This window comes from Haliotis rubra, unplaced genomic scaffold (assembly GCF_003918875.1).
Source record: "Haliotis rubra isolate DU_JTF1 unplaced genomic scaffold, ASM391887v1 Scf329, whole genome shotgun sequence".
NCBI classification, from domain to species: Eukaryota; Metazoa; Mollusca; class Gastropoda; order Lepetellida; family Haliotidae; genus Haliotis; species Haliotis rubra.
The window spans coordinates 590,151-878,508 of record NW_025767001.1 but is presented as its reverse complement, the minus strand read 5'-3'; the positions used below and the strand labels follow the sequence as shown (position 1 = coordinate 878,508).

At 39.0% G+C, this 288,358-nt stretch overlaps 5 protein-coding genes and 1 long non-coding RNA gene across 11 annotated transcripts in view; 2 read left to right on the top strand and 4 right to left on the bottom strand.

Annotated features, from left to right (window-relative positions):
* LOC124284094 overlaps positions 1 to 4,831 on the bottom strand; it is a 19,108-nt gene extending 14,277 nt beyond the window's left edge. Inside the window, 2 exon segments of the mRNA XM_046720154.1 lie at positions 344 to 1,144; positions 4,246 to 4,831. Coding sequence (XP_046576110.1) covers positions 344 to 1,144; positions 4,246 to 4,493 — 1,049 coding nt within the window. The 5' untranslated portion in view covers positions 4,494 to 4,831.
* An 8,977-nt stretch (positions 4,832 to 13,808) lies between these two features.
* LOC124284093 (RING finger protein 37-like) lies at positions 13,809 to 16,327 on the bottom strand. Of its 3 annotated transcripts, none has more exons than XM_046720151.1 (2): positions 16,255 to 16,327; positions 13,809 to 15,805 (listed from the first exon to the last, which is right to left on the bottom strand). In XM_046720151.1, the coding sequence occupies exon 2, from the start codon at positions 15,712 to 15,714 to the stop codon at positions 14,149 to 14,151; it is 1,566 nt and encodes a 521-aa protein (XP_046576107.1). In that variant the 5' UTR covers positions 15,715 to 15,805; positions 16,255 to 16,327; the 3' UTR covers positions 13,809 to 14,148. The 3 variants fall into 3 exon arrangements, with proteins under 3 accessions (XP_046576107.1, XP_046576109.1, XP_046576108.1); XM_046720153.1 differs by having other exon boundaries at positions 16,237 to 16,321; XM_046720152.1 differs by having other exon boundaries at positions 16,251 to 16,311.
* A 374-nt stretch (positions 16,328 to 16,701) lies between these two features.
* Positions 16,702 to 33,120, bottom strand: LOC124284092. Its single transcript, XR_006900466.1, has 3 exons — positions 33,039 to 33,120; positions 30,364 to 30,368; positions 16,702 to 16,712 (listed from the first exon to the last, which is right to left on the bottom strand). It is a non-coding gene; the product is annotated as an uncharacterized LOC124284092 (long non-coding RNA).
* Positions 33,121 to 58,490: 25,370 nt separating this feature from the next.
* LOC124284091 (leucine zipper putative tumor suppressor 2 homolog) lies at positions 58,491 to 177,473 on the top strand. 4 transcript variants are annotated; one of them, XM_046720149.1, is made up of 3 exons: positions 58,491 to 58,514; positions 143,102 to 143,724; positions 173,929 to 177,473. In XM_046720149.1, the coding sequence occupies exons 2-3, from the start codon at positions 143,122 to 143,124 to the stop codon at positions 175,234 to 175,236; spliced, it is 1,911 nt and encodes a 636-aa protein (XP_046576105.1). In that variant the 5' UTR covers positions 58,491 to 58,514; positions 143,102 to 143,121; the 3' UTR covers positions 175,237 to 177,473. The 4 variants fall into 4 exon arrangements, with proteins under 4 accessions (XP_046576105.1, XP_046576102.1, XP_046576103.1 ...); XM_046720146.1 differs by lacking the exon at positions 58,491 to 58,514 and adding an exon at positions 93,431 to 93,554; XM_046720147.1 differs by lacking the exon at positions 58,491 to 58,514 and adding an exon at positions 108,546 to 108,731.
* Positions 177,474 to 183,073: 5,600 nt separating this feature from the next.
* Positions 183,074 to 226,185, bottom strand: LOC124284089 (protein farnesyltransferase/geranylgeranyltransferase type-1 subunit alpha-like). Its single transcript, XM_046720144.1, has 9 exons — positions 226,007 to 226,185; positions 215,882 to 215,996; positions 195,072 to 195,176; positions 192,788 to 192,898; positions 191,072 to 191,233; positions 189,338 to 189,400; positions 188,388 to 188,562; positions 187,215 to 187,836; positions 183,074 to 187,165 (listed from the first exon to the last, which is right to left on the bottom strand). The coding sequence occupies exons 1-8, from the start codon at positions 226,149 to 226,151 to the stop codon at positions 187,726 to 187,728; spliced, it is 987 nt and encodes a 328-aa protein (XP_046576100.1). The 5' UTR covers positions 226,152 to 226,185; the 3' UTR covers positions 183,074 to 187,165; positions 187,215 to 187,725.
* An 8,615-nt stretch (positions 226,186 to 234,800) lies between these two features.
* Positions 234,801 to 237,080, top strand: LOC124284090. The gene is made up of 3 exons (XM_046720145.1): positions 234,801 to 234,943; positions 236,148 to 236,203; positions 236,486 to 237,080. The coding sequence occupies exons 1-3, from the start codon at positions 234,807 to 234,809 to the stop codon at positions 236,938 to 236,940; spliced, it is 648 nt and encodes a 215-aa protein (XP_046576101.1). The 5' UTR covers positions 234,801 to 234,806; the 3' UTR covers positions 236,941 to 237,080.
* The last annotated feature ends 51,278 nt before the right edge of the window (positions 237,081 to 288,358 follow it).

The window sequence follows — 288,358 nt, the reverse complement described above, 5'->3', positions numbered from 1 at the left end:
TTTCCATGGAAACAGCAAAAATTCTGTGTCTAATCCCCAAAAGGCACATCTAGGGATCATGGTTGACATGTGTACCAAGTTTGGTTAAACTATCACGAATAGTTTAGGAGATATGCTTCGGACAAAGTGTGACGGACGGACAGAACTCGTTTCTATATTTGACAGACCCGAACGTTGCCAACAGCCCATGACATGAGCTCACTGCACTTTCAGCCAGACGAGCTAATAAATGGAATCAGTATATTTGTCAACACATAATTAATGAGAACCAAACATCCAGTTTGGTGGTATCACGTTGAAATGTTCATGACAAGTCAATGGCTTGACCAGTCCACTCACTCACCTCTCTGCCTTGTCATCTGTGTCGTGAATAGTTTCCGCTGCAGACTCTTCTTCCTCTAGTCTGTCCTCTTCCTCTGCCTTGACTTCCGCCACGGTGAAAGGACTGACACTCACACTGTTGCTGCTCCTTTCACTGTCATTGTCATTCACAAATCTTGATATGTCCATTTTAGCACTTGCAGACAGCATGCTAGGACTTAGCGTCCAAGCTCGTTCTTGCATAGAAGTCAGTGACAGGAAGTTGAGACTAGAGTTACCTCCCCTTGATTCGGGGATCCCATCCTTTGATGGCACATCACGACTAGAGCTTTTATCACAGATAGAATCGGAGTCATTTGTCACATCATTTTCGCTCGGTCTTGAAAAAGCAGCATCGTCTCCTTTTGAATAATCACCCACACCTGACCGGTAATGATCCAACGGTTTGTGTTCGCTTCCGTCATCACTTCCCATATTGGATGCATCTGACATCTCATCATCATCATCTTCATCACAAATTTCATCATCATCATCATCGTCTTCATCTTCATCATTGGCAAGTTCAATGCTATAGTCATTTTCTGATGATTTTTGTTGAGAAGCCAATGCTTCTACTCGGAGACCTATCGGGCGATTGACAACCTCTTTGATGCTGAAGTTCTCTTTCGTGCCCTTGTCTATCTCCAAACAAACAAGTCCAACGACTTCTACAGTGTGTTGAAAGCTGAGGTACTGCATACAAATTCGTCGAATAGACTTGATAATTTGAGGAAAGAAATTGTGAGGAGTGCCATCATCATCATCGCCAAGACTGGTGCCTCTTCTGAAAAATCATCATGAAAAAGGTTCAATATAAAGGCCACCACATTCAACAAAATCAGATTTAGTAGGACCTCACTGAGTCAAACCTGTGGGGAACTGGGTGTCAGTGTGCAAAGCAATCTTAGCTCTAAGGTGAACGTAACTCCCATACCTTAACACAGACTTACGACTGGCGTAGAGCTAAGGTTGTTTTGGACAACAGCACCCTTGACTGCTATCCAGGGTTAAAAAAAGCCAACAGTCACTTCCCAAAAATGTTATAAGAGATATCACATAATCTTTCAAGCAACTCTAATAGATAATGACAAGACTCCAATAGTGAGTGAGTGAGTTTAGTTTTACGCCGCACTCAGCAATATTCCAGATATATGGCGGTGGTCTGTAAATATTCGAGTCTGGACCAGACAATCCAGTGATCAACAGCATGCAGGGATTGGGATAGAGAACTTTGACAATGGGTCATTTTCAGGATTACTAGCCATTTTCTGATTTTAGAATGGGCCACTGCCCTTGTATCAATAGTAAACTTCAAAATTTTAATGGGCCATTTTTTATTCTAATCTGCAAAATGGACCAGACAATCCAGTGATCAACAGCATGAGCATCGATCTGCACAATTGGGAACAGGTGACATGTGTCAACCAAGTCAGCGAGCCTGACCACCCGATCCTGTTAGTCGCCTCCTACGACAAGCATGGGTTACTGAAGACACAACCCATGACATTGATGTACATTGAGGTGAGGTGAAATTGGGTTTAACATCGTGCTTGAGAATATTTCGCTCATATGACGACGAGCATGCGTGTGTATGGGCGGCTGCTTGTACTAGCCCAGACTTAAGCTGGTTTTATAGTGCTAGCCCACTGAGATACCATGCCGCAGTGAAGCATGAATACCCCACTCAGACACATTATACTGACTCCGAGCCGACCAGTCCTTGTTGTACCCATTAATGCCAAGCACCAGGCAGGGACCAACAAGTACCATATTTTAACGTCTTTTGGTATGAGGCTGTCGGGGATCGAACCCGTGACCTTCCGCTCTCCGGGCGGACGCTCTAACCACTAAACCACGCAGGCGTGTCTCGATGTACATTGACACATAAACAGACATGATATAGTTAAAAACACAGACCCCTAATGGAAGCCATTGCTGGGATTCAGACCCACACCGGTAGTGAATGACAGTAAAAATTCTCAAATAAATAAATAAATAAATTCCCAGTGCCTCTGAATTGAAGACAAAAGAATATTAACAAAATCAAATTCCCTGCTTGTAACATATTCCAGCACTGTCACAGCAGTGAACATGAGATATTGACATGACACTTAAAAACCTTGAGAAATCCCTACATCAAGCTATACTAGAAAGCAGGAAGACTTCCTTTACATGTGACATAATAATCTGTTCATGCTTGAAATCATTTCATCTGGATGGCTCTCATTATCCTGTCTGAATTCATCTCAGACAACCACTGGCCTGACCAGTAAGAGACTCTGGAAATGTCAATAACTCATTAAAGCTGACATGGCAAGAAAACCAAGTCTTGTTGACAATATTTCTAAAAAGACAAAAATGACTCCATTCTGATTTAACAAAACCATTATTAGTATTTAATTCTTATGCATGTGAACCTCTCTTTTAAAAAAACTGTAGTATGCTTAAATTTCATTTTATTGTAATAATATGCAGATTTATTTCAGAATCTTGTCAACTTGTTTTAAATTTTATATTGTGTTAAAAGACCCCGAAAATACATTGTGCTCATCATGATTATTGTGTTGACATTGTGTTGCTACTTACGACTGCATAGTTACAGTGTGACTATCAGTAGACCATCCTTTCCTCGTGTGCCCATATTTAGCCTACTGGTCTAGACATAATTAGAATTGTGTGTGATACTGGGACATGTTCCTGAATAAATCAGGCTAATAATTAACTGTCAGATTTAACTACATTGTAACATGTAACAGAGAAATGAGAGTCTGAATGTCATTAACTTGCTTGCGTCAATTGCTAATTAACCCTGCCAAGTAACTTTTGAAGTAGGGTTGAGCAGGGGGTTTCTCTGAGACATTTTCAAAAAATATATTGACAGTTACTTGAAAATATAGCCTGAATATTCATTCTGAAACATGTTGCCACTAAACAGTGTTGAATGACAGGTTACCTTCTCAGGATATCGATGCCTTTCCCTTTCATCGTGGGGGTTCATGCTTGATAATTGTGATGTAAAATTGATTCTCATGACTTCACATCTTGGTATTGTGAATATTGAGATTGTTGTGTTTCATTCTTGACACTAATGGACATTTCAAAAGTCACAGTAACAATAAAATCAACTCGTCAGTTTATCAACACTGTCTCCTTTTATGGAATTTTTAAAGCCTTAATATTTTCAAATCACAACCTAAATAAACCCACTCTGTGCAAAACAAAAGACAATACAGCCTCACTATTAAACATTGATTAAAATTTAAATGAACAAAAACATGCATATTAAATTTTTTTTAAATTCAAATTAAATATTCACTTAATTACTGAAGGTAAATACTGTCATTCCATGTCAGTTCTCATCACAATGTTATCGACAAAGAAGTATGTATAAGATTGTTTTCTCCAACGCCACATGAGTGAGACAGTGCGATAACGTTATGACATTTATAACCCAAATAGACTCCAGACATCTCATAATCCCCGACACCCCACGTGACTAAGTCTTATCGTACAATGCAGTGTGGCAGGTGGCATGCTTTTGTTCAACCCGGCCACTTCAAACTCGCTATCAACAAACGCTGAGTGTGAAAATAAGCGGTGAACTAATATCGAAATATAACTTAGATCCTGGGATGGTATATCATACACAATGAACACATATGTCGCTCGCAAAACTACATTTTCAAAACCGTTCAGGCTCCGTGACCCGAGCTGCCATCTTGACCCTAGAGATTGCGTGCCAAACGTGACTGTATAATGTGCTATTTTCAAAACAAATCCACGACAAGTAAATTTACTAGTGATGCACGACGGAATTCGTCTACATTTACGTGGGCAAAATATCTACTGTTTATAGGCTCGTGTCGGAGTCATTTCATCACTTACCCACATTCGACACAATGCGAATCGTGAGCCTCCATTAAATGCCACGCGAGGCTGCAATCTTTCAATCCGATTCGGCTCTTCAATTTCTTCCAACGGTCGTAAGAATTGCCGAGGTAAACCCTCCGAGCATCCCGCCATTTTGTTGCTTCTTGTTGTTTTCTTCTTTTTTCGTGGAGAGGTTTTCTTGGCCTGCCAACTCGCGGAAACTGGGTTTGTTCAGACGGTTTGCCATCCTCCATGGCAGCCATTTTTGTTGGCAATGTTTGGGCTGACTGACCCAGTTCGGGATAACGGGCGCTGTGGGCATGCGCCTGTACCCCTCTTGTGTCGGGAGCGTCACGAATGAGTAACTTCACTAATCCTTGTCATTTTGACTGACATGTGTCAATTAGATGACACTCGCGCACTCGGCGGTGTGTGTAAGGAAGTGACACTTGCATCCCTTCGTGACATCAAAACTTGTGACTGTCATCGAATACCTGTGCTGTGATTTTGACGAAATTGGCCCGTTGACATAAGTGGTGTCTTGTTGACATTGCGCTGTGGTGTCATGTGATGTGAATGTAAAAGGCAACAAATAAATAATAAACATTTTTTACGATTAACATGGGTGGTTGTCACTTCCGATATTGAGCTATTTAAAGTTATTGACTGTCACCAAATCGTCATAATTATTGTGATACGTTGTCTGATAACTTTGCTGATACGAGATGTCACTACTTGAACCATCCTTGTACATGTTGTGTAACCTATTGGCAAAGGGGTTTAAATATGTGTGATAAGGTCTTTATCAGCCCTACTGGTATCACAGTATACATGTCTATATCAAGTGCTGTCAATCAACCACGTGCACCTGAGATGACTCTGTTGACATTCGTGGAGTGTTGTGGTGAGACGGGTCGGATTTAACCAATCCAAAGCAAGCTCACTGGCTGACGACACAGAAAGTGGCCACTTGTTTTAAATGGCACATACATTCAAAATAATAATGAATTACATGGGAATTTTTAAATGCCATTAGAAGCAGAAATGTTCATTGTCATCAGTACAAAGAATCTCTGTTATAAGTAATATCGAAGAGTCAGATGGGGTAGCCTTGTGGTTAAAACCAGACCATATACCAAAAAACTCACTCAGACCCCCTCCCAACAAACGCACTGCAAACCACTCCTCTCCCTTCGTATGAAAAAAGGGGCGATGGGGTAGCCCAGTGGTTAAAGCGTTCGCTCGTCACGCTGAAGGCCCGGATTCGATTCCCCACATGGATACAAAGTGTGAAGCCTATTTCTTGTGTACCCCGCCGTGATATTGCTGGAACATTGCTAAAGGCGGTGTGAAACCCAACTCGCTCACTCGTATGAAAAGAGGATGTCAAAATTCCTACTCATATAATTCAACAAACCCTAAATTGCGTGGATCGATGCTTATGATATTGATCACTGGATTGTCTGGTCCGGATCCGGAACCACGGGCGTTAAAGCAATGTGATGGAGAAAGTGTACTCACTTCATGCACATTATTGGGTTTAACCGCTGTGCACCTATACGACACTAATGTATTAGATTACACAAAGAATAGATTCATTAATTTCAAAAACAACAATTTACGTAGGTTTGCACTGGCGGACAAAAAGCAGCCCCAATCAGCATGTTGCCGTAATTGCCGACGTCGGAATTGTAATCTTCGGAAAAAGTACAGAGCGGAAAGAATTAAAATTGTATTACCTAAAACTTCCTCGATTAATTTTTTCTTTGACAACCGCAATTTCCGCTGCTCGGTATTTTTGTGTCTTGTCATTATATTCAATAAAAAGTTGATTTCAAATGTCGAACCCTTTAAAGGAGAATACGAGTGAATTGCAATAATTTGATGGGTGAAAGATAAAGTCATCAGAAACATATTCCCAAATTTTCAATTAAAAATTATGTATAATTATGTTTTAATCGCGAAAACAGTTTCTGTAAATCTCAGCTTCGGCCATTATGCATATTTCGCTGGAACCCACGTGACCTTTCCGCTCGTGACGTCAAATGTGCCAGGAGTCCGCCATATTGCCAAAGACCAAGCGCTACAGTAGTACAAATCGTGTTGTTTCTGTCGTTTTTGTAAATGGTACTGTCGGTAAGCTTTGTATAGGGGAGCAAGAGTTGAGACGATGATTGACAGCTCAGTTGTGTTGAAACCGATACCTTTGTCTACGTCAGAAGCTACAGGGGAAACAGGTTCGGATCGGCGAAGTGAGATAAAAATTTACATCCACGTGGATTGCTGACTTATAAAGATTATGTGCATCGTGGTATATTGAAACAGAAACGGAACCCCTGTTTCCGTTTTGTAAATATGAAACAGGAGATTAGGTGGTCAAAATAGACTTTTATTTATGGATACTGCTGTGACGATGGTCACACTAACTGTCACTGTGTCATGATAGATGCACGGGCGGATACAGCTTTCTGAGAAAGCGGGTGTGCAGTCTTGAGAAAGTTGGAGTGCACGCTTCACTTTTACGAGAGTTTCAATGGTCATGAAATAAACTTTCAGGACAAAAGGGGGTATGCACACCCCTGCACACACACACATGTGCACACATCTTCCCCAGCTTGATCCCACTATATGAGATGCACCATACGATATATTTTGATGTTTGCGTTTTGTTTAAGCCACACTTAGCATTATTCCAGTTACACGAAGGCGGTCTATAGAAAATCGAGTCCGGACAAAACAATCCAGTGATCAGCAGCATGAGCATCGATCTACGCAATTGGGATACGATGGCATGCGCAAACTAAATTAGCGGGTTACGCTAACGATCCCGTTACGAAAAGCATGGGTTGCTGAAGAGCAGTTCTTGCCCAGATCTTCAAGGTGAGGTGAGGTGAAGTGAAATTGGGTTTAACGTCGTGCTTGAGAATATTTCGCTCATATGACGACGTGCATGCATGTGTATGTGTATGTGCGGCTGCTTGTACTAGCCCAGACTGAAGCTGGTTTTATAGTGCTAGCCCACTGAGATACCATGCCGCAGTGAAGCATGAATACCCCACTCAGACACATTATACTGACTCCGAGCCGACCAGTCCTTGCTGTACCCATTCATGCCGAGCGCCAGCCAGGGACCAACAAGTACCATATTTTAACGTCTTTTTTGGTATGACGCGGTCGGGGGATCGAACCCGCGACCTTCCGCTCTCCGGGTGGACGCTGTAACCACTACACCACTACACCACGGAGGCGGTCCGGATCTTCAAGGGTCCAATATGATATGTATGAATGGATGGGTGTTTTGGTGTTTGTTTGTTTTCTAAATACGGTTTTTTAGGATAGTTTCACCACATCGCTATGGTTTACTTCCATTCCGGTTTCCAACACACAATTTAACAATAGGGGGTTAACAATTAACAAATGCGGAAACTTCTCTTTGTTCCTTTAAAGCAAAGTGTTCAAAGCCTCGATGTCCGTGAACTTTTAACCAATGGATGTGCTATACATGTCGTAAGAGTCTTTACAAGGGCTGCGCCTATATGGTGCACTTAGTCAGGTGTGAAAGTACAGTTAGCCCTTTAATTAGGACTAATTAATCTCTTATTCCGCTGTCAACTGACAGCCGACAAATGGGAAAGAAATTTTCAGCTCATTAGCCGGGAAAATCTGTGATTCTAACCATTCGTCCAGTTTTACCAGACGAAATGGCGGCGGAGAAAAGAGAGTGAGTGAGTGAGTTTAGTTTTACGCCGCACTCAGCAATATTCCAGCTATATGGCGGTGGTCTGGAAATAATTGAGTCTGGCCAGACAATCCAGTGATCAACAGCATGAGCATCGATCTGCGCAACTGGGAACCGATAACATGTGTCAACCAAGCCAGCGAGCCTGACCACCCGATCCCGTTAGTCGCCTCTTACGACAAGCATGGGTTACTGAAGGCTCATTCTAACCCGGACCTTCACGGGTACGGAGAAAAGAGAAGTACTGGAACTGCCTAGTTGCTGGTTGCAATGCATATGTGGTAACACAGAACCAGGTGTAGCATGCTGTTCTGCAGGTGAACCCCACCCACCCTCCTGCATGTACCCTTTGAGATGGAGGTTGAAGTGTGGTGGGATATTCCGTGCTGCAGTTTAACATGGATGCCCCGCTCAGATGCAGCATACCGCCTCTTGACTTTAGTCGACCATCCCCTTAATGCTGGGCACCAGGCAAGGTAACAATAAGTATCATCTATTTAACGTCTTTGAGTATGACGGTACCGAGGATCAACCACCGACCTGCCGCACTCCGACAAAACGCTCTATCCACTGGATCACGGGTTAGTCAGACAGTATACAGCCACCACAATATCTAGCCAAAATTAACATTAAACCGGAGAGTTTGCCCACTTTCTTTCTTCTGTACGGCAGTTTAGTGTCTCCGAGTAAAGACTACAATATGTGATACTAGTACCAGAGCACGCACCAGTATATAATGTCTTACCGTACCTGTCCTTCCTATAGGTAACACTGTAAGAAGCTCGGCGACATTGCCAGTCGCGTAATCTGAAAAGTATGCATTTTACTTACAGTCGAACTTGTAGGCGGGCCAGAGTTTAAGAAGTAAACCTAAACACAAATAAAGGGCCTATGCTTTTTGTTCCTATCTGCATGCATGCCGATGTGCCTAAAATGAAAACTGGAAATGTTTTGGATCAGTACGCCTTCAACGCACGGGTACGTAAATTGTTAAAGGACGGCATATATCTGTATTTATTACCTACGAGGGCGAAAATATCGGGGTTCATATTTTTCATACGATGCCCTAGGGCAAAATATCACTTTGTCATGTGACGTGACGTCATGAACATTGCTATGACATCACGTTTCTTCTATGACGTTGCGTTCTACATAGGCGACGGCAGGTAGCTAGCCTATGTTTGAAAGTAGATTTGGTTTATTTTTCTCAATTTGACGACTTCGGTAATAAACAGAATATTATATGAGTGCCCATATCATACTATGTTTACGACACTCATGCCTATATATCGGTATATCCCTCGCTCTCGCCCGGGAAATACCAACATTTAGACACTTGTGTCGTAAACATAGTATGACATGGGCACTCATATAACATCCTCTATTTATACATGTGCACATATTACTTTTGCTTAGCAACCATTGTTTCTGTGTTTCGTCGTCTGTGATTCATTAAACAATTGAACGTGACGTCAATGAACAGGACAGTCACACTTGCTTAGCGTGTTTTACTGCACAAATGCACATGAAGGATAATAAAGAAATTATTAGACTCGCAAGTGTGCCACACGACTTATACGAAACTCGTGCAAAATTGTGCTCGTTTCGTATAATTTGTATGACACACTTGCTCGTATAATAATCTCTACTTCTCTACCACCATGGTGATTCCGGATTAACCATTTGATATTAGATGTGGTGGGTGGGAGGGGTCGGGCCAGGATTGTTTCGAAAAAACCGAGTTATCTCAGAAAATACTTGAAATAAAATACTGAAGACTGTCTTGTGCACGCAATGTATTTTTTTCACAAATGAAACGTTGCAACATTATAGACACAGAGAGGCATTAATGCTTCATTCATACTTCACATATATTTAATAAGCAATTCAAACTAAACTGCCAGAAATACACATTTATATAATGGTCAGCTGCAACATGTGTTATATTTGGGATCACACTTTCTCAGTAAAGTACAGATTCTAGTTGCCTCGTTGGGTTGAGTCTCAACCGGATTCGAAATCATACTCAGGCACCTAATCACCAGCTTGTCAGATGGGTACACAAAGTCCCCATCTTGACTGTCAGTTGCCCGACTTCCATTTTTGTGGAAGAAGCGTGGCTGAACGGTTGGATGGCTAACTTTGTGCGTGCTGTGTGCTGTATGTGTGTGCATGTGTGTAATGTTGTATAACCTCTACAGTGTTATATCGCTTTCTCTGCTATTTCAGTGCAGCGAACAATGTGCGTATATTTCCCATCGATATGTTGTAAGGAAAAGGTTACACTTACTCGAGTCACTTACATTGCACTGGCTGGAACTCTTCCTACTTAATTATATGAGCCCGCCTCCGTGGTCTAGTGGACAGAGCGGCATGCAGGAGGTGGGGCGATCCCCGGCGGTTGTGCCAAACCACAATGTGTAAAACGAAGGTACAATGTAATTGTTGTTATCTTGCCGGGCGCTCAGCTTTAAGAGTGAGTGAGTTACATTTTACGCCGCTTTTAGCAATATTCTAGCAATATCACGGCGGAGGACACCAGAAATAGGCTAAACACATTGTGCCCATGTGGGGATTCGAACCGGTTCTTCGGCGTGACGAGCGAACGATTTAACCACTAGGCTACCCCACCGCCCCCTCTGCTTTAAGAGGATATAACGGGGGTTGACGGCTCGGATTCTGTAGGCGTTCGAGTGGAGTATATTGTTCAAGCGGCATAGTATTTCAATGTGTCCTGACTCAGTCCGTTTGAGTCAGAAACGGACCGATGAATTTCAAATTTTATCATTGTACAAAATTGCCACATAAATATAAATAGTACACATGTTTATCATTTACTAATACCTAACAGTTAGGTAACAGTTAGGTATTAGTAAATGATAAACATGTGTACTATTTATATTTATGTGGCAATTTTGTACAATGATAAAATTTGCAATTCATCGGTCCGTTTCTGACTCAAACGGACTGTAGTACCACACACACAAGCCTGTGAATGAGTGGAATAGTCTGCAACACCAACATAAACATAAACCTACATACAAGATACCACCCGTGAAGAACTGGGTTAGAATTGATCTTCAGTAACCCGTTCTTGTGGTAAGAGGCGACTAACAGGATCGGGTGGTCAGGCTCGCTGACTTGGTTGACACGTCATCGTAGCTCATGCTGTTGATCACTGGATTGTCTGGTCCAGACTCGATTATTTACAGACCGCCGCTATATAGCTGGAACATTGCTGAGTGCGGCGTAAAACTAAACTCACTCACACTCAAGATACGTGCACAATACTGCGTGAAAACTGATTTGAATTAATACCCAAAAGATGTGGCCTTATAAGGTTGAAATGTGAGCCAGTTTGGTTTTACGCCGCTTTCAGCAATATTCCAGCAATATCACGGCGGGGACACCAGAAGGGCATCACGCATTGTACCCACGTGGGGAATCAAAACCGGGATTGAAAAGTGAAACTGCAAAAGTTTGGCACATGTGTGTTGCATAATACATGGTAGTCTCTTTGTCAAGTGGAGAGATGGCGCAAGATAACACCTTGTAATGCACTGTCTTGATAACAGCTTACAATATTCTCTTGTCATGAACCCGTGAAGGTCCGGGATAGAATGAGCTTTCAGTAACCAATGCTTCTCGTAAGAGGCGACTAACGGGAACGGGTGGTCAGGCTCGCTGACTTGGTTGACACGTGTCATCGGTTCCCAATTGCGCAGATCGATGCTCATGATGTTGATCACTGGATTGTCTGGTCCAGACTCGATTATTTACAGACCGCCGCCATATAGCTGGAATATTGCTGAGTGCGGCGTAAAACTAAACTCACTCACTCTGTTGTCAATGAAGCGCACAATGCATGGCAATCATGTCATGTGCTTTCCTACGCTGTTCTGACCAGAGCGCGTCATCAACCTAGCCGACACGTAGTGAAGCGCTCGTAAAATATATATTTCGACATGTTGCCGGGAAACAATTATATCCAGAAAGCCCACGCAAATCTGGAATATGTGGTAAGTCTAGATTCGGAAATGAAGAAAGTATTTCGGCTCCTTTTCAGGAACCGTTTCTTTCTGTAAAACATGTTCATTTCAGAGTTATGTTAAGATGTTAGTCTACCGAGAATGCAGTCGACAGAATAAGTGTTGGCATTGCAACTAAATATATTTGTCTCAGAAGAACACGTGATACATACACTGAACTACAAATGTGGTGTAAATAAATTCATTGGCAATAGTAAATATTAAAAGGAACAGGTTGTAGAAAGTTCACAGAGAGCTACGAGATCAACTGAATGTTGTTCAGTCCTTGCAATATCACAAATCAAATTTGAAATAGTTGAATTATGAGTCTATAAAAGAGAATTTTTTCAAAATTTCTTGACTTGTACTCCTACCAGGTAAAGTTTTGACTGGAATGTGTTGTGTTGTGTTGTCTGCAATATTCCAGCCATATGACCAACACCTGTAAATATTATAATCTGAATAAAAAAATCCACTGCTTGATATCATGACCAGCAATCCAGGCCATGTGGTAAGTTGACAACCCATGAACCGAGTCATCTTATCACACTACCTGTCAACCCTTCTACCTGTGTGACCGCCTCCGTGGTGTAGTGGTTAGAGCGTCCGCCCGGAGAGCGGAAGGTTGCTGGTTCGATCCCCGACCGCATCATACCAAAAGACATTAAAATATGGTACTTGTTGGTCTCCGCCTGGCGCTCGGCATTAATGGGTACAACAAGGACTGGTCGGCTCGGAGTCAGTATAATGTGTCTGAGTGGGGTATTCATGCTTCACTGCAGCATGGTATCTCAGTGGGCTAGCACTATAAAACCAGCTTAAGTCTGGGCTAGTACAAGCAGCCGCACTTACACATACACACGCATGCACGTCGTCATATGAGCGAAATATTCTCAAGCACGACGTAAAACCCAATTTCACCTCACCTCACCTCTAACCAGCTGTCCCCTCATGCCCCTGATTGGGACAAACATTGAGTGAATGAGTTGGGTTTTATGCCGCCTTTAAGCATATTCCAGCAATATCACAGCATGGGGCATCAGTAATGACCTTCACACATTGTTCCCATGTACCGACTCTATCCCAGTGTTCAGCCTGACAAGCAAACACTTTGACACTAGGCTACCCAACTGCCCCATAACAGTGGCATTGTAAACAGACTTCAGAAATAAACTGTCATGCCATCAGCCATTGGTTTATCTAATCCAGACTACTGACACCATCATACATCACTAAATATTGCAATCTGTAGAGTAAAACAACATTCATTCACTTATGAAGATGTGCTGGACTAAACGAAACCTCACATACACTAGTACTAATATTTTATAATTGGATCTCAGAGTTGAAACACAGGGCACAGTCTTCATGTCAACATTCCTTTAAAAAATGGCACAACACAATCAAGATCAGCATTGTTTTAATTATGCCAAGCAACGTATTTCCCAATGAAGAAAATAATTCAGAATAGTCTATCCATTGTGTTCTGGTGTCCAGGAACTCAATATATATGTGTGTTATGCTTTTCATTTTATTCAAACCTTTTATTCCTTTAAGAGTGAGTGAGTGAGTTTAGTTTTACGCCGCACTCAGCAATATTCCAGCAATATGGCGGCGGTCTGTAAATAATCGAGTCTGGACCAGACAATCCAGTGATCAACAGCATGAGCATCGATCTGCGCAATTAGGAACCGATGACACGTGTCAACCAAGTCAGCGAGCCTGACTATCCGATCCTGTTAGTCACCTCTTACGACAAGCATGGGTTACTGAAGGCCAATATTTTAACCCGGACCTTCACAGGTTTATTCCTTTAAGAAGCATTTTCTAAGTAGTGTTAGACAATGGCTTTTTGCTGCTTTTAGCAATATTCCAGCAAAGTTGTGGCAGATGACAGTACCAATGGGCTCCACACACTGTACCAAAGTCGTAACCAAACCCTTATTTTGGGCATGATGAACTCATGAACCCACAGGCAACTGGACCACCTTGTACGCTCAGTAAAGGCAACCTTCATATAACCTGTCTATCACAATAAATACATCGACATTCCATATTACTCACTGGTCACACTGTGATATGCCAGAGCAACATTCTTCCCTTAAATCCAAAATATTAATTTGAATAGTTTAGAAAAGCAAATCAAATTTGTTATACATGAACCCTTGTGACCTGTGACAATGGGCTGACATTATCACATTTTCCACAGTGTATAATTTGTTTGGACGAACCTGGTCTCACTAAGCATGACCGACAGATCATGTGGGAACACACTAGTTTATAAACAGATTTAGATTTATCTAAATCACTGTGGCAACTGACACATGTTTCTCTCAACTCTTCACACTTGGTTGCAATGCTTTGTCTTTTTGTGAATGATGGCAAACCATTAAGAAGAGACATAGCTTGGCTCAAACTGGTGTTTAGTTGTGATTCATGAGAGGTTGGATGATGAGAATGGGAGTTACCTCCCCTTGATTGTGACAGCTTAGGTTGTGAACTGTTTTGATTGTTTTCTGACATTCCATTTGATGATACCACTGTTGATCTCAGAACTGAAGAGTCAGGTTTTAGTTTTTTGGAATGCAATTCACTTTCATGTTCATGAAAATCCATATTTCGTTTCAAATTTGAATTAGTACTGCAATGTGCTGTACTTGACACTGATGGAAATAGCGATGTCTGACTTGGTTTATTTACAATCTCTCCATGTTTTCTCCCAAGTGTTCTTGGCACAGATTTCAATTTCTCATTGTTGGAATTCTGCAACACAAAGGCATCAATTCTTGATTTCAGAGAATTGTTTGGAATTGGTTTGGAATCTGCAGAAAATGGAACTCCTGTGAAAGGATCATTAGGTTGTCGCCCCCATGAAGCTTCAGTGTCAATATATTTCTCTAGAGTTGATTGGTCAAGACTCTTTCCACATGGCAACAACATTGGCAACGCCATTATCTCACACATTATTGGGTCCAAGAACTCATCCGGTATTTCCAGACCTGAATGGGTTTCTAAGCTCGTATTAGGTTTTGTCTCTGTTGTATTTACTTTGTCAGCAATTTTTGGCATTGGAGTTATGCTTTCCAAGTATATTTTGTAGACTTTTTCAAGTATTTCTCTCTGATTTGAGACAGCAGGTTGGCCGAAGATTTGAACAGATTTTACAGCAGGGATGCATGAGCCACTGGTGCGAGTGATTCTGATTGTCAGTTGACTGACAGCTGTCAGGCACTGAGTTCGCTGATTTCTCAATTCGGACATCTGACATCCATTGGTACACATTCTGTCCACAGAGTAGGGCGGGGTTGCTACAAATCTTGGATATGTAAAACACAATCGTCCTGGTATGTCTGAACTGATTTTGCCAATATTGATGAAAAAAGGGCTGTCAAAAAGTCCTCCCCTTCTGCCATTTCTACCTGAATCAATGTCACCGAGCCATGAATTTATGATTCTGTTTGATGAGGTGTAGATTTCAATTGCTGTAGATTTCTGAGCTCCAACAACTGGGTTGATAAATATCTGATGGATAGAAATTTTACATGGAAATTTGTATGTAATGTTGACAGGGGGTTTTATGAAGTTCTCAGCCAGGAAACCTCTACGTTGGAGGGAAGAGTCTCGTGATGTCAGATTTTCAACCTCATATCCATCAGACGAGGGCTTGTCACATGACACTGATGGTTGAAGGCTCCAATGACCAAAATCTACCAGCATGCTTTTTTCGTTGAGGCCTGCAATCAAAACTTGTCAATTTCATCTTGTATTCGTCCACTTGTTCTTGCATGTGATGTTGATAGCATGGCTTCTGAAAAAGACATATCAACAAAGATATATTTAGCAAATTATCAAGCACAGCTTTCAGTAGTTCTAATTATCTGAGAGGTTCTAGGCTCTGGAAGCCTGGGTGCCTCCTGATTCTTAGCGTTAGTTTTGTTAGGGTCAGGGTAGCAACTATATCGTTAGACTCATAGCCCTTGGATCTTTAGGGTTAAGTACCCGGTGCCGATCAAAAACTTCATTAGTGCGACCAGTAAAGTCCACCACTCCCAAACAATCACATACACATCAAACATTTTGATTTTCATCAGGTATCTCAAAAGTGATCGAAAACTGAACGACACAATTAACTACTGCAATAAAGGCCAGTTTCTCAATACAGTTCAAATGTCTCAGTAGAATGAAGACTTTGACTTTAGCCTTAAATACATGTTTCGCCAATATACTAAGTATATGAACAAATATAAGTTTACATACATAAGAACAAAGTACTGTTGATTATAAGTGACTTGGGACGGGCGTCATCAAAGGGACAGAACTCTTTGTATACTATTCCCCACCAAATACATTGCAAGTATAGAAAATTTTAGCCTTCTGTCGATATTTCTCCACATACTTTTCGAATAAGGTCGCCTCTAACCCACGGCAACGATCTCACTATATTTAATGTAAATTTTACCATTTCAATTTTTCCAATGTATCAAGTTTTAGCAAATTAATGAACAATGAAAATGTAACCTGAGATACGATCAAGTATTAGTCTTAAAAAGTCTTCGAGTGAGTTTACAGGTTATATGACGGACAAGATTCATTCAGAGTTAATTGGTTTAAAGACAATTATTAAACACACTATGTCTTCAGTTAGCTTTTAAATATGTGCTACTGATAACTAGATGAAACTCCAGTAAACATATTTTACATTTAGGAATTAGTTTCTATTTTTTTAAATGTTGAAGATCAAAGAAATCACATTTCATAATGTCAACAGCTTGTCATTGCAAAACTGTCAGCCATTAGTGCAGTAAAATATAATCCTATCCAAATTACAGATACTACAGATTCATTTTGTACTGGCCATAAAATATTCCATTCTCATGACTGTATTTAATCAACGGATCTTAGAAGAACTGATCTTGTCCACGCAACCAAAAATCAGCAAGCTAAAAAGGTATGGATGTCATCTGGTTTAGATCATAAACTATCATCACTTTTTGAATAATAGCATAATTATCATGACCTTTTAACAAAATGATACCTGAATTTATTTATGAATCATTGCCCGTTATATTTTGGCCAGATGTTTTATGTCATCTTTAGCGTCTTTTTACTCTCCAATAGCATGTTTACAGCCTGCCTTGGTCACCCTGGTGATTCTTGATGCTATCCCTATATCTGTACACACTTAATATTAGACATCTGCAATGCAATCTGTACCGTTGCGTATGACAGATTTCAATTGTGAGATAATGTCTTCGTTTTGCTACGCAAATATGTTAGAATGTGCATAAAAACAGAACATATAATCTGTAAAGACATGGTGTTATTAGTAATTGAGGCTTCGAAAGTCATTTCGGTGTTTTCATAGTCAGAAACTTCGGTCGACGTAACTACTCAACAGACGTCTTGTATTTTGAATACTAGTTATTACAAAGTAGTATCTTAAAGCGCCCGGCTTAAGCTCCTAACAGCGTCTTGTTTCCCTGTACATAATGAGCTAAATGAACCGTAATGTGTAGCTTGCACTGTTGCAGAGTATAGAAGTGAATACTCTGCGAAGTTGGGTGTGTGCGACTTTCAACATTGAAAAATATTGTGGCAGTATATCTACAAAGTAAGTGATATTATTATTGAGATGTTCAACGTTCTATTCAATAACAAATTTGGCCACAAGTTTAGTATTGTGTGAGTTGACATTCTAACACGTTTCTTATGAGACAAAGTCAACATGATTTTAACTTCAAGAAACCCTGGTTCGATTCCCCACGTGGTTACAATTAATGTGTGAAGTAGTTTTCTGGTGTCTTTGATATTGCTGGAATATTGGTGAAAGCAGCATAAAACACTCACTCTGACTATGTACACAGGGCGGTGGGGTAGCCTAGTCGTTAATGTGTTATCTTGTCACGCTAGAGACCCGGGTTTGATTCCTCACATGGGCACAATACAATGTGTGAACCCATTTCTGGTGTCCCCCACCGTGATATTGCTGGAATATTGCTAAAGCGGCATAAAACCATACTCACTCACTCACTCACTCATGATGATAGAACTTTGATATAAAGGGACACAACTCTGCAGTGTAAACATGTAGATGTTGCTGTTTAAACAGAAAACACAGACAGGTTGAAAATGAAGTTAGAACACCATAACTGGTCTGGAGGACCATGCACAGAACTGGAGGAGCATGATCAGGACTGGAGGACAGTGCTCAGAACTAGAGGACAGTACTCAGAACTAGAGGTCCATGCTCTGAACTGGAGGACCTTGCTCTGAACTGGAGGACCATGCTCTGAACTGGAGGATCATACACGGAACTGGAGAACAGTGCTCAGAACTAGAGGACCATGCTCAGAACTAGAGGATCATACACAGAACTAGAGGACAAGGCTCAGAACTAGAGGACCATGCTCAGAACTAGAGGACAGTACTCAGAACTAGAGGACCATGCTCTGAACTGGAGGACCATGCTCTGAACTGGAGGATCAAGCGCGGAACTGGAGAACAGTGCTCAGAACTAGATGACAATGCTCAGAACTAGAGGACCATGCTCTGAACTGGAGGACCATGCAAAAAAATGGAGGACCTTGTGCTCAGAACTGGAGGACCAGTGCTCAGAACTGGAGGACCAGTGCTCAGAACTGAGGACAATGCTCAGAACTAGAGGACCATGCTCTGAACTGGAAGACCATGCAAAAAAAATGAGGACCATGTACACAGAGGATTGAGGACCATGCTGAGAACTGGAGGACCATGGACAAAACTGGAGGACAGTGCTCAGAACTAGAGGACAGTGCTCAGAACTAGAGGACAGTGCTCAGAACTAGAGGACAGTGCTCAGAACTGGAGGACCATGCTCTGAACTGGAGGATCAAGCACGGAACTGAAGGACCATGCACAGAACTGGAGGACCATGCTCAGAACTGTGGGACCATCATCCAAACTGGAGGTCCATGCTTGGAGCTTTAGGACCATTTCATCTGTTCAGGGGAATTTTCAACAAAGTCATTCTAATGAAATAAAAATTTGGAAAATCTTCTAGATACTTTCTTTAACTGTTAAACTGGCACCAAAATGCGAAAACATTAGCTTTAAGTGTTTACCCAATATATTCATTTGAGGAAAATATTGACAGAAACATCTGGTCTCCCTCACCTAATTTCAAGGCATATGTAATTTGGCACTCCATTTTTTATGTCAAAGCTGTGTCTTGTAATCAGACCATGAAGGCCAAATGAACTGGTTCCTGATACCAATTCCTGTTTTTGTGTTCAGTCCACTTTTTTTAAGACATTTGAAACAAGATTGAAATCTCAGCTGCTGCAGTATCTTGAAACCAAAGACATTTAAAAAAAGATTCCATTTTTTTAAAAAGAAGATGTATTGAAAACCAGTTAACTCTGGAGTGTTGCCTGTTTCCATTTCGCTACATATGTAGAAAATTTCTGTTCCAGAGAAACTGTTTGATTTATTTTACTGATGAGCACGCCGTAGTCAATAATAAGATGAGGATGGTCAAGTGACTGGTCAGTTGCTGTTCTTAATAAAGTGTTGACTGTCAGGATCTGCTGGTTGTGGTGTTCTAACTTCATTTTCAACCTGTCTGTGTTTTCTGTTTAAACAGCAACATCTACATTTTTCAACTGCAGAGCTGTGTCCCTTTATATCAAAGTTCTATCATCATGAATTTAAACCCAGATTTGTGATGATTTAGATTTTCAAGTGTTTTTGTTTACGCATTATGGCTCTAACACTATTGAGTAAAATATTGCTAAACATAGTATATCAGGGCTCAATTCAAGGAACACAAAAATATTCATTGTCTTAGATACGTCAGCAATTAGGAAACATGCAAATTTCAAGTTAGGAAAAAATGCACATTTTGATAAAACAACTGTAATGATTTTTCCATTTCTGTTAAATTCATCTTATCTCTTATCATCATTTTGGATTTGTTGCATAAACTAAGAAGCTAACCCAACCAAATCAATGTGGTGCCACTGTTTATCTGACTTGTGTACATTTCTGACCACAAACCTCCCAGTTGATAACCGATAGGTCATCTTTTGGACAGGATGTGATCGACACCTCATTCATTGGGAAATATTCCTCACAAATGTAGGGCTTCTGTTTTCTTCCGAGTTGAGCCTGTTGACAAATACATTGTATGGATTATGTCGGACACTCACTGTTGAGGTGCTGCACGGGTCAACAGGCGGCTGACCGGAAATTAATATTGGAAAAGAAATTAAATCCACAGTTCTTCCATCATTTCTGTACTGAATGTTAGAATAAATGTAGAGTGGGTCTCTTGGTTTTTGTTAAATTATTTAAAAATTTTGAACCATTGATCTGCATGGTTAAATCATGAATGCATGAAATGCAGAAATATTCAGATATTGGTGGACATGAGTGGAGAACGACATGACAAGTCTTTGAAAGAATGTGTTAAAATGTAATGTTCTATCTGAAGATCAAGTTTAAGGTTATTAAAAATAAAAAGATACCCAATGATTAAATTACTTTCTTACCCTCAAAGATTCAGGTTAGAACTGGTTTTCATCACCCAATTTTAGTTGAAAGAGGGAATTAACAAGATTTTGTAGTCAAGGTCACTTCTGTTGTTTATATATGTCATTGTCTTCCAATTGCATAGGTGTCATGATGTCAGTCGCAGAATTTTATGTTCTACTATCATGCTATGACTGCTATCATATTCATGAATGAGTCAGTAAACAATGAACAACAAACAAACGTTCTTGCTTGATTATATGAAGTGTTTTAGATATAACAAAATAGTGATGTGACATTGTGCACAGTTGAAAATCACAAGGATTGTAACCATTATTCAGCGTTCGAAATACCCCATAATTTGTTATTCACGATCACAGGAATTTAATATTAATAACAACTTTAAAAGGTGTGTTTTTACTTGAATTTGGGTATTATTTATCAAAATGACATATGCAAAATGGAATAGTTCCAAGCCAGACAGGATATTGCCTAACACTTTTATAAATTTAATTGAACAGTATTGTGGTCACTGGTCATTGTCAACATGGTCAAAACACTTCAAATAATTAATTTGTTATTGTTTCACTGAATTTATTGAATATCCCCCCTTCTCATGACTTCCTATTGTATTTATGGTCCAGTATTCCTGTTCGTCACCCAGTAATCGATATATATGAATCATATTCATCTCATTTGTTACAGCCTGAGTAGACACTGAAAGACTCTGGACTCCTTTTGATTATAGTCTATAAAGAATATTTAGGAGCTGATTTTTCTGTGTTTTTTATTTAATTTCAGAGACGAAATGTTAGTCTAGGAGAAAACAACTATTCTCCATATATATTCATTAGTCTTGGACTAACAGACTGATGGACATGTCAATCCTGCTTACAAATAGCGGTCGACAGAGTAGTCCAAGTGGTGGAAGTGTTTACATGCCACCCAGAAAACCAAGGTTTGATTCCCATGAATAAAATGTGTTTTAGGGGTTGTCTCATTCAGTCTCGAGTCTTTATGAAAGAGTTATCTGTGGATTAGCCTTCTTAGGTGTCACTATTCACTTTGCAGAGTTACATCCCTTTTGCATACCAGAATCCTGTGACAAGCACCATAGTAATAAACTTTGTTTATAATGAACATTTATAATGAACTGACCGATATCCTGGAAACTTGCTTTATCTTTTAGTCAAAATGTGTACAACAATCCATGGTTATAACAAACTAAAATTAGTGGTCCCCTTGAGGTCATTATAACCATGGGGTAGCCTAGTGGTTAAAGTGTTCGCTTGTCATGCCAAAGACCCGGTTCGATTCCCACATGGGTACAATGTGTGAAGCCCATTTCTGGTGTCCCCACCGGGATATTGCTGGAATATTGCTAAAAGCAGCGTAGAACCATCCTCACAGACTCACTATAACCATAGTTTGCTGTACTTTCCAAAGTGATGTTAAACCCATTTATTGAGAAAGAGAGTTTTATTCAGTAAAGGGGCCACAGGCCCATTATACATCAGGTGTACAGAATATACAATCATTAGAGCACCGTACAACATCATGAGAGCTACACAATTATACATTTGTGGGTACAAAGACTGAAAGAAATTTATTTCGTTTTTTCATGGCAAGAAATAGATATTTTGCAAGACAATTTATAATATAAGTATTCTTTGATGATTATTGGTATGTCATGGAGACCTGTTTTAAGTTAGTTTATAAAGATGACTCTGATATAACATTGCTGGAATATTGATGAAAGAAAATCTTCTGACTGTGACACCCTTTCTTTAAAATACTTTATCATATTGATGAAACAAAACAAAATTGTTCAGTAATTCAAACCTTATAAGCTGTGAAGCAAAAGTTTTTATTTTAAGGCTATCAATGAATGATTGTACTATACTTTAAACATTAAAATTATATCGCTGACATATATAATCTGACCATTGCAACAAACAAGTCATAATAAAAATATCAAAAGATACATAAAATCTTTCAGTGTTAATGTTTTCCATAAAGTGTAAAACTGTTAATCTGTGCTGGACTGTAGTTACAACATGCTTGTTACATTCAACAACTCTGCTTTATTAACTAAGTGTGACATTTGACATGATGATGACTCACAGCTTCAAAACCCTCAGTCTTTATTGGGGACAGATCCCTTGTGACAAAGGAACAGCCATTTATGATAATTCTTCTCAACAGCCAGATGTCCGCTGATGATAACAGACCTTGAAAACTGTTTTGTTCGTGTCACTTATTTTCGAAAAACTGTCCTTGGATGTTTCGTGAATTTAGACAGGGCACAGAGTCTTGTAATACATAGGGAATTGATTTGAATAGGATGAATCATTTAATATCACATGATTGGTCTAATCTATGTGTTTATCATTATATGGGGTACGATTAGGTGCCTGGTCACTGAGAATGGTTTAGTAGGTCACCATGTTGTGTGACACAGGTGGATGGGATGACAGATGATTGACAGTGACCGAGTTGAAATATACATCTGTCACGGGAGTATATCCGTTTTAGGGGATAATAACACGTAATGTGTCATTGTGTGAATTGTTAGACAAATATTTAAATGGTATTTGTGAGATGGGTAATGGTTGTTTTTATTTTCATTCTGTGTGAACAAATGTTCAGAACCTTTGTTCATGTATGGCCATGTGGTAGTGATGTGTAACAATGGACTCGTGGATTATCTTTACAGGTAGGATTCATGGTGTTAGTTGTGAGGCCTGGCAAGGTGGCAGTACCCATTAATTCACTAGGGGAGTTTTCATGTCACACTATGAAGTAAAAGATCTGCAAAGTATGTCCATTAAACAAACAAAAATCATACTGGTAAAAATTATGACAATTGTTCTTAGCATTTGGGCAGGTTTAGGTTCTTAGGTTTCCATAGATTTATTAAAAAACTAAATAAATATATGCAAGCGTACGATGAAATGATTGTGATAGATCATATCAGACATGTCTATAGTTGGTTAAGATATAAGATGAAAGCAAGATTCCAATAGCTTTATAATGAAATAAAGCTGAAACATAATGCACACAATGCGACAGCTTCAGATAACCGGAGATACGAAATAATAAATACTGGTACTGGATTTCTTTCCTGTTGAACCACCAGGCTCGCTAAAGGACTGTCCCTAATTTATGTGTGTTTCCCTTCATCATGGCCAGCACTATAGGGTGGCATAGTAGGTAATGGAGGTGGAAGGCTTCCTCTGGGTTCAGTTCTCTGTGTGAAGCTTATTACCGGTGTTCCTCATTATGGTATGGCTTGAAATTTACTGTGGCTTGAAAATCCACTACATGTAGACTGATTGGCAGGAAACACAAATGCATGCACACACACGCGAAGTGATACGATGTTGTTTTCTTACCCCTGGAAAACAGTTTGACGAAAGCGTAACCCATGGATAAGACGACCCCCTTCTACAGACTGTTTTTTTTGGTCCTCAAAATTCGGCTTATAGACGGTCATATACGGTACACATGTACAAACATCTCTCTCTCTCTCTCTCTCTCTCTCTCTCTCTCTCTCTCTTTCTCTCTCTCTCTCTCTCTCTCTCTCTCTCTCTCCCCTCTTTTTCTCTCTCTCCCTCTCTTTCTCTCTCTCCCCTCCTCTCTCTTTTTCTCTCTCTTTTTCTCTTTCTCTCTCCCTCTTTCTCTCTCTCTCATGCACACACACACACACACACACACACACACACACACACACACATGCACACACAAATGACTCATCTGATTGGTTGCTCAAAAGGGCTACCCAGTGATCAGTCTCAGGTTGGGTGAGGAATGTGTCAAATATACATTGCCAGTCATTCATGAAACATACACCCCCAGGCTTGTACATTGCCTGTGCTATGTATAGCTATTATGTATTATCGGGTCAACAGTCAAGTACAAGATGACATAGCACTGACATTAGTGATCATGCTCCATAGGTTTGTTGAGATTTGCTTGTAAGGAATTATATATGTTACATACACTCAGTGTGCACAAAGACTCAAAGACAGTTAAGGAACACCTTCATATTTCAGTTAATATTTAGTTAAACACCTTCAGGTTTCAGTTCATAATTAGTTAAACACCTTAAATATTTTCAGATCGTGTATCTGTTAATTTCTAACACTGTTTCATACCACAGAAGTCAAAACTAATAAATATTAAAAATCTTTAAAGGTCACATGCAACCCAAAAATCAAACATAATTAAAACACAATTATCACTTATTCATGACATATAATATACATTGCCGGTTATGAAAAGACATATAAACAAAATTATAAGCGTACAATTACAAATCAAAAGTGCAATATTGTGTACTTGGGTTTACTTCCCAAGAAACGAAGCAGCCGGGATACCGAACCCAGTCAGAGCGGGTGGGTGTGCACTCAAGTGTAACAGCTGGTTCATTTGCAGATTCCCTCACGGCTCATTGTGTGTGTATATTAGAGATGTTGGGTTTTGTAAATACATGCTCATTATTTTTCCTTATCCTGACTCATGCTCTTTTGCTTGTCTCCTTCCTCTTGCGAACATAGTGGAACACTTGTATCTCCCTAATTGAAGTTCCCTTCAATGTAAAATCACTAATTAGTACACCACGAGTTACCTCCCTTCCACAAGCGCGGGAACGAGGGCGCCACCTCTACCCATGTGCCTCACTCTCTCCTTCTTAAGCCCAGTGAGCTGGGCGTGAGAAGCCTGTGTGTCTCCGACACACTATATCCTTTGATTATATTTAGTTAGTTACCTCGTATAGAGATCTATAGAGGTTTAGCTAGTATCTTTCAACAATTATATATTGATATTTAGTCGTGTTTCTACTGTTTATGCATGCGGGCCCGTGCTGTTTGCAGTGGATTACGTTGATAAAAATTCTGTACTGTTGCACATTACGTTTTTATTCTGCTGCTGATCCGCATTTAATATGCCCTAGCTGTACTGCGCCATGTTTCATGTGATTCACGTTGCAGTTCGCGATACTAATTTATCCAATTCTACCTTTAATAAATAATTACTTTTCTGCGTTTGAGGCGCGCCAGCAGATAGGTCCATGATGCAGAGTCTAGCATGACTGATACACCTGAACCCTCGCCAGTCTACTGCTGTTGGTCGACCCCCTCCCGCGTCTGGGTTTCGCTAGAATGGTGGAGAGGCGGGGCGTAGTCCGCCCGCCTCAAGAAGCGCCCTGCTTCCCCAGACATCCTTCGTCGCGCACTGAGGGGTATTCAACGAAGTCTACTAGAACTTTCTCAGCGAGATTGTTCTCATCGCGAGATTTGGGCCTGTATGATGATCAGCCGATCATCATTCCTGATGTACATCAAAGAATGACTGATGTCGGCAACAGTGATGTCAGCGCAGATCAACATTCGATGATCTTCCTGAGGGTCCCGTAAGCTACCAACACTCAACGCAGACTTCGCACCCCCAGGGCAGCGTCGACCTCTGAGGGGAATTCAACGAAGTCTACTAGGACCTTCTCAGCGAGATTGTTCCAGCCGCTGAACTTGGCCTCTACGATGATCAGCCGATCATCATCCTCGGCGTATTATGAGACAAGTAGCGACCGGTGACAGCTACAATGACATCAGCAGAGATCGTCATGCAGCCTGATGTCTCTACACTGATGTCAGGCGACTTACCTGAGGGCCCCACCACTAACAGCGCCAGAGATGGCACCCGACTACTTCGTCGCAGACCATCCCAGACGAAGCTACTACGGCAAATCATGGTCGTGATGGAGGGTCACTACAGACTGGAGAAGCAGCCAGCCCAGAGTACGAGCCTTCGCGAAGGCTCCAACTTAGACAACACTCTAGAGGCACCTCCAGTCAGCGTGGCAGCCAAGGCGATGCAGCCTTCGGCGAAGGAAGTCGCCAGACCACCTTGACGAAGGACCCAGATGTACAGCCGAAGGCGAAGCCTATCGCTAAGCGATAGATCATCACATTCACTCGGCTTCATCCTTAGATGCAGACTCAGCCACCAGACCTCACGGAAGCCTTAGCGAAGCTCAAATCGCCGTTCCCCAGCAATCGAGCGCGGGAAGCTTCAGCGAAGGCTCGCAGCGTTCGTGAAAGAAGCGTTACGTGAAGGCATTAGCGAAGGCACTTCCGGGAAGGACACCCGAATATAGATCGTCATTTAACAGAGTCAAGGGACTACTCAAGAGCCCCAGCGAAGCTGTCAATAGTCTCCGATCTCCTCGTCACATCACCACATCGATAAGCCTCACAGGTTACCACACAAGTCTGCACACAAGTCTACATCACCTTCCTAGAGTGGCAGTCACGACGCAGACATACCTGATGAAGGAAGACGGCGCCAGATGCTATCACCCTACCTCCGATCGACCCGATTGCTGCGGTAGCACAGAATCTAGACATAGCATCCCATAAAGCCACAAAAGTTCAGACACCATAATTGCCGAACTTTCACGCTTCAGAAGTTTTCCACGCACAACATGGACCCTTTCTTCAAGGCTTAAGACATCGATGAAAACTACAAGTTGATCATCGATATCAACAATAAGAACTACAATCGTAAAATTGGTTCAGTTGAATCCATGACGAGGCGGTATGTTCGTTGGCCTAAATAGATCTAGAACGATCATTGAGACACTTATCACCAGATTTACGTACACGACTTCTGAAAATGATAAGATGATCCACTCGGCCCTACTTATGCAGAACCAGCAAGTCCCAGGCGCCTCGAAGGAGCTAGAGCCTCACCAGCTACAAGGATGCAGCGGAGGAGTATGCGCCACGAATTCCCCACATCCTGTTAAACACAGAGGCCATTCATGGCAAATGCGCTCTTATATATATATATATATATATATATATATATATATTCTAATCGGACTTTGATTTCGATGCAGCCGAAGGTCGCGAAGGCTAAGTGGCTCAAGTCTACTTCACCAGTAGATCTAGAAGGGATACTTCGAGAGCTTCGTGAAGTCTCCGGCGTTCACCGAGGAAGTCTCCTCCAAGGTCTCCATATACTAGCCACTCGTCATATATAGCTACTCCTCAGTCCGTTCAAGACATCGCATAAGTTGTCTATCAACTGTATGCCAGATGCGAATCTATAAGCCCACGCGAAGACAATTGCACAGGCTATTTACAACACAGAACGTCGCTGTATTAATTTGTCAACGGCGTTTCATAGATCTTCACAGAAATCAACTATTCATTCGTATAAATTGCTGGTATATGCAATCCCGGACGACGATCGATTATCTACATGCGTGACCATTACATATCTGCGCAGACAATTCAATATCGAAATTGAACAGCAGCCTTGTTACAGCCAGTATAACTCATAATCGCCAACATTTCTGAGAAGAAATATGTACAACAAATTCAGCTTTAATTCTACAATTATGACCCGATACATTCATGTATACAGTCTACAAGCTGACAACTTACAAGTTATTGTACCTTTATATATAAAGAAGTCGGAATTATATTCAAAACTGAAGTACTTTCACGACAGCCAGGAAAATAACCTACCCAGCATTAATATTACAGAGCAAGGTATTTTTCTTGAAGCTTTTCGTGGCGTTTACCATTAATCCTCGAAACCGTGGTCACTGGTAACTTCGGAAGTTACGATGAAGACCGATGATTGTTCTAATATCAACGACGCACTATATTATACAAGGTTCCTTTTCCTGCTACACCGTGACATCACAGCGGGTACTCTACAGAATCAAAATGCCTTATTCTGATTGGACCCGATGAACAACGCCTCCACACAGAGGTTAGAGCATAGTTCACAGTTCAAGACATAGGTTGCAAGTGACAACTTTATATCAATGAGCGAGCAAGCCTCATACAGCCCAGTTAACCTGAACCTTCATGATTAGGCTGCTTTCTTCAGGCTAGAAACCTCCCATGTCAAGTTTAGACAAGGGCACAGCAGTCAAGCGATTTTACATAAAGTTCATCGAGGACACAAACTCCCGGTTGTGCACATACATCGTCAAGGACATCATAGCGATTTACCTAGACGGCGTGATACAAGTGGATCGAAATCCACAGCGTTTCAGACTACACCTGAATTTCATCATCAAGCTACTAACACAACTAGATGGTTAGTAAACCTACTAAGTTTCTGTTTGGAGAATAAACGGAAGTTTCCGCGTACCAACTTGGGGATATGAATATAGTGCTACAACACCTCACACAAGTGAGGTTTATGAACATGCCTGGATGACATACTTGGACTCCATGATACGATGATGCTATCAGCTGGCCAGCAAGAGCACTGTAAATTTATCTCCACCAAACCAAACAGGAAGAAAAAAATACAACAGATTTTTCCTCTATCATCAACTTACGAGAGTGTAGTCTCACGCATACTATATCTCCGTTTGGATCAGAACTGTCATACTCACGTGCATACAAGACAGATGGACCTAATCCGACCCTCCATGAGCTTTAATACTCTTGATATTAGAGCCCTACTTCTACAATTTCATCTACACAAATGTTATTTTGAAATAATGGAGGGTTTATTACTGTAGATCCGATATGGTGGTTGCCAACCATTATCTGAGAGATATCACCACCGAGGACATCTCAGGTATCCACCAATTCGATCCCATGGTCCTTGCACAACAGTTGACAGTTCCTCCGAGAAGATAAGTCAATCTTACAGATTTTTACTTATCTTATAACGGTACTAAATAGCTTCATGCTATATATAATTTGCTTAAGCTCGTTTTTTTATCATCACAGTGGTTACATGATAAATGCATTAGCTAACAAACTCTACAGAGTTTTTGGCTATTATATACGTTAGCTTAAGTCAAGTATATTTTAAGCATAGTACTATACTCATATTGTAAAAATACATTAGCTAACAAACTCTCACGGAGTTTTGCTATTATATAGGTAGCTTAAGCTCATTCATATCTTAAGCTCAGTACTATGTTTATATCATATAACTATATTAGCTAACAAACTCTAAAGAGCTTTTGCTATTTGGCTTAAGTTTCATCATATCTTAAGCAATATGGTTACATTATAACATGTATTAGCTAACAAACTCTATGGAGTTTTTGCTATTATATATGTAACCAAGCTTATTCATATCTTAAAGCAGTACTATGTTTATAGCATATAGGTATATTAGCTATCAAAACTCTAAAAGAGTTTTTTGCTATTATATATTGGGCTTAAGTTTTCATCATATTTTAAGCTTTATGGTTACATTATATCATGTATTAGCTAACAAACTCTCGAGGAGTTTTGCTATACATATGTAGCTTAAGGTTTCTTCATATCTTAAGCTCAATACTATGTTGATACCATATAAGTATATTAGCTATTAAAACTCTAAAAGGTTTTTGCTATTATATATTTAGCTTAAGGTTTACTTCATATCTTAAGCTCAATACTAGGTCTAAATCAACATAATAAAATGTATTAGCTATCAAACTCTACGGAGTTTTACTATTATATATATATAGCTTAAGTTTAATCATATCTTAAGCTCAGTACTATGTTTATAACATAAAAGTATATTAGTTAATAAACTCTAAGGAGTTTTTGCTATATACATTTAGCTTAAGTCTAATCATATCTTAAGCTTAGTACTATGGTTACATTATAAATCTATTAGCTAATAAGCTCTACAGAGAGTTTTGGCTATTGTATATGTAGCTTAAGTTAATTATATCTTAAGCACAGTACTATACTCATATTGTAAAAAATATATTAGCTAACAAACTTTACTAAGTTTGGCTATTATATATGTAGCTTAAGTTAATTATATCTTAAGCACAGTACTATACTCATATTGTAAAAAATATATTAGCTAACAAACTTTTACTAAGTTTGGCTATTATATATGTAGCTTAAGTTAATTATATCTTAAGCACAGTACTATACTCATATTGTAAAATATATTAGCTAACAAACTATACTAAGTTTGGCTATTATATATGTAGCTTAAGTTAATTATATCTTAAGCACAGTATTATACTCATATTGTAAAATATATTAGCTAACAAACTCTACTAAGTTTGGCTATTATATATGTAGCTTAAGATAATTATATCTTAAGCACAATACTATACTCATATTGTAAAAATGTATTAGCTAACAAACTCTACAAAGTTTGCTGTATATATATATATAGCTAAGCTTATTCATATCTTAAGCTCAGCACTGTCTATATCATATAAATATTTTAACTAACAAACCCTAAAGAGGTTTGTTATTATATAATTAAGCTTAAAATTAATCATATTTTAAGCTTGAATGCTATGTTTATATCTTAAAGTATTTTAGCTAACAAACTCTAAGGAGTTTATACTAGCATATTAACAAGCTTAAGTCTATTAGTCTTAAGCATTGTATTAATATTATATATACTTATCATAATAAGTACATTGTAATAACCTCTATATGGCAGCTGATAAGCTGGCAGCAGGAAATTCATCAGTTCAATGCCTTTATGAAGTTCTCATGGGTTTATTACAATCATCACAGTTCAAATCACTAATTATTAAAATCCAAAGTATTATATATTCCCACCTCTCCGCTCTGTTGGATTCTACAAAGCAAAAGAGCATGAGTCAGGATAAGGAAAATATGTAATTTTTTTGAGTAAAATTGATATTTTATACTTATCCTGACTCATGAGGTCAGCCTCCCATCCTCCCCAAATAACACTTTGGATTTCCCTGTAAATTCAAATGTTGGGCTCAGTATATGAGGAGAGAGTGAGGCACATGGGTAGAGGTGGCGCCCTCGTTCCCGCGATTGTGGAAGGGAGGTAACTCGTGGTGTACTAATTAGTGATTTTACATTGAAGGGAACTTCAATTAGGGAGATACAAGTGTTCCACTATGTTCGCAAGAGGAAGGAGACAAGCAAAAGAGCATGAGTCAGGATAAGTATAAAATATCAATTTTACTCAAAAAATTACATTTTTGTGTATAACATTTTGCAATCAACAGACATCATAACATGTCATGTGTTCAAGTATCACACCTGCCTGTCTGTGTAATTACATAATGTGACAGAGACCGAACTCGGGCCATAAATCAATGCGTTTTGTTTATGGTGTATAGCCTGATTGGTGTTAAGTTCAAATTGCATGTGGTCAGTGATCCCAGTTGTGTATTGAATATTGTCATTAGCAGACAGGCAGGCAGACACACAGGTGTCAATAAAACAACACCATTGAGTTTTGTGTGTGACAACGACATATCTATATCACAGTTAGAAATTGTGTCAACGCTAAATAATGACATTGCTTTTAAGTATTGAACTGAGAAAGTGACTCGGTAAGAAGAACGTGTGGTGAAATAGACAAATGAAATTATATAAACAGTTTATTTACTGTCATAACATATAAAAAGCTCGCGCCTGTGAGATATCAACAAAACAATAGGAAAATAGCTCACACCAAAGCCTTCACCGAGTATTTACCGGACAGCCCGCTTCCAAGTTGCGCGAACCTATTTCACTGCGCACGTACTATGAGCGCAGCCCAGCTGTTGAAACCAGTTTTCCCCCGAAAAGTCTGGGGAAAATTAGTGAATCGTTTGAACTCCGATTTCATGCGTTTTTTTCATCGCATTATTTTTCAACTTTATAAGTTGAATTTGCATTTTTGATGATTTGTTTCGGTAAGTCCATACCGAAAGCTATCAGAATCTGCAAAGTTGTGTTTTACGTTGCATGTGACCTTTAAGAATTATAAGTAAAATCTGAATTTTCTTTTTTACAAAATCAGAGAATGAATTGTTCCTCCCGGAGAACAATATCAAAGTTTACAAGACGAAGGGTATTCATAGTCTGTTTACAAATGAATATTGTTTGCTTAAACTGTTACCACGACAGGAAAGGAAATATTTGTTTTGTTTGTTTTTGTATATTAGCAATATTCAGTCTCTATGACAGCAGTGTAAACAATCACAACAGTAAATCCAGTGACTAATTTGTTTGTTTGTCGTTAAACACCGCACACAGCAATATACCAGCTATATGGCAGCTGTCTGTAAATAATCGAATCTGGACTAGACAATCCAGCGATCAACAGCATGAGCATCAATCTACACAATTGGGAACAAATGACATGTGTCAACAAAGTCAGCAAGCCTGACCACCCGATCCCGTTAGCCCCTTCTTACAACAAACATGGGTTGCTGAAGACCAGTTCCAGCCCTGATCTTCACCGGTCATGTAGTTTTATATATATATCAAGATTTTGTAAATAGTTGAAGGCAACCATAGAGAATACTACCTGAGGTCTCATTACATACGAATTATACGAAATGATTGTCCTTCCTATGGTTTCTGACCGAGCGAAAGCGAGGTCAGATACCTGGAGGAAGGTCCCGAGTTTCGTTTAATTCGTATGTAATGAGACCGAGTATGGTATTTTATTTATTACCCACGTCTTACATTGACAAAATAGCGTATTTTTGTTATTGCTATGGTTTCAAACCGAAACCGGTTTCATATAGAGGTTGCGGAAGAAGTTTTTACTGTAGAACACTTTTTGCATGACGTCACACTGTAATGACATCACTACGCCATTTCTCGTCTATCCCCTTGGTAACCGACGTCACGATGCATGTCAGTTGTCATCGCCTCGTACAGCCTCATACAGTAAACTACTCCGTAGCACCCACCCCGTTTCTTGGTTTGCAGGCGCTTCACTCGGCTAACATCACTGGTGGAAACATTGCGTTTATGTTTCTATGGATATAATGTCTCAGTTCGACTCACAATTAAACAGCAACACAGCAACGGTCACAATGTTTACATTCCCACAATGCATATAAGTTGTAGAATGAATGAATTCAGGTGTTTGTTATGAATGAAAACGTAGTTCCGTCACAACGTGACCTAATTGAGAGGTCATCGGTTGTCCAATCAAATCGTTAGAATCTCAGGTCAAGTCGTTACGGCACAGGTCAACATAATACGACACTCGTGTGACGCATTTTAGATTAATATGCAACTACCCATACGTTGACCACGTGGTAATAAATGCTTTTATTACCCACGTGGTCAACGTGATGGGAGTTGCATACTCAATCTTCGCGTCACGCGGTGTCGTATCGCTGCTGACCTGTGTCGCAACGACTTGACCTGAGATTCTAACGATTTGATTGGATAACCGATGACCTCTCAGTTAGGTCATGTTGTGACGGAACTACTTTTTCATTCATAACAGACATCACGTGGATCCATTCATTCTACAACTAAATGCATTGTGGAATGTAAACATCGCTAACGCTGCCGTGTCGCTGTTTTATTGTGAGTCGAACTGAGACATTATACCCGCCGAAAAACGTGAACGCCAATGTTTCCACCAGTGATGTTAGCCAATGAAAGCAACTGCAAACCAAGAAACGGGTGCTACGGAGTAGTTTACTGTAGGAGGCTGTACGAGGCGTAAGACAACTGACATGCATCGTGGACGCCGGGTTACTAAGGCAGTGACGCCATTACAGTGACGCCATGCAAATATTGTACTACAGTACAAAACTCTTCCGCGAACCTCTTTATGAAACCGGGTTTCGGCTTGAAACCAAAATATTAACAAAACCACGCTATTTTGTCAATTTAATGCATGTAAGACGGGTAATAAATAAAATATTGACTTCGGTTCATTATATACAATTATAACGAATCTGTGTGATCTTCCTATAAAGATTGACTCGCCGCCGGTCAGATACCATAGGAAGGACACTCGCTTCGTTCATAATTCGTATGTAATGAGACCTCGTGTAGTATTCTCTATGTATCTAATAAATAGATACATTCATGAATATTATTAACATAATATAGGCTGTTCTTTTTGAATGAATTAAACTTTTGCCAGATGACATAATGTGTCTGAGTGGGGTATTCATGCTTCACTGCGGGATGGTATCTCAGTGGGCTAGCACTATATAACGAGCTTCAGTCTGGGCTAGTACAAGCAGCGGCACATACACATACACACGCATGCACGTCGTCATATGAGCAAAATATTCTGAAGCACGACGTTAAACCCAATTTCACCTCACCTCACCTATATATTGCATCCTGTGTCTTGAAATGACAACACTAAACACAGGAAACAGAACAAAATTCTTAAAAGTAAAAAGAAACTATTGTAGTTCTTATGTAGAAGGCCTTACTAAATATAACAACGAAATGGAACATAAAGTTCATCTACTAATGAACTTAGGCCTACTTTATACTTTATTGAATGCAGTATGATTCCATGAATTTACATGTATATAGTTGTCGAGGTGAAAGTTACAAGTGTATATTTAGGATTACACATTCTCGATAAAGTACAGATTCTAGTACTTTTGTTGGGTTGTGTCCCATCCAGGACCTAATCGCTAGCATACAGGTGAATGTTGATTTTCGAAAAATAATTTCCGAAGAAAATAGTTTTGACTGAAAGCTGCTGTCTACTTGTCCAAGGATCTGACAAATATTTGAACAATTTGTCATGGGCTGATTTGGTATTAAATCTCAGACTGTCCTGTTCCTTCACCCAGGATCCGAACACTTGTCAATTTCACATGTCTATTTCCTGTCAAACTCTGGTGTATCCCAGATAACATTATAGGTCTTCAGCTATATGAAATGGATGCTTGTCATATGAGATGACTGTGTTGATCATGAAGTCAGGCTCAGTAACGTCTTTGACTGTGTGTCATCACATCGAGCAGTGTTGTGCCGAACTCTGATAACTCGATACGGATGTCTCGATATTTCGGATATCTCGATATAATTTCATGGACCCAACAAGCAATGTTACCCTTTTAACTCGATATTTGCAAAGAAACTCGATATTCACTACTTTTCATGGGCAAGGATCCCACTGAACTGAGGTTGTTTCCACACGTTTACACAACCGAATCAATGGGATGCGGTAGTGTAAACTAATTAGGGCTAATTGAGTTGAAGGTGTCACTTTTTATTTAATTAGAATTAATTAGGAAGGATTTAATCAGGAAGTACACACTGTTACGACTAAACACTACTGATAACGGATTATAGTTTCGAATCATAACATACTGAGAAGCATTTTGTTTTCTTTCATAGTGATATGTGATGATATGCCCAGGTCGGATGTCTAGAAGTTTGGATAACTTGATATTTTTTTCTTGGTCCCATGAATATCGAGACAGCGGTGCTCGATTATATATTGTCTATTACTGGAGGTCTTACGGTCATGCTCACAGTAACTTGGCTGGCACATTATATCGCTGTTGTGTAGATCAATACTCAATGATGTCAATCACTGGATTGTCTGGTCCAGAGTGCTGAGTGCTGCAATAAACACCAAACCAACAAAATTACACACAGATCTACGTTAAAAAAAGCAGTTGTTTTTAATCAACATCGATCAAGTTTTGTTAATTTAGAATGAAATCTTACTTAACAACCTCTCAGATACTTTTTGTGGCCTTATTATGACAATGTTATGTGTTAATGTACTATTGACCCATGTGTGACTAAGACCAAAGGTTCCCGTTGAAGAACTGTCACCCTTGCCACGTACCCCAGGGTCTTAGTGTGGGGTAACTATCCTGGAGGGGTCAGGTGATCTGTTTACAGGCGATATAATGGGGAATGTCATGTATCATATATGAGGGAACTGTCACATACCACAGAAGGGTGGTAAGAGGTATTTGAAGCACAAATGTACTGACAATAATGACCTTCCCTTAATGCTTATGATCATTTTTGATGGGTGTTGGGGTAGCCTAGTGATTAAAGCGTTCACTTGTCACACCGAAGACCCTGGTTCAATTCCCCACATAGGTAAAATGCGTGGAGCCCATTTCTGGTTACTGGAATATTGCTGAAAACGGCTTAAAACTTCAATCACTCACTCGGGTAATCATCACTCACTCACCCACTTGGGCAATCCTCACTCACTCAGGCAATCCTTACTCACTCATTCGGGCAATTCTCACTTAATCACCCACTCGGCCAATCCTACTCACTCGGCCATTCCTCACTCACTCGCTCGGTCACTCACCCAGGTTTCACTCAGCTGACCGACATCTGTATGAAAAACACCTTTTCTACTGCCACTGTCAAACTTGGCATCATATTGTGAAAAGTATATTGACTGATATTCCTAGTGTGTTCCCAGCAGTGTTTTCAATACAGACAAGGTGTTGTCTGGGAACATAACACCTTTGTGAACAAATTTGGATCCGTTTTCTCAGACACATTTTGGTCAAACAGGTACATGAGATGCTGTAATAAAAGCTTGGCGTAGTTGCGTGACATACACTCTCACCTGGGATGTCAATAACCTGACACTCCCACCTGTCGTTTGTCACACCTGGTCAGTGACACCTGGCAGGTGGATCAAGTGTTGTACAATACACTTTAATATCAACGTCTTGATTTCATATCCAGGAAGCTATAATTTGTTTCATATGGCTGAGCCAGGAATTCCTGGGCCATTATGAACAAAATGTAAACTTTGTATAGGTCATGATGCTGCTGAATTATAGAGAAACTTTGTGCCATGACATGGTTTAGGAGCTAAGATGGATTCTGTTAATGATAATATTTGTCACCTAAACTTGGTAACTGCATTTCTAAAAACTGTAGTTCAATTCATTCAAACCCCACAAATGCACAGTTTATATAATATATATGCTAAAGAACCAGTGCTAAGGACAAAGCCTTTGATTACAGATGACTATTTTGTTCTTTAGCAAATATTGAGGAGTATATATCAATTTCACTGTTTATTTCTCACAAATAGTTTCTCACAAGACACTAGTTGACAGCACTTGCTTGATAACGGTGTTAGCATCTACACCAAAACATCGCATCTATTGCAATATAGAAGTTGTCAATCCATAAAATTTGTTCCTCTTCAACACTCATCAAGTGCACAGTAAGAACCAGATTCAGGCTGTTGAAATACACAGCTGAACGTTTTTAGACATTGTAAATATCTGCCTGTCAAGTCCTCTGTCTTGTATTTATACCACTTCCAGTATGTGGAGGTGAGGTGAGGTCAAATTGGGTTTAACATCGTGCTTGAGAATATTTTGCTCATATGACGACGTGCATGCGTGTGTATGTATATGTGCGGCTGCTTGTACTAGCCCAGACTGAAGCTGGTTTTATAGTGCTAGCTCACTGAGATACCATCCGCAGTGAAGCATGAATACCCCACTCAGACACATTATACTGACTCCAACCGACCAGTAGGCACCCATTAATGCCGGTGCCAGGCACCAATTTTAGTACCATATTTTAAAGTCTTTTTATGACGTGGCGGGGATCGAACCCGCTGCGACCTTCCGCTCTCCGGGCGGACGATCTAACCACTACACGACGGAGGCGGCCTCCAGTATGTGGAAGTGTCCATCGCCTCATAGACCAGTGTCTGTCTCTGAAGTATATGTATTCATGGAATACAACAACACCAACAACAACAACAACAACAACAACAGCAACAGCAACAACAGCAACAGCAACAACATATGTATATTCCACTAGTTTCTGATGTAGTTCTCATGATCAGACACAATATACAAACTTTATTGATAAACAACTCCTTTATTCGGATGATCCGATGTTTCAATACAGATTCTTGTATCGTTGTCAAGCAAGTCAGAGACATTTAGTGATATCGAGGGGAAAACTGATTGTGTAAATATTGTACTTATCAGGAGGTACATGTATAAGATGAATACCATTTCTTGCTTGTTTGTCCTTTGTATGCAAATATCAGTAAAGAATACATAAAAAAATATTCCTATTTGAACCCCCGAATAGACAAAATCTATACCCTCATGTCATCCCAAAATCAAACAGTCACAAAATACCTTGCAATGTATATATACCATGCAATGAATATCACATCCTCTGCATCACAGATGTGATATTATTTATGATATATTTATGTCCATTACAACCTTTGATACTTTATGTAAATAGAGGATATTATATGAGTGCCCATGTCATACTATGTTTACGACACAAGTGCCTAAATGTTGGTATTTCCCGAGTGAGATAGAAGGGTTATACCGATATTTAGGCACGAGTGTCGTAAACATAGTATGATATCGATGGGCTCGAATATGATATTCTGTTTATTACCAAAGTCGTCAAATTGAGGAAAATAAACCCAAATCTACTTTCAAAGCCTGGATACCCGCCGTTGTCGCATGTAGAAAGTAACGTCACAGAAGAAACGTGAAGTCATAGCCTTGTTCATGACGTCACGTCACCATGACAAAGTGATATTTTGCCCTAGGGCATCATATGAAAAATATGAACCCCGATATGTTCGCCCTCGTAGGTAATAACAATGTACTATAAGCCTTATTATTATTATGGCCTTTTCAGTACTGTAAATAAAGACTGATAACTATGTTCCACTATGTTTCCACACCACACAGGGGCATGTTCAAGGTGCTACATTATTACTACTCCAGCCAATGGATATTTTGTTTAATCACTTTTTATTCTCATCTCCCTGGGGAGGGTGTATATAACCCAAGCTGTCAGACATCAAAAGGTTAACAGTCACCATCACCTCCTACCAGGTACCCATTAACTGCTTGGGTGAACACAGGCTTATTTCAAACAAAGCCTATGGGGCCACTACATGGACTGCATGTGCTTCAGTGTGGGTAAGGATTAAGCCAAATTTGAGAAACACTCGGGAATCAAGCTGCCAAACAGGCGGGGTTGGGTAGCCTAGTGGTTAAATCGTTTGCTCATCACACCAAAGACCTGGGTTCAATTCAACATGGGTACAATATGTAAAGCCCATTTCTGGTGTCCCCTGCTGTGATATTGCCGGAATATTGCTAAAAGCAGCGTATAACTAAACTCACTCACTCAAGCTACCAAACAAGGTCACCCATCCTACTCTCTGTTGCTGTAATGTATTACTTCACCTGAGTTGTGACCACCTCCTTTCCAACATATGTCTGTGTTATACGCCAGGAAAACAAACCAGTAGAGTATAAGCCATATAATTCTGCACTGAACTATGATCAAGCCGCATGTCTTATGTCAAAACAATAGACAGATTGGCTCATTGAGACAAAGAGTATGGGGCAGTATGACCATTGTGTACATCTGATCATAAACCAATTATTACTGCTAGGGGTGTTATCAGAGGGGAAGCCAGTTTGAGAGTGAAATGTATACTGCCATTGACGTGTGTTATGTCTGAGTGGAGGGTTATGTACTTGTATATCGACACATATCGGTTTCAGACAGACTCAGGTATTTGGAGGATTCACATGTGTGGATGTCTATGATATAATCTGAAATATTTGGCAGAGATTCCTTACAGAATCTTTCAACCAGTGTAGATAAAACATGAAAATGTTTCATGAATGTTTGCCAGGTCATGTTGTGAGCTGTGCAGTGATTGATGCACACTGACATTCATCCCATCATGATAACTGATATGTCTAAATGGGTGGCCCATTGTCAGAGTTGTCTCCCTTACCTGTACCAGGATCTAATGATAATGGGTTTGAATCCTCTATGTTCAGCCAAAACTTGGTATGCACATGGGTTTTATGAGATGACATGTGTATTTATCTTTATTCCCTTTGATAAACAATGATCTAATATAGATCTAAAGCAACGGTGGGGTAGTCTAGTGGATAAAGCATTTGCTTGTCATGCTGAAAACCTGGGTTCAATTCCCCTCATGGGTACAGTGTTTGAAGCCCACTTTTGGTGTCCTCCCAACATGATATTCTTGGGGTATTGCTAAAAGCAGCTTGAAACTTAAAACTTTCAAACTCACTATAGATCTGAGTGAGTATAGATCTGTAATATAAGCTTCAGTGAATGACATCTGATGTTCTCACAGGGAATATTTCATTCTTTATCTGAGCTCTGTCTACGTTTCATATTCCAGAGGAACACCTTGCAAGATCATCAAAGTCTGAAGGATCATTTGATCAGCTGACCTCTAAATGCAATCTACGAGTAATAAAAGGTGTTTCATTTGTTATTTATAGAGTAAGAGACAGGTTATCTGATAGGATGACCCTGCTGCTTCTTGAATTCTCCAGCAAATTGGATTCTGTCAGTCCCAGGAGAGGCACTGGCGCTGATGGTATTGGCCGAATCTGAAACTTCGATCAGAATTCCTCTCACCTGTTTATTGTCAGAGAATGTGGGAGAGGTTAAGGTACCTTGTCTTGATTACTTCCAGGAACTGATACCTGGGCTGTGTTTAGCTTACCTGGATGGGTTCCTGGTTGGTAGATGAATTTTAGCTCACCAGGCCAGGTTCCAGTTGTTCAATATGTGGTTTGTTTAGCTCACCTTGCCACATTCCTGTTAAATACAGAAACTTGTAGCCTTCCTGGCCATATCTTCAGTACAGGTGTTTCATCTTACCTGGCTATCTTCCATTTGTTCATACAGGTATAAGCGCACCTGGCCAGGTTTCTTGTGTGCAATACATGCTTCTAGCTCACCTGGTCAGGCTCCTGATATTATCTAAGCATATCCTTCTCCACAGTGAGGAAATAAATATGACTTGTAAGGCTTGGTCAGGCTTGCTGACTTGGTTGATACTTGGAATCATATGCTTATTGCGAAGATCATGCTTTTACGATGCTCATGCTGTTGATCACTGGATTTTCTGGTTCAGACTTCATTAGTTACAGACAGCCGCCATGTAGCTGGAAATTAGTCAATATGAGTCAATATGGTCCAGTGCCACTGTAACCAATATTCCATATATGTCACAATACATGAAGTAGTTTGTATTGCTCACTCACTCACTCACTCACTCACTCACTCACTCACTCACTCACTCACCCACTCCACTCCCGCTCTCTCTCACCCACTCCACTCACTCACTCACTCACTCACTCACCCACCCACCCACCCACCCACCCACTCATTCACTCACTCTTTCATGTTCATCAAGTGTTAGTTTCAGACCTCGGCTCTGTTACACAAAGCTATCTTAGCACTGAAGTGATCCATACTTTAACATAGGCTTATGATAGTCTTAGCACTAAGATTGCTTTGAGCAACATTGCCCTGTGCTAACCTGGCATTCCCATGTAGTACTAATAATCTTAATTTCCGCTGGTCATTCATCTGCTAAATCTAGGTCACAATGTAACTTGACAAGATCAAACACAGACATGGTCTAAGACACTTGAACACAAGTGGCTCATGTGACCCCCCTTCTTCCATAATGCTGTTTGACCAAGGCTCTGCTTGCCCTTCCATGGTGGAGTGGAATGAGCGTGAGACCTGGACCTTTAATTACCTGCCTTGGTGACACCAGGGGGCTCTTTCCACCCTCCATTACTCCCAGGTGTTGAGATGCTTATTCAGTGCACAGATGTGTTCAGTTCATCATACAGGCTTGAAAAACAAAATTTCATGGTGTACTGTGAAATGTTGTCAGGCAAACTCCATTGATCAGAGATATAAATTCAGGTGACAGGTAGGGCTGCGCAATATAACCGGTTTACTGGTATTTACCGGGTTCAGACATGAAAACGATACGTATTGTGATACGCTGATAGAAAACCGGTATTTGGATATGCATTCGGAAAACTTCGTAACACTCGGAAATCTTCAGATATTTCCGTTTTTTTTAATTGTTCTTTTCCCTGTTTCATTAGTGCCAAATGTTAGTTACCTTTTTTTTTTGTCATGATTAAAAGTTTTTATTAAAGGTTAATCAATCATAGTGATTTTGTTGTGTTTTTGCTTTATAATCAAGCATTAACTCGATTATAAATAGTTTTTGTTAAAAAAATAATTCTTGCAATATATTGCAATACATATCGCAATATATGCTTCTGCATCGCAATATATCGCAATATGAAAATTCTCTGCAATACCCACCCCTAGTGACAGGATATTATCCATATACACACAATGTCATATCAAGTGTAATTTATCTGTATCAATCTGAATTCATAGCTTGACAACCTACGTTAAATTTTAGGCCAAAACATTTGTAAACCAGTAATACAATGTAAGGGCCTGATTGTTGAGTGAGGAAATTTCCCTTCATTTGTGGGAATATATTTGTTGGGGGAATTGTCCAAACCCAACTGCACAGCTGGGTGCCAATTATCTGCCAGGTAGTTTAAGACATGAGAGTGGAATGGGGAAGAAAATGTTTATTGGATCTGAAGCTGTGGTCTGTGTATTAGTAACTTGTCTTAGAACTATGGACAGCTTGATACGTTTCCAGAGGTCTGTTTCCAGTGGTCCCAGTAGCATCAGCCCCACAGCATGGACTATAGAGTAACACTTAGTCTCTGAATATGTATAATTTTGATAGAAAAGGAGCAAGCCCATTGAACTTGAGTGAAAAAGCCCTAAATAAAAGGCAAGTCTAGATTTCCCCAGGTTCAGAATCTCTGGTCTCCCAGAGGCTCCTTTCAAATCTTTAATGGGCTTGTTTGTTATTCTATACAAAATTATATGATATTCAGAGACTAAACATTAGTCTACATCAGCCCACAGCATGGACTATTTTCTAGAGTAACACTTAGTCTCTGAATATGTATAATTTTGATAGAAAAAGAGCTTGCCTCAGGGAGACCAGAGATTCAGGCTGAACTTGAGGAAATCTAGACTTGCTTCATTAAAGGCTTTAACATTGCAGGAGGGGTAGGCAGTAGGAATTTAAAAATAATGTGGTTCAGTCTCTGAGATAGATGAACAATGAACATATTTTACTAAAAAAAGTTCAAGATTGTAAAGTAAAAAAATATAATATATAATGAAAAGGAGCCCTGAGACTTTCTTCACTGAGGAAATCTAGACTTGCCACATTTTCTAGACTTGCGTGGGCTTTCTTGGATATATTTGCTTCAGGGTCTGTACGACAGACTAGGACTGTGAGACAGACTTCTTGGACTGTATCAAATGTTTGAAGTCACTGATCTTTTTTATAAATTACTGACACGAGTGTGCGGAAATTTTTATACAAATTCTTGAAACATCTGTAAACTGCTGCACACCATGTGAAATAACTTTCATTGGGATATCTACTAATGATACATTAAAAGATGCTAACTTGTCATCACTGTAGCATTCAGTTTTAGTTGACCATTTAATATATCTTAATTCATGCAACTTGGATTGGCAAATCTGACTTTGACAGGTGTAAATATTGTGTACTTTCTTTTCTAATTGTTGCCATTTCCTTGCAATGACACCTGTGAAGATCTGGATTAGAACTGGTCTTCAGTAACCTGTGCTTGTTGTAAGAGGCGACTAACAGGATGGGGTGGTCAGGCTCACTGACTTGGTTGACACATGTCATCATATCCCCATTTTGAAGATTGATGCTCATGCTGTTGATCGCTGGATTGTCTGGTCCAGACTCAATTATTTACAGCCTGCCGCCATATAGCTGGAATATTGCTGAGTGTAACATTAAACAACAAATGAAACAAATCCTTGCTGTGATGTCTGAGTTCTGTTGATTCTGACTGCAACTTTCTCACTGATGTCTTTGACAGTTTCTAGACTGTGCAGTGGTCCAGTTGATAAAGTTTCTTCACAGAGAATAGAAGATCTGTGGTTCAATCGCCTGGCAACTTTGTATCAAAAGAGCTGACAAAATGGTACTTGATGTTTCCCTGCCTAGCACTCTGTTTTAAGCAGATAGGTTGGCTGGCTAAGAGTTAGTATACTGTGAGTGGGTGTGTTTCCATGTTATGCTGCAGCTTCTCAAGGGGTTCAAATTGCAAAATTTGCATCTCAGTGGGAATTCACTATTACACAAGCATACATCCATACTAGCACTACCAACGGCATCTTTCAACGGCATTAAAAAGTCATACTCATTACAGAGCGAGAGAAATTTATGGATGCAAACATCTAATTTGAACAAGATGTTTCGGAATAAATTCTTACTCTTTTCATCATGTGTCCCCAAAATACAGAATTTGACGTCCATAAATTTCCCCCTCTCTAACACAAGCAACTACACATGCATGCGCATGCACGTTACTATAAAACTATGTGAAATAATCTTGAACAGGACGGTAAACCCCATTTCACTTTGTCTCATGCCACATTCTTCAGATGCCACATCTTGTTTCTTTGCAAGATGTTCTCTTAATGAGAGCTGTTTGTATTGTGTCTCAGTCCAACAATGGTTGAAACACCCCTTTCTCAAGTTAATCCCTTAATCAGTACTTTCATCTCTTGCTCTGATTGAATGCCTTGGGGCCATGTTCTTTAACTGTAGTGTTCATTTAGATTTTTATACTCGGAGACTAATTGACAGTTTGCCTTTTATCAAATCAATGACAGTTTGAATGGAGATTAAATCTGAAGTCTGGCTTATGACATGGGCTTTTTACATGTGTTAACATGTTTTCATTCATTTTAAACTTGTTCTTAACATGCTGGGTCAAAAGGTCACAATCACCTGGCATCAGGTCAGCCATTGTTGCAGTGATTTGTGTAAATTTATCAGATCAAAGACATTGAATTAATTCACTATTTTCTAGTCAGTGTTCTTGCCACTTGGCAAAATATTTATCATAGATTCTGTTCAGCTTTTACATCAAGCTTCCTCTTCCTTTCTTACTCTGAATCTTTGTGATGCTCTTGAATAAATAATTTACTAAATTATGGCAATTATCTAGTCTACCGACTAAGTGCACTTTAAACTTCAGATTATTATGGGGCAGTGGGGTAGCCTGGTGGTAAAAGCGTTCACTCGTCACGCCGAAGGCCCAGGTTCGACTCCCCACATGAATACAATGTGTGAAGCCCATTTCTGGTGTCTCCCGCTGTGATATTGATGGAATATTGCTAAAAGCAGCATAAAACTTAACTCACTCACTCACTCAGATTAACAGAGAGGTGAGTATTGTTTGGTGTGCTTCATCAAAACTCTGCAATATGATATTTAAGAACATGATATGTTACTTTTGGCTTTGAGTATATACACAGTTTTAAAATCCATTTTTTCACTCTCTGCTAAAGGTGGCATTGTCCAAGCCCACTGACCTCTCAATGGTTATAGATGAGTGCATAGTTTTGGAATATATCTGGCTCACCTGATATGTATTCATCTTAAATTAATCATGACGAACTGCATCACCCATGTATATTAAATATAGCTAGCCAAATTAGTGCCCATGGATGTAGAATTTAATTATGTTGTCCACGTATGGAATGTGGTAGTTCTGACGTCACAAGGTGACCTCTCCCTTCTTAACTTTGCCTTGTGGCAAGGCGTGTAATATTCATTGGCCTCAAATTATAGGGAAAATACAGCAACGTTGGCAGGGAATTTGGATATAACAAGATCAACGCTGTTGTTGTTGTTGTTGTTGTTGTTGTTGTTGTTGGTCGTGCCTTTTCTGAAACTGAATGCTTCACTTTGAAAGGAAGAAAGCTATTCTATATTTTAACAACAGTATATAAATTATGTAAGTTAAACTTGAGAATTTGTTTATTTCTGAGTGGATCATTAAATTATATTTCATTTTTTTTTAAATATCTTGCCATCTCTCGGACACAATTCTTCAGTCATTTTTTAACATTTGGCACAGATTTGAAATCATTAAGTTTCCATATATATAATTATCCAGATAAATATCAAACAATAGAATAAATAGAGAATCTCACCCGAGTGTCTCTTGATATCAAATATATCACCACGAGTTGATAAAGTTACAAATATCCGAGGCTTGCTGAGGACATTTTTACTTTTATCAACGAGTGTTGATATGTTTAATAACAGAAGACTTGAGGGTGAGATTCTATTTATCATCAAAAATCACTCTTCATTAGTTTTCAATGAAAAATGTACATCTCTGAACAGGGTACTGCCATTAGACTTGCAGTGCGGCTATATCATAGCATTGTGACATCATCAAGTTTATGACATCATAGCATTATGATGTCATCATGTTTTTGATGTCATAGCCTTGTGAGTCATGTAATGATGTCAGGACATTGTACAAAATCTACTGTCAAAACAGAATCTCCAGGGAGATATCGTTTGATATCACACAAGCAATATCTCCTGTGGAACACAGTTTTGGATGATAAAGCAATATATGATTTACACCGTTAGCAATTTCTTGAAATATAAAAAGAATGTTGAATAAAATTGTGGGGTTTTTTTTATCAGATATTTAAAGCATTACATGTATATATAAAACCCTAATCCCAGGAAAATAACAAGTCTCCATTATTTGACAGAAAAGCATTCCAGTGGATGCAAAAGGCAAATAATGTTAAAAGATTATGTGAATGGCTCACTGAAAATCAGTGGTGACACCACTTTCACACTACAACAGATTCTTGTCTTCTGGATGGTGGAACGACCAGACAGATAGGACAGACAGACTCGGTTCTCTAGATGTTTTTCATTCCGCAAGAAACAGATGTGCCCTAGGTCAAAGAAAGCATCCAGACCCTCCGGAGACAGAACTGTTCTGTGTTGAAGACTACAATGAGCGAGACAGGCAACGTGTTGCTTTGATCACAGACAACAAAACAGACAGAAGGGGAAAACAGTTCTTTCAAATTATTCATGCTTTCCACAGATTGTTAGTGTTAAAGGAACAAGGTAAAGATTGTGACTTGGCACTAGTTGATCAAGGTTTGGGGATCTTGGATTGTGAATTTGTTTTTGCATGATGTAATCCATTATCTTCCCACAGAGGTTACTCCTGTCATATCTTCCTACGTAACCTCTGTTCTAATACGGCCCTTTCATGTTGTGAGCGTTCAAGACTCGTGATTTGAGGCAATCAGATTTAGTTCTGCAATCAGCGATGTTGTTTCAAAAGTGATCATTCGCAAGGCCTCGGTAATTTCCGTATACTTCGAGAAAACTAAACCTCTACCCCTGCGCGATGCACAAACGTTTCTTCTAGACACAACTCAGTCATGTTATGGCAGATCAGTAGCGTCTCCATCGCCCTCGTACCAACGGACAAGCTAGCCATTAAACGTCTTGTGTGTAACATCAACACAAGTCCCCGGCAGACGGGGGATATTTGTGGCCTAACATTTGCTTGTGTTAGTCAAGTTGAATCTAAGTCGATGTAACACGTGTTCTGATTGGATAGAAAGAAGGGAGATAATTCGTGTTGCGATCTTTTGCCGCTAGGGGATTTTACGAGAACCGGGAAATATGACCGTATTAGAACAGAGGTTCGTAGGAAGATATGACAAGTAACCTCTGTGGGAAGAGAATGGATGTAATCAGGATGTGGTAATAGAAGTTGAAGGGAGATGTCATATTGTAAGATACGGAATTTTAAATATTTGCTTGCAAAATGTCAATCCAATCTGTTCCAGAAAATTCAGTGATTGATATCATGAGCATCAGACAACATGCTTTTAAACAAGTCCAGAAGTCATATTGCAAGTGCAGAGTACATTCCATTATTACCTGTGAAGATCCGGATTAGAATTGATCTTCAGTAACCAATGCTTGTCATAAGAGGCGACTAACGGGATCGGATAGTCAGGCTCGCTGTCTTGACTACATGTCATCGTATCCCAATTGTGTAGATTGCTGCTCATGCTGTTGATCACTGGATTGTCTGGTCCAGACTCGATTATTTACAGACCGCCGCCATACAGCTGGAATATTGCTGAGTGCGGCGTAAAACAATACTCACTCACTCACTCACTCACTCACTCACTCACTCACTCACTCACTCACTCACTCACTCACTCCATTATTACAGAAGCTTTGGCAATGAAGAAAGTGTCAGCTCGTTATGTTCCAGCACTTATGAAATCTGATAAAAAATGCAATTGGAACAACTCTCATTATAATCTAATTCTGTTTGAAGTTAATCCAGAAAGATTCTTGCAACAAGTTGTGACTATTTATTAAACCTAGATTCACTTTCAGTCAAAAAACAGCGGAAACATTTGAAGCATATGACTGCACCACCAGTAAAATAGGCAGACTATCTTATAAGCTCGAAACATTATGGCCTTCGTGTTCTGGGATAGTGAGGAAGGTATCATGGTGGAATATCTTCAGAGAGGCCAGACAGTACACAGACCATTTATTGCTGCATTTTAAGGCAATAAGGGGCAGTGGGGTGCCTAGTGGTTAAAGTGTTCGCTCATCACGCCGAAGACCCGGGTTCGATTCTCCACGTGCACACAATGTGTGAAGTCCATTTCTGATGTCCCCTGCCGTGATATTGCTGGTATATTGCTAAAAACAATACTCACTCACTCACTCACTCACTCACTCACTTTAAAGCAATAACAGAATGAAATTCGAACTCAGTAAAGTGGAAAGCCAAAAAGTTGTGCTCTTCCATGAGAACAACGTAACACCAGTGCACAGACCATGGCCAGGTCTACGATTCACAAGTGTGTCTTCAATGACATTTGTCTCCATCAGACTTACATCTGTTCCCAAACATGAAGAAACCTATAGATGGAACCCACTTTGACTCAAACAATAATGTTGTAGAAGTGGAGATGTTTATCACAGACAACATGAGAATGTCTACAAAACTATGATAAAATTACTCCATTGTTTGTAAAAGTGGACTCAATGTGGTAGGGATTATGTTGAAAACAAATCACTTAAATGTCTTTCAATCCTGTCTCCACCCTGACACTCAGAACTTATCAGTCACTGGTCGTATTTAGAGGAGTCCATATGGACAAAGATATTAATGTAATTGATTATTCAAATGTTTACCATTAGGCCAGACCAATTTTATTTCTTGTTTTACGGATTTTTGTCCTCAAAAAACCTAAATGCAGGAGGAAAAATATTTTTTTTTAGATCACCAGTCAAAGTAATATTCCTTCGAAATATTAAGAGTATTTTTCTTCTGGCAATTGATGAAGTGTATATGGGGCAAAAAACAATCCAAAAACAATTTTTCTTGTAAGTTTACTTTTTAGCCAATAAAAACATAAGGATTTTATTGTTTGAGCAGAGAAAATTAACTTCTTTTTTTTTTCTTATTCTTGAAAAAATACGACCGGCGGATCCGTAAATCAAGAAATAAAATTGGTCTGGCCTTATTGACAAATCTTTATCAAATCAAAATTCAGTTCGGTTTCTCAGCCAGTTTATGAAAAGTTCTCCAAAGTGCCATCTTGAATATTAGATGATTTCAAAGATCTCATTTCCTGTCAAGCAGCAGTTTCTCCTTGAGACTGACTTGTATGTTTGCCAACATGTCCAGTTTTATGATGGCAAAACACACTGTTTACATTAGACTACTATCGTAGTGATTTATCATGTCATTGAACAGTTGTGTGCTTGTGTAGAGCAGGCAGCCAATAACGCACATCAAGGAAATGAGGAGTGATATACCGGTACATTCGCAATATTGGAAGGGGAACATGTTGGGCACAATGCCATAATTTTAGAGGGGATAGACAATTTGGACAAGAAACGCTAAAGATTTGTTATTGTCAGGTATACGTATTTTGAGGGACAGGGAGATTGCCTTGAGTTCTCTTCTGAGCTAAGAAATTTATTAGTTCATCTGACTGAAAGTTAAATGAGAATATGGCCTGCTTGTTGGGCATCTTGTGGCGTTGTAGTCTGTCTCACAGTCCCTGAACCACATTATTTTCCCTAGTGCCTAGCCCTCCCTGCAATGCTTAAGCCCTAAATGAAGCAAGTCTAGGTTTCCTCAGGTTCAAATCTCCCATCTGACTTTGGCTCCTTTTCAATTTAAATGGGGTGCAATCAAAATTATATATGTTTTCGGGGACTAAGCATTAGTCTAGTGGTGTTGGTGTCTGTTAACATTTTCTCCTGAGAAACCACTGGTCCGAGGAAGGTGAATTTTGTTTGTTTGTTGTTGAACGTAGCCTGCTGCAGCATTCAACCTTCATGTTGGCAATCTGACATTATTACTATCTGGACCAGACAGTCCAGTGATTGATGTCATGAGTACTGATCCCTGCAATAAGGGTACTATGACCTATGAACACATCAAGCACACCCATCTGATCCATTTAGTTACCTCTTACGAGCCGCCTCCGTGGCGTAGTGGTTAGAGCGTCCACCCGGAGAGCGGAAGGTCGCAGGTTCGATCCCCGACCGCGTCATACCAAAAGACGTTAAAATATGGTACTTGTTGGTCCCTGCCTGGCGCTCGGCATTAATGGGTACAACAAGGACTGGTCGGCTCGGAGTCAGTATACTGTGTCTGAGTGGGGTATTCATGCTTCACTGCGGCATGGTATCTCAGTGAGCTAGCACTATTAAACCAGCTTAAGTCTGGGCTAGTACAAACAGCCGCACATACACATACACACGCATGCCCGTCGTCATATGAGCGAAATATTCTCAAGCACGACGTTAAACCCAATTTCACCTCACTTCACCTCCATACAGAAACAGTGACTATTCTATAAACTACATAAACAAGATATATAATGAATCATATATATATGATGAGTAACAAAACATACAATAATACAAATGTGTATAATAATAATAATGGCCTAGGACAATCAGATCTTCTGTATTTGTTTAAAGTTGTACATGTGGTAGCAAATAATTTCTAAAAAGGAGGTTAAATTTTTCAGTGGTAGTAAGGCTGAGAAAGTTATTTATTTTAGAGGAAAGGGAGTTAAATAAGGACTTTCTTGCATCTGAATATTTAGTGCAACACATGAAATGGTGTTCTTCATCCTCAAGGACAGAGCATTTATCACACAGACGGTCCTCAAAAGGTGTAGGTGGTCTTGTTCTTCTACCCAGTTCAATTTTTAGCCTGTGATCACTCAGTCTTAGTTTTGTGAAGTGGATATGGTGTTTTTTTATCTTGCAGTGTTGCAGGTATGGTTCAAAGTTGATTTCAGATTTAAATTTTCTATATGTTCTAAGTTTGTTCCTTGAATTTAATGTGTTTGGATTATCTTGAACAGATGAGTGGAACATGTCTGTAACAAAGTGTTACATATAATCTAATTTTATTATGGTCAATCCAAACTCAAATGAGTGAGTGAGCAAGTCACACCGCTTTTAGGAACATTCCAGCAATAACACGGTGGGGGACACCAGAAATGGGATTCACCTCAGTTGAGCGAGTTTGGTTTTATGCCTCTTTTAGCAATATTCCAGCAACATCATGGCGGGGGACACCAGAAATGGGCTTCACACATTGTACCCATGTGGGGAATCGAACCCGGGTCTTCGGTGTGACGAGCCAACGCTTTACCCACTTGGCTACCCAACCGCCCCACCTCAGTTGAGGAACAGTGGGGTAGCCTAGTGGTTAAAGTGTTTGTTCATCATGCCGAAGTCCTGGGTTCAATTCCCCACATGGGTAGAATGTGAGAAGCCCATTTCTGGTGTCTGTTACTGCTGGAATATTGCTAAAAGAAATGTAAAATTCTACATAGTCACTCACTCAAGTCAATTATAACATCTCCCATCAATAACATCCAGTTTGTAACACAAGCCAGTTCCCATCTTAACACCAGTGAGGTGAGACTCCATCAGTGTAATCACCTCCCCTGGTTAATGAAATAAAGACACAGCTACAAAAAATGACCAGGTAGTCGAGCTTGAAAGATAAAAATCAGCAAACAGGGCCAAGACTGAGCTCACACAGGCCTTGTGTTTACAAACATGTCATCACTTATTTCATCCTTGGCTTGGGTTCAGACCGAGCTGGTCTTCAGTGTACTTAGCCCTTGTCACCATCAGCCTGTCACCTTCATCATCCTTCCCTGGGAACCTGCCCACTGTGCCAAGCCTGGTTTGTCAATAGCTCCCTCACAGAGGGGTAAGGGAGGCCATTACAATTATCTCCAGAACATCAGTCTTTCTCACAGTCCGGAACCATATTATTTACCCTCCGCCCAGCCCTTTCTGCAACACCCCTAAATGACACAATTATAGATTTTCCTCAGGTTCAATCTCCCTGCTCATTGGGATCCTTTAAAATATACATGGAGTTATTTGGTTCTAATATGATGTATTTTCAGAGACTGGTCAAAGAGCAAAGTAATGATGTTTCGAGGAAATAATTAAATAAATCGAATAAACTAAAGAATAAAATCAAGAACAGTACTCATAAAAGTTGTCAAACATACATCATTAGTTACTATTTTCCATCTTTTTGGAAGCCAAATAACATTTCGGCTTTCGTCGCCTCGAACTTCACGCTTGCACACGATGTTTAATGCTAAAATATATGCTTGAAGCATTTTCGTCACAGGTCATAACCAAGCGCGATATGACAACTAAGTTCCACAAGGTGGTGATTTTGTGCATAACCCGTTCAGAATAAGATGATTTTACCCAAAACTTTCGTACGAAAGGTACGGGTATGATTCTTCTTATCCAGTTGTCGGGAAATAGCCGGCCATACATATTATTTCAGATATCTTTTTATAATAATTTTCATAAAAATTAAAATTTAGAAGAAAACGGTAATGGGATATGATGACATACAAATGGAAAAAAAATTGCTGCATTTTTTGCTTCCTTCGTGGTTTATCTGGACATTATAACGTGTAAACTTACATTTACATTAAAACTTAACTTATTTAAATTGTTGTTGTATTATTTGAATATTATGATAAAAAATAACTTTCATATTTATGAATATGTTGGGATTAAACCTTTCAAATGGTGCATGACATGTGCAGTAATAAACAGGGACCATGCATTATTCTACCTTTCACCCAGCCCTTGCTGAAGTGTAGATGAACGCTTAGTCTCTGTATATGTATAATTTTGATTGTAGCAAATAAACCAATTTAAATTGAAAAGGATCCCCAGGGAGACCACAGGTTCAGAACCTGAGGAAATCTAGACTTGCTTCAATTAGGGCTTTAGCATTGCAGGGAGGGCTAGGCTGTAGGGAAAGTAATGTGGTTCAGGGACTGTGAGACAGACTACAGTCCGTTTGATTCAGAAACGGACCGATGAATTTTGAAAGTTGTCCAAATGTTTTAATTTGTGTGATTTTGACACGACCCCTACCTGCTTCGCATCACCCTCACAATGTTTGTGTTCCAGAACATTTGTCAGTACCCTTGCTGATACTCCTAAAGCTTTTGCTGCCCGCTTACGGAATTTATAAATGGCATAAAAATGGTTTGCCCCTTTCGGCTTCAGCACAGAAAAATCGTACACTTTAATCATCAACTGTTTCACGTCAGCATTCAACTTCATTTTTCATCAGGCATGTGTATCCCGTGCACGACGAGATAGTGGCTGTTCCATTTCTGCGGTTTCACTCCGCAGCGACAGATAACAACTTTTGCGTTTTCAATGATGATAGTTTCTTAAAGAACTTTTTTGGTGGAGTCCAGAAAATTTTCAAATATAAGAAAGCTGTTGGGTATTAGTACATGATAAACATGTGTACTATTTATATTTCTGTGGCAATTTTGTACAATGATACAATTTGCAATTCATCGGTCCGTTTCTGACTCAAACGGACTGTAGTTGAAGTGCTATAGCTCTAAATAAAACAAGTACACATTTTCACAAAGTTCTTAATCTACCATCTTGAGGCCATTTTTTTAATAAGTATGAAGCTGCTTGTTTCTACCGAAATAGTATATTCTCAGAGACTAACTGTAAGTCTGCCAGAATATATGAAGTGGTTCATCTTCACACAGCTATTGCAAATAAGCGTTGAAGTGCCCCTTAGTTGAAAGGGAATGTTGTGTTAGATCTAATTATGTCGGATCCCTTGCAAGAAATCTACACACTTCTCTTTCATTCCTGTCACGTTTCATTCATATTAGCTTCAGAAACATGAAAGCATATGAAATGTCAAAAAGTATAGGTCTCGGTTTTAAGGATTTATGAGAACCTGAGGTACGATATTTAAACAAATTTGATGTTTTAGAAACAGAAAAATTTTCAAAGAGAAGGGCAATGTTGGAATTCTGGAGTATGTCTGCACATTTACAAAGCAAGCCAAGATTTGCCCAGTGTCTCTGAGGAGACTTAACTTCACATAGATTCCAGGAAGCTTTCCTTCCGTTTCTTTTGTATGCCTCAGATGGAATTTGCACAAAATAAACATGTGCATATTGATGCCTGTTGGAGTGTGAATGTCCACTGATAGTCTGTCTCACAGTCCCTGTCCATGTTATTTTCCCCTTCTACTCCTCTTGTAGTGTAATGCTGTATCCCTAAGAGGGGCAGCAGAGTGGGGTAGCCTAGTGGTTAAAGAGTCACGCCGAAGACCTGGGTTTGATTCCCCATGTGGATACAATGTGTGAAACCCATTTCTGGTATCCCCCGCCATGATATTGCTGGAATATTGCTAAAAGAGGCATAAAAATATACTCATACACTCACTCATCCTTGCTTCCCTTCCCACCAAACAGGTCAGGCTCGGTGACTTGGTTCATGCTGTTGATCACTGGATTGTGCTGGTGCTGTTGAGACTGGATTGTTTGGTCCAGACTCGATTATTTACAGACCGCCGCCATATAGCTGGAATATTGCTGAGTGCGGCGTAAATCTAATATCACTCACTAACTCCCACCAAACATGTCACCTCCTGCAGTCTTCTTGGCGCCAAGTAAATATAACTCACTCACTATAGTCCTAAGGGAAGCAAGTCTAGATTATCCCTATGTTCAGAATCTCCATTTCATTTAGGCTCCTTTTCACTGACGTTTGATCTTCTGGCCACAATGTTTCTTCGTTTTTAATACTGCACTCTGCAATTTTCCAGCTGTATGTACCAAAAGAAATACAGAAATGTACCAAATATAAAGTGAAAATACAGAAAGGTACCGGTACCCTAGACTAACAACTAGTCTCTGAAATGAACATATTTTACAGAAAAAAGGCTCATAGTGAAAAAAAATATATATATAATAAAAGGAGCCCAGAAGGCTTTCTTCATTTTCAGAGACCCTGAAGCTGTGGATATCTAGACTTGCCACATTTTCTAGACTTGCGTGGGATTTCTTGGATATATTTGCTTCAGGGTCTGTATGACAGACTACCGGTACCCTTAACGGTGGACAATTCCATATTCCTCAATCTAAAACTGAAACCATATGTTGTTGTTTACATTTACCTGATCGCAAGTGGGTTTGTGCATTGCGAAATATTTGTTACTGTGTATGTTCGTTTCTTATATAATGCGATCAAATGCATCTCATGCAACAGTACTACAAGAAGACGGCACAAATGGACTCATCCCAAGTTACGTTTCTGTATTTTGATTTGACCAAGGTACATTTCTGTATACAGACAGCGACCCCTTCAACCTTGGTAAGATTGAAGGTGATCATGTGAGGTGAGGTGAGGTGAAATTGGGTTTAACGTCGTGCTTGAGAATATTTCGCTCATATGACGACGGGCATGCGTGTGTATGTGTATGTGCGGCTGCTTGTACTAGCCCAGACTTAAGCTGGTTTAATAGTGCTAGCTCACTGAGATACCATGCCGCAGTGAAGCATGAATACCCCACTCAGACACATTATACTGACTCCGAGCCGACCAGTCCTTGTTGTACCCATTAATGCCGAGCGCCAGGCAGGGACCAACAAGTACCATATTTTAACGTCTTTTGGTATGACGCCTTCGGAGATCGAACCCACGACCTTCCGCTCTCCGGGCGGACGCTCTAACCACTACACCACGGAGGCAGTCGAAGGTGATCATGTGACTTCATACAATTGCGTTGTTGTGTTCAGATTGACAACAACACATGCACATACATTCACATAAAATTGTTATATGTCTATCTGAATTATATTATATGCATGTTTCACTATTCCTGCGGTGTTGACAAGAGAATGAAATAGTTTTCAACCTGTGACTTGGTAAACAGGAAATTGATGATATTAGTCATGCTCTATCAGGGCTTCTGAGAAGAAACATGAGGCCCTCATTGAGATTATATATCATCATATGCATCACATGTGTGACCCAGATTACACAGACAAAATCTGTCATGTAGCATATTAAGTTTTAAAGTTTTTATTTCGCTTTATTTGAGTTTAAACTGAAATATTAACAAAACAACTTCTACAGACCAAATTTAGAACATTCTGTATATAATCCAAATGTTTTTGTATTCATTTATTACAGATTTATTTACTTAAGATTGGATCCATTAGGCATGTGCAGTCTATCAATAAAAGTCAAGGTTTTCTTACACAGTTGGCTCTATTTGCAATAGATCTTAGTCTTGAGGTAGTAGTAGATAAGTTAATAGATTTTCATCCTTGCTTCAGGGGATGGTGGGGTAGCCTAGTGGTTAAAGCGTTTCTTTGTCATGCTGAAGACCCGGGTTCGATTCCTACATGGGTACACTGTGTGAAGCCCATTTCTGGTGTCCCCCGCCATGATATTGCTGGAATATTGCTAAAAGTGGCTTAAAACTATACTCACTCTTTCACCCACTCATCCTTGCTTCCCTTCCCACCAAACATGTCACCTCCTGCAGTCTTTTTGGCGCCAAGTAAATTCAGTGGAGAGGAAATCTCTTTCTTTTCTTGATGAACTACGACACATACATAGTCCGACCCAATATTCACACTTCACTTAAATCCCATCCATCAACAAAGTTGCCTAGAAAAGTTGTGTCAACCAAAATACATAGATTATGGCTCCAACTTCACATGAAACTCTCATGATTAATACATTGTAAAACTACTGATCCTGAGGGCTAGATTACAAAATTTAAGTTTACCCTCTACTATTTCCATGGGTACCTCTGAGATCTTATGTGATGCTAGGTGCTCATGTTGTTAACCACTGGTTATGAAAGCCACTGTGATTTAGCTGGATTATTGGATTAAAATCAACACTCACTCACTCATCTAAGGTGACATTTCTATGTGCAGAGTTGCATCAAATGACAGGAACTAATGATCGTGGGTTTTAATCCTGCCTTGAGACGCTGAGGTTTATAAGTATGTCAGTTCACCAAAGAGAGCTGCTTCTCTTCCTGATTTCCTGAACATTTTGCTCTCACCCACTCACACTTGGACAATCCCACTCACTCACACTTGGCCAATCCTACTTACTCACTCACTCAGCTCACTCACTCACACTCACTCCAATCCACTCACTCACAATCCCCACTCCTACTCACTCACTCACTCACACTCTCCAATCCCAGTCACTCACTCCACCTCACACTTGGCCAATTCTACTTACTCACTCATCACTCACAATCCTGCTTACTTACTCACTCACTCACTCAATCCTACTCAGTCACTCAGCCAATCTCACTCATTTTACTCACTCACTCACACTTGGCCAATCCTACTTACTTACTCACTCACTCACACACTTGGCCAATCCCACTCAGTCACTCAGCCAATCTCACTCACTCACACTTGGCCAATCCTATTCAGTCACTCACTCCAATCTCACACACTCACTCACTCACTCATCACTCAGACTTGGCCAATCCTACTCACTCACTAACTCACACTTGGCCAATCCTACTCACTCACTCGGCCAATCTCACTCACTCACTCACTCACACTTGGCCAATCCTACTCACTCACTCACTCACTTAGCCAATCTCACTCACTCACTCACTCTCTCTCACAAATGAACAATGCACCTTTAATCTGCCATTCAAGGATAAGCACATACTTACATATTTCCCACAATCTGAAATGAATAAATGTGGAATGTTTTTACACATATAACATTACATTAAAATGCCACACAAACAAGTTGTGTATGTTTACAGTAGTAGGATTTCAGCTGAGTCTCGTGTTATACCTCCCCGTGATCCCTGTTAACCCCAGGACGTCCCGTGCAGGGCATCTGCAGAAGTTATTATTCCACCTTAAATAAACATAGATAAAATAGTCGGCTTGTTTGCTCTGTTATACTGGTATCTGGCCAAAAACAATACAAAGAAAACAAAGATATGCTCGGAAGCAATCGTGACAGGCCTCAGATAGGTGTGAAGCTGGAAACTTTTCAAAATATTATTCTTTGAATTTTGGGGAGGTCTCGGGTTTCAGATGCGTGTGTTGGAGCATGGCTGGGATATTGTGTTCGGAGTAAGTATGAAATTTGGATATTTCAATGATGAAATTTGTTTGATGTTTCAGGTTTTGTTTTCTTGAAATATTCAAACTATTCAGTAAACCTAAACAGTCAGCTCTCCTGATCTGAAAGTGTGGGTGGTATTTGTATTGAGCTGTGTTCATGGCTTATTTGTTTGTATTATTGGATTATTCTCGACCTGCTCAGACACCGATATTTGTCCAATAAGTCAGCAAATGTCAGTTCAACCTCCCAAATTGGGATACATATATATCAATCTATTTTACTATGGCTATCATTAATGCTATTGCTTAGCAGACGCGACTTATCTGTCATTCCGATAAACGGCCTCTAAATAGAAAGAAGTCAGAGTGTCATACATACCCTGAAACAAATATATCCAAGAAGCCCGTGCAAGTCTAGAATATGTGGCAGGTCTAGATTACCACAGTTTCAGGCTTAAAATGAAGAAAGTCTCTGGTTCCTTTTCATTATGTTTCATGACAATAATTTAGGAACCGATTTTTCATTCAGAGAGTAGATTTTAGTCTAATCAAGAGGCTTTTCTGGTTACATATTCATTATTACGTGCAAACATTTCATGATAAAGTATATCTAAATTAAAGTGAGTGAGTGAATGAGTGAGTATGGTTTTATGCCACTTTAAGCAATATTCCAACAATGTCCAGCAGGGGACACCAGAAATGGGCTTCACACATTGTACCCATGTGGGGAATCAAACCCGGGACTTTGGTGTGACGAGCAGGCGCTTTAACCGTTAGGCTACCCTGCTGCCTCTTCAATTAAACATAATAGTGAGTATTTGAACATTTTCAAAAAGGTTAAAAAAATTGACATTTGGCTGCCAAGTACACTTAGTTTGGAAGATAAATCCCTTAATTAAACATAATAGTGAGTATTTGAACATTTTCAAAAAGGTTAAAAAAATTGACATTTGGCTTCCAAGTACACTTAGTTTGAAAGATAAATCCCTGGTGCTAATTAAGATACTTTTCGGTTTAAGTAGAGAAGCATAATCATGGGTGGTGATCAGTTTCCGATATTCCAGATAAACTTCCTAATATGATATACTTGACACGATATGCTTCTATTAATGTAGCTGTCAGGGAGTGCCAGCTTTATACTGGCATGCTTGGTTCATTGAACATTCATCACAGTCATGCCTGATCACATCCCGACTTGTAACGATACAGTGAGGTTGTGATACGACATGTATCATATGGGTGCAATATGATACATATTCTGATACATGTACAATAGTTATTTTCAGAAGCCGATATTCTCTCCTTTTTGCAGGTGAATCACAAGCCTGAATTATCTGTTTTCTAATTTCAGTTCTCAATGATGGGATATTGTAAGAGAGAAACATTTAAGCTTGGGGGCTCAGTGCAGGTTATGCTATTTGTAGTCAAGCAAGAAATACAAAAGAATCTGCTGGAACTGGTTCTTGAACAGTTTCGGTTATTATCCATTTTTTTCATCAGTTTAACTTGTACTGAATCGCATGTATTGTATTGAGAGCCTTGTATTGCAATACAATATTATATTGCTGTATCGTTACACCACTGATGTCCATTGTCCACAGGGCTGTCTGGTAGTCTTGGGTTCGAATCCCAGAATTGTCCTGATTATAATCCATGATCAGGGGCATCAAGAAACTAGCCTGCCTGACCTGAAACACTTTCAGTTTCCCTCTCATTATATGTTGAAATGCTCTGATATCATTGAAATGCCATTGAAAGGAGTGTTAAACCTCACCCACTCATGTACACTGCACTAATTCAGTGATCCATTGTCTAGTTCCTGCAAACAAAGACCTCTTGTCTCAGATCTTCCCTGGCTCACAGTCATCCCAAGAGCTGAGTTGTTGTTCCATTTATGTTTGAACCAACCCTTCACTTCCACCCCAAGAATAAGCCCTCTGCAGATTCACCCTCCCTAATCCCTGGACTTGATCTGTTATCCGAATCATTTTCACATTCCCACCCCAACCCACCCTCCATTGATTAGCCTATAGCCCAACTCCAGGACCTGATCTGTTGTCTACCTTGACACCCAACCCTGAAATTACCTTCCTAGTCCTGATCTGTTGTCCAGTACAACCTTGACACAAAGAACCCACCCTCCACTCAGTCATCAGTCATCCATTCCCTCCCATCCCCAAGGTTCTAATCAACACCTCTATTCTTTGATATCCCCACAGCCCAGAATCCATGATGTCATCTAGTTCCGAGCTCTGGGTCCTGCATGATCAAAGATTCAACACTACCATAATTACCATCAACCCCCACCCAAACCCCAACTGCCAAACCCACCAGAGCCAGAGCACAACCCCCACCACAACCCTAGACTCTCAGTATCTATAATTTTGATTGTAGGAAAATTGAAAAGGGGCCCAGTAAGATGGGAGATTCAGAACCTGAGGAAATCTAGACTTGCTTCAGGTAGGGCTTTAGTCTTGCCACAAGGGCTAGACAGTAGGAACAATAATGTGGTTCAGGGACTGTTAAACACTCAGCCTGATTAACACCACCCCTACATACACTAACCCGAATCACATCACAACCCCTATTCTGTCTCACAGTCCCTGAAACACATTAATTTCCCTACTGCCAAGTCCTCTCTGCAGTGAGTGCTAAAGCCCTAAATAAAGCAAGTCTAGATTTCCTCAGGTTCTGAATCACTGATCTCCCTAGGGCTCCTTTTCAATATAAATGGGCTTGTTTGTTACTATCAAAATTATATATATTCAGAGACTAAGCCTTAGTCTACCCCTACTCTAACCCCCACCCCAGCTCCCACCTATCCCTCCATTGATTCACCCCCAACCAATGAGTTAAGATCCAGTGACTTACAGCACCATATGTCTGTAGAAGAACTAGGTTCTCTCAGCAGGTTACAGTTACTGCTGAACTAACATTGTCTGTGTCAGATTCCATTGGCACAGCTTGACCAAATATTGTTGTTGTCCATCCTTGCCTAGGTGGAGTTTATAGAAGCCTTTCTGGGCACAAGTAGCTGCAATGTGATACATGCATTGCAGGGATGCTTATATCACGTATATATACACCGATATACTGATTGTAAAACACTTGCAGTTCTTTGCAGTTTTTACAATTAGATGTCACTCTGATTAGAATTGCCTGGTGCATTCTTCAGATTCCAGGTATTTTCCCAAAACTTTGGCAGTGAAAATTGTTATCTTAATTATTAGAAAAATTGAGTTGCAGGTGAGACATCCTTGAAATGTATTGGTTTGACATAACCTCGGCCATATGGTTTATTTCAGATCGCCTGTGTGGGTTTCAGTTGTAATAGGCCCTCCAAGACATGTGCCTGTAGTACCAGGCAGTTGAATGGATTCTGTGGTCAGACACTGTGATTTGATACCTGTGAAGATCCGGGTTAGAATTGATCTTCAGCAACCCGTGCTTGTTGTAACAGATGACTAATGGGTTCAGGTGGTCAGGCTCGATGACTTGGTTGCCACATGTCATCGTATCCCCAATCACGTAGAACAATGCTCATGATGTTGATCACTGGATTGTCTGGTCCAGACTCGATTATTTACAGACCGCCGCCATATAGCTGGAATATTGCTGAGTGTGGAAAATAAAACTCACTTGCTAGTTGTATTGAACTGGATTTAAACATCTATGATTTGATGTCATATCATAAGAATTGAAATAGTCATTGTTACAGTGTGGACCTAAAATTGAACTGAATTAAACACTATGATTTGATGTCAACATATCTAGTATTTTGATGTTGTTTTGTTTTCGTTTATTACCCAGTGCATGATTGTCTAAAAAGCTGTCTCCCTTGAAGATACGGCTTTTACAGATGGTCTTCAGCAACCCATGCTTGTAGATGGGATCGGGTGATGAAAAGAAGCCCCGGTGAGATGGGAGATTCAGAACCTGGTGAAATCTTGCTTCATTTATTACTTCATTTATTTCAGAAGAGGCTGGGCAGACGGGAAAATAATGCGGTTCAGGGACTGTGAGACAGACTAGGGTACAGTGTGTAAAGCCAATTTCTAGGGTCCTCCTAGTCTGTCTCACAGTCCCTGAACCACATTAATTTCCCTACTGCCAAAGCCTTCTCTGCAGTGCTAAAGCCCTAAATAAAGCAAGTCTAGATTTCCTTAGGTTCTGAATCTCTGGTCTCCCTAGGGCTCCTTTTCAACATAAATGGGCTTGTTTGTTACTATCAAAATTATATATATTCAGAGACTAAGCCTTAGTCCTCCCAGTGTGATATTGCTGGAACTTTGCTAAAAATGGCATAAAACTATGTCCTCACTCACTCCATCACAAGTCAAAAGAATACCATGTGATCATTCATATTTTTAATATTCAGAAGCTGATATCTATTTTGGTGAGGCTTAATATTGAAGAAATTGGATAATTTTTAATCCAAAGTTCAAATGTGCATTTGTCATGAAATTCATTCATCCCAGATGACTGAATATTGCTCCCGACTGTGTTGGTAATTGACAAGTCACAGTGAGCTATTGTTCCTTGGAGCTGAGAGAGCACAATTATCTGGTTCTATGCCATACAGACTGATCAATTTTCCTCAATGATCATCCTTGTGGAAGAATAGATTCAAGTTTGTGCTTATTTTTGGAGATTAATCTTTTTTTTTCCAAGAATGGTGCAATATTGGGACAGATAAGAGAAAGCAAAAAATAAACTTGATTTGAATTCTCTCCATGACTAAATAAAACTATTCATTGTCTTCAACAAACAATGATTGTTGTAAGAGACGACAACCAGTGGTGGTACTTGTTGACTTTGTTGATGCACATCATCATATCTGACAATGTTGATCACTGAATCGACTTGACCAAATTTGATTATTTACTGACAGCAGTCATATATATTGCTTGAAAGCTATTGTCATCTCAGTGAGGAGAGCTGTCTTGAAATGAATCTCAAAACTTTTCAGAGCCCCCTGTACTTTTAAATGCTATTAAATGTGATTCAAAAAGCATATGAACACCACCTCCTATGGATATGCCTTGAACATAGCACCTATTTTGTTAATCCTAAGTATACAATGTCATTTTCACTTCCGTGAAATGTACACTCGTCCATATCCAATCCGTTTGATGTATTGCCATTGTGTGGACGTCACATGAAGGAAATGTGTGGTAATCCATGTCAGATCATTTCCTAGTACACTTTCATTGTGAAAGTGTTATTAGCTTCTGTTATGAATAATGTGAGATTAAGTCTATTGTTCATGGCAACCTATGTTTGACAAGTGATTGACGGATCACCAGTGATATGTACGAGGCTGGTGAATATGCTTAGGACTGTGGGTGGCAAGGTGGCTGTAGTAGATTTTCTAACAACGATACAGCACAGATTATGCTTGGATTTATTTGTAGGCTTCGTGTATCTACATTCTCTTATGTACACACCCTTTATGGCATACATCCAAACATGCATATACTCTTTTGTCCATAGATACATTAGACTAATGCTTAGTCTCTGAATATATATATTTTCACATATATCCATGTATTCATATAATTCCTTTATGCTTAACACACTCTTAATAGTCAATGCTCCATTGGGTGTATCATCCATACATTACATTTATACATACACCATATATACCCTTATAAAATATATTCCTTATGCTCAATGCATAAAATCCACATTCATTTATACATACATTCATATAATTCCCCAAAATATATACCCTTATGTCAATGCATCCATGCATGGGGTGTATCCATACATTCATTTTATGCATATCTTATATACCCCTATGTAAATATACAGACAATGTATCCATGAATGGTGTATCCATACATTCATTTATATACATACATTCAATGCATCCATGCACAGTTATGTACATTCTTTTATATACGTGCCTTATAAAATACACCCTTATGTCACTGCATCCATGCATATGTATCCCATACATTCATTTATACATACATTCATACCCTTTAAGTGTGTCAATGTATCCATGCATGGTGTATCCATACATTCATTTATGGTCCTTATAGACACAATCTTATAGCCAAGTGCCTCCATACCAGGTGTATCCCATTATGTAAACCCCTATGTAATATGCCCATTCATCCATACATGTCCAGAATACTATAAGCATTCATATACCCCTATGTAGAATATACCCTCTATAATGTATCCATGCATTGGTGTATCCATACATTCATTTATGCATACATTCATATGTATGGAATATATCTCATGTCACTGCATCCATGCATGAGTGTATCCATACATTCATTGTGTCGATTCATGCCCCTATCCCTATGTCAATGCAGATCCATGCATAGTGTATCCATTCCATTTATGCATGCATTCATATACCCTTATGTAATATGCCCCTGTGTCAATTTTAATCCATTCATTACATTCATTTATGCCTATATAATCTTATGTAACATAGTGTTGGTAAATCCATACATTCATTTATGTATGCATTCATATACCCTTATGTAAATATACCCTGTCAATGCATTCATATGTATCCATGACTATATGCATGCATTCATATACCCTTGTCGATGCATCCATACATGGTGTATCCATCATTCATGTGCATGCATTCACATACCCTTATGTGGTCATAATTCTTATGTCAATGTATCCATGCATGGGTATTACTTCTCCATTTATAAAGTATCCATACATTCATTTATGCGCATACATTCATATACCCTTATAAATATACCCTTATGTCAAATGCATCCATGCATGGGTGTATCCATACATTCATTTATACATACATTCATATACCCATATGTAAATATACCCTTATGTCAATGCATCCATGCGCAGATGGAATCGCGTTATGCAGAGTCTAGCATGACTGATACACCTGAACCCTAAGCCAGTCTACTGCTGTTGGTCGACCCCCTCCGCCTGGTACATTTCCGCTATCGAATGGTGTGGGCGTGGGGATCGTAGTCCGCCGCCTCAAGAAGCGCCCTGCTTCCCCAGACATCCCTTCGTCGCTGCACTGAGGGGTATTCAACGAAGTCTACTAGAACTTTCTCGCCGAGATTGTTCTCATCGCAGATTTGGGCCTGTATGATGATCAGCCATCATCATTTCCTGATGTACATCAAAGAATGACTGATGTCGGCAACAGTGATGTCAGCGCAGGATCAACATTCGATGATCTTCCTGAGGGTCCCTGGTCATACCAACACTCAACGCGAGACTGCACGCCCAGGGCAGCGTCGACCTCTGAGGGGAATTCAAGCGAAGTCTACCAGGACTTTCTCAACGGCGAGATTGTTCCAGCCGCTGAACTTGGCCTCTACGATGATCAGCCGATCATCATCCCCTCGGCGTATGAGACAAGTGGTAGCGATCGGGTGATAGCTACAATGACATCGAGCAGAGATCGCCATGCAGCCTGATGTCTCTACACTGATGTCAGACGACTTACCTGAGGGCCCCACCACTAACAGCGCCAGAGATGGCACCCGACTACTTCGTCGCAGACCATCCCAGACGAAAGCTACTACGGCAAATCATGGTCGTGATGGAGGTCACTACAAACTGGAGAAGCAGCCAGCCCAGATGCGAAGCCTTCGCTAAGGCTCCAACTTAGAACAACACTCTAGAGGCACCTCCAGTCAACGTGAGCAGCCAAGACGATGCAGCCTTCGCTAAGGAAGTCGCAGACCACCTTGACGAAGGACCTAGATGTACAGCTCTTTCGCTAAGGCCTTCGCTAAGGCGGGATAGATCATCACATTCCTCGCTGGACATCCTTAGATGCAGACTCAGCCACCAGACTCACGGAAGCCTTGCTAAGCTCAAATCGCCGCCCCCAGCACCGAACGCCAGAGGAAGCTTCGCTGACTATGCTTCATACATGCTCTCGCTAAGCGTGACATTCATAAGCTGCACCTCGAAGGACACCACCGAATATAGATCGGCTCATTTAACAGAGTCAAGGGACTACTCAAGAGCTTCGCGAAGCTGTCAATAGTCTCCGATCTCCTCGCATATCACCACATCGGTCGCCTCACAGGTTACCACACAAGTTCTGCACACAAGTCTACATCACCTTCCTAGAGTGGCAGTACGACGCAGACATACCTGATGAAGGAAGACGACGCCAGATGCTATCACCCTACCTCCGATCGATCTCGATTGCCGCGGTAGCACAGAATCTAGACATAGCATCCCATAAAGCCACAAAAGTTCGTAGACACCATAATTGCCGAACTTTCACGCCTAGAAGTTTTCCACGCACAACATGGACCCCTTCTTCAATGCTTAAGACATCGATGAGAAACTACAAGTTGATCATCGATATCAACAATAAGAACTACAATCGTAAATTGGTTCAGTTGAAATCCATGACGCAGACGTATGTTCAAGTGGGCCTAAATAGATCTAGACGATCATTGAGACACTTATCGCCAGATTTCAACACGCACTTCTGAAAATGATAAGATGATCCACTCGCCCTACTTTATGCAGAACCAGCAAGTCCCAGGTCAGCCCGGGCTAAGGAGCTTAGAGCCTCACCAGCTACAAGGGACGTCGCGAGGAGTAAGCCACAGCCAATTCGACCACATCCTGTTAAACACAGAGGCCATTCAATAAGCAAGCTCTTATATATATATATATATATTCTAATCGGACTTTGATTTCGATACTCGGGGTGCTCAGGTGGCTAAGTGGGTTCCAAGTCTACTTCACCACAGTAGATCTAGAAGGGATACTTCCGAGAGCTCGTGAAGTCTCCTCGGCGCTCACCCGAGTGAAGTCTCCTCCAAGGTCTCCATATACTAGCCACTCGTCCATATATAGCTACTCCTCAGTCCGTTTCAAGACATCGCATAAGTTGTCTATCAACTGTATGCCAGATGCCGCCTTATAAGCCTACGCCAAGACAATTGCACAGGCTATTTACAACACAGAACGCGCTGTATTGAATTTGTCAACGACGCTTCATAGATCTTCACAGAAATCAACTATTCCTCGTGATAAATTGCTAGTATATGCAATCCCGACGACGATACGATTATCTACATGCTGGACTATTACGCGATATCTGCAGACAATTCAATATCGAAAATTGAACAGCAGCCTTGTTACAGCTGCGGTATAACTCATAATCCGCTAACATTTCTGAGAAGAGAATATGTACAACAAATTCAGCTTTAATTCTACAATTATGACGATACATTCATGTATACAGTCTACAAGCTGACAACTTACAAGTTATTGTACCTTTATATATAAAGAAGTCGGTATTATATTCAAAACTGAAGCACTTTCACGACAGCCAGGAAAAATAACCTACCCAGCATTAATTATTACAGAGCGAGGTATTTTACCGGTTGCTGCTTACCATTAATCCTCTAAACACGCGGTCACTCGGGTAACTTCGAAGTTACGATGAAGACCGACGATTGTTCTAATATCAACGACGGCACTATATTATACAAGGTTCCTTTTCCTGCTACACGGTGACATCACAGCTGGGTACTCTTACAGAATCAAAATGCCTTATTCTGATTGGACCTCGATGAACAGCGCTTCTACACAGAGGTCGAGCATAGTTCACAGTTCAAGACATAGGTTGCAAGTGACAACTTTATATCAATGAACGAGCAAGCCTCCTTACAGCCCAGTTAACCTGAACCTTCAGGATTAGGCTGCTTTCTTCAGGTTAGAGACCTCCCTGTCAAGTTTAGACAAGGGCACAGCAGTCAGGCGATTTTACATAAAGTTCATCGAGGACACAAACTCCGGTTGTGCACATACATCGCCAAGGACACGCAGAAACATTTACCTAGACGACGCGGATACAAGTGGATCAAATCCACAGCCGCTTGTGACTACACCTGAATTTCATCATCAAGCTACTAACACAACTAGATGGTTAGTAAACCTACTAAGTTTCTGTTTGGAGAAACGGAAGTTTCAATGCACTCAACTTGGGGATATGAATATAGTGCTACAACACCTCACAAGTGAGGTTTATGAACATGCCTGGATGACATACTTGGACTCCATGATACGATGATGCTATCGTATCCACGGGCCAGCAAGAGCACTGTAAATTTATCTCCACTAAACCAAACAGGAAGAAAAATACAACAGATTTTTTCCTCTATCATCAACTCTCTACGCAGAGTGTAGTCTCAATGTACTATATCTCCTCATGGATCAGAACTGTCATACCACGCATACAAGACAGATGGACCTAATCCGACCCCTCCATGAGGCTTTAATACTCTTTGATATTAGAGCCGCTTAACTTCTTGGCAATTTCATCTACACAAATGTTATTTTGAAATAATGGAGGGTTTATTACTGTAGATCCGATATGGTGGTTGCCAACCATTATCACTGAGAGATATCACCACCGAGGACATCCTCAGGTATCCACCAATTTGATCCCATGGTCCTTGCACAACAGTTGACAGTTCCTCGGAGAAGATAAAGTCAATCTTACAGATTTTACTTATCTTATAACAGTACTAAATAGCTTCATGCTATATATAATTTGCTTAAGCTCGTTTTTATCATCACAGTGGTTACATTAATAAATTTGCATTAGCTAACAAACTCTACAGAGTTTTTTGGCTATTATATAATGAGTTTAAGTCAAGTATATTTTAAGCATAGTACTATACTCATATTGTAAAATACATTAGCTAACAAACTCTAATGGAGTTTTGCTATTATATAGGGTAGCTTAAGCTCATTCATATCTTAAGCTCAGTACTCATGTTTATATCATATAACTATATTAGCTAACAAATTCTAAAGAGCTTTTGCTATTTGGCTTAAGTTTCATCAAAGATCTTAAGCAATATGGTTACATTATAACATGTATTAGCTTAACAAACTCTATGGAGTTTTTTTGTTATTATATATGTAACTTAAGCTTATTCATATCTTAAGCCAAAGCAGTACCATGTTTATAGCATATAGGTATATATTAGCCATCAAAACCTAAAAAAGAGTTTTTGCTATTATATATTGGGCTTAAGTTTTCTCATCATATTTTAAGCTTTATGGTTACATTATATCATGTATTAGCCTAACAAACTCTAATGGGAAGCTCTTTGTATATACATATGTAGCTTAAGGTTTCTTCATATCTTAAGCTCAATACTATGTTGACCTACCATATAAGTATATTAGCTATTAAAACTCTAAAAGGTTTTTGTTGTTATATATTTAGCTTAAGGTTTACTTCATATCTTAAAGCTCAATACTAGGTCTAAATCAACATAATAAAATGTATTAGCTATCCAAACTCTACGGAGTTTTACTATTATATATATATAGCTTTAAGTTTAATCATATCTTAAGCTCAGTACTATGTTTATAACATAAAAGTATATTAGTTAATAAACTCTAAGGAGTTTTTGCTATATACATTTAGCTTAAGTCTAATCATATCTTAAGCTAGTACTATGGTTACATTTATAAATCTATTAGCCAATAAGCTCTACAGAGTTTTTTGGCTATTGTATATGTAACTTAAGTTAATTATATCTTAAGCACAGTACTATACTCATATTGTAAAAATATATTAGCTAACAAACTTTACTAAGTTTGGCTATTATATATGTAGCTTAAGTTAATTATATCTTAAGCACAGTACTATACTCATATTGTAAAAATATATTAGCTAACAAACTATACTAAGTTTGCTTATTATATATGTAGCTTAAGTTAATTATATCTTAAGCACAGTATTATACTCATATTGTAAAAATATATTAGCTAACAAACTCTACTAAGTTTGGCTATTATATATGTAGCTTAAGATAATTATATCTTAAGCACAATACTATACACTCATATTGTAAAATGTATTAGCTAACAAACTCTACAAAGTTTGTTGTTATATATATAGCTAAGCTTATTCATATCTTAAGCTCAGCACTGTCTATATCATATAAATATTTTAACTAACAAACCCTAAAGAGGTTTGTTATTATATAATTAGCTTAAAATTAATCATATTTTAAGCTTAGTGCTATGTTTATATCTTAAAGTATTTTAGCTAACAAACTCTAAGGAGTTTATACTAGCATATTAACAAGCTTAAGTCTATTAGTCTTAAGCATTGTATTAATATTATATATACTTATCATAATAAGTACATTGTAATAACTCTCTATGGCAGCTGATAAGCTGGCAGCAGGAATTCATCAGTTCAATGCCTTTATGAAGTTCCCATAGGGTTATTACAATCATCACAGTTCAAATCACTAATTATTAAAATCCAAAGTATTATATATTCCCACCTCCATCATCTGTTGGATTCTACAAGCAAGAAAAGCATGAGTCAGGGATAAGGAAAAAATATGTAATTTTTTGAGTAAAATTGATATTTTATACTTATCCTGACTCATGAGGTCAGCCCTCCCATCCTCCCCAAATAACACTTTGGATTTCCCTGTAAATTCAAATGTTGGGCTCAGTATATGAGGAGAGAGTGAGGCACATGGGTAGAGGGTGGCCTGGCTTCCCAGCTTGTGGAAGGGAGGTAACTCGTGGTGTACTAATTAGTGATTTTACATTGAAGGGAACTTCAATTAGGGAGAGATACAAGTGTTCCACTATGTTAAGCAAGAGGAAGGAGACAAGCAAAAGAGCATGAGTCAGGATAAGTATAAAATATCAATTTTACTCAAAAATTACATAATCCAAAGTTCAAATGTGCATTTGTCATGAAATTCATTCATCCCAGATGACTGAATATTGCTCCCGACTGTGTTGGTAATTGACAAGTCACAGTGAGCTATTGTTCCTTGGAGCTGAGAGAACACAATTATCTGGTTCTATGCCATACAGACTGATCAATTTTCCTCAATGATCATCCTTGTGGAAGAATAGATTCAAGTTTGTGCTTATTTTTGGAGATTAATCTTTTTTTTTCCAAGAATGGTGCAATATTGGGACAGATAAGAGAAAGCAAAAAATAAACTTGATTTGAATTCTCTCCATGACTAAATAAAACTATTCATTGTCTTCAACAAACCATAATTGTTGTAAGAGACGACAACCAGTTGTGGTACTTGCTGACTTTGTTGATGCACATCATCATATCTGACAATGTTGATCACTGAATCATCTTGACCAAATTTGATTATTTACTGACAGCAGTCATATTTATTGCTTGAAAGCTATTGTCATCTCAGTGAGGAGAGCTGTCTTGAAATGAATCTCAAAACTTTTCAGAGCCCCCTTGTAATTTTTAAATGCTATTGAATGCTGATTCAAAAAAATGCATATGAATACCACCTCCTATGGATATGCCTTGAACATAGCACCTATTTTGTTAATCCTAAGTATACAATGTCAATTTCACTTCCGTGGAAATGTACACTCGTCCATATCAAATTCGCTTTGATGTATTGCCATTGTGTGGACGTCACATGAAGGGAATGTGTGGTAATCCATGTCAGATCATTTCCTAGTACACTTCCATTGTGAAAGTGTTATTAGCTTCTGTTATGAATAATGAGAGATTAAGTCTATTGTTCATGGCAGCCTATGTTTGACAAGTGATTGACGGATCACCAGCGATATGTACGTGGCTGGTGAATATGCTTAGGACTGTGGGTGGCAAGGTGGCTGTAGTAGATTTTCTAACAACGATACAGCACAGATTATGCTTGGATTTATTTGTAGGCTTCGTGTATCTACATTCTCTTATGTACACACCCTTTATGGCATACATCCAAACATGCGTATACTCTTTTGTCCATAGATACATTAGACTAATGCTTAGTCTCTGAAATGTACACACCTTTATGGCATACATCCAAACATGCATATACTCTTTTGTCCATAGATACATTAGACTAATGCTTAGTCTCTGAATATATATAATTTGATAGTAACAAATAAACCCAGTTAAACTGAAAAGGAGCTCCAGTCAGATGGGAAAATAACGTGTTTTGGGACTGTCAGACAGACTACAGATGCATATACACTAATGTCTGTGCAGGGACATATCATTATCTTCATACATATTCACATATGCATGCATTCATATACCTTTACATGAATACACATTCATATGCCTTATGTTAATGCATCCATACATGGGTGTATCCACACATTCACATATACATGCATTCATATACCTTTATGTAAATATACCTTATGTCAATGCATCCATACATGGGTGTATCCATACATTCATTTATACATACATTCATATACCCTTATGTAAATATACCCTTATGTCAATGCATCCATGCATGGGTGTATCCATACATTCATTTATGCATACATTCATATACCCTTATGTAAATATACCCTTATGTCAATGCATCCATACATGGGTGTATCCATACATTCATTTATACATACATTCATATACCCTTATGTAAATATACCCTTATGTCAATGCATCCATGCATGGGTGTATCCATACATTCATTTATGCATACATTCATATACCCTTATGTAAATATACCCTTATGTCAATGCATCCATGCATGGGTGTATCCATACATTCATTTATACATACATTCATATACCCTTATGTAAATATACCCTTATGTCAATGCATCCATGCATGGGTGTATCCATACATTCATTTATACATACATTCATATACCCTTATGTAAATATACCCTTATGTCAATGCATCCATGCATGGGTGTATCCATACATTCATTTATACATACATTCATATACCCTATGTGTAAATATACCCTTATGTCAATGCATCCATGCATGGGTGTATCCATACATTCATTTATACATACATTCATATACCCTTATGTAAATATACCCTTATGTCAATGCATCCATGCATGGGTGTATCCATACATTCATTTATACAGATACATTCATGCATACCCTTATGTAAATATACTCTTATGTCAATGCATCCATGCATGGGTGTATCCATACATTCATTTATATATACATTCATACACCCCCATAAATTCATGTAAATATGCACCTTATGTCAATGCATCCATGCATGGGTGTATCCATACATGCATTTATACATGTACACATTCATATATATCAATGCATCCTACATGTAAATATATTCCCTATATATCAATGCATCAATACATGTATCCATACATGGGTGTATATCCACATGTCACATATACATGCATTCATATACCTTTATATCAATGCATCCATACATGTACAGATTCACCTTATGTCAGTGCATCCATGTACAGATGCATCCATTCATTTATACAGGGTCAATGTATATACAATCCATACATGCATGTATTTCATACCTTATATATCAATGCATATACATGTAATTCATATACCTTATGTCAATGCATCCATACATGTATCCATACATTCATTTATACATATATATCATATACCCATACATGTACAGATCACCTATTATATCAATGCATCCATGCATGCATCCGGCATGGTGTACCATACATTCACCTATATATACATTCATATATACATACAGAATATACCTTATGTCAATGCATCCATACATGGGTGTATCAGATTCATTTATATATCAATACCCCATACATGTAAATATACCTCTATATGTCAATGCATCCATGCATGTATATCCATACATTCATTTATCCATACATTCATATACCCTTATGTAAATATGCCTCCATGTCAATGTACAGGTGTATCCATACATTCATTTATACATACATACATATACCCTTATGTAAATATACCCTTATGTCAATGCATCCATGCATGGGTGTATCCATACATTCATTTATGCATACATTCATATACCCTTATGTAAATATGCCCAGGTGTCACCATCCATGCATGGGTGTATCCATACATTCATTTATACACCTATATTCATATATCCATACATGTAAATATACACCCTTTATATCAATGCATCCATACATGTACAGGTCCATACATATCAATTATGCATACATTCATATACCCATTATGTAAATATGCACCTTATGTCAATGCATCCATACATGGGTGTATCCATACATTCATTTATACATACATTCATATACCCTTATGTAAATATACCCTTATGTCACATGTTCATCCATGCATGGGTGTATCCATACATTCATTTATGCATACATTCATATACCCATATGTAAATATACCCTATATATCAATGCATCCATACATGTACAGTATCCATACATTCATTTATGCATACATTCATATACCCTTATGTAAATATACCTATATGTCAATGCATCCATGCATGGACAGGTATCCATACATTCATTTATGCATTCATTACAATATATGCCCATATGTAAATATACCCTTATGTCAATGCATCCATATGGGTACATGTTCATATACCTATATATCAAAGCATCCATACATGTACAGATTCATCCATGCATATATATCCATACATGTTTACATGATTCACCTATATATCAATGCATCCATGCATGGGTGTATCCATACATTCATATATTCATATATGCCCTCCATACATGTACAGGTTCACCTATATATGCATGGGTGTATCCATACATTCATGTACATACATTCATATACCATTATGTGAATATATCTCATGTCATCCATACATGTACAGGTTCATCCATACATTCATTCATGCATACATTCATATATGTAAGGTATACCCTTATGTCAATGCATCCATACATGTGGGTGTATCCATACATTCATTTATATATTCATATACCTCCATACATGTATGTCAGGCATCACCTATGGGTATATCAATACATCCATACATGTACAGGTTCACCTATATATCAATACATCCATACATGTACATGTTCACCATATATATCAAAGCATCCATACATCACAACATCAGTATATCAACCAGCTCAACACTTTCTCCTCCCTCCAGCCATAAAATACTTATCATGATCTTCATCACCAACTAAACCACAATGCATCTCCCTATACTGACATCCAGCAGGCTCCTGGAGCACTACATCATCGCCACGGGTCGTCCTGCTCTTAAACAATCCCCCATCACGCCCTCCTGACACTCCGCAAACTGGGATTACACCCTAACATTGCTGCACCATATTTACATCTCCACGGAACATTGTTTCTAAGTAGGTGTGTGTGTGTGTGTCCATCTGGTGCTCGGACAGTTTAGTTAGCCAACGTGACGTAACCTCTGGCAGTGACCAGTGTCCACCTGTGGCTTTATGGCCATGTTTGATGTTACCTGGCCCAGCTATGTGCTCAGGCTTTGTTGATCTGTGAACAAATTGGTCAAGGATGGACTCTGGGTCATGGTTGTGGTCTTTTGAAATCGGGTTTTATGGGGGATTTTATCAGTTGTGGAATAGCTTTGACTTGCAAGTTGTTTTATTGTCTTTGAATCCACACCTCAGAAGTCCGGGGGATTGTGTTTGCTTTCCTCATTATAGGAGAACTGGAATTTCTTAACCTTTACGATTCTTGCCTGAACATATGAATAGTGTCCAAATTAAAGAAGTTATTCTGATTTGTGAGTAGAAGCCAAGTTACAAGTATTGTAACTGTTATGTTACATTTTGATAATGTATTTTGCTTGTGTTTGCAATTAGATAAATGTGTTAACTAAAAATAGATTTTCAGATGTTTAAAAGGACCTCTAAACATTCATATCTCCTCTGTTAAGGAAAGAGTAAGTCATAACCCTTTGAAGAAAAGTATTCGTATCATTCCTCAGTGCTGCAGTGTAGTTGCCTGGCTGTGTACAAACAGCCCTGTATCAATCCTTGTAATATATTTTAGCCTTTTGGTTTTATCTGGCTGCAATTACTTATTATATCACACGTTTCAATTTTGTGTAGTGTAAATAATTAAATTGGCTTTGGATGTGATTGTGATGGATGTAAGTGATAGGGCAGGATATTTACATTTATATGAAGAACTGATGATATCACTCATTAATAAGGGGCGGTGGGGAAGCCTAGTGGTTAAAGCGTTTGCTCGTCACATGGTAGTCTGTCTCACAGTCCCTGAACCACATTATTTTCCCTACTGCCAAGCCCTCTCTGCAGTGCTAAAGCCCTAAATAAAGCAAGTCTAGATTTCCTCAGGTTCTGAATCTCTGGTCTCCCTGGGGCTCCTTGTCAGTTTAAATGGGCTTGTTTGTTACTATCAAAATTATATATATTCAGAGACTAAGCATTAGTCTAGTCACATGGGTACAATGTGTGAAACCCATTTCTGGTGTCCCCCCCCCTGCCGTGATATTACTGGAATATTTCTAAAAGCGGCGTAAAACTAAACTCAATTACTCATTAATAGTAAATTAAAATTCATGCTCACGATGTAGCTTGAATTATACACCCAACTCAGCTTAAGCAAAGATTTCTGATGAATAGTGATGATGCAGTTTTTAACTTTTTACTAACAACTTTGAAACAGTCATAATGAATGAAGTACAAACAAGGTTTCAAGGTTACAATGTTCTACAGTCTGATACCAATTCTATCATTTCTAGACAAAGTTATTAATCCCATGTGTTAAAATTAGACTTAATCAAAGTTTATGGGACTGCCACTTGCCTGAACATTAATTAGTCCCCTGTGTAGGACATGTTAAGAGTGTTGGGTCTTCATAGCAGTGTATGAAATAAGGCCCCTCCGACCGCCCGAGATGGGCTACATTTCTGCCGGACGGTCTAATTTTACAGCTAGCCAGCCCGATGGACGTGTGAAAATAAAATTCAGAGAACATGTCCATTGGCACGGTCTATTTAATGTTTAAGAAGGACTGGTTAATTTTCTTCTGGGCTGGTAAGTTTTTGAAGTTACCAGCCCAGATGTCTGAATGGGTTTTTGGCTTATTTCATACACTGCTTCATAGTATTACGTTAGTTTCAGCATATGTTGTCATGTGGGTACAAACACACAAATATTTGTAGCTTAAGTCAGGAACATCAGCCAGTGTGTTGATCTGGCTTCAGACTGTTGTCCACCTTACAGTCCCTCAACCACATGATTAGTTTACTTTCTGCAATGCGAAGCCCTAAATGAGCATTGCTAGAGTTACTCACATTCTCAATGTCCCTTTTCTCTGGGTCTCCTGTTCAGTTTTAAAAGGAATTACTTGTTTCTGTCAAAATAATATATGTTCCGAGACTACTTACTCTAACTGAGGACTCTACACAGGGAACTGTCGTCTGTCTACCATTAGTTGTATTTAATTGTCGTCTGTCTACCATTAGTTTTTGTTAATTGTTGTCTGTCTACCATTAGTTTTGTTTAATTGTCGTCTGTCTACCATTAGTTTTGTTTAATTGTCATCTGTCTACCATTAGTTTTGTTTAATTGTCATCTGTCTACCATTAATTTTGTAATTGTTGTCTGTCTACCATTATTTTGTTAAATTGTCTGTCTACCATTAGTTTTTTTAATTGTCGTCTGTCTACCATTAGTTTTTTAAATTGTCGTCTGTCTACCATTATTTTTGTAATTGTTGCCTGTCTACCATTATTTTTTAAATTGTCTGTCTACCATTATTTCTTTTAATTGTCATCTGTCTACCATTAGTTTTTGTTAATTGTCATCTGTCTACCATTAGTTTTTTTAGTTGTCGTCTGTCTACCATTAGTTTTTTTAATTGTCGTCTGTCTAGCATTATTTTTGTAATTGTTGCCTGTCTACCAATATTTTTTAAATTGTCTGTCTACCATTAGTTTTTTTTAATTGTCGTCTGTCTACCATTACTTTTTTAGATTGTAATCTGTCTACCATTACTTTTTTTATTGTAGCCTGTCTACCAATATTTTATTTAATTGAGTCTGTCTACCATTATTTTCCCTTCTGCCTAACCTTTTCTGCAATGCTAAAGCCCTAAATGAAGCACGATTATAAGTTCTGAATCTCCCTTCTCACTGGGACTCCTTTTCAATTTTAAAAGGAATTGTTTGTTTCTATCAGAATTATATGTATTCAGAGACTAAGGGTTAGTTTTAGGAAAATGCAGTGTCTTAGTAATCTGAGCCATGTCTCTTTCCTTGGGGTACAAGAACACACACGCTCTTTGGCCCTTTTCACAGAGTAATCTTAACACTGCAACTTACATAAATTTTTGTGATGGTATGGAATTAAAACAGTTAAAGCCCTAAGAACTTTCTGGATGTGGACCTAGGAACTGAGAGTCATTCTTAAAACCTTTGTCAAAGTCTACCCCAAATCTCCAAGGTTGCCAATGCTTGAACACAGGTCACTTCCTCAGCATGGCAGACACAAGCGAAATCTGGATGTTGAGACCCTCAAAGCTCTGTATTTGAAGTCAGAGCTTGCTGGTGAATTTTCAATAAGCTGTTTGTGTGAATTAGCCCAGACCTCAATGGCTGCCATTACACTTGTTCCTTGTTGTGGAGATCTGAAGTCTACATGGGGTTAAACCCATTACACCAAGCTGGCTGAGCAAATGAAGAGGTTAACAGCAAATATGCTGCTTTATTGCCGGAAATCTGAAGACTCCATTTCCTCATTTGGATGCTAGAATGTTAACAGTTGTTCTAATGAAAACCTGGTGGGTTCAGTGGGGTAAGGTATGCAGGTTGGAGTGTGTAGAGCAGGTGATAATGAAATTCTTCCTTAATTCATCTGGTGTTGGGCCATGTGGTGTGTGTGTGTGTGGTGGGTGGTGTGGTGGTGGTGTTTGAAGGTAGTGGTCACAACAAGGTACTACTTGCGTCAATGGAGGAGGAGGGTTCTTCTGGAATGACTGACTGACTGAGTTTGGTTTTACGCCTACATTTTAGCAATATTCCAGCAACATCATAAAGGCAGGGGAGGTGGACCAGAAATGGGCTTCACACATTGTACCCATGTGGGGATTCAACCGTACGGTCTTCGCATGGCGAGGCTAGCGCTTTAATACCATTAGGCTACCCCACACCCCCACATTCTGGAAGGACACTATGTAGCTGAGAGTAGCCGCCATGGGGTCTAATAGTCCCGATATGATCCTACATCAGTTGTCTCAGGGGTGGTGGAGTAGCCTAGTGGGTAAAGTGTTCACTTGTCTCATCGATGACCTGAGTTGGATTCCCAACATAGGTATAATGTGTGAAGCCCATATCTGGTGTACAGATAACTATTGCTGCAAAAACTAAACTCACTCACTCACTCATTGATGGCAACTAAGTTGGACAAGAAAGGGTGTGTGGATAGGGTGAGAGAGAAATGAAAAGCTTTTGAACTAAATGGAGATAATAAGGGTTCAGGTAGGGCTTGAAAGTTAATGTTAGGGGAAGGAATAGGAACTAGAACCACCTTCTCAAGGTGGCTGCAGGGACAGGAACATGAAGAAGCTAGGTGGTTGGACTGACTGACTGAGTTTGGTTTTACGCCGCTTTTAGCAATATTCCAGCAACATCACGGCGGGGGACACCAGAAATGGGCTTCACACATTGTGCCCATGTGGGGATTCAACCCGGGTCTTCCATGGGCCAACGCTTTTAACCATTAGTCTACAGGGTGGGGAGGATGGTGTAAAGTTCAGGTGGAGGGGTAATGGGGACAGTGTGGGTATGGATTCTTGGAGGGGTAGGAATTCTTGTCACTTTCTGTCAGCTTAAACAAAAATCTATCTTTGAAAACTGCCCAATCTGGATGGCCCCACCCCTATTCAGAAGCATATTTGCTCAAACCACAAAATATAACTTCTGCTGAAGAACTTATTTTTATGAAACAATTTTAGCCTTAATAAATTTATAGCTGCTCCTGTCTACAAATACTCCTCACCTTAGTTCACTTCTTCTCAACCCACCACACCAAACCTTCTGTAAACGAACATTTAAGGACTTCTCGTCGGTGGCCATGGACACAGGTAATGGTAGTTCCAGGAATGTCCACGAACACTGGAGCCCAGCCTCGTTCCTCCCAATTTCTCAAGGGGATTCCTGTGTTTGTCAACCCTATTGACAGTGTCCTCTATCCACACCTTGTCATTGTTTATTTCATTGATTTTGTGTCGTAGATAATTTGCTATGCCGGACTGAACAAGCAGGGTAAACTATGTCCCAACACTTGACAGTCAGCTGGTGTTCAGCTGTCAAGTGATTAGGTTATCACAAAATTTGTTCATAAATAGCTCAATGAGGACGAGGCAATGCTCTGATCATCAGCTCATACAGTGATTCTGATTGCAGTCATTTTAGAATTAAAGTTTGTACTGTCTATGATTATGCTTATATCTCTGACACTGAGAGTTACTATGTGCAAAGCAGTGTCACTGTGTTTATAACACATGGTTATAATGTGTTAGAGTGTTTGTAACAGAGTTACCACATGTTAATGTCCTTATAACAGTGTTACCATGTGTTATAATGTCCATAGTGGTATTATCATGTCTTAAAGTGTTTATAAGATTGTTACCACATGCTAGTGTGCTTATAACAGTGTTACCACATGTAGTGTGCTTATAACAGTGTTACCATGTGCTTAATATGTTTATAGCTGTGTTACCATGTCTCTGAGTGTTTATATAGTGTTACCATGTGTTACAATATACATAGTTGGGTATTACCTTGTGTAAATGTTTTTATAACACTGTTTTCTCTGTGGGTCACTGTATCTTACTCAGTTTATGACAGTGTTTATACTTCAGTCAAACACATTCTTTCAAACTTCGGTGTGTAAAAAAATTTTTGGCTTTGTTGAAGTAAAACTGAAGAATGGACGGGTCGCGGGTTTGATCTCCGGCTGCGTCATACCAAAAGATGTTAAAGTATGGTACTTGTTGGTTTCTGCCTGGCACTTGGCATAATGGGTACAAGGACTGGTCGGCTCGGAGTCTGAGTGTAATATGTCTGAGTGGGGTATTTCTGGCATGGTATCTCAGTGGGCTGGCACTATAAAACCAGCTTAAGTCTGGGCTAGTACATTCAGCCACACATACACATACACACGCATGCACGTCATCATATGAGCGAAATATTCTTAAGTACGACGTTAAACCCCATTTCAACTCACCTCACCTAATTAGAAGAGGACTAAATCATCACTGCATTTCTTGGCATGACCAACTAACTACTGTAATATGAAAGAAGAATCTGGTGGTTCTCAACATCTTAAAAGGAGTCTGTATGGTAGTACACTCAGTGTCTTGCTGGTTGTATGTATGTGACCATATGCTCATTCTATCAATCACTGGTATCTGGTCTAAACTTGATTCTTTACTGTCGGCCGGGATACGACTGGAATATTGATGCCTGTGTGATGAGAAAACAAACAAACCCTGGTAATGTTATTCAGTGTTACCAAGTTTGTCAACATAATATCCATGCTCAGCATTAGTGAAGATTGTGGTACAAGCAGCCACACGCACGCACGCACACGCACACAGCACACGCACACACACTTGCACAAATGCACATACCCATCGCCTAAAAAGGGCAATAATTTTTAATGTGAGTTCTCTTATACCCTATTTCACATCACATCAGGGGCAGTGGGGTAGCCAAGTGGTTAAAGCGTTCACTCGTCACGCCGAAGACCCGGGTTCAAATCCCCACATGGGTACATTGTGTGAAGCTCATTTCTGATGTCCCCCGCCGTGATATTGCTGGAATATTGCTAAAAGTGGCGTTAAACCAAACTCACTCACTCACTCACATCACATCACCCTTTTTGTATGAACATATGAGTGCATGTGTGGAAATACCACATGCCGGTACACCCATGTTACTGAAACCTATGCCATAATTACGTTGTCCTTCATTCATACTGACAGGCATATCACTGATAACACATCAATTAGCATGTGTCCTTCACCTTCCATTGTTTACGTTAATTGCAGCAGCTGTCTCTCACTTTCCATAATGGCAAAACCATCAACAGAGGACCATGCGACATTCCTTCATGAAATGAACAAGCAGTGGTTGTCAGTGGCGTAATCAAATCACTGAAATATACAACCACCCATGTGTCACGTTTATCAGCTGATCCACAGTGTGATTTGTACAGATCTGCAAATAATGGGGTATTCATGTCAAACAATCTTATAATGTATTGATAGTTGTTAGGAAGCAGTATCCCAGCAAAAATATACATGTAAACATGTTAGGTTGGGAATGAATGCTATCTTTGATAAACGATAAGGGTGAAATTGTCAAGGAGTCATGATTTCAAATGATCGATCTTTGCAATCCCAGAACAACTTTAAGTCAAGCTAAAAATTATGTTATTTAATGTAACCTTGAAGAATGTTTCAAATTCCCTGACACCGAAAATCTGTCCTTCATCAAATTTCACCAAAACCTTTTATACTTAATAATGAACTTTCTACTGACATTTAAAATCTGGAACTGGTACAGTTGAATGTGAAATGTAATCTTTGCTTCCTTTATATAAAACCCCTAATAGGAAATCCATTTCCAGCCATCACAAAAGGATGTCTATTTCAAATGTCACAGTTAAATGTTACAACATAAGGGTCGCAATTGACGAGCCAGCAGGTCACGGTTGCCACTGTCAAAGTGAATCCACATAATCCATAGGCTCCTGTCTCACTCAAAATAACAGTAAGTGTAGAAAAAACCTTGTTGATGTCACAAAAGGACATATTTGATTTGTAACAAGATGTTTGCCCAGTTGGTTGGCAAGCTCTCTTCACAGAAGCCTCGGACAAACAAAAGATGTCGGGCGATTCATAGTTGCACCTAGACTCCTGGTGTATCCATAGAGGGAAAAAAACACTGGAACAGAGGGCATAGGGGGAGAATATGTCTTCTTTTGTAGCTTCTTGTCCAGATGGATTTGTTTGGGGGGTAAGAGGACCCTTTGTACCTGCAGCTAAGAGTTAACAACTTGACAGATGTTTTATGGGTTGGCCCTGTGTGTTTAGAGCGACCATGGATTTGTCGCCGTTTTGTTTATATTGTAATGGGTTCATTTTCTTTAGTGTTAGTGTGTTTTGTTGTTGGGGAATATGATATACCCTTTGTGTGTAAAAATTGTCCAAGTTGGTTTTAATAATGTTTTCAGTTCAGAAATATAAATGTATGGTTGGTGTGTTGATCAATATTATTAAATAAATGTAGAATAATCATTATGCATACAGAAATATGTATTCATACATAACACCGTATGATATAATGACAGGTATGCAGGAGAAGCCTGCTAAGTGTTGCTAGGTTACCATACAATGAGTGAGTGAGTGAGTATGGTTTAACGCCATTTTTAGCAATATTCCAGCAATATCACGGCGGAAACACCAGAAATGGGTTTCACACATTGTACCCATGTGGGGAATCGAACCCGGGTCTTCGGCGTGACGAGCCAACGCTTTAACCACTAGGCTACCCCACCGCCCAGTACCATACAATGAAAATTATATGGTCTCTGGTGGATCACGTCCTATAACCAAGTGACTTTTCTCAATAACTTTTGTTTAAAAAAGGACTTCTGAGAACTGTGTAAAGTCAGTGAATTGAGTAAGTATCATCCAAGTAAAGTAAAGATTACCTGATATAAAGGTTTGTCATGATAAAAAAGTATTATCAATTTAGTATAGAGATTTGATAAAGTTTGTGATGAATGTCAATAAGAATGAAATTCTTGTCAGCAAGAATTTAATTAAGTATCTGTAATGTCAAACAAATAGAAGCAACAGAACACATTCTAAAGTCAACCGCCTCCGTGGTGTAGTGGTTAGAGCGTCCGCCCGGAGAGCCGAAGGTCGCGGGTTCGATCCCCGACCGCGTCATACCAAAAGACATTAAAATATGGTACTTGTTGGCGCTCGGCATTAATGGGTACAACAAGGACTGTTCGGCTCGGAGTCAGTATAATGTGTCTGAGTGGGGTATTCATGCTTCACTGCGGCATGGTATCTCAGTGGGCTAGCACTATAAAAAACAGCTTCAGTCTGGGCTAGTACCAGCAGCCGCACATACACATACACACGCATGCACGTCGTCATATGAGCAAACATATTCTCAAGCACGACGATAAACCCAATTTCACCTCACCTCACTTTCTAAAGTCAAAATGAATCTCCATTGAAATAACAGTCAATAGTACAGTACCAGCTATATCATAAGCCTGTGTTTATAAATCACTCTCAAACTAGTGATAATACTAGGTGTTTATGAACATGTCAGCATATCCTGCTCAATGGTGGTCACAAACACATGCAAGGCATCCCAGTTGTTAACCCAGAACAAGAAAAGGAACATATGCTTAAGTCAAAATAAAGAGTTGCATTGAACATCAGTTTTGACACTCATGAGTCAAGTTTTGCAATGTTCAACACATAACTGCCATAAAAAAAATTGAAAGCCTTCAATGTTAACTGCCTTGTCACTAAAAAATGTTTTACAGCTTGTTCAATCAAAGTTCAAAGCTAAACGTTAAAAATTCACCACAGCTTTCATATATATACAAGCCTAAACTTTATAAAAACACTGCAAGCACATGCTTTCAGACAGCTTTCTGTTCATCATTTCATGTAAATTGCAGGTGATTAGCATCGTTATCTGTTTGGCAGCCATTACATAATAGACGCACATGATGCCAATTTCTCACAGCTAGGCGTAATCTTTGCTTTGCGCACATTGGTGCAATTGACGTTTGTATATTTCGCTCTAGGCCTGATAAGACCATTATGTCATGCTGGTATAGTGTATATTAAGTGCAGCTATGAGATAATTAATCTCAAGTAGTTACAGAATGTGTTGAAGGAAATTTAAAGGTGATTGGTGATAATTTTTAGTTTTAACTGTAAATGTGAGGTTAATCAATTTTAATTGATTTTTTACACAGTTTTATTATAGTTTTAAGGAGCAAATTTGTAGATTTTATGAAATCATTATACATCTAAAACAAGATATTTTAGTTTTTAAAATAATATAATTAATTTGATCCATGTCACGATGAACAGAGCATTGAATCTGGTTTATAATGTCCTGCTTTCAATTACCCATTTTTATAAGTTCTGTGACATAATTGTTTAAATAGAGTAATTTAAGGCTTATAATTGCATAAAACTATGCCAAAAATTCATGTATATATAGCAAAACATTTCAATATACTGAACACAAAGCTGATATACAGGAGAAAACATCTCTTTTAAAACTGTTTAAATAAAAATATGATCTGTTGCAAAGAAAACTTTATTAGTTTAAATGTAAATGAAATAAAAAAGATAAAGAGGATTTCATCTTAAAGATTTGTCCTGAAACAATTCATGTTTTTAAGATTATTGTTTTTATATTCTATTTAAAGCCTACCCACATAATGCTTCCAGGTATAAATAAACAAACCACTTACAACAGGTACCTTTGTTTAATGACACATACATATATGATTTGCAAGTGTTTAGGTTAGACATAAACTGTATATAGCTTTTGGCAGTGAAAATACAGACATGATAATTATGAGTTATAAAAAACTCAGCAACGAAGTAACTTAAACACAGATCTTTTTGTCAGAATTTGATTTACCTGAACCAGTTGAGGTCTGGAGGTATATACAACATTTGTTTGAATGTAAATAGTATATTTCTAGGTAAACATCAGTAATGGAGGGGGACAGGTGAATTATCAGAGAGGGGGGTGCTTTAACTACTCAGACCAAGTGCCAGCGGTGATAAGAGATTAAAGCACCCACATTTTTTGCAGCCTGTGCTGGTGCGTGAAGAGAAGCCACGTGAAGAGAAGCCACTGGCTTATTCGGTGTGAGGTTCTCTTTGGATAAACATCATACAGAATATTGGGACAAGACACTGAATTCATGAACAATATTTGAAGATTCTTCTGGTTTGGAACAATTTGAAGACATTTTCTTGTGTTCTTCATTGTGTGCTTTATGTTTATCAGACTTTTGAAGAGGTGTACAACAGGATTTTGGAAAATTTCAGTTGCAGATTTTTGAAGAATTTTCTATGGGATTTTATGTCTGAATTTTGATTGATGTGAGAACTGGATTTACAAACTTTCTCTTTCATTCTTGTAATGTTTGAATCATCTTTTGAGACATTGGTGACTGATAATAGTTAGAATTGTTGGATTAAGGTGGTCATTTGCAGCAAGATCTGAATGTGATGCTGACTTGGCTTCATTTGATTTCATGAAAATTTTCCAGTGTTGAAGAATGAAGAATAATATTCAGTTTGTGCTTTAAAAATATATTCTTCATGAGAAGCCATCTTCATCTGGCAGTACTTCATGTAAGTATTCAATTTTGAAATTTCAAAACTTTGGTTTTGACTCTTAAAGAATTTTCAAAGACTTGGAAGTAAAACATTGATTTCTTTGGTAAGGATTTCATGTGTCCGGGAAACACTTTGTAACAGAAATATTGCTGCAACTCTCTGGAACTTGTGAAAACAGTACACATTGTTAGTGTAGCACAGACTGAAAGCTTTGAAAGCTGATACAGGTTTGAGGACTATCTTGTTGGGAAGATAGACAGTTTGAGAGTCTAAGGAAAAGGGGTGAGTGAGAAATTAATGATTCTAGACTCGACCTGTAGCTCACTGAATCATCAGAAATGAATCATGTTGTTCAGAATCACCATTGCTCTCTTTTCTTGTCAGTTTGATTGAAAAGCAACCACATTTTATATTTGTCACTCACGGTTTATCATGATGTATTTTTGTTTTCAGGTTAGTTTGTAATTGTTTTGTTTCAATTTGATGTGAGGGACTGACCTTTCATATCTGTATGACAAATAGAAATAGGTGTATTTTGTTTCTTGACCATACCAGTAGTGTTGGGAGTTGGTTAAAATCTCATAATTGATGATTGGTTCATTACAACCGATCAATCATCGAAAATAATTGGTTAGCGTCATTTATGAAATGTGTTAATGCACACAAAAATAAGGAAAAAAACATGTAGTTCTTTGGGTTTTTTTGGGCAAAATTTCACATCTTTAAAGGATGACTAGTATGGAGGAACATAAATTTCTTAGAGTCTTTAAGATAAATTCAATCATGACTTGGAACGAGCTTGTAGTGCTTATGAAATGTAACAGACAAAACCAACCTAGTGAAAAATACTGTTAATGAAAACAAGTGTTCTAGAATTGTTTGTGTTCGATTATGAGAAAACATGATCGATTGCTTGGTCGTTTAGTCACTGCGACCAATCTTCGATTATTTCAATTAATCGGACCACCACTACATACCAGTATCATCATAGCACTTTATGGGTCAGTTTGGAAGTCAGGTTGTGGTCAAGAGGACACATTGACCATGTATTGTTTGAATACAGCCATGTATTTCACATTTAACTCAAAAGTACACAACAATTACGTAGTTAATTGGTACTGCATGTTATCATTAAAGTTAAATAAAAGTGACAAAATCCTTTCCACATCCATGAGACACCTCTCCCAATAGCAGAGTCTTGCAAAAAGTAAAAACAATTTTAAAATTCATTGTAAGACGTTTATTTTCATTATTGTAATACTTTATCTTAATTAGCACATGTACTGAATTGAATTCAAGGTCCTGAGTCTTGCCTACCAGTGTTACCATCTTACGGCTCCAGACTACCTTGTTGAGCTAGTCACCAAGCACAATCCTTCCAGAATGTTAAGATCGGCAGATAGACACCTTCTCACTATTCCCAGACAGAAACTCCGGGCATTCGGGTTTCGCTCCTTCAGCTATGGTGCTCCACAGTTGTGGAATCAACTCCCGACTGAACTCAAAATGTCTCCCTCCATTGACTCATTTAAAAGTTCCCTGAAAACCCATCTTTTCAGAAAATATTACTTACAATCTATAACTTAACTTTCCAAACATTTCACCCTCGTTCTAGCATAACCTTTGCTTTGTAAATATTTGTAAATATGTAGCTTTGAGCATGCCTTATATGTGGAATTCAGTGCATTATAAATACACATATTATTATTATTATTATTATTACTGTCCCACAGCTTTTCTTTTATTACTCATCATGATGGCACAATGCTGAATACAATGTCTGAGATTCTGGAAACAGCTTTGGAATTTGATTAACAGTGAAAGATATATCTCTGATTAGTGTCTCATGTAAAATTGAAAAAAGTTCTCTGAAGATGAATTCAAAGTAAGTGTATTGTGGATAAAAGCACAGAATTGATAGGGTTCTTTTTCATTTTATTTTTCAGTTATATGTTTTACAGTTAGTATTTTGTGCATTAATACTGCCAATTGTTCAATGTGGAAACAATGCAACCATTGATGTTTTAACATGAAATTGATACATTGCAGTAGAACCATGGACAGTTGTTGGGCATCATAGTGCAAACAAATTTTAAACCCCTATGGCTCAAGGTCAAGAGAGAAGATAGATATGCATTCTTGAAATGGTTTGATATCTGTTTTAATTTACCTAATCTCTTCTATTTAATAATGTTAATATTTCTGCAGGATTTAGTATCAGCAGATCTTTATGCCAATTCGTTAAGAAAAAATGTCTCAGAGTGTTAGTACTTGTGTGTGTGATTAACTGTTTTCAATTCTTACTCGTTCCTGGATTCCTGAAAGTAATCACAGTCATTTTATTATGACGGCTACCTAGGAGAAGATCTGTTGAGTTCCCTGAGCAGTTCTAGCTTGTGCCTGGATTCCTGAAAGTAATCACAGACATTTTATTTTGCTGGCTTACTTACATGAAGATCTGTTGATTTCTTTAAGCAATTCTTACTTGTGCCTGGATATCTGAAAGTGAGTGAATGAGTTTAATTTTACGTCACACTCAGCAGTATTCAGCTCTATGTCAGCGGTCTGGGTCTGGACAAGACAATCCAGTGATCAACAGCATGAGCATCGATCTACGCAATTGGGATACGACATGTGTCAACCAAGTCAGTGAGCTTGACCACCTGATCCTGTTAGTCGCCTCTTATGATAAGCATGGGTTACTGAAGATCAATTCTAACCCAGATCCTCACGGGTTCCTGAAAGTAATCACAGACTTTTATAATGATGGCTACGTACATGAAGTTCTGTTGAGTTCCTTAAGCTGATCACAACAAGATGCTTCAACATCATAGGCGTCATGAATACCTGTATCAGCAACTTATTAATAACTGTTCTTGAAGTTAGATCTGCAAATATATATTAAATACAAATTGAATAATGGCGAAAATGTGTTATTATTGTATCAGTTTTCATAGCTTAAATGTGTTTATGATTAGTGCTTGTTAGAGTGTCTGAATATTTCTAGTAGTATTTCCTTGGCAAGAATTCAAACATCCTGCTCAGACAGGGTTACACTCGGGATTTGAAGGTATGTAACAACCGTGAGGTATCTTTGAGCTATCAGATTAAGTACATCTTTGATATATTCCACGGAGAGTAAACCATCTCTGTGGTGTAATGGATAGAGTGTCTAGCCAGACTGTAGTCACTGAGGTTGGTGGTCTCTGACCGTGTCATACCAAGATACATCAATTTAATTCAGTGAATGAGTTTAGTTTTACGCCACTTTTAGCAATATTCCAGCAATGTCGTGTCAGGTAACACCAGAAATGGGCTTCACACATTTTACCCATGTGGGGAATCGAACCCAGGTCTTCGGCATGACGAGTGAACCACTAGGCTACCCCACCGCCCCACATTAATTTAAAGATCGCACTGCTTATTTCCATGCTTGAACCACTCTCCTACCCAGAGTTCCATGAGGCAAGCCAGCATAGTATCTCTGCCACAGGCCAGAAAAATGTGACGATTCGTCACATCTTGCACCGTCCATTCAATATAACTTACATGTTTCTCAACTCTTTTATTTTTGACGAGTCTACACAACTAATTAAACATCTTTGATAGAATGCTTTAGTTTCATTGAGAAAATATCCTAAAACATGTAACACTATTTCGATTTGCGTAGCGATCCTTTGTTTACATAGGTTGTACGGCTCCACGTGCTGTCATCGAAGCTGATGGAGAGCAAACGATGCAGCCAGTTTGATATCTAAATATGTACTGTCATAGACCTAACTGTCGCAGTTGTGGAAGAATATATATGTATCAATGTAAAACATTATGAAGAGAGCGCCGAAAAGCTTTCGTGAGTCCAGTCTCTTCTTATTATGAATATGCGCGTTTGATTACAAACAAGAGAAAAGTCCGGTCAAGTGATATGCAAACTAGCCTGTGGCAGTGATGTTATGTTATGTCATCGCTGTGCCGGAGTGTGTGCTTGAACATCATACTATCAGTTTTAAGTGTGAAAAGACTGAATTCAAAAGTGTATGCATATCGGTTTGTAGTTTGTGGTTTGCAGTATGCATGCTCTCACAGATAATTCTCAGATTTTTATCAGATTATCAGTATATTGAAGAAATCACAGGTACATACGAAGAAACTGTCTTCCCTTTTGATATTATACTGGTTCCAGGGTCTCTTGTTCATTTTCAGTATAGGTCTGGCCATTGTGATCCCAGTTCAATCATACTGGTGTAACACTCATTACACAACTAGTCTCTGAAATGGCTTTTTACAGAAAAGGAAACGGTTTCTAAATTATGGTAATAAAATAATAGAAAGGAGCACAGAGACTTTCATCAATTAGAGAAACTTTGGTAATCTAGACTTGGCACATACTCTTTACTCACATGGGCTGCATTGGGCATATTTGTTTCAGGGTCTGTATGACAGACAGAGAGACCACATCACATGCTGTGGGATAACAGGAATTCTGGTCAAAGCACTGTTACATGTAACACACTTACTCACCCTAAAATGTGGAGACTGTTAGCTAGCCTGTTTACACAAGAACTAATTACCAAGATACCCCATGCAGCAAATGTACATGAGAAACTACTATCTTGAAAACTGATCTCAACTTGGAGTATCAGATGAAGACATTATGGCAAGAAAACTTTATCTATTAAGGAACACATTGTATGGTGTTCATGATCAGATGTGTTCAGAACACATCCAGTATTGTTATGCTGCAATCTCTTCATTTATTATCTGTTACAAAAGGAACATTGTAACTGATACTGGCTTTCTTGAAGACAGTTGTAACAATGGCAATTGTGGGAAAAGGGAACCAAAGATTTTCAAAGTGTGAAAGTTCACAGTCCGATTTCACCGAAAGTGAGAGAGATAAGTTTTTATGGTGTCAGCAGTTAAGGATGACAAAGATGCCTTTGTAAATAATTTTACAGTTTTCATAAATTTTCTCAAGAGCAGTTAATAACTTTCCCACATGGTCTGAAAAAAACACTTTTTATCATATTTTCAAGAAAGGAATCTTTACACAGCCACAAGATAACAATTCACAACAAACAAATTCTATGTTCAGACTGTTGAACTTCTGCTCCTAAAATCTTTCCCAACAAATTACTTGTTTTGTTTCCCCCTCTTCTATTGAAACCAATATTGTTTTGTAGGCTTGAAAGTACAGCCTTGAAAAACACATCGCTGATTCATACCATGTGCGCAAGCAGCAAAACCATCTAAGAATATGTGCTGAGTCTACAGTTCTACCAAAACAAGAAGGGATATATGGCACCAGAATCAGTTGGGTATTTCAGTGTGGTACTAGTCTGTCTCATAGTCCTTGAACCGTATTATTATCCCTACTGCCAGCCCTTTCTGCAATGCTAAACCCCGAAATAAACCAAGTCTAGATGTCTTCCCTGATGCTCTCACTGGGGCTCCTTTTCAGTTTAAAAGAAATTCTTTGTTTCTATCAAAATTATATTATCTCAGAAACAACAGTCAACATCCCCCTATCTTTGTCCTTTTCATTCTATCGGGGCGGCGCGTGGTCCTGTGCTCAAAGCTCAGGTCTCAAATCGGTGAAGTTAAGCAGCGTCGAGCTCGGAGAGTCCTTGGGTGACCGTGTTTGGCAGCTTGACTCCTGAGAGTTTCTAGGACTTGAGTCCTGCCCCACAACGAAGCACATGTGATGCATGTGGTCTCACCTTAGGCAAGTGAGTTTGTTCAAAATTGTCTCTGTTCACCCACAGGAAAATGGGTACCCGGTGGAAAAAGTCATATGACTATAACCTTCTAGTGCCTAACTTGCTTGGTAATAATGTGCTGTGCCTTGATTGTTAGCGCTATGAGCATACCTAGTGTGGAGTTTGGCGCTATATAAATGGACACATTATTATTATTACTTGAGGTGATAACTTAGCAGTTGCTAGTCATGCAGAAATCACTCCCATCTCGCTGGTTACCTGTGAAGGTCCGGGTTAGAATATTGATCTTCAGTAACCCATGCTTGTCGTAAGAGGCAATTAACGGGATTGGGTGGTCAGGCTCACTGACTTGGTTGACACATGTCATGGGTTCCCAATTACGCAGATCGATGCTCATGCTGTTGATCACTGGATTGTCTGGTCCAGACTCGATTATTTACAGACCGCCGCCATATAGCTGGAATATTGCTGAGTCCGGCGTAAAACTAAACTCACACTCACACACACACCCATCTCGCTGGGGCTCTTATTAAGTTCAAAAGGGATTATTTGTTATTATCAGAATTATACATATTCAGAGACTAAGTGTTAGTCTATGTGGTATGGTAATGCCCTGTTATGATTTGAGAAACATGTGGACAAGTGCACCATTCAACATGGCAAGATGGCTGAAAATAGCATATTGTTTAGTGTTGTTTTGGTTTTGGATGATTAGTGTACAGTTGGACCGATTTAGGAATCTCGGAGAATACTCCAAACAAACCCTGGCTGTAGATACTGCTGGATTCCCCCATATAACACCATTGTTGGGTGTAGGTGTATATTCAGAATAACATGTCTGAAGTTGACAATGTATTTTCCTGCTGCTGGTGTAAGACAAATTTCAAAATATGAATTTCATTTAAGGTGTTGTTTTTTGTGATTTGTTGTGTGGAAAATAGTTGTTTTAAAACGGAATCTGTTTACAGATGACAGAAACAGGGATAGGGGAAAGTGTAATTTTCACCTTGTTTTTTTCCTCACCCCATTGAAAACACAGCTCAACCAAATTAACAAGGACAATCTCCCAATAGACCCACATGTAATGTAGCAGTTTGGTTGAACCATATCAAGCAAAACTCTTTGAGAACTTTTCTCAGGGCTAGACCCAACTTTCGCCAAAATGCCAGCCTCGGGCCAGGGAAACCTCTGTGCTATTTCGAAGGTAAGGGAGCTTTAATGTCACATCCTAGAGTTGCAATCTATCGTTGAGTGATGATAGATATCTGTGGCAAGGTTCGAAACAACAGGAATTGCTACTTCTGACAGAATTACCTTGCTCTGGGAACAGGAGCAGACATGTTGATATTGGAATGGTAGCCATCTTGGCAGTTTGTCATAAATCCTGGCAGATATTTTTCAGCCCAATTTTTCTTCACTTCTTGCAGTTTTTAGCGGATTAAGGGTGTTGGATTTGTTAAGAAATTGTTTAGTTCATGGCAAATTGCAGTATACCTATAGTCTGCAGCTATGGTTTGATGAAATCGTCTTCTATTTTCAATGTTTTCCCCTTGTCAACATGGTGAAGAAGTCTGATGGCGCTGATACAACTACTTTTATTCTATTACCCCTGAAAGATGCCCTCTTGATACACCTGAGAGAAGAGTATATTTGTCAAGTTAGCATCCGTCATCACACTTATCTTGTAGATGGCAAATGATTATTGGAGCTTGTTCTGGTGCGAGGAAATGTTTACCTTTTTGAAGTAAAAGAAACTTCAAAAGCATGAATGCTAAATCTTATAAAATGTATTTAAATATTCCCACTGTGACTGACATTACAAAAGTGCATTTAAATCCTGAATAGATGTGTATCATATGTTCAACCATATCATGTAAATCTTCTCAAGGTCACTCAATCTCCTTTATGATTAGCTGATTGGACATTAATTGTCTTTGTTCTCTATCATATCAATTAAGTGCAGTTGTCCAATTTCGATGATAGCCACTAATTCAGATCAACCATACATAAATTAAAAAGTTTAAAAATCAAATAGCCCAAGATTAGTTGAATCACGGTATGACTAAGACGCTTTTTATGAGTCACTGCAATTATTCACACATCGCTGTTATACCTTCACACAAATGTAAGAGAAACCATGTGAATCAGTTTTCACATGAATATTTATTTGTTTTGTATTAACTCCAATTTATCACAGTGTCCATTCGGAATACCCAAAGTTCAAGACCGATCGTATTTATTTCCTTCAAATTAAGAAAATACATTAATATGGCACATCCCTTTGATGAAGCGACTGAAAAGTCATCATGTTTGAAATTTGACCAGGAGAAGCAGACATGGTATTTTGGAGCTGAGGCAGACACTAATTAGTCTTTAAGTGCCATTATTTCCCTAATTGTGTTAGCTGTGAGATACAGAACATGGAGGATGAGTCAGCAGCTCTGCAGGCAGGGAGGTGATCGGTGGGACGGGCGATGAGGGGTAGGATGAGTGGAGCATCTCTGGGAGACGTGTGTTTTACGTGATAAAAACAGTTGATGTATGCCTTTCATTCATTCTTGAAAGACTTCTCATTTTTGTCTTGATCAGTTTGAACTTGAAGTGGTATCTTAATTTAGTAGTTGTGATAGTAGTAGTAGTAGTGGTGGTAGTAAGTGGTAGTGAGTGAGTGAGTAAGTTTTTGTTTTACGCCACTTTTAACAATATTCCAGCAATATATTACGGTGGGCGATAACAAGCTTCACACCTTGTACCCATGTTGCGAATCAAACCTGGATCTTCGGCGAGACAAGCGAATGCCTTAACCACTAGGCTACCCCTCCACCCCAGTGGTAGTAGTAGTAGTAGTAGTAGCACATGTAGTAGTAGTAGAGTAGCAGCAGCAGCAGTAGTAGCGGTTATTTTGTTTTTGTTTGGCACTGCACTCAGCAATACTTCAGCATATGACAAGATCAGACAATCCAGTGATTGACATCATGAGCATTGATTTACCCAACAAAGGTATGCTTCAACTAATTAGTGAGTCTGACCTTCCAATCCCGCCTTATCATTATCATTGTCATTGTAAAACCCATGGGCATAGGTATTGTACTGACAAACCTGGAAACATTTATAGATGGAACCAGATTTCATTATCATACTTTTTCAGTATAGCCAAGTGTTTGCTCATCAACCTGAAGACCCGGGTTCGATTCCCGACATGGGTACAATGTGTGAAGCCCATTTCAGGTGTCCCCCGCCGTGGTTGCTTGAATATTGCTAAAAGCCCATTTCAAACCAAACTCACTCACTCAGTATATTGCTTGAATATTGCTAAAAAATATGGTGTACCTGGCTCCATACAACTCACTCGCTCACTATAATGTGTCACTCACTCACATGGTATCTCAGCCAGGGCATGCCAGCTCTCTGGGCTAGTACAAGCAAATTACACATACACACGCATGCAGATGACTGAAGCACAATGTAAAACCAATTTCATCATCTGACTCAGTAGAGCCATATAACTCTGCTCAGCAAATTATTTGATGACTGAGCTGCTCATATCTGTCATGATATGACAGAAAAATATCATATTAACTCATACATTTTCTCTCTCTCCGGTCCATCTTCATCAGCTTTGAGGGGCCGCTTTTGGAGGCCCATTGGTCAGAAGGTGCAGGACTGGTGTCCAAGACTGGTTCTTGAACGAACCCTAGATCTGTCAGCACCATATACATTCTTATATCTATCACCAACTGGAAACAGCTACAACATCAATACTATATGCTATCCATCAAAATTAAAAGGTGATGAGCAGTAATATACCTATGGTAACATATTGTCTATGAAGTAATATTATACCACGCCATCATTCCTGTAAATAAACATTTCTCTTGTTCGCTAGACTTGCTTTGATTTAATGTAGATTGCTTCTCTTTCATAAAATATATACGTTCTACATGGTAACGTACTGTGATATGCTGAAGTGCTGTTAGATAACATTAAATCCAAAAACCTGGACGCTTCTTTAGTATTGTCATCATAAAAAATATTTGCACATGAATGCTACTATACATTTCAAACAATAGTTCAGTAATGAACAATTTCGAGATCTTTAATGAAAGCAATATCTCTAACAATGTGAACAGTCAGTGTTGCTGAAGGGGTCGTTGTCGGCACAGCTACTACAGATACGTACCCCATGTACGCTTCTGTATACAGATATGTACCCTAAACAAAGTCAAAATACAGAAACGTACCCGGTACCCTAAAAGGCGGACAAGTCCATATTCCTCAATCCAAAACCGAAACCGTATGTAGTTGTTCTCGTTCAACTGATTGCGAGTGGTATTCATATGCACCGCGAAATATCCGTTACTGTGTATTCTCATTACTTACATAAAGCAATCAAATGTATCTAATACAACAGCATGACAGTTCCCATCAAGAATACGACACAATGGGAGTGGAATCGTCCTAGGGAACGTTTCTGTATTCTCATTATGACCAGGGTACGTTTCTGTATACAGAAACGTACCTGGGGTACATATCTGTAGTACCCGTGCCAACAACGACCCCTTCAGTGTCAGTGTTCATTCAGTTCTTATTTCACTACAAACAGTTTTACATTTCCTGGAACTTCTCATCCATTTGCTTACATTACAAACAGTTCCACCAGATTTAATGATGGGTCCAAATACAATATTATTCCTGTTACTGATGCCACTTTGGCCTCAATTAGAAGCTCAGAAGAAAACCAGGCACATTTTAATCAAAGGTCCTAGGACTGAAATGAGAGCTCTGGTAGTGCCACCTGGTGAGATACAAGTAAACAAGTCTGTGACCTTTCCACCCTCCACCGGGTCAGTGATAAACACTGACCAGGTCATTTGGCATGGGGAGGCCTGTGGAATGGTAAAGTGATAGTTCCAGGAACTGACACATGATTAGTTGTTGGTAGATAGTATCTTGGCAGTGTAATGGCTATAATGGCTGCAATGACATGCTCACATGCCTTGCCTCCAAATTACAGTTGTTAGGTAAGTGCTACTTGTAGTGTGTTTCACGATAACAGTGTTTGGTTTTAGTTCCAGTAAGCTTGGTATTAGCCTAGTAAGTAGCCACTGAATGGTAAATTCTATCTGAAAATGTGGCAGTACAGTTTCAGCTTCTTGCTCAGCCCTTTTCAAATATATGAACTTTTTCAGTAAAATATGTTCATTTCAGAGACTAGTTGTTAGTCTAAAGCCACTGAATGGTTTCTACTTTGTACAATTCAGTTCAAAATATTAGAACTGGATAAAAATAGTAATAGTGGATACTTTTCCTGGGAGAAACTTGTCTGTTGCTTAGCAACAAAACAGTGAACGTCAACTTCTTACATATTTATTTTGCTTGTGCTTAGAAGTTGCAATTTATGAAATTTAAAGCTTGTTTGTATACAGAAATTGAAAATACATAATGTTTGTTGTTGTATTTTTATTTATTTATTTATTTTTATTTATTTTTATTTATTTTTTTTTGGGGGGGGGGGGTATTGTGAAATATAAATTGTAAACAGACAAGAGAACATATTGAAACATATGTAGTGATGGTTTGGGGTTTGATGCTTGATATCAACATTAGATCCCCTAATCATAGAGACTGGTTTATGGTTGTCTTTGCACTGCATAACTTTGAGAATAATTAGTGAATCCTTTGCAAAGTTATTTTGTATCATGGGTGTCATTTATGTTTTAGGATATTTAGTAGAGTTTAGATTCATTTAGAATGCATTCAAAACTTCAGTACCAGAAAATACTCCATCCCAAACAGTTGGGTTCATGTTGTGCAGTCAGTCAAATTGCTGAGCTGACCACAAATCTCTATAGTTTTCCTTATATAAGCATAGGTCACTAGGAACATACTCTAACCTGGATTCCACACCCAGTAATATAGCACCTGGAGTAGAAGTTATCTTTCTGTATACTTGTTAAAATATAAAAGTCTGCATAAAATGATGCATTGCTCCATTCTTGCAGTCCAGTTGTGAATCCTGACGTTACACATTCAGTTAATTATTACTACATAATGTGTGCGAAAATTCAGGTATTGTAACTCTTTATTCAATTTCTTAAATACAGATACATGAATCCACATTTTTGAAAATATAAACAGGAAAAAATAATGTAACAAATGCTGGTATATAACTTTCATATTTTACATTTATGACCATTTAAGATTTATTGAATAATAAATATGCCACAAACTTCATGACTGAATTACAGCTTCTACTTTTAAATAATCTCAAGACTTCTGAAGCATTTGTTTCCTATATAACAAGATCACTTTTACACATGTCAGTCTCAGTCAAAACGAGGCATATTCTAGTCTTCACCAGGGCTGGTACCATTTATTGAAGGGCCCTGTTCAAGCATTTTAATCCACATGGATGTACAGTACATGTGCATAACATATAAAGCTCACCAGATCAACCCAACACAAATTAGTGACTGTGACTATGATTATGGGAAGGTCAACTGTCAGGTCGGTTTAGCTCCCAGCCATATAAACTATTGCTAACCACATCCCCCTAAAAGCCTTGTCTGGAATGTATGAATGATGCAAGGCTTGGGAGGAGGGAGAGTCAGTCTGGTATTTTACCTCCAGGAGATAGCACAACTACTTTGATATACTGAGCCGCTGTGTCGAGGTAAGATAGGCGCTGGTCTGTGGAATTCTAGACTGGGGGCATTCTCTTACTGAATAAAATATATATGGTAAATGCAAGAGTATTACTCAGTTATCCAGATTTCATTGGGTGTTGGGGGCGGTGGGGTAGCCTAGTGGTTAAAGTGTTCACGTCACACCAAAGACCCGGGTTCGATTCCCCATATGGGTACAATGTGTGAAGCCCATTGCTGGTGTCCCCCACCGTGATATTGCTGGAATATTGCTAAAAGCGGCGTGTAAAAGCATACTCACTCACTCATTGGGTGTTAATGGTAAATAGTGTTGATAACATGAATGGATCACTGAAAGTCAGTGACAACTCAAGGTATCCCCAACGAGTAAGCATGTCTAGCTCTACTGGTAGACTAACGCTTAGTTCCTGAATATATATAATTTTGATGATAAAAAATAAACTCATTTAAATTAAAAAGGAGTTGGGAACCTAGGAAAATCTTGACTTGATTCATTTAGGGTAGTCTGTCTCACAGTCCCTGAACTGCATTATTTTCTCTACTGCCCAGCCCTCTCTGCAGTGCTAAAGCCCTAAATAAAGCAAGTCTAGATGGGGCTCCTTTTCAATTTAAATGGGCTTGTTTGTTACTTTAAAATTATATATATTCAGAGACTAAGCATTAGTCTACATATAGGGCTTCATCATTGCAGGGAAAGCTAGGCAGTGAGGAAATAATGTAGTTCAGGGACTGTGCGACAGACCTCTCTACTGGTAGCACCTGCCATGCACACAATATGCAGAGAAAATAGCGAAGAGGTACTTTTTAACAAAATTTAAAGGAACCTTTGAAATAAAATGAAAATTGGAAAAATTATAAAACTGTAGAACTTATGAGCTGTGCTTCCTGAACAAACAATGCAAATATGCTTCAAGTTTGTTTTGAGAACAAAATAAAAAAATGTAATTTTTATCCTAATGACCAGGATATTTCACAAGATTACTGGCTTAGTGAAAGTGTTAATGATAATAGTGATTACAGTGATAATTTAACATGTGGACACACTCAAGGTGTTATGTGATTACACTGTTCAAATTGTATTCTCTGCTCCCTGGGAGATACACACAAATCATTGGGCCATTTACACATTGAAGTGCAGGTTCTGGATTCACGTTACAGCTTCATTCATCACTGCTGGGTGAAATTGACATTTTTAAATGAATTTGCTTGCTGGAGACAAGAATGAATAATATTGTGAACATGACCCTGTTTTTAGTTAGGCTTCGAGGGTTACAACACCCCACTTTCAAGGTCCTATTCAACAAAGCAATCTTAGCACTAGGATATTAATAGCAAACATTTACATACAATAGTCTTAGGAGTAAGATAATCAAAGAACAAGGCGTTAACAGTTTTAATGAGTGTTAAGTGATATACCAACATATGTATCTTTTAACTAGATTTTCAACAGAAGTCCTCTTCAACTTAACACAAGTTTTCAAGATAACAGTACTGCCAATCAAAGATGAATAGACATTATTCGTGGTGTTCCGATTAATTGAAATAATCGAAAATTGGTCGCAGTGACCAAACGACCAAGCAATCAATCACATTTTCTCATAATCGAACATAAACGATTTTGGAACTACTGTTTTAGTCTTTGAAATACTTGACAATGGAACATATCTTCGAAGTTGTCAGGGCCTGAAAACGTGTTTAATTCTTAGAAAACTCACTTCACTAACTGAAAAACCATGACTGAATATTTCTTGAAGACTCCGGGAAGTTTATGTTCATGATATATTAGTCATCACTTTAAAGTAGCAAGTTGCATCATGTTATAAATATCTGCACTAAGTACCTGGATAGGAAAATCTGAAAAATGATGCTAACCAATTTTTTTCGATGATTGTTCGTTAGTAATGAAACAATCATCAATTGTGAGATTTCAACCAATTCCCAACACTAGACATTATACAATTGAATTTAGTGACATACAAAGAGTTTTGAATCTCTGCAAACTAGGACAAGGTTGTAGCCTTTTGAGAATGCAGTACTTGAAGAGTTACAGTATATTTTTAGGATGTAGCACTGACAATAATGTAAGACAGTCAATGTTTTACAAGCCGCAGTACTTACAAATGTCCTCATAATGTACCGGTATTTTGGCATGTTCGTTATCTTACAGACAAATGTCATGGTGTGCATGTAATGCAAGTGCAGCACAAAGTGCTATCGAGTGCAGTATCTGCAGTGTGCAATACATCACCAGGCTCTTTGGTTGTGATAAGTGAACGAGTGAGTGAGGTGAGGTGAGGTGAAATTGGGTTTTACGTCGTGCTTGAGAATATTTCGCTCATATGACGACGTGCGTGCGTGTGTATGTTTATGTGAAGCTGCTTGTACTAGCCCAGACTTAAGCTGGTTTTATAGTGCTAGCCCACTGAGATACCATGCCGCAGTGAAGCATGAATACCCCACTCAGACACATTATACTGACTCCGAGTTGACCAGTCCTTGTTGTACCCATTAATGCCGAAGCGCAGGCAGGGACCAACAAGTACCATATTTTAACGTCTTTTTGGTATGACGCGGTCGGGGATCGAACCACTACACCACGGAGGCGGTTCAACGAGTGAGTGAGTGAATTGGGTTTTACAGAACTCTTAGCATTACTCCAGCAATATCACAGCAGGGGACACCAGACATTTGCTTCACACACTAACCAAGCGGAGACTCAAACCTGGGTCTTCTGCATGATGAGTGAATCCTTTAACCACTGGCTAATTCATCTCTAAAATGTCATGAGTGTTCATGATAGTTTGTGTTCTAATTCCAGAGAGTGAATATGGTTTTATGCTGCTTTTTACACAGAGGCACACCAGAAATTTGCTTCACAGATGGTACCCAATTGTGGAGAATTGAACCTAGGTTTTCAGCATGATAAGCAAACACTTAAACCACTAGGCTTCCCCGGCATCTGTACTCTAAATTGAACTTTTATGTTGTTTATTGCACATGGCCAATAGATATGATAACTGGTTTATTTTATATGATATTGTATCTCCTGGTATTCTGAAATATGTTATAGGCAGTGTGCGAAATAACTTCCAAATTGTGCTAGCCAGTTGGGCTAGCTATGCCTGAAAGTTACTAGCCCACAAAATAATTCACTAGCCCAAAATGTGAATGCAGAAACTAAGCCACAGATTACAAAAAATAGATGAAAATAAGATAGTGTCGGATGACACCGGTTTCATCATTAAGCTACTAATATGATGCACATTTTATCAGGCCATAATCTTGAATGATATAAAGTGTATTATAACTTAACAAGCCGGAGAGAGTGATATATTTACAAAATGACCCCATGAAAATTCAAACGCCAGTCGGGCCAGTGACTGTGGAGATTTACTCGCCCGACTGGATTTTTACTAGCCACGGGCTAGCGGGCCAGTGCCTATTTCACACACTGGTTATAGGTCCTCATGTATGTTTTGTTTTTCTGCAACCAACTCGTGAAAAATGCTTGTCGTAAGAGGCAACTGATGTGAATAGGTGGTCAGGCTCCCTTGACTTGGTTGACACATATCATTGTATCCCGATTATGGTATCGATGCTCATGATGTTGATCACTGGATTTTGTGGTCCAGACTTATTTGCTGACTGTAAATAAATCTGGTGCTATGCTGCTGGGATATTGTCGCTAAACAACAACAAACAAACTTTCATGCAACCACAGAAGATTCCAGGTCACCACAAATTATGTTTAGAATTTAATTGTATCCCACTACATGGATCAGCAGCCATGCTCAATGACATGCTTGATTTGGTCTCATCACATCCAAACGATGTACCACATTGCTCATAACATCAATCACTATTTTGTTTCATTTCTCATTCCAACAGACTGACTGACTGGGTAGGGTTTGGTTTCGCCCGTTTTAGCAATCTAGCAACATCCGAAAAGGCCCAGGTTTGATTCACACATGGGCATAATGTGTGGGGAATCGAACCCATTTCTAGTGTCCCCAACGATTTGCTGGAATATTGCTAAAAGCTACCCCATACTCACTCACTCATGTTTCAAAGGCGTGTGGGTAGGGTAGTGGTTAAAGCGTTCTCTAGTCTGAAAGGCCCAGGTTAGATTCCCCACATGGGTACAATGTGTGAAGCCCATTTCTGGTGTCCCCCGCCGTGATATTGCTGGAATATTGCTAAAAGCGGCGTAAAACCAAACTCAGTCAGTCAGTCAGTCCTGTTTCAAACTTGATTATTTGCATGTTACTCTCCCATGGCCGGAGTAGATTCAAGTGCAGAGGTCTACAACAAACAAACAATTTTATTGATGTTTTCAGGATGTGAAGTTGAGCGATGATAAATATAACATGAGACATGACTAAGTTGCAAGGAAGTGACTTATCAAAATGACATTTCTGTACTAGATGCAACAGATGCAGGTCAAGGAACCTTGGATTTTATTTTAAAGTGTTCATGTAATGTCTGAGTAGCTCATATCAAAAGAAAATATCATTTACATTCATAAATGCCAGGTGAAACTGATATGTTCCCTGGTGAGAAAAGCCCTTACAATCAGAGGTTAACAAAGAAACAGTTCTAACTTCCTGTATTTTGTAATAAGAAGTCAGCAAGGTTATCTTTTCTATGATCAGGTGTGAAAACTTCAATGTCCTTTTAACCCATACAAACATAAAAAAATCTAACATATCATACAGGCTGTGAAATGTCAGATTCAGAATGAAAGGCAATTGTTGTATGCTTGGAGCAAATGTAAAAATACAATGGATGTAATTATTTACCTTGCCGGACACCTCTGTTTAATTTTACGGAATGTTAGACCTGTCTCAACAGATATTGCAAAGCACCGCTGTCGCTGAGAAGCTGATGGCAAGTTAACTCTATCAACACTGTGGAAGTAATTTTTTCCAAATTATAATTTATTTATTTTTAAATGAAACAAAGGTAGGAAAGTGGGTACTTGTTTGGTAGAGGAGAAAAAAAGCTATCTTACAATACCCCATTTGCCTAGGCATGGTATAAAATTTATTCTTATACAATTCTCATGCGATCCTGAATGTTTGTATTAGACAAGGGTTAAAACAAATATTGTTGGCCTTGTGTGGCTAGAGATGTGCTCACAGTATAGGTGTGTGCATGTTGCCATCATTACCTAAAGTAGAGGTTAGTGTTTGCAGAGACAGGAAAGATGTGAAGAATTGTTTTAGCTTCTTTTAAAAAAACAGTTCCGTGGGATGTTAAGGTTCATGTACAGCTGTTATATACCTTCTAAACATATTCTTTGAATGTGATACCATAAATTTGATTAGAAGGAATTTGAAGACAGTTAAGGATTACAGATATTACGATTACTGTCAGTGTTAGTACTTTTATAAGTACCATTGATATTGCTTTCTGCATATTTTGTGTACATTTACCATGATGTATAAATTAAAGATCACGGTTTTGTGATCAAAATGAGATTTTAGCAAAGTTTTTGTCCATGTATCATGTAAAAATTTATGAATAGTCTCTTAAGTTCCTATTGTAAGAAATTTTAAGTTGGTATTTTTTTGTTTAAAAAACTTGTTTACTAATTTACATGATTAACACAAAAAATGCTTAATTTAGAGTCTGAGCTGCAGTATTACTGTAATTAGAGCTCAGTTTCTTCAAACTGCATGAAAAGATTAAATTTATTTTAGCAGAGGTGTTAAACAGTTTTACAAGCAAAACACATAAAAATCTCATTTCAACATTTCTTATTGAGAGATCTGGCCATACTTTAGTGATATGTTCCTAACATTCTTAAAGAAATCTGAAACCAAACTCTATCAAAACTTTCATATGATAAAATCAAAGGAAATATTGTCGCAATGACTATTAAAACAAATAATTAATCCGCTAATATCCAGCAACTGTACGATTAATAGACATTGGATTCTTCCTCATCCTATAATTAGAGCCACTGAGCGGTTGATTTCACATTAATGTGCTAATTTCACCCACTATTGTACACACAGGTCAGATTAAATCTACCCCTTTGATATCTGATACATGTAAATTTCAACTGAAATCCACGCATGTCTATTTCCTGCTGACAGGTAATGTCAGCTCACCTGAAACTAGGCTGTATATATAGCTACATTGTGTACCAGGGCCAGCCAGCATTGTTAGGTCCAAATTTGAACAGAACAGCTGTTAAAGCTCTATGTAAGTACTCAGTTCCTCTCCATGTAATATCCTTATCAGGACTTCATTTAAGGAAATGAAACTTACTTGCACCCAGTGCAACCATAGGTAATAACCTTGTTGAACCAGACAAACTGGTTGCACCTGATGCTCAATATGAAATTATATAGTTATACTTAGGAGAAATGCAACATTCGTGAAGCTGGGCCCCATTCCTCAAAGCGATCGTAGCGCTAAGATGATTGTAACTCCCATACTATAAGTGGGCTTACGACTGTCGTAGCGCTACGATCGCTTTGAGGAACGGGGCCCTGGACTCCTCGCTTCTTGAGTCTTAATGTAATTGCTATAAAATACTTACTGTAAGTTACCAGTCTATGGAATGTGAAAGTGGTGGATTTTTTTTCTCCAATTTTCCGATTTTGTTTAATTTTAATTTTAATTTTAATTCAATTTTAATTTCATAGGATTTGTAAACAAATTAGAACAAATATCTCCATGTTATCTCTTTGGTGTTTGCCACTAGTAGGTTAGGAAATGTTTATCCGTTTATGCAAACATCAGGTGTCATCACTAATAGTGGGGGCGGTGGGTAGCCTAATGGTTAAAGCGTTGGCTCGTCGCGCCGAGGACCCGGGTTCGAGTCCCCACATGGGCACAATGTGTGAAGCCCATTTCTGGTGTCCCCCGCCGTGATGTTGCTGGAATATTGCTAAAAGCGGCGTAAAACCAAACTCAGTCAGTCAGTCATCACTAATAGTGTCCTTATAATGGCCGTATATTTAGGAGTACTGCATCATTCATGAAGCTCAGCCCTTCTCTTCTGCATTGATGTAAGAATGCAGCTGATGGAATTAAAAAGTACGGATTATATAATTTTTCTAATTTTTTCCATCTTTAAATCCTATTTCACCCAATAGATTTAACATCAAACATTTTCCTTAAGAAGATGATAACATGATCGTAACAAACAACCCAGGAATGGGAATCATGTCGGACATTCATTTTATCGAAACGCCCAGCCCATATTGGCTCCCAAATCCATTATACAAATCAGGAATTATGGGCCATATGTATTCAGGTGCACGTTTTTCTTCAAAAGTCAGTTAGTATATCAAGTGACTAGTCATGGGACATAATTAACTACATGAAATTGAATATATGTCAGAGTGTCAAGTCATATATTACACACACATAAGCTGAATAACGGCCTGCACGCAATCTTTTTTCCGAGGATTAACTCTTGAGTCAGTGCTTATACAACACAGAGTGAACCTTTCATCTTGTGAGAGATTGGGTACGACAAGTGCTAGATAATTGGTCACCACTACACCCCAGTCCACAAACCCCAATATCCAGTTTATTTAGCAGTGTACCTACCTGTTAGGGCACTACACATTTTTTTACTTTCAAAGGGTAGGTCATGTTTCTTTATTTTCCCTGCCAGGGAATTCCTATTTGATCTTGATATATTGTATGTTTATGTTTATGCTTATGTTGAAGACAAAGACTTTTAATGCTGTTTCACAGGCTTTATTTTGAATCACCGAAGTGTAATTACTGTTTACATTAAACACTTAAGCTAATATTTTCCTTTATGTTAAATATAAATCATACTGTAAGAATTTGTTTATTTCTTTGTCAGTATAATTAAACAGCTGTATTTGATAATTAATTGATGTAGTTAATTAACAGTGTCCTAATTAATATCTTAAAGTAAATATTTGGGTTTTCAGATACCCTACAGCTAAGCAGCAATGGGTTTGGGCAAGGCTGTATGCTAGGCCCTATTTTATTAAGCTGGAGGCTGTGAAATATTTATGTCTCCTCTGAACCTGTCTATATAGTTTAGGACTCAACACTGTCTTCCACTGGTCATTTGAATGTCATAATGCTTGATTACCTTCCTGTAAATAATGATCATCCAAGAACAAACAACATAACAAAAGCTAATGACCCAATTGTTTGTTTGGGAGTTTGTTTATGTAAATAATTGGGTCACTGCATCAGGCTCCATGGTGTGTTTAGGATACCAGTGAATATGTAAGGTATCATGTTTCTGTGTTGTAATGAATGAAAACAATGGCCCAACTACAGTTAACTGCCCCATTGGGGAGCTATTTCATTGTATTCTTACTTGACATCATGATTGAGAGGTGACTAACTGCCAGAAATACGAATTTACGACTGAATGTACAACTGAGTACAGGCAACAAGTACAGGAAACTTTAAGGAAGTGCATTCATAACATGCTGTTAAGAATCTTGATCAAGAAATACTGAGAAAAGTACATTGCATTAAACCGATCTATATTTCAGTTTCTCAGTTATAAGTGACATTTTGTCACTTTTCTTGTTAATACAATTTTAAAATTTCCATGGCATTTTTATTAATCAGTCAATTGAATTGTGCATCAATCGTTTGAAATTTACACAATTACTCTAAACATAAATTTATCATGTTCACTTCAACCTTTCTGTTTCAGACCTTTGTGTAGTGGTCTCAGAACCATGATTGCATTGCTGACAAGGGCTTGTTCAGAATGCAAATAATCCTTTTTAAAAATTGGAGATGGAATATTTAAAAACTTGATTTCTGAGATGTGAACATTCTTATGCCAGATATGTTTGAAGTTGTTGCGGGAAGTGATCTTGTTCTGCTTCTTCGTGTTTCTGATGGAATTCACTGACGTAAAACTGTCAACACACAGCCAGATATTGTACAGAGTCCTGATGTCTCTTAATCCAGATTGGCATTGCTTCAAGCTTGTCATCACGGTGATACATGTCAGTCTTTTGAAAAATTCTGTTTCCAACTTTTCTGAAATAGGATCTGTTTTCATATTTTCTGTTGCCATAAACATTAAATTTAATAGTATATTTATGTAATGTTTCTGATATATTAACTTCAAAGGAATGTTGTATAATTTGTTTAAATGTTTTCAGCCATAACTCTATCATGTTACAATTATTCTGCTGACTCAGCACACTTTACTGTATATTATGTATTAAGTCTAGGATAAGTAACAAAAACAACTGTAGATGTAAAAAATTATAATTTTATGAACAGATATTTAATACATTATCCCTTGAGCCATGTGTCCTGTAAGATTCAACCAGGGAGAAAATCATTTCATCTCTCAAATCCCTCTGTCTGGCTTAGCCTATAAAGAACAGAACACCACCTCAAGAAAACAGTGCATAGTGTTGTGTTTAGCCCGAGGTTCAATCACCTCCTATCACCCCTCCACACCAACATGGACCAGTCCAAAGCTCACAACCCTATCTATTGATTGGTTCAGCTTGGTGCAAGTTAATGACATTGAACCTTCAGGGGTTGAAGTAGGTCAGGCAGGCATTGTGAAGTCAGGCTCTGTCTTGAGAGGCTGTGAGCATGGATACTTAGAGGAACATCGAAATTTGGGGTGTAAAGTGGACCAAAAGTTGTGTATCGTGGCTGAAGACTGTTTTATTGTGTGACAAACCTGTCTGGAGTTTTGTACCACAGATTCAGCTTTCGTTTCAGTGGTAAGTACCTGGTACAAAGTTGATAGTCCCTTGAAAATCTGTCAGGCCAGTGCTCTCCATAGGCAGACCAGGCCTCCCATCTGTGTGCTCAGATTCACTGGTTTGTGACTGTGTGAGAGTTATGAGTTATGATGTTACAACGATGACATGTACATGGCTGTCAGTTTCACCTGCCCTTGTTATATCGATTACTCGTGTGTTTCCTGTGTCAACTCCACTCAGATTCTTGTCATCCTGAAGGCTTAGCATGTGAAATTTTTTATATGCTTGAAATTTATTGTCCAAGATTTTCCCACACTAGTTTTCAATGTATTCAACACATGTGTCGTTGACTTCACATTTCACTAAATGTCACAGTGACTTTTCTTGATAGAGAATCAACATAAAATTTGACAATTTTAAAACTTTTAAAATCAAAAGTTTAAATTGTAAAGCATTCAAATAATAAAGCAAACTGTAAAGTTTGATTGATTTCGGGATAAATTGCCTCATTAATCTACAGAGATATCGCTGATTGCAAGTGAATATTTAATTTCTTCGCAGATTAAGCGCATAATGTTCCTTAAGGCATGTTTGCCCTATTGTTCTTACAAGACGATGCTGGGAAATAAAGTGGATTGTCTGACTTAAAGACCCTGAACTGTACCCACAGGGTCTTGTCAACAGACATTGATCTTTTGTATCTGACTGAGGTAGCCTCAGGGGTATGAAGTACGAGAGACTCGGATCTTTAGGAGACATCTCAGGAGTTGATTCTTGACAGATTTTATTCTTTAGACAGATGGGGTAAGGCATTAGCGATTCAATACCCTGCATTTTGTAGGCGTGAAAAGAAAGTCACATGTTGGGTTGGAGGACCAGTTCTTGAGGGAAAAATTGTCAGAAAGGAGAAGTGACTAATTTTGCAGACAGTTCTTAAAACTGAATTGTCTGCAGATTTTAATTTCTAAACAGCTGGCTCTGGGAATTGGTGATTCATTTTCAGCTCTGAGTATGAGAGTTGAGAAGTAAAAAGTTTTATTTGAAGTTTCAGGATGTGTGCTGAGTCAATTTGAAGTTGTCATTGATCGAGAGAATTGTGGAAAGAATATTCTCCTGATACATCTGTTGTTATTTTTCAGATAAATAGATTAAAGTTTAAATTTAGCTCAAATGTCTTTGAAGTATGGCGTGAACAGTTTGCAGTACATCAATAATAATTGAAAATGTTTTTTGATTGTTGTGAGTGAGTTTAGATTAGTTTTACACGCATGTAGCAGTATTCCAGCTTTATCTCTGTGGGGACACCAGAAATGGGCGTAATCAAACCTGGGTCTTCAGCGTGACAAGCAAACGCTTTAACCACTAGGCTACCCCACCACCTCAATTGTTAAAATACAGACATTAGTCCACTAAAATAGAAAAACAAATCTATTACAACAGATTTAAAGAATTGCATTTAACATTTTACAAATAAAGACTATATGAATTAATTCCAATTGATTTCAATAACAAAGGCTGTTTTACTAGAGACTGATTCATGAAGCTTTAAGTGGATATAAATCTCGCACTTTGTAGCTTGTAACCACATCAATTTCACCTTGTCCTCATGTTTATTTACTGTTATATACTGCTCAAAACAAGTTAAGGACCATCCATTCATATTGCTATAATTAATCTGTCAAGGCTTGACTGAGGATTTCTAGTAGTTAAAAGTATTTGTCCTTAGGGTTTTAGTGTAGTATATGTGAAAAGAGAAATATTGAAACAAGGACCCACATTAAATTGTGCATAAGTTAATCAGAGGGGACGAAAAGTGACATAATCCGTGAAGGAAAATATTTGATGAAGGGATTAATTTGATGGCCCCTGTGAAGTAAAGACAGATTGATCGTGTCTGAGTCTCCTCATTAATGATGGGATGTCTGGGGCTGCATCTAATTATCCTGCCAACCACTTAATCCTTGATCGACACTGTCACAAATATGATTCATATGCCTTTGTTGGTCATATTTGGAGAGTATTCAGCTGGGTGTTGTGAAGTTCCATTTTAGAGAAAGTTAGAAAATTATAATTATTGGGTGAAATTTACTTGTACTTTTTTTAGAAGAATATCATATTCACTTTAATTGCATCCCAATTCATTACATCAACATAGTAGCCAGAGTGCGTCTTTTTTTGGCGTTATCAACTGAACTGAAAGAAAATACAGACTCATTTGGGAGAGTGGCTCTTGTCGCAAGCTGTAATAAGTATGAAAACCTTTTTATCAAAACTGTTTATATTTTTTAAGAAGTGATTTGATTTATGAAGCACTGTTTAAGTTTCATGGTAAATTTCGCAGCGATTTTCACTGTTGGTTTTGTTTTCGTTCTCTGAATGGCCAGATCATTTAGTTTATTAAATTATTATTCCAGTGTTATGATATAATGTTTTCTCAATAACTATTGTTCAGTAAGCATATGGAAACTGTTAGAATTACCCGATCCTTCTCAATGAGTTAGTGAGTGAGTTTGGCTTTTTGCCGCTTTTAGCAATATTCCAGCAATATCACGGCAGGGGGACACCAGAAATGGGCTTCACACATTGTACCCATGTGGGAATCGAACCCGAGTCTTCGGCGTGACTAGCCAACGCTTTTGTTTAAGTGAATGAATCCCGGGGGTGGGGTGTGTGTGTGTGTGTGTTTAGAATAGGTCCTCTGCAACCCATGCTTGCCACAATAGGCGACTATAGTTGTCGTAAGAGGCGACTAACGGTATCGGGTGGTCAGGCTCGGTATCGGGTGGTCAGGCTCGCTGACTTGGTTGACACATGCCATTGGTTCCCAATTGTGCAGATGGATGCTCATGCTGTTGATCACTGGATTGTCTGGTCCAGACTTTATTATTTACAGACCGCCGTCATATAGCTGGAATATTGCTGAGTGTGGCGTAAAACTAAACTCAATCACTTAAGTGAATGCATATTGTTAAGTGACATCAAACTCAACTCTTTCTAAGTCGACACTATATCATTGAGACTCACTTGCTGAAATTTGGAGGTAAAAGAGGCAGATACATGAACGGACCTGCTGACCAGAGAATATGCAAGATATGAAACAAAAAATAGGTAGAAGGTGAAATACACTTTCTTATGTAAAGTCTAAATAGTCGTACTGAAAGACACAATGATAACAAACTTTTCACAAATGTCTGGAATCCTTGCTCCTAAAAGCGAAGTCTGTCACAAAAATCCTCACAAACAGTTCAAAGAAAATACTGTAGACTTGAATTTAATCTTTACTACATTATTAACACATGCTCTGTCATCGTATCACATGCTGACAATCATGGGATTGTCTGGTCCAGACTCTATTTGTTTGCAATCAACATTGTACACCTGTAATACTGCTGAAACAAATACATGCTCATGATATAGTCAGAATTGTACAATTGACTGAGCTTTTATAAGAGATTTCTTATGGACATGGAAAAGTTTTGTCACTTCTATCTTATTACATTATTTGCATATTTACCTTTCATGTTTGTAATTATTTTTACTCCCATATGTACCTAGCTTGCTCCCTGCCCTGCGTGTGTGTTCTGTACAGTAGCTTGTTTCTTGATTCAAACACTTCATCTGACATTTCCATTATATGTTGAATTATGTAGTTAAGGGTCTATATAATAAACTCCCAACTGATACAGATTTCAGCCATACTCAGCGTTTTGTAAGCGACATCTCCAGACGGTGTGTCTAAGTTATAAATTTCTCTTGTTTGTAGGAGGTATTTGTTTATGTTAATGACATGTAAATGTCACTGTGGCAGTGACACATGCTTTAATTGTGTCAATCTGTTTATACAAGGGATGTAATGAATTCCGCGGGAGTGTTAAATTCCTTAAAGCAGTTGACAAGTGACTGCAGCAACTCGAACATCTTGTTTGACCTCTGCAGTTTCTTGAACACCTGGATAGTATTGACGTTAAAGTTCTAGATTCTCCTGAATATTATTGACATGAAAGGTCTTTAGTCTTCTGTTGGGTATTGACATTAAAGGTCTATAGTCTTCTGTTGGGTATTGACATGAAAGGTCTATAGTCTTCTGTTGGGTATTGACATTAAAGGTCTATAGTCTTCTGTTGGGTATTGACATGAAAGGTCTATAGTCTTCTGTTGGGTATTGACATGAAAGGTCTATAGTCTTCTGTTGGGTATTGACATTAAAGGTCTATCTTCTTCTGTTGGGTATTGACATTAAAGGTCTATAGTCTTCTTCTGGTGGGTATTGACATTAAAGGTCTATAGTCTTCTGTTGGGTATTGACATGAAAGGTCTATAGTCTTCTGTTGGGTATTGACATTAAAGGTCTATAGTCTTCTTCTGGTGGGTATTGACATTAAAGGTCTATAGTCTTCTGTTGGGTATTGACATGAAAGGTCTATAGTCTTCTGGTGGGTATTGACATGAAAGGTCTATAGTCTTCTACTGTTGGGTATTGACATTAAAAGTCTATCGAAACATGGAGCTCTATTTTGAGAAATCTGGTTTGCTTCAACTTTTGTTTTTGTATTTGTGTACAATGCAGAGTTTAATGGGGTATAACGCCGTGCTGAAGACTGCTGCACTTATTGTTTCTGAACATGTCTACTTGTCTAGACTAATGCCGGTTTTATATACAATCTTACTCCTGAAACCAGGTATTTTTGAATTTAACAATAAATAAAGTAAATTCTTTTTAAAGTGTTTTCTTATTTCCCACTTAACTGAAATACAAGACCGCCTCCGTGGTGTAGTGGTTAGAGCGTCCGCCCGGAGAATGGACGGTCGCGGGTTCGATCCCCAGCCGCGTCATACCGAAAGACGTTAAACTATGGTACTTGTTGGTCCCTGCCTGGTGCTCGGCATTAATGGGTACAACAAGGACTGGTCGGCTCGGAGTCAGTATAATGTGGCTGAGTGGGGTATTCATGCTTCACTGCGGCATGGTGTCTCAGTGGGCTAGCACTATAAAACCAGCTTAAGTCTGGACTAGTACAAGCAGCCGCACATACACATACACACGAATGCACGTCGTCATATGAGCGAAATATTCTCAAGCACGAGGTTAAACCCAATTTCACCTCACCTCACCTCACTGAAATGCAAATAAGCATTTTTGAAAAGCTGGGAAAGATAAATTGTCCAAATAATATTATCCCTATTATCAGCCATCAAATTGTACCACTTTGCCACAATCAACGTCTCAGTCAATCATTTCCTCTAAAGATTAATCCGACACTCCCTAATTACCTAATCAATGAAATAGACGATGTATATAGCAACAGCTGCAATGCTGATATTGATCAAGAAACATGATATTGACAATGTGCAGATTTTGTAGGTGTCCTGTAAACATGTGGAGCTACCAATAGGAATTCAATATGCTGATTGTGATGATAGTTGTAATGGAATATTCATGAACAGGAAAGGAAATAGATTTTCTACAAAGAGGCGGGACAGGGAGCATTATTGTGAAGATTAAGTTCAGGACGTGTCTATTTCCACGTTTAAAGCTGTCGTGAGTCCAGGAAATTGGCTTGATGAATATGTACTTAATACTTGCGGTGAAGCTGTTTCACCTACTTGTTTTGAAGACAGACATTAATCTTTTGTCTTCTTGTAACTGTTTTGTTATTTTGAGTGAAAATTAACAAGAAATATTATAAAATCAATCAGAATCAGATTGAATGTATTAATAACTACATGGACATTTTGCCAGTGTAAGTTCTTCTCCTTCCTATTACTGTTGGTTTTACTGTAGTCTGTCTCACAGTCCCTCAACCACATTATTCCCCTTCAGCCAAGCCCTTTCTGCAATGCTAAAGCCCCAAATGAAGCAAGTCTAGATTTCTTCCCATCTCATCATGGCTCCTTTTTCAATTTAAAATATCTGAATTCCTTGTTTCTATCAAAATATGTATATATCTTTGCTCTCAGAGACTAAGCTTGGCCTAGTGTTACTGCAATGCTGTGGTATGTCTGCAGCACAGCTAGCGTCCCCTATCTTTGCTCTTGTGTTACTGCAATGCTGTGGTATATCTACAACACAACTGCGTTCCCTATCTTTGCTCTTGTGTTACTGCAATGCTGTGGTATATCTACAACACAACTAACGTTCCCCTATCTTTGCTCTTGTGTTACTGCAATGCTGTGGTATATCTACAACACAGCTAACTGCTCTTGTGTTACTGCAATGCTGTTGTATATCTGCAGCACAGCTAGCGTCCCCCTCTCTTTGCCCATTTCATTCTATCTGACTTGAGGCGGTAACGTAGCAGTAGCTAGTCATGCAGAAGACACTGGGTCTTCCCCCATTCACTAACAAGCCCATTTCAGCTGTCCCTCAGTGTGATATCACTCAATATTACTGTGATATCACTCAATATTACTGTGATATTATTACTGTGATATCACTCATTACTTTGATATCACTCATTATTACTGTGATATCACTCAATATTACTGTGATATTACGAAGGTGGCAAGAAGCCCAACTCCATCACTCACTCCTGGAATGAGTGAGTGAGTTTAGTTTTACGCCGCACTCATCAATATTCCAGCTATATGGCGGCGGTCTGTAAATAATCGAGTCTGGACCAGACAATCCAATGATCAACAGCATGAGCTCGATCTACGCAATTGACCCACTCCTGGAGATTTTTCTCCATTGCTGTCATTGTTCTTGTTTCTCTTCTGGTGAAGTTCCTTAATTAATTCTACTTTGCTTTATTGTTCCTATAACTTGACCTTTACTCTTAATTTTCACTGGGTGTTTTTTCGTTTTTTGTTTTACTTTCTATTTCATTCTATCAAATATTGTATAACTGTATAATTTAATGTGGTTGTCACAATGTGGTTGAAATACTGCATACAGGACTTTACATCACTCACACATTCTATCAAGGTTTCTTTAATTGTTCCCCATTGTTCATGCTCCTTCACTTCATCAGTATGTGACACCACTGAGCAGCAGGTACTGATTGGCATGTGCCATGACACCCCTCAACATTATATATCACTTACACACCATCCTTGTGTCCTGCCCCTGCAACCCTTCCCCTCCCAACATCCCCCTCCCCTTATCCCCAATGCACCCTCCATTGTCCTCTCTGAACATCCCCATCCCAACATCCCTCTCCCCCCCATTTTACATCCCCCCACCACAATGTACCCATCCATTGTCCCTCCCCATATCCCCAACATCCCCTCCCAACACCCCACTTCCAGCATCCCCTCCGACTTCCAGCATCCCCTCCAACCTCCCTCCCACCACAATGTCCCCATCACCCCCACCCCCAACATCCTTTCGTAACCTCCCCCTCAACATCACCTTCTCTAGGTTTCCCTGGACCCTGTTTACATGCACAGGTCATTCCAGCTCCTGACAGGTGCTTCTTTCGAAATCAACAGGTAACCCAGTTTGATAGAGCTAACCTCTGTATTCCCTAGGGTCAGGTTTAGGAGGTATTTCCGGTCCTTTTATCTGAGAGCTATACGACACCATGCTTGTGTTGAATTGCCTAGAGTCCATCAAGGTTGATTGTTGTTTGTGTGAAATCTGTAAGCCTTTTTCAGAAATTGATGGCTATTAGCAAGTGTCGATTTCAATTTGACTGAAATGTACACAAACTGAAATGGCCTTTTGTGGGGTGTATAGAATCTTGATCTTGAATCATGAAAGGGAATTTAGGACTTTATCCTTGTTTGCAAATCTGTGACACCGTTACATCATAAAACATAATGGCTTTGAAATCATTCAAAGACGAGGCAAAACGAAAGCAGATTATAACAATGAAATGGGTACAGTTATGATTGTTTAACAGGCATATGACCTATTTGTAAAGATTTGATATGCCTGCATGCTCCTCTACTATATATGTTAAATAAAGTACAAAAAAGTTAATACAAGAATGGATTCAAGTATATTAATTGTACAACAAAATGAATGCAAGCAATGAATTAAACAAGTATGGATTGAAACACTGTATTTGAAATATATGGACAGTAATAAGTAATTAGGGACGGCGGGGTAGCCTAATGGTTAAAGCCTCATCACACTGAAAATCTGGGTTCGATTCCACACATGGGTACAATGTGTAAAGCCTGTTTCTGGATGATATTGCTGGAACATTGTTTAAAGCAGCGTAACACCACACTCACTATAAGTTATTACTTATACAACAAAAAAATGGTACACATATTTATTCATCAATTATGAATGAAAGTAATGCATTATGCATGCATCTAATATTGATACAAGTAGTTACTTTTACATTGATTGTTGAGAGACATTTTAAGTGTCCTCTGTGTGCGGACTAACAGCCAGCCAAGCTTGACACAGAACAAAGGCTCATTGGCGGAGCAAAATTGATTGAAGACCAAGTAAGACTGTTTCTAAAGAAAAGAAAGAGGCAAGTGAAAACCTAGACTTGCTTTATTCACATTGCAGAAAGTGTTGGAAAAGGACAATAGTATTGTTTAGGAGACAGACTGATGCTGAGAAAGGGTGAGATTTGAAAGGATGAAAGTTGTGGTCGGTACGAGTTACCAACTTGTAGGAGCGAGAATGAAGGTAGGTCGGTGTAGAGATTGTTGAGTGAGGTCATATTGCTGATGACCTTGGGAGAGTAGATTTCAGATAGCATCCAGAGTCTCATGCTACATCTTAGTGCTTCAGCTGTTGTAGTTCTGTGGTCTGTCACAGATAAATGTTCTGGTGTTGGTTGAGGTTCTGTAGTATGTCAGTGTTCTCGTTTTAAGACGATAGGGTAGCCTAGTGGTTAAAGCATCTGCTCGTCATGCCGAAGACCTGGGTTCGATTCCCCACATGAGTACAATGTGTGAAGCCCATTTCTGGTGTACCCCATCCTGATATTGCTGGAATATTGCTAAAACTAGTAAAAGCTAATACTCACTCAAAAGCAGTGTAAAACCATACTCCGACTGTTTTTTCTGTCGGGCAAGCAAATTTGTATATCACACTGTACCAGCGTCCAGTTGACTTTCCAATGTTATTTATGGTTTATTTTAAAAAATCAACAAGTTGTAGGGCAAGTTTTTACATGTGCCACTAGTAGGTTTCTGTGATAAGACATTTCCATTGTAGGTCTGGGTTCTGTTGAAGGGGAATACTGTGTAAAAGAGTGATGTACCAACATTTACAATATTTACAGTGAGCACATAAATCAATCATATGTATGTCAATATTTAAACATAGACTAACAATCATCTTAGTTTTATATTGTCATTGGATGTGGGTCCTAATGGTTAAACATAGAAGACCCGGGTTGGAATCCCCACATGGGTACAATGTGTGAAGCCCATTTCTGGTGTCCCCGCACTAATGTTTGCTGGAATATTGCTCTATTCAGTCAGTCAGTCAGTCTATTGGATCAGTGACGTATTGGTTTGTTTGCACCTGGCCTGCATTCACAGTCTCACACACAATGCCTTAAGAACTTCACTCACTCACTCACTCAAACATCACTCACTGACTCTATCACTAACAGCAATCACCATGTTTTTTATGTACAAGGAAGTCCTGTAAAGCAATTGTTTCCTTGTGTTTAAGCCACAAGTATCGGCTGGTCTAATCAGACCAAACAGTTTGCGGTCACTTCCAGGTGGCCAGAATGGGTGTTTGGCCATAATGGTCAGATGAGCATGTGGAGACAATCAGTTTGATTTATGGAGCAGGGAGGCTGGGGATGTGGAAGATTAATGTCCCTGTGACTGGACACCGGTCACCCCTACTGTGAGACTCAACTGACCACGTGGCACAAATGGGATTCTAATGTCCATTTGTATGATCTGTCCAGCGGGGCTGGACATTGTATGTAATTGGCTGTTGGAGCAGCTGACAATACTTCTGTATGTTTCATAATGGTGTCATTGTTTGTGAAATAGTTTTGGGAGTGTTTAAACTGAAAGACTATTGATTTGTTCTGGAATGAGATCAATGTTGAGGACAGGCAGCTGAAAAATGCACAGAGGCTCTGGTTAATTAATATTTCATGTTCAATCTTTATATCATCCTTTATTTTTTCATAGGCATTTTAATGATTTGATCAAGATATGTGAATCGTGAAGCTGTGAGGCCCTGAGGCTTGCTACAATCTTGTATCTCTGTACTGAATGTTGAGGAGAAAGAGGTGGACACTTCCTTGATAAGGGTGCTCATCAACAGTGTATTGACCGAGATCGTACTGAGGGTACGTGCTTCTTGATTTCTGAATGGATTTTGTTTCATTGATTTCTTTTTAAATATGAGGAGGTTTATTCAAGAAAATGTCCACACTGGTAAATTTAAAGAAATTATTGCTTGCATTCGAAAGATATTCCAACTTGGAATGCCTGTGAAAATCCGGCTTAGAATTGGTCTTCGGCAACCCACGCTTGTCGTAAGAGGCAACTAACGGGATCAGGTGGCTAGGCTCACTGACTTGGTTGACACATGTCATTGTATCCCATCTACGTAAATGGATGCTTATGATGTTTATCACTGGATTGTCTGGTCCAGACTGGATTATTTACAGACCGCCGCCATATATGTGGAATATTGCTGAGTGCTGCATTAAACAACAAACTATCAATCCAACTTGGGCATCTGTGTTTGAAAAACCGTCATGAGCCATTAGTCCAGAATTTGCTATTAAAGTGCTTTGTGTTATAGATGATGGTTGTTGTTTACAAAGTTATGTCTCCCTGATTCTTCAAAAATATTTCTGCCAATCATCATTAAATCTTAGCAATTAGGTTGAAAGATCGGTTGAATTGCTTTTCACTATTTGTGCATGTGGAGCTTTGGGGCATTTCACAAAACAGATGTCATTGGTCATTTGAAACTTTACTGTTCTTTCAACAACAGGAAGCAAAATCAAAGTTGAATAACAAGATTGTGAAAAACATTTCAAAAACACATGATCCATTGTTAACAAGACGATTCACTGCTAACGTTAGTCATGGGACAAAGCTTGATTCTTTCAAGTTTCTTTATGCCAGCATGTCTCTCCTAACATAACAATAGATAACATGTGATTGTACATTGAAAACAATCTATTTTCTTTACCGGCTGTCCTCTGAATGTCCTCAGCAACCTGTTAGTGTAAACATGACTCATTTTATTTTTGCTCATCTCTAGGAGAAGTAACACTTCCAAATTCAGTATTTTTTCTCACATAACATGGATATTTACTGCTCCGTACTTCTCGCACAAACGTTACCATAGTAACATGAAATAATCAAGTGTTCTTTAACATATTTTGAGTATATAATATATTGGTAAGCCCTAGTACATAGTGTAAAATATAATAATTTGTAGAATTTTATGAATTCTATGTAAAACAAATGACAGTAAATATTATAAATTATGTTTAATATTTCCCAAATCTCAGAAACTTATAAAAAAAAAATAATAATTATGAAATGCAATTTTGGAATATGTCATGGTATTTTTCAAAATTTGTATGGCAAAGGCACTTAATTTGAGATGTTAGAATCATAAAGAAATTGTTCTTAGAAAAACTCTACTGGAAAGTATTCAAAATGGTATTTCCAAGGTCTTATAATACTTATATCGAGTGACCTACTTTAACATAATTGACACCATTTATCCACTGGGGACAGGAAAATCATGATCCTTTTTCTCATTAGTTCTATCAAACGGGGTTAAAGACCTCAAGATTCACTCATCCTCTTAATCCATCTCACCCAGTTTCCTGTCTGGGGTGTATGGTGCTACGTATTCCAGGGGTTCAGTGGATAAACTCCTCTAGAATGTGTACCCAAACCAGAGGTAACACTGAATGGCTGTACTCCTTTGTGTTGTGTGTGATGATTGTTCCTGTCCCCAGGAGATACAGACTGTGGTAGGTTTCGGGTCAAGAGTGACAGGCTGTCAATGTTTGATGGGTGGATGTAGGTTTGATTGTGAGGCCATCTGCTCAGTTGGGTGAATCTTGGGTCAGTGTTTTGTGCTGGGTTTGTCATTGATGTGAGATGTTGATTTCTACAATTGTAAACACTCTTCTTTATTTACTTTAGCAGTCTTGATCAAATTTGTCTGTTTGCTATCAGATGTTGAAATTAACATGTGACACACTAGAAGTAGTTAAGATGACACCTTCATTTCTAAAGTTGGGTAGTCTAGTGGTTAAAGCATTCACTTGTCATGCTGAAGACCTGGGTTTGATTCCCCAAATGGGTACAATGTGTGAATCCCATTTCTGGTGTCTCCCTGCCGTGATATTGCTGGAATATTGCTAAAAGCAGCGTAAACCACACTCATTCTAAAGAGTACTCATGGACAGATTTTTAGATGAGTCTTGGGGTGAAAAAGGAGAACAGAACAAGTTTTTGTTATTTTTGTCTTAAATATATTATAATAAATTATATAGAAAACATACAGACGTTTTCATACTATACAATGTGTCAAATAGTTGATACATTATCTATCAGATGACCATTGTACAATTAAAACAGGGATAATGTGGTTGTCATTAGTCTGGAGAGTTCCAGTATAGTTCTAATAGCCCACTGGTAACTGTGCTTGCTTGTCAAGGTGGCCAAGGTTGGATTTCCCCACATGGGTCAAATGTGTGAAGCCCATTTCTGGTGTCCCCCTGCCATGATATTGTTGGAACATTGCCAAAATGGCACAAACTAACTCAGTCCCGTATTAGGTGTATAGGAAGCTTTAGACTCAGTTTAGAAAGAAGAGGGGAACCTGTTAGCTGAAAATATAATTTGAATTTTAGGTGGAATCACAGGTTACTTTAATAATTGAAACAAAATGTGAAAAAAAGTTATTGTTTGAAATTCACAAATATATGACTGTGGCTCACAATATACATCACTGGATTGTCTGGCCCAGACTCAGTATTTACAGACTGCCTTGTAAAGTGTTACTAGGGAGTGAGTGAGTGAGTTTAGTTTTACACCGCTTTTAGCAATACTTCAGCAATATCACGGGCTTCACACATTGAACCCATGTGGGGAATCGAACCCAGGTCTTCGGCGTGACGAGCGCACACTTTAACCACTAGGCTACCCTTCTACCCCTACAGCGTAAATTAACAGACATAGCATAGTGTCTGCCGATGAAATACCTTATGACTACGCCCATCGGTAGTTGGTAACCAAATATAGACTCACACTCGTAAGTCAAACTAGTTTTATGATGAATGATAAAAATGACTCATGTTCTCCGATTCATCTATTAAAGTACATGGTTGTATGAAGATGGAGCTTGTCTTGTCATGTGTGACACTGTCGTCAATGATCATGACTCTACCCGTCCATCACTCAACAGGTGTGACATCACCTGTGATAATCAACAGGTAGGGAGGGAGGGGATGCTGATCACCTGTGATGGATGAAGCATGTTGTAGCAATGTACGCTCATACATTACCAACAGTTCAGGAAGAAGGAGGATAATTAATCATGATACCTTGAAATGTACATCTGTACATTTCATCAAGGTTAGGTACGTGATGCTCTGAATTTTTAAACAATGTTGATGAATTTCCTTGTTACTGTGAAGCCAAGAGATGTGTTTTATTTTGGGGATATTTACCTGGGTGTGTTATGACATTGATGCATTGTTTGCAGGTGAACACAAAGTTGTTGCAATTTCCTTAACCCATTGCTACTGTCTGAGATTCTGATGTTTCTAGTCTCGCACCATCACTTTGGAATTTATATAAAAATTATGTTTACTGAAAGCCAGGTCAGTCTCTGCTAATCTAACCCAAGTCTAGCGTGCTAAACTACAGAAGAGGAAAGATTCTTTCTTAAAAAGTGAATTACAAATATTCAATCAATTTGTTTCCATTGACTAAATCTGATTTTTCCATATATGTATTTTGTAACATCTCTGAAAGAAGAAGTGCAAATCAAGATTGAAAGAGAATTGATGAATGAAACAAAGTTGCATCCTGTTATATATTTCACTTGATTAATCAAGGACGTGGGGTAGCCTAGTGGTTACAGCGTTTGCTCATCATGGCAAAGGCCAGGGTTTGATTCCCCATTTCTGGTGTCCCCCACCCTGATATTTCTGAAATATTTCCAAAAGCAACGTAAAACAAAAAAACCAACCTCACTTGATTAATCTGTTGTAAACATGCACCTTTGTCTGTTTCGCTGACATGTGCATTGAACATGGCGGAGAAACTGTTACACCCAGCTATGTGAGGCGTTCATTATACATGACAGCTACCCATGCAATGTACATCACTGCAAGGTACACAAGCAGATCAGCCAGCAAGTAATACATAGCACATGTGGGCTGCTTGTCTATTTCATGTCGGTTGTCAGTTTCTTACATAGGGAGCCCAACCTAATCCTTGTTTGTTCTTATTGACAAGATTAAGAGCTGTTTGTCATTTTCTTTATCGTGTACATTTCTTGCCATCTCTCGGTTGTCTAGACTGACACTTAGTCTCAGAAAATATATACCATCTACATGTATATTAGTGAAGAGACTTAGTGAGCATGGTAAGATGGAGATTGAAAACTATAGACTTGCTTCATTTAGGGCTACAGCATTAACAGCCTTGCTCCAAGGCTTTACTGAGTGCTGAGCTCATGCATTAGACTAAGGCTTAGTCTCTGAATATATATAATTTTGATAGTAACAAACAAGCCCATTTAAAATGAAAAGGAGCCCTAGGGAGACCAGAGATTCACAACCTGGGGAAATCTAGACTTGCTTCGTTTAGGGCTTTAGCACTACAGGGAAGGCTAGGCTGTAGGGAAAATAATGTGGTTCAGGGACTGTGAGACAGACTACCCATGCATGTACAGTAATTCTATCCTTTAACATGTTTAAAGAGGCAAGTCTAGATAAGCAGACAGTAGGATCCCAGTCTGTTATTTATGTTTTTTTAGAAATTATCATTTAAACTATTAATTAACAAATTTAGGACATGCTTCCCATCAGGGCTTTCCTCCAAACCAAGCTGATATGCTGTGATATAATTCTGTTGTTCAGTGTGAAGCCCATTTCTGGTGTCCCCTGCCATGATATTGCTGGAATATTGCTAAAAGCGGCGTGATACTATACTCACTCACTCACTCACTCACTCACTCACTCACTCACTCACTCACTCACTCACTCACTCACTCACTCACTCACTCACTCACTCACTCACTCACTGTTGTTCAAGGCTACATTAAAGCAAACACACAACTCTCAATTCATTTGGATGCCAGTTTTGTTACACTTACAAAGATCTGCTTACACGCAGATCATCTTTAGGTTAACAACACGGACCTCACCCTTGTCTGTTTTCTGTGAGTCAATTCCTGTATTAGTGCAACAAATCAGGCATGTCCTCAGACTGCCAGAAATATGCTGATGTTTGGCTATGCATGCCATGTTCCTCATTCCGTACCAGCTGCACTTGCATGATCCTGAAGATGAGTGCAGTAATGAAGCTTGAAGATCGCTACTGCAATATGTGTGCATGTGGATTTCATCAGTTGTACAGAGAATAGTTTTGTTGCTGATTTCGTCTTTGATGAATCATCACTTCTTAATTTCGCTTGTCAAGACAAATTACCCAACCTATAATTGATGACATTTGTTTTCTTGGAAACCATGGAATCATTATTGAAAAGTTTAATAAAAAATGATTTGAATATCGTGTTTGACAAAACAATGTACAAACAGAAAGAAACTATTTTCTGAATATTGTCAATCAACTTCGTGTTGTTCGTTTGTGCAGCTGTCGTCATCAGTCATCAATCATATTCCTATTCAGTCTCATTAAGAGAAAATATTTAAATACATCAAACAATACTGATGTCATTATCATTAAAAGATATTATGATATACTGAATGATTATTTCTATATTGCAGAAATATCCTTTATCATTATGGCATCAATATCATGTAGAGACAATTCCGAAATTAATAAAAATATTATTCCCAAACACAGCTTGATCATTTGGAATCAATATTATTAAAAGAAAATATTGAATTAAATTCAAACCATATTTCAAAACCCCTAGATCGTAATGGAGTCAGTAAAAGAAAGTATTCCAGCTGTTCATTTGATCACAATGGTGCAATTGTTCGAAAACCTGAACGGAAATCAACATGGCCCCACCTGTCATCCATCATAGCCCACTGCATGTACATTTCATCATTACTGAGTGGTTATAGGGACAGTAACAGGATTCCACTGCCCTTAAAGTGTACCCCCCACGGTGGGCTCCATGTTCATATGAAATGTACCTCTGTCGAGAGTCCTGTCACCTGAAATTGATAGCATGTAAAATTACAAAGTAGGTATTTTTACTAAAAATGCCATTAGTGGCATATATTTTGGGCGGTGAGATCTGGGGTTGCATTCCTTACGGATGAATGACACCATTTCGGGACCAGTACAAGGTATTGTGTTGGCTACGTTACACAGGTGTGGCAAAGAATATTTCAGGTTTTGACAAAATCTATTTGGTTTTAAAAAAAATGCAATTATTATTGGGTTTATTTATTGAATGTGAATTGTTAATATTTCATGCATTGTTATTGTTGGCGTTTCTTTCATGTATTAAGGCAGCTTATTCTGGAGGTCTGAAACTTGAGCTGGAAGTTGATGCGAATCTGTACACGGTCTCATGAAAGAAAAACCTTTCTCTATTGGTATTTTACTCAATGACGGCTGGACCTAGCCAAGCGGTTAACATGGTTAACGAAATCAGCTTGATCAGAAATGTACCTTAAACCCATAAATACCTGGCTTCCATGGTGAGGCGATGGTATTACTTTATTGATTGTTGCTGACAGGTTTTGACAACCATATTAGCTCAGGTCGGTCAAAATGAATACATATTTGTGTATTCTCATTAAAAAATAGTGACTGACAATGGCTTTAGTCTCCCATTGGAAGAATCCATAGACTGAAAAATAGCCAAGAGACACAATGTAAATAGTTGAACATGTATTGAGATGATCTTAATCATTGTTAATACTGAATATCAGAGGGAGTTTTAGGGTGAGTGAGTGGTGTTGACACTTTTAGCAATATTCCAGCAATATCATGGAAGGGATGCCAATAGACTTCACACATTGTACCCACGGGGGAATCAAACCCAGAACTTAACTGTGATGAGCGGACACTTTAACCACTAGGCTACCCATCACCCCAAGCTGTTTTATGATAATAATGATGAGCAATGAGTATGTTGGTTCAAACTGCAAAATGATCACGTCAAAAAGTTATACACAATATTGAATATTGTGTAAATTCTACAAGAAATTGACAACCATATATAGATATTGCCATGTGACCCACGTCAAGCCAGTTACATGCTGTCATCTCTCGTAAATAGCTCGTCAATATCAAGGTTTCCTGCTGTGCTTTGTGTGTATGTACCCTAACCTATCCAATCAATTATTTCCACTAGCTCCCAAGTATTGTTCGTAAATGACACATTTCAGTTCATATCAACACTTACACAACAAAAATCAATTCAGTAGACTTTTCCTGTTTGTACCGTCCTACTTCATAAAAAGGTAGCTTTTGTATGTTGTGGCTATAGATTTATGTAGATTTTGGGGTATTAAGGCAGTGTCTTCATGAGAAACAAGAAAGGTACAAACTGAATCAAAAGAATATAAGTCAGTGACTAAGTATGGTTTTACACCACTTTAGTAATATTCCAGCATTATCACAGGGTGCCGTTGTACAAAACAACCTTAGCGCTACGACAGTCGTAAGTCCATGTTAAGGTATGGGAGTTACGAACACCTTAGCCCTAAGATCGCTTTGTACAACGGCACCCTGGACACCAGAAATGGGCTTCACACATTGTACCAATTTGGGGAATCAAACCTAAGTCTTGGGTGTAATGGTAAACACTTTAACCACTATGCTGTGATGGAACCTTAAACGATAAAGCTCAAATTGATGATCATTTGTTGAATACCATAGCAATACTTCCCAGGTTCAAAGCCTTTCTTATGAAGACACTGTCACTATCTGGGTCTTTGGCATAATGAGCGAACACTTTAACCACTAGGCTACCCTACCGCCCCCATTCCACAAGGAACCGTGAAGTATCGGGTTAGAATCGGTCTTCAGTAACCCATGCTTGTCATAAGAGGCGACTAATGGGATCGAGTGGTCAGGCTCACTGATTTGGTTGACACATCTGTCCTAATTGTGTAGATCGATGCTCATGATGTTGATCACTGGATTGTCTGGTCCAGACTCGATTATTTACAGACCTCTGCCATATAGCTGGAATAGTGCTGAGGCTGAGTGCGGCGTAAAACTAAATTCACTCACTCAGTCCCATACCACAAGACATTAAGAGTTGGTATATATTGTTACCAAGGGGGTTATTGTTATGCTCAGCATAAGGAGACAAAATATAGACTCTTCGCATCGGAGTCGGTATGTTGTGTCGGAGTTGTGTCTCCTTGTAAAGTGGGGCGGTGGAGTTAAAGTGTTCGCTTGCCATGCCAAAGACCCGGGTTCGATTCCCCACATGGGTACAATGAGTGAAGCCCATTTCTGGTGTCCCCCGCCATGATATTGCTGGAATATTGCTAAAAGCGTCGCGAAAAACCAAACTCACTAACTCACTCCTTGTTAAGTGGAGCCTTGGTATCTCAATTGGTTAACACTATAAAACCAGCATTCGTCCAAACTGGTACACCCACTCTTACTTTCTGAGCACTCTACTCTCAAAGACCTGCATTTGTCTATGAGTTTGTCCAGCACTACAGTCCATGTGGTTTGTTAATAAGCAAACCACATGGACTCGAACCAAACAGCCCTCTTCGCTTGGCGACAGATGCTTTCGAAAGTCAGTCCCAGTGCTACTGAACTTACAACTAAATTTGAAGTTTTCCGAACTTATAAACCTTTAAGTCTCTTCTGAAAATTCACCTATTCAAAGCCTGGCATGCAAACAAAGATATTCAAATTCCTGCAACTTTGAAGACTCACCTCAGTATTGCCTCTGTATGTTGTGTTTTATATTTTAAAATGTAGCTTGAGGTTTTGTTTTTAGGCATGCTCAGGATAATTAATTGCTCCAAAGCAGATCCGGCCAATTAGGATTATGTAAACATTTCATATAATACATTTGTACATTTATTCATTTTATGTGTTGACTCAATTCTTAATGTTGATGAAGTCAAGGTAAAGAGGCTTAATTAACAACTATATTGTTCTAATTCTCTCTGTGTTTGCCGCATACAACTTGCAACAGGTCAGTGATTTGACAGCGTGAGTGAGCCTAGGGATAAATTGCTTGTTAAATATTTCATTATCAAAACGAACATCTATAATTTTGAATGAAGTAATTTGCAGATATGGGTGACTGCGTTTCTGTGTGAATAACCTGCGTCATGTCTACTCTGGCTTCTGAGGAATGTCATAATTTGAAAAGAAAATAGCTAGTCTACTGGAGAAAATGACAGCTTGGAATGTATAAGACCCACATTGTGTCGAGGATGCTGAATGAGATTACTTATTTGGATGAACAACTTCTCTCTCACGAGGCTTGTTTTCGTCTACACCTGTGAAATGTGCAATTTATTTCAAATGGGTAGCTAACTGCAGGTTTAATTCTGTGGATAAGTATATGCTTAAAAAAATGATCAATGAGATTTACTTGATTCTGCTGATGAGAAAGTTAGTGGAGCGAATGCTCCTGTGGGAAAATGCTATTGAAAGATGGTGTCACACAGGGTTGTTGTTTGTGCCTATTCCTATTAAGCCATATCTTCAACATTCAAATTTTCAGTTAAAACTCAAAATAAACAAAACACATTGAAATTTAATATCCATTATGTAGTGAACTATGGTATTTAGTATGGAAACAGAAAATGTCATATGCTTTGAAATGTTTGGGGTTTTTTCTGTTCAAGACATCAAACGTTGTGTGTTCTTTAGCAGGCAGTGGTTGTTTGTGCCTATTTCTATTAAACCATATCTTCAACATTCAAATTTTCAGTTAAAAATCAAAATAAACAAAACACTTTGAAATTTAATATCCATTATGTAGTGAACTATTGTATTTAGTATGGAAATAGAAAATGGTGTATGTTTGAAATGTTTGAAACACATCAAACGAAAGGAAGTGGTCATTTTCTATTAAACCATATTTTCAAATTTTGTTAAGAATCAAAATATACAAAACACATTGTAATTTAATATCCATTATGTGGTGAACTATGGTAATTTGTGTGTGAAACAGAAAATGTCATATGCTTTGAAATGTTTTTTGTCTGTTCAAAACATCAAATGTTGGGTGTTCTTTAGCAGACAAAAATTCAAATAGAATGCAACCATCTGACATGTTTATTGACTTTAAACTGTCAGACTTGTAAAACTGGGAATGGGAAGCAACATCTCACAATGCCATCAGCCGTTTCCAAAGGTGAGTGCTATGAGCATGCACCCAGCAAAATGTTAGATATTTGCAAATGTCAGCAGGTCATCATGTTGATTTCATTGTCAATTTCACCTGCTGTCAATCTGCCTTTAGAGCAAGGGTCATGCCTAGGGTTCGCAAAGGTCACCATGGAGTGGAGGGAAATACACAAGTGTTAAAAGTTAGTAATTGTTCTTTCCCTTTATGCATCACATCCCAAATACAATAAGGTGCTGGCCAAGCATTCATGCTTTAGAATTTGGTGCTTTTATTTCATTAATATGACAACCGTCTTATGGGACTGGGAAGTTGAATTTGGCCTCCTTTATAAGAACATAGTCACTTGGTTATGATGAGTTGTCTGGCTAGTACTATTGTCAACATACTAATTAGGGGTGGGTATTGCAGGGAATTATCATATTGCGATATATTGGGATCCGAAAGCTTGTATTGCGATATGTATTGCAATATATTGCAAGAAATTGTTTTTGACAAAAAATTACTTACAATCGAGTTAATGCTTGATTTATAAAGCAAAACACAACAAAATCACAATGCTTGATTAGGCTTTAATAATAACTTTTAATCATGACAAAATAAAAATGTAAATAATGTTTGGCACAAATGAAACAAGGAAAGGAACAATCTTAAAAAAACAGAAATATCCGAAGATGTCCGAGTGTTACGAAGTTTTCCGAATGAATGTCAAAATACCGGTTTTCGATCAAGCATACATCATAATGCATTATCTTTTCATGTTTGAACCGGTAAATACGGTAAACCGCTTATATTGCGCAGACCTAATACTAATACTTTCTCTGAACAACTATGTACATTACAAAAGACAAATTTGTTTGATCTATGAATGCTTATTATTTCTTTGAAGGGAAGATCCAATATACAAAAGTGTGAGTTCAAGATGGTGTCCAAAATGGTTGTGATCTAAGTTTACTTTCCTCATACTTAATGACTAAATTCAGAACCATTTCTACATTGGACAGGATGTAGACATTTTAGAATTTCAAAAGGAGATATTTTGATAACGTTCAGTTACACATGTGACAAATAAAACCATGAGAGATTTATCCTTAAATAAATAACAAAGTTGGAATTGTATATCATTCTAACAGACAAGATTACTTAGATGCCCATAAAGTCACACATGTGGAAAAATATATCTTGAAATGTTTATGCTCCTTGAGCCTAAAATGGAGTCATATATCGTTCTAATGGCCTAATTTTTTCGGTTCTGACCTGAGGTTCCAGCATGGGGTAGACAGAAATATGTGAAACACATTTAAGGTTTTGAACTGGCAGGGAAGTGATTACCACAGCAGCCAACATAACCAGTTGGTTTCATCACTCAGGAAGTATCGTGTTTCTGTTGCAACTGAACTATTTCCTAAACTACCTTTTTCAAGACATCTCCTGGATGAATTATTTCCTTTGTAATTGATTACAGAAAAATGTACAGGCTGGAGTACTGAAGGTATTTAGTTGAATATTTTCTGTTTCTAGACATAATTTGGATGTTTACAGCATTATGTTTAATTGTGTGGTGGTTAGTCTGTAATTATGTAGAATGTTTTGGAATATGTAAAATAGTCTAGTGAAAAGTGGATTTCGTTTAAGTCATAAACTTAATCCTGACACTTCAATATGGTGTTATTTTTTATGCATTTAATTGTATGGTGATTAGTCTGTAATTTCATACATTATTTTGGAAAATGTTAGAATCTTCTAGTGAAATGTGTGTTCCTTTAAGTTATATGCTTAATCCTGACACTTCAATGTGGTGTTTTGTTTGATACATTTTGCATAACATGTGGCATACAGTCTGTGGTTTATGCATATCTTATGGCATTATTAAGCAGGATGTGTGCATGCATTAGGAGTGACAATAGTGTAGTCGGAACACATAACAAAGACGCACATTGTAATTAGACAAGTTGGACACCTAATGATCTGAATACTAAATATTTAATTTACAGATTCCCAATGTGTAATTAACAGAGGTAAATTCCCCATTGGCCATGCTCTTCAGTCACCCTTCAATGGCATGCAGGTTTTATTCCACTTGAGCAAATATGCAGAAAAGACTAGGGATTAGAGAGCCACCTTGCAGTACCCCTGTGTCAGAATTGACGAATACATAATAGGGAAGAGGCCATTAGTAGATGTATACCTACCAACAAAGTCTATTTGTTGTCCAATCTAGTGAGTCACATGTGAAGGAGGGCGGTAGATTATTTTGCTTGGGAGGGGCCGTAGAGTGGACAACAGACAGCTTAGCGGGGTAGTGTGATGAACCTCTTGGCTGAACTGACCACTGTTGGAAGCTGGTATTATATATAATAAGGTTCACCACTGTAAGTATGTGGTGAATAGACTTTAATTTATCACATGATTGATTCTGTGAGAAGAAAATAAATGACATGTGTATTGAAATACACCTTCAGAAATAATACTTGAAATACAATGATCATTCACTGCAAAGAAACGCTTTTGAAATTGGGTCAGGTTTTGTTCTGCACATTTTGATCTTTAGGAGTTTGTCAGGACACACGATCAAACACCAAGTTTCCTTAGCAACTCCATCATTATCCATCAATTAAGATGGCATAAGAATGTTTAATTATTAATCATTCATTAGATATAAAAACACATTATCATCAGTCCAAAGGATTGTTTGTTTTTAATTTAAAATAATTTCATCTAAACTAAATATAATAGCATTTTGGAACTTGGATGAAATGTGTACATTTAATTATTCTTGTGGAATCTGCAGACTGGGGGCAATGTAATTAATTACCTGTCAGTCGGGTATCAACACCCCCAGTCCAGACCTGACCAACACATGTAAATGATTCATTTGAAGGATTATCTATTTAAGACCAAGGTAGGGGTTCACAGCATGACCAATAATCCTTGTCTTTCATGACTATGCTTATGTTACCTCATCTACATTATTACAACACACAGCGTGACTTCAGGGCTTAGTGCATCAATTTAAGGATACTGCATACATCACTTTAAAGGATGCGGACCCAAACGCAATCCCCCTTTGTGTGTTCGTTGGGGTTTTATAGGTGATAGTACAAACACCCATGTGGGCCTTCTGTTAATCCAGGGTTGAGCTTTGATTGAATTATTGGTCAGCTGGGTCTAGAGTGGTCATTGGACTAGCCAGCTAATCTCTGCGGTCATTACACAAGCCAGGTCAGTCTTTGTGGTCATTTGATGAGTAAGGCTCGGCCTTTGTTTGTTTGGGAAACTTTAAGCTTGTTTACAAGGAGGTAAGTAACTTGGGATAGAAATAGCAGTGAGATTCAGGGGTTGTGTGGGTGAAATCTACACCAGTGCATGCATGTAGATAGCTGGCAGGCATTTCACAGCTGGGAGAGGTGGAGTTGTACTGGTTAGGACCCACGTGAGATAAGCGAAGGTACATACACAGACTGAGGTTACATATTACCTAAAGGAGATCAGTCAGGGTAATTCACTTTTTCCATTGCTTTCATGCTTTCCACAGGTGACAGTCTTGATATAATATTTACTGCCATTTATATTCTCAGGGATTTATGTTTTATGGAAAGTGGTACTATTACTGTGAACTATGGATCATGGGATTGTATTTCGTGTAAAATTGTCAAACTTGGAACACCAAAGTATCCACTTGATAAGCTCGACTTAGAATAAGATTTTGGAATAAGATTGCCACCCGTATTGCCTGCTTCAGGTTTTGTCTGAGTTAGGACAACCTATCCCTGACAGTGATTCTAACTATAACCCTATACAATGTACCTACATTGATATATAATATCTGTGGCCAGGGTTTACAATTTTATACATTTTGAAGCCGAGGCTACTCGCTGAGGTTGCAGAGGCTACTCGTGGAAGTTTTACCAGGTTGTTTACCATCAATGTTGTCCATGTGAATATGTGGGGGGGAAAATGTTTTTTTCCAGTTTTACCTGTTGAAAACAATTTTATGTTTGATCGAATCACAATTTTTTATTATTTTTGGAGGGCAAGTGTACCAGGGATCTCCAGTTTCCTTGTACCTGAACTCAGGGGTGGAAATAACCCATTGCCCGACGTCCGAGTCCAGTGTTTTTTTCTGTCGGGCAAGCAAATTTGTATTCCGGTGTCCAGTTGACTTTCCAATGCTAATTATGTTGTTTATTTAAAAAATCAACAAGAAAACGGCCGGTATGGTGGAAAAATTATCAGGGCAAGTGATTTTACATGTGCCACTGTACCAGAGTACACTAGCAATTTTAAAGTTAATTCCACCCCTGGAACTATAGAAAGACATTATTATTGTATTCAAGTACATGCATGCATGCACACGCGCTCGCACACGCACACACATATGTATGTGCATATATTATTACATAGTTTGTTGAATGAAACATTCATGATAAAAAAGACATAACCCTAATATTTCATATGTTTGCAAAAAATTACAATTTGCTTTGAAGTAAAAAATGGAAACTAGTTTGAATATTGTAGAAATTTAAATTTTATAATACAAAGCTTTACAATTTCATGTTGCACATGTTTACGGTATGATGGTGAAGACATGTCTTGAACTTGATGTTATTTACTTCCCACTTACGGCTATCAGTTCCATCTCGTAGTTCAAAATCTTATCTCACTCTGCTAGCTGTGAAAGAAAGAGGACAGTTTTTCCTGCTTGAGACATGGCAAACTGCCTAGGGTATTCATTCTTCCAGGAAGAATCTGAAAAGACCGATGTGTTTGCCTTGAAACTGACCTGGTTATTTGATAATCGGTTCAGGGAGAGGTTTTGGAAAAGGTCGTACATTTCACTAAGGCGTGATATGTACAAGGTGGATTTGTTTTGTACCAGCCAGTAGCAAATACTGGTCACTAAAGCTGTAACGATGCATTAAACTATCGATGGATTGCAATTGTTGAGTCTCCAATATCGATTAATCAATGGTAGAAACGAAAAAGTATTGATGCATCAATAGTATGTGTGACTATTGATAGTTTAGTAATTGACTTCCCTTGATAAATGCACAGCACAAAATACAGGATGTTTGGGTGCAGACTTGCAGCTTCATTGAGTTTATGTGTTAACTGATTACTTGATCTGGGTTTCAAGTTTCTTGTCAGTTATTAAAAGAAACCACTTCAACTTGTTTTTATTTCATATATAAACTCGCAGATCGATGCTCATGCTGTTGATCACGATATTGTCTGGTCCAGACTCGATTATTTACAGACCGCCGCCATATAGCTGGAATATTGCTGAGTGCAGTGTAAAACTAAACTCACTCACTCACTCATATATAAACTATACATTCATTTGGGAAATGACTTCAGATGATACAATTCAAGGAGAAAACAACTATCGCAATAGTATGTTGCAATAGACTATCGCCTCTCAATAGTCGCAACCTACCGCTCACCATCAATCTTCTTGTATAACAAACAGAGGAGAGTCTTGTACATCAGTCCTTGTTAATTGCTGCTACTAGTACCCAGCTAGTTACTACTGGCCAGATACCATCCGTTTACACAAGCAACCATTAATGTCAGTGTCCATCACAAGAGACCATTGATGCTAAATTGTGTTACAGGTACAAACACCAAAATGATACACAGTCAGACCTGTTGTCATTGTTTAATTGAAACATAACAGTCCCCTCGATCATCTTCAAAGCTTCACATGAACGTCAGCTTTGGGTAAATATATTATCACAAGGTCTATCATATATTTTGCCACATCCTGTCAAAATGCCCGAGGTTTAGTTTACGTCAACTGCTAAAATAGCCGACACGTCAGAGCAGATTGATGAGGCAGGTGCAGATCGCACACATGAAACACTAGCCCCTGAATGATTCTAAGCGGAATAATCGTAAGTACTTGATACAGTGTTGTCCTAGCTTCATGAAACTTTCCTTGGAACCTTTTGATTCTAAAAACTTATTTTTATGTCTAAGGTGATTTCATCCTAAGCAGAATAATTGTAAGTTCTTGATACAGTGTTGTCATAGTTCTACAATAGCTTCATGAAATTTGCATTGGAACCTTTTGGTTAGTTGATTATTTTTATAACCAACGGTTATTTCCCAAAGGGATCCATGTGGTAATGTTTTCGTATGTGTATGTAGACGTTCAAATGCTACAATGTCCTCGGGCTACAAGCATGTTATGAAGTTTCGCTGATGATTTTTCAAGTTTTCTGTCTTTCTGTGTTGAGGGACACAGTTGTAAGTGTATGTTATAAAAGAGATAAAGAGATAAAATATTTATTGTGCAAACGTTCCATACAGAAACAGTGACAATATTCTATAAACTACAGTGTTATAGTGTCGAGTTTACATAGTTTTTGGGGGCCGTGGGGTAGCTTCGTGGTTAAAGTATCCACTCGTCATGCCGAGGGCCTGGGTTTGATTTCCTACATGGGTACAATGTGTGAAGCCCATTTCTGGTGTCCCCCGCCGTGATATTGCTGGAATATTGCTGAAACCAGCTTAAAACCAACCTCACTACACAGTCTTTGTGCTACATTCACTTGAAACTTTTTAGTTTTAAATGTATAGGTTTACATCTGTCTTAGCCGTTAATAGTCATAAGCTATAAGACTTTCAACATGTTCAACAGTTGAAGCTCTATAATCACCTTGAAAAACCTGCCCTGGAACATTTCACCCGTTTTTGTAGAGGTTATTTGTTATGAAAGGCCTGTCTCTCAATGCCCTTCCTGCTGTGTAGGTAAAGCAGTTATGTAGCCCTCCAATCTTTGTTGAACTGGGTCTGAATCTTTCACACAAAACTGTTGAGTTTTCAAAAGTTTTGAAATTACAAATCTGAAGTTAAGCCACTCTCGCATAACAGCATAAGGATATGTTCCCTATTTTATTTCCATCAGTATATTGTAGGCCGTTTGCTTTCAAACCTGTGGAGACCTGTGAAGGTCCGGGTTAGACTATTGATCTTCAGTAACCCATGCTTGTCATAAGAGGCAACTAACAGGATCGGGTGGTCAGACTCGCTGACTTGTTTGACACATGTCTTCGGTTCCCAATTGCATAGATCAATGCTCATGCTGTTGATCACTGGATTGTCTGGTCCAGACTCAATTGTGAATCATATTCTGATATGTTGCATGTTTCAAGTAGTTCTCCTAATCCTACATACAAGATACAAGATATTTAATGTGCAAATGTTCCATGTAGAAACAGTGACAATATTCTGTAAACAACATACAGGAGATACATAAAATGTCAGTCATAAGCGCCAGTTATAGCGTGTCATTTAACAGCAGTGATGTCATTTTCATCCTTGCTGTCAACGCCTTCACTCACACACAGAAGATGTGGTAAACAAACTATATTTATACAGACAGGCAATCCAATCTTTCTGTGGACATGTCAGCTATTGCTGTCGGCAATGTATTTCACATGGCTGTTTGCCAAAATTTAATTGAGTCATGGGATTTTTTAAATATTATTTTTTCACATGCAATTCTAGTTTCACAAGTGGGGCCAAATTCACTGGAGAATATTTGACACCATATATATCAGATGGAATCTTTATAAATGTTCAGTGAAAACACAAAGTAGCATTGTTTTTACTGTACCTTTTGTAATAACAACATATTAAATAGAAAAAGGTAAGTAATTAGTTATGCAAGGTAATAAAATATTTCAATGTCAAGGAGATATTGAATTCAAAGATTGGTAACCTTTCAAATGTTGTGTCAGTGTTTTATAACACGGTCTTGAGCAGCGTAATTTGAATAAACATTTCTTCATATGAGGATATACTTGAAATCAAGCACCTGTCAATCACCTGACTTGTTTATAGCATTATACCAGTATGTTCAATCAAGATAGGTATATTCAATGTCAAGTCTTACACCCAGTTCTTAGATTCACTATTAATATATATCTTTGTGCCTATTTGTTTATTCTGACTTCAGTGCCTGATAATAAGAAATATACGTCTGATAATTGAATGTAGAAGTTTGTCATGTCAATTTCCCATGTCAATATCGCCAATAAGTCCATCCGGTGCTTTGGATGACACACAATACAGATATATTGATCATATTTATGATTATAATTACAAGAGATAAGCCCCAGAGTGGCCATTGTCCTAAATGTTCCCTTTCACCTACAGTGACCCTAACTTGACCACTCGTCAGACACACCGCTCACAAATCAATTTCACTGCAACTTAAGACCTCTGGTAAATACGAAATTTACATGAAGGCCAAGGGGTAAATACAAGCCACACATGTACGTCAGTTTAGCCTTGTGGGTTATGTGTCCAATGTTCGGAATTATATAAACTCGGCATCTCTATCCTGACAATGTTGCAAGATCGTACAAGACTGGATCTAACTATGCGGAGATGGCTCACACCTCAGTAACAATGTTAGTGTATGGTCAGTGTGGCTATTGTATTGCTGGACGTGGTCACTTCTAAAGAGAGGCTGTGAGTTCGGCTGATGGCAGTGTTATCTTTGAGGAACAAGACTGGCTGTCTTCATGCTGTTGTTGTCTTCGGGGATTGTAAACAGAGCTGATAGAGGCCGAGGACGTGTTGTATCAGCTGAAAAAGATAAAGTGCTGGTTGTACATAAGTGTTGTATTTACGGGCGACCCAGACTGACAGGAGATAGCTGTCAGACTGGACAGGGTTGACAAAGGGATGGACGGTATTTAGTGACCTTCAGAACGTGTAATTACAAGGTCCTCCACTGGTGATTTCGTGTCTTACGATTTCACATATCAGTACTCAATGTGTGACATTCAAATGGACAATATGAACACTGTAAATAATTGGTCTTTTTCAAATTATTTTTATCTTTTTTTAATGCTCTGATAAATCTAACGAGATGTATATTTTATCCTGTGAAAAGGGAAAAAGATATTTTTCATGTTACAGGCTCCTGGGAGTATTCAGGGACAGGCTTATAGGTTAGCCTTATTATTATTATTAGGGTTAGCCTCCATGATGATTGGTGGCTAGAGTGGTTAGATTGCTGACTTGGTGTGCTGGTGCCTCAGTCTGAGAGGGCGGTGGGGTACCCTAGTGGTTAAAGCATTCGCTCGTCACCGAAGACCCGGGTTCGATTCCCCACATGGGCACAATGTGTGAAGTCCATTTCTGGTGTCCCCCGCGGTGATATTGCTGGAATATTGCTAAAAGCGGCGTAAAACTAAACTCACTCACTCACTCAGTCTGAGAGTGTGGGTTCGATATCCTGGGTGGTACTCAACCCCAAAAAGTACAAGAATCTGTAGTGATTTTTTTTTACCTCGCATCGGCAATATTACAGCCGAAATTCCAAATATAGCATAGGTTGTATGTGCAATCGGACTGATGTAACCCAGAAATCAGTATAATGTGAGTGAGTGAATTTAGTCTTACACTGCTTTTAGCCATATTCCAGCAATATCATGGCGGGCGACACCAGAATTTGGCTTCACACATTGTACCTATGTGGAGAATCGAACCCAGGTCTACAGTCTGTAACCACTCTGCCCCAGAAATCAGTATAAACACACACATAAAATCAATGAATAATCAGCTAGCTCTGTTCAAACACACAGCTTCAGCTTTCCATAAAAACAAGCCAGGATCATGGGTCAAATGTGACATTAGCAATAAGTAACACGCCCTAGAGCTGAGGTAAAACACTCAAGAATCTTGTCACTGATGTATGTCACTAGCCTGTGTCCATTCTTGAATCCAAAACGTGGTCAGAACTAGTACAAACAGCAGTCCAGACTGCACTTGCCAATAAGATAAGACATAAGTCAGGTAGAAAAATGGTTTTAAATTGCCCATTTGTCATTGCTATTTCAATACATTGAGCCTTCTAGAAAGAGTCCCATCTGAAACTTCTCAAATGATGAAACCTGCCATACTCATGTAAACAAGGGCAGTAACTCTAAATTCCTCTTGCTGCCACTTGACATTTTGTACCACTTTAGTCATAAGGTTACATCAAAAACTACTTCAAGTAGAATAACAACACTTTCTACTGTAACATAGCGCTGGTATGTCCATGCTGTCAATCATGTGTTCGTGCTATCAATCATTTTTTTGTTTCTAGACATTGTTTTACTTTTATTGAACTTCAGTATTGTTGAAAAAACTGGCAACAATATATAGTCACTGCTTTGTCAAATAGAACTAGAACTGGAGTTCAATAACAGCTAGTTCAATAAAGGTTCCTACAATATCCTTTATGGAACATAATGACAAATTATAATTGAGAAATTTGTTTTTTTATTGTGTCATTTTCCTGCCATGGATTTATCAAGAGTATAATATCAAACAAATAGAAGCAACAGAACACGTTCTAAAGTCAACCGCCTCCATGGTGTAGTGGTTAGAGCGTCTGCCCAGGAGAGCCGAAGGTCGCGGGGTCAATCCCCGCCCGCGTCTTACCAAAAGACGTTAAAATATGGTACTTGTTGGTCCCTGCCTGGCGCTCGGCATTAATGGGTACAAGGACTGGTCGGCTCGGAGTCAGTATAATGTGTCTGAGTGGGGTATTCATGCTTCACTGCGGCATGGTATCTCAGTGGGCTAGCACTATAAAACCAGCTTCAGTGTGGGCTAGTACAAGCAGCCGCACGCACATACACATATGCATGCACGTCATCATATGAGCGATATATTCTCAAGCACGACGTTAAACCCAATTTCACCTCACCTCATCTCACCTCATCAAGAGTATGGGTTACATAATTTCTACTGAATACTGATGAAAAAAACCTGAACCATTGTTTACACAAAATAACTAATTTCCCTACAATTATTTTTGGGTTGGACATTTCAGACAGGAAGTGCACAGCGTTGAATGTCAGCTGTCAAAATCATTTTTACTCAACCTGGTAATTTTGACGTTATGTTTCAATTTATTTTGTACTTTCATAGCTCAAACACAAAGCAAGTTTACAACGACGTTATTGTACAATAATGAGACCGAAGTGGTTACATGGCTGTCCTTTGAAGCCCAGTAATTCTCAGCTATGCTTCATCGAATTGACAGATCGTTGTCGCTGTTGCAATGGATGGGTTTATGACTATCATGAATTATGAATCAAATTATCATTGAACTGACATGATGCCCAACCAAGTGGAATAACCTCACTATAAGGTCATTGTTGTGAGAGGACCTCACAAATTCCATGGATTTCTGAGGCACCATTATGGTATGGAGATGATGTGACTTACAGTTTGGTAGCAAAGAATGTAGTCATGAAAATTTGAAAAAACATGTTACCTTGATCTGTGACTGACAGCAGCGAAATGTACATGCATTGCTGTATGTGTTTGCTTGTTTGTAAGACGTTTCTTCACAGGTAGGTCAGTTTTAATGTGGCTTGTTTTACATCGAAAAAATAAGTAAAAAGTGAAAACCAGGGATTTACCTTGAGTCCTGTATTTGTGGGTCCCTGGGACTCATACTGTTAATTTTCAGGGTCCTGGACAACAAAATGGGGGTCCCGGACACTTAAATATTATTATTAATACTGTTATTGTATTGTGTATCATGATCATCACATTTTTACAGAATTTAAATTGCAAATAATACCATAACCCAGCTAGTAACAAACTCAGTGATAACTTATTGTCACTTGATTGGAATTTTTACAAAATTACAAAATTTGTTGCATCCATTGTCAATTTTTATGTGTATAGGACGCAGGAATTATTGTAAATCCATGAAAAACTCTTTTGACTTTCATGTATGCTTAATGCTCTCATGACCGTATGTAAATTCGTATGCAGTATTTGAAATCTTTCTATTGGTGGGAGATATTTCACACCGATTTCAGCCATGTTTCACAGCACCTGCTACACTGTGTGTACACTGCACTTAGCGACATGTGGATTTCAACCTACGCTATTTGATGATGTCGATAATAAGGGGTTGCTTGATATCAGCTACAATGATGATGCCCTTGAACTTGAGTTAGTTGAAGTCGTAAGTAAACAGAGCTTATTCAAAGGTGTGTGTTTTATATTCAGCTAGATATTACGTTACCAGGAGCCATTGCACTTGCGCATAGTCCGGAACATGCTCTGTTGTTGCTATTTTGATACATGTAAGATTAGTTCCCATGTACACACTAATGTACATGATGTCGGTAGTTTATTGATTGTAATGCACTGATTGGTTACATTATGTTACATTGTGTCTCGAGGTATGATAAAACAAGGCTGTGATTGGTGGTGTGTCTGTGTGTTCCGTGTTGCTGTGGTAGATAACATGGTTTTGTTTAACGTGAACATGAAATCATAATGGAATGTCGACTGACATGAACATGAAATCAACATATGTCGATTGACGTGAACATGAAATGTCAATTGACGTGATCATGAAATCAACATGAAATGTATAATGTTGACGGGATATTAATGACTATGCATCAATGTTTATGTCACATCATCTGCCTTAAATCCCATAACAGACCTCTCATGGGGTAAAACTAGGGCTGTAACGATGCATCGAACTATCGATGGATTGCAATTGTTGAGTCTCCGATAGCAATTAATCTATGGTAGAAACGAAAAAATATCGAGGCAACAGATAGTATATGTGACTATGAAGCATTTCTGGTGTCCCCTGCCGTGATATTGCTGGAATATTGCTAAAAGCGGCATAAAACTAAACTCAGTCAGTCAGTCAGACTATCGATAGTTTAGTAATTGACCTCCGTTGATAATTGCACAGAGCAAAACACGGGAAGTACCTGATTCCTTCACTTTGATTTAGAGTTATCTGCCCCTTTACCTCTAAAACAATCTTTATCTGGATTTCAAGTTTCTTGTCAGTTATTAGATGAGACTGAAACTACTTCAGCTTGGGGTTTTTTCATATAAACTATACATTTGTCGCCGGATGTATTTCCCCATACATTTGCGTATCTCATACTTTATTCCTCTCTGCTCATTTACAAGCGGTTCTTCTATCACTCTTACTCTGGTTGTAATACCAGTAGTATCTCGTGCATTACCTGTTTGGCAAACGACTTCAAATTAGACAATTCAAGGAGAAACAAAACTATTGCAATAGTTGGTCACAATAGTCTATTGCTGTCACAATAGTTTGTTGCAATAGACTATCGATATTGCAATAGTTGTTTCCCCCTCGATAGTCACCCCTAGTAAAAACATCCAATATTGGTTAAGATTTGTCACCAGGAACCTGTATGATCACCGAGGTCATTCAATATTGCCAGCTATCTATAACACTGGGTTATTCTTCAAGCCTATAATCCTCTGTTGATTGTTTAGCTGGGTTATACATTGTACACAGCTTTGAACTCTGAAATTGATCTCTATGTGTTAAGCAAATGAAAACTATTTCATATTAGTTGGCTGCAGCAGAGGTGGCTCAGCCTTCTTACGCATCGCCGTTGTACTTGCATAGTTGTCTCCCTTGAGCACGCAGAAACCACTAAGCATTGGTTTGAATCTCATCAGTTCAATAAGATTATATTCCTGGTAAATGGGGGCGGTGGGGTAGCCTAGTGGTTAAAGCATTATCGTCACCGAAGACTCTCCACATGGGCACAATGTGTGAAGCCCATTTCTGGAGCCCCCCGCCGTGATGTTGCTGGAATATTGCTAAAAGCGGCGTAAAACTAAACTCAGTCAGTCAGTCCTGGTAAATGTCTCAGACCTGCATCACTTAGGATTTTCCTCAAACATCGAGCTGAAATGAAATAGCTGGAATACTGTTTATAGCATTGTTTAACCCAACTAAGTTGAGTTGGGAGCTGTGTGACGTCCTATGTTTGACAAAACCTGATTTTAGACATAAATGTGCTTTCTTCTTGACCCATAGTTCAATGCAAAGATGTCAGATATTGATGTCATGATTCCGTCTCTGAATGTAATTCCATTCTTAGAATCATTATTATCACATCTTGCACAATATTCATGTTTTATTCTTATCTTTCAGCCATGCAGTAAAACATAAAGATGGCTGCCCAGAGTCATTCAGGGTCAGAACCTTGTCTCCATGACGATGACCTCTCAAGCCACCCAAGTCAGGATGACATATACAGTCCCCTGTCCAACTATTCCACATATTCGCACGAGGTCAAGTACATATTTGAACCAATACCAGACGACAGTGGAGAGTCTGACTACACCATCATCCCACCCAGAAACAAGTCGGCATCGCAGCAACAACTCATGACGCAGTCCATGTCGCACCTGTCACAGCACTCGACACCGCGGACATTATCATCGCAGCAGCGCACGTCATCGTCATCTCAGTTGTATCGGAGGACGTACAGCACGTCTTCCTGCCATTCTGATCATTCCAATAAAGAAAACAGTGCCCCGTTGGACGTCAGCCATTCCATGTACCCATACCCTTACAACCTTGAAGATGTTCGGAGAAAAACTTGGTCCCCCCTAGCGCTCAAGTACACCATCGCTAGCGGGATGCAATCCATGCGTAGTTGCCATAGCAACACAAATTTGGAAGTTGATATGCAGTTGGACAATATTTACGAAGACTGCGACCGAGGACCACCGAAACTTGCACCACTAAGTGGAGTGTTTCATTCACCACTGGTGAGTTATGTCCCTTTTGTCTTTTAACATTTAGAGTAGTCTCCCCTGATTATGGGCATGTGTTTTGTTACCAAGTCTGGAAAAGGAGAATATTTAAATATGTCAAACCACATAACAGTAATAACCACATGACACTGACAGGTGGATTAATTGATAACAGCTTGAATCTTTTTCATACAGCATTATAAATTCACTTCTAAAAATCACTCGGAATGCTAACAGACTGATAACATCAAGTTATCTTTGCGAACTTTAGTGAACTTTTGTGACACTATCCTTTTCATAAAAGATCCTCATAAAAATTCAATCTCCTCAGGCATAAGATAAGGATTTATGGAACGATACATCAATTCTTTTTTGTCTATTTCTGGGTTAAATAATGTTGTGTTGAAAGAAAGCTTGTATCAGAACATGAATGTTATTCAAACACTGATAATAGGCTTAGAAAGGAATCACAGGTGGCCTATTGGTGCAGGAACTGGCTGTCTATGCTCGACACACATGGCTTCTTGTATACAGAATCGTTTATTTGCTTGACTTGTCGCCATCTCTTTGTAAATTGGCATTTATATCTGCGAGCCGGCTCCATTAGTGCCAGGATTAAGTGTTTGTTGTTGAGGTAGTGCTAGGGCTGGGTGTGATTTGTCCATGAGACCCTTTATTGACTCCATATTTGTATAGAAGGATATACCTGTGTTATATTGTGGAAGTTTTCTTGTTTAATGTAGGTGTTAGATGTTTGAAATATTTTGTGCGATGGAATTCTTTTGATAGGGTATTAGTTTAATGTGGATAGTGGATCTTTCATATTGGAATTATCTTGATTGATGTTTGTTGTAAGATAGGTAAGATGTTAGGGTTGGAATTTGATAACAATTTGGGATGATTAAGAGAATCTTTGATCTATGTGTAAATGTACATGGTTGACATGGCTACAAGATTTAACAAGATCGGTCTATTTTTTAATCAAAGGGACTCTAATAAATTTTATGGGACCAATGTAGAGGGATAATGTAATATTACAACCGGTTAGTTCTCCGATATGATTACTGATTCTGACACTTTTATTTCAGAAGTTCATGATTATCCCTTTCTGCAGTTAGGATTCTGACACTTTTTTTTTCATCAATATCACTTGTAATGTATTCAGGTACAGGAGTTATAAATTGAAATATTGTATCGTAAGCCTTGTATCACTGGGGTCATCATGTTTCATATCATTGAAGTACTCTGTAGCAGTAAGCCAAATGTTGGGAATTACAATGCAAGATTGGGGAAAATTAGTCTGTCATACAGACCCTGAAGCAAATATATTCAAGAAAGCCCACACAAGTCTAGAAGATGTGGCAAGTCTAGATTTCCACAGCTTCAGGAAGAAAGTCTCAGGGTTCCTTTCAGAGACTATTTGTTAGTCAAGGGGAAAATCAACTATTTATGTCTTAAAGTGTGTATTTCTCACTAGAAGTATTGTGTTTAATATTTTTTAGGAGTTTTTTGTTTTTTTAAGATAAGTATGAATATGTTTTTATATTTCACAGCCTGTGACTTATTCCACAAGTCTGGATAATTGTGTTTGGTCTAGTAAGTTCAGGTAACAATAATCGCCTTGATAAAAGTAAATCTGTTTAAAATAGTGCTGATAGTTATATCTTGGCTGGAACACTAAAATATATTTGGCACATACTTACGATGGATTTCTCTCTTCAGCTTGAGAGTGTGTGAATGTTTAAGATTGAGGTTTGCAATACTCAGCTGTGCAATGTTGGCTTTAGAAATGTAAGTTGCTGGCCAGACAAACCATTGGATGCCTACTAGACAAACAAAGCATGACTTGGACATGCAAAATTGACAAAATCAACCAGTGCTATGACAATTGAAAGTCAATGCTAAGGTATGGGGATCACCATAACAATAAACTCTGTTTGTTGAGAGGGACCATGATCAGACGTTATTGTCTGCACAGAAGCTGAATCATACTGCAGGCTTGGGTTCCACAGACCTGGCCTAGCTCCATATTCCTGTCAGTTAGCTGTGATCTGAAAACAAATGGAGTTGTTGATGTTAAAAAGCTTAAGGAACATTCTGTCATTTCCATATGATGTCTTTAGTGCAGTGTTGTATGTATTACTGGAGTTTTTGTGTTGTGAGAATGAGTCACAGTACAGGAAATGGGATGTCACATGTACTAGTCAATGGAGAGTTGTCTCCCTTCAACTATTTCTTCACATGGTAAGATTGAGATTATAAGACTGCTTCTTTCATTTCAAACATTTTCTTGTCAGTGTACTGTAATCCTGACTATTTGCTAGAACATTATTGAATTTTATTATTGTTACAAATACATAATACGGAATGTTGCATCACACTTCTTGGGTAATCTTTTAGCATTTGTGCTTGAAATTTAGTTTTTGAATATTTTGATCTAGGTATGCAAGATTATGACGATATATCACAGCAGTCTACACGACTATACATTAATCAGTTTGGTGCCTGACAAAGTGGTTGGCAGGATGACAAACAATATACACTATCAGAGTGCAATAACCCACATTCAGCCTGTCACTCACTGGAACCAACCGATGCCCATTTCAATAGCCTCTTACATCAAGCATGGCTTACCGGGGACCTGTTCTGCTCTGGAATTACCATGGTGATACCTAACAAAGATATTTCAATAAAAATTTAATTGTTTTGTACTGATACCTATCATCCTATGTAAGCACATGTCACCTCAGTGAAATGTATCAATGTCACGAGACACCTGTATCAGATTTATTCACCTTTCAGGTAAACGTTCATTGCACTGGTTCTCTCTGAAATCGATAGCTAATTGATGTCAAAGCTGATGTAACATCATACCTGTGTTCTATTATACTCTTAAACCTGGCCTTCTCATCCCTACCAGAGACTGATGGATGTGTGTAGTGTGTACATTGCAGCAGTAATGCTATTGATTACTCTTGTTAATTTCATGAGGGTCACATGATGCTTCTATGTTATCTTGTGTTTGACATCTCGTTTTGATATTGGTGTTGGCTGCTGGTATCAGTGGGTGCTTGGTACAAGGGCTTGAGGGCATGGGTGGTGAAATCCACATCTTCACTGTCCTTGGATCACAATAAAAACGTTGCTGTTTGATTGGCGGATGTTGATCTCAGTAGGTCACTGTGTCTCATATTAAGCGTCGATGGTATAAGAATCTATACTGAAATATCGCACCATAATAGACTAAAGAAGTCATCATCCATAAAAGTATTTTGCCTTAACGTATTAAATCTGTTGCCCTTCTAACCATAATGGCATTGCACCTCAAATTTAACTTTTATATGATTAAGGATAAATTCATAGAAATTAAAAGATTATGAGCAATGTGGAAGTATGAATTTTTGTGATCAGAGACTTTTTTATGACCAGGTTGATCACTATAACCCTACAAGAGAAGGGGAAAACTTTTATAAATAGACAACTTTTTTATTGCAAGAAGAAGATAAGAAATTCTTGAATCATAAGAAAAGCAATGAAAATATGATTGAATGAAAATTCAAGAGAATTTATTTTGTATCTTTACATCGCCCATATGCGTGATGTAAGTTATGCCACTTGATGTGTAAGTTATTCCTTTGAACTTAAGATAAGAAAAAGACGATCTTTCTCCACTTTCCACAAAACAGGTGCTTTTTCAAGTTGGTGTCAAGACCCCACGGTCGAATTATTTCAGATATGTATCCCTCCTCATTCATGCTGCTCGGTGTTGCTTGTACATATCTCAATCGACTCTGAAATCTATATCGCTGTCGAGGCAATATAAACTAACAGCAGGAAATACCAAGGGGTTATTGAGGGTGGGGTGGAGGGGAAAGCTGCTTGTTTTGTTCACCTATGTCTGGCACTTATAGCACGTCTATGTCAATTTGCAATTTACGACATTTGTGTCTGGCGGACTGAAGGGACGACATAGGGATGGTTTGAAATGTGTACTGGTTAATAGCACAGCCTGAGACCTGGTGTCATCGTAATTGCACATTATGACAGCTCACTAGAGGTATAACAACAGGGTTTGCAAGCGATTCCGCCGCTGATCGTCTCGTATATATCACATTAGACTCGTACATCTCCTGTAGGTTTTGAAATGTGTAATTTTCAGGCTGATAATGCCAGATTTATCGCCGGATGTCAGTAAGTGTGAGAACGCGGACATCTAATATGTGCGCTTGTTGAAATGTGAACTGCATGCTGTTAGATACATTAGTTGCTGAATGAAAAATTAACAAATATGTTTGTTCTTCACTCAATTGAAGATTTCAGATTAAAAATAAAAGTCATTATCAATATTTTGTTTATGCATGCCTTGTGTAAGTGGCCAGGCTGTAAACGAAATATTTATACTTCAGGGGTAACGAATGGCAGTTGGTTATTGATACCAAGCAGCAGCTCTTTATCATGAATGGTTTGGGAGAAACTCAGTCACATAATGATAATTGGTCCACAGATTCTGTTTCACATGCTGGTATATTTCTGTGTTAATACTTCAAGCTGTTACTCTCCTGGGTTTGTCGAGGTAAAAACAGCTGGTTTTGTATTAACACTCAAATTTCAGCCATGAAATTAATGTTTATAGTAGAGCGAGTGAGGTGTTTTATATGAAGCTAAGTCGGCAAAATACAGCCACAGTTGGTGGGAAACTTTTGATGTTTCAACAAACAAGAGTGAGTGAGTTTGGTTTACACTGCTTTTAGCAATATTCCCGCAATACCCTGGCACCGGGACACAGGAAATGGGCTTCACACATTGTACCCATGTGGGGAATCAAACCGGGGTCTTTGGCGAGACAAGCAAACGCTTTAACCACTAGGCTACCCCACCTCCCCCAACTAACAAGAGATTGACAGTGTGAGTACATGTGTAATGCTCTCAATGCAATAAGGAAAAATGAGGTGCATGTTCAGCCTTTAGATTCAAAATTCAAAATTGTATGTTAAAAAAATAATCCCCAAACTATTTAAGAATGCATAACCTGATATTGATGAAAATCGCAGCATTATGAATTCATTGATAGATCAGAAAACTATATTTCGAAAAGTGTTGTAGATTTGCATGAGATTTGACATTTACTTTGGTTGGGTCTGCATGAAAATTTCTTGTTATGGCTGTTTGGAAAGTTTGACAACCCTGTATATCACTGGTTACGTATCATAGTAGTAGTTATTTAGGTTCTTTTTCAAAGTGAATTCTCTTCGGCAAATGTGAAACTCCTGATTTCCATGATTCTTGAAAAACAGATCCAGCTGTTTTATTCAGAAAAATGACTAACACACTCTATTCCCATGAGTAGAGTCTACTGTAGCCATGGCAACAGGGGTCAGTCACATGACCTTCATGGGATCGCATCCAGGTTCTACAACATGCTCAGGATTCTCAATCTGTTTTTGTACCTAGGTCACATGACCTACATCAAAGGCTGCATGTAGACCCGCAACGATCTTTGAAGTGCGCACTCCACCTACAGCCTTGACATGTGCAGTGGTAGTGATTAGGTTTAGTGGGATGTCAGGTACGGTGGCGGAGTAGTGATGTCAGGATCAAGGCTACACGTGTGTATCTGTCCGTCTTGGAGGAAGAAACAGAAGAGATATTTTCCGAAATGAAATTATTTTGAAAAATTTCTTTGAATATTATTGTAAAATATGTTATGGAAAAAGGTAGAATCTCTTCATATTCCTGCAATTAAAGACATCTAGACTTACCAAAATTTTGAAGTCTTGTACAGGGGTTTTCAGTTTTGTATGTTTAACACTGCACTCAGCAGTATTATATTTTGAGTGAAAGAGTAAATGCTTTTCATCTTTCAAAATCCCGAAACATTTAGAGTAAATTTAGGCTTGCCACGTTTTTAATCGTAGAATATGTGTGCTTTTGATTTATTGCTAGATTTCTCTTCTGTCGCCAATGGCTGAAGGGATGGTGTAAATCCAACTAGGGTCCATGCAGGTAGCAAAAGTAATGTAAGTCCCCATGGTCCCTGGTATGGTGATCTACCTTCAGTTATTGGCGATTTATAGCCCATTTTTATACTGTATTGTTTTTCCCCTATAGTTAAAACGTTTTAGATTAAATTACTAGTTTCACATACATATCTGTGATATTCTAGTTGTTTTACTGTCCTTCGTCGGCAGTTTTTTTATGATATACATATATTTCATTTCAATATCAAATGTTCTCGTCACGATATGGCTGAAATATTGCTGATGTGACATTAAATATTAACTCACTCACTCATCTTTCAAAATAGTGGTTGCCGTGATATTGCTAGGATATTACTAAAAGCGTAAAACATACTCTCTCACTCAAAACAGTGAGCATTTACTACAAAGAAGATCCTTTTACTTACAATACTTAAACCTTAACCTTGCGCTAAATTTCTGAAAGCCTAAGGCATATTACCCACTTGAAAATGTAAGCTATTTTAGTAGTTAAATACTACTATGTCATACAAATATATAGCATGCTCTCTTTGTTCTGCATTAAAGCTTGCAGTCATTAATGTTACTGGATAAGATCGTAATTTAAAAATACCACGCTTGTTCTAGTAACAGTATGCATATGTTTCTCCTTATCCCCAGATCCCAAACAAATAAGACAATTCAAGACTGAAATTAATAACAAATATGTGTGAATGTTATCTGACCCAGTATATACATCTACCTAAGAGATATCGCCATCATCATGCCCCTCAGGTATCTAACGTCTCAATCTTCATAGCAGACAATCACAGACCATGACTAAATATGTTTCTTCCAAGTGTCTTTAACACTGATTTTGTGGAAAAGAGAACTTCCTTTATAGTTTGGCCAGTGAGAGGATGAATGTTTGGTTATCTACGCGATGTATGCGTTAGATTCCTCTGATAAATCGACTTGAACAGAGATAATGTATCAGGAACAAAATCCTTTCCATTTATCAAAATTCAGATCTATATCTGAACAGATTAATTTCCATTAAATTCTAATCTCGTTCTTCCTCATTTCATGACTGAGACCTTTTATTGGAAATAAATATCAGTTTTTGCATGGGCGAAGTCAGACAAAATCTCCTTATCGTGCTTTGATGGGGTCATTGTAACTTAGTTCTAGGTGAGTGAGCCCTCAAACAATGACGCAGGCATGTTGATTGCCTGGGGGCATATCTATCAGGACCCATGTCGTATATTGCACCGAAATCTACGACACAATTGCTCAAGCTAATTGCCCTTCAAATGTGCCACTTATTTGTCGTTGTGTGACCTTTAGCAAGTGGTTGCTAGCTTCTGGTTGGCGATGGAGGATTTTATACTCTAAGTGATTGTTACTCAGTTATCAGTGAGTGAGTGAGTGAGTTAATATTTAACGTCACATCGGCAATATCGCAGCCGTATCGTGGCGAGATTTGTCAGTAAATAACAAAGCATATAACTGTATGTATAGGTTGTTAGTATTTGGTTAAGTCTTTGTGTGGGATTATGAAATGTAAATATAATGAAATATGTTCAAGACACACTTGAATATTGTATAAATTAATATAAAAAAAGTGTCTTTAAGACTTGAAATGGTCTGAGATAGTGTTATTAATTTCACCTAATTCTCTGATAATTTATATATTTTCTTAACTTTATTGGATTTGTTTATAAGTAACCTTTATTACATTGAACCCATGTTTAGTTTAGAAAGTGCAATCCCAGCCTGTGGCTCTCACATTCAGTAACTGTAAACATAAGATCCATCTACACACCCAATTGCCTAGGTCGACGCACATACTTTCAAACACTGGATTGCCTTATCAAGTGAGTGAGTGAGTGAGTTTAGTTTTACACCGCACACAGCAATATTCCAGCTATATGGCAGCCTGTAGATAATCAAGTCTGGACCAGACAATCCAGTGGTCAACAGCATGAGCATCAATCTGCGCAATTGGGAACCGATGATATGTGTCAACCAAGTCAGCGAGCCTGACCACCCGATCCGGTTAGTTGCCTCTTACGACAAGCATGGGTTACTGAAGATTCATTCTAACCCAGACCTTCACAGATTGCCTTATCAAGACTTATTTACAGACCACTGCCATATATGTGGAATATTGCTGAGTGCTGCTTTAAACAACACTTAAACAAAACATCTCCACCAGGGTGGCTCAGCAGATGAGGTTGTTACATCAACTCCAGTTCCAGCCTCAATCAATCCATGTATCATGATAAACTGGCAATATGGTAGCCAAATTGATTTATGGAAAACAGTTGGTGTTCATCATTTGTAAGATATTCCAAAGTTTATTTTGGGTGTTGATAAATAAAATATTGGTGCAATATTGATCAAATCTAGGTAAAACCTATTGAAAAACAAAACGACTTTTTACACTCTTTTCAAAAGCATTATGAGGTCATCCAGGAAGATACATGTCATAGACAATGTCTTTACATCTAACAGACAATGTACAACAGGGTATTAATAAAATGTGGAAATAACAACAACAAAGTAAAATATTCCAAGGATTAGTCTGATATATATATTACTAAAAGACAGGTAAAACTTCCTGAAACTCAAAACAGTTTTCACACTCTTTCCAGAAGCAATAAGAGGTCATCCAGGAGATGCATGTCATAGACGACATCTAACAGTAAAACAGTATTAAAATAATATACACATAATAAAAAACAAACTGCGGGATAATATTTTCTTTATTCAACCCTTTTGTTATGTATGAGGTACAGCATACATCTGAATCTCCTTCAGTTCCTTATGCTATAGAAATATAAGTTTACTTTTCACATAACTTGTCTATGTAAACACCTGTATTGAAAATAGTCATCCAGGTCACGATTTATAAAAACATGCTTGTCTCTGGAGCCTGATGGTGATACATACTTGCAGCAGTTGGGTGAAGTATTGTAGCATTCATGTATGCTCTGTGTAAATATTATGAGATTATATTTCTGAATGTATTTGGAGTAGTAGAGTTTGTTTTTGACCCTGTCAATATTTGTTTAACCCATATGGTGTTAGATAATGGTCTGTTTAATTTGCTTAAGGGTTTTATGAAGGAAGGGGGAAATGTTCTTGTGAAATAGGTTAGCATGTGTGAAGTTATTTGCCCTTATAAATTTCTTTTGTCAGTGAGGTATGTAAGTTATAACCTTATGATATGTAATTTTACGATTAAAGTCACGAACATGCATTTTAGATTTGTGTTTTAACACACTCTAAACAGTTCCAGTTATGAATTTTGTGAATTTTAAGTTTAATTTTATCAATGTGTATTTCAAATTTAGATTTTTTTGTGTCAATTTGATTTAATTTCAATCTCTTATCATCTTGTAAATGGTTTAGCTATGTAATCAACATTATTGATTTCCTAATTAGAAATTGATTAATAAGAGCATTATAATTAATTCTATCTCATTAAATGCATGTCATGTATATTTCTGTTGTAGATTTCACTTCTAATCCTTTATTTATATATAACAAGTAAGATATTGATACTCATTGTCAGCAAGCACATGCTGGACTCCCCGGGGGCATGTCACATGTCACCTGTGGGGGGTGGGGCCAGGTGATCATCCCTTATTAAGGGGATCATTGTCTTTGTTAATTGCCAGTTAAAACAGTCTAGCTCATTGAGATCCATCCACTTCAACATGAGGAGTCTTTGTTTCAAGTCAAAGTTGTGGGTAGGTGCAACAGAATACTGAATTTCTTATGGAACCATACAAAAATAACATCAATTTGTAATATTTTTAAAATTTAATTTTTGGAGAAAAGATACTGTTAATGTTTATACAAGTTCTGTGATTATTTTAGGTGTTTTTTCTCCCTTAATAAGTTTTGTTTATAAGTAACTTGGCTAGCTATTCTCGAAACTTCTTAAACCCTACGAACTTCTTAAGCCCATTCTTAACACATTGGCTACGATCAAAGTTAAGAATTCTTAGGGCTACGAACGTTTCGAGAATAAGGGCCCTGATGAATTATTTCAAACAGCTTTTTTTATGGAAACCCAATTTTATGGATACCAACTTTATTACTTTTCAGTGTAGTTCCTGTGTAGGTCAAATCTTGAATGTGATGGTATAAGGATCTACTACATGAAACATGTAGGAAGAAGATAGCGCCCAACGTCCGAGACGGGTGAATTTTGTGGAGGACGGGTTAAAAATATATCTAGATCAATTTTAGCAAACCAATGACATATATATAATGAAACTGTTATCCATAATATTTGTGTCTAGATTTTGGCACTGGTAAAATTTGACCTGCCAGTCCTGTGGACAGGCTAGATTTTCTACATCCATCAACGATGATGGTGTAATATTGAAACTAGTAAAATGTCGATCAAACATGTTTTATCTGCACAATACTAATCTTGGAACACAGATAATGCAACGAGTTGGCTGAAAATATTTTCAAGCATACAGTAGAAACAGTGATGAATTGACTCAAATGTATTTCATTATTTGAAAAATTTCATTTTGAATTTAATTTCTGAAAATTTGCATGTAAATTTAAATTTATAAAGATCACAAAAGAAATTTAATTAAGTTTTCATTCTGTCAGTAAGAAGTGTTCATTGTTTGTATTTAATAATCAATAAATCAGATCAAGTACTTGGCAGATATTGCAATTGCAAGCGTGCCTTATCAGCGTCAACTGAGACAATGTTAATATGCTCTTTCACACCAAGCATAATGTGATACAAAGGTGTCAATTTTGAGTAAACACTTATCAGCTCGAAATTAATTTTCATTCATTTACGATGATGCTTCGGATTAATATCTCATTTATCAAAACAGCATCTCTCATATTGAAAACTACAGTTGTGTACTGATGAGTTTTTGACATCACCTGGCATGCATAATCTAGCAGCCACGCTTGAGTAAACAAAGGTATCCATTGATTTTTTTCCCATTCGATCAGGTAACAGCAGAGTCCAATTCAGGTAATGACTTTCTGTAGATACAGTCGCACCCACCTGTGATGGACGCAGGTACTCGAGTTACTGTTACATATGCTGGCTATATATTTTGAATTTATTTAATTTGCAAAATATGTTTTGTTTTGATTATGTTTCATGATGTGGTTTGAAATGTATTTGCTTTGTGTTTTTGAATTGGGATAAAATTGTGATAGGGGCTGTTGTAGTTTGGTTGGACTGTAGTGAATCTGGCTGTCATTGTCCTGTGGGAGTTTAACTCGGGTATAGACAAAGTGGAGTTACATTTGGAGCTGGATCTATGTGTTGTTGGTTTGCTATGTACACATGATGGACGCGAGATGTAATGGATGGTATTGGTGATAAGGAGGTCAAGGTGATATTGACGAGGTATTGGAAGCAAGATGAAAGTGTAAAAGCTGACACCTGGCATTGTTCCTGGACTGAAATGTACATGAAGTTGACAGGGTTCGTTGATGATTGGGATCATGTGAAACAATTTCCATTAAGTGGATGTGCTACTGATTTGTTTGAAAAAAATCTACTGATGACCATATATCCAAGAGAATCTGGATTTTAAGGATGAAAAATGGCCTGATCATTTGATGATGTCACTCTAAAGATGTCATAATCCACAGCTGATATACATCAGATTTCGTTCGGGAATCATATTCTATAATAAGTGATGACTCAGACAAATACACAACAGTGAAATTGACGTCCTGTGTATTTGAACGATTGATTGACAGGGTTTGGGATCCCCACCTCCATTGATACAGGTGTCAGGTTGATCAGATACCAGGAATGCAATTGACAACACACCTTCAGGCTTGTTACCTGTCCCAATGCCGACGACTATACCTGTGACAACTCTTGGACATACCTGTAATTAAAAGGTGTATTTCCTGAAATGGTTTATGACGACTGAATATTCTGTCCTGGATATTTCACATGACATGTAGGCACAAGACTTCGTTGAAAAGATTGATGCAAAGATGGCGCTCAATGTATGTATATCTTTTATATATCCTGTTTCTGTATATCCTCATTCTGTATATCCTTTGCAGGAATATATCCAATTACACTATATCAACAGGCCAAAACCCTGGAATGTTTTAATGTTGCCTGAAAATTTGTCAAATCATGTATTAAAATATACAGGCTATATATCAGAAAATGATATATTTCTTAATCAATTTTCAGGCAGTAACTTTGTCAAAATAATTGTAAATAAATTCAGCAACTTTAGTACATCTTACAAGCTGCAATATTTACCACACCTTGTAAAATTGTTCTTCTTGTAAAGCATTTTTAAGGAAACAAATTATTCATCCGAAACAAGTCATAAAAATTTATCACTATTCCTACTCATAAAAGTACCATTGTTTATTTCAATTCATAAATCACTTGACATATTCCCCTGTTATTTATTGCTTGTCTCTGTCATTGTTTATTTCTCCCCAGTGTGAGGTGATAACAATCAGTGTAGGAGAGGATGACAGTGACTGGCAGGTGTTCATATCAGTTGTATATAACCTGCTGATACTATTGACCATACAACTATTGTAAATCTAATACTGCACTCGCTGAGTTCGACATCACAGTCTGACCTTAGTGTTAAGGGCATTTCAATAAAAAAGTATTTTCACATTTAAGAATAATATCATAATATAAGTGTAATTACAGGTGATATAATGTATATGATATTTGTAAGAAATAACGTTAATCAAAACATATGACCTGATCTTCATGACTTACTGGTTGACATTGTGTCCCAGCGACACTGTTTGTTGCTCATACCTTTGACCACTGGTTTTCATATCCCAAATTTACTTGTTTGACTTTGAATGTCGACTAACCGATGAAAATTTGATAAAATCATAATTGATTATTTTCAGAAAATAATATACTTTCATAAATTGAAATTTTTGTTTCTTTACACCAAAATCTTAAATTCTTTTAATTTTCATCTTTTGTCCTTCTTTTACAAGATGTTGTTAGTATTTATAGTTGCAAGCCATGCTCAAGTCAATTTCAGAAAAGCTGTTAGTGAAATAATTGCTTCAGGGACGTGGCTGTACCTGTAGGAAGTGTTGGTGAGGTGTGATACGTGGCTATTGTCGCTAACAATGTCACACAGTGGGCAAGTCTCATGCAGGAAATTTGCCCTGAATGATATGGGCGTCACAGATGGACAGCTTTGTCTGGAAATAAAGGTGAAATAAACGCTGATTCGCACATACCCCCTGACCCGCCTGTGTGGATGTGTGGCGTTTCATCTTGAAATAAACAACACAAAGCCTGAAATGTGTTAGAAACGTGAATAGCAGGAGCGTGACGCTCAAAGGCCTCGTTCATGATTGGGAATAAATTTACTGCTAGCAGCGTGACACTTTGTCCTGCAGAGATGAGAGGGTTTCAGAGTTTGCCTCAGTTGGAGGATTTTACAGCTGCGTTGGTTTTATTACTGATTTGAAGACAGGTATATTTGTGTGTATTTGGAAATTAGATATCAGTGTGAGAAAAACGTATTGGAAAAATTATCTGATAATTATCAAAAACAGCCATGTTCATATTTACACAACTGATAACAATACACCTCACCTTAAAATATATTTTTTTAATGCATAATGTGCGGTGGCTGAGCGGGTTAGATGGCTGACTTTGTGTGCTGGCGATTAGGTGGCTGACTCTGAGGATGTGGGTTCGAATCCCGAATGGGACTCAACCCCACAACAGTACTAGAATCTGTACTTTACTGAGAAAGTGTAATCCCAAATATAACATGTTACAGTCTTAAAAAGGTATTCCATATGTATTTCATATGTTACATTTGACAACTTTCTAAATGGCATTGTGTATTCATGCATAAAATATACTCATGGAAACAAATAAGGGAACACATGAAAGTACAAGGGTTCGTTTATTCTTTTCCAGAATTTCACCCACAATGCAATACATACCTTGTGAAGAAACCTGGAAAAGAATGAGCATGAAGTAGAACCCTATACTGATAATCAACTGAAAAAATAATTAAGTTACTGTAATCACGTTTGTTGGTCGAGATGCTAATTACGTATTCATAACAAGAGTGTCATACAGAGGTCACGTGCATCTAATCTGAGAGTAAATAGAGTTACATAACCCTATCAGCCAATCAGTCAGCCACTTTGACAGCTCCCGATCATAGGAACAAGTCCCATAGCATGTCTTTGTACTTATCAGCTGGATATAGACGTGTTGGATGTCAATATCACTCAGTGCTTCTATAAGGGCGTCAATTTCACCAGGTGGACTATCTACTATGGATGCTATCCCCGCCCTATTGATAATGTGTTTGAGATTGTTCGTTCCTTTGTCTCAGCAGGGGGTTAATGTGGACAATTATTTTTATTGACTTCTTTGATGGACGATGATTGTTTTTGTTGACCTTTTCGTTGACCTATGTAGGTGTTTCTGGAATTAGTGTGGAGGATGTACATTACGTTGTGAGTGAGAGGAACACCCACTTGTGACAGACTGGTGGGATCTATTTAACTTTGCTTAGTCCCCTGCGTTTCTTTACCCGATTTAGTTAATACATCTACCCACACGGTGGAATTCCTACCCGTCTACTGTGAGGAGTAAGCCATTATTCATGCCTGCCCTGGGTGACCTGTCATTGTCCGTGGTGCTGCCGGCTACACTATTCAACTCAACCTGATGATCCCCCATATGAAATTGAAGCCCTGATCCCTCAGTCATGAACCCCATCACCCTGTCTTAGCATCATCTTTGATTCCCCATGTGGGAACAATGTGTCGAGACCTTTTTGGTTTCCCAACCATGATAGTGCAGGGTGATGGAAAGTGGCATTAACACTCTCACTCACTCACTCACTCACTCACTCACTCACTCACTCACTCACTCACTCACTCACTCACTCACTCACTCACTCACTCACCTCTCTCCATATTCTTCATTGCACCCTTAACCCCTTACTCTTTTAGCTCCTACCCCGCCCTATACAACTATACCACTAGCCTGACCCCCAACCCCAACCTGCATCCTTATGCCACATGACCAGTCTGGCTCTCTCATATAGCTCCTACCCTGCCCTAACCACACTCCTAACCCCACCCCAATCCGCTAACAACACTAACCCCTAATCCCTATGCAACCTCTCTCGTATAGCTCTTATTCCTAACACATCACCGATCTCCCTCACTCATATATCTCAGACCCCACCCAGGTTTTAATAGCATAGCCTCTTCATAAACTCCCTCCCCCTCCCCCAAGACCAGCCCCACAGCCCCCAGGACTATTGTGTGCTACATTCCTCACCACTTGTCAATAAGCATTTCTCAGTCACAGTAAGCCTTTAAGGGGTGACATATCTGGCCTCTCCATGCAAACCTAAGATATTTTCACACGTACATAAACGGTGATTCATTTGTCAAACTCTTCATCAGCAAATATGCCTCATTGAAACTCTTGTAAAAAATCTGTCATTTCTTGATGGTTGCAGTTTCACACAATCTCAGTCCTGATTCACATGGAAAATGTTTGAAAGCAAATACTCTTCCCAACTTCAATTATATGGGCTTGAAATAAATCAGAAAATGAAAAGGGTAACTTCATGATTCATGACAAAAATATATGTACATCCATACATAACAGTACAGAGCCGAAACTACTTTCCCTTCAACTTGTTATGAGGTCTAATTAATGTCTGATGACTTCATATCATCAGAGCACTCAGTAAATGTTCCTATGTATTACCAGACACTTTTACAAACACACAAGTTGCTTAAAGTTAAATTGGAAACTTTGAGTAAGTAACTATTCCCATATATATGACTCTAAAGTCCGACAGCACACAATTTTCATACAACTATAGGTATTTTAAATGGTAAGAATTCTAAATGCTGTTCAAAGACACTATAGTTTACTTGTTATGGCTGATGAGTATTGCAAGTGTCCCAGTTGTGTGTGTCCTTTAATTAGTTTTGAGTGGTATATTTAATTACGGTAATAACGGTTAAAGACGAGAAGACTGGTTCATGCTAAGTTTACAGTAGTCAGACTTCAACCTTTTTGAACTGATAATTAATGTATTTTAGTAACGAGAACCCCAAAAACTGTTATTTGAATATTTTAGTTTTATGATAGTTTTATGACAAAATATTCATGAGTCTTTGAAATCTGATCCCCAGTCAAGTTGGCAACACATTCCATAGTCTGGCAACAGGCCATACTGACCCTCCCTCCTTCATTGCTCATATAGCGGTCATCTAGGGGCTTAGTCCTTGTAGTGGTCATAATGTACTCGTTACCTAACCCACTAAAGGCTGTGGGGGTAATCCATCAGCTGACCAGTACCTAGTTAGCTGTGTCCATGCTCGGACTGGCCGTTACAGGGCGGTTATGCATTACCCAGGGTCAGGGAGTGGTGTTGTACATGCTTGTACCTACATGGCTTGACCAGCGGTGGGGATGGAGGGTGACTGTGTGGTGGGGATAACTGCCTGAGTGACCACCCTCTGGAGTATGGTCTCTGTTATGACTTGGGATAAATTTGACCTCTCATTGCCATGATCAGGACGTCAAGTGAGAAGATTCAGGTGACTCACTGGAATTTGTTTATATCTATTTGTCTATTTCACAGCTGATTGAAATGTACGTTCAATTCATTATGATTCTGTTCAGCACCAAAATAGGGTATGTGTTGATTGTGATATATTCTACTCCAAAAAAAGTTAAGAACATCATTACTTTCATGTCCATGGCGCTGCAGGTGATATTAACTGTATCAGGGTGGGTGTTCTTTAAATCTAAGTAGCATACATATAACCGTCCATTGTAAGTCATTGTATTTCATTAAAACCAAAGTGGTTTGGTTCAAGAGCTTGCATGACCTACATATAGTGCCACACTGGCGTTCTGATTATCGTATTTCAGATTGTTAAAATGTACATTTCATAATTTACATATCAATGTTACCACTGGTCTTTTGCAAAAAAACATGTTACTTGTACACAGCTGAATTAGTTTAAGAACTAAACACTCACTCAGGCTGATGGGAAACACTTCATTGTTCATTTCGCTTGTGACAGGTGATGTGAAATGATGTAGTGTTGTATTTAATATTATTACCCTGATAAAACGATGTGTATTTCACCTCAGCATAATGCAGATGATATCTTCATACCCTTTTTCCTTCACATAGAACCAGTAGTGAAAGTCGTTAGGGAAACATTATGTGTCTCACACATGATATTAAAACCAGATTGTTTATGTATAACTATTTAAATTACAATCCAAATCACCCACCTTGATAGAGAATATGACAAAGGCATGACCATGACATATACAACAACAGCTTTCAGTAGACCCCTGGTAATTGTCCCCACAGCTCCTAAATTCCCCATTACCCCAACCTACATCCCCCACCCCTACAGGATGTACCACAACAGGGTGTAACCATGTAATGTGCACCGTGTACATTAAAGCAACGACTCTCAATTTCACCCACCTCCATCCCCCATGCTGCAGCTATTGTTTTCATCTACCTACATAATAACTTCATTCCCAGACCAACTTGTTTCCTGAGGCAAAAAGAAATAAGACAATGTCAATTTCTTAAATACGCATGCTCATTTCACCACCTGTGTATATGCATGCATGTTTATTTCAAACATTCCATTATTTATAGTCATTTTCCGGCTGCTTTCTTTTGCAATGAACACGGCTTGATCCTGCCATAACCCATGTGTCACGTTGGGGTCACAGTCATAGTATACCTATCTCTTACCTACATACCTGGCTGAATTCTCGTTAGCTCAGGTAGATGTGTGTACAGGTAGGCACACTCAGCTCAGACTAGTAACCCCTGACATGCTTGTAGCGTACATTAGTGAAGTCCATTTCCAAATAATTATCTCCCGAGTGGGTTGCCTCATTTCCTAAGGAAATTTGACTGACATTTGCATAACTTGGGAGTGTTTGTTTTTGGATTTCTGTGCCGTCTTGACGAAGTGTTGCTCAGCCATTGTGCCTCGATGGATACATTCCTATTTTCGTTGTTTTTGACGGAGAGCTGAGGGTCATGAGAGAGTTACAGGTGTTTGTTGGTGCTCGTGGGATGTAAGATAACAATGTCCCTGGACTTTCATGTGAGTAATTAAGATTTTGCTGTCATGTATTCGCTGAAATAGACATGTGTCAATTTCATGTAATGTCAGTTATTATATTTTAGCAGATCCTTTGTTATCATAGATATTTTGTTTTAAGAACTTGCACAGCATTTCACATGATTCTTTTATAAATTTTCTCAATCGACTCAGAAAACCTAACACTTGTTAGACAGATTTGCAAAAATGCAGAATTAATGTACAAGAAATATACCTATATATTGTTAGAACATGCTTGAAATTAAGATGTATTAAAAGAAAATGTTTAAAGATGTCTTGGAAATGTGTACCTCAATGTTGCATCAGCGATCAAATTATATCATACTGGAACTAACTTTTTCAAGATCAGTGTGGATGTGATATATATAAACTGGACAGAAATACATACTGTGATGTAGTATGGTGTGGGACTTACAGTTAGCAGTAAGAGTATTTCAAGTGTTTTAAGTTGACATCGGTTCATACACCTAACACCCGACATCCTCCATTCACTGGGAATAGATCCTTTGTTACAGCAACGTACATCTTGAGATGCGAGCCTGACCTAATTTACTTAATGACGACTCAGTTCATTCATCTTGTAAATTGTTCAGTCAGCAGTTTGTGATCAATCAATAACTTTGGTAAAGGTAATTAGTGCATTGTTTGTTCAGATGTCAATCAATTTGTCAATTGAAAGTTGGGATAAAAAAAAAATTTATGTCAAAGGAGAAGTATTGTTAGAGGTGAGGCAGTTTATTGTGATGGATTATGACAATAAAAATGGCAACTTTGTTTAACAATGTTTAACAGAAAAGTAAAGTATATTTTTAAAAAGTGAAAGTGAGGATTTAAAAAGCAAATTTACAATACAATCTACTGAATTAAAATACAGGCGAGACCTTCATAGTGTACACAACAAATAGGTCTGAAATATACGCTGATCGAAAACCGGTATTTTGACTTGCATTCGGAAAACTTCGTAACTTTCGGAAATCTTCGGATATTCCTTTTTTCATTTGTGCCAAATATTATTCACACTTTTATTTTTAATCATGAATGAAAGTTGTTATTAAAACTTAATCAAGCATAGTGATTTTGCTGTGTATTCGCATATAAATCAAGCATTACCTCGATTATAAGTATTTTTTTGTGTAAAAATACTTCACGCAATATATTGCAATACATATCGCACTACATGCTTTCGCATCGCAATATATCGCAATATGAAAATTCTCTGCAATACACACCCATAATTATTAATAGGGCTTCGATTGTCAATCTTCGTTGCGTGGCGTGTATGTAATTGTAATGCACGGTAAGACTGATACAGACAAAGGAAGTCCTTGATGAACTTTAGGTTGAACGTACAGGTGAAATTGACGTGAAAGGAGTAATAGACATTGTTCCAGTTAAGACCTATCCTATTTAAGAGGTCATATATATTGAGAGATATAAGATGTAAGTGACATGGTTGTTTTATGTGGTGTGTTTTAAGAGCAGGCTTCTGTCTTCTTCTGTAAAGACGTCATGGTATATAGCTTCACAAAAAGGAGTTAGCGTTTAATCTTGTTTCACTACCTGCTTTGTAGACACACATGTACTACCATATGTTGCCATATGTTGAGGCCATTATGTTTTAATATAGCTGCTATGAAAGATTAACTCAAGTAATATGACAGAATCTAGTACTGAAGTTTCTCTGCGTTGTATACTTAGGTTTTGAAAGAAAATATGTGATTTTTATGAGTTCTATTAGAAATAACTTTCTGGAAATAAAACTTTGAACTTTTGTGATAATATTGTAATGAATGTTATTACTATATAAATAGTTGTCAGTAAACATTGTCTTATGCTGTGATCACTCTATTGATACTTACAACTAGTTTGTGATGTGAAACAAGGAAAAATGGCCTCGAAATGCTGAGGCAGCTTTTAAATAGTTTAAATATTTTATATCTTAAATCTTTTGTTTGGTTCCTTTTAATTTTGCGTTTGAATAAGATTTTGGAATTAATGAGGCTGAACTAATTTAAAAGATAAGGCTTTAAACATTTATCTCTGACTACATGTTCCGATATGTCCTATATTAAATAATGAACTGCTAATTTCCTAATCAAGATCTGGTGGTTAGAAATATCTGTGTCCACGAAAAAAATATGAACAATTGATTTGGAACAGTGAATCATGAATTCAGAGACATTAATTGTGTAATAATCTTTTTGATCCATTGTTATCTGTGTGAAATTATTCTCTTGATAAGGTCACTTGAGTGCAGTTGGTTAGTTTCAGCAATGGAATTTTGAGTTAGATGTACTCTTCTATAGAGGAGATTAAACAGCGACTTTTAAACAAAAGGCTGCTTTGAGCAAACACAGGTGTCCGAACTTACAATTTGGGGACTTTCATAACAGTTGCCTGGGCAGTAGTATTTACAGGAATGGTATTAACCTTTAACACCTAAGTGGTCAAATATTGGACAAGGTTAACAAGTGATGAAAGGCTTTGTTATCTGATAAAAGGAAGGTCGGTCAGTTAGGTAGGCTTAGCCAACTAAAAAGTGACCATTTTCTTTGATGAAAAGCCTGTATACCTAATTGTGGAGACATTCTTTCAAATGTTGGGCATGATTTGTTAAAGGTTAAATATGACAACTTGTTAAATGGCAGCATAGCTCAATGTACTGATGGATAAAAGACAAAGATGCACAGCAGAAAGAAGTATAGAACTGGATTCATTAGAGATGTTTCATTTGAGTGAAATAAGAGAGAAATCCATGGGTCTTTGGTAGCCATGTGCTTCAATTAAACACTGGCTTGTCATGTTCTGCCATTACTTGGTAGCTTCACACACATGTCACCAGTAAATTTATGTGAGATCATGTTTTCTGTATTTTTGTTCATGCATGCAAGCAAGCAAGCAAGTCCACGCACACAAACGCACACACCATATATATGTGAGGTCTTTGAATGGCATATAGATGTGATCCACATAAGGAAGAGAGTTTAATGGATGTCAACGTCTTAATTATGAGGAACATAACATTTTGGGGAATATCCTAACACCTTCATCAGGTGATTATGAAGGACGAAGGATATACCCCGAAACATTGTGTTCCTCATAATAAAGAATTTGACATATATAATTATGTGTAATGATCTCAAACTTCTATTTTACCTCACTTTACCTTTATTTCTGTTCCCTTATTTTTTTCATCAGTATACAGTCAACTCTCGTTAATCCGACACTCGTGGTTGCAGAGAAATATGTCGGATTAACGAAAATGTCGGATTAATGTATTTGTGTGAAAATATTAATGTTTACTAAATGTCATGATCGTCCATACTGTTGCATGCATATCAGAAATGGTAGATCTAGGTATCTTCATCGTATGTAAAAATGGTGTATGTCTTAGTGGTGTGTCAGAAATGTTTGCAAAGTGTTCAACGATGTTTTGGCCTCAGATAGCTTGAAGCATTGGAATCAGTCGTAGAGACGCTCACCACTAAGCAGACTGCTTCAGGATGTCAGATACGGTTGATCATCCAATCTTCACATAAAACTTCTGCTCAGCAAAAGTGATGACTTGTTGTGTTGTCTGGGTTTTGTCTTTCTTCAAAAGGAGATTTCTTTCTTGATCAATGGCGTAACTCGGGCTTGCTTAGCAGGTGGTGTGATGAAAATGTGGAAATGTAGTGTAGAAATTTGTTTGTCATTAAGTTTGAATTGATAATGAACATTTAATTATAAATTGCATAAGCGATACATTGGATCATATGAAATGGTCTTTAATGAAATCTCTATTACACTAACAGTTGAATGGTTTGGAATGTAGTGGAAAATTTATAGTTCACACTCCAATTACCTTTGCAATATTTCAAAACCTACTGAAAAAGTATTAATCAGTGCAAATTATTAACTATGATTAACCTGGAAAGATACTTTGACAAAGTACACAAAATTGGTTAGCAAATTACAGCTGAAATAACTCTGACATTGTAAAGGCAACGTGTCTCTTCAACAAATTAATATGAGTATACAAATGCTCTACACTACCAGGATTGTGGATGACAAAAGAATTCGATATGACCGTGGGATGTATATGGGATATTGATTAGCAGCCTACTGCTATTGATTCCTGTCACTCCACAGAGACATCTGTTCCTACAGCCTGTTTCCCATGTATACAGTCTCTGTAAGCTCGTCACTTTACATCCAGGTACATCGACGTTGCATCAGGGACAAGTTACACCAACAAATGCAAATAGTCTTTACAGATGGATATATGTCGTGAGGTCAGGTGTTGTTTGCTGTGGATTACCTGATGCTAATTAGCAGTGCACCTGGTAGGAACGTGTCGCGCCATGAAATGAACATCACGTCGGTTTCATTTGATAAATGTCAATTTCATGATACCTACATAAACGTGATTGACATTTACACAAAGGTGTGTTATTCCGTCCGGGAGATACTGTTATCAACTATCCAGATTTTGATTGACAAGGAAAACTGTGAAAGAGGATATAATTTGATTTGGGTTTGAAACATCTGTAAACACATGTACAACTGATATCTATGCATTTAGGACAATATTAGATCAAGGGCTAGTGTACAGAAACGTGTGTCGACAATGAAATGTGATCCAGGTTGTTGATGGATAAACAGGTGAAATTAACATCACACGAAGTGAACAGTGGCGCGTGGTTGTAACATTAGCAATGAGTAATGACTCAATTGCTTTGATGCTGGTAGATTGTGTTATCCAAGATGAAATGCATCCAATCTATGACCAGAAGACTTTCTATAGTTGTGTAATTGATTGCACTGTTATATCGCACATGTGCTATTGACGTGTATTATGCACCAGGGGTTGCACATTTCATGTGGAGCCAAACTGTTGTACATTTCGCATTCGTGTCACTGAAGGAAACGTGACTGAACTTTCCAAACTTGGCCGAGATGGGTGGATGATTAGTTTTGATCTGTCTTGGAGAGAAAATGGCTAAACAAACATATACATCTTCTTTGTACATGACGGTGGGTATTTTCATTATTCTTTCCATTTTTGCAGTTTATGAACATTTAAAAATGTTAATAGACTAGATTTGGTTTTGGAGTTGTTGGATATGTCAAGTTGTGCTTTTCTTTTTATGTGTGACAGAACTCAGTAATAATTGGTTTTGGTGGCGATTCCAAATTTTAGTAAGTCCTAGCAAACCTATACTGGTTGTAAGAAGTGACCAGTTGGATTGGGCGCCAGACTCTGTCACTGTGTCATAAGGCATGGACTGTTGTTCATGACATCGATCATTAGATAATCTTATCCAGACTTGATTATATACAGACTGCCATCATAGCTGGAATATTGCTGAATGTGACATGGAACAACAAACCTAAGGTGGATTAAATGTGGATTGATTACCTGGTTTGGGTGGTCAAGTTTAGTGATCCAGTTGTGCATGAATGTACCCAGCAACATAGGTCATTGGTCATAATGGTACGGTCATCACTGAATTGTCTTGCCCACACTCACACAGGATTGGGATTCCTTGACATTTAATCTCAATGACTGTGACTTGGTTAATTGTTTGTAAGGTTCTCATGATCCTTAGGGTGATGCTCGGGTGGCGGGGTAGCCTAGTGGTTAAAGCGTTGGCTCGTCACACTGAAGGCCAGGGTTCAATTCCCCACATGGGTACAATGTGTGAAGCCCATTTCTGGTGTCCCCCTTAGGGGGTGATATTACTGGAATATTGCTAAAAGTGGCTTTAAACCATACTTACTTACTCACTCACTCACTGGTGATGCTCATGATATCAGGCATCAGTTGGCCTTGTCCCAGTTCCAGAACTTACAAGTTTAAATGGGTAGAGCATTGTTGACTGTAGACTAACGCTTAGTCTCTGAAAATGTATAATTTTCATAGTAACAAAAAACCAAAAACATTTCAATTGAAAAGGAGCCCCAGGGAGACCAGAGATTCAGAACCTTAGGAGATCTAGATTTGCTTCATTTAGTGCTTTAGCACTGCAGGGAGGGCTAGGCTGTAGGGAAAATAATGTGGTTCAGGGATGTGAGACAGACTATGTTGACTGCAGTATTAGAAAAGAAATACAGCAAAGAGTCTCTTCCTAGACTGATGCTTAGTAGTTGAAATTATATACTTTTGACAAAATGTTGCAACTATGTTTACACTGGAAAGGAACCCCAGTAATGAGGGGAGATGCAGAAGCTGTGAAAAGCTAGACTGGCTTCATTTAGGGCTGTAGCTGGTGATTGTGTGTTTGTTTGTTTGTTGTTTAACGCCAGACTCAGCAATATTCCAGCTATATGGCGGCGGTCTGTAAATAATCAAGTCTTTACCAGACAATCCTGTGATTAACAGCATCAGCATCTCTCTACGCAATTTGGAACCGATAACTGTTTGTCAACCAAGTCAGCAAGCCTGACCACCCGATCCCGTCAGTCACCTTTTAGAACAAGCATGGGTTGCTGAAGATCAATTCTAACACAGTTCGTGGGGGTTGGTCAGAAGGGGAAATAATATAGTTCACATACTGTGAGACAGATTAAGTCTCCTTCCTTGATCAGGTATTTCAAATAAGTGAACTTTGTATGGTATACCCATGGCATGTCCATTTGTGTGTGTCGAAGGGAGCAATATGTATCGGTGTACATTTCGTCGTCAATAGACTCCCACTGACCTGTCTCTAGGTGGACCACCATACTTCATTTCAACTGACACAGATATTTCTTTATGAATGCCTGATACTTGGAAAAGTCCATAAAACCGAAAATACCAACATAAGTTAGTCTGTCTGAGACTAGATTATACAGACTGGTGAATCTATTGGGACAGCAGTATTTGATTGTCACAAAAGTCAGATACATTTCGCCTGATTACACGTTATGTACAACTAGATGGTTCGCCCACTGATTGAAGAGAATATAACGTACCTTTATGCGTGGTGTTTGAGAAAGCGTGCCTATCTCCTAGAGGAACTATTTGTTGCTGTGTTAATACCGGTCTATTAATGTGAGGCTGCTCTTTGTGCATTTAGGTTCCAATATGCGAGATATTGACATAATTTGTTGGCCACATGGTAAGTGATACATCAAGTGTGTCAATTTCATTTGTAATATTATTTGAAACCAATATATTTTTAATATATTGATTATGATGTTCATCTGAAATAAATGTTATTTATTTACCAAAAAAATAAAATATATTAAGATTTCAAATCGAAAAGGTTTGAACAAAAGAAATAAATTTTCTGTTTAATTTTACTTAATGGTATATCTAGTATCTCTTTTCAAAATGCTTTGATTAATATATGATACATTTTCTTCTGAATCAGCTTCTACAATATGTCAAATGTAAGAAGTCACTTACATTAAATATTAAATAATGTTTTTATTGATAAATACTTGGTGGAAGAAAATCCCCATGACATACATATGTTCAATTGGTTTAATGTGATTGAATTTTTAATTGAATTTATGAGAATTTGTCAAATTTTAACAAAAAATGTTTTTGGTTTCATGCAGCAATCTGAACACTTCTCCACCCACATAAATATTCCTTGATTAATCACCTGACTCATGAAGTATTTATCTCACATGTCAGATATTTAAATTGTTTTTGGTGTAAAGTATATGTCAGTCACATGTGTATGACTCTACACAACACCCACATAAATATTCCGGTCATTTTGACTCTGTTGGTAAATACTGCTGTAACCGATACTATTAGTCATACAACTAATCTCATAAGACAATGACTCCACCATGGCCTTGATATGTAGGCGTTGTGTACATTTTACCCTCAGGATAAGATTACAGATAGGTGTCACCAAGTGAAAATCTTATCAAGCCATCTAAGAGATAGGGGTGTATTTGAAATATGCGTGTCAGTGAAGGTTTGATTGATCATTAGGGTCAAGCAGTGTCAATTGCATTTACATCTGTTTCCTGACGGTAGTTGTTTGTGGCTTATTGTTGATTGCTGGTTGGATTTACAAATTGTGATTAATTCATGCTGAGTTATTGATGAAAAAATTTTAAAAACAATTGACATTTTCCTGATTTTATAGAAGACACTGCTCTGGATTTCTTGAGCACACACTTATACAAATAAATTATACAGAATAATAAGTGCTGTGTTGTTCAAAAATATTTTCAATTTTGTGTTTGAAGATTTTTTTTATGATCGTTTTCAAGGATAATAACCTCAAAACTATCCTGATGGTTGATTATAAATTTTGTCCTTTTCTGGAAAATGTTACCTTTTGCCAAAACTAAACTCGTCCACCTAAATGTAATAGCTTGGTCTCAATTTGTAGTCTGAATAATTAACTTAGGTTATGAAAAATATACTAAGCTCACCACAAAGAGCTATAAGAATGCTAAGCGATAATCACTGACTCACAAATTTGAATTGATCTTTTTTGTTCATGAAATCACAGTAAATATAGCGTGAATTACCCCCCGGATGTGACTCTACTTACAGTGACTAGTAATTGTTCCCACTCTCACAAGGCATTAACTCTCCTTACCCCGATCATCATCCCCAATTATTAAGTAACACCCACGTAATCCCCTTCCAGTAAATCACCGAGCGAACATTTCTAACCACAAAGCCTGCACCGAAAACCACATAACTAAATAAAAGGATAAAGATATTAGCGTAGAAACAAGTAAAGCCCATTTCATCATTGCCGTAATAAAGCTTAGTGCGTCCTTAACTTGTATTTAGCCTAATGTCCAAGAACTATAAACTATATGGTCAGCGACTTAACAGGATATCTAGTATCAGATTTCCGTCAGTCAGCTTTATCTGTAGTTTTCATCTGAAATACCTCCTGTACTATTGTGTGTTACCTATGTGTTCAGAATGTCTTAGCAGGGAGCCTGGCTGTGATCGTAGCATTGTCTTTTTACAAGTCAGCACTTGTCTGTTCAAACAGTGGTAAAGCTGTTCCAATCATTAAGCTCTGTTATCGCCTATTGTGAACCTGGAAATAGACACGACTTATAGGATTAGATTGATTATTCCGAGTCATTTGGCGTTTCCAGTCACCTTTTGATGACAGGTCTAGATCATGTGTTCCATTGACTAGGAGGTCATGTTTCTAATTTTGAATATAGATGGAGGATGGTTAAGTTCATGCCTACTATGGTTTGTGGTTAGATGAGATTATCAGGTGAGGTAGGTGTGTACATTGTGTTTGTCGTGTAGATATTTGTTTGCATGAATTTTGAAAATTTTGGTTTAATTTCATTTTTGAAATGTATATAAATACACATCATGATATGTGGTAAAGTCTTAATGATGCATGATAACTTCAGCAGTATGTTCGTGGGTGTAGGTAGCCTAGTGGTTAAATGCTTGGTTCATCTTCCAGAGGACATGAGTTTTATTCTCTAATTGGTACCGTGTCTGAAGACCATGCAGAATGTAACAGTATCATATGAGGGAGGCAGACATTACAGAAAGATTTGATCTGCGTCATTATTCAAGACTGCATCATTTTTATCGCTGACATGCTTAAAAATGCTGTATAAGCATTTAATATCCACTTCACTCACTCACTCACTCACTCCAGCACTTTCTCACTCACTCACCCACCCTTTCACCCACCCACTCACTCCCACTCGCCCACCCACTCCAGCTTTTTTCCCTGTTTGCACGCAAAACACTTCCCAGCTTTTATCATGATCCTATCACACCATTGTTATCAGCAAACTGTCACAATCTCGAAACAGTATCTAAAAACCTGAGCCTCTGCTCACAAAAATATTCAAGTGTATACAGTTTCAGACCAAATCCCCTTTGATTTTCTACCTGTGCTTTGTCAATGTCTTCAGTGTTATAATTATTTGTAACACAGTCTTACCGGCAAGGTTTAAGATAGTTGGCCAGGTTAAGGATCAAACACTACAAGCTCCAGTAGAACCCAACCCACATCACTCCAGGAAGATATACACAGCAGTTAGACTGAAATCAGATCCTCGAGTGTCAGCCCAGTTTACCTCAGTGAAGAAGAGCACACTATGTCTTTGTTGTGGAGAATCTACAGTTTATATGTAGTGTTGGGCGGGGAGAATTAAAGTGTGGTTTTTTACTACTGTTAGATTAGTGGGTCGTCTTTTTTCAAACATAGACTTAGCTTGTGACACAACAGATCTTGAAGGTCTTACCATCAACATACTTTTGTTGTGGAAGTTTTTGTTTGTGCCCGATAAATTTATGTTTTCAATTTGGCCAGATATATTTGTATGAGTTGCTCTCACAGTGACATCATAAATGGTGTGGTCAGGAATTCAGGGTGATTCTGGAGTATGGAGATGTTTTTCTTTTGGTCTTTTGTAGCCTAGTGGTTAAAGCATTCGCTCATCATGCCGAAGACTCGGGTTCGATTCCCCACATGGGTACAATGTGTGAAGCCCATTTCTGGTATCCCCTGCCGTGATATTGCTGGAATATTGCTAAAAGCCGTGTAAAACCATACTCACTCACTCACTCACTCTTTTGGTCCTATTGGTAGTTTTCTTTTGCCCTTTTATCTTTTTAAAGTTATGGTTGCAACAAGGATGTTAGCCAAACCGTCATGTTTTTGGTCATTTCTTTTTTAAATTGATTTGTTCTTCATACGGGCACACAGTAATTTTTGTACCTCCTACTGTGATTTGGTACAACACAACCTCTTGTGTACACAGTGTGTTTGCAATTAACAATTATCCTAATCATGTGTAATGGTAGTCATTGTTGCTTTTAATTAGCATAATTTGTTAAATAAGGGTGAAAATATATATGGTTTGACTAACAGCTAGTCTCTGAAATAAACATGTTTTACAGAAAAAGTAGTTCACAGTAAAAAAAACATAATGAAAAGGAGCCCCGAGGCTTTCTTCTAGACTTGCCACATTTTCTAGACTTGCATTTCTTGGATATATTTGATTCAGGGTCTGTATGACAGACTAATGTCTGGCCTGATAGTAAAAGTGGACATTGCATTTAAGTCACAGGATTGTCTGGTCAAGTCTTTTGTATTTACATCCAGGATAAGGATGGGAAAGCCACATTAACTCGGTGCGCCTAGTAGGCAGCAAGAGTTATATGATCCCCAGGGAGTTGAGATTGAAAATACGTTGTGCCGTTGTGATGGACATCCAATGATCGAGGGAAAACAAAGCGCCTTTGAGCAGTTGTACTGGATATCGGCGCTATACAAATGTATGGATGGATGGATGCATGCATGAATGATATAGAATTATGCATACAAGAAACATTGTATCTTGTGATTTGGAACTGACAAGCCACCATACATTAAGTACTCTTTCACAACTAAATATACCACTCAACCTGTATAGGAAATGTTGATACCCATGAAGCAACACTAATTGTGTGCAGTGTAAATGGTAGGAAGTATCCCTAGCTACAGTTGAGTAGCATACACTCATTGGTGCTGGTATCCGCTAAACAAGCAGATATGTACAAGTTATATATGGAATACATATGTGCATGTTCAATTGACAGGCACTTGGTCATTTCCAACAAGCACTTAGCTCTGGTTATTATAGACGGTTTGCTATTAGGCACGCAAGTGTCATATTTTTCCGGAAGGTGAACTTGGAAGCATGAAATAATAAACCCAACTAACGTCAGTGTGGTGAGTCTGACGGGAAGCCATATTGTGGAGTATCTGAATTATTAAGACCACTGCAACTTAATGAGGCAACTTGTCACACACCAGGGCATTTTCCACAATGTGTGCCTACATGACTTTGTGTGTGTGGTGTATTCAGAGTAGGTATTTAGGTACATACGCATACTGATAATGAGAGCATGTGTGGTCATATTTTACTGTGTGTAGTAGCTTTGAATGATTTTGTGACCATTTTGCCTTCAGAGTCATGTATTCAAAGTTACTGTAGGAGTTCAACAGGGTTGATGTTTCAGACCTTTGTTTTTCAGTTAAAATTTATTTTGATCATTTCTTCACTGCAGATTACTGTTTAAACAGATAATTGTATTTTTGATCTAAGATTGTTATGTTTGAAGAATTGTGCTGATTTTTATTTTTTTTATTTTCAGAATGTGGGCCGAAGCATTGTGCGACCAATCGCTTTTAAGCCTGTGAACAGTGCGAAGCAGATTAGTCCGCCCCAAGGAGCAAAGAGACGACTATCCAATCAGGATGAAGGGTATGGGTCACATGACTATAATCACATGACTGGCAGTATGACAAGTAGCAAGACCATGAACTCCTCGCATAGTTCTCATCATGATGGCAGTGAGAGGTCCACGAGTTTCTCAAGCGACTTCTCGCGACCTCTCGACAGACCCGAGTCGCTGCCATCGCTTAATGTCAGCCGTGTGTCTTCAAATAACATGGAGGTATTTCCTGTCCAGACACCTTCTCCAAGTGACAGTGGAGTTGGTGAACTGGAAGCTATGTTGAAAGAAAAGGATGCGGAGTTGAATACATTGCGCGATGTCATGGACAGAAACGAAAGAGCAATATTTCAAGTCTATGAGGAAAAGAAATCTGGGTGGCTGAAAGATATGCGTGAATTGCGAGAGGAGTATGAACGTAAATTCAAAATTCAGCAGCGTAAGAATTACAAAACGGAACAGGTGTTATCGCTGCAGGTTTATAAACTTCAACAAGAGAAGAAAGCTTTGAAGGATGAATATGATAAACAGTACCTGGAGAAAGATATTCTTCGAAAAGAATGCAGCTCTTATCAAGACGAAGTCCGAGATATGAAACTGAGGCTGGGATGTCTACAACACAATGGACATCCTACAACAGAAATTAACGAAACTTCCGAACTGCGTCAACAAGTTCGGGATTTGAACCAGGAAGTGACTCAAAAGAGCCGTGAGGTGATTACCCTAAGAACTCAACTCCACTCTCACGAGTCGGAAATGGATAAGAAGAATAAAGAATTATCGGAAAAGTTCCGAGAAATACTCTCAAAGACAGAAGAGTTAAAATCTCTGAAAAACGAACTCGGAAAGTTATCGACCGAAGAGCCAGAATTTTGTGATGCAGGTGTGCAATCTGATTTGGACGACACAATGTGTGACACAGAGCCGGAATTGCTCAAACCTTCCATCGTTTCCGCCAGAGACAGGCAAATAGCGGAACTGAAAGACGAGGTGGATAGGTTACGAGACGAAATCCTCGTACACCGTGCAAATTTCGAAAAGGACAGAGAAACATGGTTGGATGAGAAGAACAAGGTGATTCGCTACCAGAAACAATTACAGCTCAACTATGTACAGATGTACCGGAAAAACCGAACATTGGAAGCTGAAGTTGAACAGCTAACTCTAGAACTCGAAAGTCGAGATTTAAAACTAATGGCAATGAACGGTGAAGAATCTGTGTGTTGAAGCGTTGGTGCGCTTTTTGTATGTTGAAGTCTATGGGTGCTATGTGAATTCGCCCTCGTCGAATGTGCCAAAGTGAATTTATAGATGATTGCTGATGCATTTATGTGAATGACGTTAAGTGAACTGTGTGCGGAATATTCACAATCTGGATTTAAGCAGTTTGGGCAAAATTTGAAAATAGGTCATATTGTACAGACAACTACTTTCATTTCAGAGAGAAAATTGGATGAAAAAATAACATTGTTTGCAAAGAGTGTAGAAATGTGCCTTTTCTCATTGTCCTCATCCAACCATTGTCTATTTCAAAGGAACTGCCACAAACATGTGACATTTTAGATTTGTGCAAGATTGGCTACCGGTATATATATACATATGTATGTGGTGCTCACATCTCATACTGCTGGCATACAACTTGTATTAACATTTCCACATGTATGATAATTACCCCACATGATTCCTAGTGTATTGATGAAACATATTAGTTGATTTTAATGTATTTTAATCAAGATTTGAAATGTAATTGATGGTGATGTCAGTGGACAACAATCTATGAATTCATACTTTTTGTTATGTGACGTTTGGGAGATTGCCTCAGTAGAATCTACTTGGTAGTAAATATATACTCAGGTAATTTACAAAAATTAAACGCTGATATATTTCTTTTTGCTAAATTTCTATGTACCTTTCCAATTTGAATTTCTTTTTAAGATTCTGTATCACTTTCAAAGTATTTCCATTGATAAGCTATTTTCCCAGTTGTCAAGGTGGTTAAAATGTTTTCCAGTACGCTAAATTTGAATCTCTCAATGAAAATGTACATTTGGTTTCTGAAAGAAGCAAGTATATTATTTCAAAATGAAAATTGCTTGCACATTTCGACTTGATCTTAAATAATTGTTATATTTTCATATCTTATCCATGGCTTTTTAGTGCTCTTTTTAAATGTGTTAATGAATCTTGAAAAAGTGCCCAGGTTCATAGAACTTAATATGTAAAGTAACAGATTTCAAAAACTTAAAAAATATATATAGGTGTTACTTGATATATTTGGTGATTTTCACCATATTTGTATTTTGTCAGTTTTCTTTGATAATTATTTCGATAGGGTTTATAATTGTCTTTTTCCTTAAGAAGGATTTTAGTCTTTGTTTGTTATAATTACCTACATTGCTTTTTATTATATAAATGGCATTTGTTTTACAATTAAAAATCAAAAAGAAAGATTTTAGTAGTTATGCTGTTGTGTCCATTGTGTCCTTCACAACAATGGCAACAGGTCTTGTCCTTTGGAGATTTGTTACTTTGGCCAAATTATTGTTTATATATTACAAAAAATATTATCAGTTATTTAAACTAACAGTAAGTGTGTTAAAATATTAATAAAATCATAGATTTGTATTGAGGCATTTTGAAATACATCTTGTCACGAAATGTTGATTTCGTAATTGACGATGTTGATTTCATGAAATGAATCAGCTTTGAAATGACCAGTAATGTGTACTGTGAAGTCATTCTGTCACATTACCTTGTGATTAACTATGGCCTGGACTGAAAACATTAGGCATGTCTGGTTTGGATTTTCAAATTTATATACTCAACAAAAGGAGTTAAGGACCACCCCAATATTCAGCATTTAAGTATTGTATGGATAATAATATGAACTATTAAATGCTTAAATATTGAAAATTGGGGTGGTCCTTTACCTTTTTTTGTTGACTATACATGTATATGTATTTGTGGAAACTTGATTGTTTTGATCAGATTTATTAATGAAAAATTCTAAATTTGTTTGGATGTCTCACAATTTTGCTAGAAATGGGGAATTTTCAAACCACTGAATGTTCCTTCATTTAGATATGCTATAGTTATAAAAATATAAAAATCACAATTAAATGTCAATAGATTTAACCTTTATCCATATCTATTCAACTAACAGTAGATTCCCTGCTTGCTTGTTGCTGAACTAACAGGGACATTAAGGGGAGTTTCCACCGAAATTGAGTGCAATTGACGCTAATCTATTTCTAGAACACGTGGACCAGACATGCGTAATGTTGGATTTGTGCCTTAGCATCTGTGTGGTGAATGCAGATGTCGCCTGTAATGGCTGTGTATAGTGTATTGATATTCAACAACAGCGGTTAGTATCACAATGTAATGTACGTTGCATTTCCCAAAGAAATACTAGTCAGATATGTACAGTTTCATACACAAAATAAAATAGATTTATGATCTAACCAGTCTTCATGATTTATTAACTGTAATATTGGACAAAGTGTGCTTAACCTTTGGTATTTGTACATGAATGATATGATTTATCACAAATGCTGCTGTCAGTGATTGCCAAGACTATGAATATTTATTTGCCAATTCAAAGTTTTTGCCTGATAAGAGTTAAATTATGAAAATGTAATATAATGATACACAATTTTGATAACATTTCCAAGGTGTGTGAGAGGATTTGAACAACAGATTCAATGTGGAACACCTTGTCCATATGACTAGAGAGGTCTACCCAGTCAGTAAAATGACAAGGATGACTCCATGCTCTGCAACGTACCTCACTTCAAACGAGGAAATGTGTCCTGGATAGTTTTGTTGGGTATTGAGACTATTTTGTTCAAATTTGATTGTAGTGTGCAACCACACAAAGGTCTGAAGGTGTGGGTGTACAATACAACCGATCTGAAGGTGTGGGTGTACAATACAACCGATCTGAAGGTGTTGGTGTACAATACAACCAAGCTGAAGGTGTTGATGTACAATACAACCAAGCTGAAGGTGTGGGTGTGCAATACAACCGATCTGAAGGTGTTGATGTACAATACAACCAAGCTGAAGGTGTGGGTGTGCAATACAACCGATCTGAAGGTGTTGATGTACAATACAACCAGGCTGAAGGTGTGGGTGTGCAATACAACCGATCTGAAGGTGTTGATGTGCAATACAACCAGGCTGAAGGTGTGGGTGTGCAATACAACCGATCTGAAGGTGTTGATGTGCAATACAACCGATCTGAAGGTGTTGATGTGCAAGTACAACCAGGCTGAAGGTGTGGGTGTACAATACAACCGATCTGAAGGTGTTGATGTGCAATACAACCGATCTGAAGGTGTTGATGTGCAATACAACCGATCTGAAGGTGTTGATGTGCAATACAACCAGGCTGAAGGTGTGGGTGTACAATACAACCGATCTGAAGGTGTTGATGTGCAATACAACCAGGCTGAAGGTGTGGGTGTGCAATACAACCAGATCTGAAGGTGTTGATGTGCAATACAACCAGGCTGAAGGTGTGGATGTACAATACAACCAATCTGAAGGTGTTGGTGTTGTGCAATACAACCAGGCTGAAGGTGTGGGTGTGCAATACAACCAGGCTGAAGGTGTTGGTGTGCAATACAACCAGATCTGAAGGTGTTGATGTGCAATACAACCAGGCTGAAGGTGTTGGTGTGCAATACAACCAGGCTGAAGGTGTGGGTGTACAATACAACCAGGCTGAAGGTGTTGATGTGCAATACAACCGATCTGAAGGTGTTGATGTGCAATACAACCGATCTGAAGGTGTTGGTGTGCAATACAACCAGGCTGAAGGTGTGGGTGTGCAATACAACCAGGCTGAAGGTGTTGATGTGCAATACAACCAGGCTGAAGGTGTGGATGTGCAATACAACCAGGCTGAAGGTGTTGATGTGCAATACAACCAGGCTGAAGGTGTTGATGTGCAATACAACCAGACTGAAGGTGATCTGTGCTGACAACTGATCTGAAGGTGTTTCATCGGTGTGCAATACAACCAGGCTGAAGGTGTGGATGTGCAATACAACATCTGAAGGTGTGAATACAACGAGGCTGAAGGTGTTGGTGTGCAATACAACCATCTGAAGGTGTGGGTGTACAATACAACCAGGCTGAAGGTGTTGGTGTGCAATACAACCAGGCTGAAGGTGTGGGTGTGCAATACAAACCGATCTGAAGGTGTTGGTGTGCAATACAACCAGGCTGAAGGTGTTGGTGTACAATACAACCAGGCTGAAGGTGTGGGTATGCAATACAACCAGCTGAAGGTGTGGGTGTGCAATACAACCAGGCTGAAGGTGTGGGTGTGCAATACAACCAGGCTGAAGTGCAATACAAACCGATCTGAAAGGTGTGGGTGTGCAATACACAACCAGGCTGAAGGTGTTGGTGTGCAAATACAATACAAGGTGTGGGTGTGCAATACAACCAGGCTGAAGGTGTTGGTGTGCAATACAACCAGGCTGAAGGTGTTGGTGTATGCAATACAACCAGGCTGAAGGTGTGGGTGTGCAATACAACCAGGCTGAAGGTGTGGGTGAAGGTGTTGGGTGTGCAATACAACCGAGATCTGAAGGTGTTGGGTGTGCAATACAACCAGGCTGAAGGTGTGGGTGTGCAATACAACCGATCTGAAGGTGTGCAATACAACCAGGCTGATGTTGAAGGTGTGTGGGTGTACAATACAACCAGGCTGAAGGTGTTGGTGTGCAATACAACCAGGCTGAAGGTGTTGGTGTGCAATACAACCAGATCTGAAGGTGTGGGTGTGCAATACAACCAGGCTGAAGGTGTGGGTGTGCAATACAACCAGGCTGAAGGTGTTGGTGTACAACAATGAAGGTGTGGGTGTGCCAACCAGCTGAAGGTGTTGGTGTGCAATACAACCAGGCTGAAGGTGTGGGTGTGCAATACAACCAGGCTGAAGGTGTGGGTGATGCAATACAACCAGGCTGAAGGTGTGGGTGTGCAATACAACCAGGCTGAAGGTGTGGGTGTGCAATACAACCAGGCTGAAGGTGTGGGTGTGTACAACCAATCTGAAGGTGTTGCAATACAACCGAGGCTGAAGGTGTGGGTGTGCAATACAACCAGGCTGAAGGTGTGGGTGTGCAATACAACCGATCTGAAGGTGTTGATGTGCAATACAACCAGGCTGAAGGTGTTGGTGTGCAATACAACCAGGCTGAAGGTGTGGGTGTGCAATACAACCGATCTGAAGGTGTTGGTGTACAATACAATACAACCAGGCTGAAGGTGTTGGTATGCAATACAACCAGGCTGAAGGTGTGGGTGTGCAATACAACCAGGCTGAAGGTGAAGGTGTGGGTGTACAATACAACCGATCTGAAGGTGTGGGTGCTGATGAAAGGTGTTGATGTGCAATACAACCGATCTGAAGGTGTTGATGTACAATACAACTGATCTGAAGGTGTGGGTGTGCAATACAACCAGGCTGAAGGTGTGGATGTGCAATACAACCAGGCTGAAGGTGTTGGTGTACAAGACAACCAGGCTGAAGGTGTTGGTGTGCAATACAACCAGGCTGAAGGTGTGGGTGTGCAATACAACCAGCAATACAACCCGATCTGAAGGTGTGGGTATGCAATACAACCAGATCTGAAGGTGTGGGTGTGCAATACAACCGATCTGAAGGTGTGGGATCTGATGTTGAACAATACAACCAGGCTGAAGGTGTGGTGGTGTGCAATACAACCAGGCTGAAGGTGTTGGTGTGCAATACAACCAGGCTGAAGGTGTTGGTGTGCAATACAACCAGGCTGAAGGTGTGGGTGTGCAATACAACCAGGCTGAAGGTGTGGTGTGCAATACAACCAGGCTGAAGGTGTGGGTGTGCAATACAACCGATCTGAAGGTGTGGGTGTGCAATACAACCAAGGCTGAAGGTGTGGGTGTGCAATACAACCAGGCTGAAGGTGTGGGTGTGCAATACAACCGATCTGAAGGTGTGGGTGTGCAATACAACCAGGCTGAAGGTGTGGGTGTGCAATACAACCGATCTGAAGGTGTGGGTGTGCAATACAACCAGGCTGAAGGTGTTGGTGTGCAATACAACCAGGCTGAAGGTGTGGGTGTGCAATACAACCGATCTGAAGGTGTGGATATGCAATGTGGGTGTGCACAACCAGGCTGAAGGTGTTGGTGTGCAATACAACCAGGCTGAAGGTGTGGGTGTGCAATACAACCAGGCTGAAGGTGTGGGTGTGCAATACAACCAGGCTGAAGGTGTGGGTGTGCAATACAACCAGGCTGAAGGTGTGTAGGTGTGCACTACAACCAGGCTGAAGGTGTAGGTGTGCAATACAACCAGGCTGAAGGTGTAGGTGTGCAATACAACCAGGCTGAAGGTGTGGGTGTGCAATACAACCAGGCTGAAGGTGTGGGTATGCAATACAACCGGGCTGAAGGTGTGGGTGTGCAATACAACCAGGCTGAAGGTGTGGGTGTGCAATACAACCAGGCTGAAGGTGTGGGTATAAAATACAACCAGGCTGAAGGCGTCTGCATGCAAAAATGCTTAAGCAAAATCACAACCTGACAGTTGGATGTGGGAGTGAACCTGCATTCAGTATGTTTTCTCTCCACCTGCATGCATGTATGCATGTGTATGCGACTGCATGCACCTTAGTATGACTTAAACAGCAGTTAAACAAGGATACATTTTGCTTGCTATGTAAAGCCTCACTCAATATCCCAGCTATATGTTGACAGTCTGTAAATAATCAAGTCTGGACTAGACAATCCAGTGATAGACATCATGAGCATCGATCTACGCAACAATATCACATATCAACGAAGTCCTGTTCGTTGCCTCTCATAGGCAGATCTAGATGGGGGTGCATACTTTTGTCCTCCTGAAAGTTTATTGAATGACCCTGGAGTTGCTGTAGGCCAATTCTTAGCCCGACCTTCATTAGTCCAAGGATACAGTCTTAAGCATAAATGTTTACAAATGCCTGTTACAATCCCTCAGTTCAGAGTTTCATTTTAACATAAATTAAAAAAGATGAATTCTGTATTCTGTTATGGTTGTAATAGACTAACACTTACTGTCTAAAAATATATAATTTGGAAAACAAGTAACTCCTCTTTTACTTAAAAAGGGTATTTCAGAACCTGGTGGGAATTCTAGACTTCAGTTATGGCTTTTGAATTACACTAGGGCTGGGCAGAAAGGGACAACAGTCAAAGACTGGGAGAAAAGGGCTCTAATTGTATACAAGGTGTCAGGAGTTACCTCCCCTGCAGTGCTCTGTTGACTGTTATCAATATTTGATCTATCTCCATAATAATCACTCGTTGCACTATGCTCATTGATTTGTCAAGGGAATAGTAATCTGATTCTCTGTGCATGGCCACTTCAGGCTCATTCTCAGGTGTCTCACTGGAATTAATATTTAACTGTTTTTACACTCGGAATCTTGGGATCACATTTCTACCATTTAAGATGAGTATTGCGAAGAACCATGGCTCTGCTTCAACAATCCTTTAAGGGTCTCAGATATGAAAAATAATAAAACATCAGTAAATTTATCTGACAATATATACATGACCAAAACGTTTAACATTTAGGCATTATTTCTGCAATTGTTCATGTAATCTAGTTTGATGGTATTGGTTGTTGGGATGATATAAACTTGAATTTGATATGAAAAAAAGAACTTGTTAGGAAGTCATTGCATGCTTTGAGTGAGTATAGTTTTACGCCGCTTTTAGCAATATTCCAGCAATATCACGGCAAGGGACACCAGAAATGGTGCATGCTTCAAAGGAGATTTTGAAAAAGTAATCTGTTTCAAACATCAGCCGTTACAATTACATCACTGTAATATCATTTACTTAGTGTGAGTGAGTATAGTTTTACGCCGCTTTTAGCAATATTCCAGCAATATCACGGCGGAAAACACCAGAAAATGGGCTTCACACATTTTACCATTTACTTAAAACAAATTTAACATTTGTGTGTGCTAACTACTCATCAGGAAGCCTCTTTTGTAGCAATAACAAAACAAAGTTTTCAGATAATACTGAGGTTTATTTCATCTGATGTGCGGTGACATGTGGAGCACACCAACCACTCAGGCAGGAAAAGAACCTGCTACACAGAGATGGCTGAAACAGCCACTCGACCCATAGGGCCATCTAAAACAGGAAGCATCTGTATCAAAGTGTCAAAACCAGAAGCAAGATTACAAATTACTAATGACAAAACTCACACGTTTCAGTTCAAAGGATATTCAATTTTTTTTTAAAATTGTAAATCTGAATATTTACATTTATTATGCAAACCCTGAACGTAAGAGCCCCGCACTGAATTCCCCATTTGCTTGGAGACTATCTACAGAACAGGGCATGGAAAGTACTTGAGCATTTGTAAAATAATAGCATCCAGACATGCTGACCGATTCACTGTAGCTGCCATACACAACAAAGAGATCCATTCATTTCAATTTTAAACACACCATCAAATGAAAAGATTTGCAACAAGAATATCATAATTGCTAAACTCAATTATACATTTTATATAGCAATTCTCTGACAAATGGCACGCATCAACATGCTTGCTCACTTCATTTGTCCAAATCCTGAATCTTGGGCAGTTAATTTTAAAACATTAAAATCGTTTTTTATGCTTATTTTGACAATCATGCACAAAACAAAAAATACATGCAAATTGGTTTCCAAATCTCTATATACAAAGCAAAAATAGAACTGTATTTATAAAGATAGTTTTGTTGAAAGTGCAACTCTTAAACTGAAAGTCTCATTACAAAAATGATTTATATAAAACTGATAGATGCTTCCCCTGCCTCTATACCCACTCTAAAGAGATAAGTTAACACCTGCATCAGTTCACATGCTGCATAAGTACCTTCTTTGAGGTCCATATACTCATCTTTCCAAAACCCGAAGATTTTGGACAGAACATCAAGGTGCTTTCTCCCTTCATTTAAATCAGACAATAACACAAATGAGGAGCTAATTAACTTAAATTTAGACCAATCACACAAATGAGGAGCTGATTAACTTATTTTTCTGCAAATATATCGGTATCCTTGTACTGGTTCTTCTACTGTTGAGCTTCAAGCAAGCATTAATTTTACGAGCAATTTACAAGAAGCTTAGCCATGTAAGCAGTTCTAAAGAAATTTGAAAAAGTGTAATAAAGACATAAATAATTTATTATTTTTACACAAGAAAATATCTCTTTGTTATATATAAATTTTTATAACTTACTTTATAACTCCTTTTAAGACAGCAATATATTTGACCACATAAATTTCTTTCTCCACAAGCATAATCACACACATTCTCAACATTAATTTATATCAGAAATATATGTAAAAAGGAACCTTTCTTTATAACAAAGTAGCATATGTACTGTCTTAATCATGGTTGTCAAATCATTGATACAATGAAACATATAGACATAATGTCAGTGCAAGCTGAATGATAGCTTCTAATGTTATCAATCTCCACTAGCAATCTCCTTGTTTTAGTTCCCTTAACGAAACCAGCCTTACCTGCCAGTGTAAAGCCAAGCTTACACATGGAACTGAAGATGCAGTGAGTGAGTGAGTGAGTTTAGTTTTACGCCACACTCAGCAATAGTCCAGCTATATTGTGGCAGTCTGTAAATATTCGAGTCTGGACCAGACAATCCAGTGATCAACAGCATGAGCATCGATCCGCGCAATTGGGAACTTATGACATGTGTCAACCAAGTCAGCGAGCCTGACCGCCCGATCCCTCAAAGATGCACAGAACACCTGTGTTCGAGTCTGTCAGCTGTTTCCGTATCTGCTGCTTATTGCACTCAGCAATATTTCAGCCTGCCATTCCAGTGGCATTTTTATAATATAATCTGGACCGAACAATCCGGTGATTGATGAATAATGATCCATGTCATTTCAGTATGACAATCACTATCACTAAAGTCAGCAACCCTGACAGCACTGCCTTCCACGACAAGCATAGTCGTCGGGCATATTATCTTCTACTGAACAAGGATGAAAGCACAGAATTACAAACTTGAGATTGACTTATCTCAAGAGTCTTAACATCAGACTTCACCAGCTGATCTCCAGATTCTGTATGAATATCTTGTGTTTCTTGATTTGCCACCGAAGTTTCTTTACGAAACACTGAAATGGAGTGTTTTATACAATATGCACTGTTGTAACTGGGCTGACATAAACCATAATAAATTTGGAAGCATCGTGGAATTCTGGAATCATTCACCAGGAAACTCTTATATAACTGAATAATGTTAAGACTTCACCAATTAAACAAAGTTCAGTAAAACACTGTCCACCTGTCCAGGTAAACATTATTGTGTTCATGGTAACCCTTTTCTGTCACCATGGTCAAAACTATCATTCATCCTTTCATACGGTCAATAACTTATGTCTTAATGCCCCCAATCGAAGGATCCACCAGTTATCAATCATACCCCCAGGGACATTCACACACCAATCATGTCAATCCTTCTGCAACACAATCAAAATCAAAAACTAGAAAATAAATCTGTTTGCTCCATTTGATCATTTCGTTTTATGCACTTCACTTTCAGTGAACAATCCTGATTTAAACTGCAATGTCAAATTCAATCCAAAGATACTCCCAAGCAAGCTGAGAAAAAGACCTTTGAAGATTATCACACCAAAAAGTCCTATTTGTTCAATACGAAACAGCTGGTCAAGTTACAAAACAAACATAGAGGATCAAATGTAATCATTGTGAACATAAGATCTGGAGATTGTTTTCTGTAAATATTTACAAACTCTTGTAAAATTGGTCTGAATGATAATGGAGTATGTTTTGCATCTTACCAAAATTCTTAAGGTAATATTCACTTCACTAACACAAAAAGTTTCCTTCATATTTCCTGCATGATCAAATACAGTAAAATCCTTCATACTGCAGATAATGAAGAGTAGATAGAGTTATGTCCCTTTGACTAAATGTTGGCACACCTGTGAAGCTTATTGGTATAACAGTTTCACTGATTACATGTGCTTCAGGTAAAATGTGCATATATTTTCCCCTTTAATTATAAACAACAAAGCAGGTATTCATGGATTACTGAAAAATAAAAAAGAATTCCATAGAAAATCCAAATACATCCAAATGCAGCACACACCACTAAAGCACTGTTCCGGGCCCATATCCACAAAGTGTTCATAGCCTCACAACAGCAGTGAGTCAGTGCTGTCATTGTCTTTGGACTACAGTTGCTGAGTGGATTGGGACCCTGTAGCAGCGGTAATGCGTGTCTCCAGATACAGCTAGTCTTATAATAGTGCCACATGTACGCAGGTTAAATAACTTGGAGAAGAAGAAAATATCGAAATTATGGGAACAGGGACCTGTATTCAGAATTTCTCCAAAATATCTTCCTCCCAGGCCAATCAAATCTGCCTGAATTTGTAATCTTCCACCCAGGCCAATCAAATCTGCCTGAATTTGTTCAAAATTGTAATACAAACTAAAATAATTCCTACATAAACGTCTTTTTCATGACAAAAATAGAATTTCCATATCTTCATGCTTGAATGTTTGTAAAAAATCATTTTCAGTTCATGGTCGACAAGGGCAATGATATAATACACAGTAACCAACATTTACTTTGGATCAACAGACATCCTCAGTCAAGACAGTGGTCCTTAGTAAATCATGAGAAGTGTATTTATTTTTATATGATACCCGGTTAATACCATGAGAATCTGTAAAACAGCAAAACCCTTGTTCTGACCTCAATTTGAGATGCAACCTTCGAGACACGTTTAATGTCTTGTGAGATAGAGATGAGATAGAGATATGAACAGTTTATAATTCTCCATCTGATTACGTCAAACAAACCACCATAACATCTCAAGAGACAGGCCTGCTTCTAGGAAGCAATGGGTGTCACTTGTAACAGCAGCGTCAACCCTGCTTCAACATCACAAGCAACAAACCTGCTTCGATGAAGCATTGGGTGCCACTTGTAACAACAGCCTCAACACTGCTTCTACATCACAAGTAACAAACCTGCTTCGATGAAGCATTGGGTGCCACTTGTAACAACAGCCTCAACACTGTTTCTACATCACAAGCAACAAACCTGCTTCGATGAAGCAGCCACTTGTTCAACACTGCTTCTGCCAACAAACCTGCTTCGATGAAGCATTGGGTGCCACTAGTAACAACAGCCTCAACACTGCTTCTACATCACAAGCAACAAACCTGCTTCGATGAAGCATTGGGTGCCACTTGTAACAACAGCCTCAACACTGCTTCTACATCACAAGCAACAAACCTGCTTCGATGAAGCATTGGGTGTCACTTGTAACAGCCACCTCATAAACAGCTATAACATCACAAGTAACAACCCTGTTTCGATGAAACAATGGATTCCACCTGCAACATACCAGCTTCAAATTACTTCAACATCACAAGTATCAACCCTGCTTCTGAGAAGCAGCTACTGCCACTTGAAACACACCCTACTGGAAAAACTAAATGTAGAAATCCTGTATTGTATTGGAATCAAACGCACAGGTGCAGCAGGAGGCAAGTGACATCTGCTGTATGGCCGAGAGACATCACTTATAGGAGTGCAGGAGATGTGGATGATCTACTAGGGATATGTACACTGTCACTACCGACCAATCACAATCTGTACTAGGAGTTGCCCCCTACTTCAGTCCCAAACTTTGATGCTAACGAGCGAGACACGTAGCTCCAGTATTCACGTCGGATTGTATCATACTCCTCGGCCAAGGAATTACACAACTGAAACAGAATGAAAGTCAAGATAAAGCACATAAATGCTAGAATTTATGGATGTCAACTACTTTGTTTACCTCCTTCATCAGGTAAATGTCACAATAGGAAGCAGACAGCTATATAAGAGTGTGCAGGGGTGGAAATAACTTTAAAATTGATAGTGTACTCCGGTACAGTGGCACATGTAATGTCACTTGCCCTGATAATTTTTCCACTATACCGAAAAACACTGAACTCGGACGTCGGACGTGGGTTATTTTCACCCCTGGTGTGTGAAATAACTACAGTGATCAGATAACAAGGGAAGCCAGTTGGTAATTGGCGCTGACTGGTAATGGCAATGGACGGGATTAATCCAGGCATCAATGAAGAGGTAACGTTACTGCCAAGACAAGAAAAGAACCATTTAACTAAATTAAGACATTAAAACTAGATATAGGTCTTTGTCATAATAACATCTAAAATAAAAATTAATAATACCCAGAAACATGTTAACTGTTAGCACATTACTATCAATGTCAATAAACTGATCGTGTTCTCTGCCTCCCCATCCTCACCTCCAGGGCCTTCTGCAGGACAGACTCCTTCTCCTCACAGCCCAACTCCAGCATCTCCTCGTACGTGTCCACCATGCAGGCGATGAGGTAGGGTGAGCGGTACCGGTTGTCGTACAGCTCCGTACAGAACTCCATCAGACCTGGGTACTTGCTCAACTCCCGGTCCAACAGAACCCTGCAAGCAGAGGCCAAGACATTACAATGTGACAGCATGGCTGTTGGTGTATAACATACCCATGAAGAGAGATGGCTGCCACTGCGGTCATCAACAGTATTGTTTATTGTTTAATTTTACAGTTGGTCAGGTATCAGCTGTATATATATAGGCAATCGTAAGTTATCAAGACTGGACAGACAAACCAAAGATTGAAAGGTTTTGTTTGTTTGTTTCTTAGCTACAAGGAGGTGGTCTGTACATATTCAAGTCTGGACCAGACAATGCAGTGATCAACATCATGATCATCGATCTATGATGACATGTGTCAACCAAGTCAGCGAATCTGACCATCCAATCCCGTTAGTCATCTCTTACAACAAGCATGGGTTGCTGAAGACCAATTCCAAGTGGATCTTCACAGGTTGTGACTTATAAGTGTAACAAGATCCACAGAATCAGTGAATCAGCGAATCTGACCATCCGATCCCGTTAGTCATCTCTTACAACAAGCATGGGTTGCTGAAGACCAATTCCAAGTGGATCTTCACAGGTTGTGACTTATAAGTGTAGCTAGCGAGTGAGAGAGTTTGGTTGTACGCCACACTCAGCAATATTCCAGCTATATGGCGGCGGTCTGTATATAATTGAGTCTGGACCAGACAATCCAGTGAGCAACAGCATGAGCATCGATCTGCGCAATTGGGAACTGATGAAATGTGTCAACCAAGTCAGCGAGCCTGACCACCCGATCCCGTCAGTCGCCTTTTATGACTACTACAACTAGTTCACTTACCCTTTCATATAGTTCCATGCACTTTCGTTGTTTGGAGCTTTCTTGATGAAATCTTGAGTATATCTGAAACACAAGTTCTCTCAATATACCAACCAAAATGTACTTCTTAACTTTAAAACAATATTCCCATTAATTCTACCAGCAAGAAAATACATCCAATATACAAGTAGTATGAAGTAACTCATAAACCCTATCACATGTTGAACAGTATCGGCCCAATGGGTGCTCAATGAAATATACTTCTCACTTTATCTTCAACCTATTTCTATACAATTACGTCCACATGTTTTTTTACCATTTCTCTATAAAACATGTGCTCATGCATTAACTGCAAACCTGACTTATCTCCCTTAGACAACTGCAAACACTCTCATATGACACCACAGCAATATTCCACCTATATGGCGACGGTCTGTAAATATTAAAGTCTGGACGAGACAATCCAGTGATTAATATAATGAGCATCAATCTACTCAAATGGAATACAATGACATGTCAACGAAGTCAGCGTGCCTGACCACCCGATCCCGTTAGTCGCCCCCTACAACAAGCACGGGTTGCTGAAGACCAATTCTAACCCTGATCTTCGTGGGTCTGGCATGTAACTGATTGTGAAAACCAGCGATCCTAGGGGTGAGAATGACAAAAGGTCTATCACATCAGACAAGTCACAGAGTCTGTCTATTCAATCAAATCTAATCTCTCGACCATCAATCGACATAGTGTCCATGTCCATCCCTGCTGAGACAGGCCTCTGATTACTGTTACTGGGTAGAATCTACCCAGTAACAGTAATTGGAGGCCTGTCTCAGCAGCAGCCCCTACCTGACTTCCTTCTCTGTTCTACCCAGTAACAGTAATCGAGGCCTGTCTCAGCAGGCAGCACTACCTGACTTCCTTCTCTGTTCTACCCAGTAACAGTAATGGAGAGGCCTGTCTGTTTTACCAGAAGGCAGCACTACCTGACTTCCTTCTCTGTTCTACCCAGTAACAGTAATCGGAGGCCTGTCTCAGCAGCAGCCCTACCTGACTTCCTTCTCTGTTCTACCCAGTAACAGTAATCGGAGGCCTGTCTCAGCAGCAGCCCTACCTGACTTCCTTCTCTGTTCTACCCAGTAACAGTAATCGGAGGCCTGTCTCAGCAGCAGCCCTACCTGACTTCCTTCTCTGTTTTACCCAGTAACAGTAATCGGAGGCCTGTCTCAGCAGCAGCCCTACCTGACTTCCTTCTCTGTTCTACCCAGTAACAGTAATCGGAGCCCTGTCTCAGCAGCAGCCCTACCTGACTTCCTTCTCTGTTCTACCCAGTAACAGTAATCGGAGGCCTGTCTCAGCAGCAGCCCTACCTGACTTCCTTCTCTGTTCTACCCAGTAACAGTAATCGGAGCCCTGTCTCAGCAGCAGCCCCTGTCTACCTGACTTCCTTCTCTGTTCTACCCAGTAACAGTAATCGAGCCCTGTCTCAGCAGCAGCCCTACCTGACTTCCTTCTCTGTTCTACCCAGTAACAGTAATCGGAGCCCTGTCTCAGCAGCAGCCCTACCTGACTTCCTTCTCTGTTCTACCCAGTAACAGTAATCAGAGGCCTGTCTCAGCAGCAGCCCTACCTGACTTCCTTCTCTGTTCTACCCAGTAACAGTAATCGGAGGCCTGTCTCAGCAGCACCCCTACCTGACTTCCTTCTCTGTTCTACCCAGTAACAGTAATCGGAGGCCTGTCTCAGCAGCAGCCCTACCTGACTTCCTTCTCTGTGACAGTGTCAGAGAAGCCAGTGGTGTTCTTGATGACGAAATAGCGCTGGTTCCAGGCGGAGTTGTTGCGGAGGTCGTCCTTCAACAGCTTGTCCACATAGTCCAGTTCCTTGTCCCAGAGGCCAAACTCCTGGATCACCCATTGCCTGACAAACAAGTCAACAAGATCACCAACAAGTCTTCATCATGATCACCCAATGTCTAAACACACAAGTCAATATGATCACCCACTGCCTGAAGACACATGCATCCAAACATTGGTGATCAAAATCTGTTGTATAACCAAGCTATAAAAGGAATATAGGCTGTATAACGTCCATAACATACAGGCAGAAATCTGATCAGTTTTACACATAATATTGTGTAAAGCTAACAAATCAGACACAGTCTAGTTGGCTTTACTACTGAATCCAGGTCAGTCTTAATGACTGGAGGAGTGAATGAGTGAGTTTAGTTTTACGCCGCACTCAGCAATATTCCAGCTATATGGCGGTGGTCTGTAAATAATCGATTCTGGACCAGACAATCCAGTGATCAACAGCATGAACATTGATCTGCGCAATTGGGAACCAATGAATGACTGGAATATACAAAACCATACCAACAATATCACAGGGGTGGAAATAACCCCTTGCCCGACGTCCCAGTCCAGTGCTTTTTTCTGTCGGGCAAGCAAATTTGTATATCACGCTGTACCGGTGTCCAGTTGACTTTCCAATGTTAATTATGTTGTTTACTTAAAAAATGAACAGGAAAATCAGCCGGAAAAATTATCAGGGCAAATGATTTTACATGTGCCACTGTACTGGAGTACACTAGCAATTTTAAAGTTATTTCCACCACTGTATCAGTTACAGGAACCAGCAACACCATCATCTGTTTCCTGGTTCACAAGCAACAACAAACCGCCAAGGTCAAAATACAGGCCACTCCCACAAGGAAAAATATAGCAGTGAAGCTACAGTTTCTAAGGTTCATATAATAGCATCAGTATCTTTACATGATATACATCCTGTCCAGTATTTTATACCAGTGCCTACTGTCAGTGAGGACCGAAAACAGAATCATCATCACCCATGACTGGTCTGAAGCATGTATATATAGCTAGTTGTGTGTACAGTAATACTTTGTATGCAGATTTTTCTCTCTTCGATTTTCTGGGTTTGCATCTGATCCATGTTTACATAAGGTGATTAGAGCATTGATGGTACAAGATTTAACACATTACAACACACAGGGAGATATATATCAAAACATGTAACTAAAGAACAGAAATATGAAAAATTCTGAACAAGTAGCCTGTAATACCAAAATATTTCTTCAAGTTTACAGTTGAAAATATTTCAATTCCCCAAACCATATCAAACATCTTCATCACTTGTCAGCCTATCCCAATATCCCCGTTTGGACAAGACAAGTGAGTGAGCGAGTATGGTTTTACGCTGCTTTTAGCAAAATCTGAGCAATATCATGGCGAGGTACCCCTGAAATGGGCTCCATACATTGTCCCCATGTGGGGAATCAAACCCTTGTCTTCAACGTGACAAGCAGATGCTCTAACCATTAGGCTACTCCACCCCACCTTGTCAAGACGAAGTGAAAAGAGACTGTGATCTCCCTTGACACAAACAGGTAGGAACAATGCTTCCACAAACTTTAGTTTAACCGGTATGGCAATATTCTTCCTGCTGCCGACATACCTGTGCTGCCACGCGTGGTAATTCTTGGCATCTTCCCTCAGTATTTTCTCTGTGAAGTGAAGTTCCTGACCGGCATCTCGGGACCACTCGATCAACACCCGACGATGGTGCCTGTCACACAGATCAGATTACTTAACAGTTCAAGTTAAATTTATTACAGGATGAATCAGCTAGTATACTTATTAATCACAAGTTGCAGCAATATGTTTTACAAGCCCAAAGCAATATGTTTTACAAGCCCAAAGCAATATGTTTTACAAGCCCAAAGCTTAAGGAGACGGCAAAATTGGTCAATTAAATTTACAAATTTTGATTCAACTACCAACACCCATACCACAATGAAATACAGACCTACAACATTCTAAATTCTGTGCATGTGTGCATGTGTGCGTGTGTGATGTGGAGTGGTACTTAAGCAAATCCTGTATCCTTTTCCTCCCATAACGCTGACTGAGCTAAACACTGCCTGGAGCAGCATGCACATTACACCATGATTTCAGCTTTATTTGAAAGGAAGCCCAAAGTGACCGAGGTACTATAAATCAATCACTTAGTAGAGTCAATAAGCTGAGATACAGGACTGGCCAAACAAGGATTTTCAATCAATATATTCAATCAAATCTTAGACATCCATGCTAAACATTTTAACAGTTTAACTTTTTTTCAACAAATGAATCCCAACGACAAAGAAAGTAGAAAATAGACAGAGACGCTATTTACTATCTAAAATCAATCTTCCTAAATAACCAATGTCTTCAGAGTTAAAGATACAAATAACCAGCTTCAATGGACGAGATTAGTGACATCACTTGATTGTGACATAATGATAACTGATGACATCACAATGGTCTGAAGAAGCAATATATAGAGAATACTACACGAGGTCTCATTACATACGAAACTCGTGTCCTTCCTATGGTATCATAGGAAGGTCACGAGTTTCGTATAATTCATATGTAATGAGACCGAGTATGGTATTTTATTTATTACCCACGTCTTACATGCATTAAATTGACAAAATAGCGTATTTTTGTTATTTTTATGGTTTCAAACCGAAACCGGTTTCATATAGAGGTTGCGGAAAATGTTTTTACTGTAGAACACTTTTTGCATGACGTCACACTGTAATGACGTCACTACGCCATTTCTCGTCTGTCCCCTTGGTAACCGACGTTACGATGCATGTCAGTTGTCATCGCCTCGTACAGCCTCCTACAGTAAACTACTCCGTAGCACCCTGTTTCTTGGTTTGCAGGCGCTTCACTCGGCTAACATCACTGGTGGAAACATTGCGTTTATGTTTTTCCACGGATATACTGTCTCAGTTCGGCACTCACAATTAAACAGCGACATGGCAACGGTCGCAATGTTTACATTCCCACAATGCATCTAAGTTGTAGAATGAATGAATTTCACGTGTTTGTTATGAATGAAAACGTAGTTCCTTCACAACGTGACCTAATTGAGAGGTCATCGGTTATCCAATCAAATTGTTAGAATCTCAGGTCAAGTCGTTACGGCACAGGTCAACGCGATACGACACTCGTGCGATGTACGAGATTAGTATGCAACTACCCATACGTTGACCACGTGGGTAATAAGATTCAATATCACATGGTGAGATCAAGGATACCTCCTATAGAAGCCAGTTATGGATGACAAATAGTGGACGTCCCCTGACCATTATTACCATCACTGACAACAGATTTCAAAAGGTGTGACCTATATGATGTGCCCTGGGAATTTATTTATCTATACATTGCACTCAGTTTTTTCTTCAGACCAAAATGTAATTTTCTGAATAAAATTGATATTTTATACTTATCCTCACTCTCTCCTTCTTCGCCCAGTGAGCAGGCATGTGGCGGAAGGTGGTGCCCTCGTTCCAACGCAAATGGTTGGGAAGGAGACAACTCTTGGTGAGTACTAATTAGTGATTTTACATTGAAGGGAGCTTCAATTGGGAGATACAAGTGTTCCACTGTGTTCGCAAGAAGAAGAAGACAAGCAAAAGAGCATGAGTCAGGATAAGTATAAAATAAAACTGATCATCCCACTGCACCACATGCATCAGCACACAACTAAGGAGTGAGTGAGTGAGTTTGGTTTTACGCTGCTTTTAGCAATATTCCAGCAATATCACAGCGAGGGACACCAGAAATGAGCTTCACACAATGTACCCATGTGGGGATTCGAACCCGGGTCTTCGGCGTGACGAGCGAACGCTTTAACCACTAGGCTACCCCACCGCCCCCACAACTAAGGACTTTTCCTCAATCCTCACCAGACTTGATAGTTCTTGGGGTTGTCTTCGATCACCTCCGACACATATCTCAGCTCGTCCTTCAGGTCCTTGTTGAGCCCCTTCAGGATCACTCTCCGGTAGTGCCTGCAACATCATCACATTGTGAAACATGCAGCCATTACAGTATCTCAACACTATTTCCCTTGCAACTGCTAAAAGCGTCCTGCAATACATCTGTGAAACATGCAGCCATTACAGTATCTCAACACTATTTCCCTAACAACTGCCAATAGCAGTGTAGGAAAGATGTAGAAAATCTAGCCTGTCCACAGGACTGGCAGGTCAAATTTTGTACCAGTCCTGCCAAAATCTAGCCTGTCCTCCAAATATAAGTAAAACACCTTCGGCAGTAAATATTCAAAAAGGTTATAATCATTATATATATGTCATTGGTTTGCTAATATTTTTTTAACCCGTCCTCCACAAAATTCACCCGTCTCGGACGTTGGGACGGGCTATCTTTCCTACACTGCTAATAGCATCATGCAATACATCTGTGAAACATGCTGTCCCACAGTATAGAAAACCCATCACTGAACCTCAACGCTGTTTCCCTAACAACTGCTAATAGCAGCAGAGGGACATCGGATGATTTATTCATTCAACAAACAACACCATGTATCTTACCTCGTCTCCCAGACAGTAGAGACTATTTTTACATGTTACAGTTTTTGCTGCACAAGCTGTCTACAGCCCTGTGAACGCTTAACCTATCATTCTGGTTGTACAGGTACTCTACTGTCCTAGAGAACTGCTGACCATGTGCGGAAGTGTGTCAAGGAGTGAGCAGAGTATCCCCTGGTATCTGGCGATATGATACATATCACGATATTGACTAATAATATGTATCGTATCGTATCACAATACACCACAATAAATTGAAAGAAATGATGAAATCACTGAAATACAACATCTCCTTAATGCATTATTGTATTATTCCCAAAACAAAAACATTTCAACAAATAAAAAAAAAACAATAGAAAAAAAGACAAAACAAAAAAAACAAACAAAAAACCCAAAAAGTTTTAATGAAGGGCTGGTATTCGGTTCCACCATTCTGCCATGATGGGAAGTTAGTGAGTGTGACTGAGTTTAGTTACATACCACTTTTACCAATATTCCAGCAATATCACAGCGGGAGACACCAGGAATGGGCTTCACACATTGTACCCATGTGGGGAATTGAACCCGGGTCTTCAGCATGACAAGTGAACACTTTACCCACTAGACTACCCCCACTGCCCCATTATGGGAAGTAAACATTACAGTTCCGGCTATATACATGATCTAACAAACTGTCTCTTCAAGAGTGTCTTTACAAAGTATAATATATTTCATAGGAATTGGTAAATCATGATGGAATTGTGAGCCTTTAGGTGGGCAGTTTTTACATAATGGCGTCAAAACGAATATATATATGCAGGGTCAACGTCATGCACGGAAATAACAGACGCCTGGGCATCTAATAGACGAAATATGGTATGCATGTGATGCTGGCTATTTGGGCTGCATAGAATCTACAATGAGGTGAATATGATACATATCAACAACATAGACATAATGAATACAAATATTGTTTTATGTATAAAGTCACATGACTAACACAGCAGTGACTGTATTATAAATAATATTCTATGACAAAAATAACAAGAAGACAAAGTCATCAATGGACCGCAATGGCAAAATGCTCTTCATGAATATGTCTACGAGTTATGATTATGTCAAAGGTTTTGGTGTGTATATAGAAAGGTGGAAGGAGAGTATTGAAAGGTTTTTAAAGTTCTGCTCCAGAAAGGAGCACTACCGTACCACCAGTTTCAGTCGAAGTCAAACTTGTTGCCATGGAAACGCCAAAAATATTTAATTCAGAAATCCAAAACTACCAAAAGGCACCAGTACACCACCAGATCTATGTATGTGCCAAGTTTGGTGAAGAAATATTGAACGGTTTCAAAGTTCTGCTCCGGAAAAGACAAATGTGCATGGACTCACGCACGGACACACGCACGGACTCCATTTTAATGATAACACACACCCCACCCCTCGCAAAACGCATTGCGGGGGGTAACAAAATATATTGACCAGTATCAACCATATTGACAGTGTTAATTTATCAGTACAATGACCAGTGACCACACTACTGTGGAATTAAATATATAACAGTGGAGACTATTATACTGCCTAATATCATGATTATACTCCCTGGCCTGGGTATATTTAATATATCCTCACTCTGATAAACAACTGACAAGTTCAAGTGAAACATATTCTTTCCATGAATATTCAATTCTAGTGATCACGAATAATGTATTGAATTATGAAGGGATATGGTTCGATTGACCAAACATGCTGGAATGATAACAGCCCTATTGGCTATCAGCCTGTCCTATGAGACCTCACACAACGCAATTGTACTTTTAATTCCACAAGCCAGCTTTATTGAGAGTTCAAGCTTTTTTTAAAAATCTGATAGACTTGTTTCCATGACAAAATACTACTTTAGTAACAGATCTGGAAGCTACACCTGGCCATACTACTTCCCTAAGCACACAAACAGGTTGTTATCTTTTGCCTGCTGCAGATTATATCGAGCTTGTTCACTAACTGTTGTATCACTGGGAGTGAGTGAGTGAGTTTAGTTTTACGCCGCTTTTAGCAATATTCCAGCAACATCACGGTGGGGGACACCAGAAATGGGCTTCACACATTGCACCCATGTAAGGGAATCGAACCCGGGTCTTCGGCGTGACGAGCGAACGCTTTAACCACAAGGCTACCCCACCGCCCTGTATCACTAGGACAATTATCACAACTGTACAATCTAACTGATTTTTCTAGTCCATAACATATAGCTCACAGTGAATAAAATAGCAATGCTCACTAATACTCCCTACTGTGACTCCCAACTTCAGCTGAAGAACAGTGAGTTTGGTTTTACTCCGCCTTGAGCAGTATTCCAGCAATATCAATCATGTGGGGAATTGAACCTGGGTACTCGGCGTAACGAGCAAACGTATTTACCATTAGGCTACTGTAAATTGGCACTGCACCTTTCCTTTAGACAAAGTGAGTGAGTGAGTGAGTTTAGTGTCACACCGCATTCAGCAATATTCCAGCTATATGGTGGCAGTCTGCAAATAATCAAGTCTGGACCAGACAATCAACTGATTAACAGCATGAGCATCGATCTGCGCAATTGGGAACCGATGACATGTGTCAACCTGACCACCCGATCCCGTTATTCGCCTCTTACGACAAGCATGGGTTACTGGAGACCAATTCTAACCCGGATCTTCACGGGTCTTCCTTAGACAAAGAAAGTAGTACAAATTTTTGAAAACAAAATCCAACCAAGAGTTTTTAGTTGAACAAAAAATGCCTTCGGATGGACAGAATTCCTTGGTACAGCTATATATACCTGATTTATTTTTCAGGTCGGGGTTATAAAAACCTTTAAATGGCAAATTTCATCAAGTCCTAATAATGCCTACCAAGTGCAAATGTCTCACTGAGGGACTTGTGACTGTCATACATAACATTTTCTGGTTTGGATTTCAGCTGTCCCATTAAACATACATGTTGTTTTCATGTTCATGCATATCAAGTGGGGTCACTCAAGATGACCGTGCAAATTGGTTGGAATGAAATTCCATCGTAGCATTCAAACACTCATTACTGAACTTGAGACAAGGTGTTAACATCAGGACAAACACCAGCCTCATGCATCAATACATACAAAACTTGTGGGGGCGGTGGGGTAGCCTAGTGGTTAAAGTGTTCACTCGTCATGCCTTGGACCTGGGTTCGAATCCCTACATGGGTACAATGTGTGAAGCCCATTTCTGGTGTCCCCCACCGTGATATTGATGGAATATTGCTAAAAGCGGAGTAAAACCAAACTCACTCACTCACTATAAAACTTGAGTGATAATACAACTGCTTCCATTCCAAGATACTTCATATTGTTTGGTGTTGTTTGTTGTTTAACGCTGCACTCAGCAATATTCCAGCTATATGGCGGCAGTCTGTAAATATTTGAATCTGGACCAGACAATCCAGTGATCAACAGTGTAGATATTTATTGATCGTTTGTTGTTTAACGCTGCACTCAGCAATATTCCAGCTATATGGCGGCAGTCTGTAAATATTTGAATCTGGACCAGACAATCCAGTGATCAACAGTGTAGATATTTATTGATCGTTTGTTGTTTAACGCTGCACTCAGCAATATTCCAGCTATATGGCGGCAGTCTGTAAATATTTGAATCTGGACCAGACAATCCAGTGATCAACAGTGTAGATATTTATTGATTGTTTGTTGCTTGTTGCCAACCATGTGGCAGCGGGATGTAAATAATCGAGCTTCGACCAGACAATCCAGTCATCAACATCATGAGCATCAATCTACGCCATTGGGATACGATGACATCATGTGTAACCAAGTCAACGATTTCGACCACCCAATCCCAAAGACATGTTACTTGTAAGTGTAACCTGTAGATATCATAACCCGACCTCCTTCTACAGATTGCGCTTTTTGGTCCTCAAAATTCAGCTTATCTACAGTCATATACGGTAGTTCTAATCCGGATCTTCGCGGGTACAATTTTCTTCTGGTTTTATGGTCAGTCCATGTGGGTTTGGGGTTGGGAAAATTTTTACAAAGGGGGATGAAGGAAATAGGGAAAAAAGAAGTTAAGAGTTATCTGTCATTATGGACAGATCTGTAATTTGTTGTTTTGAAGAATTATGGCAAATTTCCAACAGATTCTAATTATTGCATTTGAATAGTCATAACAACAGTAAAGAAGGGATTTGACGAAAAAATAAATACTATCTATGCTTGGCTAAAACAAAACCACCTCTGCCTCTCATTTATAATTTTTTTTTTCACAGTTCGATTTTAGGGAGACAGATGTTTTGTAAACCAAATATATAAAAACGTCCGGCCTAATTATACAAGCATACATTTCATGGCTATATATCCACGATCGGTCATCAGCCCTATGTAATGGAGTAGGTGAGCTGTCATTAAACCTGGCTCGCAGAGGACTTGGCAAGCGATCAAGTTCATTTGGCACCAGGCAACTCCATGAAACTGCTGACAGGTGGCATTCCAGCCCAATGTTTTATAGCCATTCTGAATGACATGCATAGTCCCGCTGCTCAGCAGGAGACGTGTGCATGCATGCATGGTTTTGTGCATCTGCACATGCATGCTCTACAGAAACAATGTCACACAGAAAAAATATATCTTGCATCCCCAGGTGAGTGAGTGAGTGAGTGAGTGAGTGCATCCGAGTGAGTGAGTGAGTGAGTGAGTGAGTGAGTGAGTGAGTGAGAGTGAGCGTGAGTGAGTGAGTGAGTGAGTGAGTGAGTGAGTGAGTGAGCATAGTTTTACACCGCTTGTAGCAATATTCCAACAATTTTATGCTGGTGGACACCAGAAATGGGCTTCCCACATTGTACCCATGTGGAGAATTGAACTGAACATGGGTCTTCGGCGTGATAAATGAACGCTTGAACTACTAGGCTGGCCCACTGCCCTCGTAGCACAAAACAGTGGAATAGATAATGGGACACAGATAAGTGTGCAGTTATTGCATGCATTACAAACAAAGGCATGGTGCATGCATGCATTATTGAGCAGTTTATAATCGTGGTATAATAGTTTTATTACAGAAGTTGGTTCTACCGTCACTTAGTTCTGGTGATACAATATATTAGTTTGCTTAGTTCATGCTTTTTTTAGTCCAAGCTTTCATTTTCCAGGGATTTTATTTAGCACTTATTAAGTGAGTTGCTGTGTGTTAAAGATATCCTGGTTGGTTGGCACTCAGTAATAGTCCAGCTATATGGCGGCGGTCTGTAAACAGTAGAGGACGTAACGTGTACGCGAGACGGTCCCCCGCTACGCGTACAAGTGACTACCTGAGAGGGGGTCACGCATTCGCGTGACTGCCTGATCACAGACAGGGAAGTTCTGCATGTCACACAAAAACGCGTCTAAAAGTGTTATTTATAAAAATAATGAAACAAAATTTGCTACAGTCATTAATAGGTGTTCAAGTTATTGATTGACATGAATGAAAACGTGTAAAGAATACATTAGATAGTCAAATTTTGACAAAAATGTGCAAAATTTAGGCAAAATTTGACAATATTGAACAGCGAATTTCACCTATGTGCATATTTTTCAGAAACTTACATTTAGTATTTTCTGAAAGCTCATTCATCGCAGATTCAAAATATATATGCAGCTTTCGAGGCACACCAGCATACACCGTTTGTTATTGTGTTGAAACATGTTTACTTTCTTAAAACTTCTTGTGAACCGTCTGGCATTAGAAGTGACTAAGGAAGCGAGTCATTAAGGGGAGGTAACTGATGCCTGACTAAATTGCTCTGTCAAAACATCCGTCTTGTGACTTGGACTGTCAGAAGCGTCATTACTATATATGGGGATATTTTTATTAGCGTTACAACAAAGAGGATATAATAAATTAATACACATTTACGAATAATTTTTTTTCATCATCTGGGACTATATTATTTGGTGGAAGTATAATCATTGGAAAAAGGACTAAGAGAGGTGGTCACTTCTACCAGTGTAAAAACAATGCGCCTGCGTAAGTTTTCAGTTTGCTGTTATATTAGTGGGTTTTGGCGACAATTTTCAACCATGTGCCGATTTCACGAAGCGTGATTTTAATATTTTCTGAAAGCTTCGTTCAATGGAGATTTACCTCGTGTAAATAGTTTTTCATGCACATGAGCAGCACATAGGTGTGCCATCAGCGTTGAAACATGTCTACTTTCCTCCCACTGCTCGTCATAGACATAGACAAACATATCGTCCTCGCCAGACCCGTTCACAGCGTCGAGAGAGGCCTTGCAGAAGCAAGTGCCGCGACTGTTTGGGAGAGGGTCATCCGTGGCGTTGACTACCTGTCGATGGACCACATATTTCATCCAGTAGCACACAAACGTCTCTAAGTACAATTTATAAAAACAAAAAATCAAACCCGAACATCGTTGACATCGAGAAGTACATACTTCATTGAGCTTTGACATATATATTTAATATCCCAGACATTTTTAAGGAAATTATGCTAAGTATAAGAAGAAGTAGTCAGTTTTTGGCGACAATTTTGACCTATGTGCCAATTTCACAGAAACATGATTTTAATATTTTCTGAAAGCTTATTCAATGGAGATTTACCCCATGTAAATACTTTCCATGTACACGAGCGCACATAGGTGTGCCATCGGCGTTGAAACATGTCTACTTTCCTCCCACTGCTTTCGTCACAGACAAACCAACCTTCCTCACAGATCCGTTCTGGCGTCGAGAGCGCCTCTCAGAATCACGAGCAAAAGTAGTCACTTTTGACAACAATGTTGATCTATGTGCCAATTTCACAGAAATATGATTTTAATATTTTCCGAAAGGTCATTCAATGGAGATTTACCCCATGTAAATACTTTTCCATGTACCGAGCAGCACATAGGTGTGCCATCGGCGTTGAAACATGTCTACTTTCCTCCACTGCTTTCGTCATAGACAAACAAACTGTCCTCACAGATCCGTTCGCAGCGTCGCGAGAGAGACCTCTCAGAATTCACGAGCAAAAGTAGCCAGTTTTATCGACAATTTTGACCTATGTGCCAATTTCACAGAAATATGATTTTAATATTTTCTGAAAGCTTATTCAATGGAGATTTACCCCTTGTAAATACTTTTCCATGTACGCGGCAGCACATAGGTGTGCCATCAGCGTTGAAACATGCCTACTTTCCTCCCACTGCTCGTCATAGACAAACTGTCCTCACAGATCCGTTCGCGTGCAGAGAGAGCGCCTCTCAGAATCACGAGCAAAAGTAGCCAGATTTATCGACAATTTTGACCTATGTGCCAATGTCACACAAATAAGATTTTAATATTTTCTGAAAGCTTATTCAATGGAGATTTACCCCATGTAAATACTTTTCCATGTACACGAAGCACATAGGTGTGCCATCAGCGTTGAAACATGTCTACCATCCTCCCACTGCTCGTCACAGACAAACAAACCTTCCTCACAGATCCGTTCTGGCGTCACGAGGCGCCTCTCAGAATCACGAGCAAAAGTAGTCACTTTTTGGCGACAATGTTGACCTATGTGCCAATTTCACAGAAATATGATTTTAATATTTTCTGAAAGCTTATTCAATGGAGATTTACCCCATGTAAATACTTTTCCATGTACCGAGCATTACATAGGTGTGCCATCGCGTTGAAACATGTCTACTTTCCTCCCACTGCTCGTCATAGACAAACAAACTGTCCTCACAGATCCGTTACAGCGTCACGAGAGCGCCTCTCAGAATCACGAGCAAAAGTAGTCACTTTTTGGCGACAATGTTGACCTATGTGCCAATTTCACAGAAATATGATTTTAATATTTTCTGAAAGCTTATTCAATGGAGATTTACCCCATGTAAATACTTTTCCATGTACCGCGCGAGCACATAGGTGTGCCATCGGCGTTCAAACATGTCTACTTTCCTCCCACTGCTTTCGTCACAGACAAACAAACCTTCCTCACAGATCCGTTACTGCAGCGTCGAGAGACGCCTCTCAGAATCACGAGCAAAAGTAGTCACTTTTTGACGACAATTTTGATCTATGTGCCAATTTCACACAAATATGATTTTAATATTTTCTGAAAGCTTATTCAATGGAGATTTACCCCATGTAAATACTTTTCCATGTACGAGCAACACATAGGTGTGCCATCGGCGTTGAAACATGTCTACTTTCCTCCCACTGCTCGTCACAGACAAACCAACCTTCCTCACAGATCCGTTCGCAGCGTCACGAGAGCGCCTCTCAGAATCACGAGCAAAAAGTAGTCACTTTTGACAACAATGTTGATCTATGTGCCAATTTCACAGAAATATGATTTTAATATTTTCGAAAGGTCATTCAATGGAGATTTACCCCATGTAAATACTTTTCCATGTACCGCGAAACGCACATAGGTGTGCCATCGGCGTTGAAACATGTCTACTTTCCTCCCACTGCTTTCGTCATAGACAAACAAACTGTCCTCACAGATCCGTTACGGCGTCACGAGGCACGCCTCTCAGAATTACGAGCAAAAGTAGCCAGTTTTATCGACAATTTTGACCTATGTGCCAATTTCACAGAAATATGATTTTAATATTTTCTGAAAGCTTATTCAATGGAGATTTACCCCTTGTAAATACTTTTCCATGTACGAGCATCACATGGGTGTTGCCATCGGCGTTGAAACATGCCTACTTTCCTCCCACTGCTTTCGTCATAGACAAACTGTCCTCACAGATCCGTTCTGGCGTCATCGAGGCGCCTCTCAGAATCCACGAGCAAAAGTAGCCAGATTTATCACGACAATTTTGACCTATGTGCCAATGTCACACAAATAAGATTTTAATATTTTCTGAAAGCTTATTCAATGGAGATTTACCCCATGTAAATACTTTTCCATGTACACGAGCACATAGGTGTGCCATCGGCGTTGAAACATGTCTACCATCCTCCACTGCTGCGTCACAGACAAACAAACCTTCCTCACAGATCCGTTCGCGGCGTCTGAGAGGCGCCTCTCAGAATCACGAGCAAAAGTAGTCACTTTTGGCGACAATGTTGACCTATGTGCCAATTTCACAGAAATATGATTTTAATATTTTCTGAAAGCTTATTCAATGGAGATTTACCCCATGTAAATACTTTTCCATGTACCGCGAGCAGCACATAGGTGTGCCATCGGCGTTGAAACATGTCTACTTTCCTCCCACTGCTTTCGTCATAGACAAACAAACTGTCCTCACAGATCCGTTACGCGTCTGAGAGACGCCTCTCAGAATCACGAGCAAAAGTAGTCACTTTTGGCGACAATGTTGACCTATGTGCCAATTTCACAGAAATATGATTTTAATATTTTCTGAAAGCTTATTCAATGGAGATTTACCCCATGTAAATACTTTTCCATGTACGAGCGACGCATATAGGTGTGCCATCGGCGTTCAAACATGTCTACTTTCCTCCACTGCTTTCGTCACAGACAAACAAACCTTCCTCACAGATCCGTTCTGGCGTGCGAGGCGCCTCTCAGAATCACGAGCAAAAGTAGTCACTTTTTGGCGACAATTTTGATCTATGTGCCAATTTCACACAAATATGATTTTAATATTTTCTGAAAGCTTATTCAATGGAGACTTACCCCATGTAAACACTTTTCCATGTACAGAACAGCACATAGGTGTGCCATCGGCGTTGAAACATGTCTACTTTCCTCCCACTGCTTTCGTCATAGACAAACAAACTGTCCTCACAGATCCGTTACCGCGATGCGAGGCGCCTCTCAGAATCCGCGAGCAAAGTAGTCACTTTTTGGCGACAATTTTGATCTATGTGCCAATTTCACACAAATATGATTTTAATATTTTCTGAAAGCTTATTCAATGGAGACTTACCCCATGTAAACACTTTTCCATGTACAGGAGCAGCACATAGGTGTGCCATCGGCGTTGAAACATGTCTACTTTCCTCCCACTGCTCGTCATGAACAAACAAACTGTCCTCACAGATCCGTTACCGCGTCTGAGAGACGCCTCTCAGAATCACGAGCAAAAGTAGTCACTTTTGGCGACAATGTTGACCTATGTGCCAATTTCACAGAAATATGATTTTAATATTTTCTGAAAGCTTATTCAATGGAGATTTACCCCGTAAACACTTTTCCATGTACCGGAGCAGCACATAGGTGTGCCATCGCGTTGAAACATGTCTACTTTCCTCCCACTGCTCGTCATAGACAAACTGTCCTCACAGATCCGTTGCTGCGTCTGAGAGAGCGCCTCTCAGAATCACGAGCAACAGTAGCCAGTTTTATACGACAATTTTGACCTATGTGCCAATTTCACAGAAACATGATTTTAATATTTTCTGAAAGCTTATTCAATGGAGATTTACCCCATGTAAATACTTTTTTCCATGTACCACCTAATCAGCACATAGGTGTGCCATCGGCGTTGAAACATGTCTACTTTCCTCCCACTGCTAGTCACAGACAAACAAACCTTCCTCACAGATCCGTTCGCGTCACGAGGACGCCTCTCAGAATCACGAGCAAAAGTAGTCACTTTTTGGCGACAATGTTGATCTATGTGCCAATTTCACAGAAATATGATTTTAATATTTTTCGAAAAGGTCATTCAATGGAGATTTACCCCATGTAAATACTTTTCCATGTACACGAACGCACATAGGTGTGCCATCAGCGTTGAAACATGTCTACCATCCTCTCACTGCTCGTCACAGACAAACAAACCTTCCTCACAGATCCGTTACCGCGTCGAGAGACGCCTCTCAGAATCACGAGCAAAAGTAGTCAGTTTTTGGCGACAATTTTGACCTATGTGCCAATTTCACAGAAACATGATTTTAATATTTTCTGAAAGCTTATTCAATGGAGATTTACCCCATGTAAATACTTTTCCATGTACCACTAGCGCACATAGGTGTGCCATCGCCGTTGAAACATGTCTACTTTCCTCCACTGCTAGTCACAGACAAACAAACCTTCCTCACAGATCCGTTCGCGGCGTCACGAGGCGTATCTCAGAATCCGCGAGCAAAAGTAGTCACTTTTGGCGACAATTTTGATCTATGTGCCAATTTCACACAAATATGATTTTAATATTTTCTGAAAGCTTATTCAATGGAGATTTACCCCATGTAAACACTTTTCCATGTACAGGCAGCATAGGTGTGCCATCACCGCGTTGAAACATGCCTACTTTCCTCCCACTGCTCGTCATAGACAAACTGTCCTCACAGATCCGTTACGCAGCGTTTGAGAGGCGCCTCTCAGAATCACGCGAGCAAACAGTAGCCAGTTTTATATCGACAATTTTGACCTATGTGCCAATTTCACACAAATATGATTTTAATATTTTCTGAAAGCTCCTTCAATGGAGATTTGCCTCGTGTAAGTACTTTTCAGGTACATGAACTGCACATGGGTGTGTCATCGTGTTGAAACATATCCATTTGAACTGACAGCTCTTCGGCGTACAAAGAGAGCAAGCGTATGCAAATGAGATCACGTGACACCGGCTGACCGGTGCGCAATATGCTGGCTCAATCAAGTGATACAACAAGTGGTAAGTAAAAATTCAGTGGACTACATTATCTATTTCCTAATGTTTTTAGATCATTGTCATCATAAACACATTAAGTATAGAAATACATATAACACAGAAACTAAAAGCGACATTTAACAGATGTCCGTATATGTGCAATGCATCTACCAAAATAAAAGAGATATAACGACATTGTAATTGCTATATTGATTACACCCTGCCAACAACACTCAAAAGATTATTTTATGATGTCACCAAAATTATATTTTCTTCTCTCTGTGTTGTATGCGGGATAGGTGTTTGCATAAGCCGATGGCTTGTTCACCCGATCCTCATTTCTTGTATTCGAAATAAAATATGTTTAAACTAAAAGAGAGAAAGCCGATGACAGTGTTCACAAGGGCGACAGCATCTTCAAATACTCTTCGAAGATTAGTCTTCTAAGTACAAGAATAGCTCCTTCTTACCAAAATATAACACTATATATGCAAAACACAATAACAATATCCATAATGTTATAGAGTCGTCTATCAGTTGTTTTACAGACAAAATTTTGAGTATGTAATCATATCAAACAATTTTACTCTCCTTTTAAGCTCATGAATATGTAATCTCTTCAATATTTGAGTGAGTTGCTGACTTAATCATGAGGGTACCGATCATGGCGATGTATCTGGCGATGAAGAGATCGTCATCAATGATCGGTTCAATTGGCAAAAGATGCCATTTCCATGAGCAGATTTTGCCCAGCTCCATGTCAACTGAAGATTTGTCACAACTGAATAAACATGTCTGTGTCCTTTCACAGTTTATCCAAACACAAACACGAAATGGAATAATTTGCAGTTAATTATGTGTTTTAAGCGATAATAAAATATTACACCACGGACCATAAAAGCACCGTATGCAGGAAATTGCACTGTCGCCGTGTCCACCAGACTGTCAGCCACGGCTAAGCTGTCTGCAAGCCCATTATATGTATATACCCGAAATAACGTGCTGTATTGCATCACACCTGTTGCAGGTCTCCAGCCTCCCACCTGTATATTCAGCGATATCCAACTGCAGTCATAAACTATGCCTGACCGCGTTCGCCTTGTCTTTATTCGGCTCAATCCTGCGCGGGAAAACAATTAATCACGTGTGTGATGGAGCGAATGCGTAATCTAACTGAAATTTAATTGTGTTGCATTCTGTCAAAATATGTGCGAAGACTAATACAAGTAGCAACACTGAAGAATTTTAAATATGCATTTTCATAATTATACCAAATACATACAAAACATTCAGTGAAGGGTTTATACATTTTAGCTTTTATAACAAATAATGCAATGCTCCCTGGAATAAATATATTTCTTCATTCTGCAGATGACTCCAGGCTGTCCAACCCAACATGCAGGACTGTACCGGGGTTGGTTGTTTTCCACTGTCCATGCTGGCGTCCAGGAGCGAAAACCTTTTCTGTTTCACGCAAATACATAGAATATATGTAAATAAAAAAGTATCAAATTTTACCTGAAGTTCATCTGATAGCGTGTTTGGATTAGTTTTGTTGTAAGCGGTATTTATGCATGTGTATATATTTCCGCGTCTGGCGAAGTTACCTGTATGGGTACAGGGTAAGAGAAACAACATATTCTTACCTTTAATATACTGTAGGGGCTGGGGAATGGGATAGTATCTTCAGGATGATGCTTGTTAATAAAATCATGGCGTCATGATACACATTTCTTTCAAAGATGATGATGATGATAATTCATAGATTTGATTTAAACAGTATTATATTTCCACAAAGACATGTAATATACATTAAACATTAATAAATTACAAAAGGAAAAAGTATCAGCAAATGCTTCTCCTAAAGTTTGTAGATTTAACGGAGCTTACTGACATAATGCACGACAAAAGTGCCGATTTCTGAATGCATACATTAGGTACAACTTATTTATGTGCATCATCATTGTCAACTAATCATTTTCCGGGCATAGGGTGGTTATCAGGCCCTGGACCGTGTTTTGCAGAAAACATCCTCAATTTGCAATAAGCAAACCATGATCAGTGAGCGTTTCAGCGGCTCTCCAAGAACCCATAAACAATTAGCGTCTAATTAGTTTGTTTTCTTCATAACTTCTCTGTGTCATTTTACAAACTGATGTATTAACAACAGAAAAGTGTTATAGGCGCATCCCATATCACATCGTATATTCACGGTTCTAAAAATATCCATTTTTGAAACTTTGCTTTTAAGGGGTTTAACTAAGCGTTCTCATTTGGTTGAAACAGTTTGCATAATATTCCATAAATGCTTCTGAAAATGTTATGTTTATCTGTTTTGCGATATATCACAAACAAATAATAAATTAAAATACACCTGCCGTGTATATGCGATATATATGTGAACCGTCAATACGATCGATGCTCGGTTCCAATGACACGGGCCAGGTTTACAAGTCTGTTTTCTATAATCGTCTTGAAAATGAAATAATGCACGCTGATACCAGTGAAGATATTCACAAAGATATGTATCATAGCCTTAATTCACACATTAAAAAGCGTTTTGGGATGTGTTTACAAAATCCATGTGCATGCCGATGAAGCTGGGCTTCCGATAACACCTCACACATGAGGGCTTCAGGCTCCATTTGATTGGCTGAAACAGTGTCGCCAAGACGTTTGCAGGGTATTCTGTAAAACAGCATACCGCGGCTAATCGCGAGCACAAGCTGACATGTATTCTCAGAGATCCAATATCGACATCGTCAACAGCATGAGCTGTCGTCAAAAAGTCAAAGAAAGCTTGGCGCTGCATTTTGATTTAACACTAACTTTGATTAGCACGAGATGTCAACTAAAACTGACAGTGACTTCATTTCGATTCAGTTTCGAATACACCATTGAGTCTCTTACGCTGTGACAAGCAAAGACAACTTTTACGTTAGTATTGAATTGATAGGTTACTTTTCTACGATTACAAATGCGTGAAGAAAGTTAGTGAGAAATGAACAGGTAAGATTTAAGTAGCTGTGTAATGCTGAAATCAAGACACTATGTACAGTTCGGGTAGCCGAGACATGCATCATGGGACCCCTCCATTAACGCGACAGGTAATGTTATCGGTATTGGGATTATGAGCGGCTTATTGACATTTGGCATTTTATATATATTTTCGGTTGACTGATGTTTTATCTTCAATTCTGTCGCATTATAGTCGCTAGCTTTCGTTCAACACGATCACAATATACAAACCATTGTCAAACGTTTACTTAGGACAATCTAAACTAGTTTAAATATTAAAAACTATTTAGGAATTGAGATCAGTAATATCATTTTAAGCAAAACATCTGAGACTTCTATTCATTTGGATACCACGATAACAATAATTCATTCCGCTTTTTAAGAAGCGAGCCGTGTGCTGTATTTGCAGGTGAAGGTACACAATCGTCCACTTCGGAAAATATGCAAATGACTTTATAGTTGTTTGCAGGATTACTCTTGATTGAAGTAAGTTTTGATTCATGCAAGATGCAATGGCGGTAGAGGTCATATTAGTTTCAAAATGTTCCAGAACTCACTGCAAAGATGAATACTTTGACATTTCTAAAACTAGCCATGACATCCACTAAAATAAATCAATTTTTCAAATGCGATTAATTATTTTTACGTAACTTGCATATGTAAACAACAGACCCTGGGCATTGGTGTTTCTTTCCGAGAAACCTGTTTATTCCACGACTGTCAAGTAACCACCACGCTTGGTGATTTTACGGGGCGGCTTTAATCACCCGCTTTACCGTGTTCGCACCCAATCCAGTTGGTTCCACGGTGATTGAATTAATTAGGGTCAAGCTTCCAGTTAGTACCCGCATGAGCTACCCGTCGCATACCGCAGAGGCGATAGGCGTCTCGGCATTACCGTTACGTCTCTGACTGGTAAATAGTCGAGTCTGGATCCGACAATTGAGTGATCAACAGCATGAACATCGATCAACGCAATTGGGATACGATTGTCAGCCGATTCTGTTAGTCGCCTCTTACAACAAGCGTGGGTTGCTGAAGACCAGTTCTAACCGGGATGTTCAAGGGTACAAAGGTATCTTGATCAAATGCAGATTAGTAGTACAAATCAACTTATGCAATATTATACAACAGTGTTAAACGTCAGTTTACTGTGTCAGGATTACCTTCTACTTAATCAGGAATAAATCATTTCTAGTCTGCAGCAAAATGCATTTCTCCATTGTAATTGGCTATTGATAATGACTGATGTTGGTTTTACGCCACTTTTGAAATATTGCTGAGTGCGGCGTAAAACCAAACTCACTCACTCGCTAGTTTTATTAGGCGGAGATTGGATTGTGCAGTCGAGATAATATCATGAAGACATTAAAATGGTCATTGTTACAGTCGGCATAAAACTAAATTCACTCACTCACTCTATCCATATTATAAATATACAGAGACTAGGTGTTAGACTACACTGCCAAATACTGGAGGAATGAGTGTGTGAGTGAGTGAATGAATGAGTGAGGGAGCAAGGTTTTACGCCACAGTAATGTCACAGCAGGGGACAACAGAAATGGTCTTTAGACACTGTACCATTTTGGGGAATCAAACCCTGGTCTCCAGCGTAAGGAGCAAACCCTTAACCTCTCTAGGTTACCCAACCGCCCTGTCAGACCCATGTTTATTTAGACAAAGCTGCAAATGTCACACTGCACATAAATGGGACAGTGGAAGTTATTGGAGCTAGTAAATCTATCCAAGAACCCTCAAATCTTTTCTGTAACCTTAACGAAAGTCAAGCACCCCTCGACTTTCACCCGCAACTTTGAACTCGACTATTAATACTGATAGTTGACATACAAATTTGATTTACATTTTGCCCTGAAGATAAAATTTAGATTACAGTTTACAGACGGATGGAAGGACAAGGTGTTGACTACATCTCCTGCATTATATGCTGGTGGGATAAAAACGAAATTTGATAAAAATATGAATTGTACATTACAGACACAGATCCATATCAGTTTGCATTGAATACAATTATTTATATACCGTATACTGACATCTTATTTATTGTTATGAAGTTATGAATATTGACAGGGCCGGCCAGATGATACTTGATAGGGTCAGTAGGTTTGAAAAGAACTGGTCCTGTGGACCAGCGAGCTGAAAAGTTAGTTTCTACACTGTTGTCCACAGTGAGTCACTTGATACCAATGAACATAGTCATATTGCGTGGTATCATGTTAAACCTTATCAACAGGTGAATCAAGCTATATTCTAACCAGTTAATCAATGTTACTGATTTAAATGGAACAAAAATTAACACACTTTTTTTTGTTTTCAAATGTGGATCTTTAGGGAGACAACAGTTCCTTTACCAGGAACATGATTTATGGCTGAGGCTGAGCGGTGGCTGAGCCGTCTAGGTGTCAGACTCTGAGGGTGTGGGTTCGAATCCCGGATGGGACTCAACCCAAAAAGTACTAGAAGCTGTACTTTACTAAGAAAGTGTAATCCCAAATATAACACAGGGGTGGAAATAACTTTAAAATTGATAGTGTACTCCGGTACAGTGGCACATGTAAAATCACTTGCCCTGATAATTTTTCCACTATACCGGGCGTTTTCTTGTTGATTTTTTAAAATAAACAACTTATCATTAACATTGGAATATCAACTGGACACCGGTACAGTGTGATATACTAATTTGCTTGCCCGACAGAAAAAAACCCTGGACTCGGGCGTCGGGCAATGGGTTATTTCCACCCCTGTAACATATGCTACATTTGACAACTTTCTAAAATGGCATTGTGTATTTCATTCATGATTCATGTCACCATTGACATCAAACAAAACTGGTATATACAAAAACTGAAGCTTCATCAGGATTAGATATATAGGATATGATGGGTTAAGTTACATGTATCAGCTGAAGACAATACTGGAAGCGAATGATGATCGGGGATCCCGATAAACAGTGGCTGATGAGGCAAGTTCATGAATAATTCCTTTTTGTGGTTTACTTTCTAATGAAACACCTTTTCTAACACAGTTCTAGTCATTAACAGCTGAGATTTGTATCATGATCAGTGAATAAAAAAGCAGGGAGAGAGAGAGTGAGTGAGTTAGAATTTAATGTCACATTGGCAATATTTCAGCCATATTGTGAGAGAGAGAGAGTGAGAGGTGAGGAGAGGTGAAATTGGGTTTAACGTTGCACTGGAGAATATTTCGCTCATATGACGATGTGCATGCGTGTGCATGTGTATGTGCGGCTGCTTGTACTAGCCCAGACTGAAGCTGGTTTTATAGTGCTAGCCCACTGAGATACCATGCCGCAGTGAAGCATGAATACCCCACTCAGACACATTATACTGAATTCGAGCCGACCAGTCCTTGATATACCCTTTAATGCATGAGCGCGAGGCAGGGACCAACAAGTGCCATATTTTAACGTCTTTTTGGTATGACGCGGTCAGGGAAAAGAGAGAGAGAGAGAGAGAGAAGTGAAGGGGAGAGGGAAGAGAGTGAGTGAGGGTTTTTACGCCTCACTCAGCAATATTCCAGCTATATGGCGGCGATCTGTAAATAATCGAGTCTGGACCAGACATTCCAGTGATCAACAGCATGAGCATCGATCTGCACAATTGGGAACCGATGACATGTGTCAACCAAGTCAGTGAGCCTGACCACCCGATCCCGTTAGTCACCTCTTACAAGCATGGGTTGCTGAAGACCAATTCTAACCCGGATCTTCACGGATAGGGAGAGAAAGGGAGAGAAAAAAAGAATGAAAGAGAAAAGTAGGGAGAGAGAACGGGAGGCACACAGCACACTTCGGCTTAGAATTTAGGTTAAGCAATGCCATGAATATAAGTAATATCAGAACTGTTTCAAAACCAATTGTCTGAAAGCTTATTGCAGTATAACATCATGTCCGTAATACAATCCCATTATGCACCATGACAATGACAGGAAATATATTCAGTTGAACATGGAGTATAAAAAGGGTTAACACTATGCAGCCCACATTGAATCGATATACAGAATATTAAGATCTTGCTTTCAAATTCACACAACTCCAAGGTCATTTCAAATCTTGTCAATGTTTCTTGTTTGGGCTTTTCAAAAACACAATCTATTTATCTTTTCTTTATGCCCCAATACTTTCAAATCCGACCAAGCAGTACCTGCGCAATAGTCACACAATCTATGTTGACAGGTCCAATTGATATTAGTATCATTACTCAGTGTCTGACCTTGTACATGATTGTCAAGGTCAGCCGAACAACAGTGTTCATTTCACACCATAATGTAATCCTAAGTATCATGAATATTGTATCAGCTAGAGATAGCCCAGACGTGTTTAATGACCCAGTTTGTGAGGGCATATACACTATTATACCACTGATATCTGTGACTTAATGGTTGGTGGACTGGTGGTGAACTCAATATAGGACAAAGGTTCTGTGGCGTCTCGTCTGAGCATGTAGGCCGAATAGTTTAAGGTAATACTATAGTAAGCTAGTCATGACAAGGTTTGGGGTTCTTACAGACTTGTTGCTAGTCTTGAGTAACACATACAATATTTGGGATTACACACTTTCAGTAAAGTACAGATTCTAGTACGTTTGTTGGGTTGAGACCCATCCGGGATTCGAACCCACACTCTCAGAATCAGGCACCTAATCGCCAGCACACAAAGTCAGCCGTCTGACCCGCTCAGCCACAATGGCTCCCCTAAAAAAGTTGGACATTTGGTAGTCTATACCACAGAATTTGTGTATCCCTCTGACAAGCGTAAATTGGCACAGCAAACACAATAAATACATAATGTAATTTAAACAGTGGTCAAATGTAACACATATTATATTTGTTAGGGACCGTTCATAAGTTATGGCTAGGGGAGTGATGATGATTTTTATGGAGAAGCATATACAATGTGAATGACCCCCAATTTATGTACAAAATAAGTGACCCCTGCATGCCATGTACAATGACCCCCACCCCCTTCCCATAATTTCTAAGCATAATTCTAAACATACTTTTATGTACAAAATTGATGACCCCCTTCCTAGCTCCCCAGAACAAAATGGGTGACACCCCCCCAAAAAAATTTCAAAAAATCATCATCACCCCCCTAGCCATAGATTATGAACGGTCCCTTATACACTTTCTCAGAAAGGTCCTTCTTTCAATACTGAGAGTCCAACTGCTATTGTATACCATATCCATCACAGATCCATTCTTTAGCCAGCATGGTTTGCTAGGGATCTATTCCAGTGGAATCCCCAGAGGTACTAGCATTGTAGCAACTGTCTACTGTCCCTTTCTGATTGCTACTGATCTGTTATCAAACCTCTGACTTCTGCAGATCTGTTATCCAACTCTGACTTCAGCAGATCTGTTATCCCCCCTCTGAAAGCTGGTAATTTGTTGTCCCCACATCTGACTTTTGCTGATCTGTTATCCCCCCTCTGAATTCTGATATTTTGTCACCCCTCCATCTGACTTCCGCTGATCTGTTATCCCCCCTCTGAATGCTGGTATTTTGTCATCCCTCATCTGACTTCAGCTGATCTTTTATCCTCCCTCTGAACGCTACTACTCACCAGACAGTGTAGTTTGCTGGGTTGAGTTCAGCCGCGTCTTTCGTCAGCTCCAGAGCCCGGTCACTTCTCTCCTCCGCAGCAAGGATGGCACGGAAGTAGTCGTACACATCCCGAACTGAAACAAATATATGGTGAACTTTTTGCTTTAAAAGTTATAACTTTTAGCATAAGGGCAATGACAAGAAAGCCTTTCAAGGCTAGAACAACACTTCTTACAGCAAAAGCAAAATACTGCTTGTGACTTTTTAAGCTCCAAGCAAAATGAAACTGCAATAAGCAAAAACATAAAAATTATTCCCAAATTACATCATGTTGACATGTTAAACCTACAATGCCCACAGCTTTACTAGATTTCTTGGCGTGACCGGCAGTTTTCTTTTTGTCAGGACTTATCCCCAATTCCTCACCACTTTCCCATTCACACTTCCGTTTTAAGTAGTTTGTTGTCATGTTATTAGTAATAATATTCGATCATAAATGCCAAATTTGACAAATGCACGCTGTTGCTTTGGTCCGCCATCATTGAATCGGAAAACCCTGATGATACACTAAGCAAGTTCTGTGGATTTTAAATTCGGAATCCTTTGTTAATTGTTGTCAATAAATAAAGGGAAATAACTCAAAACTGAGTATGACAATGTTTTTATACGACCATTCTCATAACTCCAAACTTAGTATGATTGACGATGTTTTCATGAGGCCATTTTCATAATTTTTCTGATTTAAATCAACAAAAACATTGGACACTAAAAAAGTCGGCCTTTACAAAAAAACTGAACGCTATTATGATTTTTAAATGCATTTAGCATATCAATGTCCGTTAATTTCAACCCTTGCCACTGACTGTCACACATACTTTCAACTGATACTACTAACCAAGACAGGAAACAAGTCACAGGTGTCCTGCCACGTCAACCTCAGCTATAAATTACAGGACCAACAGCTAGAAGTATCAGCATAAGTTTCTAATATGATTAATATTAATAGTTTGTGCACATCAAGAATCAACATGAGTTTCTAATTATAATAAATAGTAATAATTTGTGCACGTCAAGTATCAGCATGAGTTTCTTATATGATTATTAATATTAATAACAAACACACAAAAGCGATGATTAATCAACAATGATCACATACTGTTCGTGTATATATTATAATATATGATCATATATTTATAATTTATATAAATGTAAAATATACATAATCAACACTAAGGCACAGCTTGATTTAAGAGATGCTAACCTACTTGCACCAGGTGCAACCTATGATAAAAACCTAGTTGCACCAGCCAAATACCAGCTGCACTGCTTTTATTGCAATATGTATTAAAAGAAATATGCAATTGAATTATTCAAGTCTTGAAGAAAAATGAGCTGACATATTTATGCTTATAATGTTAGATTTATTGTTGATTTATTTCTCAAAAATTGACTTGCAAATTAGACAAATAACTAGGTTGCACTTTGTAATATTGGGTTGCACCAGTGCAAGTGCCTTGTAAGGTTATACGGACACTCATGAACATGGACCGCTAGTTTACAGTAACATCGGTGAAAACGTGTGTGAACTAAAATGGCATGCTTATTTAATCTCATTCCATGTGTGTACAACTTCCGCTTACCATGTTCATGAGGGTCTGTATAACCTTAGTGTTGATTATATATATTTTACATTTATAGAGCAAAACCTGTAATTAAAATTACACAATGCTAGGATATATTTCTTTGGGTTAAATAGTATTATGTATTAAAATTCATACAGTTATATTATGGTCTATGTCTTAACTAAATCCCCGGTAGATTGCCAGGAACATGTGCAGAGCTGATTGCCATTTCCGGCTCTATATATGAGACAAATACACACGGTAATCTTAATGCCTGCAAATAATACAATGCCCAGCAAAAACAAATTATAACTTAAAGGTAAATAATCTTGTCCAGTGACGTTTAATTGCAAATTTAACGTCTTTACTGACAAAGTCGTCTTCTCTTGTTTGTTTGTTCACGCGAAGCGATACAGTGTCATTTTCTTACCCCCTGGAATAAAGTTTGACGAAAGTGTAACCCATAGATAAGCCGACCCCCTTCTACAGACTGCTTTTTTGGGTCATCAAAATTCTGCTTATCTACGGTATTATATGGTACAACATGAAATTAAGCATTACTATGCATGGAACGATGGTGCATATCTAATTCATCATCACAGAGTGCCTTTGATCCACTGGAAACACTTGTGAGATTTATGAAGACACGTTACAGATTTGTCATGGAGGCACCATCCACAAACATATCCATCATTTAAAGGATATGTGTTTGAAGTCTCTTGTCAACTACAATACTGTATTTAATATTCATTGTTGACTTGCAAGTGAAGGAATCTGTTAGTCCAGTTACAATTCACTCACGTATTTGGTGAATCAAACCGTATCCCTTCATGAACAGAATTTATTATCCGTGGTCTCTAGAATCGAATATTTATGAATACTTGTAAGGCCAGATCAATTTTATTTCTTGTTTTACGGATCCGCCGGTCTATTTTTTCAAGAATAAGAAAATAATAATTAATTTTTCCCGCTAAAAAAAATAGAATCCTAATGTTGATGTGATATAACTGAAATACTCTTGAAATCAGTGTAAAACCTAAACTCACACAACAGTTGAACTTATTTTTAAGTTGACATAAACAAACCAAAAGAGTTAACATGGAAACTCATGTGGGTTTTGCTTTGACTGGTGATTTCACAAGGCTATTCCAACAAACAAAGCCAGTCTTACAAATACATACAGACAGAGTCAGTTATAACAATATTTAAGTTAAGTCCACAATCATGGCAGCAATGAAATCATTATTCATTTCACACACTTGTTCGTTGTTTAATGCTACATTCAACAAGAGTCAAACTAACCATGCCAACCGCTAAAAGCAGGATGGAAATAATCTAACGTTCACCACTGTGACTAGTGAGTCGTGTTTGATGTTACCATGGTTACTCTGAACATTCTTTCAGTTTTATCACAGTGTTGTATAATTAACTGGTGAATCAGTTCAAACCCCAGAAGAAAGCCATCGTGTGACCAAACCAATGATCACAATCAGAGTAATTATGGGATCAAAACACGCAATCATATTCTACTCAAAATAAGTTAAGGATTTCCTGATTCTTTCATACTAGAATAGGCAACATGTCATTAGGGATGGCTAAGAAGATTGATTATCGGAAACATTGTCGCACGCGTGTATGTGCATGACGTGCGTGTGTGTGGAAGAAAACAGAGAACTATTAATGGTTATCGATATGAAAAATTCTGTCATTGATAATAATAAATATAAACTATTTTGATAAAATTAAGTTTACATTTACTCAAAAGCAGGTTTTTATTCACATGCTGCTTCCAAGTTATGCTCACGTCAGTGGTTTGTTAGTACTCCAAGCATAAATATGTCACCACTTACAAAAAAATTGCAAAATCTAGTTTAGAAGAGTTGACTTAAGTAAGTGGCTACATTTACACTAGCGAGTCTAAACTTTTGATGGGGAGTATATGTCAATAATCTATCAATATTTAGTAGATCTTTATGTCCTACATTGATAGCCAGCCCCAAATGTCAAGCCACGACAGATTCAGGTGACCGTGGTTATCAAACAGAAGGGTGGTGGGGTAGCCTAGTGGTTGAAGTGTTTGCTTGTCATGCCGAAGACCCAGGTTTAATTCCCCACATGGTTACAATGTGTTAAGCCCATTTATTACCCACACGGTCAACGTATGGGTAGTTGCATACTAATCTCGTATGTCACACGAATGTCGTATCAAGTTGACCTGTGTCGTAACGACGTGACCTGAGATTCTAATGATTTGATTGGATAACCGATGACCTCTCAGTTAGGTCACGTTGTGACAGAACTACTTGTCCATTCATAACAAACACGTGAATTCATTCATTCTACAACTTAGATGCATTGTGGGAATGTAAACATTGCGAACGTTGCCGTGTCGCTGTTTAATTGTGAGTCGAACTGAGACATTATATCCGTCGAAAAACATAAACGCAATGTTTCCACCAGTGATGTTAGCCGAGTGAAGCAGTTGCAAACCAAGAAACGGGTTGCCATGGAGTAGTTTACTGTAGGAGGCTGTACGAGAGGCGATGACAACTGACATGCATCGTGACGTCGGTTACGAAGGAGACAGGCGAGAATGGCGAAGTGAAGTCAATACAATGTGACGTCATGCAAAAAGTGTACTACAGAACAAAATTCTTCCTCAACCTCTTTATGAAACCGGTTTAGGTTTGAAACCATAGCAATAACAAAAATACGCTATTTTGTCAATTTAATGCATGTAAGACGTGGGTAATAAATAAAATACCACACTCGGGTCTCATTACATACGAATTATATGAAACTCGCTTTCGCTCGGTCAGATACCACAGGAAGGACACTTGTTTCGTATAATTTGTATATAATGAGACCGAGTGTAATATTCTCTATTTCTGCAGTTTCCCGGCATATTGCTAGAATATTGCTAAAGGCGGCATCAAATTAAACTCACTCACTTCATACCAGGAACAAGTTGAATTTATGCTTGGTGAGGTGAAATTGGGTTTAACGTCGTGCTTGAGAATATTTCGCTCATATGACGACGTGCATGCGTGTGTATGTCTATGTGCGGCTGCTTGTACTAGCCCAGACTGAAGCTGGTTTTATAATGCCCAATGAGATACCAAGCCGCACTGAAGCATGAATAACCCACTCAGACACATTATACTGACTCCGAGCCGACCAGTCCTTGATGTACCCATTAATGCCGAGCGCCAGGCAGGGACCAACAAGTACCATATTTTAATGTCTTTTGGTATGACACGGACGGGGATCAAACCTTCCGCTCATCGGGCGGACGCTCTTACCACTACACCACGGAGGCAGTCGAATTTATGCTTGGAAGGTGGATACTTAAAAGTCACATGCAACGTAAAACACAACTTTGCAGATTCTGATACCTTTCGGTATGGACTTCATCAAAAGGTGGATACTTCAAACAAAAAATTCAAATAACCCAACACACAATAAACACTGATGAGTCATGTGTAGTTAATACCATACAAGAAGTGAGTATGGTTTTACACTACTATCAGCTACATTCCAGCAACATCACCAGAAATGGGCCTCACACATTGTAGTATTAGTACCCATGTGGGGAAAACCTGGGTCTTCTCCGTGACAAGCGTACACTTTAACCATTTGGCTACCCCACTGCCCTAATATCATACAAGCAGCTTCAACCATCTGCCTGATGAAACCTGATGCAATACTTAAATACACAGGACTTTAAAAACAACAACTGTGTTATTTTATAATCAACATGGATAATGTTGATGTTGCTTCGATCAAAGCTTAGCCTTGTCAATGTACCATGGCAAAGAGTTTCATGAAGCTTTACTGATGTGAAACAAGCATCCATATTTGGGTATGTTTTTACTGCAAACATAGTGAATAAATGACATGTCATGCGGTTCGGAGATTGACTGAGACAACACTGAAAGCTGGATGAAGAGCCTCCGTGTTCATCATCCTGTGAAGATCCAGGTTCAACTGATCTTCAACAACCACTGCCTTTTGTAAGACTAAGAGGTGACTAACTTCAAGTCTTGATAGGGTGGTTTGGGTTACTGTTTGCTGGTTGTTTAATGCTTCACTCAGCAATATGCACCCTATATGACAGTCTGTTAATACTGGACCAGACAATCCAGTGACTGACATCATGAGCATCAATCCTTGCATTTGGTATATGTTACCATCCATCAACCAAGCCAAACCCTGTCCTAATCGCTTCTTACGACAAGCATGGTTTGTTGAAGATACAGTCATCCCTCGCCATAACGCGGGTCTTGGGGTCCATGGATGAACCCCCCACATTATTAGACACCTGCGTTATAGTAAGTAAGTAACTATTACACAAAGCGGGACAAAGGCCAAGTAAAATCATATTTTCCATGGACGTAACAAAACTGATATTTCATGTATTGTGCCCAGTCAAAACTATATCATATCGTAGGTGAAAAAACAAACTTTGTAAATGAAAATAGATGTATGTACTGGAAACCTACAATCAAACATCACTAGACATGATAATTTATTCAATTGTTGTTCCTTTTATGCTACCTGTTATTCAACTTACGCTGGAAATAGCAATCAGAAGTGCACAGATGTTTTGGTCCATCACTGATGTGATTCAGTTAAAAAAGATTCGATAACATAAATCAAAGGATGTCTATTCCATTATCAGAATAATTTATATCTTAAGCAGTTATTTTACGTAGGAGACAGTTTGACAAGTCACCGCTGACTTCACACGGTACGTGCCACTTTGATTGTAAAAACAAAATGTTGGCAATTAATTGTCAAATATGACTTCAATGAGTCAATAACGCGGATCTTGGGATCCATGGATGACGAGGCTGTAATCTGTTCGTGATTGCTGAGAATAATGTGAAATTGGTGCTATCGCGGTAGGCGTGAAAAACGGACCCTCACGAATTTGGTAAGCAGACGTTGTATGGAATGGGGTAATGCCATTTCACTCATGGTTTCTCCGTTGTTATTTTAACAGTTTTAATGAATGAAAATGGGAGTGAATTTAATCAAATAAAATGTGTTTTCTGACATCATACGTTCTCGGATGGCGGTGTTTACCCGCGTAATAACGTGGTGTGTTGCATCACAGCAAACATTGTAAGTACTCAGCTGATGGCATGTCTTTATGATGAAGTTGTCTTTATAAGTTATTACGATGTTTCACAGTTCGTCTGATTATTATTGAGAAAACCCTGCATGTTTAAAGCATCTGAAAAAACATGGATAAGTACGATAAACACTGTTAATTGCAATCCGCACTGAATTTCACTAGTTTACAACGTGATTAACCAGAGCTCAACAGCGGAATTGATTATGTGCTATTTTCGATGACATGAAGATGTGTGATCGCTGGGCAACTTTTTTTATGGGAGCAACGGATTAACCCGCGGTTTAACCGAATCCGCGGTATCGCGAAGAGCGTTATTGCGATGGGATGACTGTACTTCTAACCCTGATCTTCATAGATCAGATTGGTTGATGAAATCACTGATCAATGCTCAAGTTAGTTTTTCTAGAATACTGCTGAGTGCATTATTACACAACAAAGGAATCCACGCCTGTCAGTGGTAATGTCTTAATCACTGTTAACAAATGTATACCAACATTATTTTTTTGTTTGCTTCAGAAATAAACTTAATCATGGTTATTGAAAAACATATCTACCATTTTTCAATTAAGTGTAATCAGAACATTATTTTCATCATGTTCATGAGCCAATGATTTACATAATGAACTCACAAAATGAGAATTTAAAAATTTGTTTTACCTTTCTATTACGTTTACATCACAAGTTCATCTCGTCTGATGTTCTCACCACCATAGTTTCACAAACTGAGATGGCTTAAGCTTCTGAATGTTCACATACCAGCTGTAGACACAGTAGGTCATACCTAACTAATCTGAACCTCATTCCGGACTTGTAAGTAAGTGGGTGAGTGAGTAAAGGCTTATACCACTTTTAGCAATATTCCAGGAATATCACGGAAGGGGACACCAGAAATAGGCTTCATACATTGTACTCATGTGGGGAATCGAACCTGGGTCTTCGGCATGACAAAAGGATGATTTCTGCACCTCATTCCAGACTTGTATATGTATATATTGAACTATAACTGGACTTCAGGGAAACACCCCTAGACTCCCAATATTTTCCAACCCGTGAAGGTCTGGGTTAGGATGAACCTTCAGTAACCCATGCTTGCCGTAAGAGGCGACAAACGGGATCGGGTGGTCTGGCTCGCTGACTTGGTTGACACATGTCATCGGTTCCCAATTGCGCAGATCGATGATTGTGCTGTTGATCACTGGATTGTCTGGTCCAGACTCGATTATTTACAGACCGCTGCCATATAGCTGGAATATTGCTAAGTGCGACGTTAAACTATACTCACTCAATATTTTCCAACAGACCAGTGGTTGGGTAACTGCCTTAGCTTGAATCCACAACAGCAAAATCATATATACTGGTAACCATATATGTTTCTGTAAGATGAGTCTGTCTCACAGTCCCTGAACCACAGTGTTTCCCTACTGCCTAACCGTGCATGCAATGGTAAAGCTCTAAATGAACCAAGTCAAGATTTCTCGAGGTTCATAAATCTCCCATCTCATTGGGGCTCCTTTTCAATTCAAATGGGTTATTTGTTACTATCAAATTATATATATTCAATTCAGGGACTAAGCGTTAGTCTACAGTACGTTTGGCATGTTCATGAAGGAATATATATCACAGGAGTAAGTGAGATGGGTTTAACGCAACTTTAAACAATGTTCCAGTTATATCAAGATGTGGGGGACTTGCATTTAGCAATATTCCAGCTATATGGCAGTGGTATGTAAATAATCGAGTCTGAACAAGACAAACAAGTGATCAACAGCATGAGCATCGATCTATGCAACAGGGATACGAAGTCAGCGAGCCTGACCACCTGATCCTGTTGAAATAAATGCGTATTTGCCCAGGGACTTTTTGTCATTTCATAGTCCATTATGTTCATCATATTTACATCAAAATGTAAAACAGCAGCTGGATATGCTGAAAGACATGATCTGCAAGGGTCGGCAAAACAGACATGATAATAATTTCTCAAGACCTAATCAATCATGGGGGATCTACATGATGGAGGCAATTTATACAGGGATGGACGTGGATGAGCTTTGTACAAGGACATCGCAGACAGTAGAATCAATATCTGCATCATCATGTGTGAGAGCGAGTACGGTTTTGCGCCGCTTTTAGTTTTAGCAATACTTAGTCCCCACGACCTATATAATGGCAACTTCAAGTTCACAAATCAGTAATTGTTTCATACCCTATCAATCTACTGTAAAAGAAACACTCAAATAGTCCCACATTCAATTATTAAAGGTTACTGTATGCTATAAATATATATTATTTCACGAATGGCATGAGAAATTCTGAATGGCGATAACTGTTATAAAGAAAACATCTATTTATACTGCCATGATTCCCTTCCGCCGCTTTATATAAAAACATGATCGGCGGCAGTGAAGGGGTTGGACACATCGGTGAATAGCTAATTAAGTATCATAATTAATTCTGTGTCATTAATTTAACGAATGACAGAGTAATTTTGTAAACACCGCTAAAATATGGCGAGCAGTCTGTTCAGCAACCAGTAGATGTACTGTACACTGAATAACCTTGCACAACCATGATTCATTATTCAAAATCAACATTTGATCAAATTGTCAATTAATTCCATGCCAGCTAGGTTATTTCCTATTTTTCACAATTCATAATTTAAGGCATCAGTCAATTTGAATTTCATTCAATGGTAAAGCATGAAAATAATGAAAATATTGTGTTGCTACACACAAAAACACAACATTCGCGACCACGAGTGTCATCAAGGGCAAATAAGAATTTTACATGTCACAATAACCTTGGTATGAAACCTCCCAGATCAATGCTAGTTTTTTTTTATAAATTGCTGCATGATTATCGTTAATGTCAATGCTTCAAAACTAGAAGCCAAGCCCTAAACAAACATGGTAAACAAATAATCGTCATGCGCTCAGATGATGATGGTGCATTTCTCATCATGTGCCTGATAGCAGCCAAAATATAATAATATATACATTAAAATAATCTTTACAGAAAATTTAATTAAATATGACGGGAAAAGTTTGGACGTGCATGGTTATATCATAAGGAGAGACATTTACGCTCGCGAGGGCCGCCAAACATGAAATCTGCATATCATTATTGTGAATGACAATACTAGGGCAAGGATGTAAACATAAACAACGAACGTCGCTACACCCCAGCCTAACAACGTTAGAAAACAATAATCGTACAGCAATCAATTCAAAACAAATCCAGTACTCTCAGACGAGTGCCAAGGCACATTTTCCGCTAATACTAAAAATATTTCGATCTAAATTCCGATAACTCTTCGCGCCAAATATAGAAAAGAGGCATGGCCGTCTCTTCGACCGGGGTAAGCATGGTGACATTGACTACTCACATTTTTCCGAGTAGGCGATCTGGACCACTGGGTGTGGCCCGTCGTCCTGGGGGACAGGCTGTATGTCTTTCCATTCCTGGCGGTCCTTGTAAGGGACCCAGGTTTCGGTATAAACCCCTTCACAATCGGAGCTACCGTCAGACATGTTGCTTGTTGTCAACCACAGCCGAAAGAGGGCGCCTGCGCACGCAAATGTTTATAATAATTTCCTACCGACATTTTCTATGCTGTCTCGCTCTGTTGAACACATTGTCAATGAAGGACAGTTGTCATAACATGCCAGTGACGTTTTCGTTGCACGTGGGGCCTGTTTTTGTGTGGATGAGGTGTATTAATGTCAACTCTCAAATTGTACTTATCTGTTATTCAGTATATTGCTGAATTCGGCTTGATTGCTCATAGACTAACTGTAAGTCTGTTAATATATATAATTTTGATAGAACAATTAAATAATTCCTTTTAAATTGAAATGAGCCGCATTGAATGGGAGATCCAGCACCTGAGGAAATCTAGAGGGCTTTAGCACTGCAGAATGGGCTGGGGGGAATGGAAAATAATGTGGATTAGAGACTGCAAGACAGACCATATCTGCTCACAGCGACTGTAGATGATATACATAGATCTTTCTTTGTTTCTTTACGCCACACTCGGCAATATTTCAAATATGGTGGCGGTCTGTAAATAATCGAGTCTAGACCAGACAATCTAGTGATCAACAGCATGAGCATCGATCTACGCATTTAGGATACGATGACATGCATTAACAAAGTCAGCGAGCCTGACTACCCGATCCCGTTAGTCGCCTCTTACGTACGACAAGCATGAGTTGCTGAAGACCAATTCTAACCCGGACCATCACGGGTTGTAGGTATTGTAAGTGTCACAGTCTGTCTATATAGTATACACTGTGAAGGGTATTCTTTATAATACACAAACAGATTAACAAGGGGGTCTACTCCCATTTGTGAGAACTCCCAATTCAGAGATTCCCAGTTATGAGACAGTGGAGTAGGTAATTAACAAAGAAAACACACCATACTCCCCTCTCTGATAGAATGGATTCACCCTAGCTAATTACTGATTTGCTATGTAACTGAATCTTGTGGAAGTCTTAATGAAACTTTATAAGATAAATTGATTAACATACACTTTGTGTAGGTAACTTCGTGATCATTTGAAAGAGAAATTAATTTACCTACTCAGATTTACATCCTTCTCCGAAACTACAAGATATAGTTTAAGAAATAACTCTGAAATACAAGTTTACAGTCGAACTGCCTCTTATGCCAAATCCTTTTTACCCGGCACTACCCGTTATAACCTGGATACCATTTTGAACGGAAACGAAGTTGGGGACTGCACTTTACCAGGAGCAAGTTTTCGGATTTTTCACGATGCCAACTAGAAGGAATACATGGCTAATGAGTTAATTTATTTAGCCAAACACTAGCTGTCTATATGCCACGGGGTTCCACGGGTAGCAAATAATTAGTATTCGTTTGAAAAGAAAACATCAAATGAAGCACTACCATCCTGCACTGTATAAAGAGAAAAATGTGCCCCACAAAAATTTTAATTTGTGTTATGCAACCTAACCAGAGACAATATGACCTAACCCATTCCTGGAACAACATGCCATGGCGTTGTATGGTCGGCGGGTATATATACTCATGCCAATAAAGGTTGTCACCCCCTCCCCACCACAACCCCACACACACCTCACACCCCCTCTCCAATTAAAAAAATTGAAAGGGGTGACAACCATTATTGACATGAGTATATTTTACTGTATTACTGGATTTAAAGGGAAAAATGAGTCACTGTATATTATTAACACAACAGACAGTAATACATGTATATATAATTATATTAAGCCACATATATTATCTAGAACAGAAAACATCAATGTTCCATACCATGAACGAATCTATCTTGTATGTTAGAACGAAATGATTAAAATATAATGAAATCGATATGAACTGGAAACTACAAAACCTGATTGTCTGAGTGAATATTGTCCCAACCTCGACTCTCTACATGGTGTGATTTCAAGACGTTAGAATCTCCTTCCCCACGAATAATTGTGTGGCCACAGGGAATGTTGACCTCCATGCAAACTTATGCAACATTCTTTTAGCACACGTTCATGTAATCTTATTCAAGTTGTAACCAACCATTCAACGATAACTTATATAACACGGAAATGTATGTTTGGGTTAGGGCTGTTTGAACTGGCGTTTCATAGATTAATGTTCTTACAGATATGTCATCAATTATTGGATGTTTGTTATTTTCTTGTCGTAGATTATTTGATGTGATATTACAAAAAATGCTTTAATCTAAATGATAACAAGCACATATAATAATATTGTTCAAAATATATCTTCCAAGTCTGACTTTTGGGGATGGGGTAACATTTTATATGTATCTCAGTGACCAGCCATTCCATTTTGATACAGCAATATTGAAGTTTTAATGTCATATTTAATGTTTCGATTTTTTCTCTCTTGTATCATAAAATGGGAAAAAAAAGGAAATTTAAAGTCTTTCAGTATTCAATGTTCCATTTTAAATAATAGAAAGCGAAAACAAAATAACAACAACAAAAATACACATAGCAAAGACTACTCCTTATCCAGAAAACCCGATGTTATACTTATTTGAGACATAATTTGTTTGTTTTGATACCAAACAGTAATATTGTATAATAAGTTTTCTAGAGTTACATATAAATCTCTTAATTGTTGCATTTTACACCCTCTGGGGAATAATGCACTCGTGACAACCTTACTACTATTCTATAATTGTAAACAGCGACAACCCTCTATATATTAGAACGGTCATAGGTGGGCGGGGGTAGTAGAGGCAGTGGGGTTTGCCTGCTGACTTTGGCCAGCAAAACAGGTGCGCGAGGGATCATCATGTGCTCAGTGGGCTACCTCCTATATTACATCACGTCAATAATCCGTGTTCGAGTCCCCATGTGGCTACGATATGCGATATGCGATTCTGTTCTCAACAGTCTCCGGCGTGATTGTGATGTTGAATGTAAGTATGTCCATCATGACAGTGATACGACCACATCCATACCCTACACCCCGACAGTCTAATGAATACACATGGCTTGTGCAATTTCCAACGTGTAGATATTTGAAGCTGAAAAGATCCATGAATTTTGAAATAAAATTACATCAATTGTTTTGTATCAGGTTTACTCATTGTATGTATGTGGTCTCTCTATTGTACTTTTTATTGTGTAGGGGGCGATGATTTGACATAACTGAACTGTTTAATCAGTCTGTCATACAGACCCCGAAACAATTATATCCGAGAAAGCCCATGCAAGTCTAGAATATGTGGTAAGTCTAGAATACCACAGTTTCTGAAAATGAAGAAAGTCTCTGGTTCCTTTTCATAATATTTTATCATTATTATTTAGGAACCGTTTCTTTCGGTAAAATATGTTCATTTCAGAGACTAGATGTTAGTCTATTGTCTAATCAATGGTTATAGCCATATCTGTTTATGCCTTATGTTGTGAACAAATGAACACGTCACAATGGTGTTGACAAACCAAGTGAGCTATGGCGAACCTAGGATTTCAAATCAAAATCTGGTTTGTCCAAGGGACGTAACTCCGCACATCGATTCGCGGCGACAGAGTTACTTGTGGCCTGACACATTCCGCCACAGCGATGACTTAACATAACATCACTGCCACAGGCTAATTTGCATATCACGCGACCGGACTTTTCTCTTGTTTGTAATCAAACGCGCATATTCATAATAAGAAGAGACTGGACTCACGAAAGCTTTTTCGGCGCTCTCTTCATACCGTTAGGTCTATGACAGTACATATTTAGATATCAAACTGGCTGTATCGTTTGCTCTCTGTCGGCTTCGATGACAGCACGTGGAGCCGTACAACCTATGTAAACAAAGGATCGCTACGCAAATCGAAATAGTGTTACATGTTTTTGGATATTTTCTCAGTGAAACTAATTCATTCTATTAAAGATGTTTAGTTAGATGTGTAGACTCGTCAAAAATAAAAGAGTAAAAGAAATATGTACATTATATTGAATGGACGGTGCAAGATGTGACGAATCGTCACATTTTTCTGGCATGTGGCAGAGGTACAATGCTGGCTTGCCGCATGGAACTCTGGGTAGGAGAGTGGTGGCCTGAGTTGCAAGCAGATGTGTTCAAATCCAACACGTACGATGCTTTATAGTCTGGTGTTAAAGTGTTCTATGGTACACAAGAGACTAACGTGTTTAGTGTTAGGGAGATTATCTAATTTATGCAAATATGAAACATAGTAATGTTAGAAAATATATCGTCATCTTAAGAACGAAAACTAATCACGTTGAATTAGATAGGGAGGTTTGTGTCTATTACGGGAGAGTTACATATCTGACAACTTAACGTTGTTTCTTATAATGTATTACCAATGGTATATTTCAATTGGGAATTTGTGGTCAATGTCAACTCTTTTGGAATTAGGGATTAACAATGTAATTAGTGTCGGGGGGAATTAGCAATTGCAATTGAGTAGTGGCGGCTTAGCCAGCAGTGAGTTTACAAGGGATTCCCCTCACCTACCTGGCTCCTATTACCCAGCTATTAAGCAGCCAGAGAGGTGCGTTAATCCCGAAGCAAAATAATATGGGGCATAGCCTGTTCTGCTTTACCATGTCATACCACATGTTGAAATACATACCAAATATATGAACAATATATTCAATGATATCACATACATTGGACCACATCTCATGAATCATTCATACATTTACTTGACACAAGTAATTGAATCATTATATTCAATGTACATTACAGTAAATTTCTTCATTTTGTATTTAAAATTTATATTGAATCGTATTCGTTTACAGCAAATGAAACATTTTCATTTAAGTTCCCACAAGAACCCAGTCCATATGCTCAAGTAAAGTTTTGTTGAAACCTTACCCTTTATTTTTGTCAAAGGTATTATCTCGCTCGCATCATATTGTACTCATATATGTATTACAACGTAGAAACGTGTTTGAATCTCAAGAACTATATCTTGTGAAATGTATGTCCTTTGCGCTTGTGGCATTTGACTGAACAATCATATGTTTCCAAAATTTGGCTCCTACGGCAAACATTCGTTGCTATGAAGGCCAAATCCACCGGTTTACACGTGGGTGTAGACTGACGCTTAGTCTCTGAATAGATGTAGTTCTCATACAAACGATGTGGTTCAGGGACTGTCAGGTAGATTAAGTCAATCTTCCGTACAGTTCCATGACGTTACTGTAGCTTACAGTGGGTACACGGGTGCCCCTGTTGACGATGCTGTTGACGACGCTGACGTCAGCCCCGGTCAGAATCGGTGGTTCGAACACCTTTGCCCTGATCAGCACCAGCATACACATGTGCTAACGGGTTTCACTAGAGTCGGTGACACGTATTACCTGCATCACTCCAGGCTTTCCTTCAACGTTAAGCTGATACGCCATGATTTGAATGAAAAACAGCTCAAAGCAGCGTTAAATCCACCAATGCGGTTTAACCATTTGTATCGTTTAAAACATAGTTACCAGTAAGTTGCACAATTACTGGTATAACTATAATACAAATACATAACAACTGGTAGAAGAAATCAAAATATTTGGTTGTATAATGGAAAGTGGTTTCACAATGATTACCAAACATGAAGATCCGGGTTAGAATTGGTCTTAAGCAATCCATGCTTGTAAGAGGCGACTAAAAGAATCGGGTGGACAGGCTCGCTGACTCGGATGACACATGTCATCGTATCTCAATTTGTTGATCACTGGATCTGGCCAAGAGTCGAAGATTTACTGACCGCCGCCAGATAGCTGGAATATTGCTGAGTATGGCTTTGAACAACAAACGAACAAAAGTAGTGATTACACAGTGCAAACCTAGGTACAGGTGTTTATAAATCAAACTTTTAACATTTATTTTATCTGCTAACATTATATAGTAACATTATATTTACTGAAACTGAAATGGCTGACTTTTTTATAGATATCTTAAAGATAGATATAGATATCAGTTTCCTTCGTTATTGGCAGATCATTTACCCCCAAAACATTGGAATGACTGCCGGGGACAGAAACATAGTCAATAAGATGCAACAGGGGGACCAACATTTTCATGAGAGGAAATAGTTTTTTATCAAGTTCAGTTTTGCACAATGTTCTCTAATCAAGCCTCGCAGTGTACTGTAAAAACTCAGCAATATACTCTCCCAAAAAAAGAAACGCAAGGCGATATTTATATCTGAAATTTCAAATATTTTTCAAACTTGGTGTTTGATCACATCCGTTGTTTAATTTACCATTACAATACTGGTTCGTGTACATGGAGCGAAAAACGCATCTTTCGAAACTTTAATGCACGTTCGATAGTGTCAACTTCCATGATAATATCACGGAGAAAAAGTGGTTCGCAATGTGCACGTGCAGTTCTGGGGAATTGTGAGCAGGGATATTGCTAAGCTGGGCCCCGTCTCGCATATCGAAAGTTAGCGCGCGCAAAGGGAGCCGGGAACCAGCTTAGGATATTGCATACAAAGCCGTTTTGCTTTTAGACGACCATTGGCATTTTTTGCTAAATGAAAGAATATCGTTATGCTGCGACTCACTGCTGTAAATCGAAAGGTTGTCATTGGGCGCCTGGAGGCTGGGGAGTCCCAATCTGCCGTTGGAGGTCACCTCAAAGTTCACCAGAACACCATCAGTCGTTTATGTGACCGATCTCAACAAACCAATTCTACGCAAGATCGACCTCGAAGTGGTAGGCCTCGGATTACCACTGCAGCGCAGGATAGGTACATCTGCAGCTGGGTACTTCATTTGCGGAATCGAACTGTCACGGCAACTGCAACTGCACAGCCTGGTTTGAAGAGAGTGTCCACGCAAACCATTCGCAATCGTTTACGAGAAGCTGGACTTCGAGATAGAAGACCATATTTTGGCCCGGCCGCTGCCGGACGACTACATCGACGTCGGCATGCCCAGTGATGCAGTAACGTTCGATTCTGGAATCTACAAAACTGGCGACGTGTATGGTTCAGTGACGAATCACACTTTCTGCTTCATTGCCGTGACTCCGTGCCATGGGTATGTTGGAATGGCCCAAAATGAAGTAGCCAGACATTTTGGTGTCCATCGAAACACGATCTCATTTCTATGGAGAGGTTTTCAACATAATGGGAACACAAGAGATTTTTCTCGGACCGGCCGTCCACGCGTGACCTCACGTCAGCAAGACATCCACATTCGTTTACGAAAAGCTGGACTTCGAGCCAGAAAACCCTATTTTGGTCGTCGACGGGTTCAGTGGTGAAAATTCTGGAACCTACAAAACTGGCGACGTTTATGGTTCCGTGACGAATCACGCTTTCTGCTTCAGTCCAGCGACGGAAGAGTACGTGTCTATCGACGTCGAAATGAACGTTTTGCCCAAATCTCTGTTGCCCAGGTTGACCGATATTGTGGTGAGTGTCATGTGACGAGCTATCCTAGATTAGGTCTACAAATGCCTACAGGGAAAAATAACTACAAAGTTTGTTGTGACAGCGATACGCTTACCCGCACACAAGTGGACTGTTCCAATTAGTGTGCACTAATGCCTGCAATTAGATCAGAGGAGTAAAGAGTAATTGTTGTACAACCCCAATAAGTAAAATCAAGACAATATGTAAAACCTAACGCAATATGTAAAAAATTAACACAAAATGTAAAAATGTCTTTAACGCAATACGTAAACACCAAACGCAAAATGTAAAACGGATCGCCTTCAAAGATTAAAGCTTATTGATTTTTTTATAAGCTATAGATGATAACAGACATTCGATCTTATACACTGTGACATTTGGCTGCAACTGCTCCGTAATTACATGTGTTATCTCACTTTAAAGTTACCTGATTAAATTCGTGAAAATACACCCATGCGTTTCTTTTTTGCTAGAGTATATTATCTAATGTGTTCTTTTTGAGCGATTTAAGGTTAACGTGGCATTCTGTAAGCCATTGAGCGAGTGGATTTTCTTGCTGTTTCTAACTGTAACTGTTGTATATAGTGTCTCTTATTCACTGTGTCCGTAATTTACTCCTTTGTTGTGAACATTGATTTTATGTCATTCGATGCATTAATGTCCCCCAACGAGACAATCTGTGGCATTCAGCTCAACCCAATCCCATGGGTCAGATCGACCAGCACTGAGTGAAATCTATTCTCATTGAAACGAGCACGGAACAGTGAAACACATACATATATATGTTGCACCAAATGGCATTCAGGTAGAAGTATTTCTTCAAACAAACACACATTTTAATTCTGTAGGTTTCTCACATGGAACACGGGACTTCACATGCGTCAAAAATATTTACGATTTTTAACTGGACAACAATGTATTGTTGTGCTTCGGGGCGGTAGGGTAGCCTGGTGGTGAAAGCATTCGCTCGTCATGCAGAAGAGCCGGGTTCGATTCCCCACATGAAGCCCTTGATTATTGTTGGAATATTGCTAAAAGTGGCGTAAAACCTTCTTTACTGACTGGTCTCAAAAGCATATTTTGGTTACAATTTGGCAAATGCCAAATGTTATAAGTATAGCCCTGATAACAAGTCACTGGTATCTTTGAAAAATCTGTGAATATCACGGGTACCCAAGTGTCGCATTGATGATGACGTCATAATCTCGTTGACGTCATAGTCAGGTCACGTGACAATGACGTAACAACAATCACCTCGGACAGTCATTCCTCTTGGATAAAGTCACAAAGATGGGTTGGCTTCCTCGTCTCACCACCGCAGCCGCGGCCGGATCCGCGACCTTTCTGAAGTTCTGCCGTTCAGGAGCGGACATAAAGACCATCATGGAGGTTGATAGTCGCTCTGTCCACTTGTCCATCGGTTCAAGGTATGGTCTAGCGGTTGTATTCTTATGAGTGTAATCAAAATGTATTTTTTATTGCACCTACATCCTATATTTTCACACGAAGTAGCATCAAGTGCATGAAGTCAACGAATATTCTACGATACTAATGAATGTCAGGTTGAAAAGGAGATCAAATTTCCTTTCTGATAACGGGCCCCTGATCAGACTTTATTGATAGTTTAGATCATTTCTAACATTTACTTCAAGTCAGATATTCAGGAGTTTATGCATCTGAACTTTAAAAAAAATAAGAAACACATGGTATAAAACAAATATGACGAGCCAGTAGCTCAACTTAGTTAACTAACTCATTGACCACTCGCCAAAGATGACATTTACTGAATCCATTTACCCTTTAAAGTCGGCCAGTCGTCTAAGACGCCGAGATTCGTTGTTCAGAGTTGCGTCCCCTTTGTCACACAAGAAACCCATGATTGCGGGTTTGAGTCCCTGTTCGCCCTGATTATGTAGTTTGGTTTGTCAGCAACACAGCCGTGCTCATCAGTTTCACCAAAGTATTAAACGTCTAAGACCTGCACCACTTCAGGTGCTGCAATAGAACTGTAATAGTTCTAAAACTCACTCCTTATGTCGTACATCGTATCCCATCGTTGATCTATGCTCATGCTGTTGATCACAGGACTATCTGGCCCAGGCTCGATTATTTACAGACCGTTGCCAAATAGCTGGATTATTGCTGAGTGCGGCGTAAAACAACCAACCAACCCACCAACCTTATATGTTGTATCAGATGCCCGAACACCAGGGCCCCGTTTCTCAAAGCGATCTTATACTCTGTCTTAACGTATAGTCGCTCAGCTTGCATAGTGAATGAGGCCCTCATGCATAAGAATTGAACAAATGTGGAAACAAATAAATAAAAGTTTAATACATGGTCAAATGCAGTATAGTTTCGATCTTGTAGAAATTATATCTCAGAACGATGAAAATGGGTGATTTCTATATAATATAAAGTCCGACTGCATTTTACTGCAGGAGAGATGCTGCACACCCAGTTGAGGTGTCTGACTCATTCTGTGCTAAGAAATCGTCACCTGTGAGACGGTATGGATTAACCGACTGTGTTCGTGTTATGGAACCTAACCCATCGACACAAGCGTTCCTAATTAAACTGCCAATTCTACCGATCTGTTTCATATAAATAATCGGTTGTTCTGTTTTTCAGTTCGACAGTGGATATTTCTACAGCATTCGTGGAATTGGCAAGACACGTAAAAGGAGGTGATGTATTTTATTTTCACGAACGAGTGTACATGTATCCATACAATACTTGAAAATAGAAATTACAAAGAATTATCAATTGCATTGTCGCATTAAGAAACAAAGGCTGCGACCTAGAATAAACTTGAAATTCATTACATCCAGATTTGAAAGTTGTTTTGGTACAGAAGGTGTTGGCGTATGTATAGAAACCAGAAAGCTGAAATACTCAAACAAGTACTCTGGTTCTGGTACCATTCAAAAACTGCAGTGTGGAATATCCCAGAAATTCGTTACTTCCAGAGCTGAAAGATGGCTTGGTACAGAAGATGTTGGTGTGTGCCGGTGCTGCTGCTGTCGGGGGCGTCTCCTATCTGGCCTGGAGGAAGTATGGCAGGTCTATCACCAGGCGGCTCTTCCAGAACGAGGACGATGTCGAGGAGGATCACGTGCTGGAGAATAATGGCGTCGACCACGAAGATGATGATCAGGTCAACCATGATGATGTTCGTGATGAAGACAGTGAATACTCTGATGGTGATGATGGTGATGATGATGACGTGTCTGATGAAGAGAGCGACACCAGTTACCCTGACCTTGAGACCTACGTGTACGGCTCGTGGGGGAGGGGTGACGCCGCCACGATGTTCTCCGACGAGGAGATTGACGTCCCCGCCATGCCGGCCACCCGGAGGAGAGTACAGAGATCTCGCAAGAGTCTCGTCCGTGCCGGGAGATCGCGAGACTACACAGATTAAGTGTCCAGGATGTGGGTGTGCCAGGAACAGTGTGGATGAGGTGTGGTTGTTACTGAGATGTGGGGTATTGTGTTTGTGTGCACATGGATATGGACCGTGGATGTTGTGTTCATTTTGATGTGGGCGTGGCACATGGATGTAGATGTGTCCCAGCGATCTGGATATGGATGTGTATGTGGGTGTGGCACATGAATGTGGCACATGGATGTAGATGTGTCCCAGCGATCTGGATATGGATGTGTATGTGGGTGTGGCACATGAATGTGGCACATGGATGTGGATGTGTCCCAACAATCTGGATATGGATCTGTATGTGGGTGTGGCACGTGGATTTGGATGTGTATCAACGACTTGTACATAGATGTGAGAGTGGCACATGGATGTGGATGTGTCCCAACGATCTTGATATGGATGTGTATGTGGGCGTGGCAGAGGATGTGGATGCGTATCAACGATTTGTACATGGATGTGGGTGTGGCACATGGGTATGGACGTGGCACATTGATGTGTATGTGGGCGTGACCAATGCCATGTGGATGTGGGTATGACCCATGGATGTGGGTATGCTTTATGACGAGAATGTGGATTAAATTGTGTTGTGGATGTGGACACTGGATATGGCTTTCATAATATGTGAATTCATTACTGAGATGTAGTATATTTGGTGCAGAGGCAAAAACTGTATACAGTATAGTGATCAAAGATAACAGTGACGCGTTGTGCCAGTCACCATGAGAGACAGTACTTGCTGACCGCTGGCCTCAAGACCTAAGGTATAGACTGCAAGCAAGGCGTGAACAGTCAAACGGTCACTCAGCTGATTAGACAGGGAAATGAGGACCACTATGTGTCTTGCTGGATATCGAGATCATGCATAAAAATTTTAATTGTTTATTTTCATAGTAGAAATTGTTGTTACCTTCCATGTTATAAGTTGAAATAAATATATCAGTAAATAAATAACGCCAATTCTGTTCTTATTGATACGTAGCCTTAGTCAAAATCTACTCTTGTTTTCAAATATTGATTTCTTTGGGAGTTTTTATGCAGAGAATTAGAAATTTATGGACTTTCAAATTCTAATAGCAAAGTATGTTAACTGTTTTAAGGGAACGATTCACTTTAGTATGTCAAGATTGACGAAATATCCTCATAAAAATGAAACGGGATATATTCAAGATAACTTGGGGTCGTGTTGTATAGCCTTACGTTTTAAGCGTTCGCTTATCAGGCCCGAACACCTGACTCACTAACAAAGTAATTGGGTTCTTTTGACACACAGGGAAAACGATGTGGTAAAATTCAATATTTAATATTTGAATTTCATACCTCTTCTCACACTGTTGCCCCTTGCCATTAAAGTCGACACCACTAAAATTAAAACCCAACCCACTCACTCACTCACTAATACTACTACTATAGTCTGTCTCACAGTCCCTGAACCACATTATTTTCTCCACTGCCCCGCCCTCCCTGAAATGCTTAAGCTTTAAATGGAGCAAGTCTAGATTTCCTCAGGTTCTGAAGCTCCCATCTCACTGGGGCTCGTTTTCAATTTAAATGAGATTATTCGTTGCTATGAAAATTAAATGTATTCAGAGACTAAACATTAGTCCAACACACGGGGAAAACGATCTGTTGACAGAGTATGACTGGTAAAGGGGGAGGGAATTCATGATTTGACATTTTACACCGCTTCTGTCAATGTTGCCCCTTACCATGAATGTGGACACCTTCCACTTCTTCTCCTCCTTCTTCTACTACTACAACAACAACAACTACTACTACTACTACAACAACAACAACAACTACTACTACTACAACAACAACAACGACAACAACAACTACTACTACTACTGCTACTACTACTACTGATAATAATGACACATTAGTGTACATGCAGTGAACAGAATAGCAATCCAACCGACTCCTTCGCCTGGTCTTAAATGTGAAACGGAGGGCTTCCTTTTTGCTGCTCAAGACCAGTCACTTCCCACTCGCAATCGTATAAGTGTGATTTTAAAAGAAATACCATTATGAAATGTCGACTTTGCAATGAATTTACAGAGACTGTCCAACACCTTGTCAGTGGATGCCCTTCTTTGGCACAAACAGCATATCTTAAAAGACATGATGGCATGGCTGGTTGCTTTTACTATCGTCTTCGCCATGCCTGTGGCATTGACTCCGAGGTCCATCCATGGTACGATCCTGAACATGTCCAGGGCGTCATGGAAAATTGGCGCAGATCAAGAGAGTGCCCGGGTTCTCCACCGGGAGCACAGCCCTTCTGACACTCTGAGTAATGCAGAAGGCTGCAGTGTTGGGGAGTCTACATATTCTCCGGAAAGTTCTTGGTGGGTTCGACTAGGCAGCGTTTCCTGGGAGAAGTCCCATTTGCTGTCTGGGCTACGTGTAGAGGGGGCAAGGGCCCTGAGCTGATGAAGAGCCTTACCAGCCTGACTGTGCCAGGATCACCCGAACCCTCTCTGCTGCATATTATCTTTAATCTGTAAAACACATTAGTGGCTACAAAGTATCTGATCCGATGGTGTTAATGCATTGAGACAATCAGCTCTCGTAAAATGCAATGTTGTTTTCAGTGTATGACTGACTACCTTATTCACCATTCCTGATGTGCCCCCATTTAACTGATTATATAAGGTTTCTCATCTCCAACCTCAAAAACAAGTCAGCGGGCGGGCGATAAATAAATATCATTATTTTTTTTAATAAAATATTTAACTTTAGATACTATGGAAATATTTAAAAAATAGATTCATTGGGTCGTTTTGCTTTTGCGACAATTTTTCATAAATATAAGATGACGAGGGATCAAGGAACCTGTTTTTTGTGCACAGGTAAGATTATTTTTTATCACATATGGGAAGAAATGAGACAAGAAACGTTTTTATTACTTCATTTCGGAATGAAAATACAGGAGACAGGAATCACAGAACAAAAACAGCTTGAGAAAACATACAGATCCCTTTTTGTTCACACATTCTGATATTCAGTCTAAAAATGACATTTCTCGAGAGACGAAACTGTACTGTTGAAGCGTGCATAAAATACCTTATATGAAACGCGAAGTTGCGTTGTCATTAATGGATTTCGCGAAAGGACAGATTGAGTTTTACGCTGCTTTTAGCAACATTTCAGCAACATCACGGCACCGCATGTACTGCCAAATCCCTATACACGCATGGCTTTAGCGGGTCTTTATAACTAACCAAAGTCGTCGGTTATAGCACACTTCACACACATATTTCACACATATAATGCCTCTCATATGACCTAAATGAAAACCGGGATTGTTCAAAATGTGTTATAACATTAAATTGAAACATTAAATAAAAAAGTAATTTTGTTGTAACGTTTCACATCACTGTGTATGCGAATACTCAGAGCGTGAGTTGACTAAATGTGTTTGCCTTTGTAGTTGCCTTCTATATTATGTAAAGAGATGTTTAAACAAAAGGAAACAAAAAGACTAAAACAATCTGTATCAACAGTTTGTAATGTACAAGATAGATGAGACTCCTGGTATCCTGGTCAAGAATGTCGTATGTTTGGAATTTAAAAACAGATACCGATTACTCCTATTACACCGAGACAGTTCCACACGTGGTACTATTTACAATTTATTGGCGGGCACTGGGCAATGAAAGGTGGCCTCTATTTGAACTATTAATAACATCATTTTTCATTTTATCGCTAGTTTGCGGTTTGAGATTAATCTATAATTATAATGGAAGTTTGTAGCAAGTATCTAAAGTGGCATGTACCTTTATACAACTTCACGTGGCTTTCTGAGTACAGAGTGAATGAGTATGGTTTTACGCCGCTTTTAGCAATATTCCAGCAATATCGCGACAGGGGACACCAGACATGGGCTTCACACATTGTACCCATGTGGGGAATCGAACCCCGGTCTTCGGCGTGACGAGCGAACACTATAACCACTAGGCTACCCCACCGCCCCTCGAGTACAGAGAGTGTATTTAGATGGGTAATGGACGGCCAACTGGGCATGAACATACGCACATTCAAAAGGGATATATTTACTATTGAATTACCTCATGATAATCCCCAATAGTTACTAACTTAAAGACACTGAAGATTTTTTCTGATAGAGATCAAAATTCCTACATTTGTACTTTCAGTATGCTTAAATCCAACCGTTAGCCCAACCCTCTCAATCTCTGAAACAGAAAAATGAATTGAAATAAATAAAATAGAAAGTTATCATCCAAAACTGTGTTCCACAGGAGATATCGCTTGTGTGAGATCAGACAGTAGATTCTGCACAATGCCCTGACAATGCTATGACGTCATAAACTTGATGATGTCACAATGCTGTGACATCGCTGCACTGCAAATCTAATGGCAGTTCTGTGTTCAGAGATGTACATTTTTCATTGAAAACTAATGAATTGGCAAGCCTCGGATATTTGTTACTTTATCAACTCGTGGTGCTATATTTGATATCAAAAGACACTCGGGTGAGATTCTCTATATATCAAACAAATGACAAAAACAACCAAACAAACAAATAACGAAAAAAACCAGACTAACCAAACCTTTAAACATATCTAAGGCCCATAAAAAAAACTATAAACAACGAACTGGGAAACAACCTGAACAAAAAAACTCAACAGAATCAATCGAATCAAACAACTTTAAAAATTAGTTAAACCAAAACGAAAACAACAACAACAACAACAACAACAACAACAACAACAACAGCTAAACACGTGGCAAACGATTACGGTAACGCATGTTGTGTACAGTCGTTTCAAAGAAGTTTCAACCCGAGTTTGACTGTGACAACCATGTAGCGTTGAAGTTGCAATTCTTAGAAGCATTCGTAAAATGACCGTGTACAAGAGAATCTCCAACTGTGTCCCCAAAATGCTGAGAACATAGACATCTATTTAAAATGAAAACAATAATCAACAACCGGGAGATTTGCATATTCTTAGTTTCCCATGACCTATTAACAAGGGACGTTGCATTATTATTGGTGTTTTCTATAATAGCGAATGAGTTACACCTCACAGACATGGGGGTCTCGTCGCTTGTCTGTCTGACACTGGAAGGGCGGTGGGGTAGCCTAGTGATTATAGCGTTCGCTCGTCACACTGAAGACCCGGTTCGCTTCCCCACATGGGTACAATGTGTGAAGCCCATTTCTGGTGTCCCCGCCATGATATTACTGGTATATTGATAAAAGCGGCGTAAAACGAATGTCACTCACTCAATATCCGACACTGGATATTGTTGCTCGGTACAATGTCGTCATGGCAGATCGTGTTATTTTGTTACTGGCTGACCTTACTAACCATTGGTTTATCTGTGCCAGACTCGAACAAATACGTCGTGTGAATATTGATGTAACACTGACCAAATCAACAGTTACACACAGATCTCGCAGCATATTTGAAACAAATTGAGTGAATGTGTTTTTATGCCGCTTTACCAATATTCATGCAATTTCACGGCGGGGAATACCAACACACGCACCGATTAAACGGTTTAAAAACTAGGCCATAAAAATCCCCAATTGAAATGTAAGAGTTAAAAGAATTATCTTTAGTAGTATAAATGTTCGAATTATTACAACATTCGAAAGAAAACTTGCTAAAGTTGACCTAAAAGCTAATAGTATTGACTTGAATGTTTTTGTAGTTTTTGAGTTGTAGAATGCTATTGGAAAGATCTGAGTTCGCAGTTCAAAAAGATTGATTTTGTCCAACCAGTTTCAATGTTTGTAAGTCGTTCATAGAATTGGCGTATTTTGTGCGTACAGTATTCCCAGTGGTAAGACTGATGACAAAGCTGCACTGTCCAATATGTTTAGTCTCACAAAGGCTGCAAACAATAATGAAGATCGGGGTTAGAATTGATCTTCAGCAACCCATGCTTTTCGTAAGAGGCGACTATAGGGATCGGGTGGTCAGGCTCGCTGGCTTGGTTGACACGTGTCATCGTATCCCATTTGCGTAGATCGATGCTCATGGTGTTAATCACTGGATTGTCTGGTCCAGACTCGATTATTTGCAGACCCCCGCCATATAGCTGGAATATTGCCGAGTGCTGCGTTAAACAATAAACAAACAAATCCTATGCGAAAGTGTGTGCACCTGTTATAATCAAGCCTAGTTTGATCTTTTTATTTACTAACATTTCGTTACAAAATGCTGATGTGGTGACATAATATTCCCCTGCATTAAATAGGAAAAATAAACAAAATAAACAAACAATTTCCCCTTTCGCGTACCCATTCTTTCCAGATTCGTATATTGCTCTTATTCACAATAATATAGCACGAAATCTTAATAAAAGTGTGGACAAAACATTTCTACATACTAATACTTCGAATAAATATGTCAATGTTTTTTGTTCACAAAACTTCCCTTTTACATTTCAATAACCGCTTATTCAGACCAGGAAGTTTTTTTATATGGCTGTTTTTAAAAAATTGTCTTTGTTCCCTCTGCGACCTGTCCTTGGTATAAAATAAATGTTGTCCGCGACTTTTTCCTGATTTGATTTCAGTAGCACCGGTGTCTTTTTTCAGAATTTCTAGACGTGATTTTGCGCCATCTAGCCAAGAAATAACATTAAGTGAGGCTATATGTAATCTGTGACATAAGGACCAACTCCTTTGGGACCCGAGTGAGAATATATCACCTCCATCCTACTGATGACCTTGCCTCACTGTGTATCATCGTCCCTGGTCCCCGCCCGACGAAGCGATCGTAGCGCTGAGGTGGTCGTAACTCCCATACTTTAGCATAGACTTACGACAGTCGTAGCGCTACGATACATTCTTGTGGAACAGGGTCCCGATCCACAAAGCATTCGTAGCGCTACGATATTCGTAAGCCAATGTTAAACTATAGAGTTACGACAGGTTACGTTACGAACGCTTTGTGGATCGGGGCCCAGGGACCCAGCCAGGGCCCCGATCCACAAAGTGTTCGTAACGTTACGACCGGTCGTAACTCCATAGTTTACGACTTACGACAGTCTTAGCGCTACGATACTTTTTGTGGAACATGGTCCCCATGCATAAAACGTTGGTAGCGCTACGGCATTCGTAAGTCTATGATAAATTATAGAATTGCGACAGGTCGTAACCTTACGAACGCTTTGTGGCTCGGGACCCAGGCCCGTGTACAAAGAAATCCAAGCGCTAAAATGACCGTAACTCCCATGCTTTAACATGGACTTACGACAGTCGTAGCGCTACGATCGCTTTGACATTTGCCATTGCAGTTCAAAGAGACAAAGCATGACAATGAGTAAATCGTTTAAGGACACATCTTTTGCAACTAATCCTAGACCGCAATAAGTGAAACGTTGTTCAATGACAAGTCGTGCAGAGCGTCCCAGAGTACCATGAGTAAAACGTTACTCGAATATTCGGCAAGAGCTCATTTCAGACTACACATCCTGTCACAATAGGAAAAGTAATTGCTCAAATGTTTTCAGGGGGAAATGTTTCTTGGATACATCCGTAGAATTAAGGTAGTTGTCATGCCATACTCTAGTGAAACAAATAGTTTATAAGAATCATACTGTCGTAGAATTAAGGTGGTTGTCATGCCATACTTTAGTGAAACAAATAGTTTATAAGAATCATACTGTCGTAGAATTAAGGTAGGTTGTCATGCCATACTTTAGTGAAACAAATAGTTTATAAGAATCATACTGTCGTAGAATTAAGGTAGTTGTCATGCCATACTCTAGTGAAACAAATAGTTTATAAGAATCATACTGTCGTAGAATTAAGGTGGTTGTCATGCCATACTTTAGTGAAACAAATAGTTTATAAGAATCATACTGTCGTAGAATTAAGATGGTTGTCATGCCATACTTTAGTGAAACAAATAGTTTATAAGAATCATACTGTCGTAGAATTAAGATGGTTGTCATGCCATACTTTAGTGAAACAAATAGTTTATGAGAATCATACTGTCGTAGAATTAAGATGGTTGTCATGCCATACTCTAGTGAAACAAATAGTTTATAAGAATCATACTGTCGTAGAATTAAGATGGTTGTCATGCCATACTGTCGTGAAACAAATAGTTTATAAGAATCATACTGTCGTAGAATTAAGATGGTTGTCATGCCATACTTTAGTGAAACAAATAGTTTATAAGAATCATACTGTCGTAGAATTAAGATGGTTGTCATGCCATACTTTAGTGAAACAAATAGTTTATGTCATACTGAAATTAAATGGTTTATGCCATACTTTAGAATCATACTGTCGTAGAATTAAGGTGGTTGTCATGCCAGATGGTTGTCATACCATACTTTAGTGAAACAAATAGTTTATGAGAATCATACTGTCGTAGAATTAAGGTGGTTGTCATGCCATACTTTAGTGAAACAAATAGTTTATAAGAATCATACTGTCGTAGAATTAAGATGGTTGTCATGCCATACTTTAGTGAAACAAATAGTTTATAAGAATCATACTGTCGTAGAATTAAGGTGGTTGTCATGCCATACTTGAAACAAATAGTGAAACAAATAGTTTATAAGAATCATACTGTCGTAGAATTAAGATGGTTGTCATGCCATACTTTAGTGAAACAAATAGTTTATAAGAATCATACTGTCGTAGAATTAAGTTGGTTGTCATGCCATACTCAGTGAAACAAAAAGTTTATAAGAATCATACTGTCGTAGAATTAAGGTGGTTGTCATGCCATACTTTTGTCATGTGAAACAAATAGTTTATGAGAAATCATACTGTCGTAGAATTAAGATGGTTGTCATGCCATACTTTAGTGAAACAAATAGTTTATGAGAATCATACTGTCGTAGAATTAAGATGGTTGTCATGCCATACTCTAGTGAAACAAATAGTTTATAAGAATCATACTGTCGTAGAATTAAGGTGGTTGTCATGCCATACTTTAGTGAAACAAATAGTTTATGAGAATCATACTGTCGTAGAATTAAGATGGTTGTCATGCCATACTTTAGTGAAACAAATAGTTTATAAGAATCATACTGTCGTAGAATTAAGTTGGTTGTCATGCCATACTGTCGTGAAACAAAAAGTTTATTGGAATCATACTGTCGTAGAATTAAGGTGGTTGTCATGCCATACTTTAGTGAAACAAATAGTTTATGAGAATCATACTGTCGTAGAATTAAGATGGTTGTCATGCCATACTTTAGTGAAACAAATAGTTTATAAGAATCATACTGTATGTAGAAAATATTTTCTTTCAGAAATAAAAAAGTGACCAGATTAGAAAATGTATTAACGTTTGTGATTTGCGAAGCTAGTTCTTTGAGTAAGACTGCTTCATAAAAGTATAACAAAGACGTTCTAATGTAAATGGAAACTATTACGCCAGGATAGGGTATGCGATACAATGCGGATAAGATGAAATTCTGACTTCTTAATTCTGTTTTTACGAGGAATTTATCATTTTGTAAAACATTCTCTTCATATATACAAATGTATAAAGTATCGCAAGATCCAATATTTTGGATAGTATCATGTGTTACCATTAACCATAGTAAAGGAACCTTTAGCTCACTATCTGAATAAGCTGACCTTCATGGAATAATTAAATGGAAAATCTAAACGCCTAAAGAAGAAAATCTACAGTTTATTCGCAGAAGCAAACAGCAAATAATTAGCACATTTTATAGTGCTGGGTGCCGTTGTACAAAGCGATCTTAGCGTTAAGGTTACCGTAACTCACATTCATTAACGTAGACTTAAGGTAGCCTTAGCGCTAAAGTTGTTTTGTACAATGAAACCCTGATAACCATGGTTGTCATTTTCAAGATTCTTCCATACAATCCCCAAGAAAAGACAGAAGCAGAAAAATCCGAGCACGATATCAATATCGGGCGTAAACTCCGCCAACTGCAATAACACCCCTGACCCTCCTCCTCATTGACTGTATCAGATGTTGAACTTGAAATGTATTGTCTTGTCGTCCCTTCATTCAGTACAATGGACTCTTCCAACTACCCACATTACCTAATTGTAAACTCACCCAAGCATGACACACCCACTTCATCAAAATGTACTTTGGTATATTTGTGGGGAGAAATTAGGTTATCTGGGAGGACACCATTGAGGCATTGCGTTCCATTCTTGATTTAGGGCTTATTCCAATGCATCTGGATTTGGTACTGGAGGATCACACTTGCGTATTATGCTATCCATAATATCCCAGAAATGCTCTATGGGATTGTGATCTGGACCCCTTACGTCAGAAATCACCAACGGCACTTGCACACTGTGGCTCAGCTTGTAGTCCTTGATGACTGGCCATGTGTTCAAGGAATGGTCATCAAAATGTGGTACAACCACCCTGTCTAGGATGTCAGTGATGTACAGTTGTCCATTCATATTTTGTCTGATCGTCAAGTTTACTGTCATGTGAGCGACACCCCTTACCATCGATGAACCCCCTGCCAAACGGTACTTGCTCCAGGATATTCCGTTTTCATATGCAGTGCTTCTGCGGCGCCAAGCATGAGTTCGGCCATCAGCCATGGACGAAAGAAATCCACTTTCGTCCGAACAGTGGATCCTTCTCCATGAGCTCAAATTCAAGTGACGTCGAACTTGACACTTTGTCCTGTAGACAGACGTTTGGCTCTATACCGATTTCAGGCGATTTCGCGTCGTTCTGTTGGATGAACGACGATGTGGAAGCCATTTGTTAATACGCATCTTGACATGAACGGATAGGGGGGATAGCGCCAATGTCCAGCTCTGCCGATATCCAGCTGAGCTGCTCAAAGGCGCTTTGTTATATATATAACTTTAGGGCTACCTTAAATACACGAAGACCATCCCCACATGTCTCTCATTAACAGGGGTAGCCTAGTGATTAAAGCGTTCGCTCGTCACGACGAAGACCCGGGTTTGATTCCCCACATGGGTACAATGTGTGAAGCCCATTTCTGGTGTCCCCCGCCGTGATGTTGCTGGAATATTGCTAAAAGCGGAGCAAAACCGTACTTACTCACTCACTCTTGTGATTGCGATACTTTTCCCCAGGTATACATATCACCGTCACTTAACCACCACCGTACGCGTCTTCACTGTGTTGTAAACGTTGTGTGTAATTATACATATGTTGTCAAGTATATTTTAATTTCAGCTTCTGTTTCAGATACTACGTTGAAGCACTCTCTAACTTGTTTCTCTGTCACAATAGCCATGTAGATCCGAGGTAGAATAGGTCTTCAGCAACCCATGCTTGGCACAAAAGGCGGCTATGCTTGTCGTAAGAGGCGACTAACGGAATCGGGTGGTCAGGCTCGCTGACTTGGTTGACACATGTCATCGGTTCCCAAATGCGCAGATCGATGCTCATGCTGGTGATCACTGGATTGTCTGGCCCAGACTCGATTATTTCCAGACCGCCGCCATATAGCTGGAATATTGCTGAGTGCGGCGTAAAACGAAACTCACTCACTCACTTGTTTGATCTCTTTTTTCACTGGGTTTGTTTTGTCTTTTCTTCAAATTGTACTAGTGAAATAATACTGATGATGGTAGTTGTATCTTTGTATGACATGAAATGTGTTGAAATTGTTAAACTTGTACTTGTAAATGTGAAGCATATTCGAACTATCTGTAATTATTTCCACAGGGCATTTCAATAATCTGGATAACTAAAGCCATCTTTGATTAAATAGTCTTATTAAGAGCTTCAACTCGAGTATTGGATTCCTTCAACAAACCACTCCGGTAACAACGACAAAGAGTACGTTATAGACAACCTCTATTGATACATAGAAATACCTATAAAGAAATACCGGCATAGCACTGAATTATGGGTAATATGTCCTCTTGAATGATTCCTGGAAGATCTATCGTCAAAGACTCCGACTCGCGCCATTCAATCACTCAGGACAGAACGTCAGCAATGTCTCTTAGCTCGTTGGTTATTCTGTAATTACAGTCCCGTACAGACTGCATTGATCAATTCATTACCCTGGAGTAGGTTGTCAGGGTTCAAAAAGTTCTTCGGCTTTTTTTAGAACTGGAGAGGAATGACTTTTTTTCCCTGGGCGGTAACGGTATAGCCAGGAACTGGCATGTGAGCCTCGCCATAAATCAAAACAACAAAACATATCAACAAGAGGAACTGGGATTCCAGTGAAAACTAACCAATTTGTTATGACTCCAGGGTGCCGTTGTACATAGCAACCTTAGCGCTACGTCAGTCGTAAGTCTGTGTTAGGGAATGGGAGTTACGATCACCTTAGCGCTACGTCAGTCGTAAGTCTGTGTTAGGGTATGGGAGTTACGATCACCTTAGCGCTACGTCAGTCGTAAGTCTGTGTTAGGGTATGGGACTTACGATCACCTAAGCGCTACGATCGCTTTTAGGGTATGGGAGTTACGGCACCTTAGGGAAGTCGTAAGTCTGTGTTAATTTTACTCCCCTTGTCCGGTTGTCTCCGGCAAAAATTAACTTAATTTCTCCCCTTGTCCGGTTGTCTCCCAAAACCCCTACATACCTTAATCCCTACAGCCCAGATTCACTTATTTGGTTGATGCAACCGTCTCATCCCAGTTGCGTAGATCAGTGTTGATGAAGTGTATCGATGGGATGCCTTTTTCAAGACTGTACAGTGACCTACGTTTAGACCGAACACACTTATACTGAACTGACGTTTTCCCAGTCACAAGCTTTATAGCGGTTAAAGCGTTCGCTCGTCACGCCGTTGACTTGGGTTCGATTCCCAAATTGGTACAATGTGTGAAGTCCATTTCTGGTGTCCTCCGCGGCGATATTGCTGGAATATTACTGAAGGCAGCGTAAAACCTTATTTACTGACTAAATTTACTCACACATTTACTCCAAATGGGTATAAAGAACTACGGATATAACCACCTAAAACCAGCGGTCCCTATATACTCTTTTATGTAAATTTAAGACTAAAAGCAACCTAAAACGATCTGGTGACTTACAGCATATGAGAAATATATTCCTTAACCAAATATGCATGGTATTTGATGTTAAAACCATTGTTCTGTTCCGGGCTTTTGCAACTTTTTCAGTTCCCGGTTAAATTTTGGTGGCCATCTTGGATTTTGAGCTAAATATAGCTTTCGCATTAATGTTCGGATTGGAACCAAACATCTTTTAAACTCCTTTAACATATAAACACAACAGAATATATGATTTGCTTTCATCAAAAAACTTTCACGGAATCCCATAAGCTCCTTGACTAATATGTTCGTTATAACCGAAGTTTACTCTATATTTACCGACCGCTGTCATATACTTGAATTGCGTACATCGATGCTCATACCATTGATCAATGGATTGTCTGGCCCCGACTCGATTATTTACAGACCGCCGCCATATAGCTGGAATATTGCGGAGTGCGGCGTTAAACAACAACCTAACCAATCCATCTTGCTGGAATATTGCTGAGTGCAGCGTTAGACAACAACCTAACCAATCCATCTTGCTGGTATATTGCGGAGTGCGGCGTTAAACAACAACTTAACCAATCCATCTTGCTGATATATTGCTGAGTGCAGCGGTAAACAGCAACCTAACCAATCCATCTTGCTAGAATATTGCTGAGTGTGGCGTTAAATAACAACCAAACCAATCCATCTTGCTGGTATATTGCTGAGTGCGGCGTTAAACAACAACCTAACCAATACATCTTGCTGGTATATTGCTGAGTGCGGCGTTAAACAACACCCTAACCAATCCATCTTGCTGGTATATTGCTGAGTGCAGCGTTAAACATCAACCTTACCAATCTATCTTGCTGGTATATTGCTGAGTGCGGCTTTAAATAACAACCTAACCAATCCATCTTGCTGGTATATTGCTGAGTGCGGCGTTAAACAACAACCTAACCCCTCCATCTTGCTGGTATATTGCTGAGTGTGGCGTTAAACAACAACCTTACCAATCCATCTTGCTGGTATATTGCGGAGTGTGGCGTTAAACAACAACCTAACCAATCCATCTTGCTGGTATATTGCGGAGTGCGGCGTTAAACAACAACCTAACCAATCCATCTTGCTGGTATATTGCGGAGTGTGGCGTTAAACAACAACCTAACCAATCCATCTTGCTGGTATATTGCGGAGTGTGGCGTTAAACAACAACCTAACCAATCCATCTTGCTGGTATATTGCTGAGTGTGGCGTTAAACAACAACCTAACCAATCCATCTTGCTGGTATATTGCTGAGTGCAGCGTTAAACAACAACCTAACCAATCCATCTTGCTGGAATATTTATGGGCGTTATATTGCTGGTAGTGTGGCGTTAAAACAACAACCTAACCAATCCATCTTGCTGGTATATTGCGGAGTGTGGCGTTAAACAACAACCTAACCAATCCATCTTGCTGGTATATTGCTGAGTGCAGCGTTAAACAACAACCTAACCAATCCATCTTGCTGGAATATTGCTGAGTGTGGCGTTAAACAACAACCTAACCAATCCATCTTGCTGGTATATTGCGGAGTGTGGCGCATATAACCTAACCAATTGCGGACAACAACCTGAACCAATCCATCTTGCTGGTATATTGCCGAGTGCAGCGTTAAACAACAACCTAACCAATCCATCTTGCTGATATATTGCTGAGTGCAGCGTTAAACAACAACCTAACCAATCCATCTTGCTGGTATATTGCTGAGTGTGGCGTTAAACGGCAAACAAACCTGCATGGTTTAATATCCTGCAACTGGGCCTAGAGCAGATTGAAATCGTCCTTCTTGCAATTACACAAAGTACCAGGCATCTCGGCCATTAAATACCTGCTACCTATTTCATTTATTCAAATCGCAGAGATGTCCAGTAAAGCACGTTTATAACGAACTGTTTTTGGCTCCTGCCACTAGCTGTATGTGTCAGTGAATATACTCATAACGAACTACGGTTATAACGAACACAAATCAGTGATCAGTTTGGATTCGTTATAACAGTAGTTTACTGTCCTTGTACCATGCGGTTTAGTTGTTCCATGTTGTTCCAAGTCCTTCTTTATCACGACCTACGGTTATAACGAACACAAATCAATGATCAGTTTGGATTCGTTATAACAGTAGCTTACTGTCCTTGTACCATACGGTTTAGTTGTTCCATGTTGTTCCAAGTCCTTCTCTATCACGACCTACGGTTATAACGAACACAAATCAGTGATCAGTTTGGATTCGTTATAACAGTAGCTTACTGTCCTTGTACCATACGGTTTAGTTGTTCAATGTTGTTCAAAGTCCTTCTTTATCACGACCTACGGTTATAACGAACACAAATCAGTGATCAGTTTGGATTCGTTATAACAGTAGCTTACTGTCCTTGTACCATACGGTTTAGTTGTTCCATGTTGTTCCAAGTCCTTCTCTATCACGAACTACGGTTATAACGAACACAAATCAATGATCAGTTTGAATTCGTTATAACAGTAGCTTACTGTCCTTGTACCATAAGGTTTAGTTGTTCCATGTTGTTCCAAGCCCTTCTCTACACGAACTACGGTTATAACGAACACAAATCAATGATCAGTTTGGATTCGTTATAACAGTAGCTTACTGTCCTTGTACCATACGGTTTAGTTGTTCTATGTTGTTCCAAGTTCTTGTATTTTCAGTTCAGGAACTGCAGGTGAGGCATTTACATCTAACCAAGGTATTAAAGCTATAAAATGGTAATAGACCATTTAAACTGAACAGCTTACTGATTAAACTATCTTCTATAGCTGATTTATTGGTCACGGAACTGCTGAACTGGTAAAAAGTTTCAGTTGATGGTTTGCCTGGCCTGAATTCGAAGCGTTAAGAATCTTCGTAAATCACTGTTTGGATTATTCCGCCTGGAAGTGAGTTAATCGGTCACATTACAGCTTGGTCGCTGCGCAATCACAAAGTAGCAATAATTGCCTTCCTTAAACGATCGGCGATTAATTGAAATTTATTTCCTCTGCTAATAAAGGGTCTTAAAATAACAAAATAAGCCGTATCGTTTACATATACGCCGTAAGCGGCGCTCACTAAACGAATACGGACAGATGGGCCAATGGCATCCAAAACGCCCTCTAGCGAGCGCATGGGCCGAGGCCATATGCTAGTATACGCTGATTGAGAACGTTATTCTACCCACACCAATCTCTTTGTTCCTGTTTCGGACTGTCTGTTTCATTAAATAAAGAGAAGAGGATTTTTACAAATCCCTAATTATGTGACGAAATCAATTCACGCGGGACGACAGAAGTTGACCAATGGGCGTGTCTGTTTGTCTGCGCGTGCGCAATCGATCTGCCCGTACCTACCCGAGTTCATATCGGTAGGCAACCTCGTTTCGCGGGAGCTCATTATTCAGAATAAATAGCAAGATAATTACAAAGTCCATGACAGACCATTCTCGCTCTTCTAACCGCTTTTTATTCTTGCGCATCTCATTAGGATATCGACAATCCCCGTGTAATTTGATTACGAGATCGCACGCGTTGTGCCTTTGAGGGAAATTGACACGCCGTTGAAGAGGAATAATGATCCCTAATTGAGTCTAGTTAGCTATTTGAAAGGTCAAAGGGCCTTAATCTTTCAGGAATTGTTCGTCATAACAGTGATTGTAATGAAAACCACCAGCTCCCCCAATTCACAGAAAGGTGAAACACGAGTGAACAATTTTCATTTACTTAAATGCATGGTAGTTAAAACATTACACGCCAGTTCGTGAAAAATATGTTAAAATATGTTTTTGTTGAAAAGAATTAAAATATGCACGTTCATATACATTGTTTGATTGTAGACGTTGGTGAGTAAATAAGGAACTTGGGATTTAATGGCTGTGAACTTCTTGTTTATTGCATAGAGTGACTTTTCGATATTTTACACCGTATACAAGCTAAAATAGCCCTATACAGATTTCACATCTTGCGCGTTATTATCGAATAGGGGTAATGCTAATGGGGATTATCTCGACAGAATTGTTTTTTGATGAAAACGGACTTTTAAAATGTCTTTCCTTATGGCCCGACTTATCACTTAAATGTAATAGATGTGTTTCGTGGGATAAATAATTGTCACATGTATCCATATGTGTTGTGTCCATTGTTGAAAAATGCCTGTTATATATGAATGGGTTTGGGCGTACAACAATTATATACCACATCATGAAGAAGAAAAACAAGTTTAACTTGAAGAGTTGTAATATGTGTATCTGCCCAAGGGCGAAATTGTCCTCATTATGTTCAAAACACGCTAAAATAGGCTTCTATGTTGAATTTATTATAACTTAGAAGGTAAATATTTCCTGTTACATTTTATGTTATATTATTTGCAAACAATTGTTGATATGTGCGTGCAGCAACATCAACAATAATACTACAACTACTACTACTACTACTACTACTACTACTACTACTACTACTACAACTACTACAACTACTACAACTACTACTACTACAACTACTACTACTACTACTACTACTACTGCTGCTGCTGCTGCTGCTGCTGCTAATGATAATATATATGTCAACATCGTCTTAATAGTGTAGTTTCACCTCCTCATCAAATTATCAAACTTTCTTGATCACTACTAATATCAACAGCTGATAATTTGAGACAAGAGCAACAACAAAAATAAAAACATTATCAATATATCGATATCGTCTTAATTGAGTGTACATCGGAAACATTCACGTCCTTAAATATCATTTTCTGGACCATTACTAGCAATGACAATGTGAAAGTATAAACACCAACAATAATTGTAAAAGTAATAACAATGGCAATAATATGTCGACATTGTCGTAAGGGTGAAGATTTTCGGATCAGTTCACGTCCTCGTGATATAAACATTTCTAGACATTTCTATCGCATGGTCAACACCGATGACAGTGTAAAAGTAGGCACTTGCTACTTCATACCTTAACACGATTTTCAACCTTGGATAGGCGTGGAACACCAGGTCAAATTTACTTGTGATTATAATGATTTTACTGATTTATTTAACTTACTTTATCAGTAACAGATAAACTATCACAATATCGGTAATTGTATTGAATGTGATTTCAAGGTAATTACAAGTGGATTGCAACAAATATTATTTCCGGGAAACATCTAAAATAATATTGTCACAAATAATCCAAAAGAAACCTTCCTGATACCGAAAAGGAAAGTGCACTGAACATTGATTACAATTTTTGGCTGATAGACCTGTTGTATGAATGCATGAATTATTTGTCATACGTCCCAATATTGTCCACCAGCACCACAAGATGAATACTAGTATGTTTCTTCATGCTAATACATAAGGACATTAGTATGCAAAGACGACCGCCGTCGTTGATTTGGCAGAATGGTAGAGAGTATGTATATTCTCTTGGAATATGATATATAAGGACTTAAATTTTTTAAAAATGGTAATGATATTGTGACTCAATTCATCAAATATATTTTTTGTTTATCGCTATCCTTTTCGGAAATAAATTTAGGAAAGTTTTCAACACCAAAACAACTGAACAAAACCCCATCTTATTTACAAAGTGCAAAACCATTGTATCCCGCCTTGGGTTTCACTTTCTCTCAATAGAGACTAGCTATACTCCTGATAATTCTGTTCAATATTACGAAATTACATCTAACTAAGTTTAATAATCGTAATAGACAACAAGACGTTTATTGCTAAAGAAATTAAACATAAATGTTTTTGTGCTAATATCATAGTTAAAAACAAACAAACAACAACTGACATTAGTATATCATTTGATATTTAAAATGAGTCATCGCGTATAAAATTACAGGGGAGAACATACAAAATAAATATTCAAACTTTCATTTGTAAAATAAAATGTTTCGAATTATTAACATCGTTATTGGTGTATATAGTTACATAAACACATGGGACGCTTGAGCTAACAATAAGTTTATAATATTCGGTGCATAAATAATAATAAATAAATATATGCGTGTGAGACATAGTCCTAATAACGAAACCATTATTTATATTTTGATGATAACACTTTTAAAAATTAATATATCACCTTAAAAAAAGAAAGACTATGTTTGCTTGTTGTTTCAAATTGCCCTGAATCAGTGCTCAAGTGTGCGCAGTATAAAACTGTTCGATGCGCCATTATAAGAGTTCATGGGTACGTCGATCGCTATGAGTTTAGCTCTTATTTCCCAACAATATTTGGGGGGCTCTGCTTAAACAATGATCTTGGCAGATGTATTTGACCAGCCTTGTGGAATGTTTATTTATAATTTTGTATCATAAAAAGGTGAAAAAAAGAATTAATTGTATTATTTTTATTCGTGGCTTAAACTCCAACAACATCTCCACACTGGTATGATACTATTAAAAACTTTTCATGAGACATTTAAGAGTCACGAAAATGCAATTCTTATTTGTTTAATCATCTGTTTTAAAGTACGGCGTTAAGAGTTTCATTCATGAATTAAGCTGTCATTCTTCCCACTATGAAATCAACAATCTGAATGACCTGTCTTGGCAATCGATTCAACAAGCAAACACTTTGACACATCAGCTTAACATGACACGTGACCTATGTCGATTTCGTCAAAGACTCGTTTTGTTTGTAAGACATGGAGGTATTTTTTTAAATGTGCCAAAACCACGAGATGTAATTAGGTGTAAATTACTACGTGGGGTAAATGGCGAAGGAAGTGAACCGAATTGACATTACACCAGTGACACGTCATATTCTCTCACGAAACTACAGAAAAAGAATGGATATTGTGATCATATTCGTATCATCTGTCACTTCGAGAGGCAGACCTGTTTCGCTTCACGCCAAAGCACCATGCGCGCGCATGCTCTTTCCCGGAGTGACTGCGCATGTACATTATTAATGCCAAGAGAGACAGAATCACGATGTTGTCATTCACAAACTATCTCCTTAGAATAGCTTTGTGATATATAAAAATAATAAATCCACGATTTCAGATCATATACCAAAGCATTGTTTTTCTTTCGATAACTAAATCAACTAGATATTTGCCATATCATAAGTTTTATTTGTACGGTCTTTGATATTTGATTGGCAAGCATTTATAGATATTAACGACATAATCAAATGTAGATAAAATTGTGTAATATTGTATTCTATTGTCATATTTTCAATATTTAGGATAATATTTTGACGTAAATTACCTCAAATGATGTATAAAATAACATTGTAGGTTAAACCCTAATGAATAAAATAAGTAAAGTTTTCATGGAAAAAACCCTGTTATTTTGTGTAACAGTTATTTTCAAAAGGACGTTTCTGGAAGATTGAACGCGGTTGTATGTTGGTCTTGAGTAGAAAAATCGGCAGCATCAGATCTTTGCACAATTAAATTTGACCCATGCATAAATATGAACTTATTCGGATTAAACTATTCGAAAACTGTAAAACTGTCAATTTATGAAAATATTCACAGATATATACAGACTTTTTGAGGTGTTTCATTTATTCACGATAACAGAATTGCAGGAAGAGGGGACCAATTTTATCTTGAAACATCTTTACGATTAAACATCAAACAAACTTAACAAGATGTGAAAAAATAAAAGCTTTGAAATTCACACATAAGGCGTGAACTTAACGAATAGTGAAATCTTTACTGCATTACCATTAAACTTAGATGAAAACTTAAGTTTGATTTTATCAATAACACATTTTAAAGTTTGTTTCGAATCATTGCATGTAAGTTGTTAACGATTATGTACGCTTACGCTTTGAGGAGATTTTTTTTAAAAGAGCTGTTAAAAAGGCTGGAAACTGCATATACGCATACGTGCAAATTATCGCCTCAGTCTTTATATTCTTTTAAGCGATATTTACATTCACATATCAAGATAGGGGTCTCTCACTCTCTCTCTGTGGTGTGTGTGTGTGTATGCGTGTGCGTGTGTGTGTGTGTCCCTCTCTGTGTATATTAATGTGTTCCTTCGTTGATTCGGTTATGTAGTGGCGATTTAGCATTATTTAATAAGTTAGCATTAAAACTAGTATAGTATTTTGGTGCTCATATCTATAAAGCATGTATATCTTTCTATAGTTTATAACTATTTTAGATAATACACTGAATATTGTCATATAGATTTACTTGTCTATGTTTTATTTTTAATGTTTTAGACGATGCACAAACTTTCGTTTCAAAAGTTTTTATGGAATATATTTATATGTAAAACTGGCTTACAGTTTGATAACAACAGATTTCAAACTTTAACTAGAATAATTTGTTTCGGACACAGCCATTAAAAACTGTATCGTTTATTTCAACGTGTCTTTGTTGTATATAGCTGAGCCGTTAAAACCAACACATCAAAATTATCTGATCTGAATAACATTGAAATAACAAGACACGACGCATTCTATTCGTCTACCCTAATCCCTACACAGAAATATTTCCTCAATTAAAATACCCCAAGACGGCCAATTCAAAGTGACCTGGCATAACGCTCGCAATTCTTAAGCCACGTGACTGTGCACGCGCAGACAGCGATTCTAATCAAACGGTCATCCAATTGTTTCAAGACCAATAGCCTGTAGTCTAAACACACCAAGAATTCCAACGATCCAAAAATACCGCTTGACCCCCTGATGTATTTGACTTGTAAGCCCACATGGGTCATTAACGGCGTGGTTAGATCGATGGGGAGATCGATAACCTACTTGTTTGATACAGCCGCTGTTTGTTGTTTCCATAACTATCAACATAATAACGGATCGGCGCTCAAACGGAACATACATTTCAGTGACCGCGGAATCAGAGTCCTAGCATCGCTTTGAGTGTTTCGGCAGTGGAACCACACTAAGGACTTATGCCAAATTTATAGCCACATACCACTGCGCGTTATGTAATTTAATAAACCGACTCTAAACAGACACCTTTCAGACATACTGCAGATCGTATTTGTATTACCGCTCTGAAATTAAAAGGTTTCAGGCGATGCGCGTTAAAATTCGATGCCCCCTTCACAACATTACCGCGCTAACTTTTTCCGTTGTTGTTTATTGCTCATATGTATGACTACAGTCGCTTTGGTGTCGGCGGTAATACCCGTCACGTGAGACGTATTACACGATAAAGAATTAAAGATTGCTCGGTTTTTTAATTATTCACAAGGTCAAATACCCAGTCATGTTTATTTTGATGTTCTGATATGCTGTTTATTACTGGCGTTTGGTAATTTAAAACGGCATTAAAGCCGTCGGAAAGGAAATGTTTATTCGCAGAACTTATTCCACTCACGTACCCAGACACACAGTTATTTCAAGTCAACAGAGCTAATTGTTTTTGTTGGCGACAATTTCAAGATTAATCGACTGGAAGTAGCAATTTACTTTAAAACACATTTGATGATATTGTAAAATAAACATTAGAAAGATATGATCCTTTATGGATGACAAGTTCTTTATTCATATCATATATTTCTTATCATTCATCAATTTCTAAAATGCAAATCAATCAAAATATTCATAATCGTTTTACACACAGGAACTTTTATCACAATAAACGCTGAATTCCTTGTCACACAAAATTACACAAATACAGAAATATAAAATATCAATGATCAGCTTGGTCACAACGCTTACGTAATGTACAAATCAGACAAGGCATATTTAACGTCTTCGATGGGAGTATCAATAGGAGTATTACAACGTCTTCAAAGCCTACTCTTAATGTGTTATGTGGTATCATATATTGTATAAATCAATCCAAATATCGTCACTTGCAACCAAGGGCGAATCCACCAAAATTTAACTACCTCAGAAGATTTATGCGTAGCTTTCCAGGGCACGGGGGTCCTTAATGTTTTGACGGGATGAAAAATGATATTTCACAAATTTACTATGCAAATTATATCCCGCTTTTATTACTGAGTTCAAGACATGCAGTAAAGGCTACGGTAAAGTAGGTCCCCTTTTCACAAAATGAAAGGACTTTAAAACATGATAAAATCCTCGAGCTATAAATCTTATAAAAAGACACTTTTAAGAAGTTTTTTTGTCCTGCCTTCAAAAGATGGAAAACTCAGCTGTGATGTTTCCAGTGAACCTATTCGTTAAAGCGCTAGAGTAACGTTGACGTTCAAAGACCGCGATCCCATTTTGGGTGGTTTCGTACAATGACTGCTCCCGTCGATCGGGCCAGACTAGTCGACGCGAAAATTAAGGAGGGTACGCCCCTGAATACCATCTCACTCCGCCTCGGCTAATAGATCACAAATGATGCACTAATAACACAGTATCATCAGTCAACGGCATCATTATGTGATAAAGTTTACCGTCGCAATGTATCTCCCTTCTGTGAGTGCCTGTGATTAGCGCCACCTACTTTGTAATTTCTCGGCTCGCGCAGGTAAATACATTTATCTCCCTTTGTCCAAGATCACTCGCCTGTGACCTTCCGGTAACTCGTATTTCCATTGATGAAATTTTGTAAACGCGACAGTGTACAGCGAGGCGGACCTCGCAGCGTGATGATTTGACAAAAGCATTATCTGTATGGTGATTTCTTTATTTACTTTAGCCAAATTGATAAGTATACTGGACATGTCAATTGGTGGCTTGTCATGTTAATTTCAAGCCATGTAAACCCTTACGGAAGTTCCCTAAACCAAACTCCTGTAAAAAGGCTATAGCGTTACCGATAATAGGCAAAGTGTTGCTTTCAATTCATGTTTTCATTTTTATTGTCCACTAAAATACACGTGGAACTGTTAGTATCTCAGGTTGTTAGATACTCTTGCAGAAAGTGACACTGATACGACTATTGGCCATGGTGGAACATGGTGGACGGGCTATGTTTTCTAATATACATCCTGTCATTGTATCCCATTTTTAGGGATTCACAAAGAATTCCAAACTAGGTGCCCTTAAAAGACAAATGGAAAAACTCTTCATTTTGTCCAAATTTGGGATTTCTTTTCAGATTCTTATGGTCCTAAATTCATATTTATTTTAACATTGAATATTAATGTGCCTTAAATACAATATCGATAAAAATAGCATCAAATCCTTACTCTCTGCCTTGGTCCAGTTATCAACGAAAAATACACGTCATTTCTTGAAATAACTCTGACGTTAGCAACTATATCAGCACCGATAAAGAAAATATAATCCCAGTTTGGGTATTTCCAGAAATTTGCTGCCAATGTGGGCCTGAAGCATCAATAGAATAACACCTAATTTAGCAACAAAAAAAAGGAAGGTAATTTTGTCCCCAAAGTGGCTAGGTATGTCATTGCTGGGGACGTTTTGCACAGTGAGGTTTTACTTTCAGGCAGGTCAGGACTACTAAAGCGATGGTTGAAGTAAAGAAGAAGACACGGAGGCCAAACGTTTGTTGGTGGTAGTTGACCGGGTGATAGTTGGGGTTGTTATGATGCACATTTGTCCTCAAGATCAATCTCCAATAAAAGAAAACCGTTCCCTGTTTGTTTTGAAACATATTGAATGGTCGGTACGTCATATGATTAATTTTTGCTAGCATGCTTTATATTATTCCTTAATGTGAAGATGATACAAAACGAACATATCCTTTCACTGGTACGCAACTGAATATCTCTATTTGTACGCAGGAGACGTAATTCAAAGTTAACATGTACATTTAGTTTAGAAAATACAATTAAATGTGCCATCATGTCGCTTGATAGGACAAGATCGATTGTTTACAGGCACGAGTTGCACGAGTACTGCTGTGTGGCGCAATGTAACAAACAAACAATAGCGTTCACTAACAATGCAGACAGTGGCGGGCCCTGCCGGTAGGACGGGACAAGAATAGCCTTCTCGCCAACACATGGCGTTGTGCTGATTTTCACTTATCTATTCATATATGTTTCAACACTATTTTCCCTTTTACGACCAGTGGAATCATTTTCGACAGATAATTGAGACTGGTTATTTTCTGGCGTTGATGTTTTATGTTTACAATAGCTGAAATAATGCATAATTTCGTTGATGGTTTTAGGGTCATCTGATGCATAATGCTTTCTTTACCCGTCCCTTATTTAATTTTCTTATGTCGACTATCTTACAAAATAACCATATAAGGTCCTTATATTTACAATAGCTGAAATAATAGTAATTTCTTTGATGGTTTTAGGGTCATCTGATGCATAACGCTTTCTTTTCCCGTCCCATATTTCTTATCCGAATATCTTACAAAATAGTCATATAAGGTCCACAGACAATGAGGAATTTTCAAATTGCCTTTTAGCATTATGACATTTACCAGCGCCTTGAGCATGTACTGGTTGCGTGGATATGTGCACTATATAAATATCCTATAATTTATCATGACGTGATTAAATAAATATAGGCTCCCTATAGGTTATTTTTTATAACTCACCACCCAAAAGCATTGAATAAATTGCAAAAGAGCAGATGTTAGCATGTTCAGCATCGTAATGCAATACCAACTTGTTGGCAAAACTTTGAAATTTAACACGCTGACGATGAACTAGAAATTCGCTTGACCATGGCTAATGATGAATGCTTCACGCATTCGTTACTGAAGTCCAATCATTTCACATACTCAATCCTCTGCAGTGACCGGTGTTAAAGGTAATTAGTTCACGCAGATCACAAGGGAGTTGACTTAAACATTCTGTTGACCGGTGTTAAGGGTAATTGTTCTGCACATAGTAATGCAATAAATTAAAGCACTGGTACGTTTATGCCCGTTTTATAGTAAAAGCTATGAGGACCTCGCACCAGAAGGTGGGAGTAAAACCACCCAGTGAGAAGCTTGTCGGGCCCTGTTCCGTAAAGGCTATCTTATGAGCAATTTGTGATTTTATCGATTTCCTAAGTTTCCCCTTTTATATTTGGCACGTATTGCTAATAAATGTACATAACTATGTTATTTCAACATCATGTATTCGGTAAGTTGAGAAAATGCTGACACAGGTAATTGCAATATTGATGTTTACATTCTTTGACAAAGAAGATTCATGATACCAATGCGATGATATTCACCATTTAAAGGTTAAACATTTTACCATTTAAAGGTTATCAACAAATTGTTATTGTTTGACATTGTTACCACGTCAGGTATTCCTATAGCGTTAAACGTTATTGACCTATTGAATGTACCTTTTTGTTTTATCAGTGTTACCAAATTGTTATTGTTTGACATTGTTACCACGTCAGGTATTCCTATAGCGTTAAACGTTATTGACATATCGAATGTACCTTTTTGTTTTATCAGTGTTACCAAATTGTTATTGTTTGACTATTGTTACCACGTCAGGTATTCCTATAGCGTTAAACGTTATTGACATATCGAATGTACCTTTTTGTTTTATCAGTGTTGCCAAATTGTTATTGTTTGAATATTGTTACCACATTAGATACTCTCATAGCTTTGAACATTATTGAATATACATAATATACTTTTATTTTATCAGTTACCAAATTGTTATTGTTTGAATACTGTTACCACGTCAGATATTATTATGACTTTGAACGTTATTACCATATCGAATGTACCTTCTGTTTTATCAGTTACCAAATTGTTATTGTTTAAACATTGTTAACAAATCAAGTATTCCTACAACATTGACGCTATTACCATATGGAATGTATATTTTGTTTTCATCGCATGACCAAATTGTCCTCATGGTTTAAATAATGTAACATGAATTCAATGTTATTGTTGGACCATTGCTACTATGGACGATGCTGCTAACTATCACCTTCATGTTCGGGGATGTGTTTTATCTGCTTAAACCTTTAAATTATGTTCCAGTCTGAATATTGTTTCCAAGCTATGTTCATCTTTGAATATGAACATCATGGAATCATGGCCTGAAAATGGAGAACACAATGAAATGTTAGATGGTGTTGAGTCCACATTTCGAGCTGTTCCTTGAAGCAATACATTAAACCCAAGACCAGAAACTGATAATATTGTCTTTGTGATTCCACCTGCCCTCAACAGGGGATTCTCAACAAGGCAACTCCTATCGCCAACAGCACATTAAGCCTCAATGGCGTCTCTGTCCATCAGGAAGATCCTTTAATATTTATGACGTTTGTTTGAAGCCGAGTGGGGCGTTTAAAAGCTTACAACCAGGCCATCAGCAGTCGTTTTAATTAACAACCAATTGATTTTATCCCTCTTTTATGACGGGGGCTATCAATGCTGGTATTTGGATGTGCGTCCTCTTGAAGACAGATTTGATGGATACCAACAACAAATTGCATTGGTGGTCTGAATTTATGGCAGCATGAAAGGCATGGCGGTGTTATATCTGTTCTGCAGCATTAGAGGATTTATGTACAGGTATATATACGAGTAGGACACGTGGATGTAAACTTATGCCTTTGTCGAGATGTCTCAAAATATGAAGTCTAAATTTTTTAACGACTACTCCTTTAAAACGTTTACTTCTTAGCGTAAGAAGACTGATGTTTGCCCGTCGTTGGAAAGTGAAAATTGCGAAATAATGTCTTAGTTAAAAAGTTTTGAATGAAGAAACGCAAGTCGTTAAATGAATTATTTTTTAGCGACTCTTCCTCTGGTTCTCGGGCAAAATTAGTCGGAAGTAATTGTATAATTTTCGGCTCTTGGGTGATGGTTCAGTGTTTCAAATTAACTCAGTTCCAATCAACACGATTGGGGCAAGCTTTGCTTTCTGACCCTCCTAGTGAACCCGCAAATACAATAGCGCAGTTGTCCTGGATTGATTCACTTATTTACCCAGAAACTGTCATTATGATTGTTGGTTGTTTGTCTTTTGTATAACGCTGCACTCGGCAATATTACAGCTATATGGCGGCGGTCTGTAAACAATCAAGTCTGGACCAGACTTAAACCTAGTGGTTAAAGCGTTTGCTCGTCACGCCGAAGACCCGGGTTCGATTCCCCACAAGGGTACAATGTGTGAAGCCAATTTCTGGTGTCCCCCGCCGTGATATTGCTGGAATATTGCTAAAAGCGGCGTAAAACTAGACTCATTCTCTCACCGTTACAAGGTTACTGTCACAGAGCAGACATGGTGATATGTAGGTAAAGTGAGTTGTAGACACCCCGAGAGGGAACCAAGGGCATCTCTAATGACCGCTGTAAATCTGCTGACCGTTGGTAAGTGGTGGTCAATTACGACAAGGGTGGAGAGATTTACAATGCTCATTTGAAGGTAATGAGGAGACGATCGGGATGCCAGACTCCCTGCACTGTTAAGGACTGGCTGTTGTTGATTGGGTTCTTGTCGAACACTTATACCAGGACAGATGATACAGGTTGTCCACGTAGCATCTATTGGTCATGTATGGTGGAAGATAATGGGTCTGGCTGTGGCTGAAGAACCCCTCACCCCTTTGTCAAATGACAGGCGTATGTGATTGAATAAAAGATGTCCATCACTGAATATTAATGAAAAGAAATTCAACAATGGATTTCCATTGCTAAATGAGGATGCCTATGAATGACTTAAGGGCGTCCACGATTTAATAAAAGCAAAAATGGTTGAATGACGAGCGTCCATGAATAAGCAAAGGGCGTCCGTTATTCAATAAAATAAAATATAATATTTACCATTTGCTAAATAGAGAGCGTTTGTGAATGACGAAATAGGCTCGATGACTGAATAAAGGAAAAGAAAATGGTTGAATGACGGACGTCCATGAATGAGCAAAGGGCGTACATGATTTAATAAAAGAGAAAAAAAATGACTTAAGTTCCATTGCTAAATAAAGGGCGTTTGTGAATGACGAAATGGGCTCCATGATTGAACGAAGGGGAAAAATGGTTCAGTGATGGGCGCCATAAATGAGCAAACACTGTGTGCGCGTGCGTGTGTGGTGACCGCCTCCTCCCAGCACAAGATGCTTTGAAGGATCAACCGAACAAAGTGACAGATCATGTCCACACACCAAGGAGCAGGTGGGGCTTCAAGTCGCCTATAACAAAGGTCTAGACATGTCATGCTGATGCCCATCAATATTGGTTCCACTCAAACCTAACATGAGGTTTAGGTGTGACGAGTGAGTGTGATTTATAACTATTTCATCATCTTTCTGGCCGAGCTCGCCCCGCGGACAGCTAGTCACCAAATCCAAAAGCACTCACCACAGTCCTTTGTGTCAAAGCCTCAGTCAAATCAAGTTTGGGGGTTACGTTCCCAATGCCTGACATCGCTCTAGACTGATTAACAGCTGTATCGTGTGGCGTGTGGTGATGAAATGCAGTTCCTCACTAACAATATACATTGTACTGACATATTGGTATGAACTTGATATAAGGTGAACTTGATATAAGGTATGAACACCTCGCATGTGGATACGGCGACTAACGGGATCGGGCGGTCAGGCTCGCTGACTTGGTTGACATATGTCATCGTATCCCAGTTGCGTAGATCGATGCCCAAGCTATTGATCACTGGATTGTCTGGTCCAGACTCGATTATTTACAGACCGCCGCCATATAGCTGGAATATAGCTGAGTGCGGCGTAAATCTAAACTCACTCACTCGCAAGTGGATACAGGTATTGAACGTGGAAGAGGTTGACGGTAATTGAGTGAGCGAGTGAGTTTGGTTGCACGTGGCTTTTGGCAATATCACGGTGGAGGACACCAGAAATGGTCTTCACACATTGTGCCCATGTGGGGAATCGAACTCAGGGCTTCATCGCTTTATCCGCTTGGCCACCCCATCGTCCCGACGGCAATGGAGACGTAGGGAATGACGCTTCAAATCTCATCTGGGTTCATCTTAGATTAGGGCGAGGGGGTAGCCTAATGGTTAAAGCGTTGGCTCGTCACGCCGATGACCCGGGTTCGAATCCCCACATGGGTACATTGTGTGAAGCCCATTTCTGGTGTCCCCCGCCGTGATGTTGCTGGAATATTGCTAAAAGCGGCGTAAAACCAAACTCACTCACTCACTCAGCTTAGTTTAATTTACGTGTTTTGATTGAAACGTACAACCTAACGAGGCCAAATGTGAAGGCACTAGTTGCCAAGCCGTCGAAGGTATGGCAAATTTATGTGGGCGTCGGAACCTTGGTTCAATGTGCTGAAGCCAGTCAGTGATATTACGGGAATATTGTTAAAAGTGGCGTAAAATCATACTCACTCACTCCTCGCGTGACGAGCGAACGCTTTAACCACTAGGCTACCCCACTGCCCAAAGGGATTAGTGTCTCAGACCGGTACCATATCTGACTTTTCTCGAACATACAGCTGAATAGTTGAGACACAGTTCCAAGCAGGCTAGGGATATCCTGAGATCCTAATATCAGACAAACTTCCTCGAATGAAATTGGGGGTGGTAGTAATGTAATTTTTATTGTCGAGCTTTTCTAAATTACTGTCTGATATGCTGTTTATAATGTGGTAATCGTTTCCCCGTTTGAGAGTAACTGCATCATTAACTGATTAGGCCCAGATTGCGGTAGCGCCCATTTGTACTTTTACATCTTATGCATATCAAATGTTTAATTCAATTTGGGGTTTTACTTACAGTTAAGACTGTAAATGAATAACCACTTGGGCCTTCGTTCTATATTACACATGTTCTTAAAGTAAAAGACCCGTGAGGATTTGGTCTTCAGCAACCGAATATGATTTTACGCCGCTTTCAGCAATATTCTAGCAATATCACAGCGGGGTACTCCAGAAATGGGCTGCACACATTGTACCCATGTAGGAATTCAAACCTTGACGCGGACGCTTTAACCGTTAGGCTACCCAGTCGCCCCTCAGCAACCAATGCTTGACGTAAGGGGCGACTAACGGGATCAGGTGGTCAGGCTTGCTGACTTTGTTGACTCATGTCAACGTATCCCAATTGTGTAGATCGGACAATTTTAGTTCGATTTCTTTTCGTGTCAACTAACATTTAAGTCTCATGTGCGCCGTTTAACGGTCTGTCAGGGGAGGTTACTCCAGCAGCTGTTTAATGCCGATAAATATCCCGGATGGTTAAAAAGAGAATGCTGTGAAGGGAACTAATCAAATCAAAAAAAGAGAAAGAAACGAGGTTTTCAATGATTGTCAACGGAAGGTTTTGATGTGGCAACAGCTGATGCGGCATTTAACAAACAAACAAACAAAAACAAACTCTGACTGACTGAGTTTATAACCGCTTTAACCAGAATATCGGCGGGGACACCAGAAATGGGCTTCATTGTGCCCATGTGGCCGAACAGGGTCTGATGCGAGCGTTTAACAAACCCCACCGCCCCACAAACAAACTCAAAGTACATAGATGCACTACATCGGAATGGTATACATGTGTATTTTTCATTTCATTTTAGTTCAAGAGAAGTCGCTGAAATTTTATACCTGTGTTAGATTTAATATCCTAAATGTATTTAGATCGGGTTATTTGTATAGTTGTACTGATTTGTCACTGCCAGTATTTGTTACCCTATTAGCTTGTGGCCATTCTCTTGTTGACCTTAGTTAACGCTGCTTACGTATATCGTATGCTTACTTAGAGCTCACCCTTACCTTGAGCTTATTGCTGACTTAGAGTTCACCTTACCTTGAGCTTATTGCTGACTTAGAGCTCACCCCTTACCTTGAGCTTATTGCTGACTTAGAGCTCACCTGAGCTTATTGCTGACTTAGAGCTCACCCCTTACCTTGAGCTTATTGCTGACTTAGAGCTCACCCCTTACCTTGAGCTTATTGCTGACTTAGAGCTCACCCCTTACCTTGAGCTTATTGCTGACTTAGAGCTCACCTCTTACCTTGAGCTTATTGCTGACTTAGAGCTCATTGCTGACTTAGAGCTCACCCCTTACCTTGAGCTTATTGCTGACTTAGAGCTCACCCTTACCTTACCTTGAGCTTAGCCTGCCTTGACTTATTGCTGACTTAGAGCTCACCCCTTACCTTGAGCTTATTGCTGACTTAGAGCTCACCCCTTACCTTGAGCTTATTGCTGACTTAGAGCGCACCCCTTACCTTGAGCTTATTGCTGACTTAGAGCGCACCCCTTACCTTGAGCTTATTGCTGACTTAGAGCGCACCCCTTGAGCGTACCTTGAGAGCTTACCTTGCTGACTTAGAGCTCACCCCCTTACCTTGAGCTTATTGCTGACTTAGAGCTCACCCCTTACCTTGAGCTTATTGCTGACTTTGAGCTCACCCCTTACCTTGAGCTTATTGAGACTTATTGCTCACACTTACCTTGAGATTGCTGACACCCACTTACCTTGAGCTTATTGCTGACTTAGAGCTCACCCCTTACCTTGAGCTTATTGCTGACTTAGAGCTCACCCCTTACCTTGAGCTTATTGCTGACTTTGAGCGCACCCTTACCTTGAGCTTATTGCTGACTTAGAGCTCACCCCTTACCTTGAGCTTATTGCTGACTTAGAGCTCACCCCTTACCTTGAGCTTATTGCTGACTTAGAGCTCACCCCTTACCTTGAGCTTATTGCTGACTGAGCTTACCTTGAGCTTAGAGCACCCCTTACCTTGAGCTTATTGCTGACTTAGAGCGCACCCTTACCTTGAGCTTATTGCTGACTTAGAGCGCACCTTACCCTTGAGCTTATTGCTGACTTATTGCTGACTTAGAGCACCCCTTACCTTGAGCTTATTGCTGACTTAGAGCTCACCCCTTACCTTGAGCTTATTGCTGACTTAGAGCTCACCCCTTACCTTGAGCTTATTGCTGACTTAGAGCTCACCCCTTACCTTGAGCTTATTGCTGACTTAGAGCTCACCCCTTACCTTGAGCTTATTGCTGACTTAGAGCTCAACCCTTACCTTGAACTTATTGCTGACTTTGAGCTCACTGCTTATTTAGAACTCATTGTTTACTTAGAGCTCATTGCTTACTAGAGCCCATTGCTTACTTAGACGTCACTGCTTACTAGAACCCATTGCTTACTTAGACGTCACTGCTTACTTGGAGCTTACTGCTTATTTAGAGCTTACTGCTTACTTGGAGCTCACCCCTTACCTTGAGCTCATTGCTTAGTTAGAACCCATTGCTTACTTAGTTTATCTTTGTCAAATCGCCTTAATACAATTGGCTTGTATATTAATATTTTCTTATCATCACGAGTACCTACCTTGAGCTTATTGCTGACTTAGAGCGTACCCCTTACCTTGAGCTTATTGCTGACTTAGAGCGCACCCTTACCTTGAGCTTATTGCTGACTTAGAACCCCCTTACCTTGAGCTTATTGCTTGACTTAGAGCGCACCCCTTACCTTGAGCTTATTGCTGACTTAGGCGCACCCCTTACCTTGAGCTTATTGCTGACTTTGAGCTTACCTTTTACCTTGAGCTTATTGCTGACTTAGAGCGCACCCCTTACCTTGAGCTTATTGCTGACTTAGAGCGCACCCCTTACCTTGAGCTTATTGCTTATTGCTGACTTAGACTTTACCTTGAGCTTATTGCTGACTTAGAGCTCACCCCTACCTTACCTTTGAGCTTATTGCTGACTTAGCGTAGCTCACCCTTACCTTGAGGCTTATTGCTGACTTAGAGCTCACCCCTTACCTTGAGCTTATTGCTTTAGAGCTTAGAGCTTATTCAGCTCTTACCCCCTTACCTTGAGCTTATTGCTTATTGCTTTAGAGCTCACCCTACCTTGCCTTATTGCTGACTTAGAGCTCACCCTTACCTTGAACTTATTGCTGACGCACCTTACCTTGAGCTTATTGCTGACTTAGAGCGCACCCCTTACCCTTGAGCTTATTGCTGACTTAGAGAGCTCACCCCTTACCTTGAGCTTATTGCTGACTTAGAGCTCACCCTTACCTTGAGCTTATTGCTGACTTAGAGCTCACCCTTACCTTGAGCTTATTGCTGACTTAGAGCTCGACCCTTTACCTGAACTGAACCCATTGCTTACTTAGAGCTCACTCCTTTCCCTTACCTTACCTTGAGCTTATTGCTGACTTAGAGCTCACCTTGTGAGCTTATTGCTGACTTAGAGCTCACCCCTTACCTTGAGCTTATTGCTGACTTAGAGCTCACCCCTTACCTTGAACTTATTGCTGACTTAGAGCTCACCTTACCTTGAACTTATTACCTTGAGCTTATTGCTGACTTAGAGCTCACCACTTAGGCCCCTGACCTTGAGCTTATTGCTGACTTTGAGCTCACCCCTTACCTTGAGCTTATTGCTTAGACTTAGAGCTTATTGCTGACTTAGACGTCACTGAACTTATTGCTGACTTAGACTTTTTATTGCTGACTTAGAAGTTAGCTCTTTGATGGCTTACGTTTCGGTGTAGGTACTAACAACTCATTGCTTACCGTTAGAATCTCATCGCTTACTAGAGCCCATTGCTTACTTAGACGTCACTGCTTACTAGAACTCATTGCTTACTTAGACGTCACTGCTTACTTGGAGCTTATTGCTTACTTAGAGCTTACTGCTTACTTGGAGCTCACCCCTTACCTTGAGCTCATTGCTTAGTTAGAACCCATTGCTTACTTAGTTTATCTTTGTCAAATCGCCTTAATACAATTGGCTTGTATATTAATATTTTCTTATCATCACGAGTACCTAGGCTTTCACTGTACTGTGTGATATTCATGAATCGGTTCCTCTGTGGGTGAGGCGTTAATCTGTCGTAGGCAACGTAGCTATTACTTCAGCGGCGTTACGGTTTTCTTTTATGTACTGAAACCTTCTCCTTTTCAAACATAAACGAGTGGTTTAACAAACACGTCACGGCCCTCTTAAACGAACATGTCGTAATTCAGACTTGTGGTTTTATCTATTGTCGAAGACACCGTCATTTTAAGAACAATTTTTTACGGTTGCTTTCGCAATGACTCTTTCAGGCAGAAAACAGGCTTTTTGTCTCGTAAATGACATTAAGCTATGGACAATTTTAGTTCGATTTCTTTTCGTGTCAACTAACATTTAAGTCTCATGTGCGCCGTTTAACGGTCTGTCAGGGGAGGTTACTCCAGCAGCTGTTTAATGCCGATAAATATCCCGGATGGTTAAAAAGAGAATGCTGTGAAGGGAACTAATCAAATGAATAAAAGAGAAAGAAACGGGAGGTTTTTTTCAATGATTGTCAAGGGAGATAACCGAACGAACGTGCCACTTTCAAACGTTGCAACTGCCACCGGTTAAATTCAATTTTGGTTCTAAATGCAGGTAGCCGGTGACTGAAAACTTGCAGGCTTTAAACGGAACCGACAGGAAATGGCTGGGTTTGCCGAGTGTAAGGGTTTCCGTCGGACCCAAACACATTCGGAGAGCGAGTTTGGAGCACTCGTCATCCTCAGAACACTTTTTTTAGTTCCATTATCTTGTGACAGATAGTCGGTTTGAAGCTGGCTTTTAAATTATCCCAATTTTTACGCTAATTTGTGAAGTATTTCAAATGAACGCCGAGATGACACTAATGCGATTTATGCTCAATGACAAATTGGCATTAGTTCCGAAGCGCACGATGCTTTTGCTGAAGTTTTTAGTCAATTGAATCCTCGGTTTGAACACAACGTACTCCCATGGGATTCAACCACACGTATGGCCTGACAGAGCTGTTACGATAATGCGAATTAAGGGACTGACTCGGAAAGGGAATCGTCTGTATATCCGAAACCGTTACAGAATTTCATAAATATTTTATCCCGCTTGTCATTAAGGTAATGCTGAGCGCTTCACCACAATCACCATGGACATGCATTTATCTTAGTGAAAAATGGCTCCCTCCGAACCCTGAGCGCTCATGCTTCGAAGGCGTCAATTTAACACCTTTAATCCGTCCACGACCCTACGCCGTCGTTACGTCAGAGCCTCGTTTTTCACATAATCTCGTTCTCTGCCAAATACTCTCGTTACCTGTCAATTAGTCGAAATGAATGAACGACAATGGGCGATTCAGCGACGTGGTTGGACTCGTTTCGGTTCGTTTCCGAATTCCTTTACGGTAATTGTGATTAACTATCATGTTTGGGGAACGAGGTGCGAAACGAAATTATTCCGTAGGAGCCGAAAACCGATACACAGACCAGGCGATAAACGGCCTGTCATCTTGAATTATGCGTGTTGAACGTTGGCGGCGATTTTCTGTAGGTAATAAGCGCTGAGGGAATCTACAAGCTTGTCCTTGATAGAGTAAGAAACAGATTCCTTCTAACGTTCAACAGATTATAACCTTCGCTTTGTATCCCCTGAGCCTGTCTTCTATGTAATTAGTGCCGAGGAACAAAGTCTATTTAGATTTGTCATCAATTATGGTGTAATCCACGCGATTGCAAATGTTAAGGAGAGAGAAAAAAGTTCATTATCGAGCCGAATCGGGGTAGCGTGTTGTCAAAGTTTTTTAAACCTAATCTGTTAAGGTTGAAAATGTAAAAAGTCTTTATCTAATTATATTGAAAACAAGGAAATTATCTTACAAAAGTCGATTTGCTTTGCAAACCTAAGTAGATATAAACGATCTCTGTGTAGAACATGAATGTTGTCAGATAATATCAATCTCGCCTTGAATTTTACCTAGTCGTTTTCCTTGAACAATTTATTAATGATACATGTATATTCCTTTAATGAATGGAGACATGACCGTGTTTACTAATACGTCAAAGCTGTTTTAGGGGCGGTGGGGTAGCCCAGTGGTTAAAGCTTTCGCTCGTCGAAGGCCCGGGTTCCATTCCCCATAGTGGTACAATCTGTGAAGCCCATTTCTAGTGTCTCCCGCCATGATATTGCTCGAATCTGGTTAAAAGCTACGTAAACCCAACTGACTCATTCACCCACTCATGGCTTTTGTCCGGTATACAACAGAATCACAGTATTAGGCAATGAGTAAACACATTTTCACCTGGCAATACAACAATTTCTCAAAAGAACAAACAATCTTTCTTGGCATACTTCTCAAGGGGTTGAGAATGAAACATGAGAACACACTGTTCTAAAGATCGAGGTGGTATTCATTTATCTCCGTGGAATTTGACATGATGAAAATGTTGATGGTGATGATGATGTTGTTGTTGATGATGATGATGATGATGATTCGAGGTGTGAGGTTAAATAATGTTTAAAGAGTCGGCTCGTCATGTTGAGAATCTGGGTTCGATTCCCATATCTGGTGATACTGTAGAATATTGTAGAAACGGCGTAAAACTAAACTCACTCAGTCACTGGTGTTCACACGTAAGAACATGTATAAGGTAATTACTTGAATGTCGGAGGTGATGTTTTTGAAACGAATTGCCAATTTTGATTATTAGATCTTATTAGCTTTGACAAGTTGTCGTCTTCTTTGTTGTTTTTGTGTAATGTATTTTGTCAACAATAAACAGAAACAAGGACTTTAGAATGAGGGTAAGATTGTTCCAATCAACTGGTACATTTTTGCCAGCCTAACGAAGGGTGTGTAACACTGCCAATTTCTCGAAAACTACTTAAATATACAATAAGCAGATGTCATATTCGTAGAAGTGGTCCTTAGTTACTGCTTTGATTTAAAGGTACACAGTCAGGGCATGTGAGTAATGCGGATAGTACAATGCTTTAGAAATAGTCCATGAACGCGACGAGTGAGTGAGTTTAGATTTACGCCGCACTCAGGAGGAGGAGGAGACTATGTGAGTGATTGAGTATGGTTTTACGCCGCCTTTAGCAATATCCTGGCAATATCACGTCGGGGGACACCAGAAATGGACTTCAGACATTTTACACATGTGGGAAATCGAACTCGTGTCTTCGGCTGACGAGCGAATGCTTTAACCGCTAGACTACGCGCTGCCACCCAGGTTCTCTGACGGCTCAATGCATGCCCAGTGTGCTCATGCTGACCATCCCTGGTTTGCCTGGTCGAAACTCAAGGCATCCGAGGCATAAGAACAGGCACTCACTTTTCCAGAACCATGGGGGCGGTGGGGTAGCCTAGTGGTTAAAGCGTTCACTCGTCACGCCGAAGACCCGGGTTCGATTCCCCACATGGGTACAATGTGTGAACCCATTTCTGGTGTCCCCCGCCGTGATATTGCTGGAATATTGCTGAAAGCGGCGTAAAACCATACTCACTCACTCTCTAAACCATAACGTTCTATTCTTTTAACACAAAGATCCATTTAGACGGCGCTGTGCTTGTTAACATCAGCAGAGACAACGTCCGCACTGTGTTTATGGTGCACACATCTTCATGCCCTGCGATCTAGGTGTACCAAGTATGCCTCCGGGGCAAAGCCTGTCAGTACAGCTATGTCAAAAATCTGCCATTTAGTCGTTGTCCACTTCTTACTGCGGGGGGCCACGAGGGAAGTATCGTCCATTACCATGTGGGAGGTGTCGGGTGTTTGACACCGACATGTGTAACTGACGCCTTAAGAGGAATTTATCTCAGTGCTCTTAATGCAAGTGTTTTGTATCCAAATCGAACCTGAAAATATAAACCATTTGGCTATAATCTATCTAAAAAAAATACCAAACGTAACAAACGAGATTTGGTGAGATGCACTTAAGATAGATTTTAATAGTTACTACACACTTAACTTGTGTGTGTGTGCGTGCGTGTGTCTGTATCTATACGTGTGGTATGTGGTGTGTATAACCACGCGAGAGGATGATGATTAGTATAATAATAATCTTTAAAACATAATCATCATGATAATAATTATTTAAAACGATAGTACCGACACCATTCCCATTGAGCCTCAGTGTGTTATACACGGGTCCAACCACTTTAAAATTGTCTCTTTATGTTAAATATCTAATGTTTCAAGTGGCTGAAATTTATCTCTCCAAAATGCAAATGCTCCAAACAAAATGCATATTCTTTGCATAAAGATGAAATTAATTGATCTCAATTACTGCACCAATCCTCTCATGAACAATGAAGTAACAATATATAACGGTACTAGTTTCAACATAAATAACACGAGTTGTCTCTCCTGCACACAAAGTATATGCTGCACATATAACAAAAATGTAAAAAATTAAATTGTCAGTTATTTCATCCTGTCATGTGAGCAGAGACATTACAACAGCCCGTTTGTTACCCATCATATACACAGTTATATAATCTACCTTCATAAAAGAAAAAAAAAATAAATTTCCAAACAGAACAAAGCGACGAAGAGCTGTGTGTACGTATATATCAAATTCTTCCTAAATCTGACACCCGATACCCTCAACTAAAGGAGGTAATATTTCTACAATGACAATAAATAAGCATTAAAATGGAGGAGCGCCTTTCATGTCAAAAGTCACAGCTAAGAAAACAATTTTGAATGCAAATCACCACCAATGTCTACGGAACACGTCGATTCCTGTCATTTCAAAGTCTTGGTTTTTGTCGTTGGTTACTTCGGTACACGAAGGGGTCGAGGGAGCGTTTGGTTTCCTCATCCGACCTCGTACAGTGGACAGAGCGTTAAAACCGAAAACACGAGAACTTTGAGAAATTATGTCCCCTGAAAACCGTTCAATCCTTCAAAGAGGTTTGTTTATATTGTACTGATTACCAGGAATTCTTGTGATGGCGGGAACCGATGGGACTATGTGAAGAATATGACGGTAGTATTGGGGTAGGGAGCGGTGGGTGCAATACACTTACTGCCATCGCTCAAATATAACGGTCTTCCCGGGGGGGGTCATCTACTACAGAGCCGCACATGGTGTTAGGTGTTCTGGTTCTGTCATCAACACCTCATTTGCTGCAGCGGAACATCCATCAAATGGTAGTCGGTGTTCCACTTCCGGACACGTACTTAACGGCACAAAGTCACCAACATGTTCAGGGTCAGTAGTGGTATTAAAAATCGTGTTAGGTTTGTAGCCGCTTTGAAGAATATTCCCGTTTTATCACGACGTAGAGTGAGAGGAAAGCTCGAGGGAGTATGGGTTTACGCCGCTATTAGCAATATTATAGCAATATCACGGCGGGGGACACCAGAAACGGGCTTCGCACATTGTACCCATGTGGGGAATCGAACCCGGGTCTTCGGCGTGACGAGCGAACGCTCAGACCACTAGGCTACCCCACCGCCCCAGGAACGCTCGACTTGGGCGGTTACAACTTTTCTGAAACCCACAGACACGGCATTGGTGCTGTCAAACCAAGAAACATAATCGGAGCGCAGTGGGATTCGAACCCACTGTCATAGGTTTCAAATGTACCCAACATCCAACATCCAGTTGCCGCAACTTCGACAACTGGCCCACCCAGCCTCATGTTAATGCATAACGATGTTTTAGGAGATTTGTTCAGTGAATATTTCTAAGGAACTGGTCTGTTTTGATTAAAAAAATGTTTTAGGCATAAATCAGTTAGCAAATGCTGCTTACATCAATTTCAGATGGCAGTTTTCTGTATGGTATGCAATTTAGTTAAACACCTCTCAGAACGGAAATGGTGTTATGAATCATAATAGGAGATAAAATAGGATTTGAACCCGCGACCAGCGGATTCGGACTCAACAAAGGGGCGCAACTTTGCAAAGCGAATTACTGCGCCTTGAATCGTCACGTCACACTTGGCCTTGGTAACATTTAAGAAGAAGAAGAAAAAACGAACATTTAACTTCAGCGTTGGATGAGCAGGTTAATTATAGCAGAGTTTCATTTAGTACCAAACATATGTTTTCTTATTTTAATATATATACCAACAAAAGGAAAACTCAATTAAATGGGGCTCAGGAAAATGCTAACTAAAAGAATCTGAGGCAATTTTGACTTGCCAAATTATTCTAAACGAATGAGGACTTACCAGAAATCTATAATTGTGAGTTCGGATATCAAATTCACCCTGATTTTGTTTCATGATTTGACCGTAACCGTGCTCATGATGAGTCCTCGTGAGCTAAACGTGTGAGACCTGTCTCACTTTGGCTTTTACTCCAACGTTAAGAAGACACACCCTGTCATCAATGGAAAACTGTTTACAGCGACTTTAATAAACACAATCAGTCAGTATTTCAGGATGGAATAACTCCTGACTGGAGGCTAGAGCTGATTGATGTCCTAGGTCCATTCACGTTACACATATTACAATTCTCATAATTTAGTTTGTGGTAGTACTTTTCAATTGTTAGAGATTGACAGATGTTGTAAAGTTATTACTTTCAGACAATTGTCGGACAATCCAAAACTTATAACAATTATCATAGGATTTACTCAAATTGGATAAACATGAACAGTTAAACGAAACCAACTTCATTACCCATCCATCTTCTACCGCTTAACGACATCCCCGCACCGGATGACATCGGGAGTCGGCAGTCTCAGCTTTGGAAGACACTTCCGGAATCCGGAGCATGCTTAGTCGCATTTCGTGAGCAGTTCGCTTGTCAAAGCGTTAGGACTGATAGAAACGTTCGTGACACGTAAGCATGTACCTTTAACCGATTTGTGGCATTCCTATGCACGTGGTCTACATATGATGTCGTAATGACGTTGAGGTAGATTGCTTGACGGCAGATCGCGACCCGATAACGGTAATATGGCAGGACACGGTACTAGTGTTACGAGACGAAGGAAGAGTATTTCTGACGTGTAGGGCTCTCTGATTTGTGGCATGCAGAAGAATCAGATGCAACAAAAGCACTTAATTTGCCCTAAGGTAAGGTGCTTCAGCCGCAGCTGTTCTATGAAACCTTGTTCCGAAAAATGAAACACAATTTTAAGACACGAAAAACACTTTCAGAGAGTGTATGAATTAAGTTTGGAAAGTCTCTGGCCAGGAGGGCTGGTTAAGTAAAAGTGTTGCTAGCCCACATCATACTTCACTGGCCCTGCAAAATATCAATATCAAATACCTTCATAATGGGGAACATTCCTGGAGTTGCGCCCTTTTGTGCATTAACTAAAGAACAAATTATCTGAGATTTCAGCTAGCCAATCGGGATAGCTTTAATAATATATTACTGGTCCGATTCACAATCAGCTAGCATTTGGCTAGCGGGCCAGTAGCTATTTCGAACACTGCTTTCAGACAAATGTTAAAATTTGGAAATTCGACTTGACCGGACCTTTTTGTACGGGTTTAATCGTATACGTGATTGATATATTGGTTCCGTGAGTGAGTGAGTCCGTCCGTTTACAGTGCATCGTTCTATTCATCAAAGGAAAGCTTATGCTATAACATTGTCATTACAAAGGGTTTAAATTCTCAGCTTCCTGAGGTGCATACAAACCAAATATATCACAAATATTTCTCAGAAGGAACCGTTATAACTTCATAAAGAAAAAATCTCAACAAAAATGTTGAAGTAAATTCCTGTGGGTTTCATCTAAATGCTATTATATTGAAATCAATATCCTGATATGTACAAATCAACGGAACAAAGACACCGTTAGAACAGGCCAAAGCGACAATCTGTAGCATCATATTACTCCTTCCTGTTCTTCCTTACTGTCAATCGCCATACCTCGCTGCATTTCTTTGATCATGACCCGTGAAGGTCCGGGTTAGAATGAACCTTCAGTAACCCATGCTTGTCGTAAGAGGCGACTAACGGGATCGGGTGGTCAGGCTCGCTGGCTTGGTTGACGCATGTCATCGGTTCCCAATTGCGCAGATCGATGCTCATGCTGTTGATCCCTGGATTGTCTGGTCCAGACTCGATTATTTGCAGACCGCCGCCATATAGCTGAAATATTGCTGAATGCGGCGTAAGACTAAACTCACTCACTCACTCAGTCTTTTATCATGAAAAGATTGTACTTTTGAAAGATTTATTCAAATGTTATATGTGGTATTGCGGAAGTGCGGTTGTATAATGTGGGCTGTTTATAATGTTATTCCACCAAAACTCATATTCATTTGAAAATTAAGGCAAACAGCTGCAGCTGTTTGAATGATCTCAGATAAACTCTCAGTCTATCATCTGATCTTCAAAGATTCGAAAAAAGAGCTCACCCAAAAATTCAAAATGACCATTTTGGACTGCTCAGCCAGATGATTTTGTACGTCTAAGAGGAGCGAGGCTCACTTAAATTCTATTTTCCTTAAGAAGCTGGCGAAAGACGAATGTTCAAGCTCATAGTTATGTCAGCAATTCTAAACAGCTGACATTATATTGAAATACTTGCATGAAAAAAACCTTCTTCTTCCAACAAAAATCTCTCCTCAAACAAGGCGATGTATTTCTTGTATGAACGCTTCAAGGGGTTAACATAAAAGAATCTTTCAGATAGAGGGGGTATTTTACAAGCTAGGTGTAATATCAAGATTTTTTTGACCGATTTTCATTCCGTGATGAGGTGCAAAGCGGTTTGAACATGAATTTAAGAAGGACACACGCCTTTTTAATTTCTCTGTTGAAGATTGAACACTTTAGAGACGCTCAAAGTTTTAAAAAACACCGACATTAACAGCAGTTTTAAGTTTCCGAAAGCGGAAAACAAAACAAAATACGAAATAAACTCACAATAAGATGGTTAGATGACTTTTCAATATCCCCCTAAGAGAGATGACCGGCGTTCACAAAGGAAGTATACTGATATAAAAAATGTTAATCTTTTGATGGTAATGATGTGTTGTGAGATGAAGATAATAGACGAGTTACCGGAATGGTAAAGCGTTGACTCACCCACACGATTAAGACAAATTGGTTAGATCCTGGCTCATTTTCCTCCAATCTTACTTATTACATTCCATGAAGAAGAATGAAAAAACAAATACTTATTTTTAACCTGTTAGAAATAAATAAGCAAAGTTAAATTTGTTTCTTAAATTTAGATGATTTATTTTTGATAACATTGTTGTAACTTTATGATGATGATGATTATACTCAACATGTGAGTATAATGTACATCCTTACACAGATACGTTACACTGGAATTGAGACTATTACCTTTACAACTAGTGGAACATAATGAGAGAACCGTTATACAATGAAAAGGAGTTACTGTTATAAATAACTTTGACCAAAGTTAACCTACTAACAAAGATTCTAATGGAGTTCCAAAGGAACATGTATTCAGAATGAGGTAGCTGATTGAACATAATATACCTGATGTACCATTGAAATTACATATCTGTCTTTTTATGGAATGGGGATTATTTTGGAAAACACAATGTAAATATTTTGAAATGATTTGTAAATTACAGGTGAGAAACATTGTGTACGTGTGGCCAAATACAGATATATTCTTTACAGTGTTGTGTGCGGGATGTCATTAAAATCATAATTTTGTTAAATCGCATGTGCATGTTACACACCAATAGCATAAAGCTCAGTCGATTTAGATCGTTAGTGGTTTACCTGTTAAAGGTACACATCAAAATGTCAAGATTGTCATCACCGGAGGGAGGACGAGCCTCTGGAATGTCGTAGATGGGGGCTTTGAACAGCTATATTGCCAGGACGTGTGGCTGTACAGGGCAGACCATCGTCAGACTAATGTGACGCATCGACCAGCCTGGCCAGACATCTGATATTCCTAGAACCGGAAGACCGAGACTGACCACCCTGTAAAGTGACCATCAGCAGCGTAACATGGTGATGAGACGACACCGTGCGGTCGGCATCTGGGCCATTTCGGGACATGTCATCGACTACATCGGCAACATCGACTACATCTTTTTGTTTGTTGTTTAACGCCCAACAATATCAGGCTATATGGCGGTGGGCCGTAAATAATCGAATCTGGACCAGATTATCCAGTGGTCAACATCATGAGCATGGATCTACGCATTTGAGATACGATGACTGAATCCAAAGCACTAGGTGTGTGGTTTCTTTTGTACGCCAGTTTCAATGTAGATTAAACTTTTCTGTATTCTCTCATCTTCCCCAAACATACACATAAAAACCCGGGATCGATTCCACACTCTGGTACTGAAGTCCACTTCTGGTGTCCCCCGCCGTGATATTGCTGGAATATTGCTGAAAGCGGCGTAAAACCTCACTCATCCACTCATTTCCCTGGGTATGCAGGAACAGGACAGTAGGACAAAGAAGGGGGGAACCAGGATCCCGATCCACAAAACGTTCGTAACGTTACGACCTGTCGTAACTCTATAGTTTACCATAGGCTTACGAATGTCGTAGCGCTACGAACGCTTTGTGGATCGGGACCCAGGTTACCCGTTCTCTTGGGATCGTGCTGTAAATTAGTGGAATATTGTTTAAATGGGCACACTACCGTCGATACTCGCTCTTAAACTGCAATTACAACATGCACAGCCATCTCGCACCGATAGGTGATATGAATTCGAAGATCACACAATTTCATTGCTTGTTTTTTTATGGGAAGGTGTGCGTCTCTTTAAAAGGCACGGGTATTTTCATAATTTCTATTGACGCACATGAATTATTAAGCTAAAAGAAATAATTTTACTTCAGACTTTCCAGGGTTCGTTTGCGCAACACTATTTTCGATCCCACTGGACCAAAACGATATTTTGAGTTCACCGTTTGTGTCCAGGGTTGGCAATTTCATGTTTAAACAAGATGTTTTCGCGAAATATTAAAATCAAAGCCAGATAGTAACCAGTCTCAATTGTCAGTCGAAACAGTTACTATTGGTCGTAAACGGGAAATATAGTGGTGAAAAGTGAAACACTGACATCAGCAATGACACCGGGTGTTCACGACTGATTCTTTTACTTTGAAAAATGGTTTCTGTCTTTGTGTTTTACAATTCACGACTGATTCTTTTACCCTGTTTGTTTTGAAAAATGGTTTCTATAAAGGGCTTCTGTATTTGTGTTGCACAATGAGTGAGTGAGTTTAGTTTTACACCACTTTTAGAAATATTCCAGCAATATCACTGGGGACACCAGAAATGGGTTTCACACATTGTACCCATGTTGTGTTTTACAATGAACAACTTAGTCAAAACCAATTCATGTACACATTCATTGTTGGGAAAGTATACTTTATGTTATTTGGAATTCATTTATACAAGCGAATTTGTTTAGTAAGGAGAAACGATTCTAACATGGTTACTCAAACTTGGCATAAGGACAAGTGACGATGTTTGGCTGAGTAATCCGTGTAGTTCATTTAGGAAACTCACATGTTGAAACCTTGCCAGTGACGATACACATACAATACCTATAGCAATTGATATGGGTGAGGTGAGGTGAAATTGGGTTTAACGTCGTGCTTGAGAATATTTCGCTCATATGACGACGTGCATGCGTGTGTATGTGTATGTGTGGCTGCTTGTACTAGCCCAGACTGAAGCTGGTTTTATAGTGCTAGCCCACTGAGATACCATGCCGCAGTGAAGCATGAATGACCCACTCAGACACATTATACTGACTCCGAGTCGACCAGTCCTTCTTGTACCCATTAATGCCGAGCGCCAGGCAGGGACCAACAAGTACCATATTTTAACGTCTTTTGGTATGACGCGGTCGGGGATCGAACCCGCGACCTTCCGCTCTCCGGGCGGACGCTCTAACCACTACACCACGGAGGCGGTCCAATTGAAATGGGATACTATAAGGGGTATAGTTTAGTTGTAGCGATTTTCAGATCTCGACATATATGATGATCGTGTTTTACGTAGTAAGTGGAAGGAAGGAGAAAGTTTGATCTTGCCAAATGTCGCATTATCGAAATCTTGACTTGTCAATTAGCTACTCCAAACAAAGGCTGAAATGTTCTCTTGTCCCATCACTGTGTTCTCGTGCATGCGCAGTAACATTAGGTCAAAGCGCATGCGCATTTTACTGTTAAGTTGGTATACTTCTTTCTGCATTCTCTTTTCCTTTGTGTCATTTTGAATTTAATAAATATAAATCTACTTTATGATACTTTGAACACCGAATTGTGATCAGTATCTCAAACGCTAACTTGTGTTAACGGTAGAGCTAGACATGCTTACCCATTTAGCAACCAACACTGTTTTTTAGTGATCCATTCATATAATAGTCATCATTATTTTGTCGTTTACGCCTTTTGGATTCCGTGTCATCACTGGTTTTCAGTGCTCTATTGATATGATTTTCATCACTATTTTGTCTTTTACGCCCAATGGTATCTCTTGTGGCATCTAATTGGTGGACCCGTGAAGACCCGGGTTAGAATTGATTTTCTGCAACCCATACTTGTAGTAAGAGGCGACTGACGTAATCAGGAGGTCAGGCTCGCTCGCTTAGATCGATGCATGCTCATGATGTTGATCACTGGATTGTCTAGTCCAGACTCGATTATATACAGACCACTGCCATATAGCTGGAATATTTCTGAGTGCGGCGTAAAACTAAACTCACTCAACTCACTCAAATTGATGCTGACTATTCTCTGGCTTTCACTTTTGGAATTTATGATACACGAAGAAGAATCTTTTCTCACAAAGAAAAAAGTTTAAGAACAAAAATGTAAAGTAAAAATAGTCAATAAAATGTCTGGTTTTAATCAAATAAATCAACTTCTTTTGGCGCTTTCCACATTTTTTACCATTCACGTCCAAGATCGCGAAAACACAGCATGTCCCCTATAGTATTCAATATATTAAGAAAACTTCAAAATTTATTTATTTTTCAGATTTGGATCGCAACACTGTTACCCATAGAAATGGACGTATGCTACGACCCAAATTCATAGAGACAATATTTGCGTCTTACATGGCTCTTGTTTGTTAAAGCTACATCAACAATTGGCAGGGCACGCTGTTGTTGAAAGATGGAGGGATCACCGGAGCAATTTTCATTAACAAATCTGACAGTTTGACAGTCCGCTGTCCAAAGGTGGCCAACAATCTGACAAGATGTCAATAGCACTGGCGAAATTGATCCAATTTGGTGATGACCAATGACTCAAGTGTATGGGCGAGTACCGTTGTCAGAAGATATATGTGAAAACATATCTGTGTCCTCGTGCAGACAAAATCGCCCAGACGTATTTGTCACCCAATCAATTTATGAACTGTCTTGAAGTGCCAATATCTAGGCGCGGTGTTTTCTATATCAAATAGAATAACTGTTTTTGGCGGTTAGGGGTCATTGTGTCTTGTGTCATGGCTTACAATATTAATAATTATGTAAGGGTCAGTGTGTGAGGAAATGTGAGCTTTATCGATCAAATTATTTACATTATAATGTTATTTAATTATTAATTATCCTTACCCTCAAAATGTTCCTGGAAGGTACTATTCACATTTTGTCAACTGAATTCAACCTGCTACTTATTCTCGCAAATATCCGGGTTAGAATTGGTCTTCAGCAATCCCTTCTTGTCGTAATAGGCGATTATCGGTAGACGTTGTCAGACTAGCTGACTTGGTTGACGCATGTTATCGTATTCCAGCTGCGTAGATCGATGCTCATGATGTCAGTCACTGGGTTGTTTGCAGACAGACGTTATATAGATGGAATGGTCCTCAGTGCAGCATTACTGAACAACCATCCAACCAACCAACCAGCAAACAGACATTACTAATTTATTCTTCCCGGCCCAGTTTAACACACGACCGCTCTATGCCCACACACCAAGCAAAGCTCCGAAAGTAGACTGACATATACTTGTAGTCTCTCAAAGTAAAATATGTTACACACACACCCCACCCCTCAAAACCCCCAAAACAACAACAAACAAAAAACCAAAACAAAACAAAACCCAAACAAACAAACCCAAAACAAAACAAACAAAAACAGTTGTTACATTATCTTAATAAAATACAATAAACAAAGACCAGAGACTCTCTTCAACTTTAGCAAACCTAAACTGCAGTAATTTAAACTTGCCAAACATATGGGATAGCCTTGCAAAGGCTTATAAGGTATATTTGTTGTAGATTCTGTATGGCAGACTTCAACCTCGATAATCTCCAGGGTATACGTTACGATCACTCTCCACTATACCCTGGATGCATCCACGGTTTGGCCCGATAATTATATTACCTCCCTTTGCTGGCTCCGCATTCTCACAGTAGCCAATCAGCTAAGCCGCCGTTACATCCGAGCTTTCCAGTGTCAACAAAGATAGCAGTCGCAGTCGCGAAGGTGTGTTCGCAGTGCCACTGGAATTTTGGGGAAATAATACAGACAAATTGACAGATCTGAAACTTTAAAATAACATATGAAAGAACTCCTGCTACCTCTTCCAGAGTACCTGTGCATCAATTGTGTTGCCAAGTTTAAACGGTTAGATAATTTAAGAAGCGAAAGTGAGCTGTGATTGGTTCGCTCAACTTCCAAGCGTAGACACCTGATTGGATAAAAAGCCAGCAAAGGGAGGTAATAAAATAATCGGGCCAAGCCGTGGATGTATCCAGGGTGTAGTGGAGAGTGATCGTAACGTATACCCTGGAGATTATCGAGGATGGGCAGACTTTAACATCAAAATATCACAAAATATATTCCCCCCTGTTTCTGTTTACAGTGGTTCTACGCCCATTCCAGCAAAGCAACGTCCTCTTTATATCAAAGTCAAGTGAAACCTAACTACTTACACCACTTTAATTACACAAGTCGAGATTAACATCTAATCGCTAAAAGATCAAGGGCGCCGACAGTACTTTATCAGGCGATAAAGTACACTTTTTTTTGCATTACGTCACAATGTATTGACGTCACTTTGCCATTCTCGTCTGCCCCCTCGTAATGAAACGTATCTTGGTAACCGACGTCTCGATACGTGTCGGTTGTCATCGCCTTATAAAGCTTCCTGCAGTAAACTACTCCGTAGCAAATCGTTGATTAATTATTCAAAGATTTAATAGCTGTTCCGACAACTAGGCCCATATGCACCTTGCCCATCATAAGGGTTTGCTAAGTTTGTAAACTTGTATTTATAGGCTAAAAGTAGTAAAGCTGCCACAAGCTTTAATATAATCAAGGGCGGTGGGGTAGCCTAGTGGTTAAAGCGTTCGCTCGTAACGCCGAAGACCCGGGTTGGAATCCCCACATGCGTACACTGTGTGAAGCCCATTTCTGGTGTCCCCGTGATGTTGCTGGAATATTGCTAAAAGCGGCGTGTGACCAAACTCAGTCAGTATAATATGATCAAGAATGACATTCTGAACTAAACTGACGTACAAAAGAAACTTTACACACCAACTTCAGTGGGTTTTTTGCTTTTGATGGATGTTCATGCAATAACGGTATAAAAGGTGATCCGCGAGATGAACTGGCATTATTACAACGAAAAGTACACAAAAAGAATGCCAAGGCCAACAGCAGAAAAACGAGAGAGAGCCGTCAGTATGTCCCACATGGGAGCAAACAACAGCCACGTTGCTAGAACACTTGGTTGCAGCCGACAAACCATCGTCAACCTTTTTAGCCATTTCCAGGAGACTGGTCAGACCGCTGACCATCCAAGGAGTGGGAGACCAAGGGTCACAACTCCCCAAGAAGACCGCCACATCCGGTTACTCCATCTCCGAAACAGGTTCCTGACAATGACGACAACGGCAGCAACGGCACTCGGACACCACATCCACAGGAACACCGTCCTGAGACGATTGCGTGCTGCAGGAATCAGGGCCTATGATGTGCCTGCATGAATTGCACGTGCAGTCACCAATAAACATGAATTTCGAAAAACATCCATCAAAAGCAAAAAACACTGAAGTTGGTGTGTTTGGGCTAATTATTCACATGTTGTGTGTTTGGTATATAATACAGACCACAGATTTAAAGTTGACTTTATGGGTTTTCAAAATATTTCGAAATAACGGGTGTAAAGTTTCTTTTGTATGTCAGTGTACATGTCGGACGATATTCCTTAAGCACAATAGCCCAGCCAATGAGATGTCAATTTTGAGAGGTGTAGGAGATTCCACCATCGCTTTACGATCATTTACATGTTTTTGGCAATGCAGTAAATAATACGCCACGTTATCTAGCTGATTACACTCTGTACAATTGGCAGAAATATGTTTATTAACACTGTGAAGACCACAATGCCCAAGTCTGGTTAAAAGGACCTCTTCTTTACGATTGTTTCGAGATAATTCTGATTTAGTCACAAAAGGCTCAATGCCATAGAGATGGCATTCTTTTAAGGATGTGGTCCATCTCTGCTGCCAGTTTGTTTGAGCATGGATCTTACTGAATGTGCAAAATTCTGCACGAGATGGCAATATTGTCTCATCCTGTTCTGATCCATCAAATCGTTTCTTGGTCTGCAGTTGCTTCACTCGGCGGACATCACTGGTGAAAACATTACATTCTCACATACGTTAAAATAGCTGGCAATCATATTTTATTGCCATGAGAACCGAGTTCTCTAGTAAGAATGGCTCAAATGAGAAGAAAGGTCAGTCTGAGAGCTTGGGCACTTGGTGAATATATGTAACTATATGCAACTATATATAAGCAAGACAGTGCCCAGAGAAGCTGTAATTACTCGCACCTGCTTCATCTACACCCTTAATAAAAATATGCTTAAGTCACAGACTTACACATATCCAAATATTAGAAACACGCTTCCACAAACCTCTAAAATCAGTAGTTGAAGCACGCAGTGATATTTCAGTTTCCACATAGTTGAAACATTCAAAACACGTAAGGGTTAGAATCATTGAAGTCAGAGCTCATGGTAATTTTCA

What these genes read in the sequence shown, in the direction of transcription:
- LOC124284093 (XM_046720151.1), bottom strand. Translation starts at nt 15,714, where the DNA reads ATGCTGGTAGATTTTGGTCATTGGAGCCTTCAACCATCAGTGTCATGT.
- LOC124284091 (XM_046720149.1), top strand. Translation starts at nt 143,122, where the DNA reads ATGGCTGCCCAGAGTCATTCAGGGTCAGAACCTTGTCTCCATGACGAT. An exon ending in GAGTGTTTCATTCACCACTG is followed by an intron (nt 143,725 to 173,928) that starts GTGAGTTATGTC and finishes TTTTATTTTCAG; the next exon opens with AATGTGGGCCGAAGCATTGT.
- LOC124284089 (XM_046720144.1), bottom strand. Translation starts at nt 226,151, where the DNA reads ATGTCTGACGGTAGCTCCGATTGTGAAGGGGTTTATACCGAAACCTGG. An exon ending in CCAGCAAACTACACTGTCTG is followed by an intron (nt 195,177 to 215,881) that starts GTGAGTAGTAGC and finishes ATGATGTTGCAG; the next exon opens with GCACTACCGGAGAGTGATCC. An exon ending in CCCAAGAACTATCAAGTCTG is followed by an intron (nt 192,899 to 195,071) that starts GTGAGGATTGAG and finishes TCTGTGTGACAG; the next exon opens with GCACCATCGTCGGGTGTTGA.
- LOC124284090 (XM_046720145.1), top strand. Translation starts at nt 234,807, where the DNA reads ATGGGTTGGCTTCCTCGTCTCACCACCGCAGCCGCGGCCGGATCCGCG. An exon ending in CACTTGTCCATCGGTTCAAG is followed by an intron (nt 234,944 to 236,147) that starts GTATGGTCTAGC and finishes TCTGTTTTTCAG; the next exon opens with TTCGACAGTGGATATTTCTA. An exon ending in GGCAAGACACGTAAAAGGAG is followed by an intron (nt 236,204 to 236,485) that starts GTGATGTATTTT and finishes CGTTACTTCCAG; the next exon opens with AGCTGAAAGATGGCTTGGTA.